General features: G+C 41.5%; 4 protein-coding genes across 8 annotated transcripts; 2 read left to right on the forward strand and 2 right to left on the reverse strand.

Moving 5' to 3' along the window:
- Window positions 1-76,669: 76,669 nt before the first annotated feature.
- Window positions 76,670-146,977, forward strand: SGK1 (serum/glucocorticoid regulated kinase 1). Of its 3 annotated transcripts, XM_030945512.1 has the most exons (14): window positions 76,670-77,221; window positions 100,034-100,249; window positions 122,568-122,643; window positions 141,659-141,734; window positions 142,172-142,247; window positions 142,556-142,660; window positions 143,090-143,173; window positions 143,275-143,406; window positions 143,692-143,804; window positions 144,002-144,125; window positions 144,472-144,567; window positions 144,681-144,836; window positions 144,937-145,026; window positions 145,748-146,977. In XM_030945512.1, exons 1-14 carry the CDS (start codon window positions 77,153-77,155, stop codon window positions 145,913-145,915), a joined length of 1,581 nt encoding a protein of 526 aa, XP_030801372.1. In that variant the 5' UTR covers window positions 76,670-77,152; the 3' UTR covers window positions 145,916-146,977. The 3 variants fall into 3 exon arrangements, with proteins under 3 accessions (XP_030801372.1, XP_030801369.1, XP_030801371.1); XM_030945509.1 differs by lacking the exons at window positions 76,670-77,221; window positions 100,034-100,249; window positions 122,568-122,643 and adding an exon at window positions 138,731-139,073; XM_030945511.1 differs by lacking the exons at window positions 76,670-77,221; window positions 100,034-100,249; window positions 122,568-122,643 and adding an exon at window positions 140,958-141,558.
- Window positions 146,978-171,915: 24,938 nt separating this feature from the next.
- Window positions 171,916-202,305, forward strand: SLC2A12 (solute carrier family 2 member 12). The gene is made up of 5 exons (XM_030945688.1): window positions 171,916-172,147; window positions 179,563-180,879; window positions 198,335-198,457; window positions 200,599-200,731; window positions 202,068-202,305. Exons 1-5 carry the CDS (start codon window positions 172,033-172,035, stop codon window positions 202,162-202,164), a joined length of 1,785 nt encoding a protein of 594 aa, XP_030801548.1. The 5' UTR covers window positions 171,916-172,032; the 3' UTR covers window positions 202,165-202,305.
- A 5,428-nt stretch (window positions 202,306-207,733) lies between these two features.
- Window positions 207,734-222,039, reverse strand: TBPL1 (TATA-box binding protein like 1). 3 transcript variants are annotated; one of them, XM_030945873.1, is made up of 7 exons: window positions 221,859-222,039; window positions 215,969-216,155; window positions 215,243-215,325; window positions 214,276-214,339; window positions 212,497-212,600; window positions 212,303-212,397; window positions 207,734-209,418 (listed from the first exon to the last, which is right to left on the reverse strand). In XM_030945873.1, the coding sequence occupies exons 2-7, from the start codon at window positions 216,101-216,103 to the stop codon at window positions 209,348-209,350; spliced, it is 552 nt and encodes a 183-aa protein (XP_030801733.1). In that variant the 5' UTR covers window positions 216,104-216,155; window positions 221,859-222,039; the 3' UTR covers window positions 207,734-209,347. The 3 variants fall into 3 exon arrangements, with proteins under 3 accessions (XP_030801733.1, XP_030801734.1, XP_030801735.1); XM_030945874.1 differs by lacking the exon at window positions 221,859-222,039 and adding an exon at window positions 221,702-221,746; XM_030945875.1 differs by lacking the exon at window positions 221,859-222,039 and adding an exon at window positions 221,241-221,530.
- A 10,136-nt stretch (window positions 222,040-232,175) lies between these two features.
- Window positions 232,176-235,126, reverse strand: TCF21 (transcription factor 21). The gene is made up of 3 exons (XM_030945761.1): window positions 235,101-235,126; window positions 234,285-234,737; window positions 232,176-232,709 (listed from the first exon to the last, which is right to left on the reverse strand). The coding sequence occupies exons 2-3, from the start codon at window positions 234,732-234,734 to the stop codon at window positions 232,620-232,622; spliced, it is 540 nt and encodes a 179-aa protein (XP_030801621.1). The 5' UTR covers window positions 234,735-234,737; window positions 235,101-235,126; the 3' UTR covers window positions 232,176-232,619.
- Between the last annotated feature and the right edge of the window lie 53,232 nt (window positions 235,127-288,358).

The following is a 288,358-nucleotide window of genomic DNA, read 5'->3' on the forward strand; positions in this document are numbered from 1 at the left end:
CTGAGGAACATGATGTTCTTTTGGCAGTCTATATGTGCGCATTTCTCGCCTTAAAATAAAAGCCACTAGTGGTGATAGTTTCAGTCCAGTTTAATCCATAGTTTTCTCCAGCATAACCAAGTGATCCAGTCTGTTGTGGGAGCCTAGGACGGGCACTTGGCTTAGTCTAGCCTAACAGTCCTGGAAAGGGAATAAATACAACACCAGCATTGTTAGGAAATGTAAGAGTAACTTCAGGTTTGTAGTACAGAAAGAAAGGAGGATTTTGCTTTAAGTGTTTTGGAATCATTAGAATCTCAGAACCAATAAGGTTGGAAAAGGTCTCTAAGATCATAAAGTCCAGCCATTAACCTAATATTTCCTTGTCCATGTTTTAATTATATTTGTGAGGAGCACAAGGTTACTGTGCTCTCACATATTATACAGTCACTGCAGTGAAAGAAACTTTGACACAGACTACATCTAGCAGATGAACCATAGAATTAAATAAGTCTAGGTCATGCTCATTTGGGAGCTGAAAAGTGGGGTGAGATGCTCACATTTCCTCCTGAAAGACAGTTTATACAAACCAGAAGTCTGAGTGCGAAGTCTAATGAAGGACATTTAAGGACAGAAGTCCATATTATAAAAAAAGGTGGAGAGCAATGGAATTGGTGTCCTGCCTCACCTCTCACAAAGCTTTCAGCTCAGATCTGATGGAAAATGCCATTCCTACAGTGTTTCCTTACTGCCTAAGGACAGACATTTTTCAGGCCCCTTCTCTGCAGCTGTCTTACATCCTAGCTGCGTGGGTTTCATCCCTTATGTCAGATCCATAATAACATCATTAATAACATTAATTCATTATCCTATGGAAGTAAATTTCAATCCAGCAGAGGCAGCATCGGGAGGCATATGGCAAGTAGCCTGCAGCAAACTAATCTGCTGACAAACCCCTCCTATCTCTCAGTGCTTTGACTTTGCCAATGTCTTTTGTTTTTTTCCAGTGCTTCAGCATATCACTTCGATTACGTGTGTTTAGAGAAGGGTAGGCTTCTGTAACATTTTCTCTGAAATTAAATCCCAGTGCTTTCATTCTAGAAGTGAAAATCCCTCCCAGAAATTCTTTCCAGCCTCTGAGTGCCCTTTATAGGTACCCTGCGGCTACAACGCCGTGGTAACACAGTCCCCGTGCTTTCCAGCTCAGCTGTTCAAACACGTGGATGACCTGGACAGTTAACACTCACTCAATCCTTTCATCTGTCCGCTTCAGCTCTTTAGAAACAGCTCCTCATGTTCTGCTCGTTTGTATCAGAGCAAGTTTGAATCAATTTCTCTTCATTATGACACATCATCTCCGGGAAAAACTTACAAATTATATTTAAAAAAAAAACTTATAAAACTTATAATTGTTAAAGGAATGAGGCAAACAAGCAATCAAGTAAGCATTGACTGGTGCATGTAATCCAAAAGTTTAGTGTCACTGTGCTGGAACAGAGCTGCCTGAAAGAGAAAGAGCAGGGGGTTTGTCCTTTAAAAAAGAGCAGGGGGTTTGTCCTTTAAATTCCAATATTAGAATATCGCATGGGACAGGCATAGTCTCTTTGGAGCAAATATATGCCTTTTACATTTTGAGACCATCTGCAAATGATACAGAATGTGTTTCAAAACTTGAAATTTGCAAAGCTTTCTTCATTCTCCAACTGTACAATATAAAGAATTTTTCAATGGTATCCTATTGAAAAATGTGACACTATGCACACAGACTGATCATCCATTTCACTTATTAATCCTTTGCAAAGGCAAAAGGGGATGAAATGAGAAATATGAGTCCAATTGACAGGACAGTTGAAACTGAACTTGCTCAGAAATCAAAGTTCATGAAATCCAGACAAGAAGGAAAAACACCCCCAAGAATTTTTAATAAACTTTTCTATTCAAAACACCAACCTGAGCAAGGAATTCAGATTTCAAAAACAATGAAGATCACACTTTTCACCTGTCTTTGCACTGCATTTCACCACTGTGGTTTTAGTGCATCATCTGCTGCCTGGAGCTTCATGAACTGCAGAGATGTGCTATCATAACAAAACTCTGCTGTGACCTGTTTCATCACAGTCACATTTCTCCCCACATGTGGTTGGTTTTTAGCGGTTCTTAAAAGCAAATCACACACACAGAGGTTAAAACTACATGATGTTGTCTGATAAAAAGCGCAGCATAAAGCCAAGCTATCCATAATATCTGTGTTATTAGAAGCTTTATGTCACTTTTTCCAGTCAGATGGTGCCTGATCTCATGTCTGTCCAAGATTATGGCAAGATTCCCATTGCATTAGTGGATACTGGATCAGCCCAAAACTCACAACAAAAGGAAGCAAAGAAAGGAGACCGCAGGCACATACACAGTGTGCAGAGTTCACTCTCAGTGATTCACAGAAGTAGAGGTGCTGTTCTTCCTGGAATTAGTATTTTTCCTCATCCATGAAGGCTGGAGCAGAAGGAGGTGGGTCTGTCATCCAGTTCTACCTTGTGTGCCAAGAGGTTGTAACCACTGGGCATAGACGTGGGCTGCACCCAGGCCCTGAGATCCTGCACTCCTGTGTCTCCCATGGCATGGATTCAGAGGGAAGGTGGGGAGGTGTGATCCCCCAACATACGGGAAATCTTGCAGCTGGATCACCTCCTGCAGATGATGGAAAGAGAATTGCAATTGTAGAGTCCAAGGCCTTGCATATTTGTAGAAGAAAGAATGTGGATGAAATAGATACCATTACTAGTTTTGGAGTCAGGGAGAGGGAGGCTTTGGACACAATTGACAAGCCACGTCCCAGATGAGGCCTTAGAGGACACATAGACCTGAAGATCCATTCTGAGTGAGGTATCATTTTAGGAAGTTGGTTATTGAGAACAGACACCTACAAAGTAAGTGTAGTCTTGTAAGTAGCAGCATGTCAAGTCTCTAAATCTGAAACTTGTCTGGCGGCTCTCATCCTAGACATGAGCTTCTTCTAAACTCAGTGTTCTTCGGTAGCTTGGTGCTCCAGGGCAAATCTTTGAATGATTCTCAAAAGACAAACTGTAGACAGATCATACCCAATGTGGATTTATTATGCTCAAGCACATCTCAAATCCCCAAAGCAGCAAGTTTAGCCTTGTGATCTGTCAGACTGTTCATTAGACAGTTTCCCTCTTCAGAACTCATAGGTGCATTTATAAGAAATGGAGTCCCTTGCATTAGCAGGTGATATTTAATGATAGATCTCAGACCAGCCTTGTCTTAATCATTTATATAGGTTCTCCATTCAAAAATGTTATTTTCCACTGTCTGTGAAACATCTGCCTATTTCCTAAGCCTATGATTTTACCATCGTTCTTTGAGTCACCAACTTTCTCTGCATCTTTACTTTGTGAATACACTGCTCAGAGGTAGATTTGGCCAGCAAATCGATTGGTGGGGAAAAAAGGACACCTTTTTTCTCTCTTATCAAAAGAGCCAAAATAGCCTTTACTGCTGATTGTGATGCTACTATTAGGAATAATGAAAAAATATGCAAAAGAGCTACATTAGCATAGCCAAGTTGGCTACAGATGTAGATACCCCTCACTTCATCCCATGCATAACTGACTGAGAGAGCTCTTAACTAAAGTCTCTTAGTCTTGTGCAAGCTGCTGTGAATATTGCCCAAGCTGCTACTGAAGATACAATCTGAGCACAGTGACTGCTGCATTCCCCGGAACAAAGACAAAGTTTTAAGTTGACAAATTCGCATGCTTTTATCTGAATGCAGAATCTGACTTTCAATATCTTGATAATAGGTGACATATTAAAGAGAAAGCATCAACATAACCTCAATTGCTCATTGTGACTTCGTGTACCTGGCAAGCAGAAACTTTGCCCTTTCACTTGTCACTGGAATGATTTGATATGGAAATTAGGCTGGAATTCCAAAGGGCCATTGTCACAGTTATTCACACTGACTTCAATGACTATTGCCATAATAAACATCACTCGAGCACCGAGTGCCCTGTCCTGATGGATTGCTTCATTAACTAATAATTGCAGGCCATTACCAGTTTGACCCTGTAGGGTGTGTGCTCTCTCCCCTAGCTCTCAAGTAATTACCTGGCTACTAGTGACGAAACCATCACTACTATTTTTGAAACTTTCTTCAGAAGTTCAGAAAGTTTCTTGCAATGCATATTTTTATTTGCTAAAATGAAATTCCTCCAGTTTTAATAGTAAGGGTTCAGAGTGCATGTGTTTGTGTGTGTGTTTGTGTCTGTGTGTGTGTGTTGCCCTACAGCTCTGGGGATGATAGATCTACAGTGTGTAATACACTTTAGAATCATATGAAGATTATTTTATTCCAGTGGTTTAGCACAAAGTCGGTTTAGTTGAAATGTAAACCATACTCTGAACATTTGCAAAAATATATACTCCAATAAGCTTTTAAGAGAATTAGAAATGTTCTAATTGAAAGCAAGGCATTAGTTCCACAACACCAAAAAATTCTTCTGCGACTTGTAATCACAGTAATAGGGTCTGCAGTTCTTTCAGAGCTGGATTAATGGCTGAAAGCAGCATATCTAGAAAGCAAATCAGTCCACAGGTATTGCCCAGATATTCCAAACTATCTTGGCTGACATACATGCAGTTCCTGTCCAAGGGTTAGAGAATAACTGAGCACTTACTACCCTGAAGCCAAACCAGGACGCAACACTGGACACATTGTTCTTCTTTACAGTTTCCTCAGTACCCTGTAAGGTCCCAGTCTGTCTGTCCTGGCTCTTCCTGTTCCTGAATCATGCAGCTCCTCCAAGTCCCAAACAAAGGATGCTCAATGCAAATAGAAAGATAGGGAGATAATGATGTCTTCTAAATATTTCCTATGGGTGGGATTTTCCTCACCATGCGATATAGGGGAAAACTAGATAAGGCACAGTCACCTAAACCAAATGTCCCTCACAGATACATGCTAGTCAGCAGACAGGCTCTGATTTAAAGTATCAGAACACAGTAAATGTAATCAGAAGAAGATGAGTAAAGGGAAGCTTCTGACAATAGTCACTGGATTTGGTATCAGATCATGTGTTTGGGATCCATTTTTGCTATTGCAGGCGCTTCATGAAAGTGCTATAGTGCTTTAAGGATCATTCAAGTGGCATGTGACTGCTTAGGGGATCCAGGAAGGAGAGAGCTGAAGGATGGGGAGATTAATGCAAAGGTGAAATATGTGGAAGGCCCAAATACCTGTCTCAGTATAAACACAGCTAGCATGAACCCCTTGACCTTTTGAATTGCCCACAATTGCTAGATGTTAAATACTTCTGGAAGCAGTGCCATGCTGGTTTTGTTTTGCATAAAGGAAGTTTGCATTCTAATTCCTTCATCTGTGGTGGTGTCACAAACCGCAGAAACTCTAAGAGCAAATTATGCCAAGTGGAGGTATGACACAGCTTCCTGATCTGGTCATTTTGTGCTTCTAAGATCCACATACATTTAAGTATGTGTATGTCTGAGGAGCACCTCAGGCTGGAATGTCATCCTCAACTTGCTTAATTAGTCAGTTGAAGTCATTCCATGTGTTTGACCCCACACTTCCTCAAGAGTTCCCACCATTGATGAGAAGGAGGCAGTCACAGACACAGGAAGTAATCATGTTACCAAAACAAACCCAGCTTATAATTTGATTGTTTCAGAGATTACTTATGCCACACAGCACTGGAAAATAATAGCAAAAGCAATTGACAAAGAGATTCAAGCCATAAATATTTTTAATTATCGGTTTAAGATAGATTTATTGTGTCTTCATACTATTTCATGCCTCGTGTTTTCATACACATAGCTAAATTCTTGAAGTTGATTATGCTGTCATTTTTTTTCTCCCTGGGGCTGAGTTAGTGCGAATCAAAATAACTAGAGAAGTCCTCACAGTGTGCAATCCAATGAGTGGTTAACAACTGAAGAGCACCTATTTGTCTGGGTCCTGCTGCGCTCTAGGAACTGTATTGAAAACAAACTCTTAACAAGATGATGTTGAATTTTCCCATGTAATTGCCTAATTTGTCTGGGTTGCTAGTACACAGTCCAATGCTATAGAAGCTGATGTATAGTCTCATTTCCCCTTATGACTTTCACCCTTTGTAGTCTGTATTTAATACAATTTAATGGTCAAGCTACACAGCCCTGTGGATCTTTCTGTACTTGCAGTAATTGTATTGGAGACTCCAAATATCGTGGGCTCTTTTCAGATTTCCACAGAGGGCCTAGTTATGTGAGAGGCACATGAGCTGAGGATATCCAGATGGAGACACTCAGTTGCAGGTAGAACAGATCAGGAGTAAAAAACACCTAAAAATAGTGTCTACATTTATAGTCAACCCAAAAAATAATGAGCTTTTTTCTTGTTTTCTCCCTTATTAGGACTGTGCCCTCTTGGAAGTGGCTTCTGCTTTTAACACTTAGGCTTCCTTTGGGCACCATAGGGTTAATCATAGAGCCAGCGGCAAATCTGATTTTAGGTTTGATGTGACCACAGCCCTGCAAACAACTCAATTAGCAGGCACTTTCAAAACAATAAAGCATGAGTAAAAAGGGCTGTTGCTTGCTTGGCTTTGTACTAATTACTTTTCTGCCAAGAGCAGGTAACAACCTGCACTTGAACATGGTTGGCAGTTCAGTGCCCTCCAGCCCACGGTGACTGGGAAGCTGTTTTTCTCCAGCAGAGGATGATTCCCTGGAAAAACAGTTTGTGGCTTCACACTCCAGAGCTGCTTCCAAGGGCCGAGTGGTCACCGAAGCTACGTCAGTGGGCAGGAAGTGGGGAAGCCAAAACACCCCAGGAGCAATTCAAATGGCTGTGCAGAGGTATCTGAGGTCATCTATGACCATGCCACTTCACCTTCCACCGCTGCTTCAGAAGGATCTGCTGTTGGACATGAGTCATAGATGTCTCCTTGGTACTTTCAGGCCTGGACACCCGGATTGCTCTGCTTGTGTTGTGATTGTCCCAGAGGGGCAGAATTGTCTTTCTCACTGGCCTTCATCTTGTATCTGTGTTCCAAAATATAAACCTAGCCAGACATAAGGGTCATAACCCTGGTCCTTGTACCCTGGCATCTTCATTGCCTTCCAGAGACTACCAAAGAGGTTCCAAAGCCTGAGGAGATTATTCTCATCTTCACCACAAAACCCTTTTTACTTATTTGGGTATTGCAACATTGTCTTTATATTTGCTCTTTATACTCAACAGAGCAGAAACAGCTGTCTCTGCTCCCTGATGATGTACCTGACATATGATTGGAAATTTGAAATGGTGAACAAGCAAAACTTTTCAATTCTGTGAAAAGGTTTGCTTCCTTAATATGGAGTATGGGAGCACAGCATTTTTGCAGAAGAACATTAGAATGCCAATGAAAATTTTCCATTTCATAGGGAGAAACAAGCAAAAAATGTGGTTGTTTCAAAGTGAAATTCAAAAAGAAAAACATTTTCATTTCAGCTCAAAATGTCAATTTATTATTTAAAGGACATGTTGTAACAGCATTCCTTCAGTCCAGACAAAACAGTTCTCTCTGTTTCTCTTCTAGTTTCTCCACTGCGTGTATCTCTATCATTTGTCTAAAACCCAAATACTTAAAGACAACAACAACTGTGTAAAATTTATTAGGTAGCTTAGGGAGCCATTCTGGATTTTGTTCACATTCCACTTTAACAGTCACTGAAACTGATGGGAGTTTAACTAGTAATCTCAACAGGAACAAGATCATGTCCTTTTGATGGAAATGTCATGACCTTCTTCCATAAACTTGCTCATGTAGAATTTGTTTTCTTTCAGACTGTGTATGCATATCAAACCTATTTCAAGAAAGAGAGAGGGTAGGAGAGTTTTCTTTTCAGTAAAGGATCATCTAAGGAGTCTCTCTGTCAACTAATGTGGAATGGGATTCACTTGAGTTTCCAGGCTCCTGTGGCATGAAATCTGGACCACAGCAGCAATGTTCTCAGCACTAACAAGTACAGAGGAAAGAAAGATGTCAGTTTTGCAGTCTATGTAGAGAAGCAGAAAACAAGCTTTCATCTAAGGCATTCAAGGATTAAGGACATAATTTGTATGTAATGGGTTTTTTTACAAATTCAGAAATCTTGATTACTTTAAAAAATAAATTTGCCAGTTTTGATGATGTGACAAGCCTTAATAAGCTATTCTGAGCATTTCTGCAAAACCTGGATCCAGCTGCTGAGTTACAGGTGAACAATTGAATATCCTACATGTGAGAAAGAGAAAGGCAGCTGCTACTTACCTGCCCTCCTTTCATAGTAGCAAACCATGGCTGGGAGATGTTCCTGTTTGTGCCAGTATCTGCTACATACAGACAGCACCACAGAAATTCCAAAGCTTTGACTTCAATATTTGGTTTTCTGGGAGGAGAAGGTGTTCCAGATGTTACACCTGATATTTCTGTGTGTAAGCAAGGTAGCTTTAGGCACTTTCTGGAGTTTAAGAGCTGCTTGTGCTTTGCTTTCAGCATGGCTATGGTGTACAAGTGAAAGAAGAAGGGGATATAAGGTGCTTCAGGTAGGTAGAAGACAACTAGGACCTCAAAGACTACCTGGCTTTGAAATGAAATAAATCCAACTAACTGAAAGGTTAATCACACAGAATCATTTAGCTTGGAAAAGACCTCTAAGATTGTGAAGTCCAGCCTTTGACTGATGATCACCTAGTCAACTAGACCATAGCACTAAGTACCACATCCTGCCACTTAAACACCTCCAGGGATGGTGAATCCACCACTATCCTGGGCAACCTGTAACAACCCTTCCTTTCCATGAAGAAATTCTTCCTGATGTCCAACCCGAACCTCCATTTGCACAGCTTGAGGCTATGGGAGAAGAGACCAGCCCCCAGCTTGCTGCACCACCTTTCAGGTAGCTGTAAAGAGTGATAAAGTCTCCCCCAAACCTTCTTTTCTTGAGAATAAACCCTCCCTCAGCAGTTCCTCTCTAGATCCTTCATCAGCTTTGTTGCCCTTCTCTGCATATGCTCCAGAACCTCAATGTCCTGGAGGAAAGGGGCCTAGAACTGGGCTGAAGGAGAGCAGAATCTATAGGTTTACATGTGTATGATTCTTCATAACCTCATGTGTTCCAGTTCTTACAGGTGTTACCTGAATGATGACTCACAAATGATGACTCTCTTCACTTCTGACCTTTTGCCTACTGCCCAGTCTCATATTTCTGGTTGTCAAGCAACATTAATTACAGATGCCCAATAACAGAACCAAAATATTCTACTTTTTCCTCCACAGCAGACCTAAAACACTACTTTGCATCATGTATTCTCATAGCTCCAGGCAGACTGCTTGCTTGGCATCTTGGTTCTCCTGGCTGGTTCCCATTTCATTTTCTCATTTTGGGTGCTTCCCTCTGCTTTCTTCTGAAGTAAGCCTCTTTTGTTTTACTGTTCAAATACTTTAAATAGTTTTTATTACGCACATACACACACACACACACACACATATACATGGACGTCATGCAACATTTAACTTATTTGTAGTGAAACTGCTACTCCTGTCTTTGTACTTGGCTGAATTAGATTGCAAACACCTTCAGGCAATTTTAAGTGCAAGCATACTGTTGCAAATTCAAAGTTGCACAGTTACAACTCTACTTTCCTGGACTGAGAAAACATATTTTGCTGCTGAAACACAAGACTTTCTTCCCCTTGATTAACTATTTTGTATCTTCCTGTTTTCTCGGACGTTACAGGAGTTCAGAGATGGGAAGTTTTCCCTTGAATCTGGTTCTTATGTGTAAGTTTCAGAAGAAAAAGAACAGATTTCTTTAGGGTACAGAAATGTTTGGTTCAATGCCTCATTCAGCAGCATGGGCAAGCCTATAACTTGTGTTGTTCTACGAACAATAATACATTAGTCACAGAAGACATCCGCAGTTTCTTAAGGCAACACATTTCCTTGGACTTCTAACATTAGCCCCTCCCTGTGCATTTTGCAACTATTTCCTCTTCCTTTATAGGGTGATCGACCCTTTGTACATTTTAGGTATTCTCATTAAGGGCATTATTGAACCCATATCTTCATAATGTTAGAACAAAAGACTTCCCAAGAGATTCCAACTGTTCTGGCATGAAGCATGTGACACTAAGTAATTCTGCACTCTCTGCTCAGAGACACTGTGCACCATGCAAATGTCCTGCTGGCAGCTTTCAGAATGAGGTACCAAAGTGCCACTTCAAATCAACGTGCATAAAGTCTTCATTAGTTTTTTCATTGAGATTAATTGACATTTTCAAATGCCAAATCCAGAGAACTGTTCCAAGTCCTGGTGCATTCCATGTGCACTCTGAGCATAGGCGGCTCATGTGCTGACACAGATAGTGCCCACTGCTGCAAGGTGTCTCCCTGCATTATCACAGGGGAACTTTGGGCTAAGTGGGAGAAGAGAGATTGCAGAACTACTGAAAATCAGCCTGCCATTAGTTTGTGTGAAAGGGGAGCCATGCCTAGAATAGTTTTTATTGACTTGAGGCCCATGCTAAATACCTCTCCTCCAAGGATTTAATCAGCCTGAGCCTGATTCACCATGTACTGTAAAAGCAAAAAGAGCTCCCCTAAACACACCCACAGAGCAATATCCATTTAGGGGTGTGTGTGTGTGTGTGTGTGTGTGTGTGTGTGTGTGTGTGTGTGTGTGTGTGTGTGTGTGTGTGTGTGTGTGGAGAGAGTATAAAACAACTTGGAAAAATGGAGTATGTGGAAATAGCTTTCAGAGACAAAATCATTTACCATCATGCTCTACCTTCTGCCCTGTTTGTTGTACTGGACTCTCTGTGTAGCTGTAAGATTAGCAAACACAATGATCTTTACAATTATATGCTTACTACATCTGGAAAACAAACAAAATTATTTAATTATGCAGAAACTAAATAAAAATAAATCAGGAATGAATCTGTGCACTGTACTTCCCGCTTCTCATTCTCTTGTCCTGGCTACACCTACAGTAAACAGAGTGTAAATAGTGATAATATGTATTTATAGCAACAATAACACTGATTAAAATATGGAACAAGACGTTCATAGGTGCTAAATCAGGTCATCCCTATGTCCACAGAGAAGTATTTTATTGAAGGCAAAGGAAGAAATACTCTTTCCTCAAAGACCGTTCGTGTCTACTCCTTAAAGCAAAAAAGAAATACTTCATCAGTGCATGTGCTGAGAAAGTGGACCACCTACACTTGGCAGTGATACATAAGGACCCAGTGAGAACATCCTGTCTGGTACAACCTGTACTTGATGCTTATCCAAAGGCTTGTCTTCTGTAAAGATGAGACTGTGCATGTCTCTATTTCCATCTTCACCTACCTCAGGAGTCCGTGTTTGGAATGGGTGTCCCACAGACATCCCCACAGTCTGCATGCTATCATATTGCAAATCACCTTGGGTGGCATAAACTCATCTCCTGGAGATGTGCCCTGGCTGCTTGTGGATGGGCTGTCCCTGGGACCAAACCAGAGACAGCATCTAGTGAAAAACTTGCAAATGCTTGGTCCTACTTATGACTGCTATGTGAGTCTAAAATAAGACTGAGTGATTTGCCCTCTGGAAGCTCCTGTTCTCCTCAATTGACTGTGCAGGCAGCTGAAGTTGCTTAGCTCAGATAAAGATGATTGACTCGACAGACTTATAAAGCTAGGAAAGATAAATCCCACCCTAGGCATCTGATTCAAGGCAAAATGAAATGCTCTTCATTCTTTTAAATGGAGTCACACAGCAGAGAGGCTAATATATCTTCCTGTCCCTCATGGTTGTCTGACTCCTCTGGTCCCTTGTAGCAAAAAAAAAAAAAATCACCTCTCTAAAAGGTGGGGAATGGCAAGTTTCACATTGAAAATAGCTGGATACTTTTTGCATCAGAACATGGCAATGAGTAATATTCACACTGCAAACATCCGGCATTGCTCTTATGTCACCAACCCCAACCTTCGGCCAGTTTGCACCATGACACACATCTGCAGACTCAAGGCTTTGTTATCAGCAGCAGGCCAAAGCACAGCACCGTGTAAAACACCCTGCCATAAAGAACACATACAGCAGCCCAGGCTTACAATGGTTAAAAACATTCCATGAGAGTGCAAGCAAGGTCACCAAGGAGTGTACTAAAGGCACTCTGCCTGGCTCTGCAGGCTCTTCGGGGCAGTCAAGGCTGGCAGAGGCATGGCCAGTCAGGCACACTGGCTCCTGTCCCCAGTTTTCCACTGCAACAGCTTTACTTTGTCAACCTCCATGAGCTGTTCTGACTTTTTTATATCATATTATTTTTAATGTTTTCTGTCACTTATATGCAGGGAGGATTATATCTATCAAAAGGAACAGGCAAGGCCACAGACATTTTCTGGGTCTTTTTTTTGAGCATATACTCAGATCAATCAACTTGTCACTGCAATCGCTCTGTTACTGCAATTTCTCTTCTTTGCCACCTCCCTCTATGCTACATTTATACTGTTGCTCAGCATTTATGGTCATAATGTCTAACTGTGCACAGAAAAAAAGTAGGAAAAGGAGAAGAAAGAAAAGCAGCTACAATGCTTAAAATCCAACAACTTTGTCACATATGACATTAAAAAATATGTCATTGCTTGAACCTGCTCTAGTCACGAGAACATCAGTTCTAAAAAAGGACTCGGTCAAAATGACAGTCAAGATTTCCTGCTGTGGTTTGCCATGTTAAAGTAATAATATGTGCATCACGTCGACTTCTCGTGTACTCCACTGCACTTTGGTTCACAGCCTGTGGAACAAACAAGGTGTAAGTCCATTTGCACTGCTGAGTTTAAGGCACTGATAGACTCTAATTTTCTAATTAATCTAAGGAATATTTTCCCTGTTGAACTTGTGGACTTTCCATGTATTGATGAAATCTGTGTCATGGCACAAATGTGTTTGGTGGTTGGAATGGTTTAAATGTCTCACAGGTATCACCTGTGCTGACCTCAGCCACAACTAGCAACTAAGTTCAAAAAACATATGGAGGGGAGACAGGGTTCATTTGTCTCACTTATTCATAAGAAAACTACTTATCTCACAGAGCCCAGCAATTCTCCTTTTTGCAGGAGAGTCAGAGAGTGAGAATGAGTTAGGCTATTTTCTAGAAGGGGAGTGGTCATCCATTCTGGTTTTGTGCGTCAGCTTCCTCACAGGAGCAGACAACCTCTTTTATACAGCAGCTTTTTTCTTTGCTGCAGAGATGCCACATGACAGGTGCATTATTGGTCATCCTTCTCTCTTTTTATGTTTTTCCATCCACTGTGTTTCCTGGCTTTTTTCTCTATCTTGAAAAGCATAAATGGGAGTACTGCCCTGCTTTATCCTTGGAAAACCTGAATTGTCCTGTGGTAAAGGCTAATGTTACAAGACTGAAGAGGTTTATTATCCCTCTGGCATCTGGCAGGGCAAAGACAGAGTAGTAGGGAGTGAGCAGAGATAAAAGAGAAAACAAGGGAGAAGTGGGAATACCTCCCACTGGAGCATCTACTGTCCTTGAGGACTTCCAGCCATTACAGTCTGGCACTCACTGCAGCCTGGAAATGCCAAAAACCTCTTCTCCTCTGGGACATTGACTGCTCCTTGGCCAAAGCCCCCCTGGACTGTAATTCTACATCTTGCAGCGAATTACACTATATAAACTCGGCTATATGTTTTCCTGGGTAAGAGAATTCCCTATTAATAATGCTCACAAGCTAATGTTGCAATTTTCCTGGGCAAACTCAGGGAAATGAAGAATGCCACAGCTTTCAGCTGACCCAAAACTATGCAACATACTATTACTTCACACTGGCACTAAGCACACAGTCTAATTCACAGCTGTTCACAAGCAGAAACAGAGCAAATTAAAAGCAAGTAGTTACAAACAAGACAATTGGTATTCCATTCCATAAGATTTTCTCTTATTACTTGTATACTACCCAGAGTTTATGGTAAAAGATAATTAAGTCTTTTCATTATATTCCTGGTCACTAAATCTGTGCTTAGAACACAATTTTGATAAAATACTGCACAACTTTGCTGTAACTAGCCTCTATGAACTCTGGGCCTTGTTTTTTAATCATTTTTTCTTTTGCAGTTGTAGGTAGGTAAGTATTTGTTTTCTGGCTGCTCATCTGACCATGTAGTAAATTCAGCTGGTATTTTGATGGTTCATCAGTGGTGTGGATTTTTGGCAGTATGAGAATTACATAAGAGGTTGTTTTTCCAGTGCTGAAACAAGAATGGCACCTGCTGAGGCATCCATGCCAGGGGGGTGTGCACTGCTCATCAGCAGCAATTCTTGGATAAAAAATGGGTAAGAAAAGCAGCCACGGCTTTTGCGATGACATTTGCTTTAACTGATCAGCAGAATTTGAACCTGTGACCTTCAGTGTCATAACACAGACTGCTTAAGTAATGTCATTAACTGGCAGAGAGAAGGTCTTTAATGAGACTGGCAAAGTCCACACTTGTTTTATAAACCTGTCAAACCAGAATATTGTGACATCACAAAAAGACACTGACAATTTCATTGAAGTGCTGCTTTATGTTTAGACAATGAGAGTTTTAACGTATCTTAGGTGTGAGGAGGAAGAATACTACTGGGGAATAAAGGACACTTTTTTCCTCATATGGTCCCATTGCTAAAGGAAAAGAGTGTCTGGCAGGAAGGAATCCTTGACTGAGTCTGAGGGAAAGTCTACATTATGCAATGTGGAATTCTCACAAGAACAGCACTCAGGCTCCCTCCTATACTGATGACTGGCTGCAATCCTCTGGTCATTATAATGAATAAATGAAAGACAAGCAGGCAAGTGCTCAAGAAAAAAAGCACAAAATTGCACTGATGATTCACTCTCTTTCTCTTAAGCTAGGAGATAAAGACTTTCTGCAACTGCAGGCTGTAGACATCAAAGAGAAAAAACCCCAACTGATGACTTTTATCAAACTTAGGCAGTGTTTATTTAAATCCACTTTAGGAATCAACTTGTAGTGCTGCAAAGTCCCAGGAGATTTTATTCCATGAGGAATTACAGCAGAGGCAATGGAGATGAAAAAGAGGCTGCATTCCATTTCAGTTATCATTAATGAACAACGGTTCTCAAATGTGTTCTCTGATAAAGGCTTTTTTGGCCAGAGCGGAGCTCAAAAGGGAAGCAGAGAACATGCCTCTCTTAGGTACATTGCGGCTCTCTGCACAGTGGGGATTGAATTGAAGGAAATGCATAACCTAGCCAGCTGGTGATAACAGCTTCCACCTAATCCCAACCAGCCATCCCCAGCCTCCAAGCCCTCACTGGGGAGTTTGGAAGCTGACTGATAGGTTTGCAGGAACCGCCTCCTATATCTTTCTGAACATTTTAGAGGGATTCTGTCTGCTGTTTCCCCAAAGAGGATCTTTAGCTTTTCCTTTAATTGTTTGACAGTTTGCTTAAAAAAAAAAAACAACAAAAAAACCAAACCCAAACCAAAAGCAGAACATGTCCAAAAGACAGCAGTGCGCCAAAAGACAGCAGTCAAGGTGGATTAACATCGGAAGCTGTAGGCAAATATGTCAATTGAAAGTTCTCAAGAAAACAGTTAATAAACCACAACAGCTGATAACAAATGCAGAACAGCACAGCCATATAAAGAAGAAGGTTGGCTGACATCATTGCCAGAAAACCGTCCTCATTGATGGAGTCTGCCAACAATAGGTGATATAAGAGCTGGCAGTGAATGAAGCTGTGAATGTGATGTCTGGCAGTATTTCTTGCGAGGTGTTCACAGCACAGCAGCTGGAGACTTCCAGATCACCATTAAAAAGAGATGGCTGAGGATAAACCTGAGCAGCCTGACTCCTGTGTCCAACAGGAAATATTTCCTGTGTGTTTCATTTCTCTGTTCTGTGCATCTGGCTTGGGTTGGATTGAGCATTATAACTCGTGTATAATGAGCTTTATTTGCTTGCTCTATCCCTCAGTGTCCCCACAGAAAGATGACATACAAAATGTGCCTGTGTCCCAAGTAATTGCAGTGCATGGTCAGTCGTGTGAGTGTAAAAGCATGGCCATGAGCACTAAGAACTGGAGCAGCTGCAGGCCGAAAGCTCAACACTCTCTGCCATTCCTCGTGTGACCTGCAGGTGAGCAGCTGCTCAGGGACATGGAGGATGTCACAGCTGCTCATGGCTAAGAGAGCCTCACTCAGTTGTCCCCTGACAGCAGTTACCCAGCTGTGCTGCAAAGACACATCCTCAGCCTTGGACAAACTCCATGCCTTCCTGTTGCCTGGTGTGCCCGTCTGCCTGAAACCTTGGAGCTGCAGGTTCTCTGCCAGGGCCCCGTTCAGACTAGCATATCTACATCTGACTGGATGAGCCCATTGTCATCCTTTCTGCTTCTTGGCATGTACCCTATCTAGTTAAGTGCTTGGCAGCTTTGCTGGCTGTTCCTGACTGCCCTGTCCCATGAACAGTGCTGGGGAAAACCTGCCCTTCACAGCAGCCCCACGCAGCATGGACAGAGCCTGGCTCCAGCCAAACCACCTGGAGCTCTCCATTAGAAGGGCTGAGAGGATCTGGGGGAGGTGCACAAACATGTCTTAAATAGATATTTGAACATTTGTCACACTTGCTGCTCCAGAAGAAGGAACAGGGCACTGAAATGAAATTCAGGCATTTTCAGACTGTTTCTCCTGAAGCAGGGTTTTTACTCCCAGCATGGTATGTAATTCTGGCCTTATTGTCCAACAGAATTGAAAAGGAAACAAATATTTAGAAGGCTGCAGGGGAAGTAGAGAATGCCTTGAGAATGAAATGGACTGAAGGATAAGAAATCTCCACCAGTGAGTAGCCAACATATCCTTAAGTTTAATGCTTAAAAAACCTGATGGATTATATGAAACGAGATCATGGATTCTCCCTTGTTTAAGAAAGCACATTCACATACAGAAAAAACAGCAAAGGCCACCCTAATGTGCATTGCTTGGCAAGAGCAGCAGACAAGCCGGGCAGATAACGGGTGTGCTGTAATTCGAACGGCAGCCCGGGTAAAGTTCAGCAGCTGGGCAGGAAAAAGAAGACCATGCACAAATACTTGCCAAGCACATGCTCAACAACTGCTGCAGGTCTCCCACAGCAAAACCATGCATTGCCATGTGCCTTCCCTGGTAAGCTGCCGTGGCAGCAGCCATGGCTGAAGAAGGGGCTGTTGCTATGAGGCTCCAGTGTGTCGCATGTAACCACATTTTGTATCTGCAAAATGGCCCATTACTCTGCAATTACATAGTTCTAGATTACAAATAATTTAGATAACACAGTAATTAGGACCATATAATAAATATATAATCTAGGCAGAAGACTAATTCTTTCTAGATGAGAAAGTTCCCTTTGGACTGAGCCACGTTGCCAGTTTGCTGGAGCTGGAAACACCTAGTGGGTGCATGTTTATCTGCCCTTCTGAAAGACCTTCAGTCCTCTTGTCTGTTGAATTAGCATCTTTCAGTGGCACACAGTTCACTTTGAAATGTAGCTGATAAGTAATCAGGAAAAAGCATATTCTTCAGACAGAATATTATCTGAGGAGTTTTTTCTGTAGAGAGGAGTATCTTAAGAGTCCACACATTCACGTAGTCCAGGATTTTTATTTTACTTTCTTTTTTGCTTTTGCTTGTCATGCCAAGATCTCATTAGTCTAATCTGTATTTGCAAAATTAGTTTGGGGTACAGCAGGAGAAACATGTCAACTTCCTGTAAACACTTCAAACACCATCAAGGATTTATTTTCTGGGAGGCAATCTCATTGTACCTGGTGTAGGTATGCATGCTCCTGATAAAAGTCCTCCAAAAAACCCATCTACCAGGGAGAAAAATGTTCTCTAATATTCTAGCAAGAAACCCACTCTTGCACCAACTTCAGAAATTCCTATGCATCATTGCAAAAGAACTTGCACACCATAAAGACATTGTAAAGCCAGTTGAAATGAAATAAAGAATAGGGTAGAGAAAAACATGATGTCTGTCTGTAAAGCAGTGCTCAGGACTTATCCAGAACCCAGTATGTGTACAGGCCATGTGATCTCTGAGAGGTTATGACAGAACTGAAAGAGTTCCTACTTGGGTGATGGCACTGGGCAAAGACTCAGAAAATCCTTCATATGTCAGAGAAATTGAAAAGATCTGATTAATTGGCCCTAGAACAGTGAATAATAAGAAGGGATATAATACAGGTCTATAGAAAAATGAAGGACCTAGACATGACAGATAGGGAGCATCTCTGCTCATGCATTAGCAAGGGTACAGTCAATAGGTGGAGAGGCAGCAAACTCAAAACTAGCAAAGGACATATTTTTTCTCACCAAGTATAATTGGGCTGTGGAATCAAAGTTGTCAAGAATCTGCAGAAAATGAAAAAGGAATACTTATTTTAATGAGTATATTATTTTAATAAATGTCAGGAATATATTTTGCTGGCATTGTGTTGTACCTACTGCCTAACACAGATAAAAAAAGTCTGCAAAAATATATTACAAACACCATGCTCTACTTTGCAAGAATGTGTTTACAGTCTTGGGGATTTAATAACTTTAGAGTCATTTGCATTGTTATGAGGAAGAAATTTCTTTTGGTGAGGATAAGAAAACAAGGCTAAGGGGCGTACTCGTGCACACTTAGTGGCATAGCACAAGCTCCTCTCTGGATCAGGAGTCAATTAATTTTCATATTCTGCCAATACACTGTAATTCTCTTAGAGAGGTGCCGTGCCTTCAAAAATGGTTTTGTTTCTGACTGCTCACTGAAAAAAATATGCAGAGAAAGGGGGCATTCAGTCTGCAGCAAGAAAAAAAAAGGAAATCAAGACAGGCAATGATGACCTTGGAAAACATTCTCTATGCCTTTTTTTTTCTTATCTTTTTAATTGAATGCATAACACTAAATTATGATCTTTCCCTTGATCAGTGGACTGTAGCATTCTGATGGCACATTCAGATAGAAGGGTTTGTCACACAGTATAGGGGAAAAAATATGTTATTATCTGTCTTTTCCAGATTAGAAACTAAGGCACACAGATTTATTGAACAGCTGGAGCCTGTGCTTGAGCCAAGAGTTGAACCTGAATCTCTAGAGCCACATTAACCATAAGAGCAACATTCATAACCTTAAACTGTGTTGTCAAACTGTGTCTGAAACTGTGATGACAAAACAATAGCAGCTAAACAGAAGACTTAATTCCAGGTCTCCAAAGAGCAATATTAAGGTATCTTTTTCCATATTACTCCAGTAGGACCCAGAGACCCTGCCTTTGGCTGAGGACTCTGTTCTGTTGGACACTATTTAAACCTAGCAAAAGAGGTGCTTGGGCAACCAAATGACAAAATACAAGTGGGGAAAAAGAGCTATTTCAGATTAAATCCTATGCATTAATGATTTTTTTTCCTTAGTAGCTATGTGAGCTACTTAGCCAAGTAGCTAAGGATTGCCTACAGCCCGTACACAGAGAAGTTCTTTGGTGTATTATTCCTTATTTTGATTTTACACCCTACTTGAAATCCTACTTGTAAGTTTGAAATACCCTTCCCTGCTCTCTGGCATTTCAAACTTCGCACTGTAAAAAAAGATTGAATCATGTTGTGCTTGTGTGTGAACAAAAAATCATCTAGCCTTTTTTCAAGTAGAACTTGTCCTCAACTCTCCTTATACAAAGGCATGTAGTGATTGGACAAGAAGCAATGGTTTCAAAATGGCTTAGATTAGATATTATGAAGAAATTCTTTACTGTGAGGGTGGTGAGGCGCTGGAACACTTTGCCCAGAGAAGTTGTGGATGCCCCATCCCTGGAAGTGCTCAAGCCCAGGCTGGATGGAGTTCTGAGTAATCTGGTCTATTGAAAGGTGTCCCAGTCCACAGCAGTGAGATTGGAACTAGATGATCCTTAAGGTCTCTTCCAATCCAGCCCACTCTATGATACCATAATTGCAGTTTTTTGTCCTGTGGGCTAAAGACCAGGGAGTAGTGTAGTCTCTTCTGTAAATTTGTTGTGCTTCTCTTAGTAAAAACAAAGACAGATAGTCGTAAAGGCAGTATATAAGCAAAGCTTGAATAATTTTACTGTGTTAGTGTCAGATCTTTTGTCCTGTTTGGGGAAAAAAAGGTGTTTAAATGAAGACCTAGAAAAGATTGCTGCAGATCTTAGATTGTGTTTGCGCTTTAACAGACAGCCCTTAGATGAAAATTAGATTAAAGCATTGCATTTGCTTAGTCTGACTGCTTTTGTATAGTATAACATACTGTCCTCCGCCTCAGAGCAGCAGGAACTTTCCACCCTCAGCCCCCATGCAGCCTGGCTAATGGAGAAATCGCTCCTGGGTGGGTGAAAAATTTAAGTGAGGTCATTGTAGGTTCTTGCAGAGTGATACACTACCAGCAATACATAATGAAAATTCATCTCATGTTGTGAAACATATTGAACTGCTAAAATAAACAAAGTGCTGGCAGGGAATGTTCTTTGAGGTTATCTTTAGATTGAATCTGCTTGGACTTTGACACCTACTCAGCAATGTCTCTTGGCACACAAGAAACATCTTATCAAAATGCTGAAAATTTTTAGTCAGTAACTAATTTATTCCCTCATAAATGTTTTTATTTCCCAAATTCTCTCCCTCCTTCTCTCTTATTTAGTGTTTGGATTCTTAGTTATAATCATGTAATAATCAGGAGGTAAAGGAGATACAACTTGTGACCTTGAGAAGGACTTACCTCTCTCAGGGTAAAGGTTTTTCATATTAATAGTCAATCACTAAGTTTTATACCTTCACTGTATTAATTTCACTTGTTACTATGGTAATGGTATGTGCATTTATTTTACACAGGTTGGACCTCTAGTTTGGCCAAGAGGTGGGCAAATTGGTAATTTTTAAGGAACAGTATACTTATGCATGGTATGTACATACATGAGTATGGTATTTAAGCACCCAGTGTGACAACAGTACATGCTTGTGCTTACCTTACATTAAGTTTGGAAGCTAAAAGTAGTGGAAGAAACAAGCCAAAACTAAAACCAAGCCAAAACAAAGGTGGTACATGCAAACAGGTTACACATCCCACATGTACAAGAGACCTAAATAAAGTCCTCTATGTGGGAGCAAGTAATTAGCACACATATGAATGAGGCTGTGCAAACTTATGCCTACAAATCATACCATAACCTCAGCTGCAAACCGATGACTTCTTCCAGAACATAGATTTATCTTCTACTTAATCATAAGCACTCTGCATTATTAATTGCAATTCAGCCCCCTCACAAAATGCAATCATACGTTCTCTGCAAATCTCCTACTGTCTCACCTTAGGATCTTATTTCTGCAAGCATTTGCTTCATGTATTCTTTAAAGTCTAACACTGACCCTCCCTACCCAGTCCTTGAACTACTTCAAGACAAAACAACAGAAAACTTAATTCGAAACAAAAGATAGTACAACTCAAGTACACAAAATATTTCGAAAGTAAAAAGAAAACAGAGATCTATCTTTTCTGGCTGTAAAATCCCAGCAGGAAAGCTAAGTTAGGGCTTTAACAGAACAGCCAAAATATTTGTACTTCAATCTGAAGGTGTGAACATGCAGATATATTTCCAAGGATGAAAGCAAATCTGTAAATTTTGAGCTCCTGGGACCTGCTAAAAAAAAGTCAGAAAACTGAAATGTTCTTTCTTAAATGTTCTCTCTGCTATGCAAGAGCAAAGCAAGGACATTATGAAGGTTATAAAGGAAAGCATTTCTTTTCCATAAGTGGTAAGCTTACTGTCATAGAGGAAATCTGCCGCAGAAAAGATTTAACAGCAATCAAGAGCATACTTGCTCTTGCTGTGAATAATTATAACACTAGACTTCTCCTAAAAAGTAATGTTTTACATCTCATTGTACACCACATGTGAGTTTTGCAGCCTTCCCATGCTGCAGAATTAGAGAAGTACAAACCCCTTTGGTGCAACAGGCTTGAAGCAACAAAGACAAGACTTAAGTGAGCAGCTTTATGTGAGGCTTCATTCTCTAGCCCAGCCAGCTTTATAGCAATCAGGAATTGTACATAAACCTTATTCTCCCTAGACAGGTTTTGTTGCAGTTTGTAGCCAGGAGGAGAAATACTGCACTACAGCAGAGGGGAAGAGGAAATGAAGGAAAATACCACACTCAGAGGAATTTTTATTGAATTCCACTCTATATTCCCTGTCCTTAAAGAACGTAGTGTTATTTCCAGACCTAATCTCATCAGGAGAGACTTTGGCCAAAGAATCCGTGAAGACAAGTAGATTTTGACCTCTGTCTTCAGAGTAATGGTGCAGCAAACCCTCTTCTATGTAGAGGGCATTGTCTTTTTTGCCAGGGTTTGGCTCATATAGTTTTCAACACAAGAAAAAAATCTCAGACTTTTTCTCCCATTAACATACGTGGCATTGAGATTTTAAAAATAAAGCCAAAAGTGTTTTCTGTGTAAAAGCAATCCTTGCCAGTAGGGGTTTACTGAGCAGCATAAGTATTTTTATTTTATCGTAATTCCTCTCTCTCCACCTCTCTACTCCATTGTAGTCAGGTTCCCTGCAACTGTTCTTATTGTTATATGTTCCTGTTCTTCTACATTTTCCTCTTGCTGTAATAGATTTTTTCCCCCTCCCTGTTTCCTTCCCTAACAGAGCAGGGACTTGCTGACATTTTACTTTGTATGAACTTTCTGAATACAGCCCATTTGCAAAGGTTCCTCTTTAGTAGGGAGACGGAAGTCAACCTTCCTTGTTATAGCTTCCATTAATTGTGCTTCAGCAGGTCACAGGAAAGCTCAAGATGTGGACAAAGCTGATTCTATAAACCACCAATAATGGAGATTAAACCTTCTTCTGGAGTATCCTATATGGAAGTGATTACAGCAGTAAAACACCACATTTGCAAGAAAAATCGTGTAATAATAACTTGGTGGGATTTCATATTACTGCTGTAACTTAGAGATGAGCACTCAGGTGCATCAAGAGCTTTAATAGTGTATGTGTAGGTGGCAAATTATCCATAAAGAACCTACTGATTGTGGATAATGTTCATTTGATATTCTCAAAGATAATGTAAGCCTTTGTGCACATGTCATCTCATGCCCCATGCTCATGACATTTAGCAGGAATACTGAAAGTACAGCGTGCTGGCCACTTCTCTGAGCATGAGCATTCTTTGTCCTGCAAGCAGTATGAACTCCTATGGAGTCAGCAAATAAAGAGTTTTGATTAATGGCACCACAAAACAGAATAAGCTAAATTTCATATCAATGGTCTGCACGAGTCTACCATACAACATTTTTTTGCTCCACATTAAACTTCTTACTGGAATCACTTTGGTGTCTGATGAATCAGAACCTTGGAAAGATAGGTTTATCATCCAGCCTCTCTACTTGCAAATATTTGGTACAAAGTTATGAGATACCTCTTAATACAGCATTGGGATTCCTGCACTCCCTGCTCCATCCATACCCAAAATGGTCTCTCTCCTGCTATCTCTGTCCTTAGGAACATTCAATTGTTTCATGTTAAGCAAAAGAACTCTGACATAAAGGGTTAAAAATAATGAAAGAAGTAAAAACTTTCATACTTAGTCCAGTGTAGCTGTTTTTCTAGCAGCACGTCTTAAAAGTAATCCATGCAATGGAATATTAGAGCTTTTGCTTTTCATCAGCAGTTGGGTAGTGACTTCTATTAATAGAAAATAAAAAGCCATGACCTCACATGAAAGGTAAATCTCCCCCTGCCCTTCTCAAACATCCCCAAGGCTCAGATAAGACTGTATTCACCCCTTCACTAATTTGAGAAGTATAGCATATATTCTCAGAACATAAAAATATTTAGAAAATTTTTAAAAAAGCATTTGTCTATTTTTAAGTAGCAGAACTAAAAATCTGTCAACAGAACACCCTTCACAGCACAAAAAGCTATTTCTTATGCTTAAAAGAAAGACAACTATAAACACTTTTTGAAAAACTGTAACATGTTGTCTAGTTTTCTAAGCATTTTCATTCTGACTATTTTATACATGGAGAAGCAAATTCATACTTCTGAATAGTCATACAACATTCTGGAAGAAAGTCAAGACATTTTGTTTGGCTTTTCTATTTCTTTCTTTATGGTGGGCAACTCTGAAATATATTAGTCTGATCCATAACCACCATGCCCTTGAAAGCTTTAGAGGATCCTTAGGAAAGAAACTCTCAATAGTTCAAAATCCTTGTTTGCAACATGCACAGCAAATCCAGTATAGTGAGCTACTAAATATAATGAACTTCAGAGATTTGCCAAGCTCTTTGTGCTAGGTGTTTGGCAGGTCTTATCCTTGATCTCCCGCTAGGCACCTTGGTATGTTTATTGATCTTTGTCACCCAGAGGTCAAATTACACCTACATGGAACTGCACATTCCAGCCACTCAGAAACAGCAGCTGAGGAAACGCAGCAGGACACAGCCCCTCAGCTGTGCTTGCCACCAAGAGCTCGTGAGCTGCAGGTTCCTGGCCACCAGCTGGACAACTCCCAAGTGAAGGTTGAGCTATTCTTCAAATGGGCTGCTATGGGGAATATTTTCTTTCCATGTGTGCCTCTATTATAATCAGACAATAGTGTTCATCCTGGCAGTTGCTTCCTTCTCTGAAGTGCTGGGACTGGCCAAAAACTGAACCTTTTTCATGTATCACTCCTAGCTGCATGTTCTAGCCGCCTGAAAACAGCCCTGAAAATCCCTCCCAGAGCACCTCCCATTTTCCTGTCATTGTGCCCCTGTCAGAAGTGACTTTCAGAGAGATCAGCTTTGACCACAGGAGCCGTGCAGGTCAGCCCAAGCAATGGGCACTTCTGGGTGGGGATAGGCTGAGGCAGAGGCCACTTCCCCTCTTCGGAAAAAGTCTTTAATGGTAACAGATCACTTCAGAAATGGTCTAAAAATGGTGACCTAGGATGTGAAACAATCTCTTAATGAGAAAGTGAAGGGTATCTGCATGTATTTTTGAACAAGGCTTTGATAACCTATTTTATACTAGTGGGGGTTTTGCTAGTGTATGCAGATATGCAAATCAGGACCAAGTGCTCACATAGACCAAAAATACAAACCAATGCATATATTAATTCACTGCATCATTAATAGTCAAACAGCCATTTGTTAACAGGCTAAATTGCAATCATCATCTTTTGAGCATTATTTTAAAGGAGTTCCATAACTCAGAAATTTCACCTCTTACTAAGTCGTTGAGAATCTCTTCAAAATGGAAAAGTAGAAAAAAATTACTTTTTTTTGTTCTAAAAAAGACCTTGTTTAGTTACTTAAGTGTGCTTTGGCAATTTTACAATGGAAAAGCTTTGGAGTTTTTAATTGTTTCCATTTCATTTGCATTTTTTATTACACCTCTAGCTAGACTTTATTTGTTTACAGCAATCACTTTTAAAATACCACCTTGGGAGGCAAATGTTCTTTTCTATTCTCTGCATGGTCAAATGCCTTTTGTATCCTAAACTTTTTGGAGGTAGTCTTATGATTAAATAGATTTAAAGAAAGTGCATGCACCTGGCTGTATATAATAAGGAGATGATTGAATGGTGTTGGTGATGTAAATTCAGAAGGGAAGTGATAATGTGCATTAGAGCATTATATTCCCCACTGACTGGCTGTGTTTTATTTCACCTGCAAACAAGTAAACACAGCAGGAGATACATCTTGCCCAGCCCCTGAGCTGAATGCCTTGCCAGGCTTAGTTTTAAAGGATGCAGTGTTCCCGCACTGACTGTGCTGCTCACACGCTGCCAGGAGTGACATGCCACCTCTCGAAGGACAGCTTATTGGAAGCCCTGGGGACCCTCCTGACCTACTTGACCTGCAGAAAAAAGGGCTCTCGAGAAAAGGAGTTGCCTCTTTTGATGTCCCCTGCATCGTTATCCTCAGAGCTGAAGTCACTGAGAAAAGGCAAACCCAGCATCCTCTGCAGGCTCTGATCCAGAGGGCACTGCTGCCCTGCACCATGGGGGTGGGCTGTGAGGGGCTGAGCAGCAATCACCTCCTCAATAGAGGTGAACACATGAGGTCAGATGTGTGAGAAACCAACCAGAGCCTTCATCTCAAGGCTGAGCCAAATTTGTTGGAAAATACTTCAAAATACGCCACGTAGGGGGGAAAAATCTTATGCCGGGCAGTTTCTTTTCTTCTGCCTCAGTGTTTTCTGAACCAAAATGACAAATTGCTTTTGGATTTTCTTTGTTTTGTATTAAGGAAGAACAGAACAAAAAAAAAAAGCAAAGTGAACAAGACATTGACTTCCTTAGGAGATTTTTTTTAGTTCTTCAGGTCAGTGTGGTCCTTGTGGTTAAGTGACATTTCACTAAAAATCCAGACTTTAGACTTATGTTTATTTGAAATGAAACTGCAAATCCAGGCACTACTGATCAGAACTGTAATGCTGATTCTTCTTATTCTAGCTACATCGTCTATGGGAATGACATCACTGAGTACCTAAAAGACCTGACATCATCCAAAAATTGCATTCTACTTGTACTGTAAAAATAGATCATAATTATTTCTGTAGTCTCTAAAGAGAAATTGATTTTTTGTGCCTTCTGTGAATGCTGCAATGCTATTTTAGTGTAATGCTTTTATGTCTATGGCAGCCAATTGCTTTGACCCTGAAGTCTTTCTTGCAGTAGTGCTGACTTGCTGAATCAGAGTTCATTCATATCCTCTTGCCACAGAATGATATGCTGAATATAAAACTTGCCATAATAGCAATATGAAAAATGCCACAAGATAACACAAAAATAAATACAGAAGAAAAAATGGAAAATACATGAAATAATAATAAAAGACCTGTCAAGTTCAAGCAAATGTGAATGGCAGGGTGACTTTACATGCCACAATTTTAAGTATTGCTCTTTATCCCTGAAGGGTTCATATGAGATCTTTATCCGGCTTCCTCTGGTGTTTCAGTGATGGCAAAAAACACTAAAGTCAGAGAATTCAAGTCTGATTCTTGCATCACCTTTTATTAGTCCCATAGGATGTTAAAACTTCAGAATGGTATAAAATGGTTATGGAGTGATGGAGGTTCCTGAATTTCTCCTAATTCCACTGTTTAAGATGTAATGCTGCCTGGCTGTGACTAGATCTCAAAGACATCCAGAGGCACTTTATGAGTTATAACATTAAAGTTCCTGAAGTATCAGAAATTCCATTTCCTGAAAGAAAAAAACCTCTAAAAGCCTTGATGATTCCAATGAAGCAGTTTGGACTTAATGCCTGGTTGGAAGCCCATGCACACCAATGCAGATTAATCTTTCCTTTTCCTTTTCCTTTTCCTTTTCCTTTTCCTTTTCCTTTTCCTTTTCCTTTTCCTTTTCCTTTTCCTTTTCCTTTTCCTTTTCCTTTTCCTTTTCCTTTTCCTTTTCCTTTTCCCTTTTCCAATGCTGTTCCTTCAGCATCCAACACACTCTATATCTGGGGTCACACAACAGGAGAGGAGATTTCTCCTGCTGCAATTTAACACCAAAGGCACCCCTCAACCATGCCTTGATTTGTGCCTGGGATTCACCTGACCTCTGACCAGGTGGACACTCATTCCTGTTTTGTGTTCACAGGGACACTACTGGGAATTCAAGAGATATCCACATACTCCCATTCTTGTCTCTGTCACCTGAGGGAGTCACCCTGACCTGCTTGCTTGGAGAACATTGAGCACAGCACAGACCTGACCGTTTGTTGACCTCCACCCAGGTGGAGATTAATCCTCTCTGAATCAAAGAATACATAATCAGAGCATAGCTCATAATCTGCAGTTAGCTCCTTTTAAAAAGCAGTTCAGAGGAAGGTCCTGCCCTGCTTGTTGAAAGCAGGATGCTGTGCAGCCAGAGCACTCTGGAGGCAGCCACCTTCAGACTCCAGCTGCCCCTCAACGAGGCAGGAGGTGAAGGCTCTTCTCCTGGCAGGATACAGCCCCCAGCACTCTCTGGTCTGGCAATGAGGGAATGAGGTGGAAGGACAGCCAGGGAACAAAGTTGGGAACATGGAGGCACACTCTGACTTCCATAGTCCCAAATTCCCACCTTGCATCCCTTCCCTTCTGCACCTTTTTTCCTGAGTTACTTGACCTTCTCCATATGGAGCATGGGGAGTCTGAGTACCTAAACAAGGATTTTGAACCCCTGCTAAACCCTTTGGATCTTGTGACACCAAAATCTTGTGAGTAACTAGGCACCAGTTTTGGTGCACTTTTCTGCCAGTGACAGCTATAAGCAGGCTCCTGCACAGCATGGTCACACTGCCCTGTTGTCCTCTAGCAGAAGGATGAAGTGCAAAATACATCATGGACAGTAAGACCAGCAAGTGCTTGAGTATGCTTGGATATCGCCCTGTCCCAGTAATGAGAATTTTCTTAAAGCCTTGCGCTGATCAGGTCTTCAAACCATGAGGGACATCTTATTGCTTTTTATTTCTTCCTGCTGTGTAGTCCATCCAGACACAGCACTTACTAATGATACTGCAATGAATACAACCTGGAAGTAGAGAAGCACGAAACTCAGAGGCAGAAATAAAGAGGTGAGATTTTTTTTCCAGCCACAACTGAAGCAGAGGCTTTTTTGGTTTCCAAAGGATTTTGGTCTTCAAGACCCTAAATGAATCTTTATTGATGTATTATACAGCTGAAAGAAGACTGATGGGTAATAACAGGTAAATTTAAAAGCTCTATTCAAAAAACCTGAATTCAAAACCTGAATTTCTCTTTTAAGAAACATCATTGAAAGATAAGAAAGGACTTTGTCTGTATACCAGCCAAAAGCACTCTATCTCATTAATTCCATTATCAGCCTCCACTACTTTCTTCGCCTGGGTAGACTCCTCCAGGAGGCTCAGATTCCTCCAGACAACGTCCATAGTTACATATTTTCCCCAACAGCTTCAGAGGCCTGACCACACTGGGACATGTACTGGGTTTACAGACCCCACGAAACACTTCAAAGCACCTGTCAGGATCATGGGGTCAGGCCTCTCCACTGCAGTCATGAGCAGCTTAATAAGGGAGGAAATTAGGGAGTCACAGCTTATTTACAGATGAACTGGGAAGTGTGAGTGTGAGGTGCAGTTGTCTTCCCCCTCATGAGCTGCTCTGTTTCCCAGAGTGTAGTTATGATAGAATAACTTTGTGTACATATACTGTTAATAGGGCTTGGATACACAGCTAGCTATTTAGGCATGCAATGTCAGATACAAAATTTAACTCATATTCTTGCCAAAAGCAGCACTTTTACTTGATCATTTGTAAACAGGGAGTTGTAGCCATCCAAATCCTACTATATCCGAAGAAAGTGCCTTACACAGCTCACAAGCTGTGTGACATGGCCTGCACTGCTCCTGCTTTTGCAACTGGTGGGGTGGAATGGCAGTCTGCCATGTCTCAATGCTCAGCAATCAAAACAGTACATAAAACTTCCCCAGATGTCTGACACTAGGCTTCTTTCAAGAGTGTAGCATAAACCAATTGATTTTGTGATGTTACTCCATCTCAGTTTCTGATGTTCTAAAAAATTACACCATGTCTAGCTTCAGAACAATTTTTAAAAATCTTACATAGTTTTCAGGCACCGCTCCTATCACCTTCCATGAAATTTAGGATTTTGTTCTTCTCTTGCATGTCCCGTGTTCCAAGACAAAAGATACATTTCTGGACACCTGAGGACACCTGAGGTGTAGGAGAATATTTGTATTTTCATAAGAGAAAGAAATAGAAGGAAAGGTAGAAAGGAGAGCAAGACATTAATCTAGGATTTACTGTCACAACAAGTAAGCAGTGTTATTTTAGGAAGCTCTTCAGAAACAGGATTCCCTTAGCCTGTTAAGTCATCGAAAATAAAGCATTAGCCACGTCCTCTCTCAGTGTGGTGATCACACTAGGCAATCCTCTTCTCTGCACACACATGGGAGCAGTGACCCTGACCTGCAATGAAAGCCATCCCAATGTTTGGGGGCATAACTTGGTATAAATGACTCACTAATCCTTTAATATTTCCGTTCACAATGAGGATCAAGTCTAAATGACAATGACATGATCCTTTTTCGAAATGAAAGGGATGAGTCTCTCTTGTCTGTGCCTCACTGACCTTGTTACTGTTCTTATATTCTAAATAAGATGGTGACTGTGGCTAAGCACAGCAGGGAATTGTAGCTCTTCAATTTGTTCCAGATGTGTCTGATGAGACAGTTCCTCTCACCACATGATCTTGCCTCTATAATAACTAATGTTGGCATATTGATCAGCTGAGGTGGCTGAAGTAAAATCAGGCTTCCAGCACACATGGAAAATCTGACCATGAGGTTTACAGAGGAACTGGGCTGGGCCCTGCCGGGCACAGTCAGAGCTGAGTTATCTCTGGAAATGCAGCACTGTCCCCCATCCCTAGCAGGGGGTGTGTGGCTGACATCTGCTCACTGTGGGACAATGGAAACATGCTAGTTTGGCTGCATTGCTGAGGAAAATAAAACAGATGAAGCTGTGGCATAGATCCTGTCAATAACAATGCTGTGAGAATCTTAGTGTGCCTGAGCTGCCTGACCACTGTCCCACACAAGCAACAGATGAATGTGAAGGGAAGAGAGATCCTGGTCATCTAATAAAGATGACCACAGAGATGAAATCAAAAAGACCCAGACTGGGATTTAACCACGTTACCAAAGCAGCCTGCAGCCTGTAAACATCTGAAAACAAATGTATGTAGGATTCATGCTGACTTCTGCCAATCTGTCAAGAAACCCCGGAGGAGGAGAGCCTGCCTGGAGGAGACCAGCAGGGTGGCAGGCACCATCCACAGGGGAGGGCTCTTTCAGGACTGCCAAAGGATGTGCTGATTCAGGAACACCCCTCAGTCCCACCATCCTGCCCATCGGTGGGGTGCCGTGGGGCAGAAGTCTCAGAAAAGACCTAACAACACCATGGTACTTCTTCTGTGAGCAGTGAGTATGCCTTGAGTGCATGAAGGTGAGATTAGCTCTATCTCTGTGCCCTGCTATTAGTCCATGTGACTTCAGGCCTGAAGCATACTGCAGCAATGCGTTAAGACTCCATAAGTACTTCACTGAGTGACTCAAACATAGCTGGTGTGTATTCAGCGCATTTCAGAAGAGGGGCTCATCCCTTCAGAGGTTTATCAGTTGCCATTTTTAGTTTATGGTGTAGGAATTCAAGGGCAGTCTGTCATCAGATCATGAAAACAATCTCCTTGTGCTTCATAGGTAAAGAGAGGTTGAGCTTTTTCTTTTTAAATGTAATTGGTTTTATTACCAATTAGCATGTTTCTGTTTGTCAGACTTTTAAATGAAGTTCTAGGACATGTTTACACGAAGTCATGCTACCACCCCTAATTTGATGGCCTATTAATAATACTACTAATAATACTATTATTTGCCAATTCAATATGACTCTATAGGGCTTGCAACTTGGAGGTGCTTCAGGAGTTCTACCCTTTAGTCATGTCAACACTGCTTGAAAGATCTAAAATACTTAGATTTAGACCACAGCTCACAGCTGAGATCTTGCTGGACATCACTGGGTTTAGTTTGTGTTCAGAGCCAGAATTAAGAGATATTTGACATTACAAAATATTCCAAAGTACTCATTCCTAATAGGAGTAAATAAACATAAAATAACAAGGTCAATAAAGGATAATACATTTCCAGTGCAATCTATATTTATACAGCAATTTTTAATTTAAAGACTAGCCCTAGAATGCAGGGTGGTATGACTTAACAATTAGGAATTGCTCTTCCCACAAGCTCAGCATAGTCACCTGTGCAGAAATAGGCCTTTAACAGCATGCCAGAGTGCTCTGTTTGAATGGAAACTACAGTGTCTCTCAAAATGGGGAGGAATACAAAGACAAAAGGAAACTAATAACCCTAAATATAATTTGGCCAGGAAATGATGCTGACTCACTCATCCACAAATTATATTGTCTTCTTCTAACTTTTCCTGCATAAGATTAAAATCTAGTGTCTTAGAAGACATTGTCTGCTTTTAATTGTCATGACATGCCTTTATTGATCAGGGAAGTTGACATTTGAAAGGGCTGTCCAACACAGGGCAAAATAAAAAGCAAAAACAATCCCCTAGATATCCATTTCTGTTGTGTCCATGCTTTCTGTCTCAAGATTCTACTCCCACTTGATGCAATGGCAAAACCAACTCTGATGACAATGCTGTGATGTTGAGCACTGAGGTTCCACTTCCCATAGTATTTTGCTGTTGGGAGAAGGGGCTACTGGAACACATCAGGGATGTGCACAAACTAAAGGTGGCAATGGCAAACACCAAAGAAATTTTGTCACAATTCTTCTTTTAAAAGCCATGAACTGCCTGGAAATATACCTTATATAAATTTCAAAGCTGTTTTCAAAACAGCACTTGGTTTTTGTGCACCTGTGCACTTTGGCTTAAATCTTCCAAGCACTGTCATTGCAAGGTGATTTTTATGAACATTAATTCAATAGCTGGATGGCTAATACAGCATTTTGATCTCTGACAGAGTCCATGCCTATCCTGAAAATAGCAACCTGAAAACACTTTGTCTTGATGCCTGTCTCTGAATCAATGAAGTGATCCAATTAATTTGTTTCAAGCAGCTTGGCCACTGAGCTGTGAAGCTCTGGCTCAAATATCTGACACACATGAGATGCTTTAAAGGGAAATCCTTTTAATGTGGCAGCCCTTATGCAAGTGAATTTACCTTGCAATATATCAATTTTTTTATTTGAAATAATTGTGTGCAAGGAGAAGGAATTGTTTAATTGAACAAATAAAGAAATCCTAGGACTTTATACAGTGTTTCCTTTAAGATGATCGACAGAATAATTGAAATTCAATTATTTGGATTTGTATTCCCAGGTAGATTCTTATTTTAACATAGAAGATTTTATAGACAGAGACACTAAGATCATTTAAGGCAGGAAGACTGCTAATCTTAGATTTAGTACCCCATTTAGATTACCAGAGAGGAAATGGCTCATCCTTGCTTGTGAGGCTCTTGAAATAGCCCAGACCTGATGTAACTAGTGCTTAAAAAGAAAGGTGTTTGCAGTGATAGCAGACAAATCAAGTTATTGCAAAGAAAGTGGGAACCCCCAGGCACATGCTGTAGCTGGCATGACAAGAGGCATTCCCTACGCACAGGCTGAAAAGGAGACTCTGTGGGGTGCAGCTTCACTGCTGAAAAACAAGCAATTTAAGAGTAAGAACTAGCTAAATAAAAATTGCATCAACGATAGGAGACCACTTCTGTGAAGAATTTTAGGGGGGAATTATATTGAAATAGATGAGTTCCTTGCACGCTCACTGCAGAGAGGCTGTTTGCTATTACACACCTCTCTCCCAAGGCATCTTCCCCATTACCAGAAAAGTCAGGTATTCACATCATGTCCTCTCACATCATTTTTAATCTATGATTTAGTTAAGCCAAATATTTAATTAGAGATTTCAATATAAAAGCAATTAGCAAGCTTCCTATGTATAAACCATAATTATGATGCAGCTTAGTAATAGAAGAATGACTAATAAACAACATTTTGTTGAAATTCTGTTTAGATGATTTTGTGATATGTTTTAAACTGCTGATTTATTTTTGACTCACCAGTCTTGGCTAAGAACAAATTAAATCCTCCCAAATCTTGTATTTTTGGTTGCAATTTTTATTGCTTTGCAAATGCCAGTGTGTCACTTTGCTACGCTGTGACATCACAATGGAGCAGCTTGTGGCAATGGCATCACATGCCTACAGCATAACAATGCAAATAAAAGTCTTGTTAGCCAGAAAAGAGTTTCCAGAGTTAAATTAAAATATAATTGCAGGTTTCAGGACATGGACCTGCCCCAGTAAAATCAGGCTGATCCTATGAAAGCTGATGCTTCAGCTAAGGCACTTATTTGTAGCAGGATCCTTCATAAAATCAGAACAAGATAAACAGGAAACACTCTCTATGTCATCTAAATAATAAGCATCTTCACCAGACTTCTATTCATGTTGGGGTCATCCTGCAATTATTGATTTATGATTATGGGGTTCAGGGGAGAGGTAAGAACCACTTTGTTGACAACTGAGAGGAAAGAGTTTATGAAGCAAAATGAGGCAGGAGGGGCTGAGCTGCTGGAGGATGGGATAGAAGGAGGGAGAAGCAGGTGAGTGCCGAGGGAGTGGCAGCTGAAGTGCAGGAGCTATGAGCTGTGCATGCCTGTGGCTTCTTGTGTCACCAGAATGGTGCAGTGAAGAAGCAGGCAAGGAATTCAGCTCTGCGTCATTTACTTCATATCTGGTAACATCTCAGAAAACTCTCCCCTTGGAAGCAATTTCAAAAAATGCTCACAGCAATATCTTAAGGCAAATATCAGCTTATGAAGGAGTTAGCATGCATACAATAAAATTTCAAAAATCAGAGATAAGGAAATGCTGGCTATCTTAATTTCTGCCTCCAGAAATCAGCTTCTCCAACCACTGCCCATCTGTCCAGTCTGCTGTGTCCGACTCCCGTTTCCATATTCACTTTTGCCAAGGGATAGGAAAGACACGGATCAGCCATTTTGTTCCCTTCCCTTCCTAAAGCAGGAAAGTTTCACTTCATTCAGATATTATCCAATAGTATCCATGCAAGCAGAGAGACTGGATACTGATGGAGGCTGGATGCTATATTCCAAGCTTCTCCCATGCTTCTGTCTCTCCACCCCTACCTCCCTCTCTCCCAAGACTCAGGCATCCCCAGCAGAGCAGGTGAAATGCTTTCCAACAAGGTAGTGAAGTACACAAAATCATCACTCTGTGTTTATCTTCATAGACTTCACCACCTATGGATATATAGCCTGGTTAGGGTAGACCATGGCCATCTTTTCATACCTAGTTTTCTACACATAATACCTAGTCTTCCAGCTGCCATTATAATGTGGATTTCTAGAGAAGTTATGGACTAAGCCTGGCCTTATGTCTGGTACTGATGCTGTAAAATAAGAAACCGCCAGCTTCTTTCCTTCTCAGATGCTCTTTTTCATCACCTTCACAAAAGGGAGCTATTCAAAACTGGAGGTAAAATTAAGCAGGTGTGGGCAGAAGAGTCATTTGTACAACAAATGCCCTTGCATGTAAGGCGTCCTGCATTTGCATGATGTTCTTGGATGGAGGCTCTGTCTGCTGCAGCAGAAAGCAGCCATTTCTTTGGAAAACATATTCTTGAACAGCATAGTAGGTAATTTTATTGCCATAACATTATTTCCACTTCACTGCTTTGAATAATCTGTAAGACTGCTAGGAATTATAAATAAATAACAAAAATTACCCTGCACAGAAGTGGATAGAGTATGTCCATGCCTGGTAGTAGACTCAAGTAAGCTTCATTTTGTTTGGAAGCAAGACGAAATATCCTGGAAAAGACAGCCTATATTTGTGGAACAGGGCTCCTTTCACAGTTTGAGCCAAATCTCACTGAAACCCCAGGAACCTTCGCATTTGGTTTAATTGGGCTCTGTGTCAGGGAAAAATGGCATAATTTTCTAATAAAAGACCTAGCTTACTTAGGAATCCCTCCTAAGTTTACTGGGGAGAGGATAGGCCATAGAGTCTGGATGTGTCCTGTAGAACAAATCAGCCTTTCCACCTGCAAAGCCAAATACAATTATTTTCATTTGCTATTTCATAAAGAGTTACAGAAATTCAAACTAGAAACAAAGACCCCAAATGAGAAAAATAGGATTAGTTTTTGAAAACCCTTAGCTTGTAGCAAAGTTAAATAAACTAGTGTATTAAGCAGTGGCAGACTGTTAGATAGATAGGTAATTTGACAGGAAACATTTCTACTTTGGAAGTGTGTATCCAAATTAAAGTGAACAGGACATATGGGAACTATGACAGACTGAGTACTGTCAGTTGAGACAGCACACTCAATTGAAAACTCCAGGAACTAGGAAAATCTGCACATCTTAATATTTTGTTTCATCTACTGTCTAATCACTAATTTTGGGAAAGCCCACAACCTCTTCAGGTAAACAGGAGTATTGATGTTTGGCCACTAACTGCTTCCACTGATATTAATGGCAAGATATTTAATTATTTCAATATGAAATTAATTATTTCAGAGGAAATGCTCAGGCTCTTAGATGAAGGCATGAAAATGTATCTACATACAAATGAAGCAGCATCAGCAGGAGAGAAACCCTGTAGTGTGGAAACAGCTAATTGTAAATGCAAGTCCATAAGAGATTCCGCGTTTATGTTTGCAAGAGACAGACAAGGCATGACAAACAACCCTTTTAGCCAAGGAAAATGGATATTAATTCAATTCCTCAGCTAGGGCACCTGTGCAAACAATACCATCCCCAGGCAATTACAATAGAAAGCTCCATAGTTAATAGGGTAATGCTGATTAACACCTGACCACTTCATGGGGATAGAAGAATAGGTTTGGCAGATCTGCAAAATTAAATGATGTCACCCAAAAAGCCATTATTTCACACTCAGTGCTTCTACAAGAACATTCTAGATTTGAATAACTCTGTTCAGAGAAAAGTGGAATATGTAACTATTTTTGTGAGCTTTGAAAAAAGTTTTGATTTGGTAAATCTAAATATTCCATGAATGCAATTTTTAAACAAACTTTATTTCTAACCATTTTATAATGACCAAGTATTTTTGTTGTAAACCAAACTAATTTTTTTTAGCCAGAAAAATATTTTGCCACAAGTGGTACTTGAGTAGTTTAAAAACATTCTTCTAATGCTTTCCCAAAGTAGAAGTTTAATTAAATCAACTGATGCTCATAAGTAATTTTGATATCTACTTTTTTTTATGTTCACTAAAAGACTTCTCATCAGAACACCCCTGCTCCAACAAATCCTATTACAATAAGTTTTGATAAAGTTTTGAGAAAATAAGTTATATCACAGTCCTCACTGAAGCAGTTTATATCACCCAAAATCTTGTAGGTGGTTTTTGGCTCTTCTGTAAAAGTGGACCTTAAAAACATGTAGGAAAGTCAGACAATCTCCCTTTTCCCCCTTTCTCCTTTATTTTTTTTTCCCTGTAAGGGCAGAAAGTTTCCTTGTCCAGGAGCTTTTAGTCTCCAGCAAACATGCTTCATTTATGTTTACATTCAGCTCTGGTTGTTCCACTTTAGGAGCGAAATGAACACCATGTGTTGATCACTAATATTAAAAAAAAAAATCCAGGATCTAAAAAAATAGCCAAGAGGCCTATTCTTATCCTATTGCTAGGAAGACTAGAGATTTGTGGGACCAGAATACTTTCTATCTTATATTAAGGTCTGTAACTAAACTGACAGGAGTTAAAGTAATCAGAACCCTTTAGATACTTTTAGCATCAGGCACATATATATCACCCACCTATCCTCAGACTAGACCTCAGTTTAAGGTTAACTTGAGTTTTATGCCAAGTTGATTTAAAAGAAGAAGAAACCAAACCCAAATCATGAGGTAGCTGCCAACAGCTGAGCAGGGCAGCAGCCTGTCACAGCCAGCCAGCCCAGGGCATTCCTCAAAGCAGCCTATTCACAGGCGGGCAGAACACAGACAGGTTTTATTTACAGCTTCCCAGCACCATCCAGACCAGCAACTAATTGAGAATGTACTATTTTCATGCTTGATCTTTGCTGAGCTATAAAAGATGGGCACTGGAGAAGTATTTTCCCTCGCACGCTTAAGCAGTGCAACTTGCACTCATGAAATTTCCGAGCAGTCACTGACAACTGCCAAAAGCTCATTAAAGATTACGGAGTCATCATGAAATGATTTTGAGTGACCTAAGAAAACATTTTATGTAAGAGACTTTGTGGATTGAGGAGGAAGGATGTAAGCAATCCCTTTAAGTGCAGGTTTGGAACTAGGTGCAGCACATTAGGCCTGAAGTTTGGAAACTGTGCTCCCTTCATTTTGTTCCAATCCCAGCTTTGCTGGGTGAGTCAGAGAAAGGCTGGCAAGCAGCTGTGTGAGAGACTTCCTCACAGGAGATAAGGGAACACTGAATACCTCTATTACCTTGGTTTCCTCACTACTTAGAATGAAATTGCAGTGCAGGAGTCTACCCCAGCTTTTCCATGTGCTGACTTCTTGCAGGACTCAGCTGCTAATTAGGTTTGCAGAGCAGGATAGAAGAGAGAATTTATAGAAGGCTCTGGATATGGAGATTGAGGAATTTGAATTTGGTCTGCAGGAGAAAGGGGAGAAAAATATAAGTGAGAAATTATTTTGCCAGAAAAATTGCTGTGCACAGCCACATGAGACTGCCAGATGAAGATAAAAAGACAAAACACACTTCAAATAAAGTTGGCATGTAGGAATTCAGTATAGGAAGAGAGAATTATTTTGATTCATATTAGGAGAATTTTTGGGGCCAGGATCATGTTTTTTACCATTTCCTATCTAGGTGGGTAAAACTCTGTTATCTGTTCCATTTATATATTTATTTTTCGTGTTCTTAAGATTAAACTGGAAGTAGAGGTCTACTGTCCTAGACATCGTGTGGGTGAGGAGAAGAGGACAGTCCCCCCTGGAATTGCCTACATTCAAAAAAGACAAGACAAACAAAAATTAGAAAATGGTGATAAAACAGAGACCCACACCAGCAAACACGATGGTACCTGAGGTTTCACTGGGGCAGGGACAGGAGTGTGATAAGGGAAAGACAAAGCATAGGAAGGAGAGAGAGGAGGGCAGGCAGGACAGACAGCGGAATCATCAGAGCCAAGTCCAGGGGAGACTAGAGATGAGGAGCCTTGGATAAGGCTTGTGCATCTCAGCAAACAGCTGCTTGGCACCAGCTAGTCAAAGCTGTAGAAAATATTAGCAGTGTCCGTGAGGCTCATCTCACATTTTCTGTGGCTCTTGGCACAAATGACCAGCCATGTCCCTGAAGGCCACACTACTGGAAGGACAAGAATTCCCAGACCTACTGACAGATATAATTTTTCACTTGAGCGTTTCTAAATATGGAAAGAACTGGAAACATTTCAGTCTGTGTATCTTATTCTGAAAAAAGGGGGCGTTGGATCAGGAAAAATTGCATGGAAATCCCTAACAAGTTCTTGAAATTGTTTCAGCAAGGGAAAAAATAAAGGAATGTGCTTATTTAAGTTCAAATGTTTTACTTTGAAATTTTTCAACAAATATTATGTGGATTTGTTTTTAAATTAATTGGATTAAACTGTACCTTCATTTTATTGGGCCTTAAATTTTTTTTTAAAATACTGACTAAGCTAGAAAAGTCACTAAATAATGTCCTAAATGCAACACAAGCCTAGTGTTATTTGACATCAAATTTTAGAATGCAATGAAAAGTTTGTGGCCGTACTAAGTAAAGCAGTCAGAGTTTATCATTAATGCTATCATTAACAAATGTTTTATATACTACGCTGCTCTTCTCTTTCTTTCTTTTTCAGGGCGATCTAGACAAATGTTCATCTGATTAGTTGATCCAGAAAATTGTGCTGGCTCATCACCAGCAATGCTTACTTACCCTGCTCTCCAAACAAAACAGAACTTACTTTCAGCTTTTCAGAGGCTAGACCTTTCCACTCAAATACTGGAGAAAACCGAACTGGCTACATATTATTCTGCAGGTTAGCCATTTCAAGGTGAAAGGAAAAGGAGCTTTGGAGTTCAAGTCGATTTGTGGAAATTAACTCTCCAGAAGAGTTTTTGCATAGAAAATGAGAGGTTCCTCATGAAACATCTCAGAGTCCTCCACTTTCATGGTCTCCCACAAGCCAAGGTGCAGTCTTTAAGGAGCCATTTCCAGATTTGGTGTGAGTTTAATGGTGAAAGACAACACCCTAATTTGCACCCAGGAATGAAATGGAAGCAGAACTTAGCACAGAGTTCATCCTTTAAGAAAGCCTGGCCAACAAACCGGCAACAGCATGCCACTCCAGCTGTAAGCCATCCCAACCCATGGCCAAACTATGCAGGGCCTAAACTGTGCTCTGTGCTTGGCACAGCAAACGAGCAATCTAACGGGCAAAGAATCTGCTCACTAACTTTAGACGTGTTGCCACAGTGAGAACAACCATCATGGTCATTATGGACCAAGGGAATATGAGAATCACAGCCTTCACCTCAAAAAGGTATTGCTTGGGTATGATGCAACTAATGTTTTGTTGGTGCTTCCATTCATTTTAAATCTATTGTTGAATAAACTTCGGTTTCATCACAATAGAAGCAAATTGTACTGACATGTGGAACGAGGGGCACAGCACCCCTGTGAGTAAGTCTTTAGGAAGTAGATGACAGCTTACCCTTCCACTATGGACAGCTTAGGGTAGAAGAGGTCACCCAGGCCCAGGTGAAGAATGAGACATGAGGTTGAACAAGCACAAGAGGCACACTTACAGTTGCAGTCTGGAGAGCTACAGGAAGTCTTTCATGCCAGTAGAAAGAGTGTGATTGTGATATGTAGCTCGTCAGGAAACCAATGAAGGGTTTAAAGGGAGGAGAGGTTTGAATAAAAAATAGCTTTTTGTTTTTGGCAAACCAAGAGGGAGCAATGAAGAAGACCATAATGGAAACCACTGCAATAGTCATCCAACCACTCATGCATTCCTGCACCACATCCAGTGTGGGTTCCTTGCACAGTCTAATCAGGGAGGCTCTTTGGCAAATGCTCCTTTTCAAATATGGGCCTGGAGAAGAGACTTGGCTCTGGCTGCACTTGCCACAGAAAGAGGGCAAACAGAACTAAAAAAACCTACTTTGACTTCTGTGGGAATTTTAACTGATTTTGCCAATATTTTTTGCATGAGAGGAATCCAATAAAGTGACAAAAAGAGATTGATTCTGCCCAAGCTCCAAACATACTTCCCGCATGACTTTTCATAATTGCTGCCTGAGATGTATATATAACACTCTAACTTATCAGAGGTATGCACACACTTCTGCCCATCCACTTTCAGAATACTGAAGTCTTTAGTATAAAATGCAGATGAAGGTGAAAAATGGTTGGAGAAAATGGACAAATTATGTACAGATTCATTCAAGGTCATCTACAAATGCAGATGTCTTCTGCATCTGGTTCTGCTGTTTTAACTCTACTTGGAATTAATGGCCAGGAATGGCAATGCCAAGTCCTGCATCCCTTCATCCATACCTAGATTTCTAAAAGAAGCCAGAAGCCTGTCTCAAGAACAGGAAAGGAAATGGCTCCTTGCTTGCACTGACTGAAAAGGGAAAGACAGGGAGACCAGTCAAGAAACAAGAGAGGATACAATAGCTAGGACACTAGACACTTAAATTTTAAATACAAGAGAGAGGCATGATGTCTTGAAAAAAGCCAATTTTCTTCTGTGTTTCAGAAGCAGAAATATTTTATCCCTGACACTGTGCTGCTATTCTTTTTTTCTCTTTTTTCTCTGTTGTATCCCTACAGTGTTAAAAATTAGGCTTCTTCCTTTTTCTCCAGGAGAAAAACTTTTAGTTTTTCAAAATAGAGATGAAAAGGTATCCAAAATGAAAAAATCTGGAATAAACAGAAGTTCTAATAATATAACTAGGCTCATTAGAGGAATAACATTATCTAGAGAACATCTAATGACACTCAAAACCACATCTGCAGCTTTTTATTCATATATCTGCTAGGCTGAGAGAGGAAACACAATTAGTGCAGAATCTGAGCCCAATGAAAAACAAAAGGAATTTTTTTCATTGCCTTTTGTGAAAATTGGATTAGATTCTTTGTGCTCATAACAAAACATCCAGTTTGTTAGAATATCAGCCAGGCAAAAATCCTGCAATAGGAACATATGTATATTTGCTAAAACTGAAAGGCCCTTCCCATTTCTTTTCAGCATTGGGGGCTTCATTCTAAATAATCTTATCTACAAGGAATTATAATTCTCCAGGCAACCACCATGTTGCAAGTAATGGCCATGAACTAAAAGTCTTAGAGGACAGAAGAGAGGGAAAAGGAGACAATCTGAGTGAATGACAGACTTACTCATTTATCAGGAATCAGAGGGAACATTTCTTTGAGCATCTACAGATTGGACTTTGTGTCTATGTCACCAATTATCTTCATGCAGTTACCAGGTACAAGGTCATGACAGCATTAAATAAGAGGTGCTATCGTACCACACCCAGGCGATATCCCTGGCATCTAAAGGTCTGGAAATAATCTGCTGCTTATCAGAGCTTGGAGCTGAGCAGGACACTGACCTGAAGGAGGGGGTGGGGACCTGCACAACGACTCCTCTGACTCCAGAGGAGACACATTTGCTGCCCCAGGCAGCGCCACTTGGAATTGAGCTGCCATTTCTGTTGTCTCTAAACCTTCCTTGTAAATCTATGAAATTTGTCATTCTAGGCAGGATAAAAATGATTTTCTATTTTGCTTTTCTCAAACCTGAGCTTTGCTACCCTGTGACAGCCAGCATTTTTGCAAAACTCAGTTTGCAGACAAATAGGTTGGACAGTATCATGACAGTGTGCATTTTCCCAGGTTATCTCAGCAAAGGAAGGTATGGGATTCACTTCTTTAAAGCTGGAAATGTTTGGGTCAAACATACAAAGTGTATAAATCTGGAAGAGCATCTCTGTGATACACTGAAGTACAGCCCAAAAATCTGCAGTGTGGTGGTGGTTTCTAAACATTATTGAATGCAGTAATATTCCAGTAAAGTTCTCATTCCATGTGTGAATTTTAAGATTTTGGAAAGGAATGCCCTACTCTGTGGTTGCAGGCCTTTCCAAAAGGACATCTGCTTCCACTTATTCACAGTCTCTGCTTCCAACCTGAGTATTATAGAACAGTTATGGAAAGAGGGGATGCTCATATCACTGTTCTTAACTGGCTCCCTTTCAGGATATGATACAGAATTCCAAATTAATCAAGACTGAATCAGGATTAATTTATATAGTGTTTTGTATGGCTTTGTGGCATTCATAGGGATCATTTTTTCTTATTTCCAGTCTGATAAGAAAAGTAGTTTAATGAGGTCTTGTACTCAGATGAGCCAAGTGTGGTCATGTACCTTTCATGGTTTGAATAATACATACCACTAAAGACATGGGGACAAGTTCTTAGTGTAATAATGGTTTATATTGCTGAGCACTACTGTCTTGGCATGTTGAGATCTACAGCACCAAAAATGTGAAGGTTCTCTCTTTCACATACTGATTATTACTTAAAAACTCGCAAGATAATCAAGCAAGTGTGAGAAATCATAAGACTACTTTTTTGTCAGGTGAAAGACTTACTTCTTTTTTTTTTAATTTGTTTTCCTGAATGTCCTATCTCTAGAGCAATATCTCTGTAAGTAAATACTTGATGGAGAAGTGAGGATTGTTTAAGAAAGTTCCAGAAGTTTTGCAGATTTTCTGCATATTTTTGCGGTTGAGAAAACACATATCTGCAGTTCTGAATCATGTCACGTTTGCAGGAAGTTTGAAAGGCTACCTGTAGTAAATGTACTGTTTTCTGTCATGCATTTTCCCTTCCAGTGCTCTAAGAGGAGGCACTGAATGCTTTGTGAGAATTTTCCTGAATTTCTGATATTCATATCCTTTATGGTTTTTCCAGATTAAATAAAATTAGTGCTCATTTTGACCTTATGACTGGATTTCCCAAGTGCTGAAAGAGTTGCATGCGCTCAGCTCGATGCATCTCATTAAGGAGAAATCACTGAAGTAATTTTAGTGGCACTGCTGTATGATGATCAGATGCTCCATTTGAAAGTGCACCCTCCAAGTTCCTGCTGAAGCCCAGACCCCCAGCCCAGAGCAATGATGTGCTTACCTTCATGAAACTAAGGATTAGGGTCTAGGGGCTTATCCTGGCAAGCCAAAAGCCAGAGAAGTGGATGAAAACAGAGAATTCCTTTCTTTTCCACTTTTAGAAATAAGTATTTGAGTTGAGGAGAGAAGCACACTGGAAGCTTCTAAGACATTCCTCTGCATAACTTAAGGATTTATCTCACTTTCATGCATTTCATTATGTTCTCAAGAAAGCATGGCATTGCTTCTTGCCTTGTGCTCCTTGGGAGCCCATGGCTTCATTTTTTTCAGGCCCAGTGATCTGCCTATTTCTACCTGAGGCTTCTGATGTGCTTCTGATAAGCTACAATTACAGATGAACCGGTAAAACACGAATTCAAGGGCATTGCTGAAATGCTGGGCTCAGCATCCCTTACTATCTCTACCTTTGTTTTTCTACATTAAGAACATAACAGCTGAGAAATAAAATTCACAGACCCATGCTATTCTCTGTCTACTTATCTGGAACTCATAAGCAAACCTCACATGTATATGAGAAAAAGAAATCCTGTCCACTCTCACATTCAATTTCTTGTTACCACATTTGTTCCCTTTTACTGCACCTGCCCACATGCAGCATGCACTAAATCAGGTCCCAGGGGTGAGTGATATGGACTAAAGCTTACTTGCAGAACAAGAAAGGGAGCCAATCTCTCCCTCCCCACGCCATCTTTCTATCCAGTTGGGCATGGATCCATAGGGATTTTGCTGGCATATAATGGGAGCTAGTAGTATGCAATCAAAGGCCAGAGGTGGATAGACAGGGAAGAATGATTCTTGGTCCAGTCACAACTCCCACACCTCTGGGGCTTTATTCCTGCTCACCAGACCTCTGCAATTCTTTTTCTCACAAAACTGAAACACTGCTTGGTTTCTGGATGTAGCTGTGTGTATGTGCCTATGTATTGAATAAGCACGTGTAGGACACTCAGTATTTCAACAAGAAGGCAAACATTTGTGACCTCTGCCTGGAGAGAAGCTCATTCCAGTAGCTCAACAGGGTTGTTTGAAATACAGTCATTACTGGAATATGAGGGACACTGCCAACTGCTTTGAAGGAGGGCCTTTCCCCAAGAAAGCTGGGGTCATTGTGATACTGAACAGTACAGTGATGCAGATCTGTAACACAAACATGAGGGCTCTTGCCCTTTCCTGCCACCACTCTCCCTGCTTTGCACACACATTCCCTGTCATATGATGCTGCAGTCTTGTGACTGCAGAGCCTTTCTTCTCCCCCACATCCACACTCAGGTTTCACCCATCTCTGTAACCTCTACCTCATGAAGGCTGAAAAAATGCAAGTGGAGCTACAGTGGTAGTCACAAACCAGCTCACTTATATAATAATATAAAATGGGAGCCCTGCAGAGCTCAGGTCAGTCTGTGTCCCAAGAGAACAGGGCAGTCATCTGGTTACATGTCATTGTCACCTTTGGTGACTTTTCATACAAGCTCTGAGTTTAGCTGATTTCTGGTAACTCCAGCTATAGTCCATGGGCAGGCAGTTCCTTCTAGGAGTAGATACCAACATGATTGTGAAGGCCTGCCTGATGAGCCTGGCTTCTCACAGCCTGAGAGCAAAGCACACCTGCATGCAACAACAGGACTGAAAATGTTCAGACGATGCTGGCTGATTGCTTTCAGCTAAGTGATCCCAAGCAGGTGTCCTGGCAGCACTTACTCTTGCCCTTCTAAGTCAGCAAAAGAAGATAGAAAGAACCTGAAGTACTTAGACCTCTGAAATGTGTTTCTGCTACAGGCAGGAATTAGCAAGAGATCAAGTGTGCCCAAAGATATTAGTTCCATGACATGAAATTCACGCAGTATTCTTGCTGCTACTCTCTGGATAGGCTGACACACCATGTGAACAGGCAGACACCTCTTCAGACCTTGTCGTTGATATACACACATATATGTATATACATCTATCTAAACATCTATCTAAGCTCTGCAAACAGAGCTCAGCAAATCACTTGCCCTAAGTGCTTGTCAGCGAGTATTATTGTCATCTTTTGTACACTGCTTACTGCCTTTGCCATGTTTCCCAGATTCTTCAGTATTTCAACAAATGATGTGTAATCAACAATGGAATTGTGCTACTATCTTGGAGCTACTTGGACAAGCTATCCAATCATCATCGTCCGAATAAAAAAAAAAAAAAAGGAAAAAGAGGCTGACAAATCACCAAGACTCCAGACAGTAAGGTTGCCCGCAGAAGGAGAAAATGCTTTAATGGGGAAGGCAGAGTGGTTTAAACTGATGCTCATTGAAGCCATTTTCCTACGCAATCTTCTGCTTGCTTTCTCAAATCAGAATCAGACAGTGAAGACATCCTCTACCTTGAGACATGAGGAATCAAATAGTGACTCTCCTTCCCTTGTTGCCAGGTGGGCTGGGGGAAAAAGTGTGAGAAACTGATAATTGTAAGAAAGAGGAAATGCCCTTATGCATTTACAAAAAAATCAAACAATGACTACTTAAGACAAAATGTGTATTAGTTCCTCAGGTCTGTTTTCAAGTGCAGTTTCACTGACAGACTTGTTTACAGCACAAGCCGCTCCCTGTACCCTTTAAGAGCATTTAGGTCATTGCCTCATCTGAAGTGCAAGAGCTTCTTGAAGCAGTTTCCACAACAATCTCATTCTCTGATCACGATGTCAGCTACATTTACAAAACTCAAGTGGCTGAAGAAACTACCTGCATATACAGCAGGATTATGCATTATTAATCCATGCTACTGAAATGACCTAGGTCAGTTTGTAATATGTACAGAATCTCACCTTGCAGAGAACAGAAAGAAAAATTGGCAGTGTTTATGGAAAGATAAACAATCCCCAGATGTTTCTCTATAGCTGTCACTGCTAGCTGGGGAATTTTCTGAACAGTCCTCAGTTTATTTCCCCAAAGCTTGCCATGGACTTTCATATTTGTGTAGCACCATAGACTTTCATCCAGCCTTACACCACCTTTCTCCCAACCCCAGGCATAGTCCACAGCCCACCTCTGATGAATTCACCCCTTTTCCACACAGATTTACAGCCCCTTTTGTCCCAGTCCCATGAACAAACCTACAGGTCAACTCTCTTACCCATGGAATTCATACTCAGCATATTTTCCCTTCAATGTGTGCTCAAGTCCCTACAGAGCTCTGCTCCCCAAGTCCCACCTCCTTCACAGCCCACTTGCCAGTCATGTCATTGCTAGAGCAACAGCTTGGTGCTGGGTTCTGAGGATCTGTGTACTGATGGCACATTTTTGAAGATCATGATTCCTAGGTGTTTCATTTGTGTGTTGCCAATTAAATACACCTCCAGTGGGTGTTCTGGGGCTGCTTGAACAAAGGATTGAGGATCATGCCTGAGTTAGGAGAAGTGATGGATTAAAGGCAACAGTCTTTAAAACAGATGGATTAAAGGTTCACACTATCATAAATAAACATTTGTGCCACTGCTTGGCCAGAATGGGGCTGATTTCATTCAAAAATCAGCCTTACAGATTAAGCCCTCAGTGTCTGAACTTTTCTCCTGCTGTTTTTAATAGAAAATGTCCTCATTTAGAAACAGATCTTTCCCATGCACACCACAGGGGAGAGTAATTATATGTGATAGAAGTCATGACATCTAAGAGGAGATAGAAGGTATCAGAATTCCCTGCCTTCCTTATAGACTTATTCTTAGATCATTGCTGGTTTAATTAACTTTTAAAGTTTAATTATCCTGTGGACTACAGTTCTGATTAAATGATCTGATGAACAAAACCTAGCCTTTAAGTCAGCATAGAAAAACTATTTTTAATACAAGAGGGAGAAATTTCTCAATTTAACTACACATTTCTAAATCCCTGTAGTCTGCTTTCACTGCCTGATTTCATTAAATGCCAAAGCTACTCCCAGTAAAACAGGTCACATGCACAGGGTGAAGGGAGATTCATGACCCTCTTGATTCCTCCTGCAGTACCTCTATCATCATATCAGTCCCTATGTAGTCATGCTGGCAATACCAGTCAGGTGTCAAAGGCTGACCATACGACTAGGGAAGTAGACGATGGATGTCTTGTTTTTTCTCCCCCTTCCCCTCTCTTCCCTTCTCCCAAATGCCCACTATCACAAACACCTGTAGAGCCACACCCTGCTGCTGAGATCCCTCTCGCCAGCTGCAGCTGCTCAGTGGGTCACTGACCAGGTTGACCAGCTGCCTAGAGTTTAGGGATGTGTAGGAGAGGCTTAAACACCTGGGAATTTGACATTGGTGTGACTTGCTTCAAATTTGGTATGCAGAGGGGTGTGCAAACCAGGACAGCTTGTGCAGTCACGGACAGAGGGGTCAAGGAGAAAGAATACGGCAGGACAGAAAAGCAGGCTGCTACATGCACCTGAGCCTTCTGTTTGCCCTGTCCATCATTCCTGATGACAGCTTCCCAGATTAAGCATACACAAAGGGGTGGTGCTGTGTACTGTAAAGCCTGGCCCAGGGCCATGGCCATCATGCCCACCCAGAGCAGCTGTGCCTGTGGAGGTGACCTATGCACAGGACAGTGTTTCCTGACACGATGCTGACAGTCAGGCAACTCCTTACAAGCCACCTGTTTCCAGGAGTGCTGCCCTTGGTCAAGACTTGAAGAATTAATTGGGAGCTGGGAGTGCTCCATACTAAAGCAAATCATTCCACTTTGGGGGTACTAATTTTAAGGTTCTAGAAATAATTTTACTGGGGAGACTCAGCTAAGCTAACAGAGATGAAAATTAGAGCCTGGATCCCTGCAGCTTTGCACTCTGGTCTTGCATGCCTCTGCATCCCAGATAGCCCCTCAGAGTTGCTGTAACTCATCTGTAAGGCCAAGAAACAGGTGCTCCCAGGACATGACCTCGCTTAGCCCCAGGCAAAAGGCTGCAGTGGGATGAGGAGTTGACAGCAGCTGCTCAGTTATCCCTATCCCACCCTTGCAGAGGCCCTGGCAGGGCAGCAGGAGCACGTGAGCTCAGCCCCTTGACAAATTCTAGCCATTAATTGTCCCTGTATTTTAGTAGCAGCAGTGACCAGGTTTTTAAGATGGGCACCAGTTCCCAAGCTGGTTCATTTGCCTCCCTGTTCTCTTCCCAGCACCACCCATCACTGGCAGATCCCATGCTCCTCCTGTCCCTGCCGTGGGGGTGCTGGGGGCACCAGAATGCCATCACCAGGGCAGCTGGCACTGGCACTGGAACAGGGCAGACACCCAGCTAGCTTCCTGCCACGTGCCCATGTGGAATGCAGCCCTGTGGCCTTTCTGAGAGCCCAGCAGTGCCTCCCAGACCCCTTGGGAGGCAGGGAGCCCTAACAGCCTCCAGCCACTGCTCAGCCCCTCACCCAAACACTTCCTTTTAGAAGCTGATGAAGTGGAATTCCAGCTAAAATCACAGTGGCCAGAGGCAGGGATAAATTCATGAGCAAGTGACCAAGTGACTGAGACCAGAAAACACAGCCAGAGTGGCAGCACTCCAGACAAGTCACCCTACAAGGTGCTCTTTGTTCTCGGCCAGGCAGCACCATCAACAGCCCTGCCATGTGCCACGCTCTCTGAAAACAAACCTCTGCCCAGGCATCACAGCTCGGGGTTCTATTGGAGCATGCTGGTGCTGCCGTGGGGGTTTCCCTTCCCTGCCCCCTCCCATTTCTCCGTGTCTGTCCCTCCCCAGCACGGCACACCCTGGATCAGCACAGCCGCCCCCGAAGCCCCACCAGCCAGTACAATTGACTTCCCAGGCTGTTTGCAGTTGATTAGCAGCACGGCTCCTCACTTCTGATAATTTCCAGCCTTTCAGCATTGCAACATTACAAGCTGAGTCTGCCAGAGAGGCTGGTGATCAGTAAAAGGGACAGCTTTTATTGCATTTCTTTGTCCTTTACTCATAAAAACACTGCCTTTTCATCTTCTTGATGCACTGCTTGTCAAGTTGCTGGTCAGGGAGCAAAGGAAATGCCTACTTAGATGTCAGAGAAGGTGACATGGCTGTCAAACATGCAGTCAATTCAACATTACTGGGAATGCAGGCTGGCTGCAAAGACAGAGAGAAGTGTGGATACATTGTGCCAAAGGTAATAGTTCATCAGTTTGGAGGGAAATATTAAATTGATTTAAATTATAGTGAGTTGTGAAGGTGCCATACTGCCACTTACACTCACCCTTCCCCATACTTGGTCCCAATCCTTACCTCTCGCTGCAGCACTGAGGATCTCTGGTGAGGTCAGTGATTTCCCAGACAGGAACACAGCTCTGCAAAGCATCTGTGCAGAGCCTGATCCTCCTGCTGGGTTTGCTTATTTGCTCTGTGTAGAATCATAGAATGCTTTGGGTTGGAAGGGAACTTAAAGATCACCTAGTCCCAGTCCCCTTCCAGTAGACCTGATTGCTCTGAGCTCCAGTTCTCCAGCCTGGCCTTCAACATTTCCAGGCATGGGCCATCTGCAACTTTGCTAGGAAACCTGTTTTAGTGCCACATCACCTTAACTGTAAAGTATTATTTCCTAATATCTAATCTAAACCTACTCTCTTGTAGTTTGAATCCACTTCCCCTCATCCTGTAACTACATGCTGCTCTGGTAAAAGGTCGCTGTATCCTTCCTTGTAGGCTCCCTTCATATCCAGATCAGTAGGTTAGAATAATCACATAGCCCATGAAGTATGAAGGAATCCAGGGGAGGAAATATGAGAAAACTGTACGTGGTTTAAGTCTCCCTTTCTCTTCTTTGACAGTGTATAAAGTCATTAGTGTAAACATAAACCAGGCCAGCAGAAATTTCCTCAGCAGAAGTCTAATAGAACACTTCAATCAGACACAGAGCTACTCTTGAGCAGTGGCTTCATGCCTTAGCTGACGTGGCACTGAGCTAATGCAAGGCGTGCAATTACCCTCCAAATGGCTGTCACTGAACTGAGGGATTGTACAGTGGTAGCTTTCATGGCTAATAACTGAAAATAGAATCAAACCTCACATGAGCTGTGTAAATGTGCACTGTTTAAAATTAACTTCTATTACATGGTAGGATGGGTTATATTTACACCACAGAAGCAGACACCAAGCATAATTATTACTATAATTATTTAGATTGCATTGCCTGGAAAATGATATTTTAATTCTTTCTTCTTCTAAGTCTTTTTGAAATACATAAGGACACAGAAAAAATGCATGAAAACAAGAAATGTGCCTTTTTAAATGAATGGACATTGACCATCATGAATGCTCAGTAAGATTCTCACCCTGTAATGTTGGACATGAAAGTTAGTTATCAATTTGCAGCCTCTTAAATATTTCTGTAATATTCAGACAGCCAGGATACAGTGATCTCTGCACGTGATGGCACAGTGCAGATGATCCTGTCCCATGTCTTTCCACATGCTGATCAAATGAAGTTTGCTGTCCTGGAACTAGATTTCATCCGCATGTTCCCTCCATCCTTACCCACTCTTTCCAAGAAAAACAACAGAGAGCTCTGCATGGCTATATTAATAGTGGGAAAGTGATGACTGGTTACATGAGTCTGGACTTGCTCTGGCTCACATCTGGCCAAACAAACCTCCCTGCATGCTGTAGCCCGCTCCTCTATTGATGAATCACAAGCAGAATTTGAAGCACTTGAAACCAATAAACCAGTTTCTACTAGCCTGCATTTCAACCTGCCATTTTAAGGGGAATATGTCGGAGTGGGTAAAGTAGCTTGAGCCCTCCTTCTCCTTTCATTAACTCTGGCTGGTATCAGGTGGTTTGTTCATGGCTTCAGGGCTGACAAGCTTTCCTATTTCTGCCTGAACTGCACCCTGAATATATTTTCCCCTTCAGTAGTCACAGAACTTGTTGGCTGATTTGAATGAAATTTGACAACCTTTGGATATACTGTACCTGTGAAGTTCCTGCAAGGGTCACAAGAACAGCTAGTGGAGGGGCCTGTGAGTGAGGCTCAGACCTTCAGAAACTCTGAGTATTAGCTGCAGAAAGGAAGAGAAGTCAGATAAAAGCAACGAGTACAGAACATCAAGTCAGTCTTCTTACAGAGATGAATCTTTTGGCTGATTTAACAGAACAATATTAAGATTTTCTATCCCCTCTCCTTGTACTTTTTCACCTTTCAGTTCTTCTCCAGAATAATGTTCTACCAGTAAGAACCTTTGAGGGTTTCATCCATATCTTGAATTCTTTCAAATCAAAGAGTAGATTCAAAAGCTATGGAGAAACATATGCATACAGCTCACTAAGATACAGCCCATTAAAAAAAAAAGGCTAAAAATGTGACTGACAGAAACATGCCAGTAATTCTTGGATAACTCCTAAGGTTTTGGGTTGTTTGTTTTTTTTTTTCTTCTCACTGAATTATTTCATTTGCAATTTTGTCTAAACCCAGGTATTTCTCATGGGCAGCTTATAGAAGTGACCATATACATAATGGTTTATGTATAATATAATTTTAGGTTTCTCCTTCTGGCATGGCCCTTCTCTGTTTCTTTCTTATCCAGCTGTAAATTTCTGAAAACTTTAATCTCCAAGTTCACAGAAGGGCTACCATGCACAAACTCAGAGTTGTTTCCTAGTCCTGGGATAGGCTCCTCACAGGATGCAGTGGGGAGCCCTGCAAGCAACAGTGGACAACAGCAGAAGGGACGACAAACTGATGGAGTGCTATCACAACCAGGCTAGAACTCCTGTATTCCAAATCTACTTACAGGTATCAGGTACTTTCACTTAGTATTCCCAGGCTTTAATTTACATTAGAAAGGCTGTGTTAGTGCTCTTCCTTCAAACACACTGAGTGGACATTAAACTTTTCTTCAGTACCATGACTGATGTTGGCATTTATGTGGTTGTAAAATGTTCTTTTAACTAGTGCTCAGAGGAGTGCCTGAAGCAAAGATTTCTTTCTCTGAAGTTTAAATTCCCCCAGGCAAAGAAAGGACAATTCAACCTGTGTCAACTGACCACAACTCAGCTGGACATAACCCTAACCCTTTACCAGAAACATAAAGATGTTTTTCTCGACCAGCTGTTTTAAATTACATTTTGAATGCAGTCTGGTCATGTTGGGATATTCTTGGAATTCCAGCTAGATTAAGTTATTAAAGGGAGATGAGCAGAAAGAGTTCAATTTTCTTGATTCTGATAGGGAACAGAAATGAGATGGGCTCCAAGTTGCTCATCTCTGCCAGGGAGCTAGCATGAAGAGTTTGGGCTTTGTCAGATGGGCTAATGGCTGAGAAGGACTTTGTGTGACTTTGTTTTAAAAGTTTACTTGGTTAGTGATGTTCCCTTAATGGCCAAGAGAATTGTTTGAATTCCAGCATGATCCAAAGACGACAGTATACTAAGTGTTGGTTATAATAAGTGTTTCAGATTTTTGGAGAAAAAGCTCTGTATAAAAAAACCCCACCAAGTAATGAACCTTGAAGACCCCTGACAATGAGGAATTCCAGCCTACAAACTACAATCCTTGCTGAAGATAAAGGAAAAAAAAAAAACCACCCTCAAGATCCTCTTTTACTATCTTTAGGAGAAAAACATTTTTCCCACCCCAAATCTGGTTATTGCTGTGATCCTGAGCACCAGGGGAAGATACACAAAGCAGGTTGCTGAGAATATCTAGCACCTTCTGCCAGTGGTCTACCCTGTCATTGTCCTGCTTCTAACTGGTGACGAGGTTCTGACACTTCAGAAAGTGGTAGGTGGATAGGGAATTAATCAAAATATATCTTGGAGGCAGGGAGAAGGAATCCTTTCATAGCCTGAAGGCAATCATGAGAGGTACTCACTACTGATTGCAGGCTGTGATTTAGAGTTTCTTCCACCAAAGGACATTTATCAGTGATTGGATCTTGTCACGTCTTTGTCAGTAAAAGTTTAAAAGCTCTCTACTCTCAGATATTCATCCTGTGTGCTAACACTTGTACAAAACACCCAAACCACTTCATGTTTCTTCTTTTGGTATAAATTGTGGTCTTTATGTCTCCCTTCCTACAGTCTGCTTGGCAGCCCACAATCCAGCATTGCGGCTCCCCTTTGAAACCTCTGCAGTCTTTCCCCGGCCTCCCTTGACAGCAGGGACCAGAAGGGCCACCCAGCACACAGCAGTGCTAACTAATGCCATACCCCTCTGCTTCTGCTTTCTAAATAGCTGTCAAACACTTCTGACAGAGCACTTAAAGCACCCACTAAAGGCAGCAGCAATAGTGCTCCTGAAGGTAAAACTCCACTGTGCTCCCAGCTACTCACTCAGAATTCAGGAGGCGCAGGGGTTCAATCACTGTGTTTGGCACAGGCCCTTTGGGCAATCTGAAAAATTAATTTGACCTTCCTGTGCTGCTGTCATTGTTACCTCATTCCCATTTCTGTAGGACATGTGCAATTCTTGCACTGTACCTTTCCCACCTGGTGTATCTGCAGGCACATCTGCTCAGACCTTCCCTGCTCTGCCTTCCCTCTGAGTCAGATGAGTGAAAGCCTTCCCCAGGCTGGAAGATGTTAGGACGTGTTACTGAGGGCTCTGCCCATGCTAGTTTTTCCTGCTTCCCCATGGAGAAAAGAGGCGCGTCAAGGAGTTGAATTTACTGTTGTGAATCTGGAATCCTCGTGCTGAAGTCTCAAGTATCACATTTCTCCTGTCCAGCATCTGATTCTGTCCCAGCTACAGTGAAACACCAAACCTCCCATAACCATCCCTTGCCCTGCATTGCAAGCTTTTAGCTTGCAGTGAGTTTAGTCTGAAGTCCTGTGTGCAATGAGACTTTAAACTTACTATTAATTATATGATCCTCTGGTAGTGCTGTGGATTTTTTACAGCTGGGTAATAAAATCATTATCTCCAGGTGGAAAATCCTAAAGCCTTTGTCTTTAATAAAAATAATAAATAATTATATAGTGAGCTACCAGTCTTCTTTCCCACTATCACCATTAAATGGTGGAGCAGTGCTAAATTTATGTCGGCAATTTCACAAGATGTTAAAATGATAGCTAACCCTCTTGACATATGTGATATAAATTAGCCATATGAGATTCACAATATTCTTTCAAAGTATGGGCATATCCAGGCACTTCTACTGCACAGAAGCAGGAATCATGTAATGCTTCCTATGGCTGGCTCTGACTTCCCTACAGTCTTGCTGTAGAATGTAGACTTCTCTACGTTCTTGCTGTGTGGGCTTCTGTGGTAACATTACAGCAGGGTTGCATCCCTACACAGAGGGGATGATAATTAAAATGGTAAACTGGTGAAGGAATGTGTAAACTAGTAAAATTCTAGGGTGAAGGTTTCAGTATTGTTCCTGGAGCAGGACCTAAACTTGAATATTCCTTTGTTCATCAATTTAACCATTTATTTTTTAAGGTTTAAGCCTGGGATTTTCTTGTTTGATTTCTCTGAACAGTCAGCCACCAAACAGTCTCTGTGATGCTTGTTCTTGCAAATATATGTCTAGACATAATTTAGATTAATTCTCCATAATGAAGCTGTCAGTTTGAATATATTACAATGCAAGTGCATAATGTGCAGTTGAAATGAGAACTCCAAACAAGCTTTGCTCTGGCTTACCTGGTGTGTCTTAATATACTGCAATTATTCTACTAGGACAAAAAACAGGGAACATGTCTCTTCCTCAGTTAAAAGGGGAAGTTTTACAAAGTTGTGTGGAATTTAATTAATTCAGATTACATTTATTCAGAGACTGATCCTGCAGTTTTCCTACAGGCTTGCTCTTTAATGGCTACCCATCCTGTTTGAGCCTTCTTTTTGAAAGGGTTATGGAAATTTTAATGGATTTTTGATGCTTGTGTCAAGGTTATTGTTACAGAACATGACACAGTATTATAGTCTATTAAGTCTGGGCAAGTTCCCCTCTGAAGACAATTTCATTGCCATACAGCTAGAGACTGTGTTCCTCCCTGCCACATATGCAACACACATTTATGGAAGAGACAATGACAGCCCTCTGTAGGAAGAGAAAATGGGACTTTCTAGGACTTGCTGCCCCAGGCAATTCATCACATGGCAAACACTGTCCACAACAAAGGTTCATGTTCCTTGCACCTCTTGAAAGCTGTGAAAGAAGTAAACAGATATTAAGAAAAGCACAGTCACCTTCAGCTGGGGTGGAAAGTCAGACCTTCCTATTGCAAGATCTCTGGAAAAGCTGTCAGAAATGGAGGGCAGGGAAAGGTCTGGCTGGAAATGGAGGGCAGGGAAAGGGCTGGCTGCTCTTTACTCCTACTGTCCTTAAGAGGATAAACTCCATATACCTTCTCTGACAGTGGGTGGGGTTGCAAAGGGAAATGTCTGATTTACCTAGCCATTTTAACCCATAGCTAAAACCATTCTGCCCTAATTTTATATATAGAATCACAGAATTATTTGTGTTTATCAGGCTTATTGACTGATATCTATGCATAGATATGCATATATGTATGTGTGAATGTTTATCTACACCAACTCTGCTCTATACTATGATTTAATTCTCTGGGCTTTCATGGGAGATTTTCAGTTCTCTCTACTGGCACCCCAGCTACTGGAGTATGTGGCTTGGCAGCTCCCAGAGCTGTGTCCATCTCAAGCTACACCTTAGGAACTGATAACTTGAAAGTGTGATAGAAGCAGAGATGTAGTGAAACTTCCAGCCACCTCTTGTCCATACTACATGTCATGTCCTAGAATAAAAATAAGTTTTCATATCAGCTACCTATTTGGGAGAAGGACAAATTTCACACGTTCAGACAAAATTAATTCAAGGCACATAAAAAATGAGATTACAAGCTCCAGGCTCCAAAGATGTCTGTACTGTTTACAAAGAATCTCAGACTTAGGAATCTGGTCTTGCACTTTGACCAAAGTTCTTCAATGTCCTTATATCATCCTCCTCAGAAGCATATGGTTCAAAAGGTGTGAAGGTCAAAGAAAGAACAAGTTTAACCTGCACCTGGTGAGCTTCTCAAAAATTGTTTTTCTTGGAAAAAGCAATGAATTCTGTTCCAAATTCATTCTGATGGCATGAAATCACTACCGGCTTTGCAGGTATGAATCTAAATAAGCAGTGCATGCCAACCCTGCAGTACTGCAGACTTGTCACCTGCCTGCCTACCTAAAACCCTGCAGGTAAAAGAGCTACATTACCCGGAACATTTTGTAAACCATTAATCTAACTTTTCCTTGCAAGAGAGGTTAGTCTTACAAATGCTCTTCCCCTCAACTTCCAACAATGAACAAATCATCCTATTAAGTAGCCGCTTTCAGGTTTTCATAGGCCCCTTAAACATTTTAATTGAACTTCTCAAAAATTCCACCCAGTGTTTGGTCAGTTGTCTTCAACTTTTTGCTCCAAGTATTCCAGTAATTGTGGAACCACAGTAACATGAGTGCATTAGAAATTCTACAGGAAATTAAAGAGCTGTGTTATATTACACATAAAGTGAAGGTCTAATCAGATTACCACAGAGACATTTAGTTATAAGTTTTTTGTTTTTTTTTTTCAGACATAGAGCATTATCACTGTCTAAATCATAGAGAATACTCCCAAGCAGTCTAAATTCTAATCCTGAAGATCACTTCTGAGAAATTATTTTAGTTAAATACATTTTAACATGAAATGTCATAAAAGCCTTCTTTGGTTCAAAATGAGAAAAAGGGAATTTTTTGGGGGTGCTTGCTGACATGAGGAGGTACAGGGATCCATGGGGTCCAGGGATGGATCCGTAATCAACTAATGCACTATGTAAATGTGCAACCCTCTCTTATTAAATCCAAGTTTGAAGAGAAAAAAAAAAAGAATAAATGACATTAAAAGAGTATTGGGATTTTTTTTAGTCTATTCTTTTTAAGTTCTCAGATACCTGGCAAGCAGCATCAGAAGTAAAATTTTCACACAATTTATTTTCTACACCTTTCCTTCACCAGGCCAATTCTACACTCAAAATGAAATATGTCATATCAGCTCTGGTCCTTTCTACAGCTATGCAATTACTGAACAACAAGCTCAAAGATATTTGCAAGAACAACAGTCCTTGCCTGGTTTTCCACAGCTGTTTCTGCTCTCGCCTCCCATAAGACACTTGACAGAATAATTACCAAGCATGACAATATATCAGCTTGATACTCAGACATGACTTTTACATCTCTTGGCATGCCAATCCAACACAAGATGCAGTGGTAGCCAGAGTGGGAGTTCCCATAGACAGAGTTTGTCCCAGGACACTGAAAGAGTTAAAAACCACACGGCAATCTTTCCATACTATCACAGGCAGTTAATCTCACTTGAAGGAACACATTTTGCCTGCAGACATCATAGCCTCGGGGTGTGAGCAGGAGAGGGGTGAGCGGCAGAACAGCAGTGGCCGAAGGGCACAGGGGAAATGGCTGGGAGAGAGCCGCCAGCCGCCTCCCCAGGGCCCCAGCCCACGGGTGACCTCCTCATCCAGGGAAGCAAAGCAGCACCTGACACACTCTGTCCCCGCATACCTCTCCCCCACCCCTGCACAATGCAAATGAGGCCATTCCCCGAGCTGGATTGCTGCGGGAGCAGCTGTCAAAATGCCCAGCGGCTTCAGTGACACCAGTATTCACCAGTATTTCTCAAAGAGGAGAGATGCGTCTACTGCAGGGAAACCGTGATGATGCCTCCTGGCAACGCTTTAAAGCCCCCTCCCCGGGTTCTGCCCTGCAACCTTTCTTCTGCTGATACAAGAACCATGTATGCTTCGATGCCTTCAAAGCACACACACAGAGTGCTACAGAGAGATTTAATTCTCTAGAAGGTGATTGTGAAGTACTCGCTAATTATAGGAACTGCATTAAAGTGTTCCCAAAGAATATATCAGCCTAAGGGCAGAAAGAACTATTCCCAAGAAATAACATATTAGGCTACTGGGCTTTTTTTTTCTGCTTGGTGAACATCCTCCAGCAATGTGCATTTACTTTAAAATTATTTATCTGAATGCATTTGAATTGATTATTGTCACTACCCCTCTATCGCAGGGAATTATGCTGCATAATTGTAACTGAAGCTGTGCTGGCTGGTTGGAAGCGGTCACACAAGATGCAGATTTTATTCCCTGAGTGAAGAATGCAAGTATTTCCATAGCAAAGTATTCATGTTTAAAGTGAAGTCTCCTTGAGTGTGGGTGTTTATAATTCCAGATTCCTTTAGAGCAAATATTTGTGTCTATAAAATTCATTTGCAAAAGATTTGACAGGATGTGTGGATGTGTACAGAAAATAAAGGTCAAAACCATGAAAGTGTACTGAAAAGGATAAAAGTAAAGTCCTTGAAGTATGGTGTGTGAGTGTTGGCATGCATGTGCTACAGGTAACAGCCGTTTTAAAGAAAATATCCATACCTGTGTAGATGTAAATGTGTGGTTAAAAAAAATATGAATATGCATTGTAGGTTGCTGTTTCTGTACTCCACAGAGAGAGATTGTGTGTGTATGTGTGTGTGTGTGTGGATGTGCACATGTGCACAAAGGAGAGGGAGAAAGAAAATGAGGGGGAGAGTGGGAGGAAGATAGCTACAGAGCCAGAATTCTTTTTTTTTAATCTCCCATCAAGATGATTATAGTGTCCTTAGAAATGAGAGGGCTCTACCAAAGATTTTCAACTTCAAAGAAAAGTTCTCGGTGAAAGCTCATCCTCTCCATCTCTCATTAGTAGGCAGAAAAGCCTTTAACATAATCTAGCATAGAAAAGCAGAAGAGTGTATTTCCCTCCCAAATCGAGGAAAACATTTCACAGGCATGTGATGGTCTAAAGAAGAAAAAGAAGCAGCAAGACTTTTAGACGACTATGAATACAAATTTAAAAATATTAATGCAGCTTGGAGCTATTTAGGGGCAACCTTTGATATACAACTCCTGTGGTAGCTTCATTTCTGGTGTCAGCGTCCTATTTTTTCTATAAATTTGGGTTGGATTTTTTTTTAATATCTGCATTTTATTTCCCCAAATAGACTCTGTGTGTGTGCAGGAGGGAAAAATCTCTCTTGCTTGCCTGTGTCTAGACGTGGACAATGGCTCCATGTGTTCTGTCATGCCCTAGAAGCTCCCAGCCATCTGCTGAGCATGCCTGCAGCTTTGGCACAGAGTCTGCAGTTGCAGGTGTGCACTGAGGCAGATCTCATGGCTGCCCACTGTTATCTGTGCAATCTGGGTTGAATCCATCCTGCACACCCGGTGTGCAGCGAGGAGGAGGATGAATGTCTGAGCAGATGAAAAGAAACACAAAAATCACTGAGCTCCAGCTTATCAAATCACAGCCAGCAGCTCTCACTTCACAGTACTTATGAATGGATCCTGTTTCAAATTAAATTAATCATGTAGAATAATATTATCATAATTTTAAAAATCCTATGCATTTAGGGCCAAACCACAGCTTAAGAAGTTTACTTTGTTCAGTACATCAGATCCTAGAGAATTTCCATGACATCTTGAATCATAGAAGAGCTTGGGTTGGTAAGGAATTTTAAAGGTTACCTAGTTCCAACCCCCATGCAATGTGCAGGGACATCTTCAGCTGGATCAGGTGGTTCCATGCCCCATCCAGTCTGGCTTTGAACCAGGGGTGAGTCATCCACATCTTCTTCTCTCCATATCACATGCTCCAGTGTGCCACCACCCTCTCCCAGTGAAGAATTTGTTCCTACTCTCTAACCTAAACTTACCCTCTTGGAGTTTAAAGCCATTTCCCCTAGTTCTGTTACTTCATGTCCTTGTGAAAAGTCCCTCTCCAGCCTTCTTGTAGGCCCTTTTTAAGTACCAGAAGGCCACTATGAGGTCTTGTTTGGGCCTTCTCTTCTCCAGGCTGAACAAAACAATCTCTCTCCTTTCCTCAAAGGAGAGCTACTCCCCCAATCATCTCCATGGTCCTCCTTTGGTCCTGCTTCAACAAATCCATGTTCTTGTTACATGGGTGGCTCCAATTAGTGTGGGCTCCAATTGTGGGGTCTCACCAGAGTGGAGCAGAGGTGCAGAATCCCCTCCCTCACCCTGCTGGCCATGCTGCTTTCAAAGCAGCCCAAGACAGGTCTGCCCTTCTGGACTAAAAGTGCACATTGCCAGCTCATGTGTAGCTTTTCAACCACCAGTACTCCTAATCCTTTTCATCAGGGTTGCTCTCAATCTCTTCACCCCCAACCTGACCCATTTTCAGGGCCCTTACTTGGTTTTTTTGAGCTTCATGAGGTCCATGTGGACCCATTTCTCAAGAGTCTTCTCTAAGAGATTCCAGTGGTCAAGTTTTATTAGTTTCTCCAGTTGTACTTTTTTTGTTTTCTTTCCATATGCCTTGCAAATGGATTTTGTGGCAGCTTTCTTTTCGGAATATTTTACAATCCTTTGATTTAATTACCTGCATTTCCATGTTATTATCTGGAGGTAGAAGCTACTATTTCGTGACAACAAAAATAAAGACTAAAGGAAGTAAGAAAAAAAAAAACAAACCTCTTCCATTTTCTTCTCGTCCTTCAAGGAAGACTCACCTAGCACAAATGGAAGTTGCAGGTCCATTTGCTGCCAGAGCCAAAAGCACAAATCAGACACTGATGCTGACATAATGAGCAATTCTGTATGCCTGGGAAACTATCATCCAGCTAGTTTGCATTGCAGAAGATTCAAAGGTATTTAATGGACAAATATGTGTCTAGAGATGCTAGGTCTAAGGCACTCCTAATCTGTGTCAAGTACGAAATCAACTCTATAATATTAGATGGCAAGTCTCCTGGCTTAAAGCAGTGTGCATATGAAAAGTTTCTTTTCCCTGTTTTTCAGTATCATCCCTGTGATTGCCAAAATATATAGGAACTGTAGAAATTTTATGTGCCAGAAAAAAAGAATGAGGAGTGGCAGGTTGGTATACTGTTTGTAGTAAATTAGCAGATCTATAGAATAAATTTTTATGAAATATAACCAGAAAATACATGTTTACAAAGACATGTGCCTTGTAAACATGCTGGGACTCCCAGCCTATACTGCCCCAGCTTTTGCAGCACTTTTGCCAATCACCTCACAAATATAAGCTGCATAATTTCAGTAGTTAGTATCTGAAACATTATGAGAGCAGAACAGTAGCAATTTACATCTCTTTTAGATCAAATACAAAGCCATAAGGACCCCAAAAAAACCCCCAAACCCCAAACAAACCCTATGAACTGAACACCTTAAATACTATATAAGATGTTTACTACATTTACAGTTTGTATAAAAATGCAACTTTATGTTGTAAGGCCATAAAGAAACAATATTTTCTTTGATTTCACTGTGGTACATGAGAACTCCTCAGTGTCAGTGATACCCAGAGTGAGCTTGTCCATAGGCAAACTGCTGAGTATTCTGTCACTCACCATTAGCAATTATCTCAGTATGTTTACAGTGTAGTAATACAGCAATTCTGCTGTAGGCTAGAAGAGATAAATGATACCTCTGCTCAGCCAACAGCTCTTTCTTGTAATAAATTACAGGCACTTATCAGTTCCCAAAATATTCCTTAAAGACTTATGAAATGAAATTTAAAAAATATAAGTAACCCTAATTCTTCAGAAGTTACTCCAGACTGACAGAACACTATACATCCATTTAATTTCAAGTCTACAAATTTAATAGTGGGGCTGGCAGAATGAAAAAGGATTTCTTTGAAAAACATTCCATCACAAAGGTATTCATTTGAAATGAATCAATTACTACAGCACTGCAATGTCCTCTTTCACTTGTTACCATTAGGCAACTTTTCAAAAAACAGTGGAAAAATTTAAAGTTATGGTGTAGAAAGCCAAAAAGAAAATGCAATAAAATACAAACAAGCTTTTTTTTTTTTAATCTGTACTTTTTTATTTCACTTGGTGTTAAATGAAGATAACACAAAATAGAAGGAGAGGCATTAAGTTCTTTCCTGCCAAAATAATTCAATATGACATAAGCACTGAAATTAGGATTTTTTTAAATTGCAACCAAAGATCCCTCAGAAGAGGTAACCCTAGCCCAAACCTTTCAAAAGCTGGGCAGTGGTGAGGGGAGGGGATCCTGGAGGTAAGCTCCTTCATTCACTCTTGTGAGTGTGACCTTCTCAGGGTTCAGCTCATGATTGCTTGCTTTGAATTTCCATAAAGCTGGTCAATGATGAAGAACTTTATTTTTCATAGCTCCAGGGGGAGTGCCTAAAATTGACATTGAAGCTAAGTGCACTAGATTAAAAGAAACAGCTGTATGTTATAAGTCCCGAGTCACATTGTTGTATCATCAGAAAAACATTCTGAAAACAAGAAATCTCTTCTGAACTCTGAAGAGGTTTATGGCTCAGTATTTATCATCACTAAGTGGAATTTCCATGCATAATGACAGGAAACAGTCAAACTTCTGCATATTTCACCCAGTCACAGACAGAATTTGGATTCTACTAAACATAATGCAGCATAACATAATTTCTGTTCTGGATGAAGCTTGAAGAGATGCTGATATTTTCTGCTATTACTTTTGTGATCTTTATGGTTTCTGCTTGTCCTCACATCTAGATCTGTATCAGGTGGAAAACTCCTTTTTCATTTCAGAGTTGACCCGGCTTTAATTGATCTAAAATTTGCATGCATGGTCCTGATGTTGATGTGATTAAGGTTTCACCTTTTCACAGTGAGCACCATCTAATGCTAGAGGGTCATACAGCTTTAACCTCAAATACACCGAACCTTCTTACCTCTTGACTCTGTATCTCAGAGGAGGCAGTACTGAGAAAAGGTCAGACCGATCTGTGTCAGAATTAAGGGGTAAAAGCTGAATGACAACTTCCACTCAGAATTCACTGTCTCTGCTTTAACATGTTTCAAATGGGCAATCTTGGATAGTGATGCACGGATGTGCATGCTCAGCCTCTAACATGCTATGCCTCCTGTTATAATGCATGTTTGATATAATTTTATCATATTTAACATAACCTCAAGGGCATGGCAAAACCTGTGTAAGAGAGGCATCTGTGCTGACAGCAACTTGAGTGTAAGTGTGCAAAATCTCATCTTCTTTAATAGCAGGGTGGCTGGCTGCAGGTGAGCCATGGTATATGCTAAGGCTACAAAGCTGAAGGCATCTGCCTTTGGATTTGGCTGTTAATGTGCTGCTGCTGACTGAGCTGCTAAATTATTGTTGTCTTTGACTCTGTCATGAAGATGCCTTTGTGACTGTGTGTTCTTCTTTGCATGCAGTTCCATACCATTAAGATGTTCCAATAAGGTAAATATCAATGTATTTTGATTTTATTTTTTGCCTGATTTCCCAACTGGTCATACAGGGAATATTAAAAGCAGCAATTGTGGAGATGAAGAAGGCATTAAAATGCTTTTGGCCACAGACTGGATGCTTGCAGCCTGAAGGAGACTGTTGTGGTGCTCCTCTCTAGGAAAGAGTAGACTGAAAGCATGAGTCAGATAGAGCCATTCCTTCTCTGAGAAACTAAGTTAAGAATATGGAGCATTAGGAGTCCAGGTGGTATTCAGGACACTTCAGGGTCCCTCTACAGGCTATCAGATAATGAAGTGGATAGTTTCTCTTTTAATCACACGTTAAGCAACTGTTCCATTTCCTTTTTGCATATGCTACACAATCTATGGGTAATAGCTGACTTATTTCTAGTTTATTTCTCAGAAAAGTGAAGCAAGACAGGGACTGACTGGGCTTTGGTTTATCCTGTGTGCCAGCTGCCAGAGTCTGAGCACCTACATTAACTTGGACATGAACATCCCCCACAATTACACCTCATCCCATGGCCTCCCTGCCCTTCACTTGTCCATCTGCACTCAGAAGAGATGGAGGTCACCAGTAACTGATTTTCTTAATAGTTCTCATCAGTTCTCACAGTGCCCAGAAAGCATTTCTCTCCCTCAGAAGAGCCTTGCAGGGAGATTTGAAAGGTCATTTAATATAGAGGAGTATTTTCTATGTAGCCCCAACTCAAGCCTGCCCAGATCCTGCAGAAAACTCTATCAATTTGCTTGCTTGTAGATAAACTCCAAGGTTTCCTATATAGATCATAGACACGGAGACCTTGGTCCAAGTCAAAGTTCGGTTAATTCATTTAAGTGTAGAAATCAGCAGAATCTGTCAGCAACAGACAAGGTGACCCTAACTGGTTCTTTGATGATTTGAAGTTATTGTTCCTTTCCTTGCTAGATGCCTGAGAGGATCAGAGTTTGCCCTAAAAGCATTATTGTGTGGCATTGTGACCTCTGAACTGTCCTGCTGAACATGCATAAGCTCCGTTAATTAGTGATAGATATGTATCAGTATGTAAATGATTCCTGGCTCCGCATGTCCATCTGCTCTGAGCCTTGCCACTCACCAAAACGAGTGACATGGTGCCTGCACAGATTCAGTGACTGTCCTGCCAGCAGTAATTAGCTGGTGAGCAGATGAAGAATGAGTTACATTACAGCAACTGTCAAGAGTTTCACTGTGCCACTGGCCCAGAGGCACCAGCCACTTGCATTTGGTTCTCTTGTACTTGTGAGGACCTTTCCATCCAAGGACCTTCCTTGCAGTCACTTTGGATAGGTCTGCATGGCCTACCCAAAGGGAGATTGCTTTGTCAAACTTTGAGTAAAACAAATGTGGAACAGCCATCACTCATGGAGCTCAAAGCCAAGATGCAGCACTGGAGAGCAGTGCTGGTTCAGGGCCTCCAGCATCTGCCAGCCAGGAGCCCTGGCCATGGTTGTGTCTTGCCTCAACACACAGCACAGGTATTGCCTCACTCTTGACCAAAAGTCTTAGTCACTTGGGGAACAGGCAGCTCTCCTGCTCATGACAAAATCCTGCAAAATTGAAGCTGATACAGCAGATGGCTGCCTCTGATTCAAGTCTCAGCTGTGCATTGAACTCGTGCTTTTATGTTTAGGTTTGGTTCGTGATAAGGATCTGAAGGTCAAAGTTTTGCTTTCATCATGTAGTCCCTGCACTGATTTCAGAGCTGTTACTGAAGAGGCAGATTCTTTTTGGCCATGACAGCACTGTAGTCTTAACTAAAAACATCCAGTTAAGCAGTGAGTAGAAGAGAAGCCGAGATTTGCTATTCTGCTAAACGTGATATGAATTTTAACATTCCTCTTAGCATGTGAGAGAGAAGAGGTCAAAAAGTAATATATTAAACCCTTTTTTTGTAGGAGAATCAGTCAATTACTTGTGGTTCCAAATTAATTTATTTAAGATCAAAGGAATGACATTTAAAAAATCATGGAACCAGCAACTAGAAAATCAAAGGATTTGCACATGAAATACACACTGATGGATCAACTGTCTATTGCTGGATGATAGAGAGAGGCCTAGCATCACATAATAACTGGTTTTGTAATGTAATAAGGTCTAGGGAGAAAAAAAGGGCAAATTGTTAACTGTTTTAAACTCACATCTGTCTGAGAAGAAATGTGAAAAAAATATGCCCTCGGATAAAGAATTTGTAAGTTTGGATAGGTTTCACAACACTGACATTGCCTCAGGACTCCTAACTAAAACCAATGGTACAGTATGCTGAGATAATCAAATGTTGACATCTGTGGAAGAGCTGAATGCAAAGCAGGTCTCTGATCTACAGGAATTTTTGAGATTTCTAAGCTCACTCAGGACAAAAAGAAAAGGAAAAGAAATTCTGTGTGATGTTATAACAATAAAAAAGACTGTTTTAGTCAAAACATTACTTTTTTTCCCTGATGACTGACTTTTATTTTTTAAACTTTTTCATGATACAGTAATGAAAATTGCTGCAGGAAAAAAAAAATGTCAGAAAAGAAGACTTTTGCTTTAAAGAACCAAAAAGAGGTATTTTGACAATTTCAAATTTAAATTATCCTGGGATTTACTAAAACCAACTGCCTTCTATGAATATCTTCCATTTTGACATATGGAACTTTGTAATGAAAAGTGTTTTTTACTGGAAATGCTCTAATTAGTTTTACCTTTCTTTCTTTTCATGGCACTGTCTGACATATGACATTGTAATAGGAATTCTCTTTAGATTCCTAAAGTATTATCTGAATAATTTTCTATATGTTAATTTTGTTTATGATATATTAAAATCACATTTGCTAATTATATTTTTCCAGCATCATCAGATGTCTCCATGTTTGATCAAGAATACAGTTGGACATAATCCATTAGAGTGTGTATCTCGGCACTAATGTTATTTGTTAATGGATATTTTTGACATTATCTGAACCAAGACATTTATTATAACTGATCAAAGGATTTCCTTAGCCTACCTGGCTAAGGAAACTGAATCTGCATCAACTGAAAGATGCAGATGTATTTACTCTAAATTCAGCCTCTGCATATGCTGAATTACTGAAATTTCAAGGAGATAAATATAAGACAAACGAAGAACCATCAGAATAAAACACAAATCACAAGAAGAAATTTGAAAACAGATTTTTAATGGCATCAGACTTCCATCCTTGAGATTTTCAGAAGATTGCAAGTCCTATGTAGGGATGAACAGACTTTTAGAAGCACCAATTTTTCTAGCTGAGAGCACTGAGACCTAAAACAGTGACATATTTTGTTCAGCGCAGAACTCAAATATTTAGAAGTGAATGCCTGTGTCACATGGACAATTTATAACACGAGGAGTAGAACATGTCATTAGTATCTATAAAATGGAAGCATAGGAAAAGCCTCTACATAATCCAGGTTAAAATGGTTCCACTTTTCAATGGTTCATATAGTAGCTTTCTCACCCAGAGGTATGTCACACATAAAAATTCATTAGTAATGCCAGCTAAGTGCTAAAGGACATTACTGCTGAGGCCCACAACTGTTACTCAGAAGAATTCAAGTCTTATTGTGAAAGAGTGTTTAATATGAAAAGGCTGAAGTCATCTGGCAAAACAGCTTTATCTAGGGTGTTAATTTTCTCATATCTTGAAAACCTGTTTCATTTTCAGAAAAAGATGCCCAGAAAGTGGCCTGACACATTTTCTTCACACTTTCAGACTACAGAGAGTTTATCTTGAGGAAATTGAATACTTCTCACTCCAGTGATGTGAATATTTACTTCACAGCTCTGTCCTGATATCAGTGACACAGAAACAACACCCTTGGTCTCAGCTGCAAAATCCCCCTGCTTTGGCCCACAATTGCACATTGTTGTCAGTCACTTCTTGCCCATATCTATTGGCATCAATTGCAAATACTTCTTCCTTCTCTGTAAAATGTGTAATTGCCCTTGGGTTTCTAAGGAACTAAAGGAGTTCCCTCCTATGCCACCTGATAGCTACAATATTCCTTTGTAATAGGAGAAGACATTGGAAAGGCTGTAAAGGAAACAGAAGTGATAAACATCAGCTTATTACTATGTATTATTCTATGAAGCTCTCAGACCTGTAGGCGCAGGACTTAGAAATCCAAGATAATTGGATCCCTTCTACAAACAGTTCAGAGTCCTAAACCACCCTTTCACCAGTACAAACATATACGAGAAATATCAACAATTGTAACATTCAAACTTACGCCAATAACTTTCACCTGGAGGTGATCTTCATGGATGAGCATGAAGCAAAACATATTACAGTGGGGAGAAGGTCATGAGGAAGGTCATTCATGTATTTAATTACCTTGGGAACAAGTTTGTGAAGGTCTTTTCCATGATGCCTTCTCATTCCAGATGTTCAGGGCAGGCACGCTCACACTTTGTAGGCAATTACTAAATAAACTTCAGTAGGAAGTCACAGAAGCACCTTCTGGAAGGGAAGAGTGACTTTCTGTTACAGGAAAAGCACTAGAGGACATGTCAAGTGCAGAGTACTTTCGAGTAAAGTAAAAAGCATGAGTTGGTATTTCCTCTGGGATTCTGCACAGAACGTTCAGGACTTACCAGGCTATCCAAAACACTGCGTTTCTGTTAGGTTTTTCCCACTAAAGAAGAGTGTTTCCATTGAGTTTGTCCAGAATTTCAGAATTAGGCAATATGAACCATAGTTCTGGGGAAGCCTAAAAATGTGTGAATACACAATGCTAGTCAAGAAATATAAAAATTACTGCAGACACAGACAGAGTCTGAAAACACAGCAGAAGCCTCAGAAAATGGAAAATTTTCTCTGCTAGAACAATTACAGTGTAATCAAAGTTTCATTATAAATGAAACTGCAATTCCCACATTGAACATATGAAACAATTAGTGACTTTAATTTGCCTTGCTATAAAGGGAGTTTTGCTATAGCAGAGTTTACTGTGACAATAGAATCGAGTGATTCAGTCGTAACATTACCTGAATGTTTTCCAATGGCCTGTACACAAATATTTTTTGATACAAGCATCTTTTGTCTTCTAACCACCAAAAGCAGAGTCTTCTGGACAGGCAACTTATCCCCCTTTCCTCCTGCGAATGTGTCACATGCTCTTTTTAGCCCCACTACTGCTTAGCCCAGGTCTTACAAGCAGGCAGAGATTGTTTGGCAGCTCTGGAGCTATAATGCAAAAATCAGCTATCCTCAGTTGCCCTTTTGCAGGGATGGATGATGATGTGGCTTATCAGAATGTGTCAGTGTTACACTGCCTTGGAGAAATACCACTTGCAAACACTCCTACACAGACAGCTCATACCTTGGCTCTGACTGTGATGGGAAATGGTGGAGCTGCAAGTTTGGGAGAGAAGCAATGGAGACTGAGTAGATCTTGGCTCTGTCTCCCCTACATGACAACTACTGTAACTGTACTGCACGTGGGTTGTTGAAATTGTTAGGTATTATGAGCCAGCATTAATAAGCTATTTCTCTGAGTCCCTCTCCCCAACCAGATGAAGGAGAGAATGAGTAATTGTGACTCATCTGATGCTTTTGAGAGATCAGGTTTCTTCAGAATATTTCTAAGTTGATGTTGGTAACATCAAAATATTTTTCTCATCCCTGGGCCAGAGAGTCGCAAGCCAGACCATTTTAGATGGACTACATACTATTGTCTACAAAATGTTGATTTTGTACCATCGTGTCTTTCTTCTGCTTCTACATGGCAAGGCAGAGTGAAACAAAGGAATTTCAGGTGCTAAATTAAATGTAGTTATTTACTTGACTGAAGTAGCTGGAAAACTTCCATTCTACTAAATTGCTTTTTTAAAGAAACAGAGGGAAATGGCTATAGTTTAGGGAGTGTGGAGGCCCTGACCTAGAATAGGCGAAGAGGAATCAAAAAGGGGACATCTAGAGATACTCCCACAAGGGCCAGCTGGCTAGGGAAAGGGAGCAAAATCTGAGGATGGCAATCACTGGTTTTGGTTAGGCAATCCAGTACAATTTGTGTCTAATGGCTCTGTGATATGAGTGAAAAAGGCAGCTGAGATAAAACAACACCCTGAAAAGTAAGTAGATAGTAATAGTAGCTGATCTGCAGACAAAAAGAATTCCTCCAAAAATGAAGGACAATGAGAGCTCACACCTAACTGCTGTGACAACCAATAGATTTTCTTTTTTTTGCCTGGAGGGATGGTAGCTGTAATTCATTTCCCCACCTGCTAGTCAGAGTGAGCAGATTTCCACAGCATGAGAACTCAAGCATGCATGCTGAGCCTGCTGAGGAAAATGAACAGTATCTCCACCCTGACAGCAGTGGCAAATGTCCTAGAGAAGTGTGTGTCCTAGATGTGATTGTTTTTTTCTTTTTTAAACAAAAATGCAGGTATTTGAATGAACCTGCAGTAGGAAGCTCAGACTACAAAATCCTCACAAAATGACAACATCCTCCACAAACCATGCTTATTTGTAATGTCATCTAAACCCAGTAACAATTCCACATTTCAGTTGTCAGTGGTGGAGGATTGAGTCAAAGTCTTCTGTGGGTGGCTAGGTATTATTAGTGATTTTCAGTCCTGGATTTCCAGGTCCAGGGCAGCTGCTAACCCAATCTCAAAACACCATGGATTTGTTAAAATCTGTCCCAGCTTGGACCTTTACCAATTTCTGTCCACTCAGAAGCCGTATGTTTCATAAATCCCCATCCCTGTAAATATTATGACACAGCTCTATCCTGGTGGATAGCAAGGGCAGTGAGTGAAATATTCTCATGGTAAGACCTTTATTTTAGTTTTAATGGGTTTTTTTGATTTGTCATTTGTGAAGGTATTTTGCAAGGGCTTTTCTTCACTGCAGGCTTCCTTCTCCCCGACAAGCTCTATCTGTTGCCTGGGATAACACACCCAGCAGCAGCTTGCAGGCAGCTGGGAAAATCCCAGTGCTGCTGGCTGTGGCAAGGAGTGCTGTGCCAAGGCCGGTGCCAGCAGTGGCCTGGGTGCCCTGGGTGAAGCAGGGAGAGATCAGGGACTGTGGCACAGAGAGCTCATTCAGCCCCGGCAGGTGCTGCTGTGAAGGCACTGCTGGGCTTGGAGGGAGGTTTTGCTTTGTGAATGGCTTCAAGGAGTGAAAAAAGAAGCCAGGGAAAATTATTGACTCAGTAGAGTTTCCATAAAATTTGATTTCCCCCCCCTAATGCTTTTTGGCTCTCTATCTCTAAAAACCTTACAGATCAATCAAGATACAGTCAGGAAATCTAATTAAGGGCCTACAGTAATAATGATGACCTTCCTCTATCCTGCTTTTTTTTTTTTTATATATTGGACTTCTCTGGGAAAAACAGTGTCGTGGCACAAACAAAGCATTACTGTCTATTCCAGTGAAATTTTGCTTGCTTTAGAACCAGATCTCCTCTCTCTCTCTTTTGTGAAAGTCAGTTTTATTTCATTTCATGGTTTCATGTATCATTTTATTTTCATTCCTCCTCTAAGTAATACTCGAGGAAATGAGATGCCTGAAATAATCAAACAGTGAAAGTCAAGTATGCAAAAATTAAACTCACTTAGGCACTTTAGCTAAGCTGACTGATCTTGGACATGGAAATTTTCGCAGTTTCAATTCTGCTCAGGTCAGCAGCAAGCAAAGTTCATTATTTTCTGATGATTGTTTTGTGGCCTATAGGATATAGATTGATGTTTTCTTCCTGTGGAATAGGTTTTATATTCCCTGCTCTCTGTAGGCTAGAAATGGGAACTACATACAGTAGGACAGAAGGGGATTTCAGCTCCCCTATGAAATATGGAACAACTGCTTCCAGGCCTGGAAGGATTTCAGACCATCAGACCTTCAAATTGCTTCTGATATCGTGTATGAAAAGAAAGTGTTGTAAGCCATTTTTAAGAAGTTTGAAGTGCTAGGGGAGGAGCTAGATTTCCTTTTCTATTCAACCAGCACAAGCTGTGAAAGCCTGGGTATAATCAAGTGGGTCAGGTGAAGGAAAGAATGGAGTGCTCTGGCAGGGCCCAGCTCTAGCTGTGCTATATTTCTGGACAGCACTGTATAGAAGGATCTTCATCCTTCTTTTCTCCCAGCTGAGGAAACACCCCTACCCACTTCTGACTTACTACAATACTGTGTTATCTTACTGCAGGAAAGTACCATAACTTCCCTAGGATCCTAACCTTAGTTTTTCCCTAAGAAAACTAGTGCTAGTTTTGAAGTACTAAAGTGCTAAAATGCTTTTCTTTCTTCCCAAAAATGTTATCAATGTCAGTCTTTTATTGCTAGGCATTGTATCTCCAGCTTTAACTTCTGGTGGCTGTTTGTGGGGGTTGTTGCCATGTCACTCAGTGCCCCCCATTCCTCACCGTGACTGGGAGAGCACAAGGCAAGCATAGGGGAAGAACTGTGGGGAAATTTGGCTGACATGCTGCACCATGCAGTCCATGAGGTCTTGAGCTGCATATGATCAGGGGCAGGGTTGGCAAATACAAGTAGAAACTGGGGGAAAAGTGATGCTTGTGAGCAATACAAGATGAAGAACATGTGAGAGCTGGCCCAAGGATAGTGTCCACACAACAGGATTCCAAGGTGGATATTGACAAGGCCAATGCTAGAGGAGCAACCACAGAAGTTTGAAGAACTGCTCTAAGGCAGTGCTGAGATGAAAGTCATATGGACACTCAACTAGACATTTCTGGACATAGAAAATGTTCAAACACCCATTCTGCTCTCTTCAGTTATTGTTCTTACTTTCTGAGCTGGTCCTGGGGTACTCTGGTAAACGAACTGTGCCTTTCTTCACCATTGGATACCAGGGTAAAATACCAGTCATGGGTGTTGGAAGCTATCCACCTTTCCCTGCCCACAAAGGAAGTGAGGGAAGCAGTACTCACAGACTGAGCAGCTGTGTAAGAACCCGTAACATTCTAGAAATGATTTGTCACATGTGGCTTTGGCCCCTGCCAGAGATGTAAGCAACTTGGAAAGCACGGCAGAGGGAACCACAAAAAAAGGCTGCGATACTAAAAACAGTGACTGTGATACTAAAAACTGTGACTTCATACTGAGCATTCATCTTAGTCAGTGGGAGAAAAAGCTTTAGTCTGTTAAGGTTGCAGCTAATTAAACTCGTCAATGTAATCTACTTGTTCCATGATAAACCCTGGATTGATTTACCACCTGTTATCTGTGACATTACACTTGTAAGCATTTAAAAGCAAGGCAAATTATTGGTATGCTGTGTTCATAAGAGGCACAACAAGAGAATGAGAATTCTGGTCCAGGCTTAGTGTCCTTTGCATATTATGTCAGCCAAAGGTTACATTATTTATTCAAGAAGATGTTCAAGGAAACCACCTTCATGCTCTCCCTGTGGGGCTGCCTCACAGGGATTCAAATGCTGCCATGTGTTTTGCAGTTCTCCAAAATTCTGTAGCTGGAATATATGTGTATTTCTCTCCTGACTGCCCTAATAAAAACTTATTTTATCACTGGGGGACTATGTGACAATTTAATGGGAATGGCTAAAGGCTGTTAAAGCTTGAAGTACCTGCAGGACTTGTTTAAAGTATTTGGTATATCTGGCAGTCCACCAAGCTGATGAAAGCCCTTGATGTTTCGTGACAATCACAATAAAGCACAGCTGAGTGGGTTGTCTTGGCTGAAATTCTTATTTTCCTACTCAATTTTTATGCCTTTTTATTGAAGTTTAATGCAGTGAACATGGAGTTTTATGCTCATTTAAGGTTTAATTATGAAGCCATGCTTTTTGCATCATAAAAAAAGTCAAACACTTTTTCTTGTAAAAGTATCTCTGGCTTTAAATCTTTGGATTCTGGTGTAAAAACAAATATGTGGTATTCCCCTTTTCCTCCTCTTTTAGATTTTGATCTCTTATGCTAGACATAAGCTCTGCAGACACTGAGTTGCACTCTGATACCTGTAGTAAAAAGAAAAATGTTTGCAAATAAACTTCTTGGAGGCCACAGAGCCAATGGGATTTCAACTGAGAAGAATTCTAATCAAAATATGGATATCCTGAAGAGGCCAAGGAGGGCTCTGTGTGATTCAGGGATAGTGTCCTAGGTCATTCCCCTTGCAGCAATACATCTGCATTGAAAAATAACTCCTACAGTACTTTAAAGCTATCAGGCTACTTTAAAAGCAGCTGGAGTTTTTTCTCTCTAATGGAAATTAACATAAGCACATAGTTTGTTCAGCTGAAAAAGGCAAACACCCAAAGAAAATAAACAGCAAAAAAGGTCTGGAGGTCAAGGCCCTGGCACCAGGACTCATGATATCCTCACAGGGGCTGTCACCACCCCCAGCAGCCTGCAGGGTCCTGGGTTTAGGAGGCTGGAAGGAGAATGGCATTTCAGTCAGCAGCCTGGAAATCTTATGGAGGAGGTAGAGACAACACAAATGCTTTTGTGAAAGAGAAGGCAGTGCCTGCAGGAGAAATATCTGAGGCTGAGAGACAGATCAAAGCTGTGGCTGAATAGATCAAAGATCTCAAAATTAAATGTACGTGCATAGCAAGCTTCCTGGTTTGCCTGAATGAAAGTCATTCTTTTGACAATCATTTTCTTGCATTTCAGATTAGCCAACAAAGCACATGGTGCTCAGAATAGTGAGAGACACCACCAGTAGAAATTGGGCACTCGCCGTTGTCTACATCTCTAAGCACGAGAATATAGCTCTGGCAGCTCTAAAGCACAGCAGAGGATTAATGAGAGATCAGTGAGACTGAGGGATTGGCTGCAAGGTGGAGGAGGGTGGTGCTCACTTCAGGGAAGCCTGGCAGAGGCGTATTGAGAAGTCCATATTTTCTAAAAATCTCCTCAATGTCCCTCTAGCTAGGCACTCTGAATTGCTGATTGGTTTTGAAGGGCTGGGCTGAATTCCTCCTTGGCAAAATCCATTAGCCCCAGACAGAGGAGCAGAGTGGAAAATTCCCTCTGTCCTTGCTCCAGTGACAATTAGTTATATATAGTGAAACAATTCTGATGAGATATTGGCTTTTCAGCCCCTTGCTTCAGACAGTCCTGTAAGAACACCCAAAATCAACATTATGTCTTTTGTGCTGCTTGGACGTTGAACTGTAGCTTCCCAATGAGTGTCTTCATTTGTGACCTGGGATCAGTCTGTACTTTCCCCTCGTAATTTTAACCAGAATTTTTAACCTGAGCCCAAGAAATAGTTCTCAGACTATTATGGGGCTGCTGTGACTACTGCAATTAAAGACAAAGGAGAAAGACAGAAAAGGACAGGAAAGGAGAGAAAAAGGATGGGGGAAAAAAGGGAAAAAATGGGGAAATAAGTATGGGGAAAAGAGGTTTTGAATGAATGCTGTGGTACTACATCCTTAAGAAATTCCAAGTCTAAGATGAGTGCAGCCAAATTGTTTATAAATAGTGATGGAGAGCTAAAGGTACAAAGCTGGGAAATACATGTTGTTGACTTGTAAAAAGGTCATAGCCTACAATCTGCTCTGGCTAGGGTCTCCAGCGAGTTGCACAGGTCCAAAGAACTAGGATGGGATATACAGCTCTAATTATTAAAGGATCTTCAAAAGAGGGGATAAAAGGGACAGGGAAGAGTGACACAATATCTTCAAAGACTACGGAAAATGGCTTCCACTGAAAAATGTGAAATGCTCAGTCTATTTACCTAAACATAGAGATGATTTACATTAGAGCAGGATCCTTATATATATATAAAATATTCTTTATATTACTGGGCTGACCAATCTTGGAAGTTATGGCTCGAATGAGAAGCTAGATCAATATTAGAAATTAGGTGCTTTCTTGAAACTGATTTTTATTAACCTGGAACATAGGCTGATAGGAGCTCATGAAAACCCTACTTTATTTTCCAAACCTTTCAGGAAAATGTACCTTAATTAAAATATACTTTACAGTTTAGTTAAACACATATTATTGGATTCACTGGACTTGGTGACATTTAACTCAATTGAATTTAATAAAAAGGAAGCTAAAAAAGGTGCCTTTTCAAGATTCTTTCCTTCCTATTTCTAATGAAAAAACCCTTCAGGTTTTAAAAGCTATATATCCATGTTTCTACAGAAATATCTGAACAAATGTGTCTGTGTCTGCTTGGTTCACATTTATCTGCACCACAAATAAAAAATGTACTTTATAGGAACTGTGGGTTTCCTTTAAGCTCATTGAACTCTCTACAGCATGTCCTGTCACATAACCCAGTATGGCATTGATCATTGGATGGGCTTTCTTCCAAAGTACCACTGTTTAAATCAGAAGAACACAGGAAAAACATTTTTTTAAATTGACCTGTGTTTCTTTTCATCTTATTCAAAGACTGTTCACATATAAAATGACAGCTACCCCTGTCACTCTCCCATGGGAAAGATATTGCCTTTCAGCACTTCTTTCCATGAGCCTTCCTACTATCCTTTGTATGGTTATTTGTGTTCGGCTGCTCTGCCTGTGCATCTCTCCCTCCCCCTCTCTCTCTCTCTCTCTCTCTCTCTCTCCTTCCCCCCCCTCCCTCCCTCCCTCCCTCTCTCTCTCTGCTGTTGCTGAACTGCAGCTCCCACTGAAATTTGCACAATCAAAACCAGCTCTCATCTCAAGCAGCAGTGACTCGCACCACCTGAAGAAGGAGAATAGCAAATTGAGCACGGTATCTATCCTCTGTGCTTGTACAGCATGTGGCACCAGTAACTCTCGCAGGATGGATGGACCCGGGTTTCTGTGAGCCCCACTTAGCCTGAGCTCTGCTGCCTCTGATCTGAGAGCTGTCACGGGATTTTACAGGAGTATATGTATTTAGGGGATGGTTTTAAGAAGCTAATAGAGAGCTGCATCTGAAAGCTGGGAAAGGCTGCTGCTGCCAGTGCTGCTGCTGCTGCAGTAGCTGGTGCAGGAGGATGAATGTGTGAAGGACAGCTGCCTGAGCCGTGCCGGTGAGCCTCCTGCCCTGCTCTGCCTTCATCTGCTGAAAGAATACAGAGGAAAACAGATGCACTGAGCAAGTGCCACACTGGCACACTGGATCTATCACTGTATACCCTTCACTGTGGAAAATGGTCAACAAAGACATGAATGGATTTCCAGTCAAGAAGTGCTCAGCCTTTCAGTTTTTTAAAAAGAGGGTAAGATTTTCCTTTAATCCTTTCTTTTTTCTTTTTTTTTTGCTTTTTCTTTTATTATTGGTGCATTTCTTACTTAGCCAGAGCAGAGAGAAAGTCATTGAAGAAGGAAAGTGCTTTACATTGGTCTCCTACTTTACAGAGCCCATGGCATGGGCAGTTCTACTGAAGAGCAAGGGCAAGAGCAGTGTAGGTGAAGAGGAGCAGGGCAGGAGAACGAGGCTGGGGGCTCCAAAGGCATTACATCAGCACTCTTTGCTGTGGAATGTGTGTCTCTGTCACAGCTGACCCCAGGGCTTGACGCAATACAGGCAGCTATTCAGGCTGGGATAATGCACTCCAAAGCAGAGTGCAGGGATGTTGCAGCTTGTCTCTGACTTGCTCCTCTACATCCACCTAGGGTTATGACTCCCTCCACACCTTCCATTTACTTTCCTAAGTGTAGCATTACCCTCATCCATTCATCATCTCACAAAGTAGGGAAAAAAAGAGAACAAAGAAGCATTTGTGAGCTCAGGAAAACACTTCACAGCTTGTAATTTGCCTGTAATCATAATTCATGCAGGAGAAAAGAGTTAGACTGAGCTACACCTGAATTTGATTTTATTTTATATTCTTTAATTTAGATATATCAGTATTTAGAAAATATTTGCTATGCCTTTTATTTGATGATTTCCTCAAAGAAATGCAGGTGTAACTCTATCTCATCACTTTAGCTAAGTCCTTTCTGTTTCTTTGACTCTTTTCTAGTGACAACACTGCACAGTCTTTATTTAACTTGAGAAACAAAGTCATTTCCATGTGGCAGCAGGACAGGTATTCTGGATAAGTCTGGGTAGACCCAGACAGCAGAAGCAAAGCATCAGAAAGAGATTGTTAGCAGGGACTACACTGTGGAACGGATTTCCTGAGTGATTAAAAGGACAACCCTCTCTTTAAACAGACTGGAGTAGGAGCAGATAAGCTGCTCCATTCACTCATTAGTTCATTCATTCATTCATCCCCATTCATTCTCTCTCTCTCCATTATGCCAAGGATATGGTCAGTCCTTTTAACCCTTCAGGCAAAACAAAATGAAGCCTACACCAGTAACTAATTTGTAAACTGGGGTCAAACCCTTTCAGGCACCAAGATGCCACATTTAAGGGCAGATGTAGAAAATACTGGGTCACTCAGGGGAAAAAAGGTGCAGTATTAGCCAACAATTGTTGTTTCCAAGGTGGTTTGTAGAAGCCTCAGACTGATAACTCAAACAGCACATAAATTCAGCCCATAAAAATGGTTCTTATCCCAACATACTTCTTATTTAAGTCCATTGGCACATGTATGTCTGATACTCAGCTTACCAGCAAGGTTATCTGTTTTGGGTGTTTTTTTATAAGTGCTTGAAGATTTTACTATAATTGTATTATTAAAGAGGAAAGTAACTGGCTTGCAATTCCTGTATAAGGTTCCTGTATTGGCAACTGTCTTCTATCTGTTTAGAGCCACTGAGAAGTTATCACTGGAAACCTCTACCTAATTTTGTTCTAGAAGAAGGGAAAATTGTGATTTGTGGGTTTTTTTCCAGACCTACACTGATAATCAGTGAATTTTCTGTTGAAAGAGATTGTTAATTGTAGTCATCATTGAAGAAACTGGCATACAGATACAGTCCTGGACAGTGGAACAGGACAAACAGCTGCCTTTGGTTTGTGGTTTTCACTTTAACAGATGTTGCCTTTTTGCTGCTGTGATGAAGATAGACAAAATCAGTAAAACCAATTTAGAGACACAAAGAAGGGAGTTCTCTCCCTATACTTTTCTGTTAAGAGATAAATGTGTTCAATGATGTTTCTCTTACCCCTCTTGCCTTCCTTGCAGAAAATCCCCATTGTTCAATGCCAGTGTTTGAAATATACGCAAACAAGAAAAGCTGCATGCTCATAACGTGTTGCTGGCTCCCAGAAATATATCTTGCATTTGCTGGACTGGTGACATGTCACATATTAACTATTGGGAAAACAGGGAGAGATGATTCAAGAGTTGATTTGGTCCCCTGCCAGTGATCTGGAGACTCTGGCTGAACAACCACCAGAATCCTGCATGTACAGAAGCACACATGCAAGGTTTCTTGGTCTGAGTGTGGTGTGTGGTGGAGCTTTTTGATGGTTTGCATCCCCACAGCACCAGTGCTCCATAACCAGCACCCCAGTGGATGCATCCTCCATCCATCCGGAGCGGGAGGCAGCTCTTGCACGGCAGAGACCAGCAGTCCTGGCTGCTGGGTGAGGTGCTGCTATCCCTCCTTACTGACAGATGCCTGAAGTCCAGAGAAGGAGATTTGTTATCTGGGTACTGCACAGGCTTCTCCAGACCCCCAGATCACAGGGTCTGTGATGAAACAAGGGGTGGGGCTCTGATCTCTCCAGTTTGAAATCCCTGTGTCTGTCTCCTCAAAAGCACACATTCCTAGTACAGGTGATTTCCAAGTCTAATTCTAAAAAATCCAAATCAATGTAGAGTAAAATACACTAAATTTTGGGAAATGCTGCTACTATTTTTTTTTTTTTGGAAGAAAGTGCCAGATGTATCTTGATTGTTGTCATTTCCCATTGAGCCTTATGCTCTCATCAAATTGCAATCCTGTTTGTTGCTGTGTCCAAGAGTGCAGAAAGGACTGGCAGAGCTGTGTGGATTTAGACTAGGCTAAAAGTGCATTCAAACATTGACTTGAATTTGGGGAACAGATTTTTTTTTTTTAAGCCTGGTTTATTCTCTGATGACAAAGTACTGGCCCTCTGGGATGCTGCCTGCTGTGTCAGATGATTCAGGGTATGGACTAATCATGTCCAGAGGTCAGAGAACAGGAAGGAAAGGCTGAAATTAAAGGGCAGCACACTTAATTAAAATAAAAAGGGAAATAGAAACTATTTGTTTTGCTGAATAGCCTGTAGCACTCACTTCTGGTGGGGTTGGAACAACAAAATAGGGACTTCATCCACTTAAAATGGGTGCAGCTTGGAGAAAACTAATGGATTTACAATGCCTGTCTTTTTTTTCATTGTGAGAGATGTAACCAGTACTTGTGCCTAGAATCAGAAGTTTTAATGGTTAAATATTGGGTTTTAATTAAAGATGGCACAAATCTAAAAAGAGAAGGGGAGAGAAGAAGATGGGCCATATATAAGTACAAGGAGGAAATCTGAAGTTATTCCAATGAAGATAAATTATAAACATCATTGTTCAAATAATATTGGGCCATGGCATAAAAGGATTACCTCCTGACAAGGTTGGGAGGTTAAAAGACATTGTTATCTGATGGCACACAATTACCTTCATTTTTACTACCTTCCTTTTCCTTGTCCACTGACATTGCATACTGGGTACTGGTATAAATAACCCTTAAAAAGCTCTGGCTATACATGGCTGGGAAATCTTTTTTTCATATACTAGCAGCAGTCTGACTTTCCCAAAGTTAAATAAAAATGGTTTGTTAATTGGCAGAAGTCACATCCTTCTGTTGTGAGGGGCTTGCAGGTCTCATCCTTCAGAGCTGTGCAGGATGCCCACACAGCAGGATGCTCGCAATGCAAAAGAGCATTGAATGTGGTAAACCTACAAATATGCTATTCCTCTTCAGCCAATGAGATATCCCAGGGCAGAGGGGCCTTTCGTTTTCACCTACTGCCATCCCTGCCAGATTTTTTTTTGGCAAGTGAGTGTGTGTGGTATTTGCACTGCCTCTTCTGTTGCACTGGCCTACCTTATGAAGATTTTGGATAGTATTTTACCGTATACTACCTCCTTCATATTAAAATAACATGCCATGTCATATATCACAACACAAACCAACACGGTTAAACCAGGCTGAGTGATGAGGAACCATCCCTGCCACTTAAATACTGTGCTCATGATATGGTAACCTCAGTGAATATGGAAATTTGTTATCCTCTTAGGTCTGGTCCAAGACCAAACACAAATTTATTCAGAATGTGAAGAAGATAAATTACTCAGAAATGGGAAAAGAAATAGTTGTCTTCCATAAAAGAAAAAAAAAAAAAGAAACAGGGCATGTCTTAGAGAAGAAGTTTATTGCAGGGATTAAGGATTTGCTAGTCTGAAACCTGATAAGGGAAAGAATATCCATAATCCTTTTTCACTGAGAAAATTTACATTAATTAGCAATTTAGGTCAAGCCAAAGTGAACGCGCAAGAATGAAGAGAAAATAGCAACCTTTGTTTCCATGCAGTTTTTCCAAACAAGCAGTTTGTGGAAGCCATGTCCTGCTCCTCTCTTTGTTGATATTTTATGGCACTACATACCAACATACATTCCCCATACATGAGCTGAAAAGACCAACCCGTAAACATCATTGTGCATGCAGATGACAGCCCAGGCTGCACTAGAGCTCAAGGCAATACATGGGTGAGGGGACTGCAGAATTACCTGAGTGCCATTTTTAGGGCTACAGTAATTGAGTGATACAGAAAGCCCTTGAATGCAGTACTTCCAGCTGAGTTCCTACAGATTATGGTCCCTCTGGTAGATTGTGCTGTGGGGGAATTGCTCTCTGCTCTGCCACTCTTACAAATCTAGAAATTAATTTAAGGGCTGGAGATACATTTTATTTAGGGTAATTGGGAGCTTACCTAGAAGAAAATGAGAGACAAAATGTCTATACCATGGGAAAATCTCAGGAAAATCTCAGCTCTGTATGGGATGACTGATTATACTGCTGCTTTTCTTAGCTGCTTGGGCCAATGTCACAAAAGTACATATATTTTAAAGCTGATTTCCAGAGACAAGGATCCTGGGTGACTACAAGTAAGGCAAAGACTGGCAGCAGAGAATTTTTTTCCCATCTTGCTTGTTCTGTGTGAAGAGTTGCTGAGCATCTATGGCTTTTCTCAGCATCAGCCAAAGCTGTAAGCTCCTTGCCCACCACAGCCCCAAATGCCTTCATCAGTCTATAACCTGAGCATTGCAGACCACAACTACCATGGGGCTGTAAGGTAACTGAGATGAAGGTGGCCTTATATCTCTGTCAGGCTTCAAGCCTGCTGCAAATGGTCATTGAGCTGACCAATAGTTTTCTCATCTTCTGCCTATCGACTGTTTCCTGATAAAGCCTATTAAGTAAACACATGGGATGAAACATGAGAATGGGTGAGAAACATCGTAAGGCCCCAGTACTGGTTTTCCATTAAAAAAATTGTTTTGTTCTGTCTTCCCATTAAACCAAGATGAGCTTTGGGTTGGGATCACTGCTAATATTTTGTTTTTCAGCTAGCATACAGGAAAAGATTTATGACACAAAACTGGCAACGTTTAGACAAGAAAGTATCTGTGAGTCCCTTGTTCAAAATTAAAATATGAAAGTGCTGTTAAAACTAAAGTGTAATAGCTTGGAATAAAATGAATAAAAGGAAAAAGAAATAGGGAAGAATAGTAGAATGAGAGAAAAGGAGAGAAAGAAAAAAGATCAAGAGAGAGGAAAATGTTATTTCTTATTAATTTCTCCTTCCTCTAACCTCTTCCATTCTCCTTCATAAAAAATGTAATACTAGAAAGTACATCCATACTCCTTAAACTTAATCTTGATCTTCTTTCCTAAACACGTCTCATATTCCTCTCACAAATTTGTCAAGCTAATGCTTGAAGCTGCCCAGTCCTCTTCCAGTTTTGGAAAAATCCCTCTGCTTGAAAATTTAGAAATCCTCCTTTCCTTTTCAGCCTAGTTTTACACATGACCAATTTATTCCCATTTGCTCTTTTACTGACACATAACAATAACTTATATAGATCGTGCCCTTCCCTCATCTATACAACCACTGGTGTATTTATAGAGAGCAGTCATTTCTTCTTTCAGCTGTCCTTGTCTAGGCTAAAGAAGACAACTTCCTTCAGACACTTCCTTTAGGGTAGACTTTCCCTTGCCCAGTAACTCTAGCAGACAGAGGCAGCTGTCATATTTGCTGGCCAAGAGATCTTTTTGAGGTTACCAAAGCATCCATACGGTCCTCTTTCAAAGTTCTTTCTCGTGGAGTCTGCTACACACTTCCAACCTCCCTCCCGCTCTTTTCCCCCACTCTAGTCCTCTTTTGCTATGCAGATCTATGTGTCACTGGCAAATTTTCTGAGCATTTTCTGTATCAAACCCATCTCCAGTAGTAATATTCTTTTTGACAATACACTTTTTGCTTGGTCCTTTATCCCATGATTATGTTTGTAAGACTATTCTTATTCTCCATTTTAACTTATTTCCCCTGAGTTATCCCTGTGTTACTGAGTTACCAAAGACCATATGGATTAGATTATCCACATTTGCCTCATCAAAGGAAGACATCAGGCAAGTTTGGCATACTGCTAAATGCATGTTGCATATTATCTCATTTTCTACTGAACTCTTTAAAATTTGCTCTCCCTTCAGATGTGATAGTTTTGTTTCTGTTCACATAGTCCCATAAGTTTTTTTCTTCTATGCTGTACATCATTGTCCTCCTGGAAAACTCAGAGCACAGAATTCATTTAAAGATTTACTCTTTATCTTACCTCACTCTTTCTGAGAAATTGACTTCTTTATTTTTTTTATTTCAGATTCTGACTGGGTTTTTCCAAACATGCTCTCAGCTCTTTTGCCACTTTCAGGTCCTCATTATCCACCATCACTAAATACAAATAGCGATTCGGGGAGGTTCCTTTGAGAGCCTGCTCTGGCTCATTCCTTTCAAGATCAGATTAGATATTGCTTAAGCCGCAAGAGTGCTTTGGTCTGCCTTCATTACATGCCTTCAGAGCTGAGCATGGCTTCTTTTTGGGGAAGGGCCAGCTGTGAGATCTCCCAGTCTTCTGCCAAGCGCATATTGACAGTGTTTTAAATGCCACAGAGTGTGGAGTCAAATTCTTAGAGCTATTCTGCCCCAGACACAATGTTGTCACTGCTCCCATAACTCAGCTCAGCAGCCTCAGTATCATTTACCCTTAGTCTAAACATCCAAATTGTCTGAAAAACATTGTGATGCAAGAAAACATCAGCAAGAAGAACAGCACAGAGGGCTTTGGACACTCTTAGCTGTGTGGTAACTGGTGATGCAAACTGAGATACTAAGAAAGGAGACAGCTGTGTCTGCTGAAAAATCAATGTGATTCCTCTGCCAAATGAGGAGATTGATAAATATGAGCTGCAGGGACTGGGAAGGACTATGGGTTTGCAGCAACTCTGTGTATATGTTACCCTATCTGCTAATTAAAGACATGGCTTTGATGAGGGTTACAAGCTCAGGGGAGGTCAAGGGTTGTGTCCATAGAGAATGTAATCAGAGAATTGAAAGCAAGGGGAAAGCTTATATCTTTCTAACAAATTGGCTGATGTAAAAAAGAAGAAAACAGGAGGACAGGAACCATCTCTGCAGAAAAACATGTAAATGGAGATGCTAAGGCAGTGGAAAGCCAAGCAAAACCTAAAACAACAAAACTGTGTTGCAAAATCAAATCAATAACACAGAACATTTTTTTTCTAAATGGCACGTTATCACAAAATAATTGCTAGTGGTTGTTATTTACAACAGTTGCTTTTATTGCAAGACTATTAAATATAGGGAGTAAGAAAAAAATAGCTCCAAAAGCAATAAATCTTAATGTTTATTGAAGACTGTACTGAGAGATTTCCAGATCAGCTCACATGCAATTAACCAAGACTCAAAATATCCTTACAAGGTAGAATAATCATACCCATTTCACAGGTAAGTGCACAAAGAGAAAATAGGCAACTCAGTCAGTTAGACAAACTCATATCCAAAACAACAGTTTTTCTTTCTTTCCTGACCCTTACTCTAAGTTTTCACCACTAAAATAAAAATTTCCTTTCCTTGAAAGAGCAGTAGCAAACATCTGCTTGGGTTTGTGTGGCTGAAATTTATGCAAGCATTTTAAGCAGCTTAACAGCAGCAGCACCAAAATAATTTTTTTCAAGTGGTCAGAAGTCTTGCTGACATGGCAGTGGCATCAGAAGATGCTAGATACTGTGTTAAGTTGACAAGTTATTATTTCCAGTCTACTCAGCTCATTAAAAGATTGCAAAAGGAAAAAGCATCATAAATTGAGATTCTGCCTGCCCTGCAAAGTCAAGAGTGCCAAGGGGCATGTTTGTCTTATAAGTGTCTTCCAGCATGACCAAGCCTGCTCTCGTACCGTGGCCCATCAGGAAATGGCTATAGAGGGGACAGCCTGAGACTGGAGCCCATAATCCAGCAGTTATTTCACTGCTTTTGTGTCTCCCACAAGTAAACCCTAATAATCAAATTTCTGCATAACATCAGTAGCACGGATGGTGAGCTGTGCAAGGCATGGGGACAGCCTCTTTTTGCTGTAGGTGTGCACTGATGTTGGTTTGGTGTCCGCCACCAGCAGCAGCAAACTGTTTAATGTCCCAGCTCCAGTGAAGGAGGAGGTATGTGTGCAGTCAGATGCTGCAGCTCAGTAGTCAAGGGGCTGCTTTTCCAGATGCCAACAACCTGTCTGCTTGTGCTCTTCAGGGCCACACACATATTTGTACACTGGGCAAACCATGCCGTGGGCATTCAGTTGTCCTCTGAAAGGATCCAGAGGACTACACATGGTAAAAATCCCTGTCAGGCAGGCAGTGCACATTCGGACTTTTCTGAAAACATTCAATATTCAAGAGGAGGAATGGGAACCCTGCCTCCACTGCCCCACTGCCAGCTGACTATTGGTGTGATACAGAGACGGGACATGACCCTGGGGGTCCTATTCTGGAAAGGCTCAATTTGCACCTACCCAGATCAGCACTCTTTCAGCATCCCTGTGGGCTGGGACCTTTTCAGGAGGTATTTTAAGGAGCTACCTCACACCAGTACTGGGTGCAAAAAGAGTATGCAGGAAGACAAACTCATTGCAACTCAGGCTCCTGTGTAACATTTGACCCTCGGAATCTACCTCAACTAGATCAAGAAGCATCATTTGGCCAGCTGTCTAGATTGCAAGCTCCTCAGGGTAGAGAAAAAGGGACTGAGAGCGCCTAAATAGTTTGGATTCAATTCTCAATTGAGACTTCATGGACAAAAACAAGATAGTCAAAATCACTGACTACTGTTGCCATCAAAATTATTTTTATATGACTGATTTGGGAAGAGCTGGCGGCTTTTGTACTTATAGATGGGAAAGATATCTTTTATTTTGTGCTCTGTTTTTATATTTGTCTTCCTTCAGTCAGTTCGCATGTATACTTTTTACTGGGGATGTTAAAAGTTTTCAAGTGGTAGCCAAAATAAGTAAAAAAAGTTATTAAGAAAAATGCTTGAACTGCAGGTCAACAATGCAAATTTACATGTATTGCAAAAATTTACCAAAGAACTGGTCCATAAAATGGCTTGAAATTCTTTCCAAGCTAATTAATTAAGATTAGTGAAAAAAAATATACAGTTCTTTCAGTATCTTTTGTTTTCTGAAAAGATCCCTGCAGTATTCTAATGAAAGACTGTTAAGCTTTAATGGCCTAAACTGTAGGTTGGTTGGAATTTGAATAATTTATTGCTAGCTTCAAAATTAAAATTTTGAGGCACACTGACATGGTTTGACACACTCTGATTCATCCAAAACTTTGGATCCCACATTCCTTAAGGGTCAATTCAAAGGAGGGCTTCTTGTAAGGACAGCAGCTGTAACATCAACTTTTCTGGTTGGAGTGTTGGACTAAACCTCTATGCTGTGGGAACAAAGTGACTGTGGGAATCCTCTGTGTAAAACCTTTCTGACTTAGGCTGTGATATAAAGAAAACTCATGTGAAGAGAAGATAATGGAAGGTAATGCTGGAGGAGGACAGCCCATGAAATACAAACCAAAGCAACCTTTAGCTCTGTAGTGTGACCTTTTCTTCTCACCCCAACAGACTAGAGGTGTGATTAAAACCACAGTTGCTGTGCCTCAAGGTTTGGTGTTCAGTTTGCATCCTGGCTCCATGTCATCTTCTCTCCTGCTCCACAGATATCCTAACCCTTTATACAGTGATATCACTGACTTCAGACTGATTTCTTTTTCATCTCAGACACTGGTATAAAAGTTGATTAATAACCAAGCCTTTTTATTTAGCACTACTAATCAGGGATGGTCTTGAACTCCCAAAAAACAGATGAACATGAATGTTGCTCAATGCTTTGCAGCTCTGTGTTATCATTATATTGCAAGGGTTCCATGTTGCTAGAGTTTCATACCTCCTTGACGTCTCTTATAAGCAGCTCCTCTAAGCACTGACTCTTCCTTGTCCTCACAGTAGCCAACTGTCTCCTACCAATCCACTCTTTTATAACACTCTTCTTATTGGCTACAGCTGTGGCCTGTTAACCACAGGCCTGCTGCTCGTCTTTAGTAATTGGTTCAGCTGCAACTCTTTAGGGGATAAGATTACATTCTATACCACCTTCATTTACCCATCATAGTGTATCCCCCGACAGCTCTGTAGATGGGCATCCTAAAGATGCAGCCATCATCCAAAGATGTCTTTAGCGCTACCAAGACCTTTAGAGAGGTGGAGAGACAAGAAGAAACACAGTCACCAGGATGGAATCTAGAGTGTCTCTTCATTATCTTGGCCCTGACACTTCTCTTTTAGCTCCTGCATTTCAATTTGACAGTGTCTCCCCAGTGTGTAACATCAGGAGTTACAATGTGGTGGAGATGGGGGATGTATGTTTTTGATAAGGAGATTGTGAGATTTGATTCACCCTGTCAGAAAGAAGCATTCATTAGTGTCCATTCTTTCCTAAGCCTATGGTGTCCATGCGTGCACCTTCCATCAGCTCCCTGTGAGAGGACGAGGTCTCATTTCAGATTCAAAAGTTCCTTTATTTTTTATGTCTCTTCTTCTGTACTGTATTTTTTTTTCTTTTTGTACAGTGGTAAGAGAGCAAAGGTCTGGGATATCTTGCTTGGACTAAATAAATTATTTCCTTCTCTATTTAAGATTAATTAAGAAATGTTGAAGGGATAAAGGTCAGAGCTACTCTGAGATTGTTCATTCCTTTCCCCAATTATTCCATATATACTAAGCCTGAAAGAGCTGTAATTAGATATGAGACAAGCCTCATGAGGTTCTCTTTCTGTGCAGTTCCAAGCAAACTAGCAGTCATCCAGAAGTTAAATATGTAAATAAATCATCTTCTTTTCAACAAATTTCTTCTGTTCATCATACTTCTCCCTTCTTTCTCTCCAAGGGCTAACCAACCTGGACCTTTCCCATATAGTAGCCGGTGTACTGAATAGGCCCATACAGAGCTGAAGGGAGAGATTGCTGCTTCTCCATTGCAAGCTGCTAGAGAGCCCAGCCTAGCAGCGTGCTTTGTGAAGCCCTTGGAGTAACTTGTGTGAGCCTTGGAAAACTCCAGCAGCTTCTGCACCAAAATATCTTGGCACATTTGTGTTTTTATATGGGATCCAGACAACCACACTGGGTTTCTCCACTGTAGGTATGCCACCTAAAAATTGATTCACCTGCCCTACCAGGTGAATCAAAAGCACGTGTGCCACATGCCCAGGTGCTCTGCAAATGAGAGAAATTATTTGCAAGGATGGAAAGGAGAGCTGAGATTGGTGATTTGCTGATTTTCCAAAAACTGTCTGTAGTGAAGAAGTTACTGGCCAAGTCCACAATGCTAGGCTGTCATCTGATTTCCCTTATTTCATGGTCACAATACTAGGAAAACTATTCAATCCATTTAAAAACCTGTCTGTCTCAGGTATTATCTTCTTCTACTTGCCTTCTTTAATTTCAATTTACTTTCTCCATTTCACTTATTCTTTGACACAGTAATTTATATTGGTGACTAGCAGTCCTGTAAAAGTATTTGCACACCAAATTGAAACCATGTAAATTATCCTACCTGCAGGGTATTCTTAATATTTTCTCTGATGTCATAATTATTGTTTAACCTGCTTGGCATTGAACCCTCAAAAATGTTGGCATTCTCAGAGGAAAAATGTGCTAGCTTTCAGAAGCTTTTGCCCAAAATGACTTCAGAATATTTATTTTTTATTTGCAAGAGTTAAGCAAAAGAAAATCTACACATAACAAAGCATAAGGAATAAGAGATTCAAAACAATCTGCTTCAGTCACAGTCTTCCCAAAACCAACAACCTACACATGTGGGAGACTCCAACCCACAAGCTGATAAGTCAGCATTGGTGACTTACACTTCAGCTCATGTTTCTAAAACAAAGCTCTTTATTGCCTTCATCTTGTAAATAAAATGAAGACCACAAGGAATAAATGCTGGATAATATGTTTCTTGCGTGTGTGAGTGCGCCCCTGGAAAAATGCTAAGCTAAGAAAGGAAATAATGTGAAGGGCAGAAAGAAAGCCTCCCTTGTTTCATACTTCTTGAGTGTGTCTGGTTTGCGTCTGTTACTATGTTTTTCACTTAAGAACACTTATTTCTTTAATACATATGAATGACTGGTTTTGACTGGCAGTTTGAAAATGTGGTTTTACTCCAATTAACTGTACTTTTTGTCTGTACTTAGCCCTTCTTAAAACCATATTTCTCCAGCTATTTTAAAGCAGGAGCAAAAACAACACATGGAACAATTTATTGAAATGCCAGGCAGGTTTGACAGGTGCAGGAGAAACTGCTTAGCTTCACAAATTGAAACAGCTGCAGTTTTATAGGTGATGAAATTGCATTGGGATGGGGTTTCAGATTTGTTAGTTCATCTTGTGTTTGCTGTTTTGTTTTTGAAGCATTGAGTCATTTCCCCCTCTTCAAGGAGGACTTGTAAGACCTATTTCTCAAATGGAGGAGGCATCTAGTCACCACAGAGTGATGGGAAACTTGGTGAAATTCAAGCAGATTTCAGAGTAGATTGAAATGTAACTAGAAAATAGTTTTCTCCTCATGGGATTATAAATAAATGTTGCTGGCAGCTTTTGGAGCAGGAAATGCTATAAACATTTGGTCCATTTTTCAGATAGCCTGAGCTAAGATTTTATTACATATATCTAAAGAATATCATGCGCAGAAAAATTTGAATCATTAACCAACAAATTTTAACCTCAAAAGAGTCTCTTATATCAAGGAGGTTTACTTTCAGTCTGTACAATTGCTAGACAATGATGTATGATTTAGTTTCAAATTATTCAGGACCATAAGTTCTCCTACAGTGTCAGAGTATGTATCAAGTGGTCTGCTTTCCATAACTTCATTTTATCATCCTAGTGGAGAAAAAATCAGTGATCAAAATCAGTGAGTGATCTTATAAGAATTGGTCACATTTGGCAATGAATTAATTTGTCAAAACACTTGAACTATAAATCCTCCTCCTAGCTTAAATCCCTGCTGATAATGGTTTTTTAAGTCATAACTTCTTGTACGGTTTGGAATAAAAAAAAATCTTTTAGATCCTGATGGAAATTGATTGGTGTTTTGCACACTGCATCTCAGCTGGGATGCCATTTAGAAATGGCTAATTTGAGTGGCATGGGACTTTAAGCAACCTAGTCAAGTATAAGGTGTAGAAGCCCCATGGCAGAGGGCTGAGAACTAGAGGATCTTTAAGGTTTGTTCCAACCCAAACCTATTCTGTGATTCTATTACTCAGTATCTCCTTTGACTTGGAAAAGAAAAGCAAGGACATTTGCCTGTCTGTGTTTGCCAGGCTGATAGATGACAAGATCATTCCAGAGTGCTCAAGTGGGGCTTGACCAAGGCTGTGGCAAGTCCCCCATGGCACTGCCATGCCACACTACACACGGGCCTGCATGGCAGAAGTCCCTGCTGCCAGGTCCCAGGGACCTGTCAAAGGCTGATCTGTAAAAAATTACTGCCATCTTTCACCAGGAGCCCCTCTGGGAATACTGAAGCTTTCTAAGGTGTATGGTCTGTCTCACAGCTCTGTGAATATTTTGGCATATGTCTCTCACAGGGCCAGAAGGACCAGGCATCCTAAATCAGCTTGTCTAGTGGTCCTGGTTGCTTTAAAGATTGACAAAAAATTAGGATGCTCTGCAAAGTTATATAACAAATTAGAAGGGTCACCTTCTGCCAAATCTAAAGGAGATTAGTGAAGTGTAGAGTTAAGCTCAAATTTGAAATAGAGAAGTTATTAATTTCAGGCCACACAAAATATGCTTCCCTGCTCTGACAGTACGAAGCTTTTGAATAGTTAAGGATGACAACTGAATGGGACTTGGTGCTGTAACCAGTCATCCATAATGTTCTGCCACTGCAGTCATTACTCTTGCACTGCAGTTAAACTTTATAATGCTGGGCTATTTCAGCCGAGATTACTGAAGGATTCAAAATAACCATTGCATCAAGAAACTGAGATGGAGAAAATGTACACTGAGGTATCTTTGTTTTGCCTGGAATTTTTTCATTCACCTACCTTTGCTGCCATTCACATCCAAGCATGCATTCCTGTGCCTGGATCAGATGCTCCTGTGCCCAGATCAGATGCTCACCCTGCAGACTGATTTGAGGCTTGACTAATAGATGTGGGATGTGGTGTTTATCAAAGCAGGAGTTAAAATAAATGTTGCCTGGCCTTACTGACAATTGGCATTGCTCACATGAAACACAGAATAGAGAAGGTACCAGCAAGCAGCCTCAGACTATTTGGATAGGATTTCGGGTTGTATTGTTTGTGTTGTTTTTATTTGATCTAGATGAAAAGCACTTTTAACTTGGTAGCCTGGAAAGATTACACTTGCACATACACAATAAAGCCCATTTTGTTTTGTTTTGCTCTTTGACATAATACGCAGAGGGTGTTTATACACCAGAATGGACAATGAATCTATTGTCCCATCTCGTGTAGTAACAAGTGCCATCAGTGCTTGCAATTGATCCAAGAGCTCTTACCTGATTCCAACACATCAGTTATTTATTTATTCACAGAGAAAAGAATCCCATGACACTAACAATTGTTATCAAGGACAACATTGGAGGAAGCAAAAGAGGAAAATCCTAAGAGATGCCTATTCAGTTATTTAGAATTTTTTGGTGCCATATTACAAAAAATCAGTGTGAGGGCACAGCAAAAGTTAATTTAGGTATTAATGTGAGATGTGGGTTTTACAAACTTTCTCCTGCACTACTGGAGCTGCCAAGAGCTTTCCCATTTACTGGAACAGGAAAATCAACCACGCAGTTTGCAGTGTGCCCATTAACAGTAGATATTTGCAATACTAGTGTGCCTAAATTTTCTGCTGCTCTTCATGCCTTGAACTACATGATTTACAACTTGTTCAGCAGAAATATTTAAACCCATATTTAGGAGATTCCAAATTCTTTGAGTCATTTTGGTACCCATCAACTTTTGGGATTAGTGCCTGAATGCAGTCACATGTTGACATATATTTTTTTAAGAATCTTGCCTTTGCTGATTTTCTTCTGTGGCCTGGAGACATGCCATTCACACTTAAGATCATAAAAATCTGCCTTATTTACTTGATGTGTTAACATTGCAAGTGATGCAAGCGATGACAACAAGAAGTACTGAAATATTTGCTGCGCCTTCCCTTGGATAGATCTGATTTCTGCCAGATGCTGTATATTCCCTGCAATACCGAAGTGTGCTGGGGCTCCTGTGAAGAACGTGGTAATTCCCTGCACTTCTCCACCCCGAGCTGTGGCAAATCTGTCCTTCCCCAGATCCCCCTCACATGCAGGTAACATTTTTCCTGGCAGAGCTGGAGGACTAAACTCTCCTTGAACCCAGGGCATGTACATCCAGCCTTGGACAGAAACAAAGTGCTCTGCTATTTGGCCTCTGTCTGCTTTTTAGCGAGCGGCTTCTCGGCGTTGCAGGGAAAGCAGCAAATGATGACTGTGCAGCGTGTTGCCCTTCACTTTCCCTTTTAAAATAAAATGTGATTATTAATCAACAGAGTGGTGTGTTTCAGAGATCTGCAGGGAAAAAAATAGCTCGAGGTGATTTGACAAACTGATTCTTTTGCTGCGCCCGCATTTCCCATGGGACATGACAAATTAAATGTCAGAGTCAGCTAGAGAGTAGTGCTAGATCTCAGTCGGGGCATTAATCAGCCTGCCTCTCGTTTACCACTTTCCACTCAAGTAGATGACTGTATACAGTTTGAACAATGGAGCTTTTCATTCCCTAATCTACCTAATTGTAATTTAAATAGGTTTCCTGACAGTCGCCCTCAAGACTTCGGGGGAGATGATTCCGAGAGCTCTGCGTCCACCTCGGGTTTACATAATGGATGAAAATTCAAATCTTTGTTCGGGGTGCAATTAGATAACGTCAGGAAAAGGAAAGAAGGGATCAGATGAACAGCAACCGGAGAAGGGGGAATGTACATTTGATATCAGAGGAAGGCAGAACTCAAACACAGGCACATACACTGACCTAGATCACACTCCAGGCGTTTGGTATTGTCCGGCAGGGAAAAGAATATCCAGAGACTTTGAAATTCAACATGCAGAGTAAAGGAGCTGACTAAGAGCCAAAATAACCCATAACTGATGCAAACAAACTTTCATGAATAATGGCATTTAAGTACAGAAAAATTCAAGGGCACAAGTGGTTTATTCCAATTTCCCACAAAAATATGAAAAAAAAGCCTGTCCAAAGTTTAAGAGGGAGAAAATGCTGTTTCACTGAGCACAGTGCTGCACAGGCTGTCAGATTACATTTGATACTATTGTGTTGATGGGTGTGATGTTTCATTGAGAACTGCCTGATAGTACTGGACCTCCAAGCAGTTTTTTCCAAAGTTTTCCTCAAGCCATTCCATCATCCAGTTTATGCTCAGTCCTCAGCAAATGTCTTCAATTTTAAATATCTAATGGCCTAGCAAATTTGTCTACAATCTTATGCTGTTTTTCTTTCACACAAATATTACTCCAGGATGTGTATCTTCCCACCCTTCTAAAATCCTTCTAAAATCCACAGGCACTGGGGCTTAGTGCAGTGGAGTGACTGCCACATCCACAAAGGGCCTAATCTTGCAAGACGTTATGTCCCTGCATAACCTGCTTTTTCTTTTCTTGTGTATTCATCAGTTCTGAAGGTCAAGCGTTCAGCTGTGAAGCCAGCAAAGAAGCTCGTCGTGTCCTGTGAAGCACCAAGTTTTTCGGAGCCTCCAGTGACAGGGAGGATGCTCCAAGATGGTCACTGGTGCCACTGGCATCTTTTTTCCTCTGAGCAAGAGCCACATCTGCATTGGTAGAGGCCCCAGGGAACAGGCTGGTGTTTCTCTCATGGAAAATATTCCTCATAATTGCAGTGATGGGGACTAGCTTATGGATAACCAATTAAAGTGTAGAATGTGCTGAGTCGACTGATGCCATTGACAACTGAGCCATATCAAATTAAAAGCTTTATTTGTTTGCTATTACATAACAGGAAAAACCAGGAGTGAAAAAAAACCCTGGAACTTGGCAAATCTCATTTAATCACATCTGGCAATTTTAAGTCTAAGATTATCACTGTTGGATATCATGTTTTTAGAAAGTAAAGCAAACAAAGAAACTTGAGAAAACAAGGCTCAGAAAATAAAGAGCCTTTAAAAAAATACTTGTGCACCTTTCAGCAATGCTACAGGCCATGCTTGGGAAAAGGGTATTTAGAGCTGCTCTCTAGCAACAGTCATATTTCAATTTAGTTTGGGATTAGGGAAACATGGCTACAGATTAGAAGGGTGCAGAACACTCCTTTGAACTCACTTTTCTTGAAAGAACTCACTTTTCTTGAAAATTTTCATCAATTTTGTTTGTTGTCATTGCAAGAAATGCCAAAAATCCCAAAGAATTTTAACTACTTCCAGAGCTCCTTTGGTGGTCCAACAAAACCACCAATAGAAAAAAAAATTAAAATGCGGCAGGGTGGAGAAGTGTTTACTCCCAGTCATGAAAGCGAGTGTGAAGTTGACTGCATTTGTTCTAAATAATTCGTTCTGTCTCAATAATAAACAATAATAAAAAGAAAGAAAAAATGTCATTTGACTTGAAAATGTGAGATTTTTGATTTTGGAAAAGTTGAAATTATTTGCTTTGAAAATCTCAAAACCCTTCATTTTAAGAAATTATTCATATGAGTAGTTATATTAAAGCTGATTATCTCAGACACATTTAGAGTCTGCTGCTTATACTCTACAATGGTGGATGAAATTACTGGGCAAAATTAAGGGGCCTTGCCTTGGAAACAAAAGTTCTGAAGTTGTCAGAGGAAGTTCAGAGGAAGATTGCTTCCTGCAGTTAGGAGCAGGCTCTAATTTATTTAGTAGTAGTGGATATCTTGATGAGAAAAAAAAAAAATAATGTGTTTGAATAATAAAATACTCCTTACAGCACCACAAAGAATTATGCACCTAGCACATTGCTGTTTGAGCCTTGGGGAGACCTTACAGCATCTTCAAGTACCTGAAGGGGCCTTATAGGAAGTCTAAAGAAAGGCTTTTTACAAGGGCATGTAGTGACAGGAGAAGGAACGAATTTGAACAGAAAGAGGTTTAAATTAGGTATTAGCAAGAAAATTTTCAGTATGACAATGGTGAAGCTCCGGAACAGATTGCCCAGGGAAGTTATGAATGCCCCATCCCTGGAAGGGTTCAAGGCCAGGCTGGATGGGGCTTGGAGCAACCTTGTCTTAAGGAAGGTGTCCCTGCTCACAGCACGGAGATTGGAACTAGATTAGCTTTAAGATCCCTTCCAACCCAAATCATTCCATGATTCTATGATCACATAATGCCCTAAATAGCAAACTATCATCTGCTACTTGTTAATCTTAATTTGTGAAATCAGGGAAGAAACTCTGAGAAATTTCTTTAAAATTCTTTTAAGTTTTGTGCAATCCAATGTAGGATTTTTTTTTGCGGAAGTGAATTAAAAATAAATGAATATTTGCACTTTGAATCCCTTAGTGACATTTAAGATAGCCCAAGTCAAACAGACCTATAGATCTAAAGCACTTGTCTAATGTAAATGTAAATATTAAAACCTCAAAAAATCTTTGAAGTCTATTAAGGTTAAAGCTAGACAAAAGCCTATAGTGTAGACTTACATTCAGTGACTAATACATATACATAACATTTCAATAAACTTAACTGAGGCCCCCGGAAAAGTAATATATAATCTACAAGCATCAATAGAAACCCAAGAACGGCATAGCAATGGCCAGGGAAATTGGTTTTCTTCCAAAGTCTGATCTTGACCTTGCTGCTATGAAGTTGCTGCCAGTTCCTACTTTCAAATCAGTGTTTTCAATGACTTTGGACATGGATATATGTTGAAAGTCAATGGTGAATCATTGAATTTTCTACACTCTTCTGTGCATTTTACTCAATGTTATTTCAAAAACAAATGTAGGGTTTTTCTGCAAAGGGATACTGAGGAGCATTAGTCTGAATTAGTTGAAGAAGTGAAATTAGAGGAGTTGAATGTCATTGAAGTCCTCCTGAACCTCTCAATTCAGAATAAAACCCAAAATTTTAACTTTGATAAATGGAGTAAACGACTGAAGAACTAATTAAACCCACTGCAATTCTGACCCAAGCTGCCCACACAGGGCCTGGATGTGCATTTACGTGACTTGTGACTGGAGAGCAGACTTTAGCACATCCATGTAGGCAAGCCCTAGGAGCAGCCCAGCACGCCAGGCGTTGGCAGAGCTCCTGGGCACAGCCACAGCCCAGCCCCAGCGCGGCTCCCCGCGGGCGCTGCCGGGCAGGTCTGGGCGCGTGGGCAGCACCCAGGAGCGCCTCACTCAGGGGCAAAGGCTGCACGGGAAAGAAAACAACTTCCCTGGGCTCAGCTGTGCAGGCCCTGGGTTTCTATTGACATTTGTTGATTGTACATTGCTTTTCAGAGTGACTCAGTTAAGTTTATTGACCTGTTACGTGTGTATTGCTGAGTCAGCACGGCGTCCTGGACTGGATGTACGTGAACCTGGACTTTGTCCGACCTAATGAAGATAAACTACTTTTAAAGTTCTCCTCTGACAGTGCATTTGTGGGTGTGCTAACCTATTGGAACTTTTTCCAACCATTACAAAAAAACCAAACCCAACAATCGTGCTGCTTCATTCAGTCTCAAAGCTGGATTCTCCAGAAATTTTTTCACTTTAGTTTCCCCAAAACTCTGCTTCATTCAACAGAACAACAATATGACCAGAGTTTATACTGTTAAACAGTGTTCATGATCATGCTTATTTTTCATCTCTCAGTACAGGCCATAATATATAAATAATACGGACCTATCATGTGAAAACTTTGGTTTAGCCCAACATTTTTAAACAGCAATAAGTAATCCATAAAAAAAGGTGTGTATCTGGCTTAAAATCAGGAGTCAACTCTGAATAAATAATAAAGAAAGAAAAATTCTTCAGAATTCAGATTGAACTCAGGAACCACTTGCTGATGCTACAGAGAGAAATGCCATCTACATTCTGGTGTGTGCAGCTTCTTAAAATGCACTCTGTGTTACTTTCCCTCATCATTAAAGTACCAGTGGTTAATTTTTAATTTATGAGCATGATACTGCAGAATGTATATTTCATTACCATTAAAAGGTACAGCTACAAGATCATTCAATAACAACTCATTTTGGTGTATCAGGAGCACCCAGGTCACATTTTGAATGCTTTTTCATACACAAGAAGGCTAGAGGTATGTAAATGGAAACACAAGAGAGTGAAAATACAGGTGAAGTTACAATAGAAATTACTGTTTAACTGTATCACTGCAAATGTCATTAATTTGATATCACAAAACCAAACATCATAGGGTCTTAATGAAACCTTAGATCCACATTTACATGTGAATTCCATATGCAATTGAGAACTCTCAAGCAAAAGACTGGCCTATGTTTCCTGAATTTTTAAGGAAGACTAAACCTGCAGCTCATTGCAGCCCTGGTCCTTTTCTGCTGTCAGTTTGGTTCTTTATTCATGTACATTTCTGCACACTGTGTGCTCCAATACTAAAATGACTGAAGCTGCAGGATGTTGAGGAAAAAAGGCAGAACCAGGTCAGAAAATACTTAACTGACCACCAGGTATATCTTGAAAAGAACAAATTCAACATTTACTTCTTTCAGAATCACATTAAATATATTGACTGTTTCCTGTAATAAAACTACACGGGGAAATCAAGCTTTTTTTTACCATTAATATAATAATTATTTTCAACACAACAAAATCTGAAATTAGATCAAGGCACATAACCATGTATTTATTTGGGGAGAGTAATATATTTAATGATGTGCTTAACAATCACAGAATCAATTATGCTTGGCAAAAATATATTTAAAAAAAAACTTGCCTGGGTTAAAAGATCAGTTTCTATACATTTGTTGAAATTAAATCTGAAAAAAATAACCCCTCCCCCCTACAACTTCAACCCATCAACCTGAAGCTAAAGCAGTCTGGATATTTTGTGGGGATGCTCCAGAGCATGGAGGTAGAGGGTAATATTATCCACATGAACTGACATTAAAAAATGCAAATGGGGAATGTTCTGGAAAGTGGCTCATTTGCCCACAGAAGGAAATCTATTTGCTTGGTTTCCATAGAGAGGAAAGAGAAATTTTCCTAATGTTGAGATTTCCGGCAGGTTAGCAGAGCAGGCGCTTTGCTCATGGAGGAGTCACCAGGAGAAGGCCAGTTGGAGATGTCTCATTCTGTTTGTTTATCATGCATGATCCTGGTTACCAGTTGCTGTGATATAGATTTCCACGGTTAATCAAGTACTTGCCATCCTGCTCGTGACTAATGTAAGATAAAATGGTGGTTTTTTTCCTAATGTAAAGCATCCTCTAATGGCAAATATCATCTCTTAATGAAGAATGGAGCTGCTGAGGCCAGGGATCCCGGAGGAAAGAGATTGCATCCTGTCAATAGGAGGACAGCTGGGCTGTCAGCCCTGGCTGCCTCAGCCTTCACCCTCCAGGCTGGGAGAGTGTGTCCTGAGACATCTCTATCCCTCCTTTGCATTCAAACGACAGAGTTCTGATCAGATTCATTGCAAATAGACCACAGCTCACATAGTGGTCTTTTTGCTTTCACAGTGCAAAATAACTTGGAAAAAGAGCTCAGAAGGGTCTCTCCTCACTTAATGTCTAAGAAATCCAATACTGCTGATTCACATCAAAGAGACAGTCACAGAAGTGAAAGGAAAAGCAAACAAAGTGCACAAGGCTGACACTGTGCCCTGCCAGCACAGTGCATTTTGCTCGTAACCAGTGCCCTTCCTACTGCAGTGCCCTGGGTCCTTGCTGGGAAGATGCAGAGATGAGGAGAAGCCAGGGGGAAGGCAGGTTAGAGGAGTCAGGGTCAAAATTTGGGGCAGGTCAGCAAGAGAAACTGACTTTTGAATGGAGTGATAGGAGGCACAGAAAAGGCTGAGGTAGTTTATGAAGTCAGAGATTATACAGGAGATATTGCTGTTGAAAGAAAGGACTGCAGAAAGCAAGTCTTACAATTCTATTCCTGCAAAACCAGTCTGTTTTTTCTCATGGGGAAATTGAGCTGTTTAGACTGGAAGTACTTGCTTTGGGTAGTTATTGCTCTCTTCTTAGCAGTCTACTGTGTACTTCAATATATTTATAAAGCCTTTATTTTGTAGATAAACTTATGGCAGAGTTGCACAAAGCAGCAAAAAATTCTCAGCATTAAGAGCCTGGCTATGACGATGTGTGTTCTCCCTGATTTACTTGGTACTTTTTCCTACAGAAAATTGATCCTGATCCTCATATCCGATTATTTACCCCAATCTGCGCTACTGTCCTCATTGGAAACCCTGTTCTGCCATCCCAACAGCTGTAGAGCAAAGAGAGTCCATAATCTGCTTCTGTGTTGGCAGGTACGAAGGTGGATTAAGAGCCCGATGGTCAACGTTGAGAAGCATCCACATGCCAGCCTCAAATACCCGGGGCCCACTGTGATGAATTTACCTGCAGGGGATTCAGAGCTGGAGCCTCCCTTCTGCCAGACCTGCCTGAGTGACCACCCTTTCCAGCGAGGGATTGCTCCTCAGGAGGCCGAGTCCTGCTCCTGGGAGAGCCAGAGAAACAGCAAAGTAAGCCGCTCTTTCCTCCCCACAAACTCCATTTACATGTTTTGTACTGATAACAGGTCTGTACTTAAAATGGTCCTGTATTTAAGAGATTGTGTGCCCCTGGAAGAGAAGGGATGTTCCAAAACCTGAAACTCTACTGACCAAGGCTGTTGTGCACATCTGAGCTCTGCTTTCTACCTTGAAATTTGGTGCCCATGGAAAACAAAAGAATCTTCACTAAAGTGCTGTGATGTACTCTCATAGCATTTGAACAGATTAGTAGTAATAATAAATATTATTTCTCTGTTTCACAGAAACTGGGGTGAGGATAGGTGATATTATCTTTCCAAGATAATGAAAAGGACACAGATTTGCTCATTTTTTTCCCTTCTGTCCAACAAGTACAAGACCACGTTCATCCCCTCTAGCCCCCAAACCACATCTAGCTTTCTTTTTAGAAATCAGAATTTGGCTCAGGGAGTTTTCCCAAACAGGAGGTAAACTATTCAGGGGATCTTCTAGCAGAAGGGAAACCCTGTTTTGCCTCAAGTCATGTTAGTATGTAATAGATGACAATATTCTTCATCTAGTGCTGGGCAGTTACACACAGATGTGAAGAAGGGGCTTTTCTGAGGCCGACTTTGGACCTTTTTTTCATTGTTCAGCTCCACATAATCCCTGTGGAGAAAAGCCATATGCAGAAGAGAAAGTTTTCCACAGAGTCTGTCATCCCTGACAGAATTATCCTTGCCTGGAAATGGTGTGCAAAAAAAGGAGAGAGTTGTAGAAACATAAAAGCAAACAAATAAGAATCTTTCCAAGTACAAAGCAGAGCAAATATGACAAGGCATTTATCAGAGCCTTAGCATACAGCTCACAGCAGAAACATTTTTTTCAAACTACATTTGCTGCATTTTTAAACAGGGAAATCCAAGCAGCAGGTAAAAATGGAAGTCCTGTGCACTTCTGAAACCCAGCAAAGGCATTGTGGTTAAACATGTGCAAGTGAAGGAGCTAATTACTCCTCCATTTTACTTCATTAAGAAGATTAATTTTGCTCAGGCTGAAGCATTAAAAAATGAAAGCACCAAAGACGCAGGATTCTGCAAATCCTTTGCCCTGCTGTAAATCACATGTACTCCTGTAGAGCTGTAGGGCCTCACAACTGATTTCCATTAGGTTTCACATGGATGTGGGGTAGATTTGGCTGAATGCAGATTCCCCTGGACCTCTCTCCTTGTCTCCTTTCTGCAAGCAGTGGAGAGGCTGCTTACTCAGCAGCTGGAATCTGCAGCAAGCGAGATATTTTGCACGCTGCTTTAAAAGCATCATTATCTGGCAAAAGACTTCTTGGATAAAGCTTTCCTGCATAAGGAATCTTTTAAGTAAGTTAAAGCACAGAGTCCTTGATGTGATCAAATGTAAGGTCACTGCCTTTTTCTCTACAGTAGAACCAGGAGGAAGCTTTTAATAATAAAGGCTGAAGGAGTTCTGTGTGTGACCTTTTCAAAGTTTAAAGAGAGTTTCTGGGTGAGATTCTGTTCGAGGATTACAAGTGGCACAAGCTGCATTAAGTGTGAAATAACTCCCCTCACTTTAAACCAATGAACTTGAACAGACAGTTCTGTATTTCAAGGAGAAGAGAACGTGATCTCTGTTAAATCAGCAGGGAGCTTGGATTGTGACAGTCATCTCTCCTGGATAGCTCTTGTTCCTTTTTCTCCACTGCTCTTCCTTTGTTTTTTCAGTACTGCAACCAGGTACTGGTATCATGATTATAGTTCCTTTGTGCTGTGCTCAACACCAACCCATACAAGGGTCCTCCTGACCCTGTTCTTTTGATCAAGGGCAAATTAACTCAAAAACAAATCAGCTGTAAAATATTATTAAAGGCTTATTCTAGGCAACATGTTTTTCTGACAGGCTTCAGGCTATTCTGATCAGTTTGAAAGAGGCCTTATAAAAACCAACCTGATTAAAACACATCACCCAAGGGGACACGTGTCTGTATTCCTATTCTTATTTCCAGTACAGAACAAGGGAAAAAATCATTACTGCTTGTTTTCTGTGATTGTAATTATGTAGTGGACTCTTTAAAAATTGACATAGCATAAATAAGATTATTTTGAAACTAAAATTATTTTAAATAATGATTTTTTTTCTTAATATATGCCCTCATTTCCACTTCCCCAGGCTTTTCTATTAAGGCATGTGCCAGCTGGAATTTATAAAAATTATTACTGATGTTACCTCTATTAAGTCTCCTCTCTTATTTGTATGATAGTGTATAATCTCTGCATTTTTATTAATTTTTTTTCTGCTTTGCTTACAGTAGACTAGATAATTATCAAGCATTGCCAGAAAATCATGCTAATTTTCACATGACTGGCTTACATAGGTATATTATTGTTTTTTGTAACCGATGTGGATTAGTTATATGGGAGCTTATATCTGCTCTACTAGTGTAACAGCTGAAGCCCTAAGAGCTTGGACCACTGCCAGGGTAGTGATTTACAATAACCAAACCTCTCTTTTCCATGTCTATCTGCACAGTTCAGGTTGCACATAAGTCACTGGCTTGATGAGGAGGGTAAATTTGCTTTCAAAATAAATTACCATGCTGTGTAATGAACCTCGTGTGAGTAAGCTGGTTTTGAAAGAGCAGGCAACCCATCTCTTAGAGTTGCATTGCAGTCTGCTAAATAGGGAGAGGCAAACCTGGTGAAAATTGGGTGTGATTTAAATCTCTCAGTTGAGGGTTTACCAAGCTGGGTTATAAGAAGCAAATCATACTCACATGCACACACACACACTCATATAAAATTCTTTTATGCTCTACATGACCTGTGTATTCCACTTGCACTGCATTGTTATGCCCTTGTTTCAAACCTTTCTCTAAATAAGCAAAAGATAGGACCTTGTTAGTGAGCTCAAAATATCTTTCTTTTTTTTTTTTTTTTTTTCCTCAGAGCCAAGAGCTAGGTTCAAGGCTTGTTCTGTTCTTTCCTCTTTGTCTAAAAAAACTCCTGCTGCCCTATCCATCAGCTGGTGTCTGTCCTGAAGCACCACAGACACATCTCTATCTAGGAGACCAAAGCCTTGAATGTCTAGATCTGTCTTTTCTTTGCACAGCCAAACAAAAGCCCTGTGCAGCCCCTAGCTAAGGGGTGGGAGGAGGGAAAGGGCGAGCTAAGTAAGCCTTTACTCCATTTAGGCAACGTGACTTCAGCTGGCTGGGAGTGTGTCCAGCATGGCCACAGCTATGTGACAGACGGGGCACTTGGGGGTGCTGAGCAGGGGGCTCGGCCCCAGCAGCCCCAGGAGGGGCCATTGCCACATCAGGGACCACATTTGGATCTCTTCACCCTCACGTCTGTGGGGCAGGAGATGGGAAAGAGATGGAGTTGCCTTGTCTTCCTCCACCCATGGCAGTCCATCCATGCCCACTGTCTTCTGTGAAAGAGCAGCAGGAGAATCTTAATTAGGGCTGCAGGGAATTCAGGGCTGCCACGTTTTTGGAGAAGTCCTTAGCAGCTTAGTGGAAGTTAATTACTCTCACGGACACTTTTTGGATCATGTTATTAGATCCATAGCAGGAATTTATTTTGCTACTGGAAGTAGCAAATAGAGTCTTTCAAGGCTTGTGTGTATAGAAGAGCTCTTGAATTCAGTCAGATTTCAGCACTTTACCATATTTCAAGTCTTGCTTCAGAGATCAGGAATGCTGAAAGAAATGCACCCAAGCCAAAGGCTGGACAATTATTTGAGATAGTTCTAATTACAAATCTCTCCCACAAATAACATACAGCTTCTAGAAACTTGCATTTGAGATGGAGTAAGAATATGTTTCAGATGAAACATTTTGCATAAAGAGGCATCATAAAAATTAATGTCTTTTAATGGACTAGGAAAATGTGGAGATGAGAAAAATCTGACTAGCTCTCCATAAAGAAAGAGTTTGGTGACAAATCTGAGTGGGATTTTTAGGAAAATATGGTTTTCTCACACATTTTAGATAAATAACCCTCCTACATTTAATGATCCGCCTTGGTAATGAGGCACCCTGTGATTTACACCCTGGTAAGTGCTAGTTAATACATTAACATATGCACATATACAACAGAGGAAATGAAAATCCTGAAAGCCCAGTACAGGACAAAAATACTCCTGGAACCAATACATGTGAGAAGTGCTGCAAAAAAACAAAAGACAAATTGGAAAAGAAAAGTAGAGCAAAAAAAGGAAGTTTGGGTAACAGAATTACAGAATTGTTCAGTGAAATCAAGTCTGGAGAGGACAGTGAGAGGCTCCAGCAAACCTAGGCAAATTAATAACCTCATGGCAGATTACACTTGATAGAGGCAGAAACACAGTAATGCACTTTGATGGAATAATTATAACTACTCAATACACCCTGTGAGTCTTGAGTTAAGTGTGATTATTCTAGAAGGCAGCCTGGATGCCACAGAAAGTAGCTTGGCTCAGGTCAGTCCCGCACGCAGCAAAGCAGACACTCTATGCTTGCATTTAGGAGTACAGCCCTCCATCCACTGAGTCTGCTTCTCTCCCTTATGGAGTGACATGGGGAAGGATGTGAAATAGAAGCATCTACTGTGGGTGAGAGCAGCAGTACCAGGGCAACACATGCCTCTGAAAGGCCTTGCAGAGCAAGCTCTCTCTTTTTATTCTTCATTTATATAATGAAATCCACTTTGGAGTGTCTGTCAGAGACCCTGGTAAGTAGGATCCTTTGGAAAGATGCTGTTAAGGAGCAAAGGACAGACAAAGAGGCAAATGGTCCCTGAGCCTATAGCTCAGACTGACATTGGTGTGAGCTTTGTTGTCTTGATGGCATGCCACATGCAGTGATTTAGGAAAGACTTATGAAGATTATCTTGATGAGTTTAGGCTTCTCTTTTGTCCCTTCTTGTTCTTCTTCCGAGAAAAGGACCTGGCAGAAAAAAAATATTGTTAACATCATTCCAGAAAAATTATGGTGCTTTATTTGCTAGCTCCATGATAATATTGAAAAGTAGAAATACGTCTGGAAAGAGAAAATTAAAAACAACTGAAAAAATCCCATTTAAGCAGAGAAACAGCAAGAAAATCTTATATAAAACATTTGTGGTATAAAATACTTTACATTATAAGAGGACTTTAAATATAAGAGCTACAGGGATATGCAACTGTCTTCCAAAACAGAAGAGTCAAACTTAGTGGCATCTGGCTGAAGTCTAATATATTCATGCATAGGATGTTCCTGCCCTACAGTGGGTTACTCCAGATTCCAGGGTATGTTTTGCTATGGCCCCTAAGACTGGAAGATGGGGGCTTATCTCATTGAGCTGGGAAACTGCCCCTTGTGTTCATAAAAGTGACATACAGAGAGATAATCTATCAGATAACCCTTTTTCAGTGCTCCATGTTATACTGAGAAGGACACTTGCAACATAATCCTAAGGAAGAAAATGTTAAAACCAGTAAAGGAAATAGTTCTATACTACATGTGACTTAACTTCAGAATCCACAACCACTGGAACTCCACAGCTTCTCTCACCATTTTTCATTTACAAGTAAATCCAGACATGATATGCTGCTCCAGTAATGTATTGTAGCACTGTCTAAAGATTAAAGAGAGTTTTAGAGAATAAAGTGGCTCAAGATGAGCAATTAGAACAGTAAAGAAGGTATTTTGTACTTCTCTTCATTCTGCAGTTTTTGCTTGTAGAAAGTCTGTCTTTTCTGGATCATCACAACTCAAAGTTGCAGCTTAATCCTAAGAATTGACAGTCTCTAATGAAAAACCCATTTTTCACCAGCAGAGCTTATAGCTATTTCCTAAATAGTTGTTTCTAGCTGACTACTCTAAAGCTCTTTCAGCTAATGATATAAATGTGTCACTAATGAGGTTTTGATGGAATTTGGAATTGAGTTAATTTGAATACTTACCTCCCCCCATAAGTACAGGCTTACTTACCTGCCAATAGGTCTCTGTGCTTTTGGAATTTGATCATCTGTATATATGAAGACCAAGCACTCAAACATTATTTTATTGCAGATGCTATAGCTTTAGCAAAATGAAACAATCACAGATTTCTCTGCAGCTCAGATTTCTCTGCAGCTGTGAGTATCAGCTGTGAAAGCATCACAGGAGTGAGGTGGGAACAGGCTTTGTTTCAGGGATTCAATCTAAATGCAGTACGTAGTTACATGGGTTTGTAATGGATTGATATAGGGTTATTATGGATAATATTTATTTAGACAAGTCAAAAATGTTTAGCACAAAGGCATTTTCAAATGGAAATGGCAAAGCATAGTTTATAAATGCACAGGCTAAAATTATGTGTAATTTCAGTGAATGGGAAAGACTGAATAGCAGACAATTGCCTGTGGGGGGTTTTACAGTCCCAGCTGACAAAGAGAATGTCTATACAGCACAGAGCATATAAATCAGCTCCATGGCTCAAAGAAATTATGGGATACATCAATCATCTGCTTTACAAATACGCAGTGAGGCACTCAGTCATTTGTACATCCATCACAGGTCTGTTCTAGTGCCACAGACTTAGTAAATTAATTGGACAAGTCAATATCAAAATCTAAAAACATGTTCTCCTTCTTTTTGAATGCGGGTTCAACACTACTGAAGATAATTAAAGGATTTTTTATTTTAAAGAAACTGTCAAGTGTTTTCCCTGAGGATAGCTACAGCTGGAAAATGATTTATTATTCTTTCCACGGGTTTTCCATAATACCTGAACTGGAAATGACATCCTTTTCTCTCTCTTTCTTAAGTTATTTTTTCTTTTAATATGGTTTTTATCTAGCACCTTTTTGAGCCAGAGATTCAAATGACTTTGCTGACAGTCAGCAAGATGAGAGAAAAGTATTCCTTCCTCCACTGGTGGTAGTAATCCAAAAATACACAGCAGAGTGGGTATGAGGAATCTGGGCCAAACACAGTCGACCAAATTTCTGTTTAATTTTGTTCTATCATGCAAGACAGACAAAACTCATTTCTGATTGTCAACTGGTCAGCCACATGAGGCCAAGAGATTTTCTCACTAGAATTGAAGAATGTTCGGCATTTTTCCAGAGTCCACCTTCTGGTAATACTTAGTATCTGATATCAAAGTGGACAAGACCAGTACAAAAAGCAGTTAGTTTGAAATAATTTTTTCCCCAGTCAGTCAAATGCTGTGCTAGATTCCTTTGGTCTACGAAGGTTCTATTCAGCAGGAGCAACTGAAGTTGCTCTTCTCAACTAGAGTTTGATTTTAATGTTTATTGCCCATCTTGTAATCATTGCTTCAGCTCATTTTGAAGATAATCCCGTGCTTCGCAGTAGATAAACAAAGGAGTCTGTTACGTTGTGTGACAAGGTCATAAAAACAATCTGACAGGCAATTGATACTTCTCTCTTAAAGAGTAACAGCACTACAGATAAAACAAACTCTTTCATATATGTGTTAAGACCACATACAGACAGCTAAAGATCAGATCTGCAAAGTAGCTGAGGGCATCCCCTGGGCAGTTTGTGTCCACCCCTCCCCACCAAAAGACCTCCCATGGCCTGCCTAGGCTGTGCTTTTGAGTATTGACAAGGGCTGGTCTTGTACGCCCTTTCTCTCTAAAGAAATTAATCCCTGACCCCGAAACGTGCTTCTTAAAGAAAACTTAGTTTCTTCCTCTGGCTCCTCTGTGTGCCCTGGTGTGTCTACCTACTCCTGGAAATCCCAGACCAGACAAGACACCCCACGTGCCTTGGTCAGTGCTAGTAACACAGTGAACAATTTTTTTCTCATGTTAGCACTGGAGATGTTGCATTCCTTTGCAGTTTATAAATAGGCATCACTATTTTTCTGTCTAGAAGTTCCAGATAACCTCTTACGTACAATTTTCCTCTTCGCACTGAGAGGTTATAATTGGCAAAGAACTCCATTGTAAACTCATGTATTCTGTAAATCCTATTATATTAGTCAATACAGTGCCTACAATGCTGCTCATTTAAGGTAATTTAATGGAATCCACACCTCAGGACTCCCCAGTGTCTCTTCTCTTAATACAGTGTGCTTGCTCTATGTCTAATTATAGAGTTTCCATTTTGTGAAATCTTTTCATCCTTCTGAATAGCTAGCTCAGGATGTTCTAAAAGAGTTTCTATAATGCACTCTCTAGATTTGACAGATGCATGATAAATCAACTTTTTTGACCATTTGCATTAATGGAAATATAATTATTTTCAAAGCAGCAGTGCAGCTGCACAAAGACTTTGTTTGGCCTATACTATATGACACCATATTAACATTTACCTTTAAAACAAATAGAAACTCTGCTCAGGCTCAAAACAGTCACACTCTCTCAAAATTATTTTGGAGCCTCCCTGAAAAGACATTATTGTTTTTAAAATCCCGTGGTAGTTTTGCATAAGTTGGAGAATTAATTTCATAGGGGGGAAAAAAGTCAAATTTTTCTGAGAGAGCTTAGGGGAATTGTGGAGTAGGTGTCATCTCATCTGATGTCTATAGAAGTCATATGAATCTGGAAGGACTCAGGCCCATGGGAATTCCATAGATTAGAAATGCTAGTTGAAAGGAACTTAAAATGAATCTAACCCTTTTACTTAAGAAATCCTTAAGTGTGAGCTGTCATGTGAAACCATATGGGTTTTGCTTTCCTGTGAAACTAAGATTTTTTTTGCAGATAAGTGGACTTACAGACAGAAGTAAAACCAAAACAACGTATAAATGTGTTAATTCAAATAAACATTTGACATGTGGTGTGGTAGCACTTGACAACATCTGCCTTCTGGAGCAGATTCTATTGCCTACAGTTACATGATTAAATTTTGCACACACCTAAGTGCTTCACAATAGTGCTAAGCAAGCAAATAGAAAAGACAAAAAGAGGCTAGATTTATTTCTCTAAGCCACGAAGAAGGATTAAGAATGGTCTTGAAGAGGATGTGGTAGGATCCACCCTTGCCCTTGAAAGATAAGACAAGCTGATGGAGATGGGGTTCCTCCCACATATTATTACTGAGAGTGTGAAGTGGAAATCAGAGGACTACGATTTAGATAACTGTCAAATCTGTTAGGTGGGGAAGACAAACACCTCTCTGCTCCCAAAGCATCTTCTAACTACATCTTCTAACTACAAGTAACAAGCTTGTCCAGGTGTAAATGGAGGATGCTGTGAATGCCACCTTTTGCAGCTGCATCACTGTTAGAGCATACACAAAACCTTGTAGCTTGCTTGAACCCTGGGCAGCCTTCCTGAAACCCCTTATTTGAGTATTAAGGGGTTGTGGGGTGAAGTGCAGGTGGGAAGGAAAGCTACAGTTCCTGCCTGCTTCCTGTAGATCTCATTCTTGAGAGTGGCCAAATTTTGCCATCAGCGATCCAGCTCTATTCCAAGCAGACTCATGGAAGGCAGGAGAAACAGGTCTGATTTTTATAGGTTGGAAGGACCTGTCAAAACTGGAGCATTTGTTGACAGGCTTGGTCTATTAGATAGAAACAGGGATTGATGCTCTTGAGAAGCTTTTCAAAAGCCACTCTTAAAAGGCAGGAGTTAGATAGCTGATGCTGATATTTCTCCCTCCTCGATTGTCAAGATATTGGCTGTTGTTACTGTGAAGCACCTAGTGCTGCTGAAGAGGTACCTAGACACCAAAAGTTACAGATTACACCCTAGAAGGTTGATGTCTAAAAGCTAGCTTTCATTAAGATTATGATGTTTGGTTTCTTAAGGATTTTTTTTTAATCTAGCCCTCAGGAATTGAAGCTCTTTGAGAGATAAAGATATTTTGGCTTAAAAAGCTCTCCTTTCATCAAAACAATTCCCCAACCCCCAAGATACATTTACTGAAAGAAAAATATAGCTACATGCAAAGCCAAATGCATACAGAAATGCAACACAATCCTTTTTTCTACATAATAAATGACAGCTACTGAGGGAATGGCTACAGATGAAAAGAACAAACTAGCTTTCTTTTCAAAACACCAAAGGGAAACACACGGAACAATGAAACTGTTGAATAAACTCTGTCAAGATAAATATCATATATCTGAAAAGTACCTTTACAATCCAATTACTATAACTGGAAGAATTTCAGACATCTGTGTACTTCAATCACCAGGGTTTGGTGGGGTTTTTTGTGTTTCTTTTTTTTTTTTTTTTTTTTGTCAAAATTGGAAGTCCAGGGTTTTTCTGTTTAGTTTTTAGTTCCAGCTGTCTCTGAGGGTGGCTTTTGTTTTTCAAATTCAGCATGTCAGCTAACTATGCTTATTATATTTCTGATGTGTCAAAACCAGCATTTAATACCAATATTTGGATTGATTCTGAACATTGATACTGTCGAAGTTCCACCCTGATAAAGCACTGCTTAATACTTTCTGCAGCCTATAGTTTTGGGGTGGACTCTGAAGATCAGGATCTGGGGATTCATCCCTAGAAGGCATAGATACACCATAAATGATTTTTTATGCTCAGGCAGTTCCTCCATCACAATGTGCCTCTTCTAGGGTCCTGTGCATTATAGGCACAACTGGAAGAAAAAACTCAAGTGCAAATCTGTCATTTCCTGCTCTAGGTACAGCCACTGCCACGGTTTCAGTCCAAGGCTTTGTCTGCATTTGGTGGGGCATTTCACACCCAATTGAGAAGACAATCTAATCACAGATCTGGCTCCTCCGTGCCCTCTTAGGCTTGCCTGTGGTGGCAATGTTTGCAATCTTTGGCCCCTTTGTCCTCTTACAGCTATGGAATTGCTGCAGTAGTCTGTGAATCTGTGTCGCAGTAGTCTGTGAATCTGTGTTTTTACCACATTAGCACATGCTGAAATCTGTACTGAATCTACGCTTGCCCCAGTCTATAACTGCAGGAGCACAGGAAAAAGGCAATTTGGACACTTTCCAAGCCTGTTGCTGCAAAACTCAGATTGTATCACCGCCATGGATGCCACTAGCAGCCTGATTCTTCCTTACATTTCATTCCAGCAATACTGAGAAGAGGGGAAATAAGACCGGTAGGAATATTTACGGATATATAAGCCTATACAGCTTCCTTTATGAACTGTCAGCAGGTCATCAGAGGACATTGTTCCTTTAAGTTTTGCAAAGAACTTTAAGGAGGAAAATAAAGGTCTGGTGCCTTCATAGAACATTCGTCAATATTACTTTTCTTTCGATGAAACTGCTGTGTATGCTTAGTTTTGATTTTTCAGTGTCTTGGCAGCAGTCTTGTGGTGAGGCTGATAGTAACAGACTTGCTCAATTCTGTCACAACCTCAAAATCTGTTTGGCTCTAACATGATTGTTGCCAGTTTTGGGTGGGTTGGGATCATATGCTATCATTTCACTAAGAATGTTGTTTCAATTTCTTTGAGGGAGAACCATAGGCTCTTCTTGGACCAAAGCCACAATTCATAAGTCAATTAACCCTGCTGATGGTCTTAGTGATAAAGATGGACCAGTGCTTATGTTACATCTGCTTTAAAGTTTTGTGGACAGCTGGAAAGGAAAAGACCTACATGCTGAATAAATCTTTTGGAGGAATGGAAAAACTGAATCTCTGACTCTAACCACAAGTGGGAACTTTCTTAAGAGAGATATGTAGCTATGAACCAGCATTCCCACTTCTGATTAGGAGTGCAAGCAAATACTTGTACTTTGAAAGCAGGAGCAACTGTTTTTCAGAGTTGCAGTGACTGTTGACACTTACAGGTGTGTTAAATATTTTCCTATTTAACAAATCCCATTTTTCTTGACGCTATGACCAGAGATAAAGTGAATTGGAAGAGAAAGTATTAACACATCCAGCAGTCCTGTTTTGGTGCTTTTATGATTTGAAATAAGCAGTGAAATGTACCTTGTTCTTTCCTTACCTCTCAAAACATGGCTAAAGACAGTTCACAGCAGCAGAGGCTAAGGACCAACACCATGCTCAGTGGACATGCAAGCGGCTGGATGTTTAACATTTAACTTTCAGCCAGCCCTTTTGTGCAAGATCAAGTCTTGTTAACGATGACAGCATCAAACTGTCAAATGTTCAGAACTATCACTGTTTGCAATTACAAAGCCAGACTGCAAGGACCATGCAGGCCCTATTAATTCCTTCCTTACAATCTGCATTGTGGATTGCAAAATTTGGTTTAAATCTGATTTAAACCAGGTTTCAGTCAAACAGGATATTGCTGCATGGCTGACCAGTGCAAAAAACATCCATCGAGATAAGAATGATGTTCATACAGAACTTTATGGTTTAAGTCCCTCGATTTAGTTTTTGGGTAGAATGAAGTTTTAGAGTTTCATTCTACCTAATGAGCTGCATGAGTTATTCAGCCACTTTTGTCTCCCGTCAGGAGAGCCAGAAGAAACCCACTGATAAGAGCTAATCATACCCTTCACATAGCAGTAGCCTATTCATTTAAGTCACTTCAGTGTCTCTACCTGAAATGGTGAATAATAATCACCGCCCTCATTATCAGGCCAGCATCACTCACCTCCACCACCTCTTGCAAAATATGGGTGTAGAATAACACGGGCTTGTCATAGTTGCATATGATTCCACTTCAAGTTTTGCACTCACACAGCATACAACAGTGGCATTATTTAGACATCCATTTACATTTCCTATACAGCTTTCCTTCATTTCTTCCTCTGAGCATTTATGCAACAACCATTGCAACTATAAATTAACATAAGTAAAAAGGTACATATTTTGCTAATTTACTTTCTTTCCCTGAAGATATTTGTAACAGAGGTCTCAGTCCTGAAGGTAGAGTGAGATTTTTCATTGTTTTAAACAGAGAACAAGACTATTTCTTCACTATGTCACTGAGTTGTCAGAAATTAATGGAAATATAATTTCAAGTATAGCACAGGTAGACAATGACTCTCCAAAACCATTTTGCTTCTAACCAGCCTCATTTCCTTTCCATTTTCAGGTCAAATGATTCCTTAGCAGTGAATAAGAAAGGGAGAATGATCAGGCACTTTAAAAAGAAAGGGTCAAACCTAAGTACAGTAGACAATCTTTTCTGGTAATAATATGTTCTTGACCTTGGTGCCACAGGACTGAGCTGCAGTATTATGAAAATATCAACAGTTCCCAGTCAATAGGACATTGAAGCTGTCCCTAGAGCAAGTGACATTTGGCTTCCTCAGGGTATGAACATCTCAGGCAATGGGAATGCATCAGGGCAGTTGGTGAGTGCACCACACACTTGCTGCTGGTGGGTCCAGGTACATTTCAGCTCCTCCTGCAGCCTCACCTTCTGTTCTTCAGTCAAGCATATCTGCCCTGTATGAAAAAGTTTATGTTCCAGACAAGATTAAAGGATGTGCCAGCCAGCATCCTTGTACACAGGGACTGAGATGACTGTAGGGAGCTCCCCGCCACTGCCAGCACCAACACTGCGCAGGGCTAGGGGACACGAGAGGGATTAGGCTATGGTGGAAAAAGAAACCTGATGAATACCAGGAAGATTTATAGGTCTCACAGAATCCCTCAGGTAAATTGCTTCTGATTTTCTCAACAGCTGTAAATCTCAGCTCTGATATGTGGACCCTGCACACATCAGAGCTATTATCCTTTACCTCTTCTCACCAAGCTGCCAAGACCTGGAGCTGTGCTGCAACAAAACTAATTATCCAGGACAAATTTAGCCCTTTCCCCGAGTAATTCACCCCTGTTTCTGAGCAAATCCTATATACATGAAGTTTTGAGGGCTTGCTAATCCTATTGGCAGGATTTCAGATCCACTGTCTCACTTAACCGAGTTTCATTTCCCTTTGTACCTGAATACATGGCAGAACTACAAGCCTTGGAAAAAGGATCCCCAAGTGCTTGATAAGCATCAACAAAAGAGGCAGAAAAAAAGGGTTTCCATGTTGGTATAAACTCCACTGTATGTGTAAAGTGATTGTCATACTTATGTAAGAATGTATTAGGGGATATCACTTCATCATGAAAATGAATTGGAGGATTGGAAAATAAAGCCTATTCCAGATTCTTTGAACTGAGATTTGAGTTTGAACAAACCTTCAAACTCTGTGCTATTTAGATTTTCCATCTGTAAAATTGAGATAATCATCCAATTAATCCTTAGGCTCAGTACTTCAAGATGCCACATATTATCAATTTTCCCTGCCTCATGGAAGGCATACATCACTGCATGAGTGGTCACTGCTTTTCTTTCTTCTCACATACAGAAAAATACAGAACAAAGCAATATTGCAACCAGTTTTTTATGCTAGTGCCTAGGACAGAGTGAGGATATAGTCTAGAAGGTCTGCAAACTGCCTACACAATAAGCACATGTAGTATCTGAAGCAAAATCCAGGCATATCTTCTCCTTGGCAATAAGTGCTGTGTGACTGAACAGCCAGAGAACAATTATCACTGTGGGCAGATGTGATTGCTGCCGAGACGTCTCACTTGCTCATCCATGGAAAAATGCTCCTTGCTCAGGCCAGAAGAAATTGAAAGGAAGCTGGGAGCATGCAAGGTTCATTGATTATTTCTGAGGGTTCACAACCCATGGCAGAGAACTAGTTCAGACAGATTGGGAAGTGTCTCCAGCATTTGCCCAAATCTTTAACCAAAGTTGAAGTGAATTCAGGTAACATTCACTTTCCTGCATTAACTGTTTGTAAATGAGAGTGGGATAATGTGCAAGTGAATGACTTTGCTGTGGTTAGAGATGGCAAGGACCAGAAAATACAGTCTTATGACACTTTGAGTCTGATTCCTGGGAAACAAGGAAGTATAGCCTTGGAAGGTATCCATAGGTCTGAGGGACATGTGAACATGTGGGAACTCTGCCCACTCAACATGCCTTGTTCATTGTGAGTGTTGTGTCAGCTCCATATACAGATACATTTTTATGCCACTGTTTACTTTAAAGTTAAATTCAACACTCAAAATTATTTCAGGCACATTTTATAATTTTTATTATAGCATACAAAGCATTAGTTTCTTTGTGACAGTTAAATTGTAGTCTTTAGTTTGACCTCCTTAAGTCTACATAAAAAGAGAAAAATGGCAATAAGTCCCATTTTTGGATAGTCTAGACATGATCTATGTTTCTATTACACCTTGTCTTATCTTGGAAAATACAGACAATGTTAATTAAATGGGAGGTTTTTTTCTGAACTTGATTTAGGATATAGGTACATATTATTGTGAGTCAACTGGAAGGGCTCAAATTTATAGCTCTGTTTGCCACTTTGTAGGAACTGTGTGTGTTTCTCCCTTGTGTCAAACAAAAGATTGTTTAAGCCTGGATGAGAGGGCCACGATGATGACTTCATCAAAAACAAATTTGAGAGGCAACTTGACCGTGGCCTACAAATATCTTCTGACGAGCAGCTACTTGTAACATAAAGCTCTTCAAAGAAAAGATATAAAAGCACCCTGTGACTGGAAGGTCAAACAAAAGCAGTCAATAAGAAAGAAAATGAAAAAAATGTTGAACAAATAACTCATATATAAGGAAAGGTGGATTTTACATCACTGGAAATCCTGAAGTTCAAACCAGGCATAAAATGCCAGAGGTGAGGGGGGTGAGGTAGCAATAAACCTTACAAGATTCTGTAGCCACATTATGCAGAATATCAGACAAGATCATTGTACCATCTGCTTCAGACTCTACAGTTAGGTACCTGAATCTCCACTCCATTCAGCATTGTCTGGTCTCAAGATTCCTATTCAGTCCCATGGAACAAAATACAGATACAAATCTGAACCCAAAGTCAAACTCTTTCAAAATCTGAGGCTAGAAACTTTGGATCTCATATCTTGGCTTTAACGAATTTTTAAACTAAGAAAGAAAAATGTAGCTTTTAAAAAAATGTTCTATTCAATGCTTTTATTCCCACCATCTGACATAAATAAAGATGTTAGCTGTTTTATAATGATCAGTCCAAATAACACTTACATGCATTATTTGGACTAGTGTAGTTCTACTGTAGAAAAAACACTGATGAAATTTCATGTAAGTATAGGTAAGAAAAGTGCTGATTTTCACTGCTGCTTGTCCCTTGACTTTGTTTTCTCAAGAGGGAGGATTCTTTCACTGACTGAACAGGTGACATAGCTACAGCATGCTGTACATTCATAATAAATTGCTGTCTGATGCAGCATTTACACTGCACTGCAGGTTTGCAGTTTCATTGTTCCCAGGACTCTGTCCTGTAAACCACAACACAGTCCTTCCTCCTGTTACATCAACCAGTCCTATTCACACTGATCTGGCTCTCAACATCATCAAATTCAGCTCTGGGTTGCACTGTTGAAGGCAATGAATCACAAAAGCTCTGATTCACAGAATGTTGTTCAGTTATGACCCTGAGCTTTAGGCTGGGATAAGGTCCTTGGTTCAAAAACACAGTTAACCCAGTGCCAAATTCAGTTAGCCCAGTCTGCCCTTCTGCAGAAAAAAGGCATCTTCTGTCCCCTGGCAATGGTCAAGAAACCTCTGGAAGAGGGTTATGTGGTTATGTTTTTGCAGGTTAGATGTGACCTACTCCAAATAGCTTGGACTTGTACAGATTAGCTGCGAGTTTTACAATATCTTATGCATCTACGAATGCCAGTAGATCCTTGTACTCTACTTTAACTGAGTTTTTAGTCCACCAGTAATATAATTTTCTCCCTTCCCTGATAATCTTAATTGAACAAAACATTGCCACAAATAATAAGGTTTCTCACAATTTGACAACTGTCAAGGCAAAAGCATGATATTTATTGAAAATAAAAGTTGGAGTTGGAATAAAATATTGCTTTAATGAAATGAGGACATTTTTCCCAATAACTAACAGAAATGTTCGATACTTTTTTTGCAATACAGCTAAGACATGATAGGAATTTATTTGAATAAATCAGTAACAAGTTGAAGAACGTTATTGTTTTCAGTCTTGGTAATTCTTCATGGAAGACCATCCTTCAGATCCTACTGGGGTATCTATATTGTAGCTGTCCCACAAAAAAAAATATTTTGCACACCTAGAAAACTCTCTTCTCCTGAGAGATAAATAAAGACACCTCCTGCCTTTGCTGCTCTGTGCTGTGTGTTTATGGCAGCAATAGCCCAGGGAGCTGTGCTGGCAGCCATGGGCACCTGCAGCTCGCTGGTCCCAGGACTGGCACCCTTTGCAGAGATACTGTGCAAGGATGCATCACTGTGTGGAGAAACACAGAGCTTGGAGAAACAGCATTGCAGCACAGGAAATGCCTTTCTCTCAACTTTGCAGCTCACTTGATTATGGCCCTGTGATGCAGCACTATCAAATCAAATCATGGCTGGTTTATGGAAATCTGCATTACTGCTTTTTCCACACAGGGGAAGAACTTAGACTTCTCATGTTTTTTCAAACAGCTATGTAAACCTCTGAATATTCTTTCATAGGCAGGCTGGGAGAACCTGCTAGTGAGAAGCAGCACCTGTAGCCATGTTCTGGTCCAGGCAACTTCAGATTCCAGACTCACCAGGGGTTCTTGCTTTGGACACCAGCATGGAGACATCTGGTCTGTTCTCATTTCAGAAACTGCAGATGACTGTGGCCACCAGCAGTGGTGACAGCCCTTCCTAGGCACTAGGGCCAGTGGTGGTGGTCTTGGCAGATGTTTTGGACTTTCACTCAGACAACACCACTGAGACTTCAGCAGCGTTGAAGCAGCCGTGCCAAGAGAAGTGTGGATGGCTCCCATTAATTTCAATGGGTAACTGGCTGTTATGACTGACTGCAGAAGTTTTAGCCACCAACTTTATGACTCTTTTAAGTTTAGGTGAGCATTTCACAAACACAATCCACAGAGCTAATGCATGCTTGGCCTTGTCACATTCTGATGTTGTCCTCATTGGAAGAGATCGTCTACAGGAACGAAGATGGAAATCCAAACACATTAATTGTCATAATGAATTCAGGGACTTATTTGTGTAATTGGGAACCTCAAGCAAAACCAGGATATTCATCGTCATCTGAGTAGCAAAAATATGCTGGATCCTGAGGCTGTGTTTTGCTGAATAAGGTAGATCCTCTACAGGACTCCAGACAACAGCAATGAAAGCAGACAGTTTAATAAACGGGTATCATTTTGTATCAATGAGAAACATCTTTTCTTTCTAATATAAAGCGTTTGTGGTATTTAGTCTAGATAATATATTCTGCTTCCACTGTTGGTATTGATGTCCTTTCAAGTGAACAGAATATGAAGCTAATAATGAGCTCTTGCTGTTAAGATGTTCAGCAATGAAATAATTAACAATGTTGATGTATAAATTAGGTTTCAGAGTTTAAATTGCCTTTGAAAACCACATTTCTCTGGCTCTTGGTTCAGCAGAGCAGGTGAGGACTGGCTGAAAGCTAAACAGCAGCAATCTCTCTACAAGCACATGCATTACAGTCACAGGTCACTTCTAGACCAGCAGTGCTACCTGCCTTACTAACATTGGTCAAAGAGTAAAATGTCTTCTTTAAACTGTCTTCTTTCTGCCTTTTTTGGTGCTCTCCACCCCTGGTACCTCACTGTGTACAGTGAAGAAATGTGGACCCCACATCACAGGAGGAAGCAATTTCTCCAGGTCTCAGCTCCTTTGGGGCTCCCACAATCACAGAATCATAGGATGGTTTGGGCTTGAATGGACCTTAAAAGATCATTTAGTTCCAACTCCCCTGTGATGGGCAGGGCCACTTCCCACTAGACCAGGTTGCTTGGAGCCCCAGCCAACCTGGCCTTGAACTCTTCCAGGGATGGGGCACCCACAATTTCTCCAGGCAACTTGTTCCCATGTCTCAACACCCCCACAGTAAATAATTTCTTGATAATATCCAATTGAATCTATCCTCTTTCAGGATAAAACCATTCCCTCTTGTCTTGTTACTACATGCCTTTGCAAAAAGTCCCTCTCCAGCCTTCCTCTTGGGCCCCTTTATGTACTGAAAGCTGATACAAGGTTTCCTCAGAGCTTTCTCTTCCCCAGTCTGAGCAACCCAACTGTGTCTACCCACAGTCACTCTTGTATGAATGTCTGGATGCCCTCCACCTTTCCCATAGTGGCTGCCATGAGAAAGATGAGCTTTTTCAGAGTATCTCATGAAGTACTTGAATTTCAACAGCCTTTCCCATTCCTTTTCCCACATGAAGAATGGGTAGCCAATTCTGCCTACCCTGTCTCCTTACCAGCCTTTATTTTAGGGGTGGTCTCCAGGCTGACGACACACCAAGAGGCATCACAGCTGAAAAGAACTGTGTGCCTAGGTCAAAAGGAGCAGAGAAGGAAGTGATACAGTTGCTATTTTATTAAGCATTATAAAGACTGACATCCTTTTACTTTCTAAAACAAGATAAAGCAGGATCATGCAATTAATGACATATTTGCCCAAAATATATAAAGCACTGAACATTAGCCAAAATCAGTACTTCAGGATAAGTGTTGCTTGCACTGACATATGAACTTCTACTTCCCTTTATCTTCTTCCAATGACAGTGAGACTGAGGAAAATTCAAAACATAGTCTGGTGCTGTTAAACTCTGCTTCAGAGAAAGAATTTCCAACTTAGTTTACCTCTTGCAAACTAAAGGATGTAGTTTTCCACAGCTGATTCCTAGGACAAGGCTTAGTGGGAGCAGTTCCTCTCACCTGGGCTGTTGATCTTTCAGGGTTCCATTGTTGGAGTACAAGAAATGAGGGAAGGGAGAAGTTGTACTTTGTGGTATGAAAAACTAGCTGGTTTATATACTGTATTGTATGGATATTGTTTTATAGAATTGAATTACTGAATTGGGAGTATGTGAACATAATCCAGGAAAGCATACAAAAGAAACATTCTGCATACAAAGGGGCTCTTCTCAGGCAGCCACAGGTTTTGAGAACCTCAACTGAAATGGAAGCATAGACATAAAAATGTCTATGGAAGGTGTGAATAAAGTGTCACTGTACATACAGAAAATTCTGAGGAAATCAAGGGTGAAAAAAAGTAAATTAACAAAATTATTGAAATGGATGCATTTGTTAGCAATATCATACACAAGTAAAGTGGGCACACTTAGTGCTAATGGAGTTCCACAAGCTATTTCAAACTAGGTTTCTTATCCATTCATGTCACTTCCGTACCTGTTGTTCTCTGCCTTTCACAAGATGTAATGCTTTTACCTTCCATCCCTGCCATGGAACACAGAAGTGTTTCTGGCTCTGGCCCTGCAGACTGGCACGCTCTGGAGTGCGGTCAGGTTGTTGTCAGCTCTGTGACTTCCTGGCATTAGCCCGTCATGACCACACAAGGGTGATGCTGCTGCAGTGTCAGTGTCTGCTGTGAACCCTCCCTCTGTCAGCAGGAACAGACTTCACTCCCACCCAGAGCTGCTCCTGGTTGATGGATACACTGGCGATCCAGGTCCCTTGATAAAAGCCCCAATTGCCTTTGCTTGCACATGCAGGACATTGTGTTGCATGAGGTGAGGGAGAGACCTATCTGATGCCCCAGGGAGTCACTGCTTTTAGTGCACTGTTCCCCTTCTCCTCTTTAGTATCAGTTTAGCATGAGTTTGCTTGCATGAGAGTCTTTCCATGTGCCCATCTGTACAACTTTACAGACTTTTACTTTTGCAAACTTTGGCAGTGATGCCTCTTGTTTCATGGCAGGGTAGCCAAATGTTTCTTCTTTTACTGGACTCTATTAAGTGGCAGAGTTCAGAATTTGCAGCTTTCAGCATCCAAAGTGTGAATAGTATTGCTCATGGACATTATGGACTCAACACTTCTGTCTTTGACATGGTGGCTCTGCCCATGTGTACTGATTTGTACATACAAAAAGATGTGCTTTTCTGTAAGGGTAGATCCAGGTCTAGAGTTTGCTTTTTCTTAAATGCTTTTCCCTGTGTTTTCTGAGCTTGTTTTTCTGGGCATTATCACAGTTCTGCCTGGAATGCAATAAACTTTCTCTCTTCTCTCTCTTCATCTTGCACCTAATTCCTATTCCTTCTTTCCCACAGTCCCTCTGACTCTTTAACCAAGGAGTTCTACAGTAGCCAGAACAGTGGCTGTCCTGGATGCCTATTTCTTCCATACTGTTTGTCATGTACTTATATGAATAAAGACAATGAGAAATATGCAATCCGAAGAACAAATCACTTTTTCAATGTCTTGCAATCCTGTGCATCCTCCAGAAAGCTTCACGCCTGTTTAGAGTGTGTGTAATGGGGACGAAGTGCCATTTGAGTTGGGACTCTTTTGAATGAAAGTATTTCTAGAACTAACAACACAAACTGCACAACTGAAAACTCTACATAAGCAACCCACCAGAGCTCCAGACCCATGCTGACAAACTACTCAATCTGTCAGGATTGCAGACTTTGAGAAAAGTCCATTTGTATGAGGAAGTATTTAAGTTTTGATGCTAGCAAGAAAACTTCTGTCTTTGGACACCAGAGCTCTTTACCAAAAGCCAAAAGTTCCGTGGGAATTATTTACCTTGTTCTTCTGCAGCACCTTATTTCTGTTTGACTGCTGCTTCCCATGCTAATGCTGGAAGCAGTGTTTCAGTAGGATGGACAGCCTGGGAAGTACTTTGGGGCAGATAGGGCTGGCAATGGTGTAATCCTGTTGACTGGCTTCACCCTCACACTCCGGTTATCACCCAGAAACAGCACCACTGAGGTCAGAGTTTTTATCAAAGTGGTGACAGAGGATAGTCACAACCCTAGTTCTCAGAATTCTTCCACAGCTCTGATTGAAATCTCATGTGTGAATAAGAGCGGTCTAGAGGGCAAGCAGTTAGAGGCACTGCAATGGCAAGGATGAGGATGAAGTGTTAATCAGGAAAGGGAACAGGTGTCTGCAGATCCCACACTGTGAAGGGATTGCACCTGTGCATCCCCTACACCAAATCCCTGCCCTGTTGAGGTTCTACCTGCTGTGAAAGAAAGTGGGCAAAGTAGCTCTCTGCAAACAGTTCCATGCTAGGAGACAGACCCTCTGGGGCCCTGCCCACCATTTCCTTTCCCTTCCTCTACCTCTGCAGGGCCAAGGCAGGAGGATGGGGCTGGACCATCTGGTCCACAGTGTAAAAACAACATGCACACTTTGAATGGAAAAACGCAATTCAAAATACAGTGACTCACAGGGCCCTTTTCTTTTCTGAAAGATCACAGTACCTCACACTTCATAACTTTACCCCTGATTATAGAAACAGCTGGAGAAGGGCCTTGCACTGTTGCTTGAAATGCACACTTTAGACTGAAAACAATTCTGGTCTTAAGTGTTGTAAAGCAGAATCCACCTCAAAAGAAAGCCCTCATGACCTGATGTATTTATTCCCTCTGTGTTTTTCAGATGAAGGAGGCCCAGAGCAAAGGAGATTCGCTGCCCAAGGCGGAGCCCAGGAGCCTTTGGGGTGGTGAGGACACAGGTACGGGTGGTGTGCAGCAGGGTGGGCAGTGGGGCTGTGTCTGATGCGCCTCAATTCTGAGCTGCAGTGCTTTGTCTCCAGGCCAAGCCTAATTGAAGGATGTTTTTCATGTCAAAATGAGACACAGGCTCTCACCCACTGAGCGTTTGCTGGGCAAAAACAACAACTGCCTCACTTGTGTGCATGGCCAGAGCACACAATGTGCTGCACACAGGCTCTAGAGGAATTATGCCATGACACAGTGAGGAGAAACAACAGAATTCCAGTAGATCTGTTTAATGGGCTGTCAGACATGTTTCAGCATTGACCCATGGTGTGAGCAGAGCTCTCGTTAGCTACAGCAAGAGTCCTGTGAACGCATCTGAGGGCAAAAGTGGCCACTCAGTGACCCCATGTCTGTATGCAGGAGAACAGAGCTGTGCACAAAGAGAAGCCTCGGTAGTTTTGGCATAGATAGAATAAATTATGTTGAGCTCACATGAGTTCTTCTTACTCTGTCTCCTTTATGTCTTGGAGTTCTGCTTTTTTGGAGGGATGGGGAATTTTTTTAGTGTACTTTGTTTGTCTTTATTTCCCTTTGCCTAATCATAAGCTTAGATATTATTTACATATGGAAAGTATACCAGATTAACTTGGATTGTTGGTGCTGTGGTGGGATGACATGTCAGAACTGCATTTAAGCCAAGAAAAAAATTACCCCTAAAAATGCTGTGACTACACAGTGCAAATGTCCCAGTAAACATAAACTGCTCCTAACACGATAGTAGATGTCTGATCCTGAAGCAGATTTCACTTGGATTTTTAGGGATTTTCTTCCTGCTTCCTTTGCCATTTTTGCAACTGTCCCCCTGGGAAAAATCCCAGAAGCCTCTGTCCCCATTAGGAGGAAATCTTTTACTTCCTTGCTTTGATTCTGAATGCTTAATGCTCTTAGTTAATTCCCCTGACCTATAACCAGTCTTGGCTTCTATGCATAGACATTAAATCCTGATCTAGATGATAAACTTTTATGAAACAAGTTAAGAAATACATATAATTAGCTAAACACGCTCAATCAGTCATGAGATCTCACAGTAGTGTGTGAATGTTGCAAATTACACTGATTCCTAAGCAGTGGTAGCTATAGCTATAATAATTTTTTTTTCCCAAAAATACAGGAGTCCACCTAGGGAAGCTGATTTAACTAATTTGAGTGGTGTTTTCTTCTGCCTGAAGTGCACTAAACCAGTGATTACCCCACTTTGAGCTACGTGTGCAGTGGGAGAGCTCTTAATGTCCTTTTTCTCACTCCTGCTCTCTCTTCACTAGCATGTTATTGTCTTCTCAGTTAAGTCCACAGCTGGCTACACATGAAACCACATCTGGGGAATGACCCAGTTAAAAATACAGTATTTAGGCACCACTTCTGGGCAGTGGTGATGAGATGGGGATGCTGGCTGCTCTTTTTCTTACCCATGTTAATTGGGTATCCAGGCTAATTTCAGTTAAAGCAGAAAAAGTGCTCACGGCTCTGGGACCTCGTCCCAGAGTAGTTGAAGTTTAAGGGCTCTTCTGCCAGGACACAACTGCCAATTGTAAAGATTAGAGTTTCATGCCCATGGCATTTCTCAGTTTAATGAAACATCAGCTTTTTTTCTACTTTTCCCTCATCTTTTCCAATAAAGCCCTATTTCCAGACACAAAAGCTAGCTCAATTAAAAATGTGATGAAAGTGCTCTAAAGGCACAGCTTGAAATTCAGCTTTGCAACTTAGAGAATTATTTTACATTTGATTTTTCTTTTAATGCATTAATTTATACACTACAACATGCTAGCAGATCAAAGGTCGAATAAAGTTAATATACCTGGCTCTCTATGTGTCATACTGAACTTGCACTAAAAAAGAAATGTAACAGTCTGGATTGAAGACATGGGAAGTCCTTCCAGATTTACCTGCAGGACAACCTTGAGCTGATCCTTCAGCCACTGGTGTCAGGCAGGAAACAGAACTCCATGGAGACTCAGATGCTGCAATATGGAAGATCTGTGATGACCTCACGTTCTAAATTTTTTGTGAAAAATTGTGCTTCCAGTACTTGTAGCTCTAAAGAATTTTTCTCAAATAAAAACCAAAATCATAATTTCCCCTGACTTCAGATCCCTGCAAAGGGGGTGGTACTGTCACAGTTGTCACTGTTTCTTGTGACAAAGAACAGACAGCGTTCTTCTGACTTACAGGAGAGCTGGCTGAGGAGGAGAAGAATCAGTCCATATCTGTGTCCTTTTCTCTCTCTTGACTATGAAGGAGGGCTGGATGAGCTGGGTTTAACTTATTCTTGGAGATATTCGGTAGTGGGGAATCCCCCATGTCCATTTCCTTGGACAGCCCATGCAGACATAACACAGAACTAAGTATTTGTGGGGTTTAACACTTTATTTGTTTTTAATTTGCATCTTTTCTCATTGATTTACCAGACTTACCAGACCATATGGTAAAGGAGGTCAGCACCAAACTGGCCAAACCAGAGCCCTGGATGATTTCTTCCAGAGTGTAGCATTAGGTGAGGTTTCCAGAGGATCTGCTACATTGCTGCAGTTGTGGGGGATGAAGGCAAGGGAAGGCAAGAAGATGAAAAAGACATCACTGGAGAAAATAGCAGGGTGATGAGGAGATACCATATCCAGATCTGATCTTTTCTCTTGCCCTAACATTTCCTTCACAGTATCCCTTCCAAACAGTATGCAAATTGTCTTTATTATGTTTGAGGTCCTGTTATGGAACATGCAGATTCCAGCAGGAATCTACATTTTGGCAAGACCTCCAGGCCTTATAGGAGAGTGTCATATGTTTGAAAAACAGCACAGGAGTCATCATCTACAAGTTTTTTGTGTGTTATGGACACAGCTAAATAATAAATTGTTGCAAGAGTAATAGGGTAGAGCTCCAGGAAAATGTGGTACAGAACAGAAGCTGAGTGTCAGGGGTATCCTGGTTGTTCATTTCCAGTGATTGGCTCCTGCCCAAGGAGAACTATTGCTTTGAATTTTACAGACATTGAAATAAGCTAATTAAAAAGGTCATATTGAATGAAGACCCACAGGAAAAGATGCTATAATTTTCTGTCTTTTCTTATGTTGCTTGTAGAAGTGACCTTGACAGTGGGCATGTGCTTATGTTGCTTACTTACAGGGGAAAAATACAAAGTTTTTCTTCAGCAGTGGTAGCCCAAAGTTTCTCTGTATTATATTTTTCTGCAATACATTTTGCAAGAGAAATCAGTGTGGCTGCACTTCTCAAAGGGTGAGTGAGGTTTGTCCAGGAAAGATTTGTCCCTAACCAAGGCAGAATACAATGCATGTTGGAATCCATCAGCCCTTAGCAGTACAGCACAAACGGATCAAGTAACAGAACAGCCTGACTGAGGGGACTTTTCATCCTTTTCACACCAATGCTAATGCCCTGAGGTAAATGTTTCAGAAGAGAGAAGAGCTAGCTAAGGCTTGCTAAGCACTAGCCCCTGATTCCCTTTCAAGGCCCCAGGATAGAGCAGGCTGTCCCCAGATTGCCTCAGGAAAGGGTTGAAAGCCTCTTCAAGGACACCTTCTGCTTCTTCAGCTCCTGCACAGGAGATGAGAGACTTCTGTTCATGTGGAGAAGAAACTATGTTTTAAACTTTTCCATGTAAACTGTGGCAATGACTGATGTCTAAGACTGTTGGAAAACCTCAGAAATCTTCCCACTTCTCAGGAATTTGTGGACTAAGGGGTGTGATCTCAGTCAGTGGTATACATTCATTTTAAATTGTTTTAGCAATCACAATGCTCTTTGATACCCTCTGTAGTCTCAAGAAGATACTTTTATATGCTTTATCACTTCTCAGAAGGTGATTTGTAAATCTGTTCAGTGGTGAGGGAAATTAATTAAAAGCCTTTTATTGTAATCAGAATTTATTATGGTCTAGCAAAATTGCTTAGTTTACCTGAGATATGCTATCATTTTCATTTAGTCTATCACATCATTCCAACAGCATTGTCTTGAAATAATTACTGAAGAAGACAAGCTCTCATCTGTGTAAAACACAGCAGCATAAACTTATTTACTGCGAATTAAAACAGATGGAAAATTGCTGTTGCTTTTAATATGGCTGGACAAAAAATAAGATTGCAAATCTGTTAAAAGAAAACGCAAAACTGTGGCTTACAATCTGTCCTAGACAAAGTATTTACAGCACCCCAGTAAAAATAAGTGAATTTATTCATACCAAGGAATTAGAAACTTTAAAAGAAACACCTCTCCATAAAATACCATTGGATGCCTGTAGACAGCCCCAGGGGAAAAAAAATAATCGAACAAAGATTTCATTGGAATAACTCAGAGAAAAGACACAAATATTGAAACAACAAATAAAGCAGATTCATTCTAGAAGCACACCTATACCTCACTATGTGGATGTGAATCATCCCACTAAAACTAAGAAGGCTACTTGTCTACCTAAAAATAAAAACCAGTGTCTGCACCAGTTTGTAGAACTGAGAGTATACATTCTAACACAGAGTGACCTGCCATGGCCTGGGCTCTATGGATACCCTTTAAGCTCGAGACCAGCCTGGCTGTGGGGACAGAGATATTTCTTCATGCACATAAACTTTTTTCTTCTAGGTCTGTTGGTACATAACAGATGTATCAGAATTCCAACACAGTTTTAACAACAGAAAGTACAGGTTCTGCTCTGCTGGGCACACTTCCTGGGCTCTCAGCATTGTGCTCTGCCTGCACATCTTCCAGCACTCGCACAAATGTAGATTTGAAAGGGAGTAAAAATTGAAGGCACACTATCTGCATGAGATGTATTTCACTTAAAGCAAGAGTTGGAGGTATTCTCCTTATTACCAGAATTACCTTAGCTGTTCTAGTTGGTTTATATGATCCTTCACTTAAAAAAAGAAAAATATATTCTTCCTCTTCCCATTCAGGAGGGATTGGCTAAATGAGGGACAACATGAAGAACTCTACATCAAGTGTTTTGAGGGGACAAATACATGGTGTTATAGTGTTGTTTAGAGGGGCCCTGTGGATCACCCATCCCACTCCAAGGCCAGACTATGATCAGTGCTGGAGCAGGTCAGTGTGGATTTAGTCTGGTCAAGGCTTGGAAACCTCCAGGGATAGAGTTTCCTCCAGCTCTCAAAGCAACCTGTATCCAGGCTGCTCTATGCTCCAGGTGGGCATTTTGTTTCCTAATGGCCAAGCTGAACACTCATCTTGCTGCCATTGCCCCCTCTTGCACCTTCTGTTGCCACTGGGAAGAGTTTGGTTCTGAATGTCATTGTAGCTCTTGATCATGAAATCATAGGCTGCTGCTCAACTCCTTTGACCTCCTCTTCATCAGATGCTCAGATGCATGCTCAGATGCTCCTCTTCATCAGATTCATCAAGGTCAGCTCTTCAGCCTCTCCTCAGTGGTCCTGTGCACTAGAACCTTGATAGCCTTTCACTCAGGCTCCCTCCAGTTTCTTAACATCTTTCATGAGGTGGGTGGCCAAATTGTCCCACTTTCCACATCCTACTTGACTTCACCTATGAAATAATAACATGAGAAATTATCTCAAATGATTTTGAAGATGACTTTGTCTTATGATGTCACACTGAAGGTGACTTAGCTGATGATGTTGCTTTCAGAGAGTTGGCTTCAACTTGGAGCAGTCAGGAAGAAAGAAAGGCCTGAGAAAGAAAAGAAGGTGAAATGAAGAAGCAGATTAAGGCAAAAATACCACTCCAAGGAGTAGTGGAAAGGTTGGAAAGAAGACAGAGGACAAAAGCAAAGCTGAAAAAGAAGACATGACAAAGACCAAGGGAGCAGTATAGGAAATTACACCATAACACTTTTGTTACACTGTGATCCAGACAAATGTAGACTAATATGATCTACTTAGCAAATGGGGATGGGTCAAGTTTGAAATCATTTAAGCTAAGAAGTTTCATTCTCCAGAGAGGGAAAAGCCAATGGCAAAAACAGTCCTCCAAATAATTGTCTTGCTCTATATCATTGACCATGCTGCTCAGGAGCTTCATGATGACAGCCCTTGAAATATATCTTTCATTTATTTCAGTCCCTTTACAAGTCTGCAGGAGAATTACATTCCTGTTTTGGAGTGGAAGGTCCAAAATATCCTCTATTAGGGATTTTGTCTCAGCTTTCTGTGCTGCTCACTTGTACCAGCATACCCAAACTTGCCTCTGCCAGCTGACTGAGGAATGACTTAATAAGGGGAATGAATCTGGAATTTGAATTGGCCCTCCTGGAAATGCTATTTGAAGTCTTCCAAAACAATGAACAAATTGTCCATACAAGGACTTCCTCTAAAAATTACTTCATTGCATTGAGGGCAGTACACTATCCTCCCCACAACTCTGCAAACATCTGACTAACAGCAACTTGCTCAAGAGAAAATGAATAAGCAGAACTTCACTTTACACAAGAAGAACTATCACATTTTTGGACTTTTTCCTGGGTTCTGGAAAAAAAAAACACATGACAAAACCAAAGGAGTGAACAGCCCTGACATCACGAGGGTTGTCAGTGTACTCCAGACTAGATAATGTTTACAGAAAGATGAGGACTAAATTTCTATCCTGTCATATCTGTGCATGGTAAAGAAATGCCTTGGCAGGCAGGATCAGAAAGGGCTTTCATCATGTTCGCACCTTGCTGCTGTGCATATTTCCCTGGAGTTTTTGTAGTGCAGATGTATCCCAGAGTTTTGGAGGTAAAAGAGAACGAAATCCTCTCAGAAAATACAGTCTGGAAATAGCTTTCTCTTTTTATAGAAGCCAGAGCATTGTTTATTGATTCTTGCAGCCCAGAATGGCTCTACAACACTGCTATTTCCGTGGGATGTTGTGTTTGTGCGACCTGCCTTCAGTTGTTGTGCCGTGTTGCTATGTGCAAAGGCTGACAGCTGGTGTGTTTCCCTCCAAATTAGTGCCTGCCTTTCACTCTGGAGTGAAGTAATACCTAAACACAGGGCCAGATTCCAGCTCTCTATGGAAATGCCCCCAAAACAAGTGAAAATACTACCAAAACACATGCTTTGTACCCATTTCCTGATCAGTCACACGATACTTCCTCTTTCTATATGGAGTTCCCCACACACTCCCACATTAGTTCCTTTTTTTTTTTTTTTCCTTTTCTTAGCAGTCTAAATATTTCGCATTGTGAAAAGAATTCAGCATCTCAGCAGTTCCACATTTCTTGTAAGCTGGCCCCACAGAAGTGTCAGGATGCGAGCCATGCTCTGGATGATGGCATATAGCCTGGAAGCCTGCATTTCTTCCTGTGGAGCCAATTCAGACTAAAATGGGATTTTGAAATCTATTTCAAGATCTCCTGTGAAAAGAACAGTGTCTCACAAAACAGGACTTTTTTAAACTTGATAGCTGTAATATATTGATAAAATAGTTTTTAATCAGTTTAGCATTCTTAAATTGCTTAAAGAGCATTTGAATTGCCTCTTTGTTCCAAGTAAAAGTTCTCATGGTCCAGGACCTCATCTCCAGTAATGGTTCATGTTAGATACCATTCAGAGATGTCTCACAGTCTTTGACAGTGCTAGAACATCAGTTGGTGACCTAAAACAATAGCTGCAATTTCTTTTCTAAGTAATCGGTAAAGCAAAAGAAACATGGAAATAAATGAAATAATATTCTCAAAACACTCTTGATAAAGGCAAGTGAGTGAAAGCCCAAAGTTTAGCTACATTATATGGTTTTTTGTGAATTTGAATCTTATAGCTATGCTGCACACCGTGATCCATTGATAGTTTTGTAAAAAACTAAGTCATCCCCAACAGGGATTAGGACTTGAGAGACACTGTTAAAGGCACAAGATACTGAAAAATGCCCAGAGAAGTTTATGCCCTTTCCTGGCAGCCACAAATACGCTTATACAAAAAAGTGGGACCTGATGTATCAGTCTAATAATATTCTTCAATATTTAAAACCACCACATCTGAGAATAAAAATGTGTATAAAGAGAAAACACTCATTACATTAATGAAATGTTGGTTCTCACAGTTTCTAACCTTATAATAGACTTTCCCCCACTCCGAGAACAAAACACATTTTCTTGTTAAGCTGTTTTTAACAAATATGTTCACTAGCTCATTAGTCATTAGTCATTACTGTACATACAAGTACCTTTCAGTGAGCACAAATACTTGAACAGGAGTCATTTTATATTATTCTATGATTCAACTCACACAGCCAAAGTGGCTTGGAAGTTCACTAGCTGTGGTTGCAGCACATAAAGACAAACATACTTGAAACAATCAAAGCGAATGCTCTGGGGTTTCAGTACTTAACAGACCTTTCATCAGTGTGACCTGAGACTACATGAAAGAGTTGAAAGTTCTGTGTATGCTCCTCAACAGAGTTAAACAATCTAGAAAAATATGTATTAAATTAAATGCACAATCACACCTATATATATGTATATGTACATAATACTAAATATGAGAAAACTGTGGTCTGTAAAAAGTACTTCACAATGCTATCTCCAGACAAAGCTGAGCATACTTTACTGCCCTGTACAATCAATTTTGAAACAGATATACTGAAATCAAACTAGGATTAGGCAGATACAGAGTTACTACTCAACTGAATCTGGCATATGCAGATCACTGTGTATTTCATACTTCCATATGTCAAACACTGGCACTAACACTTTTTTTCCTTTCTGAGAAATGTCTTTCTGTGGCCCGTGTCTGCCACTAAGCACTAAGGAACTCAAAACTGTGGATCAGGTAAAAAACAGTGCTACTTTCAAATCTCATCAAACCTGGGAGAAGACAACATATGACTTTGATCCCAAGTCCAATAGTTGTGATTTAAACCACTCTTTTGAGTCAGTGAGTCTGGGTCAGTCACCAAAGGAGCAAAACTGCTGCCCGGTTTTGCTTTGTAGGAGGTGGGCTACATGTCCAATGAGTTGAGCATGGGATTGAAAGTCACAAGCCTCACAAACTGTTTATTCTATTTCAAGCTCATCATATGACAGTGACCCAAGTCATCCAACTTCCCCATCTCCTCATTCTTTAAAATGTCGCTGTTAATATTTGCCGGTTTGAAGGTTTAAAGGGCTCAGGATAAAAGCATGCATAAGGGAAAATCTTTGCTGAGTGAAAGTCATGAATAACAGCACTGGTCAGAGAGTTCCCTATAACTATAGAGAAATCCACAATGCTTTGCAAGCGACTAAATGCTGCCATTGGCAGCTAAATTATGCTTAGCCTTTCTGCATTCAAGCTTTACAGTTGCCCTCAGTGGTTCATCTGTACACTAGTGCTGAACACCAAAGGCAGAAGTCTTGTTTTCAATCTCCTATCTCATTGGACAATACTTTGCTTAATCTCTTATGTTTTAATTTCTTCACCTGGTACTTTATCTGTTTTTCTAAAGAACTCCACTGTCAACAAAATACAACCTGCTTAGTAATGTTTCCTATATTGCAGCAAGCTAAGACATGTTCACAACAAGTCAGAATTCCAGGACTTAATTTTTCTGATGCTCTAGTAAAAATATACAGAGATTGTTGAGTCTTTTCTCATGTATTTTCTTTTATAAAAAAATCCCTAAAATAAAATTCTATTGTGTTTTTAAGCCTGTCTTGTGTGAAAGATCAAGGCATTATATTCAGCTAGGCAGAGAGGTGTTGTGATAATCTCACTGAGGGTACAGCGATTAGTGTCACACTGCGAATTATGTACCAGCCACACTGCACTCACCAGCAATCCAATAAGATAGACCTGCTCTTCCCCTTTCCTACATGCAAGAATTTTCTAAAAAAAATTTCATATTATACGGTCCTGATGGGAGCACTACAGAAGTATCACAACTACTTGGAGCATGGCACACTTGCAAATCTGTATTCCTTTTTTTAAAAAAGTTTAAAATAACACTGCGGTGAAGGTATGTAAGATCAACAACACTATGCCTTGCCCACCAAGTGGGCTGGGACATGTCTGCCTCCAGCTTCAGCTGTGCCAGCTGAAGAGGCTGTGCCCAGCTGCTCATCACCTGGCTGACTAATGCAAGTCAGTGGGAGCTCCCACATGGAGATCTGCCAGCTGATCAAGGGTTGGTAACACCCACCATGTGGGTGCTGATGAGCAGATGCAGATGCATGGGGGTGCAGATGCCTTTGCTGAAGGCTGGAAGGGTCATATACTCACAGCCTGTGGTCCACTGCATGACTGTGCATGGGTGGGTGTCTGTGCTTGCCAAACCTGATTCTTATCCTTGAATTGGATGAAAATTTGGAGATAGTTAAATATGAGTTAAGAGGAAGAGGCAAGAAATGTCAGAGGAAAGGTTGTTGGACATGATATTCATAGCAGCAAATGCAAGAACTGTTGCACAGACAGCCAGGTTATATGTTCCAGCAGCTTCTCTTGGTCTTGAAGCCTAGTAAATCTATGGACAAAACACCTGAGCTTTTCTTTGTAGAGTCACACAAAGCAATTACAAAAATCTAAAGGCAATTTCTAGCAAAGTAAATAAAACCCATATCAAAGGTTTCCAATTTACTTTGGTAAAGGTGTTTAAAAAATGGACTAATTGGAACACTACAAAGAGGTTCAGAGTGCAGTGAATGACTGAACACGTTTGAAAATGGCATCTGGAAATGAAAAGAGAAATTAATGCTAGGAACGTTTGTGGCTTTTTCCTTCTGTGTCTGCCTATGAAACAGCTGTGGGATTTCTCTGTCTTACTGTAATACTCATTGTGGTTATTGTGTGCTGTGGGAAAAGCACTTTCCTGACATTTCCAACATGTTGGATGGTGGCAGGTGATGCTACCAGTTGCCAGTTCAATGTGAATATGCTTATACTACCTTCCTTCCCCACAAATCTAGATTCAGGTTCTTCCTGGAACAACAGCCTTTTAGGTTCCAGTGTTCCAAGTCCCTCATTTTTCACTGTGATGGGTGGCTCCTGCTGGGAAGTGAACCAGGGCTATAGTAATATCAGATATCTCCATGGCATTCCTCCAAGGTACAGCAAATGCCTGCAGTGCCTCCTCTGGCTCTTGCCATCCAAAACTGTCTGTTTACAATGCATGTAAACCTTACAAATAAGGTTGGCACATATGGAATAGATATTGCTGTACAGTAATCTTAATCCAGATACTAGCATGGGAGAAAGTTAGCTCTGCATTTCATTTTTGGTTCTGCCACAGATCTCCCTCAGGTGAGACACATTGTCTACCCTGTGGTTCAATTCCCACCTTTGTAAAATAGAACTAATATTTTCACATCTCTCTGAGATTATATCAGGCACAGTGCAAGGCAAGATAATGTCAATTAATTTCAAGAAAACTGGTATGTCTTGTATATCCACTGCAACACACAACCACACAGGGCTGCAGTTTAGCTGGAAAACAACACCTATAATCCAACCTTGAGGAGCACTATGGAGAGTTGTAACAATGTTACAAGTATTCTTTCAGGTCCATAACTAAACTAAGGTTGGGAATCTCTGGCTCTGGCTAACATGTATGGTGTTTACATTTGCCACAGGATTTTTTCTTTTATGTAAATATATATAGTTCAGGAATAAAATGACCAGCTCTCTCAGTGTACATTGACAAAATTACACTCTAAAGTGATTCCACATCTTTTACATGTAAAATTTCAGAAATAAGAAAAAAAAATCCGTAATTCAAATCAGCCTCTACTTATCTGTGGGTTTCAAGACCAAACTCCTTCAAATAAACAGTAGACACTGCCTGATTCAGGCCACAGATGCAGAGCTGCCTTCAGGGTGCTTATCTATCTCTTCTGACCAAGCAGGATACATTTGGTGATATGTGTCTAACTTGAGTACCAAAACCTAAGGAAAGTAAATATATTATGAATGAATATATAAATATTTTTACTCCATTTTGGACCAGTTACCTAGGGCAAAATTAACACTTCTTCCCTTTCTCTCTATCTTAGACTAGTCTACACTCAGAAACGCTGTAATAACCCCACATTTATCTGGGTTCTGCAAGGGACCTAATATCTTCTAAAATTATAAATCACTAAAAACAAATCACTATGGATAAAGCCCTATTCATCATGCATATTTTGCATTCTTCTGCCCAGGACACCTTTTAACACTTCTTGAAAGAAAATGTCCTACAAATAATAAGGAATATCAAAACTCAATGTGATGGCAAGAGACAGGATGGTATCACCAAGAGGAAAAGCATTGACACCTGGCAGTGTGTCTCTTCCTTTATCAGGCCTCTATTTTCACATTGCCAAGAATCGAACTTGTTTTGCGTTAGGACCCAGCTGAACTTCTCACCAGCAAAAATTCCTCTTTGACAAATTCTCTCACTATTTACATCATTTAGTACCTTGTCTCCAATGTTGCTGGAGGACTTACAGGCTTAAAGAGATCTTTTAAGATAATGAACTGATGATGATGACAATCATGATGATGGGGGCTTTGTACACACATAAAGGACATTGAGATATCATGATAGCCAACACCTAGTGGAACACTGGATGAAGAGATAAGAGAAAAAGAGATGACCCCATAGCTAGGTTCGTTCAACATTTATATTTCAGCACATCTATTTCATGCAAGACGTGCAAGGAAACTTGTTCAGATTATGCCCTTGTCAGAAAATGCATAAATGCCCTTCTGCTATTATCCTTTAAAAACTAGTTTTGGAAGAAAAAGTCTGAGCGCAGGAGTCAGCTGACAGTGTAGGCTTACACTGTTCATTCTGGAGCTCCTCACATAAGGCTGCCTTGTGACCAAAGGAAGCCAGCAGACTGAACTCACAGCATTACTAAGAATGTTCGTTTTTCTCATGACTCGTTTTTCATCACTTTTCCATCATATGTTTTCACCTCCTTTTCCATATTAGCACTATTCAGTTCTGCCAAGACCGGATCCTGTGCAGTCACAGCACATTAAATTTCATAATATCAATAATGAATTTAAGTATCTGTCATCCAGTGCAGTTTTATGAGGACTCTAAGCTAGACCAAACACAATATTGCAAAGACTTTTACTAACCTTGGGGTGGCACACTCCCAGGAAGACACGCTCAGAGGAAGGCATACAAACACGGGTTTTCTGCAGTCTCTCTGACTGCTACAGGCTGAAATACCTGCAACATTTACTCATAAAGTCACAGTGACAACAACTGCCTCAGACTCAAATCCATGTGCTGGGACTAAAATGGAGCTGAGGGCACTGTTTATCAGCTATTTTAACTAGAGGTCAGTTCATCTAAAGAATGCTGTAATTTTCCACTGGTTTCTACAAGGATGGGAATTACTTTTTTTTCCGCAGCACAACCCTGCATCACTCTGTGATCCTGTGAGCATAATCCCTTGGCACTAAAGCCTCTTACTGACAATGCAGTAAACCTGCTCTGTAAGCATCAGAAAAGGGAAATAAAAGATGTTCCAAATTTGTATTTCACAAAATATGACACTGAAATCAATTAGATGTTTCCAGATCAATAGGGAATAAGTCAGTCAATAAACCTCCTGTCAACACAATGTCTAGAAGACCTGTTGACAGCATTTGAAAGCTCCTGATTTAAAATCTCTGTTGGGGTTGTTATTAAAGCTGTTACTCAGTTACTTATCTGTTTGCAGACACCATTTGTGGGGTCAGCATGAAGGTCTTGACTGAAAGTTTTGGCTGTTGCACATAAAACTTAATTACAAGGTCAGAGACTTTTGTTCAGGATTTACAGGAAGAAAATAAAAGCTTCTGAAATTTTGCTTCAGAGGACAGATGCTGTTAAGGAGTGCCATTGTCTTCTATAGTTGGGGGCTGTGTCATTCCTGCAGTTCAAACCCTGAACTTCATTTAATTAACCCAAAGCCAAATACTGCTAAAAATATTTGTAGAATTTGAAGAAGTTTCCTTCCAGAGTCAGCCAAGTAATTCTAGGAACTTGCTGTATCCTAAGGTCTTGATTTAGCAAGATAAGTAAGCAGGAATTCATTTATTCAGCATTGAATTCATTGCCACACTGAAGTTCAGAAGCTATCAGAGAATTGAATTCCTGAAGGATTGAGGCACTGATTTCCAAATCAGACAATGAGGACCACTACAGAATCAGAAGGGAGCTCACCGGTTCATGTGGGCGGCTGAAGCCTCTGACCTTCCTGAAGGGCAAGAGGGAGAAGTTTCTGTGTGCCCTAAAAGCAGTGTCAGGCAGGACTAACACCTGCCTGCCCACCACAGAGGAATAAGCCCTCCAAACAGCGAGGCTTTTTTAGGAAGATGAATTTACACAGCTCAACTACTGCTGAATGTGCTTTGAAGTGCTTTGAGCAATACAGGCCCACGCTAGCCATGAGCTGCTGTTTGTTCTATAAGATAAATCAATTCACATCTCTCCTGGCTTTACTTCAGGTATGTCCTAATCTCTGAGTCAGCAGGACCCTGGGGTGACCCATACCAGTAAACCAGCATGTTTTGTCGGCTCTGCCCTCTGCCTAAGTGTCCCATGGTTCCAGCAGAGTCTGTGTTTTTCTGCGTCTCTCACAGCCTGGATGCGGGGCTGTTTTGAACGCTGTCATGGTGAAGAGCTTGATGAGCAACTGTTTACCTAGTGCTACTTTTGCATGGAATACATGTACTTGGCAGAGCCAAATGTTTCACATTAGGTTACAAATCAAATCTGTTCTCTTCCTTCTCGCTATTGAGCAGCAGTTCCTGGAGTTTTCTGGTACAAATAGAACAGTATCATGCCACTTGGAAGTGCAGTATAAGATTGTCAGAAGGTGAGTATGTGCCCAAAGTTCATGCAGGTCAGCCCAGGTTACTGGGTTAGCCGGTCACTTATCATTATCTAATATTGCAATATGACACGAGAAGGAAAAAACAGGCAACTACTCAGGGATATGCTTCAACCCATCCCTGGCTTACAGGGATTTGTGGTACAGGAACATTTCAGGTCAGACATGCTGCCTGTGTAGTTAAATCTTGGGTGTTTTTTTCCTACTGATTTTTCCATCCGTTCTTTAACTCACCCATTCTTTTGGAGTGTGCACATCCTGGGGCAAAGAGTTTTATTAACTTTTAGTATTCTGTTTGTGGAGTTCCCCTTTCCCTTTTATTTTCAGCATTTACCTTCTTCTTTATTATTATTCATTTTGCTTTGAAAAACTCTTAATTTAGAATTTCAGGGCAGTTTATAATTTTTTTAGGCTGAGGTAGAAGAGTAACATGAGTGTGGAACATCACTGTGATTCTTTGATTCTTTATCTGTATTTATTTTTCAGCTGTACATCCCTAAGCCATTGTCTATACAAATTTTTGATGCAATTTATTGAGATATTCTGAGGCTTTCCTGTAAGACTTGGCATCTGAGAAATGGGATCTTTGATTACTTGTTCCTTTCTTGTGCTCTCTCATGCCTTTTAACTCTTGAGGCTTGTTGCCGTCATTGTAAGGAAAAGTTTACAAATGCAACTTTGGACATCCCGGGCTTTGGAGAACCCAGTTCATCAGCTTAAAGCGCTGCATTAACTTTAACTAATAAAATAATAATAATTCGTCCCTTGGGCGGCATTCCTCCCTTCCGCGCTAAGAACATCGCGCTACGAGGCACAGCGGGCACGGGGAGGGGGTCAGGGCCGTGCCGGGTGCGGGAGCCGGCAGGTGGGTGCCGCACGGAGGGACAGGACAGCGGCTTCCCGCGGCGGGGCGCGGCCGGGGTGCGCGGCGCCGGCCCGGGCGGCGGCGGGCGGCGGGGGAGCGGTGCCGCGCGGCCGGGGGGCGCCGCCGGGGCGCTGCCGGCGGAAGGCGCAGGGTGCCAGGTCGGAGCGGGGCGGCGGTCCCGCCCCGGCGCTATCCGGCTGCCGGGGAAGCCCGGCCGAGCCGCTGCCCCGAGCCCCCCGCGGGCAGCAGCAACAGCCCCCGCCCCGCCGCTGCCCGTGCCGGACGGGAGGGAGGGGGCGCAGGAGCCGCGCCGTGGGTGCGCGGCCGCTCGCACCGCGCCCTGGCCGGGGGAGCGTGGGCAGCGCCAGCTTCCGTGGGGCAGGGCCGGCCGCGGCCGGCAGGTCCCCCCCCGCCCCGCTCCGCCCGTGCGTGTGTTTGTGTGCGCGCTGATTACAGTAATTTTGAGGGTGATGTTGCAACGGGGCAGAGTGTGCGGGGCGGCCCGTGCTGAACTTTATAACGCTCCCGCATGTCAGCCGCCCTCGATAGCGCGTCCATAAAGGGGTCAGCGGGAGCGCCGGCCGGCCTCGCCGCCCTCGCCGCCTCCCTCCTGCCTGCGGGCCGCCCGGCCAGGAAGGGGAGTTATTCGGGATTGCAGCAGCGGCCGGGAGCGGGAGCCCAGGCACAGCCTCCGCGCCGCCGCGCCGCGCTCGGGGTCCCGGCAGGCAGCAAGATGAGGGGCAAAGAGGAGAAGTCGTCACTGAAAGGTGGGTTCACCGCTCCGCCCTGGCAGGAGAACTGTTCTCCACGGGGAAAAGAACCCTCTCGGCAGCGGGGTCCCCGTTCGGCGATGCACCGGGGGATGATACAGGCGGGTGGGTGCGGGGGATAGCTGAGGCAGCGCTTGGCACGAACAGAGGCCAGGTGACTTGGCGAGAGCAGCGGAATCCCTGCAAAAAGAGCGACGCAGAGCGGGGGCGAGGGCGCTGGTGTAGCCGGCTGGAGCGGGGGCGCTTGCGGGCGGCGTGGGGGGCCGCGGCTGAGCCGGCAGGACGGCAGTGGGTGTCAGCCTCTGGCAAGCTGTGCAGAACTGCGGGTGCGTTGTGCCGGAGGCTGCCCGGGGGCTGGGAGCCGCTTGCCTCTGTGCACAGCCGGCAGGAACGTGCCGGGGGTCATCGTCTTGTAGCCTGGAGATGCCAGCAGGCAGAGGGACAGGGGACGGGGACTCTGGTGACCCTCCAAACTGTGGATCTCGAGTGGTTTTTAACAGCAGTACTCTGAAAACAGTACGAAGGGACAGAGACAACTGTCTGCGTCTCTTTCAATCTATCGAGCGGGGTTTTTTGAGGATAGTTTTAAATCCCAAACTTTATTGTGGAATTTTATTTTTGTTTTTTTTTTTTTTTTTTTTTTGCTCTCCACTTACATTAATGAGAGTGGCAATCTCTGTGTGCAACAGAGTGAGGAAAGCCACGAGTGGGAGAACCCAGAGCCCCGCCAGCTGTAGTCCACATTTCCTTGCTGCTCCCGTCGCCGCTTCCTTCCCTGGCGCCGGCTCCCTTCCACTTCCCCGAACCGGGACGGCGGGGCCGGCCAAGGGCCCCTTGCTCCGGGAAGGCCACCGGAGGCTTGGAGCCGGCAGTCCTCCCTCTTTGCTTTTTCCCTATAACGCCTCTGTAGCGCTTTTGAAAGACGTGTGCCCAACTCACAGGGGTCTCTCTCTTCTCCGGGTCATCCATCTTGCCGTTCAAGGTGAGCTGCTGCCTGTGGCGGCTGCCGTGCTGCGGTGCTTGCCATCCCCCCGAGACGGAGGCTGCAGGCAGCTGCCAAGGGATGCCACCCAGCGGCCGGCAGTGGTTGTGGGGGGAGGCAGCGGCACCGGGTACAGAGAAAAAAAATAAAGAGTAAAAAGAGTAAAAAGGTCTCCGGGCGGGGGGAGGACGGGGGCAGGTTGCAGCTGGAGCCGCTGGCCGCAACCCAGCGCCCTTCGTTCAGACAGCGAGGCGAAACAGGCGCATGAATAACACCCCGTCGGGTGGAAACTTCCAGCCGCCTGTAGGGAGCAGGAGCTCGGCACCCCCCTGACCCGTGCCAGGGCTGCGGGCGGGGATGCGCCCCGGCGGGGGAGCCTGGCGGCAGGCCGTGGTCCTTCCCGCGTCCCCCGGGAGGAGGGCTCCGGCTGCATCCTTTCACCTTGGGCGCCGTGCATGCACCAGCGCTCCTGGTGTGCCCCCGGCGCGCCCGTAGGGAAGCGACTGAGCCATTAAATCCCGGGTACACGGTGTTCCCAAATGACCGTGTACAGTAAAAACAAAATCTGCAGAGCGGGGCTGTTTCCCTTTCTCCCCCCCTCCCCCGTTATTGCACTTGTCCAGCCCTCGGTCATCTCCCCAGCTTTTCTAGAAGCAGATTTCTGCTCTCTCCTCCAAGTTCAGGGAACGGTTTTTTTTTTCCCCGTTGTTTCCCTTTTTGGCAATATTTTTTTTTCCTTTTCCTTTTAGTTATGTCCCAGCCAGGATCAGGGCAGTGCACAGAAGGGACGTTTGTTTGTTTTATTGAAAACCGGGCAGGAAATTTTGTTCTTCTGAGTCACTGCGGCTCCTTCAGGGAGACGTCAGCGTCCCTTATCGCCGCTCAGCCGGTGCGGCGGGACTGGGAGCGGACGCAGACTGCGGGGTGGTGGGGGGACACCCACACTTTCGGGAAGAGGTGGTCGTCCCAAAGACAGAGCCAGATTTCAACTTTATATAACCGTAAAATAAGTAGGGCCGGATAAAAAAAGGGGGGGAGGCGGAGAGGAAAAGTCGGCGTTACGGGAGTTTGCTGTCAAAGGAAAAAAAAAGGATTTGATTCGTTTGCCGGTGGATGCTCGGCATCCTTAGGCAAGGTCCTGCGGGGGTACTCTGTGTCGGGGCTCCCCTGAGGGTTGCGTCCAAGGTAGGGCGGTGGTAAAGGCAGAGACGATTGCCGTCCCCTCCCAGCCTCGACATCCCCCGAGGCAGCCACTGGCCGCCCCTCACAGGACGTCGAGGGGGCCGCGATCGTCGCCGCCCCGCCCCGGTCCCGCCCATCGCCGCCGCCACTTAAACGCCGCCGGGTGCTTCGCCAAGTCAGTGCGGTGCTGGGAGCTGGTGGTACTGTGCTCTTGCTGTGTATCCCACTCTCGCTTCAAAATGACCGTGAAAGCAGCTGAGGCGTCTGGTCCTACCTTGACTTACTCGAAGATGAGAGGGATGGTGGCCATCCTCATCGGTGAGCGGCCTGCGGACTTCTTCGAAGATGCTAAAGGGGCTGTGATTTTTCAGTCAGCGTGGCTTAACGATTTTGTTTCTCCTTTCCTTTTACTTTACAGCTTTCATGAAGCAGAGAAGAATGGGACTAAACGATTTCATTCAGAAGATAGCCACCAACTCCTATGCATGCAAGCAGTAAGTGTCAGAAATCTTGGGGGGGGGGGGTGTTCAGTCACAAATATCCCCAGATATTGCGAGATCTAGTTTAAAAATAATGTTTGCTTACTGCAATTCCTGCGGCATTACTGTTACGGAAGAGTTTTTTGCCTTGTTGAGGTGTTAGTCACTTCGCAACCATCTCCGTGAGCTGAGTTCGGAACAAATAACTCAAGAGATTTCTAGTGACCCATCCCTATTTTGTGCTGTACTTAGTGTGTATATAAATTTCTTTCTATTATGGAACTTACTGTCACTAGAAAAATTTGACTCTTTAAATCGAATGGATTGTTTTGGTTGCATTCTGTAGTAGACTCAACCAAACCTCTTCCATGATACGTGCTTGCCCTCTGGCGGAAAGATCTCCCTGTGCTCCTCCTGGTAACTCCTAATCATGTGTGCTCTTATCCTTGCAGCCCTGAAGTTCAGTCTATCTTGAAAATCTCTCAGCCTCAAGAGCCTGAACTTATGAATGCTAATCCTTCTCCTCCGGTAAGTGGATTTTACTCACTGTGACGTTTTTAGAACATCAATTCGGCCACTAATAGAAGTGTAGCGAAATTAGTATCATGAGTATTGCATTAATGCAATCTCGTAGCACACTAATGTAAACAAGAAAGAGTAGTTGAGTTAGACTGAAACTTTCTGTTTCAAGCATAAAGAAGATCAAGTTTTAGTGGCAGTAAGAGTGTTAATCTTTATTTTCAAGGCCACTTTATTTCTATTTCTAGAAATGATAATTTGTTGGGACTCTCACTGCTGAACTGTTTTAATGAACGTGGTTTCTATTTTTTTTTTAGCCCAGTCCTTCACAGCAGATCAATCTCGGCCCATCATCCAACCCACATGCCAAACCATCAGACTTTCATTTCTTAAAAGTGATTGGAAAAGGCAGTTTTGGGAAGGTAAGCATAACTTTTATTTTCATTTAAATTTATTTATTCCTGAGCTCTTCTGTGAAATACTGGCGAGTGGGGTTTGTACTGCCATTGGTGAATGGTGGTCTCTTAAACCAAACCTGAGCACATCTAGTGCAGGAGCAGGGACTCTGCATTTGAATGAGTCGGAAGAGCCAGGGAACTCAGTCCTCTAGTGCTGTGAAGAATAGATGTACTTGGCTTTTGGAAGAGAAAGGAACTAGATGTAATATCTTTGGGCTAGATAATTCTGCCAGAATGGTAACAGTGTCAGGCATTTCCAGCTAAGGGCTTGCACATTGAGCCAGAGGGATGTGGCAGTGCTCAGAAGCTAAAGTAGAGGCTTGTTGTTGGTTGTGTTTACAAGTTGTTCCATATTTCAGTATTACTCAGTTCTGCAATTTTATGCACTTTCAGGTTCTCCTTGCACGGCATAAGGCTGAAGAGCAGTTCTATGCTGTTAAAGTCCTGCAGAAAAAAGCAATCCTGAAGAAGAAGGAGGTAAGCTGCCTTTCACAATGCCATTGCAATGTCCATCAAAAACATTTTTACTGCTATCACTAAGCAAGTGTACTAAATTAATGGATTTCTGATGTTTTCAGGAGAAGCACATTATGTCAGAACGCAATGTCTTGCTGAAAAATGTGAAACACCCCTTCCTGGTCGGGCTTCACTTTTCCTTCCAGACTGCAGACAAATTGTATTTTGTCCTGGATTACATCAATGGTGGAGAGGTAAGCAGTAAGAAAATCATTAGTATTTCCTATCATGTGTGTGGTGGTAGGGTAGACAATTTCACCCTTCCTTTTAAATACAAAAAAAAAGTTGCAAGGGGAGAAGTCATGGGGGAGAAGTTACTAGATTTAATGTTTCTGCCTGCCAAGTTTTGAACTACCAAAGGATCCTTAGGCCATTTCCTGCTATTGTTCTCCCGTGCTATATATGTTGAGTCTAATTAAGTGCATTGTTAGCAGGCTTTGGCGCCGTTTACACAACTTTGTTCTCTCTGTCTCCTGTAGTTGTTCTACCATCTCCAGAGGGAGCGTTGCTTCCTGGAGCCGAGAGCCCGATTTTATGCTGCTGAAATTGCCAGTGCACTGGGCTATCTGCACTCCCTGAACATCGTTTATCGGTGAGCAGCCTTGTTCAGTCTGTACAGAAAAAAATCCATGTGCTTTGTTAAATAAGCATTGAAAAGTTCAGCTCCTTATGAGCTTGGGATTGCTTTTAATATTTTGTGGTGGCTTAGTGAACTTCTCTAAACAGCTGCACCTAAAATATTCTTGCTGCACCTCCTCTAACATTTATCTCTTTCATCTCTTCCTGCAGAGACTTGAAGCCAGAGAACATCCTGCTTGATTCACAGGGGCACATTGTCTTGACTGACTTTGGACTCTGCAAAGAAAACATAGAGCACAATGGCACGACCTCCACCTTCTGCGGCACACCAGAGGTACGGCCAGCCCTCAGCCCCCCACTCTCAGAGCAACAGCGAGAGCTATTCTTAGCAGTGAAAACTGACTTTGTCCCAGGTGTATGTAAGGCTGGTTACATGAGCAGGGGGCATTATGGGCCTTCTAATAATAGGGCTGCCAGTGAGGACATGTAGGATGCATGGAGCTTGCTGAGCAGGAGACAGCAGCTCTCAAGCCATCTGCCTGTCTGTAAAAATATTGTAGCTTTCCTTTAGCTTAGATGTTGCTGGGATTCAGTAAGCTGCTTTCATTCATGAATGGGGAGGTTTTCTTGGTTGTAAAGATCCTTACCGCTCACATGGCTCTTTCCCTTCTCTTAAACAGTATCTTGCTCCTGAAGTTCTCCATAAGCAGCCCTATGACCGGACTGTGGACTGGTGGTGCCTTGGAGCAGTCCTGTATGAAATGCTTTATGGCTTGGTAAGCAACAAATCCTTCATGACAGATCAAACTAGCTTACTTGACCTTTTCCCACAGGAACCCCCATGCCTGCCTGTCAGCCTCATTAACTCCTCCTTTTCTGCTTCCCACAGCCACCCTTCTACAGCCGGAACACCGCAGAAATGTACGACAATATCTTGAACAAACCCTTGCAGCTGAAGCCAAATATCACCAACTCAGCTAGACATCTCCTGGAAGGCCTCTTGCAGAAGGACAGGACAAAGAGACTTGGTGCCAAGGAGGACTTTGTAAGTGAGAACTGGCCAGTGCCAGTGCGGGAGGATGAGTGGGCCATACTGTTTACATTAGCTTGGGTCTGAATTAATCTATTTTTCTCTCTCTTAACAGATGGAGATTAAGAATCACATCTTCTTCTCCCCAATTAACTGGGATGATCTCATTAATAAGAAGATTACACCCCCTTTTAACCCAAATGTGGTACGTATCACTTCCAATTATAGAGTGCATGGAGAGCGTCTTTCTACCCCTTGTCTTTGTGGGGTGCCCAGGAGCCAGGGGCAAGTGGCCAGATGGCTGTGTTTGGGGAATGGAACTTTCCTCCCCCGTGTTTGTCCAAACAAAGTAAAAAACAGGTGGTAATTGACTCTTTGGTGATGATCCATCTAAATCTGGCTGGTTTTTTTGTTGTCTCACATGCTTCATTTGCATGGCAATTCTAAAATAATGCCCAGCCTCCCCATTTTACCAAAGGGGAAGTTAAGGTATAGGGAGCAAGTAGCTTCCCTATGGCAGAATTAGAATTGGCTTGTCAGATAGTAACATGTAAAGTGAGAGATCAGGTTGTGGAGGTTGTTCTCCATCATTTTCTGAGCATTTTATAAACTTTGTTTAATAACTAGGAGATCAAAGTCCTGCCCTCCAAACTGCTGTGTGGCAGAGTGGCATGTTTGCATTTAGCTTCTGTTGCATGAGCTTAGTGGGAGTGCAGCCATACTAAATTGAATAATCTTGTTTTTAGTGAGACAGTGTGTAACAGGATACAAAAAAGGGCAAACTAAAACTGTCAAAGGCTGCTAAACAGTGTGCCTGAGGTGATAACACTGTGAGTCTCGGTACAAGGGTGCATGTCTCCGTATTGAATTGAATTGCATACTTACAAAATCTTAAGGTCTAAATTCCTTTTCTGTCCTTTCCACAGAGCGGCCCCAGTGACCTGCGACACTTTGATCCGGAGTTTACAGATGAGCCAGTCCCTAACTCCATTGGCCAGTCCCCAGACAGCATCCTCATCACTGCCAGCGTCAAAGAAGCTGCTGAGGCTTTTTTGGGCTTCTCATATGCCCCACCCGTGGACTCTTTCTTGTGAACATTTTTATTTTATTCTTTTTTAATAATAATAACAGCTATTATTTTTATGTTTTGTTTGGCCTTCTGGTGGAACTGCCAGTTGACCAGTCACCTTGAAAGAGAATTTGCACATTTCCACCATGGCAGCTTTGCAGCCTTAATTTCAACTACACTATTTGCTGGAAGCTTTTTTGAAGAGCACATCACTCTCTAAATGAGCTTTACAGGCTTTTCATTTCCATTTGTTCTTCCCCCAAAGTGGTGCTGTCTCCTTGGGAAAGAAAAAATAAAATGACTGCTGCCATAGACTGCTACAGCAGATCGTAGGAGTAAGAACAAGCTGTTTTGTAATCGTGCTCGAAAAGCCTTGCCTGGAGATCTATCTGAACGTGATAAGGATTTTATGAAATGTGCCTTTTTTCTGATGAGATCTTGTGAGCTCCAAAGCTTTCCCTGTTGCAGAGTGTGTTTCTCAGTTCATTTATGTGGGTTTACTATGTGAACAAATGGTATGCGTGTGGTCTGCGTACTACAGATGGACTTAGTTTAAAGCATCAGTGTGACACTTGCAGGATACCACAATGTGGGGCATTGTTTGTTTCTTCCATATTTGGAAGATAAATTAAGTGTAATTTTGAAATTTCTTTTGTAAATCTATACTGTCAACTAAAATTATTGAAATGGGCTCACAATTACTTGTATCCAAATGCTTGAAGAAAGCATTGCTGCTATGAAAAAAGATTTCTATTTTTAGAAAGGGTTTTTATGGACCAAAATGCCCCAGCTGTGCAGTCGCTCAAAGCTGTTGGTTTCTTTTTTTTTCTCTCTCTTTTAGTTTAAAAGATATCATCTGTAAAATGGGCATTATTTATGGTCTTGGGGTTTGAGGGATTTTCATTCCTGATTGTATGTATTGTAAAAAAGATCTGTACATTCAGTTGTAACTCTAGATGTATATTTAAACTTACAGACTTACTTGTAATGTATACCATCATTGTAATGTAATATAATTAACATGGTTATATGTATCATATTTTTTTGTGACCAGACCCATAGGTTTGCAGTAAAATCCTGAAAAATACTTCCATGAACTTCTTCTTATTTTAAAACAGAGGTTTTAGCAAGATTTAAAATAAGTCCAAGCTACCAATCAGCTAAGATAATTTTGTTTAGGTGTGTGATGGTTATTCCATCAGGCTGCACCCATAGAAGTCTTGCCATGGATACAACTTGGCAAAGTACGTGGATATGACTTGGTCTTCCAACTATGGGTGTTGGGAGTGGTTGTGTAGTGTGGGTGTTCTTTTGTGGTACAAATGCTCCCATTCGCCCAGAATTACTTTCTCTGCCTCAAGCAAAGTGAAGGTGCTGCTCTCTGGTGTGGACAAGGCACAGCTACACTTGAATGATGTCCTTAGGTAACCAAGACAGGAGATGTTTTAGCACAGCATTGAAGACATACACTAGAAACAGACTGTTGTGATACATTGGAAACAGCTCCTGTTGGGGAGTCCAGCCTGGAGCTTCTAACCTTGCTGCTGTGATGTAGGGCAGTGCACTGTACCCTGAGTTTACCAGTGTTCCAAAATCTATTCAGGAGCTGGATTTCACTCACTGATCATATGCTTGCAGCTGGGGTAAAACTGACTGTTTACCCAAAACTGTTCATTTTTTATTACAGAGTACTGCTACCAGATGGCCTGCAAGTGGGACTTCTGGCCAAGAAGCAAGATCACCTACTTGCTTCTTGGGTGATCCTATTCAGTTTCTTTTGTGTGGTGATGGATGGCTTTTTTCTCTGAGGAACTGAGCCTCTGCACCTTCTTTACAGCTCCCATTATCCACTGGGTATTTCAGTTGTTGGTCTTAGCAATTCAGAGAATCCAGAGGAGCAGTTGCTGAGAAAAGTTGGACAGTCAAATGTTGCTCAGGCTGCTGCGATAACAGCAGTGTAAGCAATTTGCTAATAGGGGTGGTATTTCTATTCATTACATTTCTGAGATAAAAGCCAGCAGTAATTTTCCAGCTTTTATCATACGTTCCATGTAGGAACAGAAAAATGTGTATGGCTTTAGCTATGAACTGTTTCTGGGAGACCACACTCAGAGCTGAAAATGCTAATTTATAGCAGCCAAGAAACCTTTCAGATCCTGTTATTATCTGAAAGAGATGCAGTCACCTCCCCCTCAAACTCCAACAAACTCTCAAATTCATGCATTCAAAAACTCTTTGAATAGTGCACTGACAGGCTCTGCAAAGTCTTCCACTGCTATAATGTTCCTGAAACATCTTTTGTGCCCGTGACTTTGTAGGCTAGAGATGTTAAAATATATAGTGCTAATTTGTCTCTACAGAAAATGAAACTCTACTTGCCAAGCAACGAAGCTGTGCATACACATTATCTTTGCCTCACATTTCCCAGCCATGAGCAAGGTGCTATGTGCAGATATGCAAGCAGAGAGCTCCAGCTCCAGGGTAACAGAACGTTAAATGCTGCCTATCGTTTTCATGGAAAAAAACCCATTGGAGCAATTAATAATGAAGAAGTATAAAACTTCAGTGACTCAAAGGTGTACATCATGTGCTTTTCATCTCTGCCAAGATGTAGGGTATTATTTTAATGGGTTCCTTTTAAAAAACAATGTCTGATTGTAATTCTAAATGTTCTACCATGCGTAGGCTTATTTTGCTGCTGCTGTTTTCTGCAGAAGTCTGCAACTGCTAGCAATGAATATTCAACACATGCTGCCTCAATTGTTTGGTGTAGAAAAGGGGAAAGAGTTGTCCACGATTTTGATCTTGCTGATCTTGATGTATTACAGTCATGCCTGTAGGAAGGATCTGTGGAAGTCACCTGGGTTTTGGGTTTGTTGTTTTGTTTGTTTTATGGAATTCTGTGTCTATAAGATCTGTATTTCCTTTAGAGAAAAGTCTCTGCACTGAGAAGCAAAGGGCTAGCATTCCTGAAATCAGAGGTGACATAGGTGTTATGAGCTGTTTTGACTATGACCTGAATCTGTACTTTAATTTCACTCATCTGTAAAATGGAAGTAGTCATCCACACTTTCTGCTGGTGGCAGTGTGGTAACCGCCACCAGCTTGGATAGCTTTATTTAGCAGAATGGTCAATGCAACTAAACTTCAAACACTTATTATACTGTACTCTGCATAGCGAGCATAGCATGCTTGGGCTTTCATAAGCTCTTTGGGTGGAGTGTATTGATAATACATGCAAAAAAATTTAAATACGTACATGCAGACATCTCACGTGGTTTAGTATGTGCTACTTATCTCCATGTACCAAAAGCCATGAACCGTTTCATGAGCCTTAGGGAGATAAGAGAAATTCTTAGTGACTATTTTTCTTGTGCTCCTTATACTTAGCAGACTGGAGGACAGACTGGACAATAAGCAAATTAAGCAGGAAGTTCCTGTCTCTCCCCCCAAAAATTCTTAAAAAGTAGTTTATGCCTACCCTCTGTAGACTTATAATGAGCCTGGAGAAATTAATGAAAGAAAACAAGACTCTAGTACAGCCTTGCATCTCTAGTGAAACATTTCTACAGACAGGTGCTAGAAATGAGGGATGCTGCTCAGAAAACAGCTTTGGCTAGTGGCCTTAATTCAGCATCTTACCTAGGGTACCTGAGGGTAGGTGAGATGAATCCGGGCCCATCTGGACTCTCCTGAGAAATGAAATGTTGCAGAATATTATGTTCCTATTTAACCACAGTACCAGATCTATAGATGTTTATGTGATACCACGTTGCTGTAGTTACCCTGGTAGGGCTGCTATGACAGCTCACAGTAAAGATGCTTTCTGATGCTCCCCACAGTTGCAGTTCCGGCTATGAAGGCCTACATTTCAAGATCGGGATAAAATTTTCCATGCTGGCTAGGCCTGGTTACGGAAAATTTCTGCAAAAATGTTTCCAAAACATTCCAAAAATGAGGGGGAAAAAAACAACCCCTATCTGAAATAGCAATCTTCAAACAATTAATACAGGTCTGTACAATTTGTTCAGCAATTGCTGAGAGTCAGGCCAGGCTCTGAAAGGTCGGTTTCTTCTGTGAGAGACTGAAATGCGGTAGCTGCTGGCTCCCCTGCGCAGGTCCGGGGGGCACTGCAGTGCCAGGGTATGGTCCCCACGCGTGTCCCTGTGGTCACCTGCGGCTGTGTGCAGTCGCTTCTGCAGCTCCGCGTGTCCCTGAGCCCAGGGAGAGCGGGGCCGCGCTGTGGGCCCGGGCCGAGGCTGACACCCTGTGGTGCCACCGGGCAGCGCTCGGCTCCCGCCGGGACAGGGAGAGAGGCGCTGGCGGGAATGGGAGCCTGTCGGAGCTCAGGGACAGGAGGGGAGGGAGACGGCGCCTCTGGGAAATGGTGTCCTCCTTCTGCACCTGCATGAGCCATTGCTTCACGCTGGTGCTGAGAGAGGGGCAGGAGTCACAGCTTCCTCTTGCAGACAGGCATCCCCCCATGATGATAGAGGGGCTGCGCTCCTGGAGCTGTGCAGGCCTTACTGAGCCCAGCTTTCCTTGTCTGATTCAGTCTTCCCTGTAACATCCCCATCGGGACTCATCTGCCTCTGAGAAGCACCAGGCTAGCACAGGAGTTCCCTCCGGAGTATTTTGTGGAGCCTAGATTGCCAGCTGCTACAATGGGCGCTGCCCCTCTCCTTCTCCTCCAGTGGGAAGGATAAGCAGCGCCAGGCAAGAACAGCACTGCGCTGTGTCCATGGCTCCTTCAGCAGCTCCTTATCTGGAAAGGTTGGACTGTTTAGGAAGGGATCTACAGCCTTGGCCTGTTTATTTGGTAGGGATCTGTTCACTGAATTATCTCTCCCCATGAGTGAGGATGAGAAGAACTCAGCACTAGGAGAGATCCCACAGTTCAGGTCATCTTTTATGAATGTAGTATATGAAGCACACAAATAAGTGGTTTATAGGATAAGGCCTAAGCCCTCTTAGACTTTATCCTGCTTTCTCAGTTCTTGTAAACATCCTTCCCTCTGCACTTTAGAGTCTATAGTTATGATTGGTCTCTAGTGGTTTGGTATTGAGATTTTCTACACCGGTGTAGAAAATCCATATACTTACTTTTGAAATCTATAGAAATATATCTTTACTTTTGTAAAGAAGTAATATTCTTTGTAGTCTACCAGAGAATAGAAATCTAGCACACAGTCCTATATATATTTTTTCAAAAATATAAGTCAGTCAGTTACCATTTTTGCTTTTCTTAGGGAAATAAATTTATTAGTTCAGGTAAATGCACATACTGCTCTGAAGACAGCTGGACAGCTAATGTCTCCCCAAGTACAAAGTATATGCCATACAGAGTAGTTTCCTGCTGAGAACTGCTCTGTATCAATTCAATTATAGATCCAAAAAATAGCCTGTGTATGGATTTGAACATATGTAATATATACCATACAACCACAGTTAATGACTGATTGTGCTGAAGTGAACACTGAAATAAAAAATAAGAATGATGTGTGGGTATACAGGGACCTAGCTTTTCTGAAGGAACAAAATAATCCATATACTTTTTTTTAGTAATGACCATGAGACTATGGGACATGCTTAATTGGCTACTGTAAAAGAGGGTCGCAAATGTGACTTATGTTTCCAGATTTGGGTCCAAAGTTTCCCTGTATTCCAGGATCACTTTGGCTTCCAGACATCAGGTTGGTACTAGGGTTATATTTTACTGATGTTCTGTGAATGATAAATTTGCAGACTTGTAAGAACCATTCCTACTTAATAAGAGATTATCCAGTTATTAATTTTTCAACTCTGAATATACAATATAATCTTGCTGAGAAACACTGGGCCCCATGCCAGTTAACAGTCTATGGCTAAGTTAATTAAATCATACCTCTTGATCAGTATGGGCCAGACCTGAGCATGCAACATAGTCTCTCCTTACAGCGACTTTCCAGGTACCCAGAGAGAGAAAGTGATTTCATTTGTCTTAAACAGACATGCTGGGTGCTCTGGTGGGGATGGTTTCTTTCCATTGCCTATAAATGGAGTTTTCACTGACTTGTAAATGCGCTTGCTTAAAACAGATTCCTCCTCCCTCTCAGATGATCATTCAGCATGTGCATATTTTGCTTACCGTCTGTGTGTGTTTAGCAGATCACATCCTGGGCACATGGGATTGATATCAAAAGACATGGAACTAACTGGAAATGATGCAGCTCACTAGGGAGTTGAAGAATTTTACCTCTGCAGATGCTGATAAGCCCTGCAAGCAATTAAGAACATTTAGCAGAGAAAAACTGTATTTGTTTAAAACATGACTGCAAGCCAGAAGAAGGCTTAACAGATTTGACAATCAGCTTCCAAAGCATGGATTTTTAAGTTAAGGTTTACAGATGACTAGTGATATATTGTTCTTTATTTTGTGGCCACTACAAAGAAGTATTTCAGCTACTGACAACAAGGACATGAGAAGTAGAACAAGCAGCCTATTACATTGAAAGTACTGGAGAACAAATATGAAAAAAAAAAAAGGTTTATTATTTCTAAAATACTTATTACTTTGGATATCTGCCCTGTTATATATTAACAATTATTTATGTAACATTGCATCCCTTGGCATGTTCCCATCACGTACAGTATTATGACAGGTAATGGTGAAGAGCTGAAAATAGGTAAGACAATGAGACACTCCATTAAAAAAATCAGGAGAGTATTTCTTTTGTGAAACACTGCCAAGATCTACAGGGAGTTATACTAAATCATGTAAACCTGTAAACCATTTTTTCATGTAACATGAGAGCATCATAAGCAGAGCCATTCAGCTGGCATAAGTCAAACGAAACATTTGATGGGGGCCTGTTACCATCTGGGTCAAAAATAATTCACCAACTGTTCATGCTAAAATGCTGTGGTTAGTCACTCTGAGCTAGATTTTAGAGCCTTACAACAAGCAAAACCCACAGCGTATTCACTCCACTGGAGTGAATTTTATTTATTCACATAAGTAAAAGTTAATGTTAGTAACTACCTGCTCTACTGCTGTGTGTACTATAGCTCTTGCTGATACATTCTGATGTGTATTTTTTGTATAATCATAGAATCACAGAATGCTTTGGGTTGGAAGGGAACTTAAAGATCATCTAGTTCCAACCCTCCTGCCATGGGCAGGGGCACCTTCCACTAGACCAGGTTGCTCTGGGCCCTATCCAACATGGCTGTGAACACTTTCGGGGAAGGGGCATCCGCAGCTTTTCTGGGCAACTTCCTCCAGTGCCTTACCACCCTCATAGTAAAGAGTATGTATTTACTTTTTTCCTTCACTCCAACTGTGCAGCTTCTCTTGCAGTGGACAGGCCAGATGTACAATGTTTATTGGTTTCCATGTCACCTTGACTGGAACAGCCTGGTAAGAAAACCTGCTAGCAGTGCTCGTGAATTCCCTCCCTTGCCTTATGGAGCCATTGCTGAGGTGGCTTCTGTCCCTGCTGGAGGCTGTAAAGTAAAACAGGGTCAAGCTGCTCAGGCGCTGTTTTACTTCACATCTGGCTTAGGACCGACAGCGTTGATGTGTTTCCATAGACCACTGAGCCAAAATAGCAGTATATTTAAACAAAAGAGAAGGATCCCATAACACCCTCATTTTCCTTATTGTGGCGCAGAATAATGGTCCAGCCCAGGGGTACAGTTGTAAAGGGGAGCAGAACAGCTATATTTTGGTAAAAGTGAGACCTGTCTCAGCACTCTTAAATATGCATTAAGGCCACTGATGGTCACCCAGCTGGGCTATGGAAAATCAATCCCTTTGAGTCATGTGATTGCAACCGGAGGTAGAGATGCTGACCCGAGGCTGCAGGCTTTTGGCTGTTGGCAGCAGGAGCTTTGTTGTTTTTTTGTCTGTGTACAGCCCTATGTGTCAGAGCTCGAGGCTATGGACCACAACAGCCATGCTCCAACATGCACTTGGAATTTCCATGGATTGTGCAACCTTTTGAAATAGTTCCTATGTTTCAACTACAATGTCCACATGAAGGCTCTGAGAGAAACAGTGTCATCTTCCACATAAGCATAGATTGAAGATAAACTTCTCCTAAAGATGTTCATGCACCCAAGGTTTTCTTCTTCCCATTATGTAGTCAGGTCTCCAGTCATTTCAGGAATGCTCATCTTGATTGTCTGAATGCCCCTCACGTCTTTTAACTTGATAAGTTTGATAAGTATAAATTGCTAGAATTATTTTGGGAATATCACTGATTGTGAAGTAAGCAAAACCAGAGCAAGTTTGATTTTCACCTCTCCTTCTGTCAGTTTGGTTCTGGCACAAGATTGACTTTATGGAAATTAGTCAGAGCTTCCTGTGCAATTAAAAAAATTGGTCCCACAACCATTTGAAAATTACAAGCAGGTTTTTATAATGAAAATATTTTTTGACTGTATGTACTTACCATTTTCTGTTAGGGACAGTTTTATGAGACAGTTCTAAATTAGACAAACCACAAATATCTACCAAGTGTGAGAAATTGCAAACAGATTACTTGCATCTATCCTCTAGCACTTTATGGATGCACGTGAACCAAGCAGTGATTATTTTTCCCACGTGTAGCCAAGTGTATGGTCTCTATTCAGTGTTTTCATTTCAGCTAAGCTCTTTCATCTGTTTGCAGCAAATATACCTTAATGTTATCATGTCATCCTGAGAGTCCTCTTCAATAAAGGAAAAATAAAGGTGCTGCTTCAGTTCCAGAATTGCCTTTTTGAATAGACTATTAAAAAAAAGATATCAATACCATTTCCTGGATAAGAATTCAAGAACTCAGTTTTCAGTGCTCTTGTTCTTCTGTCTCAGTGTTCACTGCTGATGGATGACACTCGGGTATGCTGTATTAGTCACACAGGCACGTGCAGTACCCAAACCCATGACACGAGGAGATAAGATACACATTGCTTACAGTTTGGAATCCAGCAGCTACTCATGTAACCTCATATTAAAAGTAGGATCTATTATATCTCTCAATTTATCCAACACTGAGTAGCAAATTGTAATTAGAATTTGGTTTCACAAAGATGACACCTGAAAACCCATCACCCCAGTTGCCTGTGACCCCCTCTATTTGTCTGCCTTTTGTCACATCCTCATCTCTGAGTCCTTGTCAGATTCAGACACATTTTCTCTGCAACAGAGAAATCTCACACCTTCTCTTTTCCCTCTATAGATAGTAGCTTAGTGTTCTGTAGTGCACATTTGACAGCTTTCTTTCTGATTCTTTTGATTCAGGCTCTGCCCTGATCATGGCATAGCAAGCCTCTGCAATCTGACCCAAATTTTTTAAAGTTATAAACATCTGTAACAAGATCCTGTCAGATCTGAAAAGTAAGGCCTTGCACATATCAGCTTTTCCTGACTTTATTGCCCATTTTTGATTATCAGGACAACTTCCATTCTGAGATTTTTACTTCATAGACTCACAAACAACTTGTTGCAGAATAATTAGGTTCCAAATTAGTCCTGCAGGCTCTAAATCCAAATAGAAATTTATTTCTATCTGAAAGACTGAAAATGTTTAAATCTTTTTTGAACAGGCCAATTTTCAAAGAAGGTAAAATTTTAAATAATAAAGAAAGAAAAAAGGAGAAAAAACTGCTGTTATTTATGTCAACATAAGTTACAGTAAGGCTGAAGAGTCCTATGGGTTTTCACAGTTAAAATTGAAAGCAGAATTTGGCCACCATGGTTGTTATCATCACAAAATAGGGGAGTCCTGCTTAAGAAGTGAAACACCTGACAGTACCCTGTTCCCACAGTGCTATTAGCTCTGAGTACAATGCTTTCTGTTACCTTTCCTAAATTTAGGTTGTCAGTCTACAATTTTAGATTCTCCCCTTATGTTCACCATAAATCAGGAGTCTTTTTCAACCGACCTAAATAAGGTGAAGCACTAATGCCAAATTATTTGCTGTCTAAAGACAAAAATACACTGATTAAATCTTCAGGATATAAAAAGGATGTTAAGAAGCTTGTGAATTCAATTGTGGTATTTCCAGGAAGCTTAGTCCTCTATAAATATGGATTTATTTTTTTATTATTATTGAAATCTGCACTTTGAAAAGGCAGCTGGAAAAGCACCGTTACTAAAATGAAGAATCAATTCAGAACCTAGTTGATCACATCAAGTGCAAAATCTAATCCCCTTCCCTCTTTGAATATAATGTCAGTTAGTCAGTATGTCTTTCAGAGCTAGGATTATAGACCTTTTCTAAACTCTTCATCAAAGAACATTGTAATTGCATTTATTTTAAATATTCTGTACTGATTTTCCACAAATAAACTTATCAATGACATATCCTTAAGGACTTGTATGGCAAGTTAATTTACACTCCAACTATAACAAAGGAGAAGGTGTAGAAGCACAAGCCCAAACACTGATAGAAGCTGCATTTTGAAATCAGCAGAGGTATACCCTGATATTTTCTCACTCCTTGTACACTACTTCTATCTTAATCCTGTTTACCTCAATAGCATGAAGAGCACAATAGGTCAGGTTTTCTGCCCTGCAGGTAAGTGATATAAGAAGATTTTCCCATTTGGGTTAATCCAAAACCACATGACAAAAGCACCATTTTGCCATGCTTAGGAGGAGGCATGGTATTGCAAGTCAGCAGTAGGAAATCCTCTTTCCCAAACTGTAGGTCTAACCCTCCCCTGGGAGGGTGTACATCCTGTAACCAGAGTGTGCCTGATGAATGCACAGGCAGCCTTGAACTAAATTTAAGATACCTGTAAGCTGCTCTGCCGAAGGAGATGATGTGAACATCCCCAACCCTAGGCAGGGGGCTGCTAGCAGGGAGCTTGACAGGTACTTGCTGTGCTTCTTAGTTGGTTTTGACAGCCTGCACTCAATTCTGCTGCAGGGACATCATTAGCTTGATGGATATCTACCCTGGTCACCTCTGACAGCAACAGTGAGCAAGGTGAGACAGCCAGGTTTTCAGTCTCGGCTCTGCAGGCCCACAGGGGACACAGGGTGCTCACTTCAGCAGTGAGCTTGTGCAGAAACCACAGAAAGTGTTCTTCACTACCGCCTGTATTCCATCTCAACAGATTAAGTTTCAACAAAGAGCATTTCCCTGTTCTGTCATCGCACCTTCTCGTGGCAACAGATTTCCCATATTTCCTGATATGAGGGAAAAGTGTCTAGTTGAACACCACAGGTCATGTCTTGCCTGTCAGTTTCAACTGTGGGAGGACAGCTGTGGTGCTTGACTGTGGCTGTGAACTGTATCTTCTCCCAGATCTCTCTTCTACCTCTCTTTTCCCTAATGAGCTAGAATTACTGTGTTAAGACAACAGTGAAATGATCAATCCCTGTTCACCCTGTCCATACCACTTGTGATTTATAATTGAGCTCAAGGACAGCAAAAGTAAGGGAGGTGAATATCCATGATTTAGTGAAAGGCTAATTTTATACCATCCAGGAGCCTTACTTAAGCTGTGTACATTGGTTCTTTGACCTTGAACAAGAAAGGGCAAAATTGATGCTAGCAATGACCAAGAGGAGAACTAGAGAAACACCATGTTCTTCCTAAACCACACAGACTTTATTGCAGTGACAATGCTATGAGAGACACTAGCTGCCATGAAATAAAGACAACTGATGTTTGTTTAAGTGTGGAGTAAAAGTGGTCAAATATACAGTGGCCTAGCTGTTCCTTCCAAGATCATAGTTCACCGTGGAGCACTGTAAAGGATTTGCTTCAGTTCCTGCTCCAGCCATCCCAAACATGAGTGGCTGAGCTAAGCAGGTGAAGGTTTTGCTGTCTCTGATACCTCTACACCACTCCTTGCTGCCAGAAACACTAGGAGGTTGCAGCTACCTTCTCTATCTCTCTGCCATGTTCCTCCCTCAGCTGGGTGTTGCAAGGAATAGCATTTTGGTAAGCACTCAAAAAGCCCAGAAACAGTACAGCCAACACATTTAGTGCTCTGTCATGAATTGCTCCCTGCCTGACACCTGCTCCTCTCTCACAAGCAAAAGTTGAACTGCTTCATTGCTGATGGGGATTGTGGGGGCTCTGAGTTTCATGCAGGAGGATGATCCCTTGTCTCTTGACCTCTTTTGGTGGAGCACAGACAAGTTGATGTCCATGGAGGGGTGAGCTTAGGAATGTGGGTAGATCCAAAAGTGGACAAGAGAACCAGGAGGTAACTGGGGTAAGGCTTTGAAAAATGGGGGCAGAACATAGAAAGGGAAGATTTCTGCAAAGATACATATGAACTCATTAAATAGTTTATATGTAAGCCATTGCTCATGGAGCTTGCACAGTGTTTGGCAGCTGTATTTGCTGTTGATATCTGTTGATTCATGAGCAAGGCACAACTTTCTGGGAAGAGACTATTTTAGTTTCCCGTTGCCTGGCCCCTGACCTGGTCTGTCAGCAAAGGTGAAGTTCTTTTGGTGTGCTATGGGCTGTGCACCATGAACTGGGCTATTGTGCACCCTTATCTCCTGGAGCAGCAGGATATGTGATAGCCCTGCTCCCCTCTGGAAAAGCATGCTGAGGCCTGTGATTGCATTATCCATGGAAAAATACAACCTGGACCAATACAGATAGGCTGCGGCTCTGCTGTAGGACCTGATCCTTTCTAAAGGATGAGGTGTCAAGGCAAGGCCATGCTAAGGCCTTAGGGTAACAGGTTAAGCAGGGCTTCAACTTGACACTGCTGCAATGACATGGAGAGAGAAAACTGCGCAGAGCAGCTCAGGAGGAAGGAAAGTGGATGCAACCTTGCTGCAGGGAAACAAGAGGGGAGCTGTGAGAAGCCTCAGACTGCTGCAGTTGAAGGCCAGTTTTGGTGCTCCCTTTGGGATACTCCTATCTCCAGATATGTTTATAACCATTTTAATAACTGTTGCTGCCACCCTTGGCTCTGATGAGGGTGTTGTATAACTTGATATTAGTCAGCTGTGATTCCACTCACAATGGACATGTGACAACCACTTGCTGAGCTCAGCTCCAAGCTCCCAGGACGAAGCAAGGTAGCTGAGAGCACAGCCCTGCAGCAAAAGCAGTGCCTGACCTGAGTGTGTCCCTCGTGAGTTAAATTGTTGCTGTGATCCCAGACCAGGTCCCCAAATGGCTGCTGGGAGGAGGCAGCAGAAATGCCATAGGTAGGGGTATCAGCCAGCCTACTGCAAAGTGTTACAGACTCTGGATAACCACAGGGCTAGTCTCAAGTCTGGGTTAATGTATCTCGACATAAAATATCCTCTCAGGTCTTTATTTACTGAGCTGGCTAAGGAGGAGCGCAGAATCTAATTTTAAATCCTTATGTTAATTTACACTGCTGTTAGTGAGTATTCCCCTTTTTAGCTGGGGTCTCAGCACTTTGAAATAACTGCTCAGTGCATAATTTTGGTATGAGCTAACTTTTCTAAGCTATCCTTTATGGTGTGAACAAACTAGTACAAAATTAAAGTGCTGGGGTTTTGTTGGTTGGTTGAGGGGTGGTGTTTGGTTTTTTTTTTTTTGTTTTTTTTTTTTTTGTGGTTTGATTTCATTTGCTTTGGTTTTTTTTTTCCTAGAAAAAATTATCAGCTACCAAAGCAGAAATTTGTGTGAGATGGTTCTCAAAAGTAATTTGGTACAGCTATTCTGGAATGATTAGCTGTTCAAACACATCACATTGTTAAGTCCCAAGTGAAGTTCTTGAAATGAAATTAGCTTGTTCTTTCCTGTAGTATTCTTTGAAAAATATAGTGCTGGTGACCTCTAGTGGAGTAAAAATAGAGGGTTTTTTTTAAGATTGTTCAAAAAAATCCCCATTAAAAGCAGTGGATTTTCTCCCCTCCAAACTGTGTTAAACTGAAACCCATAAAACAGAAGCTTATTTTGCTTGTCTATGTTCAAGAAGCTGAAAGCAACCATACAAAACCTGCTTCTGTGAGCTCACAGTTCTGATGGATTTATGTAATGCAAAGATTATTATATGATTCTGATAAAGAAGGCACATGACATTGGTGTAATGCATTTAGCTGTAGATTTGGAGAAAAGGTGAAGAACCTGTAATGGATAATTCCCTCCAAACCTCTTATGAATTCTGTGTCAGCTCTCCTGTTGTTCTTCCTGCCACCAGAGGGTGAAGAATATAAAAGGCACCTGGCTTCTTAAAAGTAGACCCTCAGTGGACACCCAATGAGCTTGACAGTTAGTCTTTGTACCAAGAATGCTTTCCTCTTCCTGAAAAAAACTCTAATTTTTGTTAAATCAGGAGTTAGGGCATGTACAGGCTTGCTAGAGCTTAAAAGCTGAAGTCTCTGAAGGTGCTGTCTTCAGGGAGTGTGTCATGTCCTTTCTTCCCAGCTCTTGATGCCCAAGAAGCTGCATCTTGCCCTTCAATCTCCTCAGGAAGAGAGAGTTGTCCCCATCCAGCCACTCCAGGGAGTTTTGAACTGAACAGCATGAAGAAAATTGCCCCATGGTGGAGGTAGATGAAAGTAGAGCTCCAAGCTCTGCCTGTTTGGCACCTGATTCTAGGGAAGTGACGCTTACACCAGGCTCTCCTAGTCAGTTTGTTCATTGGTAGATGCCTTGTTTCTTAAATGCATGGAAAATAATTGCAGTAGGGACATTACAATTATTTATGATTAATTCTTAATAAATATGAAGAATTATTAACAAACAATTGTCAAGTTGAAGAAAAATCTGTGGTTGCTTCCACAGTGGTCTCTCCTGCGCTTACTTCTTTTCTCTTGTCTCCCCTTCCACCACTCATGTCATTAGCAGATGTGTGTATTAACTTTGTGTGGGAGACCACAAACAACACCCAGCTGGGAGGGGAGCTCCACTGACAAATTAGTATAGAGAGTTGTAAAAGTGTGAGTAATAAGTCAGTTAGACCCCAAAATTATACATTTAAGTAAGAGTAATTTACTACAGAATTATGAAATGGGATGTGTCAGGCTGGCTAATAGTTCTTCAGAAAGGGAATTGAGGTTGTAGCATACCCCATGTTATTAATGAGCAATAATGTTGACACTGTTGGGCAGAAATGTGAGGATCATGTCTGTGATATATAAGCAGAAAAAGTAACATGTAAGAGTCATGAAGAAATTTTTCTGCCTTACTCAGCAGCCCTGAGGCATCCACTGGTTCTTCATGTCCCATTCTGAGCAACATTCCCCAAAGAGGGTGTGATTCAGTGAGGAGTCTTGTCAAAGTCAGCAGCAGATATCCAGTGTCTTCAAATAGCAGAGAAGTATACAGTTCTTCATGTCCCCTGGGGACAAAGCAAGGAAAGATGGACTAGCATTTGTACAGAGGGTCTAAGATAAAACATGAGTCAAACAACGAGTATAGTTAGGCACTGGAAGAGACCTGTCTCAGAAGACAGTGAAATCTCTGTGTTTAGGCATTTTTAAAGAGCAGGTTAGACAGGAAAAAATTAGCAATAAAGATAACCAGCAAAGACTGAGATAGCTGACCTTTTGTTAGGGCAGGAAGATGGGCTAAATGGCCTACAGGGGACGCTGTCAGACTTATTTTTCCCTTTGGATGATCTGAAATGCTTAAGCTTTATTTTCATCTGTGTTCCAGACTCCCAAGTGTGAACAAAGTGAACGGTAACTGCTTTCATATGTTTTAAGGCTTGGTTAATACTAAATCACAAGGACAGAGTCTAGGTTTCCCAGACTGGGTGTCCAAATATAAAGGATGTTTTGGGCTTTAAAATGACACATCTTGGTTCCTGAACTACAATGCACAGTTAATGCTATCCATTCATTTTTTTGTCATGTTGTGAAGGTGGATTCATTCAGTCTTATGAAATTTTTTATCTATTACTGTATCATATAGCATTTTATGGGGAAACTGTTAACTATATTTCCATGACAGATTATCTCAATTTCCAAGGTTAATACCACAGGCTGGAGAAAACAAACATCACAATGCTCACTATCACAGTAGGTTATAAAGGAAGCAGCAACGGCTGTGGTTTTGCAGATTGAGTTCTGATGTACCACAGACCTCCACAATATTATTAGCTAATAATTATCTTCTTTGTGTACCAAACAAGGTGAGGGTGTGTGAAAAAACCCACATGCAGTAGAGATTTTAAACAATCTGTTGTGCATGTGCACAAAAGTGCAGAGTACCAGAGGCACAAATACCCTCTGCTTCTGGGATTTACCAGCTTGCACACAGCTGCCTTTTGTAATAGTGTTTCCAGGTGCCCCATGCAAGAAATCAACCTATGCAGTACTCAAACATGAAGAACAAATTTATAGGATCCTGAGATTGGCTCAGCAGGTCAGAGTATGGTGTTAATTACACCAAAGTGATGGGTTGGATCCCCATACTGGCCATTTACTTTAGAGTTGGACTTGATCCTTGTGGGTTCCTTTCAACTCAGAATATTATCTGTGATGTGACTCGTTGAAACAAACCTGTATTGTCTTCAAGATGAAGCTGTTTGGTTCCTTTCCCTGCTCAGTTAAGCAGGGAGGCACAACACAAGCTGTTGCTGAGATAATTGTGAGTTGCTCCCTAGCTTCCTCTCTCCCAGAGTGGCACAGTCCAGGCAGGAGCCCCATCTACAGGGAACCGAGCAGCCCCTGGCCTGTTGGGCTGCCCAGAAACCTCTCCTGTCTAAACTCACAGCAACCTACAGAGATCAAACCTCAATTTGATCTGGCAGTCACTTGGAAATTAAGCTGGAGGGTTGGAATGATGTGGGAAGTCTCTGAAAGCTGTCTGAAAGAAGACTTGCTAAATTTGAGAGCAGCCTGTGCAGCTCCAGCAGACTGCAGGGTCCATGCAGTACGTGCAAACCCATCTGTTGGCTGCAAGCACCTGGCCAGCTGCAGTTACCATGCAGAGCAGTAACACTTCTGCTTTTTCTCCAAAATGTTCCTTCCAAATCCCACTTGCTCCATAAAACTCATCTCTGAGGAACCAGGATCCAATAGAGAGGTGGAGACTTTGATAAGTTGCTCTGCTCCTGCCCCAACCTCCCAACACCTGCAAAAAGACATAGGCAAATAGTTAAGGGGAATTCCACTGCAGCTGGGTTGCCCAGCCCTCCCTGCTCTAGCTTGCCACTGGCACAGGTGTTTCCCTTGGCAGGGAGGATTTCAGGTGAATGAAGCATTTGAAGGGTGTGCTCAGGCCCTCCCTTTTAAGTGGAAAATTGAAAACTTGCCTTTTAGGGGTGTTGTGGTTTAACCCCAGACAGCAATTATGTACCATTGCAGCCTATTCACTCCCCTAGCTTGTCCCAGTGTCATGAAGGCAAGAATAAGGGAAAAAAAGTAAAACTGGTGGGTTGAGATATGAGTAGTTTAATGACTGAAACAATGTAAATAATCATCATCATCATCATCAGATGAGAGAGGAAGAGGTAAAACCTAAAAAGCCGCACGTGATGCACAATACTTCCCACTGGCTGATGCCCAGCCCATTCCTGAGAGTGATCAGTGCCTCCCAGCCAACTCTATCCCCACCAAAACTGGGACCAGGAGTGTGTTGCTGCACATCTGAGCTCTGTCCCTAGGTACCTGCCCACTACTGCTCCATCCATATAAATGGTGCAAGGACCGAACTGTTCCAACTATCCTGCAGTCATAAACCTGAAGGATTAAATGTCTTCTACCCATAAAACTGATTCTTCTCCTCAGTTTTAATGTCATGTATGTTCAAGCTGAAGATAAAATGTTAAACACGTAAATGTTAAACCTTTCAGAACACAATCAAAATACTGGCTTAGAAAACATGGCTTTTAGAAATAAAAAGTGCTGAATTATTTCATTCATGTTCTCACTCTCGAGTTTCTGTGAATGAAGCTTAATTAACTCAGGCTTTTAAGTTTTTACAGCTAAGAGGGTGGGTTGTGTAGATATGGTAATCATAAGAATCCAGGAATTAGGCACTTTAATATGTTGCCTCTGATTTCCATGGCATGTGTCCAAGAGATTGAGACCTGGCACAAGAGTATTAGCTTCTAGAATTGGCAAGGGATCCAAACCCCACAGCGGTAAACATGGATATGTATGTCTGAACATGTTAGTCAGGGAAAAAAAAAATCTCAAAATCACACAGAAAGCCATTTTGGAGTCAGATGTCTTGCAGTGAACTGGGACCTTTTTCAAAAGGGTACTGAAGGCCTGGTTTTCTTTTCTCACTGCTGTAGCGGCTTTGCCCCTTTGGGTAGGCTCAGGTAGAGGAGAGGATATGGTCAAAGAGCTTGGAGTAAGAAACAATGAGTGTGTATGTGGTAGACAGTGTGAGGTCATATTCACTGAGTACAACTGAAATTTCAGAGCTGCTATCAGGAAGGAGCAGATACCCACTGCAAAAAGCCAAGGTGCAGCTGAGGCAAGCCACAGACCAAGAAGGAGAGAGTTTCCTTTGAGAGGTGGAGTGCATATTGATAACTGCCTAGGAAAGGGTAAGATTTGGAGAAGAAGGTGAAGCGTGAGAGATGTGTTCAAAGCTCCCAGTCTGAAGGGGGAGAAGTTGAAGGCAGTGCCAAAACTCATCACCAGCTTTCCCAAAAATCAGTGAGATGAGGTTGGAGACGGAAAAAGGGTCTTTCACTTTCCCAGAGGAGACAGGAAGAGACTTGCAAGTTTCCTTGTTCTCATGAGAGTAGCTGCAAGTAAGCAGCAACTCTAGTGCTGCTCTGGAGTTTCTGATTACTTTTTGTGGTTTGAAATTAGCCTTCAGCCAAGTCAGCAGCTTTCTGCCTATTGACTCCACGTACCCAAAAATCTTCCTCATGCACTATGTCCATGGTAGCAAAGTCCTTTCCAAGAGCTAAACTTTATCAGAGCTGACTACAAAACTATGCTGTGTTCTCTCTTCTTTGACTAGACCTGCTGAAGTTAGAAGCTGTATTGGAAGGCTAAAGCATTGTGTGCACCCTGTTTGCTGTGAACCCAATGTCAGACATTCTTTCCTTGGGGCATTCCTGCTCAGAGGCAGTGCAGTGCTCTTCAGGACACTGTGAGTGCCCAGCACAGCACACGCTGTACCACTGAAAGTCCCTTGGGCTTTGCCAGCACCTATTTCATCAGTGTGAATTTAAACAACTAATGCCTCAGTGATTAGTCTGCAAGAGAGAGGTTTAAGCCAAGCTGAGCAGCACAGAGTCTGAATCTGAATGAGAAGGGAGGGAGGAGGGTGTATGCTGAGTGGAGTTGCTCATAGGCTGGCAGCCCCTGCTGTGTAGGAGGCAAATGAGTGCACCAGGACTTCTGTAGTGTTCAGAGAGGCCCAAGCCCTGATGCTAAAGTCTCTTGCACAGAAGTAAGTCAGCCAAGCACCCGTGTTGGGAAGACAGAGACCTTGGTCACAGGTGGCAGCTGCCTTCTTGCAAGGCTGCCTGCCTTTACCAGGGGCATGGGAGCAGCAGGCCCTGCAGGCTGCAGCTCTCAGCTGCTCAGGGACCTCCTTCAATACAAATCATGCTGGTAAACTAAACAGAAAATTACAAGACAGGGTTTGCTTCACAAAATCAGCTTTGCCAGAGGTGATATGTATCTTGGTCTTAAAGAACACCCTAGCCAAATAAAAACTCAAATGCCAGAAGAGCAAATGCCAGCCCCTGAATTGCAGCAGGCTGCAATCCCCACCAAGTGCTTTTGGAGGCTGTGTGTCAGAGATCCTCTCTGAGGCCACAGCCCAACTGAGGGTTTCTTTCCTGATGAGGTTCCCCGGGGCTCCCATGGTTGCCCACCCAACTGATCTATGTTGGATAACCAGGCAGCTCCTGCCCACACAGGCACAGCCTGCCTCCAGGAGCTACACCACATGGGTGAGGGGCCAGAGACCTGGTGCCTAAAGGGCATCCACTCCCTTCTCACGGTGATCAGGAGAAAGTCATTTAATTGGGAAGCAAATAAGCTGTTTTCTGTCAGGCCTCTCTGCCAGCAAAGTGCCCACCTGTGCCTCCAGGACATAAAGTGAAGAAAGGAAACTGTCCCCTCCCTGTCAAAGTGCTGCCAGCATAGCATTTCCCCTACCTGTATTTCAAAAGATGGGATTTTGCTGTGTGCAGAGGAAAGGATTCTGGGGCAGAAAACCTCCATTTTTTTCCAAAGAGCCTCTCCTGTATTGTCCTGGCTTCTAACAGATCTGTCACTCCACCTACTGAGCTTTCAGTATCTCCAGCTCTGAAGAGGAATGGTAATCTCAAAATAAATTTGAGACACCTCCAGATGCACAGTGTCCACTGAAGACTGCCTTGCTACCTGTTAATGGATTCAGGTGACAGAGGTTCTGGGGAACAGGTGACCTGAAGCATTTATTGCATTGTGGGAGTGCCCACTGCTCTTTTCTTCAGGACTGCTGGGTGAACACAAACTGACCTGTGCTTTGGAGGCTGGCTTCATTTCCTGCTTGCCTGCAATGACTTGAAATTTTGGATGGACTTTGGAAAGCTTTACCCAGACATTTGGTTTTAATGAATGCATGTAAAACTGCTTTCAGATTGCCAGCTGCGGTCAAAAACCAGCAAGAAGGCAAAGCACAGCATTAATGACATTTAGTTGTTTATTTTTGTAACAATAAGATTTTCAGGAGAAAACAAAACACTTTGTCAGTGGAAATAATTAAAACCATGAAAATGACTGCATTTCCTGTGTGACTGACATATTCCATGTGGGAGAAAATGTTTCCCAGCAACAAAAAAAATACATTTCAGCAACTCAAACTTTTCTTAGCAATGTACACCTCTTTCCTTAACTGGAACAGGCAAAGGGAATTTCAGCTTACACATTTTTAACAATTCATCACAAGAGTAAAGAACAAACTCTCCTTTCCACTGTACAATGATCTTAAAGGATTTAATTTTTGGCACCTTTTTGGAAATTCCTAGAAACCACCTGATTTCAAGCTGTGTGTGACATTACTAACTGGCTTCTCTGGGCTCAGTCCTTGCACTGGGATGTGCACTGCCTCCCAGTTTTATTTCAGATGGACAATTTTCTTTCCAATGCGAAGGCCGCTGTTCGCTGTTTCTATGATTTGTTAAAAAAGAAAAGGTAAATATAAAATATCTGAAGCAAACAGGAAAGAACAGTGTGTGATGGCAAACAGTGGACATGTTATTCAGCAACAAAGTACAAGTGACCCCTTTGGATTACTCAGAAGCTAAAAGATTTTTCTTTTTACTTGTTGGAAAGGCTACACAGCCATGAATGTGGAAACCTGAGCTAAAATTTATATTTTATTTTTTCTCATCTCAATTCTATTTGTATTGTATTTTCCAGTCTTCAGTTCTTACCTTCAGTTTGATTTCAAGTTTCTGCCAAAACATAATTCTCGGAGTTGCTGACCAAGGCCACACTGTACTTCTAAAGAGTACTTTTAAAGAAGTACTAACAGAAGACCAAAAGATTAAATATTTGTGCCATGAGTCAGTGGGACCCTGGAGGGAGTCGTGAAGTGTGATGAGCTCTGGAATATGTCTATGATTGAGTTTTTTAAAACCAGATAAAAATATATTGGTATAAATCATTGCCTCTGAGTGTGAGTAAGAACATAACAGAAAGAGTATGACTAAGTAAGAAACCACAGGACTTAGAGTGAAAAAAACTTGTGTTCTCAGTTGTCAAGAATTTTCTATATGACATCAGACTATATTATTTATTTACTTACTAAGTATTATCCATTTATTGAGGTATCTGCACTTTATTCAATTGCAAGATCACACAAATGGCATAGCCTAAACATTGTGTTAATGAAATATACCTTACATTTATAAAAAGCATCTTTGCAAAACTGACTGATGAATTGTAGTTATTTTGCTACACAACAGTAATAACAACTATCTTTATATTCAAAGTTCCTGAAGGATGGATCATTTCACTTTCTTGAAGCAGCTCTCAGTTTTTGTCATCCAGCTCTCATTGCTCAGTAACTGGAATTTTGGCATATTTTTCTCCTTGTATATGGGTATCAATGTGTGAACACTAATGGTAAAGGCTACTCATGCTTTTCTAGATTGGTACTCTTTTTTTCTTTTTTTTAATAAGGAATATGGTCTTTCTTCCTTGTCTCCTCTCCATGTCACTTCCATTCTTTCATCTTCCCAGCCTTCCTCCTGCTGTTCCAAGCCAGCCATCTCATGAACATGTTCTGCAAATGGTAAACTATTTGTTCTGAGAACAAATCACAACAATTAAAGATGAAGGCAAAGTAACTTAAGCTGATATGTCAAGAAAATGCTCTCCATAGTTTGCTGAAAAGCTTTGTTTCTACATTTTAAAAATAAACTAATTCCACTATCTTCTTTTTAAGAATCATGAAATCTACAGAGAAATAAGGTGACCTTCTTTACCCCAACTCTGATAAAAGTGGTCTATGAAAACTGATTCAGAAAACTCTTCAACTCTTAATTAATTTCTATTGGCTTATCACCAACTTCCCTGTCTCTCCACAGTCCCAAATTTGAGTTATTAAATCACCAGAAATACAAATACAAACCACAACTGGAGATTTTAGAAGAAATCCCCACATCAACCTCACAGATTTTCTAGACAAAGTATTCAGCAATTGAATGTGACTATCTTATCTTCTTTTTCTAGCCTAATCATATTTCTAGTCCTAAAGTGTTTGTCTGATTTTGAAAGCAAGGAACTGAGAAGATAGCAGAAAAGGTGATTTTTTTGCCAACTGCACATGGATAAAACCAACAGGGGAATCCTATGAGAGTGTTGCACTCATACCCCTTGCCTGCCTCCTGACCCTCTCCTCCTTTCGGCTTTTAAATCTTTCCCACTCGTTTCCCGCTCCTGAAGGGTGTGACCTTCTGCCCAGCCTCCCACAGCACAGCTATGAAGCCAGGGCTCCTACTCTTCAGAGCATCATTCATCTGTTGCCCATCTCAGCATTTTGGATGGGTTGCCTTCTGGCAGCATTTCTCCCTGCTCTCTGGTTCCCTTCCTGGGTAGCCATGAGAGGGGCAGAGCAGGTGCAGTCCTGTCCTAGCCTGCCACCCTGGCAGGCTCCTGCCCCTGATCCGAGGGACACCTTGCTCCTGGCACAGAGCCCAGCCAAGCCATTGTTTGGAGCATTGTGCACAAGCAAGGCAGTAACAGGCAAACAATGAAGAACTGAAAAGCATCAAAGCACACTTCTTTTTCTTCCTCCTTATCCCAGTCCTGTCTGTTGTACCAGAGTTTTTCTTGCTTGCTTGGCTGTTTATTTCCAGTGGGAAGCAGAGGGGTTGGGGACCAGGACCCTGTGGCCACCAGCAAGGGCTTCTGTCACTGCATTTCGCACTATCCCTCTACAACTGGCTTGACTGCAGAACCAGCACAGGCTGTTTGTCTTCTCTCTCTGTTTGCTTTCATTGGCTGCACCAATGAACAGCTGGCTGCACCAGCTTTTTTACAGGTCCTTCATTTTCTGGGTTCCCAGTTAGCACCAGTAAACACCAATAACATCAACGCCTCAGATTTTTGCCACAGTTGTGATAAGACATCCTCACACTGGCTGAGCTGTGGCTTTTCACTATCAGCTGAAACTGATGACACTGCAGCCCATCCCTCATAACAACACCATGCAAACAGCAGATCTCAGGCTAAAATATTCATATTTCCACTTACTGGGAACATTTTTTTCCAAATACCATATTACACTGACACAATTTTTACAGGCAGAGGATATACCTGAGGGAGCAGGTCAAAGCCCAGGGACCTTCCTGGCACTTCAGCAGCACCCACAGCTCAGCATGGCAAGGGTGCACTGTCCTTTGGGCAGCCCAAACACAAGCCCTCAGAATAAGGGTGTGTTCCTTCATATTTTCTTTGGCCATTATGGTTTGTACTGTGTCTACTGGCTGCTTTATCCTCTGTGCAAGCTAGGTACATACCTTCTGAGATTACCCCAGGGGGCAAAGTTAAACCATTGCTATGCTGCAGCTGGCATAAGTACCATAATATAAAGGCAGAACTAGAAAGGAAAAATGGATTATTTGATTGGATTTCTTAGTAAGCAAGGAGGTAAATATTTAAGATAGTTGTAGGCTCTGGCTTTTGAGGGGACTGAACTCTAGGTGCAAACACAGTTAAAAGAAATCATACTGTTTGTCTAAAATACCTTTTTGTTGCTATTAAACAAAAAAAGAAATTCACTATTGTATTCACTTAACATTCATTTCGTAAAATCTATTCATCCTAAGATTTGAGAACTCAATGTAATGCAGTGCTTTTATTACTTATTCCTGAGGGTAATATGCTTCTTGTTCAGGGGAAGGTGCAGTTCCTGACAAGTTTTTAAACCCTCCTAAAGTCTATATGTGCCAGCATCTGTGTAAAATCAATATATTTAGTTGGAAGACAGCATTTAGTTTAGGAGGTTTTTGAACAGTTGCATTGCATCTCTTCTTTCCTCCCTGTCAAGTTGCCACAGGCACCTCTGGCATTCTCTGACACCTCCAGGACCATCACATGTGGAGGCACTTGGGATGTGGGAACAGCTCGGCACCTATGGAGTCAGCTGAGTTTCCAGAGAGCTTGCACTGACCTGAGCTGTGGGTTATATGAGGTGTGGGTTGTTAGAGGAGTTCCATTACACACCACATTATCACAGAGGAATCTTATCACAGCTGAGTTTGATCTGTGAAAACATTTCCTTTCCTTCCCCAGCCTAAACAGCCTCTCTCTCTTTTTTTTTCCAAAATATACAAATAATTTCTTTAAAAGTTAACATTACTTTTTGCACATAAACCATGAAGAAACAACACCTCTGTGGATGTGTTAAGAAATGTTAACAGCACCACCAGCGTCCTGTAAGGACTGACAGATGGACATTTTACAAGGAAAGTATGTAACATGTGAGAGCAGTTAGGCTGACTCGTGTAACTACATGTAAAAGGCACTGCCAAAGCCCAAACTCCCTAATGGAAGCAATGTCCCCGTGGCATCCCTGGCAGTCCAGTTTCTGCAGCTGACAGTGAGGCAGCTGTCAGATGGAGCAGTTAAAATGTCTTTCATCACATTTTTCTTGTTAAGCAAACATTGATAAAGGGCTTATTATGCCTGCTCTACACAAGGAAAAAATGTTTAGGAATTCAAATGTTTAGGAATTCCTCTGTCTGGAAATACTGCTAAGCTGCTGAGTTTCTATGTCTACCTTTTCCTCCCATGCTATCTGCAGGCATTAGTGTATTACAACAAAAACAAACAAGCAAGCAAGCAATCAGAGAGCACAAACAAGAAGCCTGCAGCGCTGCCAGATTATACAACAGTGATTCCCACTGGGGGTAACTTGGACAACTTGCCCGATGGAGGCAGCAGGTCTGCTGGGAGCACTTGGAGGCTCTCCCAGGACTGGGACAGAGCAGGACAGGCAGCCTCTATAGGCAGCTCACCTGCACCCAGCGCAAACTTTCCCTCCTGCTGCCATCCAGTCCCTGGCCACTGCTGCCACAGAAGCAAGTAAGAATGGAGTGACTCCCAGCAGCGATCAAAAACAAGTCTTTGACTCAAATAATTGTCATGGAAAAGAGAGTGGCTCGCCCTGCATTTGCTTGTAAAATACCACATGCATCTTTGCCATGTAAAGTCCTGGTTCCTACTGTCACAGGCTGCAAAGAGCTGCCATGGTTGTTTTCCTCTCCACTACTTCTCACCATAATTTGCTTATAAGTTACAAGAATGCAGCGATGCCGTGTGTGTATGCCCAGTGCCCTAACTTTAGCTGACAGAACACACACTTCGAACCCTCCCCTTCAGTGTGCCTTCTCTGCTAAAAACCTGTGCTTATGAACACAGGGAGAGAAGGAAAAGAGGGACAGGGAAGAGAGAGAGAGACCCTGTAAGTGAATGGGTAAGGAATGTGCATGGAGCTGTGCATGGATAGACGTCTGATGTCTCAACTATTTGTTAAAGGCAAAAGCAATGCTTCCGACAGACGGCCCTCCCCTCGCCTGCAATAGGCTCCCCAGAATAGCAACAGCCTGTGTCACCGCAAAGGGCAAAGCCTTCTGAAATAGCAACAAAGTTGTTCACGAGCCACTTTGTGGTTTGCATTTGGTTTCAGCCAGCTTCGGGAACTTGTTGCCATGAGGAAAACAACCTGCCCTTTCCGGGCCGGCCGGGGAAGGAGCGCGGCGCTGTGAAGTGCTCCCGCCCAAGGTGCGAAGGGGCAGTGATGGCACCTGGGCAGAGCACGGAGGACTTCAGCCAGCAGAGCCAGGCGATGGGAGCAGGGGAGGATGAGGAGCGCGGCCGGGGCTGCAGCCGCTGCCGGCTGCCGGCTGCAGCAGGTAAGGAGGCAGGAGCTGAGTGCCAGCTGTGGCAGCTGCAGCTGCCCGCATCGCTAATGCTCGGCCCCACAAAGCTCAGGGACTCTCGGGACGTGCCTTCTCAGTTTCTAAAAGTGCAAGAGGGGAACATAGGAGTAAGGACGGGGACTGCCAGCTTGAATTTTGAATTAATTTTGAATGCGTGATACTTTCCCTAAAAGGCCTTGGTCCCTCTGCTCGTGTAGGTGCACTCTGTTGTGTAAATAATTTTCTTTTATGAAGATCAGCCATCTGAAAGATAGGAGAACCTGCTGCCCTCTGACAACAGTGATTTGGTCCTTGCACACTCGGGGGCAGTTCAGCCCTTTCACCGGAGTGAGTGGAGGGAGTCCAGGCAAGCACTGCACCTGTCCATGCAGGAGAACAGCTCAGGGTGGGGGGACAGGGTCTCCCTCCTGTTTTTACTCCCATAGCATTTCAGGAAGAAACAGGATTTCTGTGCTGACACCCTCAAAAATTAGCTGTAACATTTATTCTGCAATAAGTTTTAAGTGCAGAAACTGCATTTCACAGCTCTTCATCTTTGCTGTCCTACCCAGCCAGTTTTTTCAGTTGCAGCATGGTTTTGCATTTTCAAACACTTTCCCAGATGATAAGATGAAGGGAATAATGCCCCACAATCATGATATTTCTCAGCCACAAGGCTTATTATGCCTTATTATAAGCTGTACCCAAACAGGACAGCATGGTCATAAGCCAGAAATGACAATGTCCCAAGGAGATGTCCCAGTTCACTTCGAGCTGAATGAACTGATTAATGCAGGAATATTCAGAAACCATAGGCACAAATGCTTTGTTGGAGTGTAATAGTGATCTGTCAAGCAATGTTTCCTGATACTGGAATCAGAGGTTAGCCAAGAAGAGAAAGTCAGTAGGTGTGCAGACACATTTAACATTGCCTTTGGGACTGAGGAGAGCAGTGCAGATGGTTATAGGATAGTAATAAACAGGTAGCAAAGTTTCTGCAGCACATTGGTTAAGGTTAGAAGAGTATGTGCAAATTGCATATCTGTCCTTACCCTCAAAAATTAAAGCAGTAACCTGGGGAATATGTAATTACATAGAAATTAAAAGAACTTGTTGATTCTTACTAGAAACAAACGAAACAAAACCCAAATGCCATTTCATGTAATGAGGGGATAGGCTGCCTGTTGACATAATGAAATTACATAGCAGAGCAGTAAGAGAGGACATGGCCATGGTGGATCTGTCTGGGATCTGCATTCCCTGTCTTTCCATCATTGTCAGGGAGCTTTTGTTCATGACATTTGAATATTGTTTACAAAGTACATTATGGCTTATACTGTACAAAGTATTCAGTGCTTCCCACCACTGGAGGAGTTTAGATTAGTGGAACATTTGTTTCCTTCGACCTTCTCTTTTAGTTCAATTTACAAAGTATTTGTTTTGGGTTTGCCTTTCACACTTGGGTGGGAGGATTCCCATTTGTCAAAAGATTGTGATCCCACATGGCCCTGACACTATTTTTGGTAGGTCAGATATATTCTAGGTAATAGGAGAAATGCACCTACTGAGCAGCTACTGGATCTAAAGAACCCTCAGGTGTTGGAATAGAGCAACAGAGTAACATATATCTCTTTATACCCAACAACTGGATGAGATAGACAAAGTGACTGTGGCAGCACAGCAAAGATCATGATAACATGAAAATGGGAAAATTACCTTTTATGAGAAGCAAACCCATTATTTAATTATGCAGCAATTCCCTATACATGCCATCAAACATTTATCCTAAAAAGAAAAAAATGATCCTGAGGTTATACACTTCAGCAAAATACTGTTTAATGACAATTTGGGAAATTTCAATACTATATGCCTTGAACGACACACTTTTTGTATGTCAGACAACACTCAGGTGGAAAACAAATATGTTACTAGAGACAGCTTAAAATTTTCAAATCCAGATGCTGTAGTTTTAAAATTTATTGTAGGTAAAAGTAGATATCATTATATTGAAAAAAAAAAAGATGTTCCATGCTGTGGATTTATATCTAGGCAATGCATTCAACTCATTAGGGTTTTCTAACCTGTGCTTATTAACCAATGGTTGACAGAACTTGAATTCACTTTCCAAAGGTCTAAATAAGTCAAAGAAATTGTAGGGATTTAAAGAACTTTCATGACGGGAAAATACTTTCCTTCCCTTCCAAACAGAGATGTTTCTCATCTCAGATTAAATCAAAGTAAACAGAAGAAAGTATCATGGTGGAAGAGATTGTCGAGTCCCCTCCTATCAAAATAGATATATTTGCACAGGTTACATAAAGTAATCTCCCTATCCTCCTCCTAGTAGTTTTCTATATGCACCCTGAATGATCTCTTGGGAGAAAGCAATGAAAAACTACATCACAGAAATCTCAGTGTCTGGACTAACATGGAGCTTGGTACTGCCAAACTGAGCAGGAAAGGGCTCCTTTCCCATATCTCTCCCTCCCATTAGGTAGGTGAAGAGTGCTGTTTCCCAAATCAGCCTGCTTGCAGATCTAACCTGGCACTGATCATTTATCCATAATGCCCATAAGATACGTGCACAGACCAAATCCTCTGCCTTTGAAATGAATGTATTTTCCCAAATATGTGCTTGAAAGTGAGTAAAGGGGCGCACCCTTAGTACTTGGCCCCATCCAGCCTCATGGCCAGCACACTGTGCTGCTGTACTACAACTGCTGTTGGTCTCCTTTTCAGGAACCAAGCATAAACACTTCCAACAAAAGTTCTTAAAGATAGGTTTGTTTGCCAAGCTGGGCTGCTTTTTGACTTGAACAACAGTTGTAAGAAACCACTTTGTTTACATGGGAAACTAGAGAATAGACTTTCCAATCACTTGTCACATACCAGCCACACACTCATTAGCCATGGTGTTAGTGGCAGACAGGAGAAAATTCTCTGGTAGCTATCATTAAAATATTTTATTCCCCTGGGCTGTACACTGCCATATGCTCTGTTGGCATCTCATAAAAATAGGAGAAATATATGTATAAATATATAAAGAAGCTTTTTGTAAAAAAAAAAAGGAATGCCTAAGAACTGCCAGCAGCATCATTCAAAGTGAGACTTAAAAGGATTGTGAGTACAACTACTGGAACATTTTTTATCTGGAAATGTTAAAGCAAAACATATGCTGAAGTCAGAGGGAATTTTGCCTAGAGGAAGGTCATGAAGGGAAACTGAGCAGAGATTTCAAGGTTTAACTCAGCAGGCAATGGTGAGCAGGCAAGTTTTGGGTACACCAGTTAAAACAAAAGCTCATGGTGATATAACAATGTTTTTCAGTGGAATAGTGCCTGTGAGGGACAAGAGATACCAAGTTAACTACTGACTTTGTTGCTGCTAATGCAGGAGGACAATGTATCTCCCTCTGCATCACGTCAGGATCTGCTTTTCATTCAGGGGTGCTCTAGTTACAGCCCTCCACTATTTCTGTACAACTGTGGGATGTGTCACTGGACACATGAAGAAGGATACCAGCTGACCCAGTAAAAAAAAAAAAACAAACATGAAGACATTGATCAAGTTGCTCTACTTGGAGATGCAGTAAATATATGGGCTTGAATGCTTCCCTATCAATTCCCAGGTGTCCAAGCTCTACATCCAGCTTGTACAGACTCTCAGACGAAAAATAAATAACCATCTCAGTTTCTCTGATCTAAGGACCACAGGCTGATGTGAGCACAGTTTGGATTGTAAAGAACAGTGCTGGTGGTGGACTTTATCAAGATATTTGACATGACACTCTCATTCAGAAACTGAAACCATACAAAAATTACACTCCCAACATTTTAAGAATTAAGAACTATGCAGGACACGGACTTCAAAGTATCAACAGAGTACACTGTCCATGCTGCTGTGTTTCTGCTGGAGAGTCTTAAACTCAGTTTTTGCCCCTCTGTTACTTACTGTTCTTAGATTTTTGGAAGAAAATAATAACAGATTATTTAACAGGGTGATAAAGGTGATGGGTGATCAATAAATGGGACATGTCACTGGCTGAATGCAATTTGGATGCCTTGGCCTGCTGACTGCAAGTGAATGTGCCGTCTGGGGTTCCTCTACGCTAACTTTAGACATCTGCATCTGAGCAAGCCACACGGTTTCCTTTTATAGGCAATGGAGGGAAGTAGGCATCCGCCCTAATTCAGATGTCTAGAAGTGCCTATTCTCAAGTGGTTACAAGACAAATCTAGAGATGATGTAGATATTTCACAGTTAGGTAAGTTGAACCCTAATACAGACAAATGTAAAGTGATTTGCATTCCTCATTAGCATAAAACAAGGCAGGCCATATTTAAAGACAAGGCAGTGCCTTGGAAAGAATCCAGTCAGAAAAGAAGTAGGTTTTCCTGAATGATAACCAGAAGATAAGCTTCTCTATATGTCCGTGAGAATCCTTGGACAGATAGAGAGGGAAGTGTCCACTAGGAGTGGAAAAATTAATGTCAGGTTTCTCTTTGGCCCTGTGTAATCACTGCAGGAACACTGGGTCCAGATCACAATTTACTGAAGAAGTTGGTGGTCTGAAAAAGTTCAGAGAACAGAGGTTTGAATACTTAAGGAATTGGCGAACTTGTAAAGCCTCACAGGGTAAGTAGCTAAAAAAGGAGATGTCTGTGAGATGACCCAACGACAGGCTATAAGTCTATACTCAGTGAACACAGTTAAGTGTGGGGACATGGAGAATGGGATCTGATGGCTGGAAGCCAAGTTACAGAAATTAGGTCTAGAAATAATTTACAGATAGCTTACAGTGAAAGCAATTAACCATTGGGATGACCTATGACTTAAAGTCATTAGTTTTCAATCACTAGCCATTTTTAAATCAAAGCTGAATGTTTTAAATCACCCGGTTCAGATAAAACATAATTGAAGTGCGTCTGAAGGATCATGTTGTGCTGTTTGTGAGTGTCAGACTGGATGAACACAATGCTCTCTAGTCCATAATATATAAATTGAGGTAAAATCCTACATTAAATATATTTGGCTCAATGATGTAAAATATTCAAGGGGTATTCAAGAAAGCACAAACATCAGCACTGAACAGTAGTTTGGGCAGAGCACTGCAATCAGATTAGCAGCTTAGTTTCTGATATGCTCATTCCTTCAGCTCAACACTCACTGTGTTGTTATCAGCCCAGATTTCCAGCCAGGATTCACTGGAAGGGTATATTCTGCAGATACAATAATATGCAGCAAGTAAGCAACTCAAGAGTATAAATGGGAAGGAGAAATTATGTTTTGCAATGATAAAACAAATACCGCATGTGTGCATTGCAGGATGCAGCACAAAGCAGCTTAGCTGTAGTCAGCAGTACTGAAGTACTGTTCAATGGGTGAAGGAAATACAGCAGGACCTAACCCATGCTTGTATTTAAAATCAGTGAAATGGTCTCAGATACTGCAGATATAAAAGAAGAAAAAACTTTAGAAATATTAACAGATCTGGACAACAACAATATAAAAAATTGTTCCATCACTGGAGCATTTTGCATATTTGTTTCTGTTATTTTCTTCATGTCCCATCTCCATTCCAAATAAATCTACCACCCGCCCCCCACTTCTGAAAGACTTTTCAAAATAATCCCATTCCCCCTGTGTCCTTATAGCCCATCAAGACAAAACCATGTGCTTCTCCCCTGTCTCTTATCTATCTCTGGTTTGCCAGCCACACCAGCTCAGCAGCAGAGTGAGTTGTGCATTTGGTGCCCGCAGTATCTCAGGGCTGCTGCTGTTTGGCTCAAAGTTAGGAGAGCTAATAGGTGATACTTAATAAACTTAATGAGCTTACATATCTCCCCTGACCCCCAAGGCATTGCTTATATTCACAGTTGTGCTGTGCTACCCTCCATAATAACCCGTCTGCCTATGGAGTAGCTGCAGGGTGGGGTGGTGGAATTGTTTGCTTCTGGGAGTTGTTAGAAGAACAGAAGGTGGCTTGGGCTGCAAATGTGCCAGGGATCCTGCCAGCAATTTAGTAGGGTATGTGGCCACATGCCAGGGTCTGGGCCTGGGCTCTGGGACTCTTTACTTTAGCAGTGCAGATGTACTGCTAGGGCTGCTCTCCTTCTCTCTATTCAAGATTTGCTTTTGAAATGTAATATCCTCTATCAAATAGGGCTGATCCTCACCAATGTGCTCAAAATTATTGGCAACGAACTCTGAGCAGTCAGTGTGATCAAAGAGCCTTAATGCCTTAGAAAAATGAACTAAAAATAAACAAACTCTGTGTATCATTTCCAATTAGACCATATACCATTTGTTCCAGGAGAATTAACTAAATACGGACTCTGTTATGCTGCAAAAACCACCTCTCCTCTGACACGTCCCATCTCTCTAACTAATTGCAAAATCAGAAGTTGATTTACTCTTTTCCTAGTTGTGAGGCAGCCAACATCATGATGCGAGGAAAATCATGCTGGGAGGAAGAACAAGACCAACAATAACAAATTGATATATTCCTCAAGGTTTAGGGTGCAAAAGGCTTCACAGTTAGTAGAATATGATCAGTCAAATCTATCTTGTAACAATAAACAATGAATCACAATTGTATAAGATGAGTTTGTTTTAAAGTGGAGATTCAAGGGCATATGATCTGCGTTGTTTTCATCATCTGTTTCTTGTTCCTGACATTATGGCCGTCGAAAGCGATGCAAAATATTTGATCAAGATATTCCAAAGAATCTGAGTTTAGATGTAAGCAAAGCCCAGAAAGTTCATAAGTTTACCTCAAAGATCAGTTTCCCTAGAATATTCCAGGTACCTGCATCAGCCTGATGCTCACTGGATAAGTCTCCAATTTGGCAAAATAAAAACAATGGTGCCAGCAGCCTTCATGTTGTCCTCAGGTGAAACAAAGGAAATAATAAGTGGTGAGGGAAAACTTGTTACTTATTTGAATCAAAGTTGAAGAAATTTGGCTAAGAAATTTATGCTTTCCTTGCTCATGGTACTCTATTTGGGTGGATGAGACTTTCTCAGTTTAGGAAAAACACTGAAAAATCTCAAGGCAAAAATTGCTTTCTCACCATTTGTTTTTGCGGTAATATTCTGAAGCAGAAGGTTTAATTATTTAGAACCTGATCAAAACCTTATTGACTTTTGATCAGAAAGATAAGGGACACAAAGGCATTAAAACTAAAGATTTTATATTCATTACTTTTTTTTTCTTTTCAGAAATAGCTTTTTACGTAAAAAGCTTTTATGTCGCCACTGCTGCTGGATGTGTATTGTACCTAACTGCTTTGCGTAAAAGTTACAGAGAGTTTTTTTTAAACTGGTAGATCAAACAAAGTTATTATTAATTGTCAGAATGTTGCAGAAATCACTCTTTCAAGGTTTTTTATTTTATCCTCTTATTTCAGGTTGTGGAACATTCACCTTTCTATCTTCTGCCATTGCTGCCATAAGTGGACTTCTGATGGGCTATGAGTTAGGCCTTATCTCTGGAGCTCTTCTTCAGATGAGCACCATTTTAACACTCTCTTGCAAAGAGCAGGAAGTCATTGTAAGTTCCCTGCTTTTTGGGGCCTTATTTGCATCCCTTACTGGTGGATTTCTTATAGACAGATTTGGAAGGAGACTTGCTATTATTATTGCATCTTCTTTACTTGTGCTGGGGAGTCTGATTCTGCTGCCCTATGAATCATACGAGGTACTCATTGTGGGCCGGATTGCCATAGGTATTTCCATCTCACTATCATCAATTGCCACATGTGTGTATATCGCTGAGATTGCCCCACAGCACAGAAGAGGCCTCCTTGTGTCATTAAATGAACTCATGATTGTGATAGGCATTCTCTTTGCCTATATTTCAAATTATGCATTTGCCAGCATGTCTCATGGCTGGAAGTACATGTTTGGCCTGGTGATTCCATTGGGTGCTTTGCAGGCTGTTGCCATGTATTTCCTTCCTCCAAGCCCTCGGTTTCTTGTGATGAAAAATGATGATGAAGCGGCAAGAAAAGTACTGGAGAGGCTATGGGAAACATCAGATGCTGCTAAAGAGCTCACGGTGATTAAATCTTCCCTCAAAGATGAACATCAGTATAGTTTCTTGGACCTGTTTCGCTCAAAAAACAACATGAGGGCCCGAATGCTGGTAGGACTCACTCTAGTGTTTTTTGTGCAAACAACTGGGCAACCCAACATTTTATTTTATGCATCAACTGTTTTGAAGTCAGTTGGGTTCCAGAGCAATGAAGCTGCCAGCTTGGCTTCCACTGGAGTTGGAGTGGTTAAAGTGGTCAGCACAGTCCCAGCCACATTTTTTGTGGATCAAGTTGGAAGTAAAACTTTTCTGTGTATTGGCTCTTCTGTTATGGCAATATCATTGGTCACTATGGGCTTAGTGAACCGTAACATACATGTGAATTTAACCGAGGTCTGCAGAAGCCAGTCTCCAGAGGATTTCTCTCTCCAGAGACCAGGAAACTTCACTGTCACCAATGGGAGTCTCAAGGACCTCTTTGCTAGCATGGCTTCAACAGAAATATTGTCATTTGATGTACAAAGCCCAGATGTTGCCAGCACAGGAGAACTGAACAGGACTGCCCTGGCAGGAGGCAAAAGCACAACAGGGTCTCACGTGGAAAGTGGGGAGGTTCCTGTTGTCCTGAAATGGCTCTCACTGGCCAGCCTGCTTGTCTATGTTGCTGCATTTTCCATAGGTCTTGGACCAAGTAAGTGTTTAATTTTTTCTAACTGTTTGTAACTTTCATTATTAAGTGCTGGGATGACATGCCCGGTTTGGCATTAGGCAGTTCCTAAGTTGGGCAAAGCAGTGTTGTCTGCCAGTATGCACTGGTATTGTCACATACCATTCTGGTAGGCCTGGCATGTACTTTATAGGAAGAGGTCCTGCCCCTTAAGGCCAATGACCTGATCTCCCTTCTGTTCACTGTAATTAACTGTTCTCTCTTCAGTCAAGACCTGCTGTTAGCTTTGTACAGCAAAAGTATGGAGCCCCCAGCTATCTTTCCTCTTTCTAGTCTATTGTGTCCTTACACTGGGAAGGTTAAGATGTAGGCATTTGCTGCTGCTAGCTCCTAAACTCAAGGTAATGATATGCTCTGGACCTCTGTATGGCATGACATCATCAAATCCACAAAATACCAACCTGAGTCCTGCTGAAGATCTGTTCCTCTGACTCTAATAGTCTTCAGATATGGAAAACACATTCAAGGTACCATAATTCATGAGCAAGCCATAGTACCATTGCCACTGCTTGGGTGGAACAGCACAAGTGGGAGGATGCAAAGGTGTGTTCCTGTACAGCTGACACTGTGCTGCCACATCTGCCATCACACTTGCATGGGTCCCGCTCTCTCCTGAGGAGAGCATGTCATTCCAAGGGACTAGAAATGAAGTCTCTCTGTTTTCTTTTGTTTTGTTTCAATAGCAATTGCATAATGTTGTACTTTGAAGGGTTTGACTTTTTAAGTCACTTTGCAAAACCCACATGCCCAGCCCGTTATTTATTAACAGACTTTATGTGCTCTTGCACTCTGCCTCAACCTTGCATTGCAAACAAACTGTACTCTTCTGTACTATTATGATAAAAAGCTTGCCACAAGGATACAACCCAGCAATTGTGCTAACAACAACTCCCCTGCAGTATTTATTTATTTTAAACATTGCTCACAGGGAGAGCAGTGTGAGATAAGCATTCATTGCCAGGGTTGCAAGCTTGACTGTGTTATTACAGCAGTATTCCTTCCCTTGAAGATTGTCTTGGGGCTGGATTCTGCTTTCTGTGACATAGGTTCAAAAACAGGGATGAAACCCTGAAAAGAAAATGTTACTTGAACTTTTGTTTGGGCGTTTCAAACATATATTTAATGACCCTTAGAGTGGGGTCACATGTTCAGTCTTGGCATCCTGCTGAAATCTGCTTTCCCGGTGACCTGGCTGTAAATGGGTTCTTAGTCATTTGAGTTGGCCTAATGTACAGTTAATGAGAACCGTGTCTATTTTCTTGAGGGCTGCAAAAACTGATGTGTTTTCCAGGCTGGTCTGAGAAGTCTCTGAGGCCAGTGCTTTTTTTTTGACCTCTTTCTTGACTTGAGAGCTCAAATGCTTTCAAACAGAAAATGGGAAAGAACAGACACCCTCTCAGCTCCATCATGGAGAAATCATGTATAACGCCACTGTGAGGCAATTCATACTGACAGATGCGTTTGCCTAGCAAGTGAAGGCCAGATCTAGCAGAGATGCAGGCATTTCAAATTGCAGCTAAGTCCTTTCAAGACATTTTCCTGCCTTTGAAAGTACACTGTTCAGTTAAAATTTCAGTTAAAAAGTATAACAAATGCAAGAGTTAGAGAACCAAGAGATTGTTGGAATCTTCAAAGGATCTATCATGCTTGAATAGTCTGGATTGGGATGCAAGGTTATAATTTGTGTCTCATGTACAGCCTACAACATCTCCTGTTTGGAGCCCTAATCTCTGAATGTGTTTTCAAAGCCTAGCTTTCTTACTCCCAGTGAACCTTTCTTAGTGAAAAGAAAATAAATGAGCCCTTCTGCTTATGTAAAGTAAATAGTTTTAACATGTTATTCGTCTCTAAATCTGGCCTGTGGTCTGGACCAGACTGTTCTCCATTGCCTGCTTGTCAGTGGGAAGGAGGCATTGAGGCTGCACTGGCTGGCTGCTGTGTCCAGGCTGTGCCTGAGGCTCCTGGGGACAAAAGCACTGTGACACCTGCCCCACTGTGTTTTCAGTGGGAAACTCTCATGCTCCATGCAATGCCTGCCTCCATGCAATGGCTGGCTAAGGTGAAGGTGGGGTTGAGGACGTCTTTGTAGATCAAATTGGCATCTTTTGGATGAAGAGTAGAGAGGATCTTGCTCCTTTCCTTCCACACCACAAGGCCATTTCTGGAATAAATTCACCCACTTTATTTTGAGTCCGTGATGCGCTATGTTCTCTGGGGATAAAGGAGACTTTTTACATAAGGCCATTAGGAGATGACACACTCTTCACAGGACAGATCACACAATCTGAGCTCTATCATCTTCTTTTTAACTACTTTGTACCTTTATTTTACCCTTTTTATTTATTTGTTTTATGCTCATCAAAGAGAATTACAATTCCAGATTAGTGTAGCAGACATTTATAAATGATTTTTGTTTTGTTGCCAAATTACATAAAGTAGATTGATTTTTTAAATGAACTAAGCTTATGCTAAATATATTTATTGCCTTTTATCAAAACACTCAGGCAGCACAGTGATGAGCATTCAAAAATAGACCGTGAGAGATAAAAGTCATTTTTGCATTACAAAAGAATTCACAGACTAGCAAGCATCTGCTTAGTCAATTTTTTGATTCTGGGGTGCTCTGTATTTATACTATCAGCCCTTACACAAGATAAGAGGGGTATTTCTGCTGCTGTGTTTCAGTTTAATTATGTTTGATGAACTGCAATTCAAGTGCTTGTTCACACTCAATTTCACACAATCATGAGGAAGTTTTGTAGATGCAACACATCAGTGTTGCATCACACCACGGAACAGCACATGCCATTTCTCTTGGGGTGTTTGCAGAGATGTTTCTAGGCATTCAGTCATTAGCTAAGGGGGCTTGCTTGACACCCTTGTTTGTCTTGGGTTGCCCTTTGTCTGTGTGTCAGAAAGGACAAACAAGGATCAGCCATTCTCAGGAAGAAATGATGCCTGCCGAGCCCTAAAGAAACCACTTCCAGCTGCCATGTGAAGGGTGAGGAGTGTGAGAGGGGCTCCTGGTTGTTTGCAGCACATGTTTGAGAAGAGAAGCGTTGGAGCCTGCTGTATGTGGGCAGGGGAGGGACAGGAGAAGTCTGAGCCTGGCAGAAAAAATGCCTTTCACAGGGGCCAGCGAGTGCAGGCTGATGAGATGAGTGTGGTGTGGAGGTAGATCACCAATTCATCGCCCAAGCTAAAATGTGATCACTCAATGTGACCTTGGAAATTAATTTAACGCAAAAGACACACAGAAATAGTCTAGTCAGGGCTATGACTATGCATGAGCACTTACTAAATGGCACAGAATTAACTGAAATTGTTTCAGGGCATCTCATTTGCCAATTGCTCTGTTCAAACCATTGGAGGGGCAAAAACTAGAGGTCCTTTCTCATAAAGAGGTGTCGCTTCCTTCATTCACTGCTGTGTGTGGTGCAACATGTTTGGATGCCAGAACAAGGAAAGCTATGCTCCTGGGATGTCAGACTTATTTTCCAAAATAAGGCTGTAAGTATAGGATTCCTATGTTTGGATAGATGCAAAAGAGTTCTCTTGGTTAGCAACTGTAGGGCAGCTATAGCCCCTCTGAAAGAGAGTGGGTGCCCAGAGGTCTGCTGCTCTCCTCACAGACCCGATGAACAAAATTCAGACATCAGATTGCACCCATTACCAAAGATCTGCTTTTCTGCCTTGACCATCTCCTTTTGCACCATTTATGATCAAATACTAACTAGGGACAACTTCCCACCATATTTCCTGCATATCCCCCTGACTGAGATGATCTCATCAGTAAGTAGCTGGAAGAAATATAGTAGCACTACACACAGGTATGCAGGATGCAATGGAGTCTAGAGGGAATGCTCTTTATCAAAAAGAAGTCAGAGTGTCTCCAAGAAGTCCTAGGCTGAGGAGCAAGTAATGCAGACTGATTCTGGACCAAACAGAGTGTCTGTTTTCCCAGTCTGAATTTGTTCTTGCGTATTAAAGGCAAGTGAGCAAAACAGGACTTGGGCAGTACCTCTTTGCACATATTGTGGGAGTGAAGTTCAAGGGAATCCAGGAACATCTCAGGGATTTTTTGATGTGGAATGAGGAACACCTTTAATGAGAGAGGGATGTCAAATGTATGCATTTGAACTGCATGTATGGCATTGGTGCCCTGCATGAGAGCTCTTCCTCTGTGAGTCCTTTAAACACATTTCTGTGTAACTGCAAAAGCATTTGGGCAGTTGGCCAATGAACTTTGGGATAATCCGGTGGAGCAAATCACATCAGCTCTGCTGGCTTCATGGCATTTCATGCTGAGCATGCAGATGAAAATCCAAAAAACACCTACAAGTGAGACTGAGGGGCAATTTCATGACATGAATCATCCTCAAAACTCCAAAACTTAGCTGTATAAAGTCCAAAGGTACTTATGTCTCTGCCAACCTGGGACAAAGATGTTCTATTACTTCATGTCCTAGAGCAGCTGCCAGTTTTTTGTGGCTCTTCAGAGCCAAGGGATAAACTCTAGAGCTCCTCTCTTGGAGACAAACTCCTCTATCAGGCAACAACTTAGATCTGCAGGCCCAAGCACTTAGAGCCTTCTTTACACTCAGATTGCTGTGGCCACAACACATCCAAGGCAAGGCAGTGTCTGCAGCTGGAGAAGTGTTTCCTGGGTTTCAGGGTTTGGCATAAAGAAATACATTTACCTATCCATGTATTTTTAATATACTTATGGTCAACAAGTATATAACCAGGTCTTGGAAGAGCGATTTAGAATTTACTGCAAACTCTGATTTTCCATGTCACTGTTGCGTCCCATTAAATCATAGCTCCCATGAGTGGGTGCTTGTAGGGTTGGCAGTACTTTGGTATTGCTAAATACCTGTTAAAGAGTGAAATTAAATATCCACAGGAAGCCTTCTCAGGCTGGGATATTATGGCCTCTGCAGCCATCTGCTAGCCTCAACCACCAGGTGAATATTTCTGATTGGAAAACTGGAAAAAAAATACATGCTTATCACTCTTTCTTCTTAGCTCCTGAAGTGATCACATTACCTATAAAACAGGAGACCAGTTGACTGCTGGGAGCAGCACACCAGTGCCCAGGGCTGTGAGGTTCAGACTTTCAGTGGATACAAGGCGTGTCTGTAGACCATGTAGGAGGCGAGGGCGAGCACAGGACCCACAAAATTAGGACATTGCAGTTTTGGGGACAGAACTTCCCCCCAGGATGGCTCTCTGATGGACTCTCAGCCACTCATAGCCACCTCAAACTAATGATCCTCCTGCATTTGGGGATCCCTAACATCTCCCTTCTCTCCTTGTGTGGATGCAGAGGCACTTAGAGCAGGCAGATTCAAAGTTGTTGGAACAGGCACAAGAGAGGATAAACACAGGTGAACAAAACAGGGGCTTGAAGTCACTACAGTCACTATCTGCGTTCTAATGCAGGAAAGGCTGGCAGGCCACCAAGCCTGCCTTCATGTTTTACTAGTTTCACACTGGTTAAATTCCTCCCACATGAAAGACCCAGGATTGTGGCTTTGTGGCCCCCAGGCTGGGTTCCCCAAGAAGGTGCAGGGACTGTGATCTCCAGCAAGCCTTACTGTGATGCACCATCTTGCTGCTGTGGGAGCTCTCTGTGTGGATCATCAGCCCTGGGAGGAGCAAAACCTGTGCAGAGAAGTTGGTAAAGACAAGTCCCTAGAGAGGGCACACCTTAAGAGCAAATTTTTACTGATGAAAGTGTAGTTTAGGATGATAGATGTCCATTTCTAGTTTAATCTTAGGCAGATTTGCCATATTGAGTATATCTGAGTTAAATTTATATCAGCTTGAATGAATACTTTAAAACTGAGATAATTTGTACCTAAAATGGAACAGATGTTTCAATGTGTTTGGGAATCCAACTGATGCAGGAGCCAGATTCCTCAGATTATCAACAAAGGCTGATATTTTCTCCACCAACGAGGGGCTTTCAGGCCCCTGCTCTCTTAGGGCATGGTGTGAATAAAACCAAGGTTGTGGGTTCAACCCCTGTTCAATCCCTGTACAGGCCACTCACTTAAAAGTTGGATTCAATGATCCTTTTGGGTTCTTCCAGCTCAGCATGTTCTGTGAAATCTGTGAAATCTGTGACCTTTCCTTTGGCACAATGCTCTCTTCCTTATTGGCTGTTAAAGGAACTTTAGGATGACCAGGAAACTAAATTAGACAGCATTCCACATGTAGTATGCTTTAACTTTTGGTAAGCCCTGAAGTGGTCATGCCGTTGGACTAGATGACCATTGTATGTCCCTTTGTACTGAACTATTCTATTCTATTCTATTCTATTCTATTCTATTCTATTCTATTCTATTCTATTCTATTCTATTCTATTCCCATGTAAAAACCCACTTGTTTCCTCTACGTCTCATTGTGAGCTGTTGGAGTCATTTAAATGCAGCTTTAAACCAGTGTTGGAGAAAGTGGGGAAGAAGGAAGAAGGATCGGGCAAGAAAGATGTAGGAGATTGGAAGAAAGCTGAAGAGTTCACAAGAAAAGTGGAATGTGTAGAGGTGAGGAAGGAAGTAAATCCATCCTCAATCCATCACTGTCTTTCTTATACAATCTTAAGTGGTTTGTGGTGGTCTCTGTGTGTTTTATTGGATTAATCAAGGCAAGACCCAGAGCTGGAACACTGCCATAAGGCCCAGAGAACTATACTGGAGGCAAAATAGTCCCTTTGCCTTTGGTCTTGTGATTGTTAGATTAACTGGCTACCTGAGTTAAAGCATGATTCACTAACACAGTTAAAGGCTGAACCTTTTACATGTATTTCACCTCAGTCACTAAATGCATCTGTAACAAAACCCAGAACAGCTGGTTTGACACATGACACTGTACAGCCCAAGGACTCAATCACAGGGGTTATACCTCCGATCATCCTGACAATACATATTGCATAGGATGCTTTTTCCCTGCCCCTTAATGCTCTTGGGCCTAATCTTGGCCACCAAATGCTTGACCTGAAACTGGAAAATCTTGTGGGAATGAGAACTGTCAGTGTGAAAATTCTGAACCTTCTATGGATTTAGTTGTCTGTTCCTGTGTTTTGAAATACTGTAAGCTTAATGGTTTTGCACTGTAAAAAAATCAGATCAAAACCTAGAATTCACCTCACTATCTCCTACATTAAAGCAGTATTTCAGGCTTCTAAAAGCATGTCATATTAATTTGTAGTGGACAGGAATCTGATGTTAACAGACATTCATGCTTAACATTGCCTTGCGTGACATTTGTTTACAATGTTTTATTTTTGAGTTTCTACATTTTCCCAGCAGCTGTGGCCTGACCTTAAAATTCACAGAAATTAGAAGCATAAATTTTATGATTTTTTGTGGTTTACTCTGGAAAATGGGATAGTGGCAGGGACTAAATCGACTATTCAAAACCAATCCAGTGCTTAAATGCTATGTTGGAATTTAATTAAGATAATAAACCTTGGGAATATGCATGTTTCACTGAGAAACAGTACAGAAAGTCCTATTTCAGATATTAAAAAAACTTATCTTGAATTCTTTGTTTTATGACAAGATTCCTAGCACTGTTTATTTGTACTGAATAGTCTTTTAATGCATGCATCCATGTGGTTTGAATATGACACTCCACGTGCTAATCTAGTTCATCATGCCTGTGCTATTCAAATGCTGCCTCACATGGCCTCTATTTCACACTGTGTCTGTACTACCAAGCTGCAGTAGAAAGACAAGGCAAACCAAAATGAAAAATAAAGCAAGGGTTGTAAATTGCCCACTTCTCCCTATTTCCCTGCCCCAGATAAAGTTTATCTGAAACCTCTTGTTAACACATTGAGCTATCCCAGGAATAGGTTTGCCTTTTCAAAGGCTGATTAGTAGTAGGGAAGCGCAAGCCAATTTAAGATATTGTTTGGATAGCTGGATATTAATTCTAGGATTTCAAATTGCAGAGGGTGCTTTCTAAAATATAAGATGAATAGGTTTGTCTTGTCTCACTTGATAAAACCTACAAATTTGGGGGGCTTTTGTAAGTGTCAATAAGGTCGCAAGAAGGAAAAATTGCTTTTGTGATAAAGAGACATGCGAATGTCAGTGGGAGCTTCTTAATTGTTTTATTATGCTATTATATTTCAACCCCAAGACTGAATTTAAAGTGTATATTGATATGCACCTGAAATCAGAAACATGATTTTCACTGACATTTATGTTCCTGTTTGTAACTCTAATATGTTAATGAGGGAAAGTCTTGGTGGATCAGGCCCAAGGCTTTGCCTTCTGAGACAGAGCCCTGGCTACTGTGAAAAGAGGGAGAGACCACACCATGCTCAGCCACTATTCCTGTGTCTCTGCAATGACAGTGGTTCAATCTGCTGTTGGAAAGGTAGGTGACTTCCTGTGGTTTGGCATATTATGCTCCACTTAAAGAGGGATTTGAGTCAGTATCCTGAGGTTGGTGCTCTGCGTAGTGTGAATACCTCTTTAGTAATAGTTCTGTGTTAGTAAACTCATTGACACAAAGGTATTGCTTAAGAGAAATGGAGCCTGTGCTTAAAATTATGCACAGTTTTAAAGTTCAGCTCATATTGGTTTCCTTAACCATGTTCTAGGAGACAAGACCATTGTGATACTGAAATCTGTAAAATGTTTGCAGGTCATCTGTCAAGCTTCATAAAATCCAGTTTCCTTTAGGAAAGAGTGCCAGGGAAGAATTTTTTAGAGGCAAGCTAATCTTGGGCCAGCTTTGTGCAGAAACTAAAACCATCAGGAGGACTTCAAGTGCAAAGTCAGTATTTTATTTCACCTGTAAAGTTCATGAAACTAAAACAGGTATTATAAAGTATGAGAAAATAGTTATGCTGAAAAGGTAGAAATGTATAATCAATCACATGACTTACTGGGTCTGCTGAGGAAGGTGAGACTGTCAGCCAAAGCACAGAGAGCATGGTAAGTCGGTGCATGGAGGCAGGAGTCTGTTTCTCCCATGGCTTCCAAGTTCTGTGCTGCACTGAGCTCTGGGAGGAAAGCCAGGAAGATTTTCTCAAAGGGAAAGGGCATGCAGGAGGGCACCCAGCTTCTGCTGCCTTGGAAAATCAACTCTAAGTGCAGAAAACTCTTATGGAAACAGAACTAAAAGACACTTTGTGATGGTTAAACCCAGAGCCTTCACGCCTTCCTCCTCACTGTCTTCCTCCAGCAGCAACCAAAGCAAAGCATGGGCAGCCATTTCCAGTGAGGAACTTAAAAAACAGCCTGGATCACTACAGGCTTCTCACTAAATAAGTCACTGTTGCAAAATGTTGCTTATCCTTTCTACTAGATGTTTTGTGAGGCATGTGCACAAATAAAATCTCTGTTTTTCAAGAGCAAAGGCCTAAATTGCCCCCAGTTGCTGTGTCACAACAGGTTTTTTCTGCTGTGCAACCCCTCAAGGACCACCAGTAACCCTTGGATACTGGAAAAACAGGTTTACTTATCCCACCCAACTGGGTAATTTCTCCTCTGCATACTTTGTAGAAGAGAAATATGTGATAAGCTGAACTAATTCACACAGAACTTCCTCATGAATTAGGGCTTCTGGCTTCTGCAGTCATTCCTCTGCAAATGCCTCAAAGGATTATCCTGGATTCAATATTCTGAACAAATAAACACCCACAAACAGGAATACATATTTCAGGTTTTAATTAAAAGGCCTTGTTTTGGATGGCAGTATGTGTTTTATTATAGTAAGCATATTCTCCCTTGAAAGCTTTTTAAAATTTTTCCTTTCTCTCTTTTTTTTTCCTGCCACTCTGCACGTGTTTCTGTCTTGATGGAGAATTTGAGTGTCTACGTAACAAAGGATGAGAGAAACGGTGACTGTGATATCCAGTTGCAAACAGAATTGTCATCTCACACATCAGTTCAAAACAACTTTTCTTAGGGTACCTGAAAAGAGGTACACACTATTACCATGTCTGCCAATAGCAAGGCTATGATGCATTCTTCTTTTTTAATTCCAACTGGTAACTAAGTACCTCACAGCTGATGGCTCAATCTTTCCCCTGCCCCTTTCCCACTACGGAGGAGAATTGGAAAAAAAAAAACGTTAAACCTCATGAGTTAAGAGCAGTTTAATAATTGAAATAAACAAACAAAAAGAATAATTCTAATTATAATAATGATTATAATAATAATAGCAATGACTGTGATGAAAAGGGAAGAGGCAGAGAGGGAGAGGAATAAAAACCAAGATAAACAAGTGATGCACAACACAATTGCTCACCTCCTACTGACTGATGGCCAGACTTTTCCTGAGCAGTGATCAGTGGTTCCCAGCCAACCCTTCCCAGTTTATAATCTGGGCATAATGCTCTAGAATAGAATATATATTTTATATATAGTATAGAATATTCCTTTGGCCAGTTCCTTTCAACTTTATGTCTTGGCCATGCTCCCTCCCACTTTCTTGGGTGCCTGCTCACTGGAAAGGGAAAACTGGGCATAGGAAACCGAAAAGTCTTTGATTTAGGGTAAAGCACTACTCAGCAGCAACTAAAGCAGTGTGTTATCAACATTGTTCTCATACTAAATCCAAAACACAGCACTGTACCAGCTACAGGGAAGAAAATAGACTCTCTACCAGCTGAAGCAGGACAATTCTACTGATAGATTTTCTGCTGAGCACTTTTCTTGGGCAAGATAGTGTACAAATCACATTAACTAAGAGAATTATACCATTTCTAGATCCTTATATATCTATCACTTCTTGCCCAGTAATCACCTCTAAGAAATTTCATTTGTGACTATTTTTTCCAGATGAAAATGGACAGTAATTGAGGACCACTGAAAACAGATTTAAGAAGATATTGAACACCTTACATTTAAAAGGAAAGCCCATATGATCCATAGCATTTCTTTTGAGTTCATGGAGATGAAAATTTGAATAGTAAAACAAACAAACAATCATTAAAATGAAGGCCTACAGTGTTGAGAAGGTTAAGGGAGGAAGGATTGCTAGGAAAATCTGATGTGAATTGCATCTCACTGCCCTCCTTCTCAAGTGGCCCAGAGCACAGATGTTGGAGGTAATGCTCTGGAATCACAACCTTCCCTCAAACCCTTCCCACTGCTCTACCATAATCTGGAGGAGGAAGTGATTTCAGTGGTCCACCACAAGGCTCCTTAAAAAACCACATGGGAGTTGCTCAACCTGTCTATTAGATAGTGATGCAAATAGCACAGACAGTGGACAACAATTTTTATGTACTCTGATACAGCCTCAGGGAATAAAAGGATTAAATCCCACTTGTCCTAATAATGTTACTCCAAGGAGTCAGCCTAAAGGGTTAACCATTAGAACCAGAATTGTGGTGTACCAGAAGAAAAGAAAAAGAATTCGATTTGCCACACACCACATCAGCTCCTTCTGGATCATCAGTGTCATCAGGTGTCTTGCAACCAATATCTGCTGCTTGGAGAGAAGCACCTTGGCAGGCATAGAATTAAAGTACATATTTATAGCCCTCATCTGCAGAGATCAGAATGCAGCCAGAGGCATAAGATTAGCTGAGGCTTCTCTTGACTCCCCATCTCTCAGCAATACAGTAATTCCACTCCTTTTGATGGGCACACACGGGGTAGGACTTGACCCTGTCAGGCTGGCTCTCTGCTAGCAGCTTACATACTCTCCAAAGCAATACAGCTGCACATTTGCTCTATGTTTGCCAGTTATTAATTTTGAGCAGCCATTTCAGTTTCATATTGTGGAGCAGAGCCAGAGAGAAAGATGTCTCTTGTTAAGTAAAGTCAGAGATTTTTAACGTCAGTCACAATCATCTACTTTGTCCTCTTGCACAAAACTGTGGGGCAGAGTGTAAGTCCACTTTTTGTGTTCCATATCTCCTTTATCTTCTCTGGAAAAGGACCAACTCCCTCCCACACTCTCCTTTGTCCAGGTTAATCATCCCTCACTTTTGGCAGCCCCCCAGATGACTTCCACTGGATCTTCTGTGAAAGCCTTTGCCAGAGTTACATTATGTGGGCGCTTGGAGCTGTCCGGGGATGGTGCTGGTGGGTGACAGCGGCACATGTGTCCCCCAAGCCCAGCTCTGTCCCAGTGTCCTCACAGGCACACACCTCACCACCACCACCCACTCCGAAGGCTCCTGCCGTCCCCTTTGATGGCACAATGTGCCCTTTGAAATCAAGATCAGCTACTGCTGAACCTGGCCTTTAGTGGGAAGTGGTTAGCCACCTGGCTCTTTCTGGTAATACCCAGAAAAGCCAGAAGCCAGGAAAATAAAAAAGCTGTTGGGTTTAATAAGCCTGGAATAAAAATCTGGTCTTGGCAAAGCCAGTCATTAGCTAAGTCCTGCCATCTCATGGCAGCTTTACAGTGACTTGTTTGCATCCTTCTCTAGTACTGATCATTTGTTACACACAGTCTTAGATGGTCTGTCTGTGTTACTTCATATCTTCCTTATCTTTGCTTGGACCTTGTTTTGTTAACAACCCAGTCCTCCTTTTCAAAATCTAAAGTACTTCTGCCCACTTCCCTCCTAAGCTGTAAGTCAAATTAATTGCTTTCCAGAGTTTATACCTCAGAAACCTGAATTCTTTCAAGTATTGCAATGGCCATTTTCTGAATCTCACCATAAAGAATTTGATCTCACACAATGCAGGTACAGGAAAAAAATGCCAAGCAACAAATTAATACCAAGGGAATCCAATATTTCAGTAATAAGAGCTGCTGAGCAGCTTCCAATTTGCTTCTACCTCCTGGCAGGAAAAGGTCAAAACAAGGACGTTTTTCATTCATGTATCTCACTTGAATGTTGAGCACCCTCAAGCTCACAGTATTTCTCAGTTATTCTCAGATTTTTCTGCTTCTCTGGTGTATGTTAATTTCTCTTTAAAAAATTTATTTACTGCATAGCAGTAAAGTAAGGAAGTAAGGAAATAAGGAAGTAAGGAAGGAAGATGTCACATGAAGTTTGAGATGTTTCTTTGCTTACAGCCCAGGTATAGAGTTCATTAGTTTGGCCATGTTGGCTCAAACAAAAAGTCCACTTAATCAGTGTGTAACCCTGCCTCCTACCATATAATCTCCAGTCAATAACAAGTGCTGAGAGACAATGCAGAAGAAGAGGCCCATGCAGCATGCACAGTTGGCCTTATTCCTATCTGTAGTTTAGAAAACTTCGAGAAAATTATTGAGGAATTATTTTTACAATTGTGAACAATAGTTCTGGATGGATCTTTTCTTCACACATATGGAGAAATAATGTTTGACACCCAGCATTTAATGATTTAACTGACCGATAATTTTCACATTGGAAGTATCTTGTGATAGTGAGTTCCAGGGCTGAAATACACATTGTGTGAAAAAGCATATCCTTCTGCCTCACCTAACTGCTGTATCTGGTAATTTCACTCAGATTCTCTTGGTTTGTATCCTTTTGAATGTGACTAACCCTACTGCTCTTCTATCCCACAACACTTCACCAAAGCTCTTTGAGAGTGAAAAGCACAGTGTCTCATTTGTGTCTAACCCCGTGTTCCTTAACTCTTTCAAAATGACATGTTTTTCCTTAGGACTCTTTTCTCAAGACACTGTGCCCATCCTCCTTTCCAGCTGATATTAGTCAGCTTTATCCTGGCTCCAGCTAGGAGCTTGGTATAGTCTAGCAGGATGATCCCTTCCTGCATCCCAGTGGAGTGTTTCTTTAATACTGGGATGTCACTGCCTCTGTCCCTGGCCTCTCATCCTCTCAGCCAGTACACTCAAAATATTTGGCTGCCTGATGATGATACTGCAAGTAACATTTCAGCAGTCATACTGTGTTTTCTTTGTCTGGGTACAATGTATGCCTTTTCTAAAGGCACTTTCCTATTTCTAGTAGTTTTCTTCATTCAGTAGTTTATCTGTGCTATTTCTCATTCGTTTGTTTTTATGTATATTTTAAGCCTTCAACCATGTAGTTTAAACATCCTCCAGAGCACCACTGAAGCCCTTACCCTGATCTTTATAGAAAGATTTCTTATGTTAATATTGTTCTCCTTTCAAAACAAAATGGGGTAGGGTCTTGGCTTTTCCTTTTCTATAAGAATATTGAATGTTAAATGTTATAACCAGTGTAACAGAGCATCTTGCTCATAGTTGCATCTTGAACTACCCAGGCTCAGCACTGAAGCACAATTTGCCTTTTATTCTCTCATTAAATACCCAACAAAGTGCTTAAAGGAGCCATCATCTCTGGTATGTAAAATGTACTCCCAGCACTGTGCTCAATTATGCATGATTTATTCAGTCTTAATGGGACTAGCTGAAATCTTCCATTACTATTCTGCTTCCTTCTTGCACAGCCCCTGTGACTTTGTTTAGAGGTGGATGTCACCATCCTGGTCGTGGGGCTGTATATTATATCTGAATCCTCTTCTCTTTCCACTTGGGCAAGGAATATCAGGCCATTTAGTTTCTGGGATACTTAATGAAACAGTTAAGCTTTCTGAGCCAATGCAGTATTTCTGTCTGCATTTGCAGTGTGTGTTCTTTCCTCTATATTGTACCATAATAAAGGACCGTTAAACTGCACAATTTTTCTTAACTGCTGTCAACACACAACACACTCTGGGTCAGCAAAGGTGAGTTACTGCCTGCAGCAACACACCCTGCAGTTCTTGAATCGAGCACAGAGAATCATGCTGCCCAGCCCTTAGCCTCATCTCCTACCTACCTCTAACCTGGGGATCACCAGCTCTTTTCCCACCCATTCCCACCAGCTGGGGGTGGCTGGAGCAGACACTGAAACCTCCAGAGTGTGTGCAGTGTGATTGCTATCGCAGCATCCTTTGGGAATACTGCTGGCTTACACAGCAGATGGAGGGCTGGGGGGTGGAGGGTGGTACTTGGGTCCTCTTTTCAAGGACAGGCTGATTTCCCCTGTAGAATGCCACTGCTCAGGCTGGTGAAGGCAGAGCACAGGGGTGGCTTGGCAGCGACTTTGGGAGCGTGAAAGTTAAATGTCTGCAGTGTTGTGTGTGCACAGCGCAGAAGGCAGCAGCAGTCATTATGAATGGGACCTGAACCTAGCTGCTGGCTTCCCCAGAGCAAGTCACATCCCTGCCATACCTACAGCAGCTGCTGCTTTTTGGCAAAGGTACAAATAGTAAACACAATCCCAGAGAGGTGCTAAAAGCAAAGAATCGATGGTTATTGCTGCTTCAGCTTGGGGAAAGGAGTAAACAGGCTGTAGTGTCAGATTTCTACAACTGCTCTTTCTCCCTGGGGAACGAGCCTATCCACTCCTTGCCAGCTAAGCAGAGGTCAGGGCCATGCCAGAGGGTGTAGCTACCATCAGCAGACTTGAAGAACAGTCCTGGTGTTTTGGTGGCATCTGTCTAAACTAAATAAGTGGTTGCAATAAAAGCAGCTAGCCACTATTACAGCTGATGCAGATCCTCAAGTATTTTGGTTCCTTAACAGGAAAGGAACACGATTCAAACCTCCAGACAAATTATCAGTTAGGCTGAAAGGGCCAGTCTGTCATTGGAAAACTGCATGGTGTTGGAGTTACTGCAGTGCCACACATTTCAGCTGCAGCATGAGCCATCCTCTAGTGCCCAGAGAACTGCTTTGTTCCTGGAGATTGGTTTATGCCCAGCAGACAGTGGGTTTGGATTCCTTCAAACTTTATTTTAATTCTAATGTGACAGTAATTATCCCTTTTACCAGTTTTTGATGTGAACACTTTTTGCAGCCGAGCCTGTGTGGTGGCTGGCAGGCCATCCTGTGGAGATGAACTGCAGGGGCTGTGAATGCACAATTCAGAACGGCTCCTTTGCCTCTCCTTACTTGCTGTTTTACTTTTCAGGTCCTGAAGTGTTGTGACTAACAATGCTAGTTTCAATAGCCCTGGTGCTGAGGGCGTGCTAAATACAATCATGACATCCCCATGACTTTGCTCAGGTGCAGGGCTAGCTGGCTTGGCAGGGAAAGACACCTGATTGGGAAGTCAGTTCACTTCTTTGCTCCTGCCTTGTCTGTAGGCACATCACAGAATGCACCAAGGGTGCTTCTTTACAGCAACGTTTGTCTTGTCAGCAGCAAGGGTGTTAAAGCTTGACGTGATCCAAGTAATTAAAAAAAAAAAAAAAGAAAAGAAACAAAAGCATCTCTGTGGCTGCTGTTAGATGTGGTGGTTTTGTAATGGCCACTTGACTATGCCCAGCAGTGTTAGGCCATTATGAAGTGTAGTCTTCAGTCTCTGTAAAAAAATTATCACTCTTCTGGGTCACTCCCATAGTGGGAGTGAGCCTTTTTAAATTTTTCTTCAAAAAATATAAAAATCTGGCCCAAGTCCACAAAAAAAAAAATTAATTCAAATCTATGGTACTAAGAAATCTAGAATTTGCTCAAGTCTGCTCTATTGACTCTAAACTCAGGGGTTTTTTTCCAATTTCAGCTAGTCCTTTTTAGTTTCTTTCTGGAGCACTTTTTTTTCCTACCTTTACCAGTGAAACACACTTGGACGTACAGGAGCTTGGTTTTAGAATGTATCTTTTAGACTGTCCAGTGCAAGTGTTCGGGGTAAAGTCCTATCTGTCACTTTGCAGAAATAATGCATCTTGCTTGTCATCAAAAGGAGAGGGTGGAGTTGGTTTTTAATTAACAGGTTCTTGTTAATTAAACAAATTAACAAGAACCCATACACAAACAAACCCAGCTGGGCTTTGGGTTTCTTTGTGTATGGGTTCTTGTTAATTTGTTTTCTGATAATCAGGAACAGTACAAAAATGTGTCTTTGTTTTTTTGGTTTTTTTTTCTCTTGCTATCAGTGTGATTACACAGCCAGCTCTTCGTGTCTGAATTTGCTTTTGGGAGCTAGCAGCAGCACCAGCATTTAGATCACCTGTGGCGTGGTGTGGCATGATATGAAGGAGTCAAAAATCAGTCCCTCTCTCTTCATTTATACCTCAGCAATCTCATTTATGTGCAGCAGAGAGATGGAATAGCAAGCATAGTTCAGTGTGGAAGGTTGATTTATAAGGTGGCATAAACACACAGTGCCCCTCTGAGGCTGAAGATTGCTTTGGTTTGCTGCGCCACTTCCATTAGTGTTATGTCACTCGAGAGTTATTTAGTCAGAACTTGCTTTCATACCCAGATGTGCAGTCAGAGCTCACCTCCCCAGTCCAGTGCCACCTGTCACTGGCTCAGGCACCCACTGGACAGGGATGAAGGGATGGTGACCCCAAGTGATGCTGCTTGCTGCACATTCTGCCTGCAGAGCGGGGGTCCTCACAAACCTAAACCCCTGAAAATCAACTTATTCTTTCAGGTGGCCTCACCTGAATCCATGGACTACCTAGATTTACAGCAAGGAGAGTCATCCTTCCAAAGAAACATTTTTTTCCTTGTATTTCAGTGTCCTGGTTGGTCCTGAGTGAAATTTTCCCTGGTGGGATCAGAGGACGGGCCATGGCTTTGACATCTAGCATGAACTGGGGTATAAACCTCCTCATCTCCTTGACGTTTTTGACTGTAACTGGTAAGATTTCTCCGTGTCCTTCCAAGTTTATATTCTTCTAGTGGGCAAAATAAGTCTCTCTTATACAAAAGCATTGCCAAAATTGCAGCTGTGAAAGCCCAGGAGAAAAGGTCTCTGTTTAGGTGTTGGTGTAACTTCACCATCCACACCACATCTTTCTTTGTGCCAGTAACTTCAGCCCCACAGTGCTGCTGTCAGACCTTGCACATCCACTCCACAGGCTGTGAAACTCAGGTCTTGAAAACACCATTGCCTTGGTAGGCTGAAAATACATAATGTTGAGGATTAAGTCCTGCATCTTCTGAAATCAATGCAAGTTCTGTTCTAGATCAGACATGTTTAAACACAATCCCATTTAATTCATTCCTTTTCACAGGAATGTCTCGGCTTTCAGAAAATTTTCTTTAGAAATAAATGCCTTTGTGAGGTTAAAGACTTTCACATTTGAATGTAAGAAAGTAGAAGACTACCATATATGACTTCTAATGTTATGATAATCAAAGGGGAAGGTTAAATGCTGATGCTGAAATTTACTGATTAGCAAATTTATTTTTCTAATTTTATATTATATGAGGCTTTGCAAATTTTAGTTTTTTAGTCTTATTGTGACAAAAATACATGTTGAAAATCAAAATATATAAGAGAGTAGAAATTCCAGGTTTCCCTTAAGTCCACATTGCTCTCCTCCAGAGGCAGACAATCAACTCACAAAAAATGAACATAGTTTTCACCCTGTTAGATGTTTTTTGAGACAGATTTGAAAATGAGTGTGATCTGTTACTAAACTGGATTTCACATTTGCATTTTCTTTCCAAAAAAAAAAAAGTAAGAGAGAGAGAAAAAAAACCCCACATCCTCCATCCTGAGTGTTATCTTGATTAAAACCAGGAAAAATATGACAGGTAAAGTTCACTGTGCTCACACTGTCACTTTAATTGGATCACGAGTCTTCTTCAAAAGGAAACCATCCAGTTACTCCCACTCACTGTCCATCACTTTGCATCACAGAACTGCACTCCTGCACTGCACAAGCTTTTGGACAAAGCCAAACAAGAAAATGCATATTGTAGGCAGTCTGGCTGCCAGCACTTGCTCAGTCCTTGGACCAGACTTGAGTTATTCCTAAGGAAATGTCTCCAAAACCACCTGGTGCAGACCTCAGGTGCTCAGTGTCAGCTGTTTCACTGGGAGGTCCCCTCTTGTCATGCAGCATTACTCGTTAATGTACATCTCTCTGTTATCCTGGTCTCAGTTTCACAGACTGTAAAGCCCCAGTAACTCCCTTGGCTTAACTGGGTCTAATCTGGATTTATGAAAGTGTAAGTACAGGAAAACAGGCATTCCTCATCTATGGCAGAAAGGCAGGATTGGGAATTCTATTGTCAAATGAATACACACGGAGGTCACAGTGGCCAGCAGCATCTGCACATAGGTGCTGATGCAGAGGTACCAGCTGGATCAGAAGCTTCAGCTGCAATTTTCAGCTCATGACACAACTGGCAAATGTCTCAACTGCCCAGGGGGCTGCAGCACACTTTGGGTTTGTACACACTTTACTTTCCAGGGGCTGCAGAGTGCATCCCTAGGCCTGAGGATCTACCTGCCCCTGGACTGTAGGCTCAGAAAACCACCAGTTCTTGGATAGCCCCACTAAGAGTTCACTCTTGGATCACTTTCTGGCACAGCACCCGTGACTCTCAGTGGAAATGCTGGGCACTGACAGGTGGGGAGGATTAGCTGGAGACAACTGTAATAGTGTGAAAAATGCTTGGATTTACTCCAAGAAAGAATGTGCACCAAAATCAGACCCAGGCAAAAATCCAAGGCACTCATGATCCCCACTGCCTTCCCACAAACCAGTAACAATGGCTACTCACTGTTTTCATCCAGAGTGATTGCAAATAAAATAAACCAATAGGTTCATGCTAAGTGGACCAATATGAACTCATTAATTTTCTTTCATAAGGAGTATTAGAAAAAGCAAAGCCACTCTTCTTTTTCAATGTATGTGAGCTGAGAATAGCAGCCTGGCTTCTTTCTAACTTCTGTGCTTTAGGGGCTATATCCTATAAAATACAGCAACAGGAAGAAAAATTGCAGTATTTGAAAATTAAAAAAAGATATGTTTTCTTCCTTTGTAGAGCTCATTGGCTTGTCCTGGGTGTGCTTCATTTACACAATAATGAGTCTAGCATCACTGGCTTTTGTTGTCATGTTTATACCAGAGACAAAAGGATGCTCTTTGGAGCAAATATCCATGGAACTAGCTAAACAGTAAGTACCAAGCATGTGACTGCATCCCCCAAGTGTCAGAGGGACAAAGCCTTTAAGCGCCACATATTGAAAAAAATTAAACTATTGAAAAAAAGGAAACTATTGGGAAAAAAAAAGGAAACTAAAGGAAAAATCTGATTCTCTCAAGGCTTGAGCTTGCACATGTTGATCTCAGCAGCCAACCAAACATTTTGTTGGTGCTGAAGGACTGACCCTAAAGGCAAGGTGGGTTTTGAGCACCCCTTTGAGGACCTGCAGCCAAGCCTGGCTCCCCAGCACTTTTGCTGTCTGGCATTCCTGGATTGGGGGGGTGAGTCTGATCTTGCATTTAGGACTGTGTGTTTTGAGTTGCATGCAGAAAATGGGAGGGAGAGATCCTGTATTTCAAATTGGCTTGTTCTGGGTGTTGCTTCAAGGCTCCATGTGGATTTTGATAGATGAGCTTTTCTTGTGTCTTTACTAAATGCTGTAGACAGGTGAGGGTCAGACTCTTCTCCCAAGCAACAAGTGACAGAACAAGAAGAAATGGTGTCAAATTGCATCAGAGGAAGCTTAAATTGGATATTTGGAAAAAATTCTTTACTGAAAGGGTGGTAAGGTGTTGGAAAAGGCTTCTCTGGGAAGTGGTGGAATCACCACCCCTGGACATGTTCAAAAATTATCTAGATCTGGTACTTGGGGACATGGTGTCATGGTGAAGATAGCAGTGTTCAGTTAACAGCTGGACTTGATGATTTCAGAGGCCTTTTTTGACCTAAACTAAGCTACAAGCCTAGATACTTTATTTTGGCAGTTAAAATAATTAGTATGTGAACATCTTAGTATCATCCTGTATTTCTACTTTTTAGCTTACAGGAGAATATTTGCAATTCAGCCAGGCATGAAAGAGCTTGTTTGTAGACTAATTATTTTACGGACTAACGACTGTGCTGCCGCTGGCCCTCGGGCCGTCCCTTCCCCTCCCCTTAGGGAAGGGCACCCATCCCTGCCGGAGCCGGAGCCGCAGCCGGAGCCGGCGGTGCGCGGGCGCTGCGGGGAGAGCGTGCGGCGGGGCCGCCCCCGCGCGGGCAGGCAGGGCAGCGCCGGCAGCCGCCGCAGCTTCCCGGGGCATCCCGGGGCATCCATCCCGGGGCATCCATCCCGGGGCATCCCAGGGTATCCATCCCGGGGCATCCATCCCGGGGCATCCATCCCGGGGCATCCCGGGGCATCCATCACGGGGCATTCCGGGGGCATCCATCCCGGGGCACCCCGGGCGCTGTGGTGGCTCTCCGGGATGCGCTCTGCCATCGGCTGCCTGCAGTGGCCAACGCGTGCGGGTTTTGTGCTTCTGCAGGAAATACGTGAGGACGCCCTTGTGCGGGGTGAGCCAGCGCAGAGAGAAACTGGTGCCGGTGGAACTTGACAAGAGAGAGAAAGAGCAGCTCTACTAGCGGCGGGGCAAGCAAAGCAGCCTTCACCAAAAGACTGATTAAATAAAAGGAAAATGCCCTGTGATGCTCACACTCTTATGGGACATGTGGTATTGTTTTTATATACAAGATATTATCTCTTTTATTTCTTGGTAGAACTTCTTTCAGTGGCAGTTTACAGCCAACATTAAAGGTTGTTATAATTTACAACTGGAAATCTGGACTCTGTTTCAAACCAAGATCCCTCAGATCCCCTGAGATTACCTCTTGCATACAGGAGGTGAATGGAAACTGGAATATTGCACACAATTCTCCTATTCATATTCAATGAGTTCAGTCTGGAAGAAGTGCAAAGAAGAATCAGAGTGCCAGGGAGAAGAAGGAGTCTCAACAGGAGGAGCCTACCAAAAACAGGTCTGTTTAGGCTAGCAAAAATGGGTCTGAAAACAGTGAACAATTCTCTGTCGGTAAGTCAGGGAAAACAATGCTATGGAAAAAATACTATGTCCAATGCTGTGTCCAAAAAATGGACGACTGTGGAAACCAAAGGATGACATTAGTGCAGAACTACTGGTATAAACTTTTTATAAATTAATTTAGGATTCAGCTTAACAAGACTTGAAAAATGATCTTGTTCAGCTGAACTTAATTATTTGTAATGCAGAGTACAGTCAACTTGTAAGAGGAATTTTACATACATTTTCTCAGTAGGGCCAGGATTCAGTGACCTAGGAAATACTCCTCAGAAAACATTGTTAGACTTTTTAATGTGGGACATTAAATGCATCACTCTCTACAACTAGCTGAAAAGACATTGTAGCCGGGCGGGGGTAGGCCTGTTCTCCCAGGCAATCAGTGGCAGGTTGAGAGGAAATGGCCTCAAGCTGCACCAAGGAAGGTTCAGGCTGGGTGTCTGGAAGAATTTTTTCACTGAAAGGGCAGTGAAGCATTGGAATGGGCTGCCCAGGGAGGTGGTGGAGTCATCATCTCTGGAAGTGTTCAAGAAATGACTGGACGTGGCACTTAGTGCCGTGGTTTAGTCAAAGACTGGACTTAATATTGGAGCTCCTTTCTAACCTTATTGATTCTATGATTTGCATAAGAAATTAATCCGAACTGACAATGGCTTTACAGAAGAGGAGAGAGGATTTCTGTGGCCTCATTTCCAGGAAAGTTGGAAACTGAAGGTACCACAGTTGATGCCAAAATAATTTTATTTCTTAACACAGGGCACATTCTGGCTTTTGGACTCAGAAAGTGAGAATTGTGTGGTACATGGCAGCACACAGGAAGCAACCATAATCACTGCAGATCATAAATTATATCCAATTCTTGGTTACTGCTTAGCAAGTGTATCCTGAAGTACTCAAAAAGTCTTTACAAAGGGTTATCCATATGGCTCTCATAAAAGAACATTGGTATTTTTTTCTTAGTGGGTTAATAGTTGTTGTTAGAGTGATCAGTAGATAAATATATATTAGCACATAAATAAATGATTTGTTGTTTAAAGAAAAAAACCCCAAAGCATGCTTTAAAAGCATGTTGGCTGTCTCTGTGGCCACAAAGTGGCATTTCTTCCAGCACTTCATTGAGGCAGCTGGAAGACTGACAGAGTCAGCTGGAGTGCAGATACTAGTTTGAACTAAGCACATGATCCCACTTTATTTGCTGTCTCATAGCATTAAAACCACCTGACTGTGTTCTGCACTGATGGAAAAGTGACTTACTGACACAAATAAAGTTTTACTTCTGAGCAAAGCAGGTCAGTTCTGATCAGATTCTCACATGGTCACACTTCTAGATACTGACATCACAAATTTATATGCACAAGTCTAGTCAAGACAGTGAGCTCATGTTCAAAACCTGAAAAAAAACTATTGAAGCCAAGGCCATTATTTGCCTGAAGTCACTGAAAATTTAGCTACCTCAGGATGACAGCCTTAATTTTATAGCACTGATATCTATGAAAATCTCTTTACCTGCTTCGTGTTTATGTGCTGGAGGATGGTTATCAGTATCATGCATTCTACGGAGTCAGCTTCAGAATGAGAAATATTAAGGTGACTCTGGGTAGTCTTCCAGATATGCTGCCAACATAATTCTTATACTAACAACTGCCTGGGATTAAATCCAGTAATATTTAGTATTACTGTATTTTAAGACTGTATTGCAGGAAAATAATTTATTTCCTGATCCTGGACTTTACCAGGTAGTGGACTATTTGCATTTCCTTTTGCATCCCCATTTACTCTGGCTGGTACTGTTTTCTGATAGCTGCCTCCAGATAGCAGATGTTTGCACACACAGTCCAAGTCTGTACTGGCTTTAAATTCTATTACATTGTGTTTAGTGAAAGGGGCTTCTGCAAAATCTTTCTCAGCATTGTAGCTTCCCAGACAAACCTCTGCTGTAATAAATTTTCTGAATGTTCTTACAAAAACAAATTTAACTTAGAACATACCATAGAAATTGTCTCCCCAGTTTACAGGTTTTGGGATCATTGCAAACTCTTCTAAACTTTTCCTATCCACACCTATTTAGTGCAGAAACAAATAAGTAAAAATGCCATATTCCTGAAGAAGGGATAGTTTCAATACTGGTTTTACTGATGAGACACTGATAGACCTTCAGATAACTCCTACAAGTGAAAATGCTGTAGTCAAGGACTTTTAAAATCATTATAACTACAGTCTTAATTGTAGTCCTACAGACTTAGCCTTATATAACCTATAAATGTAGCCATAATTGTATGGTGTTTTATAATAAAGCCTGCACATCTGATGACACAGAGCTGGCACTCACCATCTCATCAACTATGAAAATACAAGGGAAAAAAAGGATACATTTCACAAATCACATCCCTGGATCTCTGAAGCACTCCACAAAGAAATTTGTCCCAGATCTAAAATTATTCAGTATCTTCATCAATGGACTGGATTACAGAACAGAATATGCTTATTAAATATGCAGGCAACGCTAAGCTGGGAAAGACTGGGTTGGAATTCAAAACTGTGCAAATCTGTGAAAAAAGCAGCATATAATTCTGAAAACGAAAGCACAAATTTCTCTGGTAACACTCACTGCAAGTCAGAGAATGATAAAATGGTGCTAGAAACGGCAGGAAAAGTTCCAGTAGCTGTGACAACCCACAAGCCAGCAATGAGTCAGAGTTATCAATCTACTGCCCTTAGTGGGGTGTATAAATAGAACCAACCCTTCTCTCTAAAGGATGTGAAATGAACTTTTTATGGCACTGCCAGTGCTACAGCTGAGCACTGTGGGGAGTTTTGCATGGGATCCACATGGAGAAACCAGGAACAGATGAACAGTGCTCTAGGAAACATGGTCACTGAGGAAGAGGTGGTTGATTGACAGGTAAGTATATCCAAAGCACTGCTCCCCACACTGGAGGTGAGAGCCATCCCACTGGGACACACTGTCTGGCCTGGATCTCCTATTGAGCATGGGGGCTGTGTGCACACACAGGAGAAAGCATCAGCAGCAAGGCCTATTCCAAACTGAGGTGGGGACCTACTTATTCAGAGCAGAAGGAAAAGGAGTGATATCCCTGAGAATAAGCATACACCAGCAGATGCCCTTCATCATCAGAGGTTTTAAAATGTAGTTTTCATAGTTTGAGGCTCCCTTAGAACTAGAAGGAGAGGTGGGCACACATTTCAAGGGATCTTTTATTTGCTATTATTCTCTTCAATACTACCCTGCAAGCTTGGTAGTGTGCTTTTTGGCTGTTATGAATTGTTACAAAGGCTTCAAACTGCTAGCATGGATCTAGGCAGCACTTCAAAAGAACCAGTGCCCATTTTAATACATTGCAGCTCATTATTAGCTTTCATTTTTGTTCTAAGAGACAGATTTCACACTACGTGACAGTACTAACAAAGCAAAATGTTCCTCTTTCTCCACAGATAAATTTAGGAGACACATATGCTTCATAAAAGCTCCAGATATTCACTGGTAGCACTCAAGAGCTTTGTAATTTGATTTGAAGAGGCAAGCCTAATCTACAACAGCTATTGTAGTTGTAATGGCCAAATCTTCATTCATCAGTTTGGGACTACACTTTGTCCCTCAAAACCTATTACAATTTTGTTCATTGTTTAAATACCTTCTGCTTTTTCCTTTATAAAATTGTAATAATAATAACTAGTGCTCCCTAATGGTGGTTTGTTCATTGCTCTTTGCAATGCACAAACTGGTGCAATGGAACCAATGGTGCAATGGAACAAACTGGTGGTTTGTTCATTGCTCTTTGACTATGCACAAAATCCTTATTTATGTCAGGAGTGTCAAGGTCCACATTATTTGATGCAAACTGGAAAACTTAGGTGTAGCAAGCTTTGCTACATATAGCATGCTATATTGATTTCCCTGACTGTTGAACTCAACCTCATAATTTCATGGTTATAAGCCCTCTTAGAAGCTCAAGAAGTGGGCCCATGCAAATCTCATGTGGTTTAACAAGGGGTTTAATAAGGTGCTGCACCTGGGTCCAGGCAACCTCTGGTATCAGCACAGGCTGGGAATGAACAGATCAGGAGCAGCCCTGGCCAGAAGGACCTGGGGGGTTCTGGTGGGTGAGAGGCTGGACATGACCCAGCAATGTGCACTTGGATCCCAGAGAGTCAATTGTATCCTGGGTTCATCCAAAGCAGCGTGGCTAGCAGGGCCAGGAAGGGGATTCTGTCCCTGTGCTCTGGTGAGATCCCACCTGCAGTGCTGCATCCAGCTCTGGGGTCCCAGCACAGGAAGGACATGGACCTGCTGGAATGAGTCCAGAAGAGGCCACCAAGATAATGAGAGGGATAGAATACAGGTCCAATGACAAAAAGGCTGACAGAATTGGAATTGTTCATCTGGAAAAGAGAAGACATAACTGCAACTTGCCACTCCCAAAGGTAGCATCTAAGAAAGATGGAGAGGGGCTTTTTACAAGGGCATGTGGTGACAGGACAAGGACGAGCAGCTTTAAACTAAAAGAGGGTAAGGTTAGATTAGGTATAAGGAAGAAATTCTTTACTGTGAGGATGGTGAGGCACTGGAACAGATTGCCTGGAGTTGCGGATGCCCCATCCTTGGATGTGTTCAAGGCCAGGTTGGATGGGGCTTTGAGCAATGTGGTCTAGTGGAAGGAGTCCCTGCCCATGGCAGGGGGGTTGGAAGTAGATGATCTTGAAGGTCTCTTCTGATCCAAACCATTCTCTGACACCTAGACAGAGTTCCAAAAGGCATTTATGAACATACCACTTATAACTTATGGCAAAGTTTTGTTTCTCTTTGTTCTGAGGGGATTTGGTGAAGCATTTCCCATACTACTCCTTCCTTTACATACTTTCTGCATGAAGTCACTGTGGACAGCCCCAAGTTCTACATCACCCTATCAAGGCAGAAGAAATCCGTCATGCCAGGCATTTGCTTCCTCCAGCTGTTCTTCTACCTTCCTTTGGAAGCTGTGATTTCTGGTACAGTAACAGCTCAGTTTACTATTTTTAGCACCCCCTAGGACAGAACATTACCTGCAGCATGCAAGAGCAGTGTTACATTTCAGCGAGATAGGGAAAAAAGACATACATACATTTATACATATTTATTGTATCTTTTTAAAAGTAGCATTTGCAGTTACTTTTAAGCATTCACCTCTCTTCTGCTTCAAATGTGCACTTACTGAGAGAAACATCTACTGGCTTCCAAGTCCAAGATTAATACTAATAATAATACATGCCAGAATCAAGCTTCACTGCTTGTTGGCAGCTCCTGTCATCAAAACAGTATACAGTAAGAAGAGTGTAGAAAAGGTCTGTGTTAATCTTTCAGCAACCGGCTGGGGCTGGATTAGAGTGACCACAACATCTTCTCCAGTTGACGCACAACAATTTTCCTGATGTTCACATTTAAATTTTTTTCTTTTGCATTGAGTAGGTGGACAAGGCAGTTGTTTTTTTCTACAGTAGCTTCATAAGTTGATAATGTAATTAAGCTATCAGACAGCGTCCAAGGGTGGGCCACAAGGATGGTGAAGGGTCTGTAGGGGGAGCCTTATGAGGGGCTGAGGTCACTTGGTTTGTTCAGCTTGGAGAAGAGGAGACTGAGGAGAGACCTTATTGTGGTCTTCAACATCCTCACGAGGGGAAGCAGAAGGGCAGGTACTGATCTCTTCACTCTTGTGGCCAGTGAGAGGGCTTGAGGAAACAGCGTGAAGCTGAGTCAGAGGAGGTTTAGGACAAGTATCAGGAAAAAGTTTTTCACCCAGAGGGTGGTTGGGCACTGGAACAGGCTCCGCAGGGAAGTGGTGACAGCACCAGCCTGACAGAGTTCAAGAAGCATTTGGACACTGCTCTCAGGCACAGGGTGTGACTCTTGGGGCAAGGAGTTGGACTCGGTGATCCTGATGGCTCCTTTCCAACTCAGCATATTCTACGATTCATCTACAGGAAAACACTTGCTATAGACCTTTATATTTAGAAATGTCTTCTCTTCATGTAACAACAAGAAAATACTTGAAGTCTGGCATGTAGTTAAGAGAACTGGGAACAAACCAAATTTCATCCTCAGATAAACATACGTAACTACTATAGATTTCAGTCTAGCCCAAGCACAAAGTTTTACACATACTACAAACATAAACAGAAGGTATCAGCAAAAGACTATTCTTACATTGTTTCAAATTAATTTGCAACTATACAATTTTAATTGTAATATAAAAAGGGAAGGAATATAACAGAACAGGTATGAAGAGAAATATTTTCCAAACTTTTATTTGTGCACATTCATCAGGTGAAAAAGACAACTTTTACAGCTTCTTTGGTGCCCAATATTCAGCATACAAAAATGTAAAAGACTATTCACAAATAAAACACAAGCTCAAGCTAAAAAAAAAGTCTTAAAGGTAGTGCACATCGTGACAGCTTTGCTTATGAATACACAGAAATTACTGCAAAAATAAATAGAATGTCTTTTTAAAAGCAGCAATTTCATATCTTGTAAACTTCCGTTTTTACAATACAGCACTGTTAAGAGTAAAATCCAAAAGAACTGGAGTCTATTCTGTGGCCATGAGCAAGTAAAAGAGTCTGTATTCCTCTGCTATGGTTGGTCCAGTTTTCCTTTTTGCTTTTAGTCCAATGTGCAGCAGTCTTTGAAGGTGCTCGGTTAGGGAACCTAACCATCAAGTGGTGAATTACAAAATTTATTTCCTGCTTTCAAACACGAATGGATAAATCTGTTCCACAGCACTGGCAACAGCCTTTACATTTGGCCCTAAGATACAGTTAAAAAAAAAAAAGCAGTAGGAAGAGAAAATTCAGGGAATCAGAAATTAAAATAACAGTACCTTTAAAAAAACCTTAATATTATTAGCAATCACAACTTCATACCACAGACGATAACAAGTTCTCCCCATTTCTCCTAACTTAACAGATTTTCTCTGACCGCTTTTTATGTGAAAGTCTTTTCTTGTAATTCTGCAAGATGTTCTACATTTGTCAATGGATAGATTACAATTAAATAATACTGTCATTTAATTTCATAACAACTTGGCTGATTTTCAATTTACTGGCTTAAACAGCCCAGAGAAGAGGCTGAGTGGCAGAGGTAAAATTAGTTCTTTTACTTATGTCAATCTTCTAAGAATTTGTATTTCTTCAAGCCTAGCCACTTTTTGCTCTTGCTTTAAAAACCTACCAACAAAAGCTACTGTTAAATAATACTGGATTTAACTGAAGTACATTTCAAGCAAGGTTATTATAGATTTGAAAATGATAGCCTATTACTTTCTATCACAGGTTTTGCAAATAGCTTCATCATTGATCTCATGACAAAACCTGCAAGCCAGGGAATGGTTTTATCATCTCAGGATGAAGCATATGAAGGTTAGCTAACATGATCTGTGAGTATCCAGGCAAAGAAAATTAAAAGTGACCTAGCAACGCTTGCTAGTGGTACCAGACCACTTTAGCCAATGAAAAATTAAGATTGCAAATAAGTGAGCAGTAACATACTGGAAGATATTCTGGATAGAAGTTTGGTGATGCAGGTAAAGGAGAACAGCAATTTCTCACATGCTTTGATGAGTAGGAATGCAGGGTTTTTGTAACCCCACTTTAGACTTTATAAGTTTCTTTCAAATATAGAGAACTGTTCAAAATTACTCCCAAAACCAATAACTTAAGCATAAGTTACTTAAGTAATTATTGTTTTACATGCTCAATCAGAAAGCAAATGGACAAGAATAGGATGCTTCCTATATTTTCCAACTGGCTGAGTGAAGCATCCAGATAAAACAAGCCTAGTGAAAGATACCAGTCTTCTGGGTAGATACTGCACCCTCCTTAAATTTGGCTGCTATTAGAAAAGAAAGTTCTCAGGAAAGGAGAAGCCTTCAAATAGTGAGAATATGAGTAGGCAAATATTTCCAGCAAAAAAATGCTACTCTCTCTAAGGCTGAAGAGATGTAAGTACTGGATCATTATTCTAGGGCATATAAGAGAAGGAAAAAACAAAAGAAAACAACACAACCCCCCCTAAACAACCCCCTCATTTTTCATTTTGGAGTCAAAGAAATAAAACTTCTTTCTATGACATGCTAGTGATTTTTATTATCTTTTACGAAAGTGACAAAATCTTTTTATACTTGTCTCATGAAAAGAACTCATCTTCCTGAGTTTTTTGTAACATTTCTAATTATGTATCTAAAAATTCTCTGAGGCAGAGGTATTACAAGTACTAGTACCCCAGAAACATGAATCTTTAAAGGAAACTTCATCTGAACACACTTGAGAAGGAGTGCACTATGGCTGAAAAGTAATTTAAATCATTTTTAGAATAAGAAGCATAAGACTCAGGACATTTTTTTCCTCTAGAAGAGAGGCAAAGCAGAAGCCTAGAAAATCAACAGAGGTCTGAGTTAATTTTTCAAACTCACTGCAACAACTAAACTAGAAGGATGCAAAACTTCTATGCTTACCATATTTACCTTCCTATTTGAAAGGAAAATTCTAAAAATATGGAAGTGATTTTGTAAGCAATGAAGTAATGAGAATCTTACAGAGAAGCCAAATCTCATTAGGAGGCTGACAAGACATGCTGAGAGCTTTTTATTACTGCAGTGATACTGCTTTTTATTTATTTTAAATTTAGTTTCTAGTTTTGGCTAAACAAGTTGCACTGTTCCAAACATATACTGCAATCTTGAAGTACTTTTTAGCCCTTCATTTTTAGATTACTGAATCTGATGGAAGTTTGACTTTAGAAAACACTGCTTCCAATATCTTGTGGGAAATGTTCTGCATAAACATAGGCATTTGAATTAAGATGTGAAAATAAAAAAAATCCTTACTCAGCTTCTGAACCAGCAGCTGAGCTCTAACAACTGCAAGACATAACTCCTCCTAATGTGATACAAAATGGTTTTTTGGTTTGGATCATTTTAACATGTATTCTCTGAAAAGCTGACTTCTTGTACCTGGACACTGGTGGTGGACATCTCACAAGCAAACAGAAAAGAGAATGAAAAATGAAAATGATGAAGAGAGAAGAAAAAATTGCTGGCCTCTCCAAGACCCAGGACAACCATGTCTTGATTACATGGGAAAAATCACTGATGCCTGTGATTCAGTGGTTGTTCTCTTAGCTGAGCTTTAAAAGAAGAGAGCACAAGTCTGAAGAACTGTAAATATTGATCAGCTTTATTTGGTCAGCTATACTATAGAAAATGCTATACTATCCCGTGAGTTTCCATAAATCTGCAGTTTGGAAATATGTGTTTATGAAAGGGATGTTAATGCTAACTGCAGTGTAGTTAACATCTAGTTACAAACGGAAGAAAAAAAGGAAGAAAATTCAAATATTTAAATAAACAATAATTTCCTGCATTCTTAAGTGCTATCTTACTTTTGGTTTCATTAAAAAAACAGACTGTGTACATTCAGCCTAACAAATTTTTTGAACCTACCAATAAGAATATTTTCTCTACAACTCTTCTGGCACTTTCACTCAAAAACAAACTAGGTGCTAGCACAGGGAAACTAAACCCTCTCAACATAATTGTTTGACTGTTTTAAAAATCTTGCTTTCCCAAACCTACTGGCTCTAAAGTTAAATATTCGCAACAAGTTAAATAAGTTATTTTTTGACATTAAAATACCTGTAACTGTGATACTGCCTGTGGAAAAAATCTGTAAGGTAGCTCTGAGAGATTTTATTCTGTAACACACGGCAGGATGAAGTTCTGGTTCATAACTAGAAAACAAAATGAAAAGTAAAAAAGAGAGATCTAGAACTGAAAAGTAAAAGCTTAAGTAGTAGTCCAGGACTAAAATTCTTTAAAATCCTACGTACCTCGCATGAGGTCTGTTATTCTTCGTAAATTCTGGCAATCTTATCTCAAAGGGCATGTTGCACACTGCTAAAACATTCACAACTTTAAAATCTGTGAAAATTACCTTTTCAAAAGAGACAGGAAAAAAAGACATTAGAATTTACAGCAAGTCAGATGCATGGGTTGCAAAAAAAAGAAAAAACAAGGCTACTACTTAGATTATTTTGATGAGTCAAAATTAGAATCTTGAGATTGATGCTTCTCTAATAGGCATCTAAAGAGTACTTAATGGACTCAGAACATTTACATTATCCTTCTGTGGTGGAGTTACTGCTGAACTAGATACCTCACAGTTGTATCATGGTCACTACAGCAGTATGGTTATAGTACACTTTAAGGATGAGACACAGAAACAACTCAAACTGATGTACTAAACACCTCCCCACTGAAAATAAACTAAATTAAGTAAACAGAGAAAAAGCTTAAATATTTGTTGCAAGCTTCTTTAATGCCTTGTTGCTATATACCATTTGTATTAAAGCTAAGAATAAGAAAAAAGGTGACAACTGTTTTGCTTTAAATGTCCAGCAGCCAGTAGAGCAAACTGGTTTTCTACTCTGTAACTTTCTGACACCCAACCCAAACTATTTGAATAACTTTCAGTTATTCTCTACCACAGACACTTTAGATGACAACAAAATAGCCAACAGACAACTGCTATACAAATAAACTGCACTGCTGACAGGTCAGTGTTGGCAATGTCACTGGGGAAACTTTTCCTCATTTTCTGAGGTTGCCTAAACTTTAAATGGCCGTTCTTCTTCAATCTACACTTAGAAAGATAGTTGGAAAGATAGCTAGAATCTTAAAAATACAAATCTTAATTTTCAAAATACAAACTGCTCACTTCATGACAAAACTTGATGTATCCACCCTGGAAGTACTGTGCACCTCACTGACTTAACATTCCATTCCAACTTTAAAGGGCTGGGTTCAAAGTACACATTTGTGACAGTAGGAGTGTCACACTTTTGCTGGGGTCTGATGCAGCATTATCAGCATAGGCTGCCTTTATGTACGATAATCAAAAGTAGTCTTTCCCTGAAAATGACAGCTGCTGTGTCTATTTAATTGTCTGTCCCTAAATTGAACCTGTGTGCAAACAGCACAACAGACTATCAGGAAGTTTAGAGCACCAAGTCATGTAATTTTAAGTGGTTCATGTTGCTGTTTTTCAACCCTTACTATGAAATGCAAGTGGTGTTTCTGACTGGTAATGTTAACCCAAACCCAGATAAAAGAGGGTGTTTCCTGTCCTAAGTATTTTATTTGGCACATTTCCAGCTGTGAAACATGACAGTGCAGGAGCACTTTTCTCCCTTCCTCTTTAACTCAAGAAGCTCAAACTTGCCCTTATTCAGATGGAAATGTCTCTGCTATTCCATTAGAAATGAGTGAAAATTATGTTCAATTACAGTAAAGTTTCAGCATTTTCCAAATAAATCTTTTGAGACATTGTAAATTCTATCTAACACACATCTGTTCATATATTAAACAAATTTTGTTGTTCATTATCTAGTGAAGAAGCACCGCTCTGAGCTGCCAAACAAAAGTCAAATCCCCAAAACAAAACAGCTTCTCTTTAACCAGCATCTGGAAAATGTATTACTACACAAAAGGGCCATTTGAGTGAAAACACGTTAACTGCTAAATCATTATGCTTCCTCTTCTTTGCTCTTTCTAAAAAATAAACTACCAGCATTGCTTGAGTCATGCAAGTCCTTTTTCATCAGAATTACCTGAAAACCTAGTTTCTGTAGACTACGAGCTAGTCGTCTGGCACCAAATTTAGCTTCTTCTTCACTATAAAGTAGAAAGAGAAGGATCTAGCATTAGCAGAAATAGAGTATATAGTTGTGCACACACACACAATAGCTACTAAGACTGCAAGATGAACCATTATATAATGTAGCACATCACATGATCTCATGGACGGCCTTCACTTCATCCTACTGTAATTATTACATTTTAAGTAGACAGACATTCCAGTGGAGTCCTTCATGTCCTATTTGCAGAATATCTTGGCCCTTGGCTCAAGCTGAAGTGAGAGACATGTTTTAATCATACATGATTTTAAGTACCCTTAACAGATAAATAAGATCATGGGTAGTCTGGAATTAACATCCGGAACAATCCTCTTTAATTTTGCACAGAGATCATACACAGAAAGTATGCAAATTTACTCTTTTACCTTACCTTATCCTTACTTTGAAATGCAGACATATCTTAAAGGAATTCAGCTCTTAAGAGTTTAGTGAGTGTCAGATGTCTCTGAACTGAGAATCTGCTTTTGCTTCTTTTCAGTCCCTCAACACGGTAAAACTTGATTAAATTCAGGTGGGTTTTTTTTAAAGAATAAAGAGATATCCTCGGGAAAGGTCATCCCTTCCCAAGTCTCAAATTCTTGCTAAACACACAGAATTCTTAAAGGCTTCTCAAATCTCTTTAGGATTTTCTTAACAAGGCAGTTTTCCCTGCTGTTCTCCCAAGAATGATGAACTGATGTTGTTTAATATTTCAACACTATCTGATACAAACACTTCACATAGAAAACTTCCTCCCAAATATGTAGCTTGACAAGGATCTACATGTGATCCAGTGATCCAGATTTAAGCAGCAGCCAGTACCACCTCTTCTTCATTTACAATGCTGTATTTTAAAATATACTAGGATTTAGAGGTAGAGAAAGAATCTTCATGAACTCACCTTGTGGCTCCTGTGCAAATAACTTTTCCTGAGGACCAAATTGTGGCCGTAATCCTAGGTTTCCTAAGCTTCATTAAAACCTTCTAAAAAAGAAAAGTAGAAAAATTGGAAATTAGCAGCAATTAAATTTCATACCAGAAAAAAAAATTACCTGCTACCCAAATCAACTAAAGTTACACTAAAACTCCCTTTAGTTTTGATAGGCTTGAACTGCTCCTTCATCTCTTTCAGTAGTTAAAAAGCCTAGCTCCTGAGAAGAGCAAAATAAGCATGAAATAGTCAATGTACAGTGTACACGTATTCAGTGTACACAGAATAGATTAAATGAAGGTATTCTTCACTGAATAAAAAACTGAAAACTACAAGCACCATGCTAATTTTTTCTTATTACAATGATTTGACATTGCTGACTCTGTATCAAGGTACATTTTCTTGACACACCCATCAAATTTTGGGAGGCAAAACAGACCCTGAGGTCTAAGAGGTCTCATCACATACCTTGTACCCAATATTCACCTCACCAAGTGCTGTCTCCCAAGACATCATTTCATCACTCCCATTTCTGTACAAGTAATGTATTAGTAACTAAATACCTACACAGCAAGCAAAATAGAGAAAGAAAATTCTGCTTTTCTCTATCCACCATACACAGGTATTAGGCAGGAGAATGTTTAGCTTAAGGAACATTTCTAAAAACAGATAATTAAGGTATGCTGAATCTCTTACCCCAACATCACGCTTGTATATCACATTTGCTCCCTCTAATGCAATCTTCCTCAAGTTTAAATGACATCTTGTTCTAAAAACACACACTACATTTGTGATTAAAATGTCCAGTGCAACATCACTGTCTGCATCCATTGGGGTGATTTACAACTCAATTTTCCCACCAGCTCACCACGAAGATCACATCCTGAGAAGGAAAAATGATAAAATTAAACATACCAATAGAAAATTGCCTGTTAATGCCATTGTATACATTTGCCCCTTAAAAGAGACAAGAAGCAGAAGTCATTACATTCTGACTCATTTAATAATGTGAGGGGAGGGGGAGGTCTGCATCCTTTGTGCTCAGAAATAGGAGGTAACTTGTTCAAAGCCATGTTGCCAGACTTAACAGAAATGAAGTGCACAGACACATATATGTAAGAGTATTTTAAATTGCCAGTTAAATATGTTACAATTCTTATTACGTATATTAAGACACTGTAAAGATTACTGAAACCTCTTCCATAGCTCCAGTGGATAATCTTTCCTCAGCTCGTTTGAGGATGTCATTAGACACCTCAGGAAAATACACTTCTCTGACTGCTGAAGTTGATAATTCTGAACAGTTTGACATTTGTGTTGGAATGGATGTGCCTATGAATAACTTTGAACTAACACCGGTTACACAAACTGCAGTCTGTAGACAGCCTGCTACCACAGCTTTCCCATCTTCATCCAGCACTCTTGGCCTATCTCTCCCAATAATAGCTCAAAGCAAACCACACAAAATGTCCTGGTGGCAGCAGCAGCCTGGGCTGACTGTCTGCACTGCCCACAGGAAGGCATTGTACGGGCAGAGTGAGATGGAATGCTCCTGAGGAAAAGCACAGGTAACTGTGAAGACATGGGATGGCCACCCAGTGCATGCACTGCAAACCTAAGGCACCCAGGAAGCATCCAGGCTCCCCATGCTCATCAAAGACAACACTCCTCACACACCTCAGCTGGGAAAGAGAATTCCTAACTCCAGCAGCTGGGCTACCACTCATCCCAGCCCAAGAACATCTCTTCTGGAACCATACAAAGCCAAGACAGCAGGGATCTCAAATAGATCTCAGGTGAAGAAATGAGAGGGGACAAGAGCAAGATCATTGGTATCCAGTGAAAAGGACTTACATAATTCTTTTAGAAGTATTTAATCTAAAATAAATAAAAAGGAAAGCAAAGAAAAAAAAATTAAAACCCCTGTCACATATGTGAAATGCTCTACATGGTCACTGCCATGGAAGAAGCAGGACACTGTGCATCAAGAACAATAACATACCTAACAGACTGTGATGTATTTATATCACTTTAAATGTTTTGGCCTTATGTTCTATATTAAAAATCTTCAAGATACAACATTAATGCTATTATCAGTATTTTCATCTGACTTTGCCTTCTTAAACATCATGACATAGTCTGTAATGGAGAACTCAAGGTCCATCTTTGACTACCATTCACTGACAACAGAGAAGTAACAAACTACACGGCAGATGTGAACAACGTACTGCGTCAGCTGCTGTGGTGGTTCCTGCTTACACTCTGCAGCTTGTTCCCCACTGAAAGAATTATTCTGTAATTGTTGGCTTGTCCAATATAAGAAAAGGCAAGATGGATGATAATACAGAAAAGAGATGAAGAAACAGCAAGAGGAAAACATAAAAACCAAAGGTTATGTGTGGGGGTGGAGGGAATGCAGGCAAAGAAGAGAACAAACAGTAACTAATTAGTACTCCCAGATCTCTTTATTAATCTTTTTTATTGAATCAAAAATTACATGAATCCTCAAAGTTAGAAATTACTTATCCCATCTGGTTTTGATGGACTACTACAGACTGGGAAAGTAATTTACGGCACCAGATCCAAAGATAGCACATGTGCAGATTTTGAATGGCATGCAGGCAGGGCCAGCATGGAACTGGAACCCGTGGCATCTTCAGAGAGGCATTTGTTTTCCACCCTGGCTCCGACTCCTGCTCTTACTGGAACCCAGGAAAGATTGTCAACAAGACACCTCCAATCAGCAGCATCTCCCAGAGCAAGCATCTGCTGGCACACTCAGCCTCTATCTACATTCTGAAAGAACATCAGAGTTGTGCATAACACCACCGAAAGGTTGCTAACATCTAAGCAAACCATAGTATTGTATGATAATGTCCCCATAAAACATGGCTTATCTTAAAAAGATCCAGGGAGAAAAGTCACATGCTTATTCAGAACAAAGGAAAAAGTGGTTGAAAAGAGAGGAAAATTACAATTTAAAAGGAAAAGATCTATTATTAAGGCAAAAAGGCGGCTGTGGAGCTGTCAGTAAGGGTGTTTTCAGCAATTACAATGTATCTTGGTTAGAAGTACAATCTACTTGCATAGATATTAAGATGAGAAAAATTACACAGATTACAGTGGTGTGCCTCCATTTTAATTAGCCATGTTCTGAAAGCTCAAGACAACAGATACTAAGGGAAGGGCTTTTTAATTTCAACTTCTATATATTATGCCAATGATTTTGAACACACCCATTCCCAGTAAGCATACAAATACAATGTTAAAACTCTTCCAAGGCATGGTTTGGAAAGATTGGTTAAAACAAAATGTTTCTAGGCTTGGATACTTTTGATCCAGCAGTAAGTAAGTATTACCATATCACAGTCTTTGATTTAAGCATTCATTTTAATGTCTCACACCTTACTTACAAAAAGGGAGAAAAAAATCTACAGAGAAGATGTCCTGTTTCCTTTCTTTTGGAAGCCTAAATAATTTTAAATTCAGAGGAACCATGAGAACAAAAGTAACTCAAACTTTCTAAAAAATAAAAATACATGGACTACATTAAAAAAAATAAATCTGAAGAACATATTTGTGAAAAAGGTCTAACAGCGTCCAAGAAAGAAAGATCTTGCTCTTATTACACGCATCTCCAGCAAGCATGACCAGCTGGAACATTCTGATCCTCCTCTTTCCCAGCTGTCTCTTGTATTCTCTGCTATTCACAAACACCACCATAGCACTGACTGTTACTTCCCAAAACCCGAATTTCTGCATTTCCATATCTTTTCTGCAAAATGGGGAAAATAGTGCTCCTTACTTATAAGCGTATTTATATTCCATACTTATGCAGTTACACTTGCAGAACAGAGAGGCTCAGTAGAAACCAAACATCAGGTTCTTTCCAGTTCTGGATTTGCAAGTGCTTAAGTTGAGCTCAGCTTAGGTTTTGTTGATTAATTTTGCCCTTTGAAGGTTCTCTCATCTGAAGTGTAGAATTTTGGCAGTCTAAATCTCATTTCTAAAATTATGTTTTGCCAGCTAATGCTAATTTAATAATAGGCTAAATTTGAAAATAATTTGTCAACATGTACAGCATTTCTTTTAGATTATATACTTCATTTGGCTTTCTCCAACACAAGAAACTAGCTAACTTTGATTTCAAATTGTTTTGCGCCAGCTTAACACAATCTATCCCGACAAAGGAAACAAGCTGAAATACCTCTCTGCAGAAATTTGCATAATTTTATCAGGGAAATTTTAGAGGATCATTCTTTCTTTTCAACATAGATTTCAGGGATATATCTGAAAAATTACCCTAAGAAGAAAAAAAAAAGAAGAAGGAAAAAAAGTAGCTAGATTAATCATGATAACACAAAAATAAAAACAACAACAGAAGCTAATGCAAGGATATTTGACACTGTAATGTATCCTACTCTGAAACTAGAGAAACTCCACAGAATAAGAAATACTTTGGCGGGAAGAATGAACACTCAAGTTCTCAAAGCATTACCTCTACATCCATTGTTAGAATCATAGACATACTATTTTAGATACTCTATAAACACATGTGAAGACAAAACACCCCGCACAGAAATCTTACAATCTTAAAAAAGCCAGCAATCTGTCTTCAGAAAGTTCCAAACCAACCACAGCACCATCATCAAAGAAAAAGGAAAGGCACTTGGGATGGGGTATATAAACAAAGTATTATTTTAAGCTCTTGACTACCTTTGATCCAAGAAACTCAGAGCTATAAAGGTAGATGGAGGATATCTAACAATGGTTACGTTAATGTCAGAACAGTTTAATAAACACCTTTTTCACCATCAGCCTAAGTATAAGCAACTTTTACTGGTTATTTTTAACCTTTCTCCAAAGCAGTTCACAAACTGACCAACTCCACAAAGAATTCCAACAGCCCAGCTGAAGGGATATTGGTCACTACTGTGTCAGTAGACATTTGTCAAACTAATGCCTGAAAGACATCTTTGAAGAAGTTAACATGAACCTCTACAGGACGTTTCCATATGAGAATGGAGAATAAATAAAGCCTGCCAGGAACGGGGAGAGATGATTACACCCTTCCACTGAAGATGTACTTTTAAAGATTTGTGTTCAGCCCCTCAGGAAACAGGTCCCTATGGAACACTGGAGGTGACACATCTCTGAAATCTGCTGGAATTCTTAGGCACAGTAAGATCACAGTGGCTGGTGAATGACTCCCTGAAAACAAGAGCAACAAAGTTACTATTGTCTGTGCAGAACATCCTCTGCTCCAAACAACTTTCTTAGTTCCAGCCACTGAGCTAGTGGTGCATGCTTATACTTTCTGTTGCAATGGCAAGTTAAACTGTGCCTAAAGCAAAAGGCCATTTGAAGCTACTATTCTCACTTTTCAGGATCTGCAGAGTCATGACTATTTATATTTTGGGGGAGAAAATTTTCAAATATGTGCAGAGCCAGTATCAAAGCAGGGATTTGTTCAATTAGATCCATGCACAGAGTGATAATACCAGCTATATCATAAGCAAGTAGGACATGAATCCTGCTCTTGGATAAGCCTACTGCATCTCCGTAGGGTCGTTCTGCACAAAACTATTTGCAAGAATAAAACCAAAGAGTATATAGAGCAAGACAAGAAACGTATTTTAAATAATTCATTAAACGCCATTTTCCTCAAATCTTTCTCTCATTAAAAGGTCCATTCATATTCAAAGCAAGATGCATTTGAACTCAAGTTTGTGCCATCTTTCCCTTAAAACATCCAGGAGTACTTGACTGCCAAGCATTAAGAAGAATCCTTTTCGTCTTTATAATGTGTGGAGAATCATCGTAAGTACGACAAAAGTCCGAACCAACAAGTTCGGTGGCCATTCCAACCTGATGAAACGTGGTAAGAAAAGTAAAAATGTTTAGCTGTAACAAAATATTTTAAGGCAACGGGTAAGCCTCTCACCCCCTCCCAGTCAAACATTTTTACCATTTGCGCGTCCCAGCTGAAGAAGCACGAATACCCTTCCTATTCCCGCTGCTGGGAATCCCACTCAAAGCCCTACATGCGCCAGCGTCACAACGCTCTGGTCAACAACTATTCCTTCTCCCCTCTCAACCCCAGCCCGAAACTTCTGCGGCCAGCACGGCACAAACAAAGCGCAGGCAGCAAGGCGGCCTGGCCACGCCGAGCTCCGCCGCTCGGCAGCGCCGGCTTGTGCGGGCATCGGCCGCCGCAGGGCACGGGGCCGCCACAAAGCCCTCGGGGCCGGGCGCGGGCCGGCCGGGAAACGGGCCGTTCCCCGCAGGATGCCCTGCCCCTTCCTCCCTCTCCCTGTCCCGGCGGCCCCGGCCACGCACGCCCCGCTGCCCCGGGCGCGATCGGCACCGCGGCGGGAGGCACCGGCAGGGCCGCGGCGAGGCGGGGAGGCCCCGCGCCGCCTCCCTCACCTCGGCCGGGCAGGGGCGGCGGCGGAGAGGGACGGGACGCGGGGCTCAACGGCGGCGGCGGCTGCGGCCGGGCCCGCGGACCCGAGACGGCGGCGAGGGGGAGGAGGAGGAGCAGGAGGAGGAGGAGCGCGGCCCGTCGGCGGGCGGCGGCCGTTACCGTGCGGGCGGGCGGCGGTCGGGGCGGGGCGGGGCAGGGCAGGGCGCAGCGCGGTGCCGGTCAGTGGGTGCCGGTCGCCCGGCGGCGTTCCGGGTGCTGGGCCGACTCCCCGCGACAATAAACATCCCCCAGCGCCGCGGGCATAGACGCGCCGCGGCTAGAGCGGCCACCGGAAGTGGCGGCGGCGGGAGGGAGGGAGGGAGGAGGGGACGGAGGGGGCCGCGCTTGCAGCGCTTCCGCTGTCGTCCGCCGCCCCCGGAGCCGCCGTACGCCCCGGGACGGGCCCGCCGTGCGCCGCTCCGCACGGAACCGCACAGCGGGACACGTCTGAAGGGACCACAGCGGGTCTTCTGGTCGGACCTCCCTGCTCAAGCAGGGTCGTTCAGAGCACATGGCACAGGATTGTGTACAGACGGTTCTTGAGTATCTCCGGTGAGGGAGACTCCACAACGTCTCTGGACAATCTGTTCCAGTGCACGATCAGCCGCACAGTAAAGAATTCTTCCTCATGTTCAGCTGGAACTTCCTGTGCATCAGTTTCTGCCCATTGTCTCGTGTCCTAAAGCTTGTAGAACTGATAACAGGCTTCGGCTCGGCCACGTCCGAGGCAGTGCCTTTGCCAGCGGAGCCGCTGGAGAGCTGATGCACATTTCAGCTCACAGGCTGCGAACACTCGTAGCACGCACCCGGCATTTTTGTGAGGCGCTGGCCTTGGCACCCTTCAGCTTGCTGCAGCCCCCTTGGTCTCTGGCCTGGTTACTGCACACACTCTGTGACTGAACCGAGCGGTCAGCCTTGCTCTGACAGGAGCCAGCAGGCAACAGGGCTCCTGCTACAGCCCGCTGCCAGTGTTGCTGCTCCACACGTGCATGTTGCGCTGGAGCAGCACTCTGGTCACTGCATGGTGCACGCTTAGAGGACAGGCAGAATGGGACATGTGGACACAGTGTGGGTGCCTGCATGGCACTGGTTCTCCATGTCCGGGACGGTCCTCTAAATGTGGCACTGTCCCACCTGTGCTGTCTGTAGGGAGTAGAGCCTGTGATGAACTACCTTTCAGCTACACTTATATTTTCTCTTGGAAAAGCTGTTGTGCTTCACATGGGAGCCCATGTGCTTTCCATGTGGCCCATTAAGGACTCACCACCCAGACTGACAAATGAAACGGATGTCAACTTGACTTCAAACTTAGAAAGAATATTGGTCTTTATATGAAAATTATATAATTGTATATTTATATGGGTGTACCGCAGAGTATTCACTGAATTGAAAATTTTCTGAAACTGAGGTTCTGTAATTATGTACTTTGCTTATGTGCTGTGGTAGCAAAATAGCTTTAATTAGGATAGAAGGAAATTTATGTATGAAATTTAAATTTTGAATTCTTTAGAGTTGGCGTGTTTTCTTCTGCTGATTCTGTTTAATCCTTGAAATGCATGAGTAGGTTCGCTTGTCAAAAACAAGTATTTCAAATTCTCTCCTCAAATCAGCTGCGAGGACCTGGTTTGGCTCTCGTGTTCCCAGGCTGGTTGCACTCCGGCGTGGGGCAGGGCTGCCACCCCGTGGCTTCCTACAGACACGGATCCCCGGCCTGCGGGTGAACACAGGCAAGAAAGGCATGGTTTTGGAAACCAGGGTTCTGAATTTACCATAGTTCAGTAACTCTGCACGGTATCTCCAGCATTTTTACAGAGTGCCTTAAGGCTGTTTCTTTTCTTTATGGGCTTCAGGCTCTGAGTCATCGCAATCACACAGCCAAAGTGGGGTAGAGTGCTGTGATGTCTTCGCTCTAACAGTTCTTTCAGGTTCTGGATGGCTGTATCACAACAGATGCTGATTTATTTTTTTCTGAATACCTGATCACATCGGCAAGTTATGAAGAAAATCTTTATAAACTCTGATTTTGCTTGAATTTTGATTAAGCTTATGTTTTTTTTTTCAGCATAACCTTAAAGGTCTGCAGAAATTCAAAACAAAATGTCTGCAAGCACACACTACCGCTGTCTGTCTCCACATGCTTGCTCTCTTCAGGGTATAACTTTTTCTAGCACATATTCCTCAGAATAGTGCTGTCATTCCTGGCTGTTAAGAATATTATTTTTGCTGATGAAGAGATGAACCCTTATAACTTCATAGTTTTGACTGCTTTGTCAGCCTGAGCTTTTCCTGTTTAGACTAGGACATGTTTTGAAGATTGCATCTTTAGATATATATTTGGAAAATGTGCAAATATAAGCAAGTAGCTATGATCACATAAATGTGGAATGCAAATAAGGTGATTTGGCACCTACCTAATTTGACTTGTAAGTTTATCAGTTGTGCTGCAATTTTATTCTATACCTATATAGTTTACAAAACTGGTTGTTCTCTCCCTGCATTCTCCTCTTCCTGGTCTCCATTCCTCCACACAACTCTAACTTGGCTGCATGGCTTCCTCCACTAGTATGACTGAGATGCCAAGGATCTGGATCTTCATGAGGCTCTAACTTACCAGAAGCTGTATGACATCAGACAGAGAAGGCACAGAGGCCATTTCTGATACTGGCACTTCCTTACTACATGATTTCATTACCCTATGCCTTTATTTTGCAATCCTTGTTTGAGAAATAAAGAGGAGATGGAGATGTGGGGAAGGGTGTTTCCTGTGCTTGGACATTCTGCAGCATGGAATCGTGGGCTGCTTGGGACTATCAGAGTGCAGTACAAACAAGGTAACTGAACTTCAGGACACTGCACATGTTTTTTGCTCAGTAATTACAGCAGTGAGACTGAATGAAAATGCAATTTCATTATGTTGTTATTCAGCTGTAGCTTCAGGTTTCTGTAAAAGGAAATCACTCTTCAGACTGAAGCAAATGCTTTGTTATCTGAATTTTTCTATTTTTACAGGATTAACTTTCAATCAGATAAGATCCTGTGCAAGGTAGACTTTGGGAAAGTGTAGAGAGGAGAGAAGAAAGCTGGATGGCCCCCTGAGGCAGCCCACAGTGGAGGTTGGCTGAAGAGTTTTATGCAGCTGTGTTGTAAATACTGTGGTGTCTGAGTGGAAGACTGCATTAAAGTATCCATGTTTGAAGAGGAAGTAACCAGGAGCAACCAGTGTCGTGGATGTTCCATGGAAATGACCTTGTGTGAAATGGTCATCAGCTGCCAACATGACACTGCAGGTTAATTATATTTCCCAGGCTGGCAGCCATCATGGAATGAGCAAGAAGTCAGTCAGGGAGGGAATCCTTTGCTCCAGGGCTTAGTTTATCAGATGAAACAGTAAACTCAGCTGTGCCTTCTCATACTTCTCTGATGATGTACAGTATGATAACTCATGCCAGCTCTGTGGAACAGTTACCTCCCTGCTGTAAGTGGCACTTATACCAGCTCCACAATATTCAAACATAGTTTAATTTTACAATATGTATTATTTTATATGTTTGTTTATAGAAGAGATAGTTACTATATAGTATGTAAATATTTATATCACATTTTTATATAGTGTGTATATATTGCATGGTGTGTATATCTGTATATTGCATAATTGCAGATTGCTACATATACTTCTAAATATAAAATAAGCATATTAAGAAAATAGCAGTGAAGTACCTCAACATAAAAGTCAAACTTTCAGAATGAGACTTCTCTTTAGTTAACTTTGCAATAATTTAATACGTATCTGTAGTTTCAGCTTCTATGACTGAATGGTATTTACAGATTATGCATGCTGACTTCTGTTGGCAGTAAGAGAGAAGTGTGGTGAAACTAGAATCAGAAGACTGAGTGTGAGGGAAATGAGGAAGAAAAACTTGTGGGAAGATAGTAACATTGGTTCCTCAGCAGCTTCCCTACAGTGCTGTGTCTATCTGTAGCCAAACTGAGGGTGCTGGCCTCTGCTTCCCCGTCCAGCTTGCTTCCTACCCCTGCAGAGCGATGTTAAGCATGTGTAGACAGCACCTACTGCTGTCTGAATTCTTCCCATGGATTTAAGTAGAGGAATATCTCAATTCCAGATCTTGGAATGAGGTTAACTTGATGCTAATTGGCAATGGTGAGAAAGAGATACTATGAGGGCGTATATTAAAATGTTGGTGTCAGGCAACTCACAACTCGGGTAGAAAAGGTACTGCAGAATTAGGTAACAAATGAACAGAGGTTCTCAATGTCATAATTTAGGGTATAATATTGTTTAAATCTCATGTTATGTTTGTTCTTGAACTTGGCCTCTTGCTCCTAGTGACTTTTAGTCTTCGTATATAATAGTTATGAGATACAAATAGCAAAGAGGGTCCCCACAAAGAATTTTTGGCCCATAAAAGAAGAAAGCAGTTTAATCTAGAAAACAAGTGAGAAGAGCATGAGACTGAGGTGAGACAAAGGCATCAGGTGTCTCAATTACTATAGTTTCTAAGGCTGCAGTGATACTGATGAATAAAACAAGGCTGAGGCTTATCTTTCTTTGTTCTTGGGTTTTAGCAAGGTCCTTGCTATGCCTTTGGCCTGCCTGACTTTTTCCCAGAAAGTATCCAAGTATGGTATTAGGGTAGCATATGCCAGGGACTGTTCTTAACCTGTGGTGAGTAGAGTAAAACTCAGGTCTACATGAATGTGTCCCCAGCCACACTGATTGTTGGAGGAAGAGCATGGTCCATAACCTGGTTTATCTATTCTAGTAAGTGATGTAGATATCCAGCCTGAGAGGATCACTCCTCACTCCTTACTGATTCCTATCTTTGTACTGAGTTCAAAGAGCAAACATCCCTGCTCATTTCAGTGTGCCTAGGAGAACAGCCCACAGGTTTGTGCACCAGAAAAGCTGGTGCAAGCCTATTCCAAACTTCGGTGTGAGCCTTCAGCCAGTCATTTGTCATGTCTTTTTCTTCCCATCTGTATAACAATAGCAGCAGTCTCCTGTAGAAAAACATTTGGTCATGAGGGGACAGCCAAATGCTGCAAGATGACTCCTGTCTTCTGTGTACTTTGTGTATAGACTCTGAGATGCCAAGAGTGTAAAAGTCCCTATGTAAGAAAAAAACAACATGTTACCAGTGAGGAAGAACTGTTCCCATTCTGGTCACCTTGGCCATCAAAAAGCATCACAGGAAACAGGAAGCTGCAGCAATAGGCCGTGCTGACACTTCGATTGCTTGTCCCACACGATGGTCTTTGCCTCTTCCCTGACAGGGGAGGGAAGTGCTGCTGCAGCAGCCTGGGAAACCATCCAGGGACAGTTATCTGTGTGAGCACATCCCTGGGAACGCTCTCTGCCTGTGCCCACTCCTCCTCCCCTGCTGCTGCCGTGCAGGCTTTCACAGATGTTCCTCCCAGGAAAAGGCAGCTGCAGCTCTCAGCCTCCTGCTTTCCATCTCCCCGGTGGTCTGGCTCCACCCGTCTATGATGGAGCTGCTGATAGTTCCTCCCTTCCTGAACCCATCCTGCTGCAAGGACTGAGCTGTAGTGATCAGAGGAAGAGGAATTATTCTACGACTTTCTCTCCCTTTCTTCATGTCTACTGGCTGTGTAGCTATACCCTTGCTTTTTTTCCCTAGTGTTTCTGATCCTTGTTTCTTAAACAATTTGTAAACAACCAAGAGAAAACTCAAGACTGTAGATAATCCATATTTACAGCTGGATATGGTCTAATAGTTTACACAACAGCCTGAGGTCTAAATAAGGATTGGGGTTTTTTCTTTGCTCAAAGAGAAGGACCTCTTAAAATTTAAAGTGAAGGAAGGATTTGCACTGGTTTTTATTTTCTTGCTTTTGTTATGATCTTTTTTTTCCCTTGCAAGGAGGCTTTGAGGATGGTGTAACTGAGTGCACGCATGCGCGTTGGCTTAGAAACGCATTTCATCTGTTTACAAGTTTCAGTTTAAGGGCAAAACCCTAAGGCAAGAAAATGCGTCATCCCTGGACTGTTGTGACCCTAGGGTATGTCCGTGCTGCATTTGGGAAATGGGATGACTTTCCTGCCTGGAAAAGTCAGTTTTATACTCGGAGACACCAGTGCCTGAAGTGAAACCAGTCACTTGCAGAACTTTGCTGGTTTCATAGTCTGCTGGCAACAGTCCTCCCAAAGGTAACACATGGATTTTCCCCATCCGTCTTGGAGCATAACTTTTAGGTCAGACCTATGGCATCTCAGAATTGTAGAAATTCCCCAAGTCATAACATCAGTAGCTTTGCAGCACTAGTGACAAAAAAGTGCCATTATTACTGGTTGTGCCACTTCCCATCCATGAGCCATGCAGGGCTGGAGAGCATGAAACAATCTGTGGCTGAATAGTGAGCACAAGATGGTATTTACCCTATGGGCGTGCATTTGGTAGCACAGCCTTAAGATGGGAATAGTCATCACTACATGGGCCAGCAACGGACACAAACAATTTGAATCTGACTGTTGGGAGAAATTCTGTATGGAGGATTTTCCAGGTGTGTATATACATGGCAATTACAGAATGCTTGGTTGTTTGCTGCTACAAATTTCAATTTCATTGAAATAAAAATTTGCGTCAATGTAGTTGAAATTTCTTTTATAGTCCTGTCCCTTTTGGGAGACTGTGTGTGCTAATCTGCATTCAGATATCCAGACAAAAATTAAAATATCCAGCAATTTTATCAGATTCTACCCTCCACTTGTACACCAGATATGTGTAAGTTTTGTTCTCTTTTACAAAGTTTATAACCTGCAGTTAGCTAATGTATTTTGAATATCTTAAATTTTTTTTACTACAAATTATAATGAAATGAAATGACAAGAGGGTTTTGGCAAAAATTGCCTTTTGAAAAATATATGTGATTTGTTAAAAAGAGGCAAGTTTTTTCAGGCAGACGCAACTGAGGGGTTACAAATACATCAAGCAAAACTGTACTTGAGATCTTATCATTATGTCCAGGATTCAAACCAGCTTCCCTACAGAAGAAACCACACAGATTTTCTGTGCCTTTTATTTTCTGAGGTGAGCTGAGAATTTTGACCTGAGAGTCCCTTTAAAGAATAGGCTATCTCGCACATGTTCTCCTTATGCACCTTGACGTTTGAGGGCACGACCAGCACTGTGGCCTCACTGCCCCAGTCTGCCCAGAGCAGCACGGTGTTTTGCAGGTGTCTCCAAAGTGGGTTTCTTGCTATGCTGATGCTTCAGGCTGGCAGACTTCCATCCCAGTGAGAGAATAAGATAAGCCTAAAAGGTATTTTCTGTTAGACTTCGCAGACTGTCAAAGCTTCCACAAAGGAGCACAATGTCAGTACCAAACCCAGGAGCCTGAGCACTGAGTCAGCACTACAAATAAAGGATTTGCTAGTCTCTAGCTGAATTGAAAAATGGTCATGAAGTAGCTGGGTTGAAACTGGTTTCTTTACAAAGAAACAAACAAACAAACAAATACTAGTATTAAAATCAAATGGAACTAAGCAGCTTTTATAGAGTTCTTATCTTGAAACATGTAGGTCCATAAGCAAGTTTTCTATGAACTTGTATCCTGTGACTGAAGCAGCATTTGGAGCTTCATCTACAGCTGACACTCTGCTCTATATGCTCTTGTATCCAATAAAGGCTGAGTTCATGTTGAAACCCTTCCTGCAGTTGCAAAATTTATAGACTTTTTCTTTTCTCAGCTGCCTGTTTTCACACACAGAGAAAAATATTAAAAATTATAGTAACTTAGTTATCTTTGAGACCTCTGTCAAATCTAGCTGAAATCAGGCAATGAGTTCAAACATTACTAGGAGGGAATGTATACAGACACTCACACAGCTGCATCTACATCCCTGTAGATACAAAAAGATAAACCAAGTTAACTTTTTTTTTCCGCATGAAAAACGGGTATATTTTGGTAAATAATAAAATGCATCACTTTGTACAGAAAAGCAAGAAAGCAAACAAAAGATTCTCTTTAAAGTCATTGACATCAATATTTAAACCAGTTCCCTCTTTTCCTTAGCACATTTGTGAGTTCCTTTCAAAAGTATAAATTGCTTCAGTCAGACTAAACATACATTTTCTGTTTGCAAATATTTTGCGGTAAAATTGCACTCAGCAGCAGGGTAGAATAATTTCATGCATTGTTCTCTTGAAGTGCATAGTAGAACTCTTAATTCGTCTAAGAAACTTGGGCTGTTGAAGCCAGCTGCCAGCACTGTGCCATTACTGTCGTGTCTGTGCCCTTAACACAAGAGGTCAGCAGACCAGGAGTTCCCAGCCCCATAAATGCCTCTAGAAAATACGTTCATTGTCTTCAAAATAAAGATAAAAAGATAGAGATAAAGCCACTAATTATTTTACAGTCAGGGTAAAGTAATTTTTTACCTTTCTGTGTACCGCTGGTTGCTTTTGTTCATTTCTTGTTGCTTTTTGTTTCCTTGTTGCTGAACTGTTGCTCAGAGGCAGCGGCTGAGGAAGGTGCAGGATGCTCGAGGAATAGTTTAGTCCCCAAGACACTTGCAGTGTAGACTGCTAGATAAAGTGAACAGTAGTAGGAGAAGCAGTGGTGTCTGCTGCTGGTATAGTGTATACAGTAAGCATCTTCAACACTTACTGTTCCTGCAGCTTTTGGCACATGGTTGCAGCTGTGTTCCTCACTTTTCACGGGGTACCATTATATTCCTCCCTTCCCTTTCTTCAGTGTTGTATTTCAGGTGGCAAATGAACACTGCACATGGTTAATTAGCTGGGAAGGTGCTGAGTGCAGTTAGCAAGTGTTGCGACACAGGGTGGTAAAGAAGCATGTGTTAGAATATTCAGAATTTAACTCAATTTTATGCATATCTCAGATCCGTATCAAGTTCTGCTTTTTAGAAGGAAATCAGCACCTTGCTATGAGTCTTGACCAGGCATTAGTTAGTATGGATTTAAGTTGAAATTTTGAGTAGTTAAATCCAATGGTTAGTGTCAATTCAGCGAGTAAATTTAGAGGTTAAAATGCGTTTGGTGTATCAGTCACCTGCACTCAGCTTGAGTCTGAGGGCTCTATTCTGTCTCCCTTTAATAGACCAACAATTCCCACTGAATTTCCCAGTGCCTGTGGCAAAGAAATCAGCAAATTAGCCTGTTCAGCCGCGGTTAGCAGAGCCACTCGTCTCTTGAGCAGAAGCTGCGGCTGTTCAGGGATTGTGTGTGGCCACAAATTCAGTCAAGGCCCTGTGTGTAAGCACACGTCTCACCTGGCACAGTCCTGTCCACAACAGTGAGGCTGTGCACGGGTAGGCCCAGCACTAAGAGAGGTCTGCTCTTAATTGTGTGGCAAGGGGATAAAGCTGCACAAAAGTGAAATTAAACAGCTCTCCCCTCCACAGCCATTAGGATGATACAGCATGTCCTGGCCCTTTTCATAATGAGGGCTGAGATGTTTGCACAGCCCTCGGTTCACAGCGAATTGCTTTAATTAAAGCTAACCTAGCCCACGCATGAACCCAACTGGTGAATTTGGGTCGCCTGGAGGACGCGCCCCCTCGTCCAGTTATCTCGGGGGAAAGTGGGGGATGAGAATTAACACAATCCAGGCTGCACGGACGCCCGAGGCAGCTCAACACCGGCCTGCGGGGGATACCCAGGGAAGGGAGCCCCGGGAGAGTCTGTGGTCCCCGCGCTGCCTGTGACCGCGCCCCGGGCCCTGCCGCCCCTCGCAACTAGCGGGGACGGAGGGCTCGGTCCAGGGGATGGCCCTGCAGCCCCTGCCGCCCCTCTCCTGCTTTCGGCAAGAAAGTACCCAGGTATCAAACGGAACCGAGGGTTGGTATTGAAAGAGCAAGTGAGGCGGAAATTTAAAGCCCCTGTGCTAATAATAACAGTATAAATAACCGAAGACATCTTGTAAACAGTGCGGTCATAACCCTGAAACATTAAACAGCGCGGTGGGATCTGGCGCATCAGCTGCCGGCGGCCGCTGCCGGTGCAGGGGGAGCGCCCCGCACTCCTGTTTATCTCAGCCTCATCTCCCACGGGTGCGCTGATCGATAGACAGGAGATGTTTAAGTTAAAAATTCCCGGCGCTGAGGACCGACTGTACTTCATCAATAGCTCCCTGCTCCTGTCCCCGCGGAGCGGAGCGGCCGGAGCGGCGGGGGCGGCTCCCGCAGCGCCCGGGCGCCGGGCTGCGGAGCCGGGCTGGGCTCCCGCGGCGAGCTGCGGACCCGGTCTCCCCCTCCCCCAGGGGTGTGCTCCAGGTCTTTAGCTCCGGGGAAACAGACCTCCTGTGGCCCGGGGCGGAGAGGCGGCATCCCCGCAGCGCGGCCGCTTCGTGGAGCGGCGGAGCCGGCGGAGGCTGTCCTTCCCCCGCCGAGCCCGAGAGTCTCAAACGAACACTTAACACCGCTCCGTGTTCAGTAGAAAGGAAGGTTTATTCACAGAAATAGAGCAGAATCTGCTTGAAGAAAATATATCTATATATCTTTAGGGTGAATTACTTCATAGAGATGACTGTCAAAGTCAGTTTTTCTAGGCATCTACATTTTTCACAGGTCTCAGACAAAAGATACACGCGGGGTAGGTCTGATCTCTGTCTTTTCTCTAGTAGCTCTTGAACCAGCAAGGCTGTAGTTGCAGGACACTCGACTGTACACGCATTTAATAAAGTTAAATAGAGTCAGGATCTCTCGGGGTGGATGGAGTCTTTGCTAGGGCATATTTGGTCTCCTCTGCGCCGGGAGAGCGGCTCTCCCCGTGGCTCTGCCCGGGGCCCGGGACAGCGGCGGGGCCGCGGCGGGTCCCTGCCCGCCCCGCCGCCCGCTCCACGGCCGCGCCGGGACGGACGCTGCTGGCCCGGCCGCGGGGCTCAGGATGCCGTCGGGCCGCACAAGCGGTTTGTGTTCACCACTTCTTTCAGGTCACTCTCGGGTTTGCCGGCTACCATAAAAGGCCAAGTCTGTAGCCAGGAAAAGACACGAGTGGGAAGGGGGTTACACATGGAGAAATGCACATTGCAACGCTCATATCGCCAGCGGGTCCGGCTCGGGAGCGTCCGGGGGGACCGAGCCCGGCATTCCCCACCTGAGTCCACTTCGGGCAGCGCTCAGCGGGGCCCAGGCCAGGGCAGTTGCCGCTGGCTTCGGCAAGGACCCTTTTGCCTCTCCCCGGCGGCTGATGCCGCTGTGCCTCACAGCCCCGGCGGTCCCCACCGGGCGTCCTCGGGGCGGCGAAGCCCGTCTGATACGCGGCAGAAGGGAGGCAGAAAGGAGCCGCCTGGCTCCGGCACATTCGCATGACGCCGGCATAATCGCTGCGGGCACCCTCGAGTTTGGTCGAGACCGGCGTGGGGGCTCCGGCCCGCGGGAGCCTCCTCACGCCTCGCCGCGCTACCCCGGGCGCAGGAGCTGCTTGGGGCCCCGGCAGCCCCCCGGCCGCTCTCCCTGGCCTCCCGCGGCTCGGGCAGCATGTTTTGGGGTGCCTCTGTGGGGGTGCGGAAGAGGAGGGACGTTATATCTATACTGGGCGCTGGTTTTGTTTTATTTTTTTCTATGTTGTTGTGCTGAGGATTTTGTTTTTAATCAAAAATTATCTCCCAGGCCCTTAGCAGCTGACACAGCGGGTAACGTACTTTCCCCCAGAGGCCAGAACTCAAAAGGCAGAGCCTGACCTCAGTGAAACATGCCCAGCTCCCCTCTGTGATCCATTTATGAGTCAGGGTCTGCGCGTGTGGGCAGTGTAAAGGCTGTATGTCTAAAAAGAGCCCAGGCAGATCTTGCTTACCCCTGGTTTACATAATTTGTATATATTTTTAGAGCTGGAAACTGGATATTTCTGGCGGCCGGGTATGGTCAGGAGATCCAGGGCTGCTCAGGAAAACTTTATGTGGTGGGAGAAGCAGGAGGGACACCACACAGCCCAGTGAGAGGCATTGTGGAGTGTGCCTGGGGCAGACACCTCCTCTGGGGAGTCTGCCTTGGTATTTATTTCTCCTGTGCCTGTTTACAGGTATAGGAGAAATTTCCTGGACTCAGAAAACCTGAGCGGTTGAGCACAGAACCCCAAGAATCCCTTCTTTATAAAGCTAGGGCTTGGGGACAGTATTGTGTCAGGAGACGCTGGGTTAGAGACACGGGATAAGAATAAATCCTGGGTCCTTCCTCAAGCATACCCTTTTCTACCCAAATTCCTGTACCTGCCCACCTGCAGGTAGAAAGCCTCTGTGGCTTCTCAATTGTTTCTTGGGCAGTAAAGTGTAAAGCCTGCCCCTGCTAATTTGTGGCCAGCGTGGCTGCCTGTCTCCTGGAAGGGATTGCTAGGAGCAGCAGAGGGGGCCTAGGAGGCTTGGTGCTCAGGGCACAGGGCAGCAGGGAGCCTGTCCCCTTGTACAGTACCACTTTCCACCCCAGTGGCACCAGGCTCTCTGTAAGAAGCACAGCAAAGTTTGTCCCCACACATGCCCCATGCCAGCTGCTCGCCCACCTCTCCCCATGCGCACACACGGAGTGCCCGTCCTCAGCGGACTCTGACTTACCAAGTTGACTGGGTGGATGTAGCCGTTCTCATACTTGTCATTGGCCAGGATCTGCCTCAGGTGAGCAATGTAGCTGGAGGCCAACCTCAAGGTGTCCAGTTTGGAAAGTTTGGTGTCTGGGGGCACCCAGGGTAGGGTGGTCTTAAGCCTGGAGAAGGCTTTGCTAAGGACCCTCATCCTCGCCCTCTCCCTGGCGTTGGCAGCATTTCTCTGTACCTGCTTTCCCTCCTGGCTCACTCCATTTAAAGGGCTCTTCTTGGGGGGAGCTTTTTTCCTCTTGCCCGAGGCCCCTCTCCCCTTCTGAGGAGAGCCATTCTCGCCATTGGATCCCTCCTCGTTGCTCTCGGTGGATGCCCCAAACTCTTTGTTAGTATCCATTTTCAGGCCATCGCACTCCAGCATCTCCACCTCCTGCAGATCTTCCACATCACTGAGGGACCCAGTGGACATGGTCTGGAAGATGCCAAACAACCAGCAAGAAAGGGGGGAGGGGGGGAAGAAGGGCAGCTCTTCAAATCTATTTCAAGGCGGCGTAGGAGAGAAGGGGCTCCAGTATTTTCCTCCCCTTCCCTCCCCGCCCAGGACTAAGGCACAATACCAGTCCAGAGAGGATCCCCGCCCTCCCGCCCCCCAACCCCGCTTTGCCTGTGTTTGAGGGAGGGAGTGAGTTTGTGTGAGAGAGGGAGAGAGAGAGGGAGAGAGAAAGCCGAGGAATTTAGTGAGGACACTAGTAATTTATCTGGGGGATAAGAGAGGCGGATCCAGCTCAGGGGAGGGGCCCTGTCCACTGAGCACACCACATCCCCAATCACAGACCTTTGCACAGGACAGGGAATGAAGTATCCCAGCAAGCCTTTGCCGAGAGCTCGGAACTGGGATTCAAATCTTCACAACTGGACTAAAACAACTTACTCTCTCTCCCCGTGCTCTTTCTATCCTCCCCCTTCCTCCTCCTCCTTCTCCTTCTCCTCCTTCTCTTTTCCTTCCCCACTTCCCTTTACAGCCCAGGGTTGCTCTCCCCCTCTCTGCCTCCTAGATGACCCAGGCAGCTGGTGTCATGATTCTTGATGAAAGCCAAAATGGGTCATGAGCAGAGACAGCAGCAGATCCACCAGCCAAGCCTTCCAGGGAGCTTTGTAATGCGTGCCGTCGAAACGCTGTCCTGTAACCTAATCTGGGGGAGATTTGTGGATGATTATATTTGCGAACGCATCCTGTCCAGCTAGTTGCATATTCCAGGAAGGGAGTGCTCCGCTGCCTGGCCAGCAGCGTGGACCTTGCCGTCACAGCCCAGGGGCTGGAGGCAGGAGGATCTGACTTCTTCCAGCCTTCCGGGGTGACGTCCGACAAGTCCCGGTCCCTGTCGGTCTTTGAGTTCTCCCAGCTGTGAATGTTGCAGAGGCTTCCTGGTCCACAGGTGTGCCAAGTGGCCAATATCCCAGCACTCTGTGAGCCCCACTGAGCCGAGGGAGAGTGTTGTTCTGCTGGGGAGGGTCTTTGTGGCTGTGGCTAGGGCGGCAAGGGTGTGCATGAAATGAAGGAAACGGGGGGTGTTATTGGATGGTAGTGTTCCCACAGAAAAGAAACCTTTACTTGGCGTGCAGAGCAATGTCAGCAGTTCATTCCTCCGTACCCGTGGAGTGTTTTGTCTGCTGATTCATGCATGCTCAAAAGTCAGGGGTGTTGCCTGAATGAAGAAGCAAGATAAGGGATAAGGCCCCTCCTGTGGGACTGAGGGCATTAGGCTGGGCTCTGCAACCCCTGAAACCAAACATTCCTGGTGATTTTGCCACACGTGTGAGTGAGTGGGTTGCTGTGTAGTTTGAATGAACAGACTTATGCTGCCATTACAAACTTAGGCATTGGGTATTCAGCCTCAGCAGAGCAGGCTTTTGAAAGCAGTTAACTTTGTGCTATCACTTCTTCCCCTCCATGTAAAATAGTCTCCTAAATCTACATTTGGAGCCCAAAGAGGCCAGTGAATCAGGAACTTGCTCCCGTTGCTTCTTCCCTGCTCACACTCTCCCTAAAACCTCACAGGTTGCCCTGCAGTCTGGGCTTTGAACACAAGGGGCTAAAGAACTGCACACAGGGACTGCTCTTATTTCAGGAGCAATTCCACTTATTCACTTATCTGAGGATTCACATATTCCCCAGAAAAAAATGTGCAGCCTCCGATGTCACCAATGGCTTCATATTTAATCCAAAGCTACTGGAGCCACAGGAAAAGATTCTTGCTGATCTGTGTAAGCATCACACAGAGTTTTCTGAATGCCCTAAAAACTCAACAAAAACTGTGGAGGGCTAAGCTGGTATGTCTGCTGAGTGCTGTGTACTGTCTGCAGATTACATTTTCAGTAGGGGGCAGAGTGTCATTTTTGATAGCCAGAAAGGAAGTCTTGCCTATCTCTTGATCCATCTTTCTTCCTTGGCTCATGTAAGCCAGAAGAAAAAACACCTTTTTATCATTTGTCTGGAAGATAACACCTTCCCCCTCACAATAGGATAAGTACATTAAGATATCATATCTCCAAGCCCTGGGCTCTTGGGAATTCAGTAATTTCTAAATTCATGTTGTGTTAACTGTGCCTTGTTTGTGTTTTCTCTGTATATAAACTAAACTAAATAGATTGTCAGCATATCAGTCCTAATTAATGGATTGCTTTTTTTTTTAATAACATTGCTATTGCAAATCCAAAATATCAATAATCACCAGTGTGGAGATTTATGAGTCTCCTTATTTTCTAGGCCTGATTGTTGTTTGTGCAGGTGGAGATTTAAATGGCCATATCCATTGCAGAGATTTATAGTCCAAGTGATTGATGTCACAATTGAGCTAAGACTCTTACTGGAGCAAGGATGACAGAAAACCAAGTTGAAGTTGCTTGTGTCTCTAAGCATGAATGACCAGAGAGGGAAAATTTCCAGCATCAGAAATTCCCAGAAGACAAAACAACTAAAACAATATATACTTATAGCCTTTACATTTTTATTTTAGTACTTTCTAAACTTTTGTTGTAAAAAGCAGAAGGAATGGCTCTTTAAAAATGCCTTTAGTATGCTGCTACAAATGCATTCTGAATACCAAGATATGCATACATGTGTGCCGTGAGCCTTTATAATTTCCACACTTCTGTAGTTTTTACTTTACATTTTTAAATACTCAGGGTCATTAAAATTGACCTAATAAAGGCCACACGCATTTGAAGAGACACAGGACACATTTTTTGTATTAATTTTGCGGAGATTACTGCATGTATGTGGTGTATACTCACATACATATTATACATATATGTGTTTGTTATACATATAGTATAATACACTTTGAGTTCTTTACACATACAAACTATTATACACTCTTAACACATTTATCCATTATTCCCTCTCCAAGGGGGGCAGCATGGGCAGACTTAAAAACAACATATCTTCTAATCTGCTTCCTTATTTGTTTGTTACATGACTTCAACCTATGCTTTTCCAGCCTTCCTGCTTCTTATGTCTCGCCTGGCAAGCCCGGGGCTTGTACCCCTAATCTGACTCCATTTCAATCCTTTTCCCTCACCTTTAGCCCAGTCCTCCTGACTTTCTGAATAGCACCTGATTTGGAGTAGGGACTGGTAGGGTGGAAACCAACCCAGCCCCGTGGGAAGGGTAAAACTCAGGTGGCTGCAGCCACCCAGATAATGGTGGGAGCCCTTGCTTCTCCAGTTAGATGACTGGGACTACAGACTGGCCACTGGGTTAGTAACTGGCTGGGAAAGACAGATGGAGCTAAAGTCCTTTTGGCCTTTCCTGTGCATTTGTGTCTTCATTCATGTTTTAAAAAGGAAGTTGAAATGATGAACATCAGTGCAAATCTGTGGATTTACCCTGTAGATTACTTTATCCTCTGCAGTGCTCTGGTTATGCAGGACCATGCAGGACCTCTTACTCCTAAGTACTAGACCCACTCAGACAGGCCATTTAGGACATGGCCTAAAAGGGGACAGAGCTTTGGGATGCCTGGTCTGTGATGGGTGTCAGATGAGGGACACATCTCAAATAGGCTTATACTGGTCAATGGCAGGTTACAAATTTCCCTCTAGAAAGGAAGTCCCATTTTTATGCCTCCAGTCTTCCCTTTCTTGTGCAGGAGTAACATGGTAATTTAAGAACAGCTTTGGGACTTGAGGCCAAGCTTTCTGCAAGTACTTAATGGTTTTGCATGACACAGCTTGGTTTATTTTCTGATTTTCTGTGTCATTTATCAAGGCACCATAATTTCACTAGGTATTAAGCAGCCACTCAAGAACAAACTTGGTTCACCCAGAGCTGAGGAAAAAATAATCAGTTGCTGGTTTTGAAATTATTTGCCCAAGTACAATACAGATATATTCTTTGAAGAATAACCAAGGAAGTCACCCACAGGCAGCCAGCTGATCATGAATTGTGTTCAGTCAGGTTTGAGAATAATCAGTAAGAAAAGCACAACTGCATTAGTGTTTTCAAGCTGCTGCTTTAAAAGAAAATCTGGTTACACAGAGATTTCTCTTGGTTATTCTTGGTCTCACCCAGAAACCAAGTGAGATGGCAAAAGGACTTTAGAAGCATATTTTAACATACCTTAAGCGAAATAATGCCATAATATAGTATATATATTATGGCACAAATAACTAACACTAATAGTATTAATAATATAAGATATTGTAGAGTATGGACTGTGCTGGGGAAATTGATCACAATTGTTTGTAACAGTGGGTACCAGCTTGTGGGAAAGGTCTGAAATCCTTTCACATCTCATTTCCAGTGCTATGTATATGTTCTGGTCACAGTTTAATTTGAAAGGTAAAAGACATTGTGAAAAATAACATAAAACAATACATGAGGAAAAAAAGTAATGTTGTTGCCAAGAGAGTAAAAAGGATGTCCAGAAGAACTGGCCCAAGGTGATGACATATATTTGTATGCAACATCAGTATCACTGTCCCTCCCCAAGAAATCCCTGTCTCAGAGCTTCTTGAGAAAGTCTTTTCTGGAATAGTTTATTGTGAGGAAAAAAACCCAACCCAACAATATTTCCTTCTATGTTCATTTTAAAATGAAGGTTTTGCAGATACCTAGAATGGAAAAGTTTCAGTCTTATTGATTAGAAAATTTAAAAAGGAATAAGCTGTAGTTCCAAGAAAATTTATGTAGAAAATTGTGCTGGAGCCACAGTTCCATTTCATGTGATTTTTTTTAAACCTTGAAATATCACAAACCCATTGAAACTCTGGGAACTGGAGTTCAAGAAAAATTTATTCAGTGGATATTGAAAAAACACTTTGCGAAACTCAAAATACCTAATTCCAGATTTAATATTTTAAGTTTTTTTTGTCACATTGATGACAAAATCTGTGAAAAATGTAAGCAGTGCTTTTGTTTACTACAGGGAGTACCTGTACATGTAATAACTGGATGACTTTTATCTCCCAGCCTTATGCCACCCAGTACCTTTTCCTTAAGTGGCTTCACAAAAATCAGCAGGACTGCTCATAGGGTAAACCAGCATCTATGAACAAGAACAGTAAAAACTACCTCTACAGAAGCAAAGCTGTGATTAAATATCCTAATGCCTAAGAAAGATACCTACAATAAGGTCAGTGTCTTAATCAGGAGTTAAGACAAGTCTTAATCATCAATTCATCAAATCCTGTTGTGACTCACATCCCCCTCCTATTCCAGATCTGCAGTGAGGGCTTTGGGTCTGCTGCTGTGTGAGGCAATGTCTTGCTGTGATTTAGAACCTTGTACAACAGAAACATATAAGATATAGAAGATAAAGAAGTTACTGAAGCAGAAACAAGACAGCTAATCCTTGACATGAGAGCTCAGCCCAGGCTTTCAATGAACTGTTCACGGATGTGCTAGTGAATCTCCTTTCACAGGATGCTTGTATGAAGCAAACCTAGGAGAAATTAGCTCAACTGGTCAGAGGATGGGACTAATAATGCCAAGGTCATGGGTTTGATCCCTGTATGGGCCATTCACTGAAGAGTTGGACTTGATGATCCTTGGGGGTCCCTTCCAACTCAGAATATTCTGTGAAACCTAAGTGGCTCTGTCATGTTTGTTTTATTATTTATTCCTCTACAAATTTATTCCTATATTATTTGTTCTTCACAGACAGTGAGGAGAGGTATCTTCTTCCATCTCTACTGCAGAGACCATTACTAGATATTACTTCCAGAATGCATCTCTGAAATATTTTTACATTGAAAACTTCAGACTCTTTTATGAAGTGGTCAAAAGAGAAATATGCAAAAAAGCCAATATATCTTATGTAAAATAGTCATGGAAGGATTAAAATGCAGGCACAACTGTTTTGTTTTGAATATCTCTGTCTGTGATGTTTCTTTATTGCCTAATCCTTTGCATTTTTGTGACTTTAGAACATGAAATTTGTTGATAAGAAGTTCTCTTTGCCTTCCAGTTATTAGCACATTGGATCAAGTTTTGGAAAACAAAAGACCTTTTTCAGAGGGAAGCTTGGAAAAGAAGAACACTTTGTAGGGGAGTGGCAGGAAGAATGTCAGCTATTCTGGTAAGATTTTATTACTTACATGGTTTATGGCATGATGTGTGTGTGCACAGACACAGATTTTCTGTAATTCCTATTCGCTTAAAGTGCTCGCAATTTCTGAAAGTCCGATTCCCACAGCATTCATCATTAAACATAGTAGGCTGGGCTATGTTCTCTGTTCCCATCCAAGTGAAACATCACATTCTGGAACCCACTCTTTGTGGGCTGCTTTACTCTATTAGAGATTGAGTTGGCCACAATTTGTGCTGCTGGACTCCCTTGAGCTCCATTTGTCACAGGGGCTTTGCATTTTACCATAGGTGGCCACATTAGGCCTTTAAAAACACGTGCTGGACTGCAGTGACATAGCTGCAAAACTATTTTGGCTAAAAATACCGATATAACAAACCAGTAGACTGGTGATACTCAGCTATCCACGTGTGGGATCATACACAGGGGTTCAACCGACTCTGCAGTCAGCTGAAGAGTGTATGCATTGTGGATGAGTCTGAAACGGGAGTGTTAGCTGCAAAGACAAAGGAGAAAGCAGATTACACATCCTACTCAAGTGACACAGAAAGACCACAGTCACTGTGCATTTCTTTTGACTCTGACAGGCCCTATGCATGCCTCACAAACTGTGACTCTCGGAGCTCCTGGAACATCCCCAAAGTGGGGTCATGGCACTTTGCCACAGTGCAGTCCTCTGATTTTATGGTGCGTATCGTAGTTCATAATACATATAGAAAATGGTGTTGTTTTAGAAAGCGGTATTGCAAAAGCACATCATAAAAGTCTATTTAAGTAACTTGGAGGGAAAAAAATAATTTTGACAATGAACCAGGGATAGCATACAAAGAAGACCATAAGCACGTGTTGCAGTGGAGTCCCACAAGGCTGAGAAAGGACCAGAGAACTGAGAGTAGAGAAGTGAGGGAGGAAAAAGCCTCAAGTACAGACTGTGAAGGTAGGCTGGCTCTCTTTCTCCTCCCTGCTTTTCTTTTTTTCTTTTATGTGTACAGATCTAGGGTGATACTCAGACTCCCTAGTATGAAGCTCTTAACTGGGGTGTGACTAACCCAGAAGGAAAGCTGGTTAAAGGAGGAAAACAGAGAGGTGAGTCATCAGACCTTCTGTTAGCAAGGTCCAGTACTCTTGTGCAGTTCAGTTAGGGGAAATAAAAAACAACGTCTATGAGCTTCTCTGAGTCTATCCAAAGCAGAAAATGCAATTTTCTTATAACTGCTAGGAAGTTAAGTCATCTGCTCCAAGGGATTAAAGCAGCCCTTGTGTTTTTTTAGAAATAATAGAATGGGACTAGATATGTATTCGCTAATTTTAAAAAATCAGATGGGATGATGGCTGAGGCTAGTGTGGAGAGGTATGTCAGCCAGAATCTCCTGATCCTAAAGAGTAAGGAAGGATTTTGATGCCTTATTTCAATCTCCATATCATTTCAGTAAGGTCTATTTCAACAATAGACCTCTGTTTGCTAAATTTTGCACCAAAATAAGGCAGGTCTCTAATTCTCATGCAGACTTCTTGGATTACATAGCAAATTTACCAGATATCACATATAATCCCATATAACATATACCAAAATTTGTTGGCTAGTATCTTGATATGTATTCTGTAAGGCCTGAACAAAGATGTATATCACTAGGAGCTGGATTGACTGAAATTTCCACAGAGTGGAAAAGATGTGTAACATTGCACCCACAAGTTTTCACACTGTGAATGAATTCCTCCAAAAGGTTTTCCATGTATGCAAAACCCTCACTGGGGAGCTGCTCAGCCACTCTGAGCACAGGGCCTTTAAGGGGAGTCAGTGCAAAATTCCATGGGATGCCAGCGCACACTGGATGTCTGGGTCCAGCTTGGGCTCTCCAGGGTAAGAGCTGTGTTTTGTCCTGAAGAACTGGCAGTTTCAGGGAAAGCTCCTGTGAACTGCCTGGTGCAGCACCCACAGCAATACAACACATCATCTTTCTCTTCCTCCCATGCCGTGACTCACTCTAGTCTTTCATCTCTCCTTGGCAGTGTGTAGCCAGAGCCCTTCTTAAGGTGCAAGCCCTGGATTGTTCCTGCATTTCTAAGTGTTGGTGGAATTAGTCTTATAGCTAATGGCTCAGGGACATGTCTAACACAACTTTGCTTCTACAATTTATGGTGCAAATTAACCAAGTGCAAACTCAGGCTAATTTAAAAGAGACAAATTCTTCTTTGATTAAGATCTAGCCAGACAGCTGGCATATGTGCATTGATTTTCTCCTATGTTACAGACTTTCTAAGTGTCCACAAAAGTGGGATCCTTTCTGCTCCAGTCTCTCAGTGGTAAAACAGGGATGAGAACACCTCCCTGCCCAACAGAAACATTACGAGGGGCTTAGGCACTATGGTAATGGATACAGAGGGTAGCTAAGATAAATAACCTGATAGATGCAAGAAAATGATTGATGTTAGAATACTACAAATATGTTGAAAGCCTAAAATATCTTTGTGATGTCTCCTCATTTCTTGAAATGCCAATTAACATTTTTCACTCAGATACCTGATGTTTACATTGGCACATTTTTATGCTCACATGTCTTACAAAATGGATACTTGCCTGACTTTGATTTTAGATGAAAGCACTCATCTCTCAACCTCATAGTAATTCTGAAAGATAGAAAAGTTGCTTTCATAGGAAGAAAAACAATGAGTTTTGATCCTGCTAGCGATGAGTGACAAGCCAGAAGTTTAATAAACAGACCAGGAGTACCATCATTGGTAACACTATAGCACAAGTAGCAAATCACCATTGACTAAATTACTCCACAGTCCCCAAGCTCTCTGTGAAGAAAAATAAAGTGTTACTTTGGTTTCCTGTAATCCTTCCCCAGTAAAAACACAGGATTCCCTTAGGAGAGTTAAAATCCATTACTAGGCTTCTTTATGCCTTTTTGTAACTAATTGTCTCTTCCATGAAGAGTCTTACTTCCTTGAACCATGAGCTAATGCAGACTCTCGGGGTGCAGTGAGGCTGTAGAGAACTCAGCTTTTATGCCCATCTTCTTCCTGAGTGTTTTTTTTTAGTTTCCCCACTCCACCTCACAGCTTGCTAAGACTTTCCTGGTACTTACCTGTGCAGTGGGCATGTCTTGTGCAGGATAAGGTGCTCTGAAGCATCTCTTTGCAGGGCTGTGGAAAGCAGCCAGGCAGGCATGGCACCCAAAGCAGAGCACTTTGTACCACAAGCAGAATGAAGCTGGCTTTGTTACAAGGAGGAGTAGAGTTTCCTTTTCTTCCCTGACAGCTCAGCATACACTCAGCTCATCAGAGCAAGCCTAGATGTTTTCTTCTCACTCAAGGTACTGGTTTTTCCTACAATAATATATCATGACTACTTTTGTTTCCCATCATTGTATGCCACCCTTCCCCTTTTCAGGCTGCTTGTGTCACAGCAAATTTATAAATTTTGCAGCTTGTTCTGTCCAGGTTTGTTTCTCAGCAACTTAAATAACTCATCTAACTAAAGCTGCTAAAGAAACTTCTCAAATAATATTCTCTAATTTCTGCATTTGGATGGTCAAAGCACACATTTGTAACCTCGTAAGCTACATCTGAGCTGAGTTTGAGCTCCTCAGTATACAAAAATAAATACACATTTTTATGAATAGGTAAATGTATTTATGAGCACAGTTATAGAGGCTAGGCCCTGTAATATATCATGAGGCCCTTTGATACTAAACTTACTTGTACATATGGCATGTAATAATACAATTGATATGATGTGCAAGCAATTATGATAGTCAAGTTATTTTTTTATTGATCTGTCCCTTTCAATTCTGAACTATTGTTATTACAGGAAAATTGTAAAATACATATCTTGCTACTTTAATTTTTTGTTTTCTTTTGAAGAAATGAATGAGGAAAGCTAAACAGCTCCAGAATATACAACCTTAAAGAAGGTGTTGGAGAGGGGGGAGGGTGGCTCGGTGATGAATGACCAGTCGTTCAATTGTTTTCTTTCTTGCAGAAATCAGAGACAGAGTACAGTTTATCTTACCCTGACTTTTAGCAAGACAGATTGCCAGGCAAAACCTCTGGGTTGAAGTCATCCAACCACTAAGTAGAGTAAAGAGACCATTGCTGTTACCTTTACAAGACTGACCCCCACCCTCAGTACCTTTTTAAAATGGTGTTTCTTTCTGAGGTCCTAATATGAACTTTAGCTACTTTGACACCATTTTTTATGCTGAACAGAACGGTTATGGAATGGTTTATTTGGGGCCCAAATACTCCACTGTTATACAGGCTAAGACTTACTCATCTGTGTGTATCCCTTGCAAATGACAGTCCCTGGTGCAGAATTCCCCATCACACTGTGTTTAATCCCCCCCTCATACTTTATTTCAGCTGCCACTGAACTTGTTTAGCTCTAGTTTGGATGTTTCAGGCCTGTGCTACTGCACTGATATCAGTCAAACCTCTCTTTCAACTTACGGGTGTGAATGGGGAGGAGACCTGTTTGCTGGGAGGTGAAAATCCCTAAGTAATGGCAAACTAGCTCTAAGACAGGCTGTCGTTGTCACAGATTTTTCCTATGCTTCCCTTTAGTTATGCTTTTCCTACCAAATCCATTCTAGAACAAAAATTCTGGATGTGGCATCCTGAATTTTTTTTGCCCACATCTGAGAGGGAACACGGATCTTAAGTGGCCTTAATCATGTCCTGAAGGTGCATATTTACCTGTGACAACTATAAATGAATCAGTAGCTTAAGTCAGCCAAAAAGAAACCGGGCCAATATGCAGTTTATCGAACAGTTTAATGAAATTCAGAGGAGCACAAAAGGCAGGACAGACAGAAAGAGTTAAAAGGGAAAGATGGTTGCACTTGCAGTATCTGTTTCTTGCAAGAGACCATAACATGTTTATACAGCTCTCAGCCAGGCTAGCAGATAATTAAAGGGAAGGACTGACACTAGACACTACTCTACCTTATGCACTCTGGTGTGGGGAAAGTCACACAAGTGGGACCGTAAGAAAACAGCAGCAAATTCCCTTCTTTTTGACAAGCTCAATCTCTTCTATTTTGCAGTTAGAGGGATGCCTGGCTTAGTCCACCCTGGTGGGAGGGTGTTAAAGTATAGTGGTAAAGTTAGGGTCCAAGCTGATCTTTCAGCACTACAATCAAGCATTTTATAAATTCTGACTGCAGCAGGACAAACACCCTTCCTATGGTCCAGTTCAGCAGGATGTACCCTCAACAGCATAAATCCATCCCATTATCTACCTATTCCTACAGCTACAGACCATACTTTCATCTCAGAAGTGTCTTTCAGTGAGATCAAGTATAGAGCTGAGTCCTTGTCTAAGCTCAGATAGCCAGATTCTGGGTGGGGAGAGAAGTCTTAGTAACAACGTGATTTTGGTGCATGTTTGTGATTGGGGGAGTAATTACCTGTTCTGTGGCCATGTGAGGGGTCAAAGAAGACCACTCTCCTTCTGGACTGCCCAGACCTCTTGGCCAATTTGTCAAGAATCCCACAGGATAAATATCTGTCTCCAGAGACCTTTATAGTGACAAATCCAAATAAATCAGAGTCACTTTTACTGAGCACTTCAGCAGACAGCTCAGATTTAATGAATCAGCCTTCAGACCCCCAAGGAAGATTTTCTTTCCCAAGCCCAAGCAGAACAAATATTTGACAAAATTTGCCCGCAGGATAAAATTCTATCAGTCTATTTAGTAACATTTTGTGATTGCAGTTAGCAATACCACTAACAGTGTTTTGAAAAGCGCTGGGAGTGCAGTAAAGAGCTCTCAGGATCAGCTGTATGATCAGTGTGTCCTGTGCAGAGAAAAGGAGGCTGCGATGGATCAGATGATTTTCCTTATCACTGATTGAGGGTGGACTTTGCATTCTTTTACTGGTTCCCTTCTGCAGTCTTGGCTGGAGTTCTTCACCAACAAGAAAAAAAAATTTAAGGAAAAAAAAAAAAGGAAAAAAGAAATCACCCATAACCCCCCATATCACCAAAAGTCATAATGCAGATAAAACCTTGCAGGTTAGTTGTTGTGGGTCATTCAAACAGTTTGAAGGCTTAACATCTTGATCCCCTCTAAAAACTTCCATCTCCATTTCCTTCCCCCCTTTGGGATCCATCCAGATGCCTGCTCAAATACCTGCTGGCGCCAAAGGAAATTCTCCTGTAACGGATACCCTGCGATGTAAAACCAATATTTTGTTTCCAGGGTCATCCCTTTCACACTCTCACAGATCCTCTTCACCAACCTGCCTCTTGGTCAAGCTAAAACATGAGAAATTGCGAATCCAAAGGGTGGGATTTCGAAGCAGTTTAATAGGCTTGGTGATTGCTAACCCACACATTTCCTCGGCTTCCTCCTCCTGTTGTGGTAGCCTTGTCTGATAATTTATGTCAGGTTAACAGTCTGCTGGGCAGATACCTCTGCTCACAGTTCAGCAAAGAGAGACAAAGAGAGCAATTTAACCTGACCCAAAGTGCTCTTGATGATCAGAATGGTAACACCTATTCAGATTGGCTTGTTCATAATACAAAGGCCTAATAAGAGTCATTCTTCAGTGTTTGGATTTGAGTAGGTGCATCAGGATCCAGTGCCAGGTAAAACAGTTAAACAAAAAACATTTTTCAGTGTCATTAGTATGCAAACAAAAAAGGAGAAATGTTTCATTTGTAATGGTTCCCCATCTCCTGTTTAAGGAATCAGACTGGCAATGAGAACTGGATCAGTGAAATTTGGAATTTGGTTAGGAACTTCTTGGTTTGACACTATCCCATTCTATTTGTGGTTTTTATTTGTGCTCTCTGGATTTTTACAGATTTACATGATAATGATCAAATTGCTTTATACTAATGTGTATCAACATAATGAGCTTTGTTGATAGTCATATGGGATACTGAGGAGTTCTGCAGAAGGGACCAGAAACAAGCACTTTTAAAGTGACATTTCGGGTGCTTATTTCCTTATTTAGTCTTATAATAAATAATACGGATTTATTACCTCTGGGATTATAATTGAAGAAAACATTTAAAGTTATTTAGTTATATAAAATAGATAATCCTACTTTTTACGTGGCTTTAATGAAGCAAAAGTACAAGGACACAATAACAAGGATTCATTTCAGGCCATATAATTGGATTGCAAATGAATTTTATTTAAAAATCTTTGTCTTTTTAATTTTTTCTCATGATGGAAACAAGCATAATAGATTACTTTTTTTAATTTCCAACTTTTAAATGAAAAATAATATAGAGAGAATGTCAGGAAACAAATATTCTTTTGCCCATGAATGAAAATACAGTCCATAAAATAAACTTTTCAAAATGGCTGCATGTAAGAATTTGCCATGGAGTGGGCAATTTATTACACTAGAAATTTGTCATCCAGAATCATGTAGAATATACAAGAATGCTTGTTCATTCCTTAAAAGAAGTCTCTTCCATTCTGATATAATATATTGCATAAAGTGCAGAAGAACAAGAGTAAAAGTGTGTTTTTTTAATGATTAAGGACTGATCTTGTTCCAATTTGAGTCAGTGGCAAAACTCCATGGAATTGAGCTGAATATATGGGTGTAGATAAGATGTTGTTTACTGTGCTTTTGCTTTTTCTGAGAGCAAAATGTAAATGAAATATATTCCTTGCACAAATTAGATTATCCTTAGTCAGCTGCTGACTCCTACTTAAAACAGAGTGCGGGGTTCTCTCCACGTTCTCCAGGAGCTGCAAACCCGAGTATCTATGCAGCCTTAAAGACACTCTTGCCACTGTGTGAATTGGCTGCTGCATCAAAAATGGAATGAACACAGTCATGGAACAAGAGTTCATGAGATTTTGCTCGTATATATAAAAGAATGTAGCATTAATAAATTCTCCCAGCCCTCTTTCAGCTGCAGTTACAATTTTTTTAATAGCATCACATATCTTTGTGCAGAGTCTTGCTTGGTTTTTGTACAGCCATGAACAAGGAGAGAGTAAGCTGTTCCTCCATGTGCCACGTTTGAACAGAGCAGAGGGAGCACAAACTGCATCACTGGTGTTGCAGCAACTGCATGGGCAGTGGCCAAAAAAAAGAGGGAGAAGTAAAAACAACCTTAAGTTGTATTCTGCCAACATCAGCCAGGTGATATATGATAGAAATGGAGGGAGATTATGCCAGTGGTGGAAATTATTCCTTACAAGAAAGGAAACAGGAACAGAGAAATCACTCTGCTAGTCTCAATTTTCCTGAAACACTTATTTGGGATGTAAAACTGCCAGTTTGCATGTCTTTAAGTTGAGACTTAGCCAGTCCCTTGTAAGATGAAAAAGAACTATTTGCCAAGAGTGCTCTCACTTTTGTTAACAAATCTTTGGAAGACAAACAGTCTGACAAACTCTACCTAATTTCTTCAGTGGCACAAATCACTGGTCAGCTTGTGTAATGCCTTATCAGCAGAGATGGAGCTGCATAAAAAAACAATTCCCTCTGAAACAGGAGGTAGAGAAGAGTGCTGGAAATGTTAGAGAGTAATGTTATTAGGAAGTGTGAAGGAGGAGTAGGGAGTTGTTTACAATAAACTGACCTAATGATTCCTAAGTCATTGGCTGTAAAATTCATCTGTCCTCAGGTAAATGCTACAAGGCAAAATGGATCAATACGGTTACCCCCTTCCTTCTCTGGCCCATCCTGGCGGGTGATAGAGCATAACAGTGTTGGTTTTGACATTATTAGGTTATCCTGGAAATAAATCACTTTTGAAAAGGTGAATAATTGGACAGACCTTAGTGCTGACAAGCTAAAGGTTGGAGGCTGGGAGGAACACAGTGGTGAGGGGGAGAGGGAAGGGGGGCTGTGGTGTCGCATATGCAAACCCATTACAAGAGACCACCAGCATGTGAGGAGCTGCAAACCTCATCCCGGTTTGCACTTTGGCAAATGAATGCAGTTTTTCATCTGATAAATATCATATTGTATTTACAGCTTCTGAAACTATTTTTGATCCAGCAGAGAAATGAGACATACCTTTTAATGTAATAGAAATTCCGAGAAGTATGCCCCTGCCCAGTAAAATTAAAAAGTAGGAAATTTTGTCCCTATAAAAAGAAATTCCCAATTTTCTCAACATTTAGCAAGTCTGTGGAGCTCCCACTGCCATAAGTGGTCATCATGATAATATATTGGGGTTGGACTCTAAAAGAGCTAGATAAGTTTATCGCCATCAGCAACATCTGTAACTATGCAAGTGAAGATCATGATAATGGCAGTCCAAACTCATATTTTACAGCATAAAATAAACCCCCTTGGGGACACAGGAAAGACTGGATAATTGACTGTTTATCCAATAGGCTGTTTTAATCCTTATTCTGATGCCTAAGAGACAAAGCACCATTAGGCACAGGGTACCAGATTATTTGCTTGTGTCTACTCCCAAAAAAGACTGTGACAATATTTCAAGTGTTTGCTGTGAACTCAAACTTCATGTAGAGGTGTCTGAAAGTTCCGTGCCAATAGTGGGCTGCAGTTCTTCATTGAGATGAAAATTTAATGAGGCCATTCTATCATTCCTGGAAAGTTTTCTGAATGTGAGTGCTGTGGTTCTGGAACAATGTTGGCATTTAGGGAATATAGGTTCACATCTTGATGCTCAAACATTTGCAATATGATCACGAGTGTATCATGCATTAGCTGCATTACACATTAGCTTACCCACTCCAAATAAGTGATTATCTTTCATTCAGTGCCTTTCTGTCTCATCTGTTCTATCTTAGGTTGTCTAGATTAGGACTCTTACATCAATTTTATGTAGTATCTGACACAAAGATACAGTTTGCATCCTTAATGGGGTTTACTGAGGCAAAACCATCAGCTGCAAACAATGGATTTAATTTTGATCTTTACAACTTTCAGAGGTACACCCAGCCAGTTTGTGGCACCAGTCTATTAAACGTTGCCATTGCTTGAGGAATAGACTTTCTTTTGGGATTGAAATAATGAAAAGGATCCTGAAAATGCAGTTCCAAGTAGCATAAAATTCCATCTCTTTCTGTCTCCTTCTTACCTCCTAGCAGGTACTTAAAGACTTTCAGAAATCTGACTTCCAAGAACTTCCCTTCCCAAACATCCCTGTAACATCCCTGTAGATGTTACAGATCCTTGCAGTGCATGCTGGTGATATGGAGATACGAACACAGGGAGCACAATAACAGGAGTTGTCAGGGAGCTGGGTGAAATTTTGCATGTCTTCCTCCAGACTTTTTATCATTTTTGAGAAACTCCCTTACATTCAGAAAATGCATATTGAGAGATTTATGATAGGAAAACACCAACACATGAAATGGGCCACAGGTAATCAGCTTTTAGGGGTCCATGAAAGTTCAAAATGAGCCCTACTCTGAGGGAACCCTTATAAAGCAGTTCATTTTGCAGTCCTGGACATGGTTTTTCTACAGGCCAAACCCTGTGGTCGCAGACCCACTTGAAGAGATCCTCACCACCCTCTTTGCCTTTGCTGCTGCTTCCTGTCCTCTTCCCGGTGGTGCTGGAGCTCACGGTCTGCTCTGCTGTGATGAGTCAACTGTTTGGCTGGCTATGGTCCCGGGCAGATTTGTCATAGTGCCTGCTTTCGAAACAGATATCTATTTTCTTCCTTTTTCTTTTAAAATCAGACCATTCCCCAGGTCTGGTTTGGAGTTCAGCCATCAAATTGTCACATCCAAGAGGAGGTAACTCCTATCAAGAAAGGAAGGAATCTCTTAACACTTCTCTGCTTTTAAAGAATTTGTGCCCTGGAAAAACACCCTGTTGTTAGATAAGAGGCAGCGCAGAAAAGTCGCCATCCATGAAAAGGGGAGGGATTTTTCAGGCCACACTGCTCTTCTAATAGAGCTATTCAAATTCATTATCACTACACAATACAATCAGTCCTATATAGTTATCAGGTTCTGGGGCTGTTTTCTTTTTCTGCCACTGACAAATAGGCCAAAGTAAAGCAGGTCACTGATAAGACAGACCCCTGGGAAGATGCTATGCCACTCTTGATGCATGGATAGGGATTTTTGTTCATCACTCACATGACTTTGTCTTGCAGCATCTGTTTATTTTCCTTCTCCTTTCATTGCCCAAGTTTGAAAGCAGCCTGAAATAGAATAGGATTTATGCTACAATCTGCAAACCCTGAACTTTTTATTTAGGAGATTCAAAGACTATAAGGCCAAGAGAGGGCTTTGGTATCCTCTTGTCTGACCTCTGCTACAACTGAGGCCATTAGCTTTCTTTGACTTAATTCTTGTTTGGTCTATCTACTGGAAAAACATCCAATCCTGATTTAGGAATTGCAAGTGGTGGAGAGAATTCATCACAACTCTCCACAAACTGTTCTTATGGTCAATTACCCCATCTGTTAAAAAATTTCCATCTTACTTCAGTTTAGATTTGCTGAGCTTCAATTCCCAGACGCTGGCTCTTGTCCTTGCTGTGTCTCTGTAACCCTAGTTTTCCATCCAAAGTCAGCTCAGAGAAAGGGATGGTAATTAGGCACATATATATATATCTCAATATCACTTAGAGATATGTTCAGTCATTATTGCCTCCTGAGCAGAAATGGAGTCTGAACGGAGTCAGGAGGTTTTCTGAGAAACAAATTAAAATTTGTTATCATTCTAAATATTTACATTTGTGGCATATGATTTGCCGATACCTGTGGAAATGTAACTCCCACTAGATGCTTTTAAGGATGACTGGGTACTTTTTCAAAAGAGAAATGACCTCCTTACTCTTACCCAGAATTGCAGAGGATCCACTTTTGTCATTGTTGTCAGCTGAATCAAATCAATGCATTTTATTTGCAGAACAAATTCAGCACATATAAGAAGCCAAAGTGAATTCAGATATCATAGTTTTGATGCTACACACTTATGAATTAGAACTGATAAATGGACCTGAGATCTGTTTCTGAAAGGTGCTGTCATGTTATTGCAAGATGTTTCTATTATGTGATGACCCCTTCCCTTCCCTGAGGATGCTCCGACAAATGCTGCAGACCAAGGTGGCAGAGCTAGACTGGAATGGTAAGACACAGCCAAGGCCTTACAATTTGCCTTTTTAATTGTTCTTTTTGACAGTATTATGTGACTCCACCCTGTTTAGGGCAATATCTACTGACCCATTTACTTCAGACGATGCCTCCTGATCTGGTTACATGTAGCATTTTCATGAGAGCTGTCAGGATCAGTTGCCTCGGCCCGGGAGCTGGACACTGGGGTACCTGGGGTGCAGGGAAGAGTGAATGTTTCCTAATAAATGCAGGAGTAGGCATTTGGACCTCTTTAATTCTGTACATCATTGTCCCCAGGCAGGAACAGCTGCCTTTGCTGCCTCTTTACTCTCCTGTGTTGCTTAGTTCTGCAAGCTCCTAAGTCTGGGACAGATTGCAGTTTGGATCAGGGAGATGTCTTCCCCAGGGAATTATGCCACCAGCCAGTGAGGAACTGGCAAAGGCATGAGGAAATGCCCTGTGCCATATGTCCACACTCACACAGAGGAAGGAGAGTAGCTGGCCTAGGAGAAACCTGTGGTGGGTTGATGCCAGCTGGGCGTTTTCCTTTGCAGATGAGGACTCTCGGGAGCTGTTTAAGATTAGCCCACACAGGGGACAGTAAGGGGGGAACCTGGCCCACAGGTAGATCATGCTGATGCTTCCATGAGTCTGAACTGGCTGCACCAGAGCCAATTCACCAGCGCAGATCAGCAGACAGGCTGGTGAAAAGAACTAAATCCACATCTGAGAGAGGACAGCAGTAAAAGTCTGTTGTCACTTTTGCTACTCTGTTGTGGTCCCTCCACTCTAACTGCTATCACAGTTTTTTTTCTTTCAATGCCATTTGACAACAGTCTGGTACTGGGAAGGAGAACATTTTAATAACAAGAAAATTGAAATTTAGTTAATTTGCAGTGAAACTCTCTAGTTGTTCCAATAAATGATGTTAGATTGTTCATTAAGAAAAGGTCTCAATGCCATACATGTGATGAGTATGCAGGAACAGCTTACCTCTTGAAGCAGCAATTGGTTGGTTTGTGGGGCTTTTTGTCAGTAGTAGGAATTAATACTACATGTGAATGAACAAGAATAATAATTATGCTCTGCAGTTAGAAGTTCCAGTGTTTTTTGTTTATTTAATAATTTTCTGGAATAGCTCACAGACATTGGCACCCATTGTCCAAATGCCTCATTTAGATTCCACTTTATAGATATCCTGAAATTTAACTGGTCATCTGGCCGAAACCAGAAGGCAGCCAATTAAATTCACAGGAAAACATTAATCTGAGCTGAAGAATTCATAGCACATGTGTGCAATCATTCCTCCTTTTACGTATGCCGTCTGTTCTTCCTCTGCTCCCGCTCCCCCAGCTGCCACCCCCCCGCTTCTTATTTCACCGGTGGAAGGAGAGCGTGCCAACTCTAACAGCACTGTCCGAGGGAAAGGGAAATTAACACCAGTTTTGCTTTTATGTGCTCAGGACTCAGGCCAAGAAGGCCACTAGAGCGAATGCTGGGTTTTCCCCCTGCTTTTACCAAGCCTGGGATCTGGCCCAAGCCTTGTGTTGCCAGCATGTATCAGTGCACAGGGTGTGAGGACAGACGAGGCGGCAGCCAGGGCGTGGGTGGCAATGAATGAGCCGCGGGCTGGAAGGCAAGAATGACATGGAGAGTGAGGGCTTGCAGGAGCTGAGGAGGAGCAAGGGGAAAGTTGGGCGTGCTGGGGGCAGGAGCAGAGGTCTGGGATCATGAGGACACGCTCTCCCTGGGCCTGGGAGCTGAGCCTGGTCTCCTTACTTCTCTCCTGTCAGTGAACATCTGTGAACGAATGCTGGGCTTGTGTTTATTATCTTCTCTTTTCTGTGTCATTTCGCAGGAAGTGACCCAGCTCTGCTGTGAATTTCAGCAGGGGACAGGTGTGCTGTGGCTGCAGGGAGGTCACCCTCTTCCAGCCAGCTAGGCTGGAGTCACCTTGATTCCACCGCCATCTCGGGACAAAAAGGAAGGTGGTGTTTTCCCAAGGAAAGGATTGCATCACAAAAAAAACAGTTAAGCATTTACCATCTGGGAAATAAGAGCAAGGCTAGTATTTGTACTTTCTCACTGCAGGATAGTTTTATAGCACAAGAGGGAAATAATCTTCCTTAGGTATAGTGAAAGGTGGTATATGGGTGGTAAATAAAGTGGAAGAAGATTGGGGTTAAGGTGCCTAGTTAATGTTCATGGCTAAAATTATTCTACCCATTGTCTATGCCACAATGCTCCTAAACAATTCTGAGTCCTGGGTTTCCAAAATTGAGAACCTAACAGTTAAATAGATAATTGTGTATTCCCCCATTAGCTGGGGTGCCTCGCATGGTTCCTGGGCTGGACTTTCACAAGTGCACAGGAGTTATCAATAGACATGATTTGAACTTAAGAGGCATTGCAAAAATGCTCCATACATTGGAGAATCAGATCCTGGCCGTTGTGGGGCCTGCTGTTCTCTGGGCATTCAGATTCTGCTGCTTAGCTGTGAAGAGTTACACTGCTTACGAGTAGCAAATCTCACAGTATGGCATCACAGTGTCTCTCAGGTGAGAAGTGATCTGTACATGCATGGAAAGCTGTTTGAGTGTAGTAAAGTGCACAGATATCTAGATACATATATATCTATATATGCCTCATATATTATACATGAACACTGGATGAGAGTAGTAGAAAAGCTATTCTATTCCATACCATCCATAAGGGTCTAGTGAATAAGGAACTCTGCCATAATAAAGCCACGATTACATTTAGTGCTTTTTAAGACCCTCATTGATGGACATATAGAAATAGGGTTGAATGGGGAAATACATCATCTTCTCAACACCAGAGGGAGCCCACTTGGAATATAATCCACTTATTGGCATAGGGAGTGTGTTCTTTTCTGAATGTAGATCCAAATATTTTTTTTGTCCCTGTCTTGCACTGGAGTACACACACACACACACACACACACACAAGAACACCATGGTTGTATCCATTCACAACAGATCCATGCCACTTTCATGCATGTGTATATGTGTGTGTATAACCAAGATACACGATGTAGTGTGCCGTATGCTTTTTGTTTTGATTTGGTTATTTAATTCATAATTCAGTTGAGATCTGAGATACAAATGCTAAGTAGTTTTTTGGCTTGATGTCATGCAAAGTTTTAACACAATGCTTTTGCTCATGGCCTCTGGCCAATGTGTATGCCTTGCACGTCATTTGTGGATGCTCTCAGGAAAGAATGTGCAGAATTGCACTTATTTTTTGGCATTATGAATTGCATGAAAGCTACTTCAATGCTTATTCTAGTCCGGCTATTCAAAAAAATGTAATACTACTTGAATTCTATAAACAAGAGTTTAAACAGAGCTGGTTTATGTTATTGTTACTTACATTTTACAATGAAGAGGCAAACATACTGATTATCAGAAGTCAAACTCTTTGTTTGCTCCTAACAAATGTGAAAGTTACAGGTATGTTGAAAACTTTTCTTACTGTTGTGCCCAATTTTTTCCGACAGAACACACGCAAACTGCAAACAGATTTCAGCCCTCATTTAGAAGTTTTGAGGCTGGTTTCAAAGGAAGCAGGAGGAAATGCAAATGTAAAGGACTGTTCATAGGGCAAAATCTACGTAGATTGTAAGAAAGTATTCTGCAGGCATGGACTTCATTTTCACTCTATAGAAATGAAATGTCTGTCAGTAAAAACCTTTTGACTGATACTCTCTTCAATATTCTATGAAAAAAAAATGGGCTTAGCCATTGTTCTTTCTACATACAAAATTCAGTGTTTCAGCAGTTCCAAAGGGAGATGGCTGGAGAGGTAAATGCCTTGGCTGCCTGGTTTGTAAAACAAATTTGACCCATGGTCAACCCCTGAAAACTAGTGTTTAGAAGGTGAGATGTGGACCTCAGTCTGGACATACCTTCTCCATTTCAGCAGCTTTCCCAAACTGCATTTCAGCTGCTGACCTGTTCCTGCAGTTCTAGGTTCTGTCACAACTGGTGGCATCATGATTGCAATAAATTCTGGAAACTGTCACAGCAGATGCTAGAAACAGAGGGAATTACCAGGTGAAATGTGTATATTCATTGATTTGTTCCTCACAGCTTTGTCCTGGCAATTTCCTGCATAGAATGAAGGGAAAAAATCATTGTGGAGGATCTTTGGTTTTAAGGTCTGCAATGCCCCTTTACTCACAGCCCAAAGTGAGCAGCACTTTTGGCTTGCTCAGAGGAATATTTCTGTAAAATGTAAAAGGGGCTGCTCTAATTTTCAGCTGTCTGCACACTTCTTAGCAACCACTAGGCAGGACTGCTAGCTTTCCCATATGTTTTTCTTCCTCCTTGCAGTCCAGGCCTTGGCAGAAACAAAGGCTTAAAGGAAAGAAAGGGAATGGCTTGGAGTGATCCTGTTCAGAGTCCATTTGCTTCCCTTCAAGCCAGCCTAGAAAGCTCAAAGCAGAAAGGAAGGCTAATAACAGTAACAACTTGGTCTGGCGACATTGGTGTGATAAATACCTGCAGAATTGCAGTAAATACTGAGAGCCAAGAAATATAGTGCTGATGTTGTACAAAATGAAGAACACTTTGGGCATAGGGAATGATGGAAGCGCTGGAGACCATGGACCATTTTGTTTGGAGAGGAACAAATCATGTTCTAAAGTATCTACTAGACATAAACTCTAGCAACAGTTTTAATGCCATTCAATGATTTTGTAGTGACTTTCAAGGGTGAGTAAAATTAGTTCTTTAAGAAGAGAAAATGATGTAAAGAAACATTATGCTGAAGTACAGCCTTCACTGACTGGGGCTGGATACCTCTGCTAACTCAAGGTTATTGGTTTAGAAACAAATACATATTTAGATTTTCCTCTGAACAGGTGATAAAAACCAGCAAGAAATGATTGGAATATATTTTGTGTAGTGTGAAAAGGACAAAGAACTTATTTTTTCACTTTAAAACATCCCTGACTTCTGGAACTTTTGTCTTGATTACTTCAGGTGAAGTTTATTTTATTATAGTTGAATGTGAAGATTGCTGAAAGAAATCTTATGGGAATGCTTTTTGTAGTCTAACCATCTAAGTACTTTTAATCCAAGCAGTCTGGAGTCAAATGAACAGCTAAAAATTTATGTGCTTCCTCTGACTTTTCAAGTTGAATATACCTGATATTTTATGGAATAATATTATATTGATTTTCTTTTTAATAATGGTTTTACAGTTTCCCAGCTTCCTGTACTTCAGACTTCTTTTCTTTGCAACTATTGCTGCTGTCTACTTCAACACAAAATTCTAGGAGCAAACAAGTTAAAATCTCTCTATCAAATGCAAAGCTAAACACTGCAATCTATTTCAAGAAAAGGAGAGAATTCCATCAGGGGAACCTCATTAGTGATGGTTTTTAAGGACCTTGTTGAACAAGCAAGTGTAGAATGAAAAAATGTGTAAATTAACCTGTACTTAGGGCGTGCTGTAGATGATCTCTGGAGAACCCTTTGATTCTTTAAATAATTTTTATCATTCTAGAACATAAATGGAGAATTAAATTGTAGTATTTTTTTTAAAGTATCATAAATTCTAGGGTTTGGTAGCATAGCTAAAAATCTGTTTGGAGACACATCATGGTGGTATTTTGGATGTGTTTTTTTGATTTTTTGGAATAGCTGCTGAAAAGAACTTTTCACTTGATATCATATAATGACCCTGTTCATATAATGACCCTGTTGCCACCTTCATGAAGTCCTCTGGCACTTCTCCAAAGGATTAACCGATGGTAATCAAACACAAAACAGCAGAGGTCTTGCTGTCACTCAGGCTTTGCTGCTCCTCACCAAGTGCTTGCAAGATGAACAGCATTGCAATGCAGTCTGAGAAGGTCTGAAGGCCTCTCAATTTTGGATACAGAAGTTGTGCTAAAAGACAGTTTTAGAGAATTTTATATGCCATAATAGCAAGTGAACAGCCCTCGGCAGTTTTTGTGTGAGAGTTCAAGTGATATCAAATCAGAGGAGCCATCGAGAGAGGATGCACTGGCTATTAGCAAAAGGGAGTTAACAAGTGATGAAGTCAGGAATGTGCTGATGTCTTTAAGCTGAATGAGGGGGATAAAGTGTGGGAAGTCACAGCTTTCTAGAGACAAAACCACTGTTGGGTTAATTAATTGGGGTGGGATGTCGGCACATTGCAGGGAGGAAAGGACCTTCATTTGATACATGCTCCAAGTTTTGAGCAGCAGTTACAAAGGACTGTGGAGCTAGGGGAAGGAGAGAAGTGTTTGGTACAGCTCAAACTGGCAGGAAGCCAAAAAAACTTGTCAGATATTTGTGAAAATAGGTTGCAGCTGCTAGGGCTAGGAGTGCTTCCCGGTGTAAGCAGCACTCTGGGACTTAGTGAGAGGCCACACTGACTGTCCCCACGATTTCTGACAATGCTCCGTCTGCCACACGTCAGATTTCACAAGTGGGGACTGGGTTTGATAAAATCAAATGCCACACAGCAGGCTTCCCACAGTGTGGCATCTACTTCTGGCCTGACTGTGCCAGGTGAAGGACTCAGATTTCTTTTGAAGACAAAGAGTATGTGCCTGTTCCTCTGTGCTTGCAAAATACAAATCTTCTCCCTGATATTTGACTCTACAGCAACATCCAAGCAAGCAATTTCCTATTAATGACAAATCAAAAGAGTTAATGTCACTGCAAGGAATTTGCCCTGATACCAAGAAGTGGTGGCCATTCAACTTACACTCAAGAAATTTTAAAAGGCTTGGTGCTTGATTTTCTTTCAGTACCATACTCTTTTCATTCCTCCTCTTCCCATGTTCCTTTGTAAACTTTACACTGATAAACTTTATCTCAGAGCTTAATTTTCCTGCTAACTTTGGGTGAGGAAAAGATAGTGTTTCCAAAACTAATTTCTCTAACTGCCTAAATACAGACTGAAAAACTTACCTGTCTGCAGGATTGATCAGATTACCCATCCTAAATATATTATGTACTCTCCACCTCCAGAAAGAAAACTCTTCTGTTTTGGGGAAAAGGATAATTTTGGGAGACAAGACAAAAAGTCACCAAGATTTTGAGGGGGGGAGTGTGTTCAGCTTGCATAATATCTGTTAAGCAAAAGACTTACTAGTGGCGTGACTTTGAATTTTAACAATTTTATATAATAATACTTATCGCTTTTACTGTACTCTTTTTTTATATATTTTTAGGTGCTTTAAGATGAAAATATTGTTTTGTGGAAGTTTCAGTGTGTTGTCCTGGCCTTAGGTAAGCACCACTATAGCACAGGTTTTAGCCTTTCTCCTCTCAAAAATGCCTGTTTGTTTTTAAGAGGAAGAAGGAAAAGAAAGGAAGAGTGATGGTTTGCTTCAGTTGTTTTACCCTCATCTTAGTCTACAACATTAAATTAAAGCAGTATCATGCTTGTAGAAATGTTGGTATCTGTATGCAACTTTCATAGATTTTGCAATACTGGAGTCAGTGCTTATTATAATGGCTATGCCCACCCTAAGGCTTTCCATCGTCCTGTGAAATTGGAACAAAGTGTGCTGAAGGTAAAGGAAAGGATCCTCTTTTTCTGCTTTAAAATAGAGAACAAGCACAAAATGAAACAAAGACACAGTTGCACTTCACTGTTTTTCAGTGCTCACATACTGCAACTATGTATTAACATTTTTTAATATCCTAAATATAAGTCAGGAACTTTACAGGCTGTGGAGATGAATCCTCATACTGCTGCCTCAGCTGGAATGTATCACAATACCTGATTTACACCAGCTGAAGGTCCCTAGTTTTGGATGAGGCTCAGATGTTTCACCTCAACCCTGTGTTTCGCCCTGAGAGCTACTTTGTACATTTATAAACTTATCTAAATGTGACTAATGACATTTCCACATGCCCATCAATGCATGTTTTCCCTCTCTCTTTCAAACCTGGTTGAAGTGAGAGACAAAAATCCAGGAGAAGGACTGCCTGCCTTTTTTATCTAGCCTGCGAAGGGGCACAGACAGGAGAATGTAGATGCAGCTCCTCCTCCCGCTTTCAGGACAGAAAATTTAGGCAGAGCTAGATGGAGAAGCAGAAGAAGGTGAAAAGCTTTTTTTCCCTTCCCTCCTTTTCTTATTCCCCTTCCTTTTTTTAAACATCTAGTCTCCTTGAACTGAAGGACTGATGTTTTTATGTCCATTTTTGCTTCCACTCCATCATGCAAAGAGTTATTCCAAAATCACTTGGCAGCTGTAAGACAAGCTATTTCCTAACCCTCAAAATAACTTTTGTTTTGAATAGTTCCCAACTCCTTAAAAATGCATCCACATGTATGCGTGCTTTGCATGGGAAAGAAAACTTATAGAAGTAAATATTCATGGTTAATGACTGCTAAAATACTGCTACAATCATTATTAAATTTGGGCTCATTCTGTGTGGAAAGTTCTAGGTATTAATCAGTATGAATTTGTGATGTACACTGTGCAAGCACCAAGGAAAGAGGCAGTCCTAATCCCAAATTTCTGCCACCTGGACAGAAAGGGTGAGTCTGTTAGACCCCCAAGTTCAAAACAGGGAAGGAATTTTTTCCTTGCTACAGTCTGAAAAGGCCTTTTAAATAATTTTTGGCTACCAGCCACATAAACAGAAACACCAAGGCTGGCATACACAATACAAAATAAAACCATGGGGGTGCAGTTCGCCCAGTCTTGTTTGACAGCCTCACTTCACTAACTAGCTGAGGGTCAGTGCATGTTGTTGAACACTTCTGTTACCTTTCATCTGCTCCCAGGCTGCTTGAGCACAGACTTGCCAGGAGTTTTCTTCCTAGCAGTGGTCCATAGTAAGCCCAGTAACTTCCTTTATACTGTGGTTGTAACCAATCCTTGCTACTTTCATAAAAACAGAGACAGCTTTGGTATTCCTCTCTGAAAATTCACTAGAGGCATTACAGCAGGAGAAATGATACCAGTAAAATAGACTTTGGACAAGAAAAGACATCTATACTTGGTGAAAATCAGGGAGTGGCAAATAAGGCTGGCCTTTTTTTGCATCTAGACATAGCATTTCTTGTCTTTTCCAAAGCACAAAAAAATATGGATAACCCTACCAACATTTCCATAGTAAAAAGTGTCTTTCTTCTTCAGGGCATTAAGTGGAGAGATTTCTTGTGGGAGAATGAATGATGCAATGATAAAAAAAAATTTGGAAATTGCTTATTTCTCAACAGTTATCATATTTTTCTTCTTAGACTAGCTCTTCCTGCCTAAAGAGACCCTGGGGTTTCCCAGCCTTCCTTCCCCTTCAAAATGGAGCTGTGAAGAGCTGTTGTTTCTCTCCTTCCCCTGGGTTTGTAAATGTCTGAAGCCTATCACCCTCTTCTCCTTTGTGAAAGCTGAAGAATTTGAAAAACTCCACACTACGCAAGGAAAGAGAGAAGCTTCCACGTGTACCAGGGTCCTCTTCACAAGCATATTTTAAAAATTGCCTTTATTGCTGATTTCAGCAGATCTCCAGCCTACAGATCATTTGTTTCTAATTAGCTCTTCCGAATTCACTAATAAATAAAACATACTCCTGTTATGCATATGCTAATGACTTGATAAGGCAAATTCAAAGTAAAAAGCAATAGAAGGTAGAGTTCACTAAGAAAATACAAGACCAGGAAAAAGAGTAAAGAGGTGAGCAAATATTTGACTGTGATGCATCATTAGACTGGAAAAGTAGAGCCCCTTAACCTCTGGAGGACTTTTCCAACATGACTTTATCCCATGATCCTAAAAATATTGGACTTTCTCATCCTGCAAGATTGCCTCCAAAATAAAATGCCCATTTGACGTCTTTTTTTTTTCCTGTAGTTCTCAGAAGTCAGCACCTCCTCTTGCTCTTTTCTTGTCTTTCCAGCACTGGAATTACAGCAGTAAAACCATTCCCCTCTCTGCACATAACTTGGGCAAAACTTGGATACTTAAGGAAGATAACAGATTTGATGAAGAAATTCAGAAACGCAAAACTGACAAATGAAATAAACAAGTTTATCGTATTTCCTGTATGAAAGCATAAAGGGGAAAGTTTCAAAGGAACCAACTTTCAAGTGACAGAACATGTAAGAACATGTGATTTAAATGAGTTTACGATGTAAGATTTAAATACAGGCTTTTAAGTTGGCTGGATGAGCTCTACTCAGTTCTTTAAAGATTCTGAAATGTTTTGTTCAATGACAGAAATGATTTAACTTTATTAATAACTTTATTATGTTAGTTAAACAAACTGAAACATAACAAAATAGATAAAAAGAACAAAAAGAAAACCTCAACAACTTAAATCCATCAACACCCAGCAAAGAAGCCCCAGACTATCACTTGGTCTGGGTCATTAAAACTAACATCAAAATAAATTAGGAATTAAGCAATGCAGCTATCAAATTAAGACCAGGCCTATTATCAGTCTCCCTTCTTTGAACTCCCTTTTGGTTATGATGATTTTGCCTCCTGGAACTGCATCAAGCAGTGGGATCACACAAGAGACACCAGGAGAGCACTCTTGACAAGCCAGTTGTGGTAACTTGCCTTTTGCAGAAGTTGTCTTTTCAGAGCTCCATGGACTACTAACACAAACCATAAAGCTGGTCCTATTTCAGCACTTCTTAATTTGTTACGTGTATCTTACCGAAGAGAAAGGACCATGAAGCCCAAGAGATGAGGCATGAGAAGGCAGCAGCACATTGTGAGGGACAGGCTGACCTCTCGCTCTCTAGTGAATGTTTAGGATTATTTCAAACAGGGGGATGTTTTGGCTGTGGTCATAGGTCCTTTCCAGTTAAGGCAGATGGGATCTGCCCTTGCTGTTCCCCAGCTGCTTGTCACCATTCTTCCGCTAGTAGGTAGGCTTCTTTCAGGTGTTCTGGTGGTTCATCGTGTGTGAGCACTTGTCATGAAATGGGCTAAGTTAGCAATCACATAGATGTGAAGCTACCCATTTTATTTTGGCTGTCTGAAGTAGTTCTGGGTGAGGAGAGGGCCCTGGATTGTTTGCCATTCCTTGTGTAGGACTAAGCACTGGTAGCAGTGGGGTGATGTCCAGGATTTGGGACTAGGCTGGAATAGTCATCTGTGTAGGGAACAGCTGAAGCTGTTCTGAAGGTGAAGGAGGAGTGTCTGCAGTATTATCTGTTGTGATGGGGAATTTGACTGACCCTCATACAGACCTGTAGCAATTCCAAAACAAAAATGTAAGTATTTCAAAAGACTGGGAGATTTCCCAGCTAGAGATAAATCAACGGCTAAAAAGAAATCCAGAAGACAAAACAAAAAAGAAGGAAAAATATGCAGTTCATGAACTCCAGCTTTCACAGTCATTGAAATTCTCTTAGAATATGTCTTGGAATTCTATTCAAAAAAAAAGACAGTGCTGGCAAATTCTTTCTACTAGTGGACCCATCACAAGCTAAGTTTTGGTAGGTGTGGGCACAGTCTCTTTAGTGACATCTTGAACTTCTTTTCCTCAGGAGGCTCATGGAGAGATAGAGTGACAGCAAAACTTCTGACTAAGGGGGTCCTTGGTCTCTCCTTAATCTCTTGCAAAGAGCTCTCAGTGTGCTTGGTGATATCTGCCTCCAGACCTATTAACAATGTGCAAGCTTTGCAACTTTCTCTAGTTGGCTTCAAATGTGGTTCCCTTGGTTATTGCCTATTTTGGGCAAATTTATACTCAACCAAAACATTGGAAGATATATTTTTTTTTTTGCATTGGAGCATATATGTCTGTGATCTTCTCCTCCAAACAGCAGAAAAGTCAACACAGAACACCCGCATTCCTGTAGAAGCCAAGATGGCTTTATCTGAGTGACGAGGTCCAGGGATGATAATATGTTGCCAGGTTATGTAAGGTCCAGTTCACATATCCAATTAAAAAGAGGGCTTTTGTCAACAACTGACCACTTAATGTTCATTTATCGGTGAAGATAAAAATTAACAAACCAGAGAGCTGACAATCATCTTTCCATTTGGAAGGCACGTTGCACTGGACAGCCGTTCTTCTGGAATCTGTCTCAGTACAGAAATGCTACTTTAAAATTTCTGAGATGAAATGCAGTTAAGCAGTAAATTTATCTCACCCTAGTGTATCATTGCTCTCACCATGTGTAATGTTCATTTCCTCTCCTGGAACCCTGATGTGCAGCAGCAGGTTGCGCAGCCCTGGCTTCTGTGAACCCATTGGCTTCACTTAGGATACATGTCTTCATTTTCAACAATGTTGTCATGTTTCTTCCTAATCCAGGCCACTGTGTCTGCTTATTAACTAATAGGAGGTATTTCCTCAGGACAGTTCTTGTCTTCATTAGTATGTTTGCTGGTTTATCTCAGACCTGCCAAAATAAAGAATGCATAATAAATTTCAGAATAAAAGCCCTGGACTTTTTAAAACTTCATTGCTACAATGAAGAAGTAATATTCCAGTTTTTGACCTCTTCTGTTCCCTTTTGGAGGCACAGTTTGAACATGCCAAGAACTGGAACCAAAACAGCCATTAACTAATTAAGATTTATTAACTACAGTCCATGAATGAACTCAGAATAGATGCCTCCTGTGTCTGTCTTCCCCTCCAGGTGCCACACTTCTGCTGTGAGCCCAAAAACTGAATGGGTCAGGGCAAAATTTAGCCCTCAGCAGTCTCAGTAAAGGGGCAAGTCCCAAGACCCATGTGAGTAGCATGACAGCCAGCATTCAGTCTTTCAAATGCTAAAGCTGTTACATGTCATAAAAAAGCTCTGCTAAAACAAGCTAAAACCCCTCCATGGGAAAGCGCAGGAACTGGGACATGGAGGATTTTAAGGAGAAATTTTAAAAATGAACTGGGGCAGCTCAATCCTGTAGTTCTTTTATAAAAGCCACTCATCTCATAGCCAAGGGAAATGTCACCTGAGGGAGGACTGTACACTCCAGTCTGACTTCAGCAGTGTTCCTGATATTTATAGTCCTGTAAATTATGGATATGCAGCCATTTATCTTTCCTGGAGTAGATTCAAACCTGGTGTGAGCTCACTGGGATTACAGCTGGGCAGACTTGGCCCTTTTTCTCTTATACAGATCTTACTCCAGAAAAGCACTTAACTCTTAGGGCAAGAATAATCTGATTATTTGGCCTGGAACCTTCATGTTTGAATTTAGGCAAGTATTAGACTTAAAGGGACCTCAGCAAGGATGTGATTTGTCAGCTTACTCTCACTAATGAATAAAAATATATTTTTTTCCTATTTGCATCTGAAACTTTCAGCTTTGTATGCAACCATTTTCTTTCTGCTTTATACTGATACTAGCATGCAAGGGCAGCTAGATGTCTCACTAGAACAAACTTTTACTTTCCCAACCAAAATTGGCTAGAGTCTCTTTGTATTCTGTATTCTGTAACTGTATTCTCCCCTCAATTTACATCTTCAAGCTTCAGAACGTGTTAAAAAAATTTAGAGAGAGAGCTTCTTGAATAGCATCACAAATAAATGACCCTGCTCCTCCTCTGTGTAGCGTGTTCTGAAAAAATACACCGAGGGAAAAACCCACCTATTATTATTTGCATTGTTTGATTGTTTCAGTCCATTTTGTAAAGCATTTACCACAAGAGAGTGAAAATCCCTTGGAACAGAGAAAAGTCACTATGTTATGTGAAGTTCCATGCACTCACAGTTTTGTCAGAATATCTTCATTGAAAAAAGGCTGGCACTTTCCATTTTTCTATTGAGTATAATCAGTATTGCATCAGGTTTTAGCAGGGGGTGCAATTATGTTGCTTCTTTACAAGCCAGCCAGCATGATCTTATTGACCTTTAAGAAATATATTTGTGAGCATTAAACAGCCTAACAACCCTGAAAAGTGGTTTCACCCCAGAGAGTCACGGTCTAGGATGGATAATGAATAAAGAGCTTATCAGAATCTTTGTAACATATTAGAAACATTCTCCAGATTACCCATAAAATTCATTAGAGACTAGTGACCCGTGCTGAAGTCTGATAAAACAGAAGCTCAGGAAAGAGTTGAGAAAAACATGATCTATCAGAGTCATGGAAATCAAGGGTTTGGAATAGAAGTATATAAGTCTAAGTATATAGATAGGGAACATTGCTATTTGGAAAAGATAATGAAAGGGCAAAAAAAGGAACAGGAAAAAAGTCTTAGTTCTTAATGCTGCAAATATCCAAGGTGAGAGCTTCAGCACTGAACTGTGTAGTTTGTTGGCCATATCTTTGTTGATAAGTAAAAGAGGGTCAGGAATCCAAGCATTATATACAGACTTGTGTCTGCCCTGCTCAGGGCTCGCTTGCTGTGGGGTGATGGGCACACAGCATAAATGTTCTGTGAACCTCCTAAGCCCTAAAATACAAATGTCCCTTTCTAAATGCTTTTTCATTTCGGGTGTCCAAAATATTGTCATGGACACCTAACTGGTGCTTTAGAGCGCGAAAGGGAGGGCAGGCATGATAGAACCTGAGGTGTTTGGGGGTGAAGAGATGGCAAAATGTACCAGTGCACAGCCCAGAAGAAAAACCTCTGGGGCAGTTTAAAACCAAAATGAGGGAATGAGAAGGCAATTAGTCAGCATGCATGATCAAGGGCCTGTCTTGGCCTTGTGTCCAGCTGTTGCTAGTTCATGAACTGGTCATTTAGAGACCTCTCATATCTGAGTGGCCTGCAATAAGCTGTAAATTTAGACCTCTAACTAAGAAAGAAGCCAAGAAGGGTTTTGTTTCTATAGAGTAACTCTGCCACCACAGAAGGTTGCGTTCATCAGCCAATGTGCACATGAGTGGGACTGCCCTGGGATCAATGGGAATACAGCGTTTTTGCATGGAATATTAGGTATGGACCTAAATGTTAGGCAGATGGTCAAGGGAGAGGGCAAGACTGACATCTTAAAATAAAGAAAGAAAGGGGGTTCATAGGTCTTGGGCAGGAGGTCTTAAAAGAAGTTCAGTATCTCTCCGTGATGTCAATGCAAGAAGAAAAATTTATTAGCATTGGTTATAGAAGTGTATGTCTGGAAGCAGATGTAAATGCCAAGAAAGAAAGCTTGTAATTGTAAAATGTATGAAAATGCAGGAGCTGCAAAGAGATCATTAAAAGCACAAAATGATGCTGTTTATATATAACTGTAAAATGAACATAAAAATGGGTAATTATAGGACTTAAAATTATCAGCTGCAAAAGGAAGAGTAATTTACCTGCTTTGCATTTAAGTTAGGAAGAAAATCCATCTTGGAATCATTAGTGGTGGTTAGAAATGCTGTATTTCATAGGGAATTATCAACTCTGATAACTAGATGGCATTGCCTTATACGCTTTGAGGCCTCTGAGCCTCAAAATTACATTTGGCTTACAAATTAATCTTTGTCACTGTAAGAATCATTTTGGTTAGCATTAATGAAAGCTGTTCTTATTACAAGCTACCTTTAGAACTGGGATTTTGTTAACAATGCCAAACTTCACAATACAGGTAGTGAAAACAGATGCTTGGCACCATTAAGAAGCAACAGAATTACACAGAACTGAGATCCAGATGCAATTTCAAAACCAAGTGTGGTCGTGCTTGTGGAAAACTGAAACTAAAAGAACCCCTCATCTAATCAAAATTTTAACTACAGACAGCTCCCCCTGCTTTTTTCTATGTTTCTACCAGTGGTGCTGACTGGAGATAGCGGTGCAGTGACTTTCTTCTGAAATTCATGTCCTTCAGCAGTGTTGCTAGTGTCAGTCCACATGACAAAATTTTATTTCTGTTTCCCACTTTCCATCCAGAGAGTTAGTGAGCCTTTAAGGTATTAATGAATTTCTTAATCTTTAGAGTTAATTTCTTTTCTGCTCTAAGTAGAACTTCTTCCTTAGAAAGTATCATTTTTGAAAAGCAGACATAGAGTCATAGATTAATTTGGGTTGGAAAGGACCTAAAAGATCATCTAGTTCCAACCTTCTTGCCATGGACAGGGACACTTTCCACTAGACCAGGTTGCTCAAAGCCCCATCCAACCTGGCCTTGAACATTTCCAGGAATGGAGTATCCACAGCATCTCTAGGCAACCTATGCCAGTGTCTCACTATCCTCACAATAAAGGATTTCTTCCCAATATCTAATCTAAACCTCAAAACTCTCTTACAGTTCGAACTCATTCCCTCTTATACTGTCACCATATGTCTTTGTAAAAAGTCGTCATCTTTCTTGTAGGCTCCCTTCAGGTATGGAAAGGCTGCAATTAGGTCACCCCAAAACCTTTTCCTCTCCTCTCCTCTCCTCTCCTCTCCTCTCTCTCCTCTCCTCTCCTCTCCTCTCCTCTCCTCTCCTCTCCTCTCCTCTCCTCTCCTCTCCTCTCCTCTCCTCTCCTCTCCTCTCCTCTCCTCTCCTCTCCTCTCCTCTCCTCTCCTCTCCTCTCCTCTCCTCTCCTCTCCTCTCCTCTCCTCTCTCTCCTCTCCTCTCCTCTCTCTCTCTCCTCTCCTCTCCTCTCTCCTCTCCTCTCCTCTCCTCTCCTCTCCTCTCCTCTCCTCTCCTCTCCTCTCCTCTCCTCTCCTCTCCTCTCCTCTCCTCTCCTCTCCTCTCCTCTCCTCTCCTCTCCTCTCCTCTCCTCCCTGCAGGCACTGTGTCATCAGGAGATTTCAGGTTGGTGTAACAGAGTTTCTAACTGCATGTGCACCAAACCAAAATAAGCCAGAACTATCACAGAAATCATCAGTCCTGAATTGTCCTGTCCCTGGTGCTTGATTAAAAAAAAATTATTAGTTTTCCATTGCATCTTTGGAACAAAAGGTGGAGATGTTCTTGGGGCATGAAAGAGTAGAACAGGACTTCCTGTTTTATTTTCAGCTGCGACCTCAGCTAATGTTGGCCCAAAATGTTTAAGTGAATATAAAATAAAGGCCATGGTTTTAGTCTGCTCTGTTAGAAACTAAATCCACATCTGCCTGAGTATATGGAAGTTTAAAACATTCACTTGAGGCAGCTTGACCCTGTTTTTTCCTCCTTCCTTATCACAAATACATTCACTAAATGAAAGGGCACACTTTTGCTGCTAGTTTTCACAGTTATGATTCAATTTTCACGCAGCTTCCAGTGGAAATCCGGGACCCATCTCCATGGACATGAAGTAAACAATGTTTGCCTCACTGTTGCAAAGCTAAGTGGTTAATGCATTTAAGCAATGACTTTGGGGTTTGAATTAATTCTCACCTTCTCCACAAACAGATGTCTGTAGTACAGTACAGGAACTACCACTAAGTGTAAGGAAGCCTTTGATGAGTTCTGTGATGTCGTAGCAATTTTTAAGGGGAAAAAAATGAAATAATAGGAATTATTGACAAGCACCATGACAACTATTTCAGTGCTATTTCATTTATTTTATAGAATCATAGAATCATAGAATGTTAAGGGTTGTAAGGGACCTTAAAGGTCATCTAGTCCCACTCCCCCTATCATGGGCAGGGACACCTTCCACTAGACCAATTTGCTCAAGGCTTTGAACACTGCCAAGCTTGGGGCATCCACAACCTCCCCAGACAGCCTGTTCCAGTGTCTCTCCACCCTCAAATAAATAATTTCTTTCTAATAGCTAACCTAAACCTTCCATCTTTCAATTTGCAGCTGTCACTCCTTGTCCTATCACTCCAGTTCCTGATGAAGAGTGCCTCTCTGGCTTTCCTGTAGGACCCTTCAGATACTGCAGGACTGCTATCAGGTTTCCAGGCAGCCTCTTCTCCTTCAGGCCAAACAGCCCCAACTTTCTCAGCCTGTCTTTGTAGAAGAGGTGCTCCAGTCCTTTCACCAGCTTTATGTCCCTTCTCTGGACTTGCTCCAAGTGTTCCATGACCTTCTTATGCTGGGGACATCAGAACTGTATACAGTACTCCAGGTATATCAGCTTGAGGTTTATCAAAGAGAAATTTATCAGCTTGAGAGAGAAATCAGGGATACTGATCAGCTTAAGATAAGCTATTTGGCTAAATTCATATCTCTAAGCTAAATTCAGGCTGTGATATAAGGAAAGATATTAGCTCATTGATTTTATATTTCTTACACTGCTCAGGTTTTGGTTTACAAAATATGGTCTTCTGATGTTGAAATAAACAAAGTACATAATTTTCAGTTCATAATTGTCTGATTCTTGTTTTGGCATACATATTAGTAATAAAAAGTATTATATAACACAATATAATATAAATATACTGGCCAAGCCATTTGTGGCTGTCTTAAATTGAAGCTCCTTATGTGAATCCCTATCCACTTACAGAAATGGGAGGAATCTTTTGACTAGAAGAGAGACAGAACTTATTCCTGATGTTCTTAAATTATTATTCCTATAAGCAGATGAAATGTGACCTTTAAAGTGTTTTAATTATCAGGATATTGATACTGCAGTTTTTGAGTCTGCTTTGTGTCCAGATTTCTGAGTCTGAATCCTGCTAAAATTTCATGGCATGCAGATAGCAAACAGCCAGGACCCAGCCCCTGGGTTCAATCTGTATAGCAGGTTATCCCACACACAGCTGCACTGACACAGCAGTAAGAGTTCCAAAACCTAATCCAAATGAGATTTCTGGATATTTTATGGGCATTAACTAATTTGATCCTCTCATTTCTTTCATTGTTTCCAAATATAAATTATTATATTTGCACTCATTTCAATCTTAAAATCTGTGTTCTGGGAATTGTGTTTTTTGAACTCTTGCAGAGTTCTTTAAGTCTTTCAAAAAACTGCCAGAACCCTGATTCCAACTTCCCCCATGCCACAGCTGCGTGCCGTGACTTCATGGCAATCCAGCCAGTTTCCAGGCTGAGAGCGTAACGCTGACAGACATTTTGCTAGAAGTTAACCTCTCTTTCCCCAGTACCTCTGGCATTTGTTCCACGTGACAGACAGATGCAAAATGGCTTTAAACTTGTTTTATTCTCAGTCATTGGAGGACAATTCTCAGGATTGCACAGATGATCTGTCTTGGGTTGAGAACATCTGAGGTCCAAACCCACTGCAATAGCCAAGGACAGGCTTTTGGCCATTGCTAAAGACTACTGAGTACTTTTCAGAGCAGCGTTTTACACCAGGTGCTGTAGACCCTCCATCTGGCTACAAAAGAACTGTTACATTAGCCAGAGCAGTTCAGGTGCTGTACAGTAACCACACCAGGTGAGGTCCATGAAGAGTATGTTCAACTCCAATGGCACGATCTGTTTACAGCCTTAAAAGATGCAGCTGTACAGCTTGCAGTTCTGGAATTAGTACAAGTAAACTCTAGGGCATCTCTGTATTGACTGCATGAGGAGCAGAGACCCTTAACTTTTTTCTTTTAATAAGTATAAAACAAATTATAAACAGTAAAGGGATATTGAGATACTTTCATAAGTGAGAAACTCAATAGTCTCATATAGAAATAGTCCTGATAGAAATGTACATCACTCTCTGCAGCCCCTGCAGCACAGCTGCTTGATCCAGCCCGCCACAAATATGTGCTTAGCACTGAGAAACAGTGAAGTTTGCATATTGATTTTGTGCCTGCAACAGGAGTTGCAAGACAATGATTTAATACAATACAATAACTGGTATTCATTTGTGGCCTCCAAAAGGCCATTTCTTAGCCTCTGTCCCTTGAAGGGCACAACCACACCTGAGCCTAATGTCATGCATGCCCTGTCATGTGAGAGCATACTGGTGAACTCAGTTCAAAATTCAGATCATAAGTGTCATTCTTTTTGAAAAAATTACCTCTATTTTGGTCTAGAGATTTTCTAGTAACCTGTTTTTTGGGGGCAATAGTAAACATGAGATTGGTAGCAGAGATTTGACTGAGGTCCCAGCCACTTGTAAAGTTTTCTGGCAGTTCTCTCCAATGTGCCATGAACTATCCTTTTTTTCTGTCACATATACTCAACCACATTTACATTTGGGTACAGCACAGGCCAGTATACTAACACAACTAATTTCAAATTAAGTCTCTTAGCCTTTTCTGGCTCTATAGTATAAGTTCCAATGCAAAATGTACAGAACACCCACGTAACCCATGGCTTTTAGATCTCAAAGTAAATGTTTTCACATAATCATGGATTGCATCCAAGCAAATGTCTGTAAGATGACATTTCTGGAAGCTTTTGCATCTTTACATTATATTTAGTTTACACAATATACTGTACAACTGGAAAAGTGGCCATATGAGCCAGACCAACATTTGACCTCTTGTAGAGTGCCTTTGAGAACAGGCTATTTCTCTACCCTCCTCTACGCTAACACCTTTTACATCAGACAATTTCCAAATCAGGAATTTCTTTGAAGTTTCTGGTCTTTCTTCCATAGTTTACTTTTCAAAACATCACAAGGCTAGTGGAATTCATGTATTCATATGCTGGGGGCCCCCATGCAACCCAGCCTGGATCTGAGTTACCCTCTCTTCTTTATATCCACCTTCTTTTCCTCCCCCTGTGAAGCAGTCCTGTTCCAGTCTGATTCACTGCAAGTCCTCAGAGTTTGTGGGTGGAGCTGAAATTTGGATCTCCTGGCCCTACCATCATGCAGCCTTCGTCCTTCAGGCACCACTCACTGTTTCTCAGCAGAGCTCAGCGCAGCCATTGTGCTGGAGCATCTTTGGTGTTAAGGGAGAGGGGATGCTTGCTCCTGTAAAGCCCCACAAATCTTCAAAAAAATTGATCTGAAAACGTTTAGGGAAAGGGAACCAACACACTTCAACTGGAAATGTATCAAAGGACAAAATTCAGCGTTTTCTATCATCTGGCTTTCTAATACTATACATGCTGTTTCCAGGGCTTCTGTGAAAAGTGAGCTGTGCTCTCTGTGGGAATGGCTGCAAGGAGGGCATAACAGGGGAACATAATTTCCTTTGGAGTGCTTTTGAGTATCCCATGGAGCCTGATGGCAGGCCTGCCCCACTGCAGGCATTGGCAGGCCTGCCAGAGAGACTTTAATACTCTTTGCAGCAGGCTTCAGCCTATTCACACATCAGCAAAATTTTTTTCATGTTGCTACAGCAGTTACAGAAACTGCTGTGGTGCCGTTTGGGAACAAGCAGAAGGAATGTTTTCATTTCCTGAGCATAGGTAAAGGGACTTTTTTTGCTTGTTTATTTTAAGAAACCATGAAATCCAAAGATGCAAGAAGAACCACTTTTCTCTCTGCACAGATAACTGAAACCACAGTTTAAGATTTAAACTTTTATCTTTTGTTTTTCATTTCTCCCATATTTCTCAAATATATAATTTAGTGAGAAGAATCAAAGAGATGGGGCAGAGATCTCTGTCATTTTAAGTTGTTTGGGTTTTTTTCAGTGCAGTACTCCCTGGCTTGCAGAAAACAAAATGTCTGTTTGATGAGAACTGCGATTTCTTTAGATTAAAGGAAGGAGAAACATGAAAGATGAATGAGAGAGCAAATTGCGGATATGAGAAGGTGAGTGACAAGCAAAGAAGTTAGCTTTCTAAGGAGTAAACTGACTACGGTGCTTCTCAGAAGAAGATTATGAGGGTGGCATGCAAAATATTTTTTCTTAGTTTCTATATGAGATAGTCATGCATGTAACATTTGTTTATGCCTGCAAACTGATTCCTCTTAAAACGAAGATTTACCTTCCAATGTCAGTCCTTATTTTGTCCTCTGTCTTTTCAGTGCCAGACTCAGCTATTCCCTACAGAATGCCTTATGGGACAAGGTCCCAGGTAGCAAGGTGTCAGTTGTCCCAGGAATGGCTCACAGCAGGAAGAGTTGTGCAATGAAGCAAGTTCTTTGATGTCCCATAAAGATAAGGCATCAGCCTCCTCCTCAGAAACAGCATAATACAATTTATTCTCTCGACCCAATCAACTATTTCCATGAAAGATGAATTTGTGTGTGAGGCTACTGCTTGTTCTGTGTTTGTTACAGTTGGTCAAGGGCTTCAGCAGCTAAGGGCATGGGCAGAGACACGCTCATGTGCATTCCCAGAGGTGTTTAAGGCCAGGCTGGACAGAGCTTTGAGCAATCTATGCTGGTGGAAGGTGTCCTTGTCCATGGCAGGAGGGTTGGAACTGGATAATCTTTAAGGTGCCTTCCAACCCAAACCGTTCTATGATACTATGATTCACAGAAAAGCAATATGTGGTGTGATGTTAAGCATTTTTAATAGAAAAACTGGCAAAAAATGGACTTTGTTGCCCACAGCTAGAGATCTAGTGCAGCTTACATCAAATAACTTCAGTCTAGCAAGAAGGGCAGATTCAGACAAAAATGATGCTGTGTTTCTTCTTCAGTAAAAATTCAAATTTAAAAATTGTACAAAAATTTCAGGTACACAAAACAAAAAATATTTCAAAGAGAACACTACTAAGCAATGTCTCAGTCAGGACAGGGCTTTTAAGAAGGAGTATTTATAAAACTGTTCTATATACTGATAAAGCTGTATGATTTCATGCACAATAACTGCTCTATGCTATATCACAATTACCAGAATGGGGGATGTGGAGTTTCTCATCAAATCATTTTGTGTAAGTAAGTGTACATTTAACAGGAAAATAAGATAGTTAACAAGCTTTAAAAGAGGCTTAAGTATGTTAAAGTAATGCGTGTCTTTAAAAACTTCAGGAGTGGGTTCTTTATGGGAAACTCGGAATTAAAAAAAGTGTTTGGAGTAAAGTCAAAATATTATGAGCAGTGCTCTGCACTAATGACACATATCAGCAGTATTTGTAACCAGAAGAACAGTGTGATAAATTTTAATCACTAGGGACCAGGCTTTGTGGGAAGTGCCTAATACACAGGCATCCTTTATAGGTTTCCAGTTATGACCTATGTCTGAAAGACATTTTAATGATAACTACGGAAAGTAGATGGATTGTCTTCCCGGAGTGTTGAAGGTCCTGTTTGTTGTCATCCGCAGCTTCTATAAAGACCAGAGATTTTCAAAGGTACTCTTCTGTCCTGCTATCAGCACGCAATACCACAAGGATGGGACTATCTAAGATAAAACATGCCAGAGACATGTAGTCCTCAGGATTTCCTGTGGGAGTCTGACCAAAAGAAGGCAATATTAATAAATATAAATTCTGGAACGTTATTATCACCAGAGCCGTGTCATGCAGCTTACCCTTGAATTCTTATAACCCCTCTGGTTTTCTCAGGCAGTTCAAGCATTTAACTGCAACTGGTCAGAGTGTTAGACCTCCCCACTGGGACAATTGTTTTCAATTACATTAAAGGCTTAAAGCCTTTGATAGACATGCCAAAGCAAGGAGTTTAGCTTGCTGAACATTTTAACTCTTTGAACTAATGTGGGATCTGGGAGTCCCCATACTCTTGGACCTTGAAAATAGATGCTTAAAAAATAGATGCGATCTGGAAGAAGATTAGTGCCAAAAATCTGTAATAGTCCTCCCTTTGAGGATGCTGTTGCCTCTTTTTATTTTCATTTTCTTGGAAATGGTAGTTAGAGGGAGTATAACAAACAAATAGTTTTTCTTGAGGAGGATGAATTATACCAGTGAAGTCCCAGTCAACCAAAACCTTCTCTAAATATCTAAAGTGATTTCACCTATTTTTTTAAATCTTCAGAACTATTGTTTGTTTCTCTGCTCCTCACCAGAGCATTTCTCAGCAGACAAGTAAGGATACCAGTGCTTGGTAGTTAGCCTCCTGCTCCTAGAAGGAAAAAAAAACCAAAATAAGGAGAAGGCAAAAAAGGCTTAAAATACACTGATCTTGTGGAATATATGCATTTTTTTTTTTTTTTTTTTTTTTTTTGCCAAATCCTGGTACACCATTCAGCATAAGAGTATAATACCATTTTGCTTGCAGGACCCTCTGGAGCACCTTCTTTTCAAGTTTATAAATTCTTCTCATTCAGATTACACAACCCTTTGGCCATCTCTGCCTCTGTAGATTAACACTCAGCTTTTTGTAAAGAGGCAGTTGTTTCAGAAACTCAGGCAAACATTAGCTCTGTTACAGTCCTGCCTTATATATTGAGTTCTTATTAACATATGGGCAGCGGCAGTACCATGACCTCGAATGCCTCAGGATGGTTTCCACTGACTCCCACTATCTCCACTTCCCTTCTAATGCAGAACAAATCAGGAAAGGCAAGAAACAAAAGGGAGTCCACATCAAGTCATGCTTGCTCAGTGGAACAGTGGCTTCTGAACAGAAAACATGGCTTAAAAGACAGCTGTGAGTGGGTGGATCACACTCTAATATTGTATCTCAGCTTTGATGAGAGTATCTTTCTTCATAACTTACTAGAAAAGAGCTGATTAAATCTCTGCACAAGTATATTTGCAACAGACTTTGTCCTACTCATTACAAATGGGAAGCTGGATCCTTCCTTTCAGACAGTGTGATATTTTTGCTGTTCAAATCAGAATATGCTATTCTTTTTGATGAAAAGAGCAGTGGAAGGCAACTAAAAGCATAGCTCTAAAATAAATACAATACACATCAATGCTTTCAGAAATGAGCTTTCATGGTTTTTTGCTTTGACAAAGATCCTATGAACTCTACAAAACATAAACAATACCTCATCATGAAACACTGTTATTTCAAAGTTGACATCACATCTGACTCAAAGTGTGATTTTTTTGATTGGGATTAAATTCAGTTTATTTAAAAGTTTTAGAATAACTCCATAGTTATCTAGAACACAAGATAAACATAACAGACCTAACATTTATCTTACAAAAAAAAATGCTGATAAATATAAATTAGATAGTTAAGAAATTTCTTTCTTTCCTTCTTTCTTTCTTTCTTTCTTTCTTTCTTTCTTTCTTTCTTTCTTTCTTTCTTGAGCATTCTTTGCATGGAATTTTCACTATTATGCATGTTATGATGATCAAACCTCGCCTGTTTATATGAGGTTTTTTACATTTCAGAGAGGGAAAAATAATGTGGAAGAATATAATCACACCCACATGCCTAAAAAATCAAGTGATGACCTATACATGAGAAACATTTGGCATTGACTACATTTCAGAATAGTTCAGGAAGGTTCATTTTAGATTGCTTAGAGCAGCACTGGAGTCTCATGAAATTACCACCGGTCTTTAGGTACCCCGATAGTTAAAAATGTGCAAATCACCAAACAGCAATCATTGGATAGAACTCAGTCCAGCCAGTAGCTCTGGCTATCTTATTAGAGTCCTACTTATATGCATGCATGGATTTACCCTGCAAATTAGGAGAACTGTTGTGGTGAGCAAAAAGAACTCCTCATAACCCACACATTAGGCAAATGTGCGAGTCTTTATACAATGAGGAGCAAAAGCTACCACCTCTGGGGCTCGCTCTGTATTTCTGGATTTGTTCAAGGTTTCTTAGTCTGTGCTATGGAATCCTAGCACTACCAAAAATCAACATACAATCTGAGATAATAAGACTCAGAAAATTTGCTCCCTGAATTGGGATAACATAAACACTGCACCCAAGAATAAATCTCTTTCAGGTGTGGTATGACATGATGGTAAAGATTTCCAAATTACATGACTAGCATACCCCAGGAATCCTCACCTCTCATCTCATCTAATTAGATAATCAACTACCAGTGTGTGTTTGCTGTAGTCTCTGAGTTACTAATAAAATCCTTAGAATAAAGCAAGAATGATGTGAGAAGAAATCAATGCTTTATAGCCATACATGAAATGTTTGCTTCAGAGTTAGTATGGGCAATTAAAAGTTGTTAAATCCTAGGCTGTCTCAAAGAACCATTCAAATGGTTCCTCCCAGGAAAGAGTCTAACTGGACCTAAATTGCCTAGTGAATCCTCAAAAGAGATCTATATTCTAATGACTGTTTATTTTCTGCTTGGTAAATCTGTAGTTAAGAGGAAGAAGGGAAGAAATTTTAAAGCATGTAAGCAGCTTATTGTGACTAAGAAATTGAATTAATGATAATCTCAAACAGCCAAATCTGTGGTTAAGTTCCCCTGGTTTTGAGAGTATCACCAGTCTGTGAGTAAACACTGGCTAATTTAGCACTCAGTTCTCATGTCTTGATTCAGATTGAAGTTTTTTTTTTCTCAAAATATACTGTTTTATTTTTTTCTTTCTATATATACTAAAAATTGAGAAAAAAAAGAGCCCATATGTTCACGGTGTTTAAAAAAGACTATAATTCAGATAAGACTATTCATGGCAATCCATAGATCTTTACCTTTCTTGTCTTTGCTGTACATACTGAGGTATAGAACTAGACAATGAGGGGTTAAATAATAGTGGTGCAGATGCAGCTGGACCATGTTATAGTAAAAGGACCAGCTAATGGGCATAAAGGAGGATTAGAAAAAGGAAATAGATGAAACTGCATTGAGGGCTGGCAGGGAGAGTCTGGATTTTTGTTTAGGGGCAAGGACTCTTGTTTAGGCTTTTTTATGAACATCAGATAGTAAAAGGAGTTTGCATTTGTTTGTTGGCTGCCCTCTGTGCTTATTTTTTTTTTTCAAATATTTTTAAATTCCAGAAGACTATAAGAGATAGAATTGTGGAGGTTTATTGACAAATGGGTACTGAAATGTTTAAATATGAAGATGCATCTTTGTATGTGGGGTTTCCTGGGTCAAAGGGGTTAGTTTTGATGGAGTATTATACTAGCCTGGGGTTGGTATATCTTTCACCAGAAAAATGGTGGAGAAAGAAAATGGAAGATATCAAGAGTAGAATTATGCTTGTAGGAGGTTCAAGCTCTTGCTCTCTCTTCTGTGTGCTTTCTTGCACCTGGCAGGGTTTTAACGGCATGTAGGTAACCACCTACCTTCTCAGATGCTGATCTGCCCTTGAACTTTCATGGGGAAAACTTAGCAAGGAGTTGAATCAAAGAATCTCAGCATCATGTTCTCCCTTTCCATGGGAAAGTAGAAGCCTGATGGGAACATGTATCTTTGTTAGTTTACAGAGTCACATAATCATAGAATTGTCTGAGTTGGAAAGGACCCAGAAGGATCATTGGGTCCAACTCTTAAGTTAATTCAATTTTTGTTTGGATGGGGGGAGAAATGGGGAGAAAGCTAACATGTGGATACATAAACATTACTTCAGGAGTCTGCTCATCCGAAGTGGGCCTATAATCATTCTTACAGGTATCAACTGGTTTGAAGAAACCCAGAGCTGTTGAAGCATATCAGTACTACAGTGGAATGGAGATACTCTTAACCTATTTTGATCCAGGCTAGCTCAGGCCCTGCTAGCTGCTCACAAGGGGAATAGTCAAAGCTTCTGTGTACATGCTTCTACTCATCTGGGCTTTGCAGCTCATTTGTTTGTGGATCTAACTACACTTATTGGCTGGAGGAAGCCAGGCTTGCTGTCCACCTAAAAGTGATGCCTGATTATGGTGTTCTTGCCCATCCTGATATACCTAAGATTTAAAGTAATGCTGTGTTGCTGGCTTTTTTTGTTTTTCAAAGATAGTTCTGTATCAGATTTACCAGCATGAAAAATTTGCAGATGTTTCAGTGTAGGAATCTGTAAAGTTAGAGCAAAAATATTATAGTATAGCTATAAAACGCAAGTAGTAAACAACAAAGTTATAAAAGTTTCTTTTTAAGTCAAGAGAGAGGGGGAAATGTAGGAATCCGTAAAGTTAGAGGGTCTTATATTGGTGGGAAAGAAAGACAGGCCTCAGTGCAGCAGAGTTATGGATATTGCTGATGCATCTTGTTAAGCTGTAGCGAAGACGTGAGGAATAGAACAATAGATTTATGCCTAGTGTTTCAGAATAACTTTCTAAGTTGCAAAAAGTTTCAATAGCAAGGTTGAAATTATGAATAGAGTTTTATGTTTTGTTTTCTTATAAATGAACAAGCAAGTATTGTTTTAACCCCAGCTACGTGTGCTTATGTTGATTGGATAGAATCACTGTCAATATGCTTTCTCTCTGTGTAATTGGCTAGGATGAGTATTTGGTGACTTGTAACAAGTGAGTTTCTTTGGCTTGCTGCCCGGATGCGAACTGTCAGGATCTTTGCACAGACAAAACTATGTATTATACAGATTCTGGAAAATAAACGGTTCCCGACGCATCCATCAGCAGTCCCGTCCTGTTCGTGTCTGTATATAGCTAGCCGGCGCATTTCAGCATCCTCAACAAAACAAAGAAACCACACCAAACCCTCAAACTCCAGGTGGAATTTTTTCTTTTACCCTATGTCTTTCATCACAAAGAGGAATAATCTCTCCATTCTTGTTGAGGTTAATATCACTTTCAGAACTGGATTCATAATGCCTTATCTCCTAGAGAGTTTCATGTGCATGAGCAGGTAGATAGTAAGTGTGTAAATCCAGTCCTTGGGGATGGGCCCTACAAGGAGTTGAACATCATCATCCCCTCCAGGGTGGCTGGGAGTGCTCTCCAACATAATGGCTTCCAAGTAATACCCAAGATGAGAGAAAAGTGGTAACATCTGTGTCAGGACCCTGCAAATGGCCAGGGACAGACAACAGACCAGATTGTGTCTGCAGGAATGCTGCCTGGCATTGATTTATTGACCCAGATCTGGCCACAAAACCGGGGACACAGACGCAGAGTCCTCATGCCCTTTGTCTGTATAGCTCTGTCATTCCATACCCTGTACAGGAGTGTAACTTGGGGCAAGCAAATTCAGTGTAAATGAGACTGACTTGCCTTAGCCTCTTCCTTGCAGCAGAAACAGCATCTGCCATTGCTTTATGCTTTAAAATTCTGCATTTATGGATGCTGTCTTTGGCAAGGTCGCCGAGATTGGAGGGACTGAGACAGACCAAGCATCTGCAGGCAACTACCTGCTTGTGGCAGGCTAACATGAACAGTTACAGCTGACTGAAGTCCTGGACTCACACACATTGGCTTATTGCACAGTTTGTGAGAGGTGAGAGTAATGAGCCTACGCTTTAAATCCATCTGGAGTTTATATCCAAATTCCTTCTTACTCTGATAACTCAGTATTTATTACTGTCCTAACAGACCTCCTGTTCTGTGGCTTCTTCCTGGAAGATCATGAGTCTACATAATGTTGTTGTCAGGGGGATGTTCTCCTCCTCTACCTCTGTTACTCTCAGCCCTTTTCTAGCTCACTCTTTGGGACTGCACTTACCATTTTCCCACAGGACAGCATTTAATTGCTCCTTGATTGACCTTATGCCTTGTCCCAACAACTTTGCCCCTGAGGTCATTTTACCAATTCATTATTCTTGTTGGAGGAGAAAAAAAGTCCTTCTTAATGTCTAAGTTTCTCTCCCTATTATTGCAGAGTTAATTACAAGGGAATGATTTTGAGTTATTTATGACCACTTTTTAAATATCAGGTAGCAAAGTGTTCGCTGAAAATAATTGCTTGAGAATCCCTCCACTGCTTTCTGCTTAGAAACTCAATCTTTCATATACAGAAATAGGTTAAAAGTGATTTTTGGACAGAGATTTGAAAATTGTGCTGGATCATTCAGACTTTACATCATCCCTATTGCACCATTTGCTGTAAAAGCAATAGGTTAGTAGAGCCAATTCAAATCCGTGATCTTTGCATAAAAAATAATTGTGTTTTGTGGGACAACACATCTTGAAAGGTTCAGAAAACCTGCTAATCAATCACACAGATGACTCATGCTTATAAGTACTCTCCTGAAATCAGGTGATGCTGATAAACATACTCTACAAATGTTTATTAACAAGCCATTATGGAAAAAAAATAGTCCTGGCTATAGAAATAATTTAATCATTTCCACATGAGTTATTCTCCATAAAGCCAGAGTTACACTCCAATCCTGTCCCCTAGCTTGGGAGTTTGGGGGGGGAATTAAAAAAAACCTGGCTTGCTGTTCCAGCAGTCCATTAGCTCTTCATAAGGCATTCATAAAAGAAGCACGGAACATTAAGTATGGTCAGAGCAAACCACCTGCAGTGTTTATATATTGTATGAGCAGTTTGTTTCGTCCAGTTCTAATGTTCATTTGTCTGGTGAGTTGGCACCCCTCTTTCATTTGAGGGAGTTCCTTCTTACTTGGCTCATTTGTGCAGCTTTCCTTTTACAAACAGTCACTTGTCGGAAGTTTCAAGGCAGTATTTGTAAAAGATCTTCAAAATAATGATGAATGGTTAAAATGAGCATTAAAAATAAATAAGTTCAGTAACTATTTATCAAGATTACAAACTAGAAGTGCATTTCCTCCGGCTAATATGTGGAACACTTCACCCTGGCATAGATAAATCATGAATCAGCCAAGGGGTTAGTTAGGGCTTCCAGTTTCTATTAGGTCAGCTTACTAAGGGCTGGCTTTCTGAAGAAGTAAGGAGTTATTTCTTTTCTGAGTTGTAATAATTAACCCTGGGTTTGCATAAAGCAGTAGAAAAAAAAAGTGTATCCCAGTAAAACAGGATCTGAATCTGTTCTTACAGAGTATTTTCTCTCTGTTGGTGAGAAAAATAGAAGACCCATAAAAAGAAAGGAAGAAGGATTTCTCTCAAGTGAAGGGCTGTGATCTGTAAGAAAAAGCCTTTCCTGTGAGCAAGTGAAGGGGGAGGAGATTTGTGCTAAAATAAACAACAAAGTCGGGTCTTGTGTTGGATGTACTGACAAGGTTGCAGGCACTGGCTTTAAAATGTTTCATCCCAAGTATCCAGTGTCTCCCAGAAGGACGTGCAGTAGGAGGAAGTGTGAGGTTAAGAATTCAGGGAGATTGGATAGATAGTCAAAAGACTTGGGTAGACAGTCTGAAATTCATTATGAGAGTGTATCCCGGGGGTCACCACAAACATCCTACAAACATCAGTGAACTTTTCTGCAGTCCAGCGCTCCAGCAGCAAGTGTGGTGAGTCATGAGATGTCTCCTGCTCTGAACACGTGTACCCAGGGGGACAAAGAAGGGGATAATGATGGGTGTTCTCTGAAGGGATTAGAAGTATAGGTTTCTAATCTATTTTTAAATGCCTCCAAACTGACCAGCAAGTATGATCTGACTTTCCAAATGTTGAGAGTGCTCTTTAAATCATGCCTCTGCTAAGTCAGGCTGATGAATGCCTCTCAAGATGAATAATCAGCACTGAAATTTCTACACATGTCTTGGTAATCTGGCAGAAATGCACATCTATGCACATGTACACTGATACCCTTTTTATGGTTAGGAGTGAGGAGAAAACACATGAATTCAAAGAAACAGAAAAACCTGGAGTAAAAGAAGGGTCATAGTAAAAAGTCAAAGTGAAAGGATTTTGCTCTTCAGTACATGCTTTAATTACCATGTCCTATCCTATTCAGAAGGATTTGCAGAGTATGTCTGTGAAAAAGGAATTAAGTGCCTTAAGATCTTACAGTGAGGCTATCCAGTGGTGTAAGCCGACATCCTCTCGAGTAACAGAGTTTATGTGCAAATCCTGGATTGAGCATATGTGACATCTTTGATTCTGAACACCTGCTTCAGCTTCCCTTCAAAGAGCTTTGGGTAGTTGAACTTTCTCTTGCCGTTCTTTGTAACATTTTTCATTTGCATAAGCATGTTACAAGTTTAAAAAAACCGGTTATGTCTCACTGCTGTAGCAGCAAAAGAAATATAAATGGAAGAAATATATTCTAAAAATGTTCTGTAGTCCATGTTGCTCATAAGCTTCAAACCACTGAGCTTTAGCCTTGAAGAACTTTACATAAAATTAATTCTGCTGAATGCAGTGGGACAACTTAATCTCTGAAAAGGGTGTAAAATGTTTAGCACATGAGTAAGTGATTGTAGGGCTTGGGTCTAATATCAGAAACCTTTCTGCACCAACAAACCTGAAAAACTCTAAGGGAAGATCAGTTCATATTGCATTTGCTCAGGTCTGAATTTCATGCCACTTAGATTATTTCTCTTGCAACAGTCTGCCAATTTGTTGTAATCTTGTACAGACTTTTCATCTGAAAGTTCATTTTTGCAAGTACAAGATGTGGGAGCTAAGATGATATATTGAGGCATATAAGTAATCAGGAAAAAATGCAGTTCAGCCCATGTATTCTTTGGAAATATGTATAAATATTTACAAATTACGGAGTTAAATCCAACTCATTTTGTAAATGAAGGGATATTCTGCTTTTTTATGGGAAACATCAAAATCCAGGAAGCATGGGAGCATAAGACATAAAGTCTTTTCCAAGGGACATTCATAAACTCTCATAAAATCAAACATCATGCAGACTGCAACCTTTCTCCTATTTTCATTGTTTGCACGCCTACGCATCCGTGCATTTGGGAAAGCAACTTTCATACAAGAACTTTTTTCCTTTTTGCATCTACCAATTACTTTGTAAACAGCTTAAAGAGATTGGTGAGGGACTGCTCTGTAAAAATGATAGCACATCTGCAGCACAGGCAGTTAAAGTCAACAATTAATTAATTGTTAAGGGCTCTGTTCATCCAAACGTTTGGCTCTGTATTTACTGGATGATTCATGGCTTGTGATCCCTAGTTTCCAGAGAACTCAGTCTGGTCTTCCATTTCAACCCTTCCCCTGCTCCCCGTTTCACCCTTCCCTGCCCACACCCAACTGCAGAGAGACACAAACATGGCTCCTTACAGAGTTAACAGGGCTTTGTGGCAAACAGCTCACCCAGAACTCCACCCACTGAGTGTGTTCAGCAGCCACGAGCACTGCTCTGCTGAAGCCTACCAGACAGAGAGCCCTCCTTTCCTGGTGTCAGTAATTCACTGGTGGTCAAGTCTTAACAAAACAAGACACACACACACACAGAAGCACGTGCAATCATCTTTTGTGTAGCTGGTTTTTGGTAGGTTAGACTTGAATAATCCCTCAGTGTAAAGCAGTGTGTGCCAGCTGTACGAAACAGATTTTATACCAACCTGTATGAAGTTGTGGAGTGCTGTGGTCAAGAGAGGCCCTGGCAGTCTGGGAGGCACTTTGTGTCCCAGCTTGGTTCTGAGCCTCCAGATAAGACATGTCATAATGATTTGCTTTAGTTACCTCCCAGGGAAAGATCTGCTATCTTCCAGTGCATAAAGGACAAAGAGAGACCATTATGTTTACAGTGAATAAAATTTATACTATCCAAAATCTGTAGTTCTTAGGTAAATTCTTAAGGGAAGCTGTTCCTTAAATCAGGAGTGCCAAAAATTTACCGCAAGAATAAACAGAATTAAAACCTTATTTGCTCATTAATATTTTTATTATTACTAACTTGCAAAGCTCCCCTGGAGTATAATAGCAGAGCATTAAATGTGTCGAGCAAAATAACAAGTACCTCTCACTGAATAATTAAAGTTGTCACTGAAGAAACAAAATGTAAAACCATAAACAAGCCTTGAACAAACAAGAAATAATCAATGCATGATGATAAAGGGAACCAAAACATCTGGCATCTTTGCCAGAGAGCATCTACAGATGTGTTCTGATGTGTGATAAGAAGAAATAACATTTTGGAGTCACAGGCCCTCAATGAGGCTCCTGCTTTCCAGTGTGGTTAAGTCACAGGGAGGTGCAGCCAGCTTTGCTCCCACTGAGGGTCTCAACAGACCTCCTGGTGAATTGTTCAGATTTTTTAGGGCTATTTCTGGTGCGTGGGACAGAATCTGATCCAGCTTCACAAATGAAGTGACAAAAGGAAAGCTGTGCTATTAGCTGCTTCCTTGAAGCACTCCCTTCATTCTCAGATCCATGCTGCTTCTGAAAGCAGTCATATCACAGAGCCCAAACTTTGCCCGAGTAACCCAGTTTAGACATCACTGATGGGCAGAGAATCATTGTTTTGGTATCTTTTCATCTTGAATTTCCAAAAGGGACAGAGAATCAAGTGAAAAGACAGATTAGTACTATTTTGTAGATGGAAAAGTTATTCTCACCCTTTCTTTCTGGCTCATCTTGCAATTTACAGCTAGTTTAAAGAGAACTTGAACATCCACAGGTAATGGCCAGCTGCCATTAATCCAGGCATTTTACTGAAAGTTTCCATAACTTAGCAATAGTAACTTCATAAGGCATTACCTACGTTCAAACTCCAATTGCTTTAAAATCAGATGACAGGTTGGTAAGTGAGGATTCACAGCAATTGTATTTAAAAAAAAAGTAAATCAGAAAAAAAAAAAGGATAAGACATCTTTTTTGATTCATGAGACACCGATAGAGCTGACTGTGGTTGTTCTACCTTTTCCACTGTATCTGCACAGCTTTCCTTATGGCAGGACACACAAGAAGGCACTTTAAAATAAAAAAATACCTGGCTGACTGCTGAAAAGATCATTTGTCAAGAGAAGAATGCTGTGGAGGGAAACTCTGACCTCTAAACCTGCAACAACAACAAAAGCCAGTGTTTTAAAAAGTTATTTTGAAGCCTAAATAAACCTTGACAGACTCCCCTTAAACTTCTTTTACAGTGATTAATTTCCAGCTAGGGAAATATTGACTCTGAGAGAAAATGAAAATATTTCCATCTTCTTTCTAACACTGCATTATAAGATCATTTGACCTACTAGATAGAGTGGAAAATCACTATCTGTCTTGATGTTATTAGATGGATCAGGTTTCACATCTCTCTCCCTCTGTTTTCCTTTGCTTCCCCTGTATCAGCATGTCGTCTTCCCCCCTCTCTCCCCTTCAGTCTGGCTTGAGGAGGCAGAGCCCTTCGTGCTTACAGGCAGGGCGGCTGCCTTTTTTGTGGGATGATTGGGAAGATACAACGGGCAGTCAGAGGCTCATGGAATGCCATGTGGAAAAAAATGCACCTTGCCCAAAATATTAAATGTACATGGTGACTTACTTTTGTTCTGAATATGTTTCCTCTCCCTGTGTGGAGGAGTTGTCCTTTTCAAGAATCAGAGCCATTTGTCACATCACCCACACATCCTCCCCATTTCCACACAGAACTCCTCTTATGAGTTTGGCTAGATGCTGAAAATGGAATCTTGCAGAGGGCTTTTGATCATAATGCCTATGCACGTAGGTATGGTGCAGCCTCAGATTTATTAGGAGGGTAAATAAATTTTAGTCACCAGCCCCAAAAATTCCTTTTTAAGTGCCCCCGATACCTTGAGATGTGACATGTACCCAATTAATTGCATGGCAATACTGCCTCCATCATACTCAGTTGGGCTCTAAAGTGCTTTTTCTGACCTCTAAAAAGTGAGGAAAGGAGGAGCAGGGTGCACCAACTGGACATAGAGAGAGAAACAGGAGCTGTGGCAGAAAAGCTCCGTTGTTTGTTGTATGCCCCACTGAAAGTTTTCTTCATGAGGGAGCTTAAAATACATTTCTAAAGTGAATAAAACCATTGCTCCAAAAACTTTGGCAGCCTCTGTGTGTATTCTATTACTTGCTTGGCTTCAGAGACAGCAGGACATAGAGCATCTTCTAGAAAAAAAAATGTTTGATCCTAGCTGTTTATAACAGAATTAGCCAATTCAAACAAGATGAATAATAATAATAATGAAAATTAAAAATCTAGCTCAGATCTCTGTGTCAAAAGAGACACAGAGAAAACATCAGTCAACCCCATGGAATATCCTTCAAAGTGCCCTTGGAAGGATGTGAAA

This window comes from Camarhynchus parvulus, chromosome 3, assembly GCF_901933205.1.
Source record: "Camarhynchus parvulus chromosome 3, STF_HiC, whole genome shotgun sequence".
In the NCBI taxonomy this organism is placed as follows: domain Eukaryota; kingdom Metazoa; phylum Chordata; class Aves; order Passeriformes; family Thraupidae; genus Camarhynchus; species Camarhynchus parvulus.

What these genes read in the sequence shown, in the direction of transcription:
- TBPL1 (XM_030945873.1), bottom strand. Translation starts at nt 216,103, where the DNA reads ATGGATGCAGACAGTGATGTTGCACTGGACATTTTAATCACAAATGTA. An exon ending in ATTTGCACAGGAGCCACAAG is followed by an intron (nt 214,340 to 215,242) that starts GTGAGTTCATGA and finishes TCTACTTTATAG; the next exon opens with TGAAGAAGAAGCTAAATTTG. An exon ending in AGGCAGTATCACAGTTACAG is followed by an intron (nt 209,419 to 212,302) that starts GTATTTTAATGT and finishes ACTGTATCTTAG; the next exon opens with GGCCAAATGTAAAGGCTGTT.
- SGK1 (XM_030945512.1), top strand. Translation starts at nt 77,153, where the DNA reads ATGGTCAACAAAGACATGAATGGATTTCCAGTCAAGAAGTGCTCAGCC. An exon ending in AGAGCCAGAGAAACAGCAAA is followed by an intron (nt 100,250 to 122,567) that starts GTAAGCCGCTCT and finishes TGTGTTTTTCAG; the next exon opens with ATGAAGGAGGCCCAGAGCAA. An exon ending in GAAAAGGCAGTTTTGGGAAG is followed by an intron (nt 142,661 to 143,089) that starts GTAAGCATAACT and finishes ATGCACTTTCAG; the next exon opens with GTTCTCCTTGCACGGCATAA.
- TCF21 (XM_030945761.1), bottom strand. Translation starts at nt 234,734, where the DNA reads ATGTCCACTGGGTCCCTCAGTGATGTGGAAGATCTGCAGGAGGTGGAG. An exon ending in ACATCCACCCAGTCAACTTG is followed by an intron (nt 232,710 to 234,284) that starts GTAAGTCAGAGT and finishes TCCTGGCTACAG; the next exon opens with ACTTGGCCTTTTATGGTAGC.
- SLC2A12 (XM_030945688.1), top strand. Translation starts at nt 172,033, where the DNA reads ATGGCACCTGGGCAGAGCACGGAGGACTTCAGCCAGCAGAGCCAGGCG. An exon ending in CCGGCTGCCGGCTGCAGCAG is followed by an intron (nt 172,148 to 179,562) that starts GTAAGGAGGCAG and finishes CTCTTATTTCAG; the next exon opens with GTTGTGGAACATTCACCTTT. An exon ending in TTCCATAGGTCTTGGACCAA is followed by an intron (nt 180,880 to 198,334) that starts GTAAGTGTTTAA and finishes CTTGTATTTCAG; the next exon opens with TGTCCTGGTTGGTCCTGAGT.